Genomic DNA, 235855 nt, shown 5'->3' on the forward strand with positions numbered 1-235855 from the left:
AAATTTTCAGGCAAGCACTCGGATTTCCAGGTTGACATAATCCCGCGCAGGTCAGCAAAAGTAGCCCTGGATATAAAGCTAAGAGCCTGTGAGGAGTGTCTGCAGGATTGAGGCCAGCGATTGCAAAACAGTTTAAACTACAATCCTTCGTTTTCATTAGTTTCTTGAAGAACTTTGACTGCGGGTTTGACATTCTTCCTGCTCAGTTGAGCCAAAGGTGCTTTTTCTCCCCAGGCAGCCTGGAGAAAAACCTTCCCACTGGTTTTAAGTTGTCAGACTTCAAAAATGACATTTCCCACTAAGGACTTTCTGCCCTTTTGATTTAGAACATTGACAACTATTGTGTAAATAAAGCTAATTAAAGACAGTTACTATTTACCATACATTAAAGTCCTCCAACACCACAGTCCGGTAGATTTGGCTGCTTTTGCCGAATAAAGCTTCGAGCTTTTGCTACACATTTTTTGCAGAAACACTAAATATGACAATTACAGCCTACAAGAAATCCCTTTAGACCTGCTTGTATCTCATTTCCTGCAAGATTTCAGTCTGTAAGAAAGGGAGATCTTTCAGACTGTGGTGTTTGACAGCTCTTTGCCTTGAGATGCCGCAAAGCAGGAGGTGGACAGGGCAGCCTGACACACGCTGGGTATCGCCCTGCCTTCAGCCCCACTGCTGCAGCACCAGGAGGCACAGGGAGCATCCTTTATTCCTATAAAACAGGTGTTCATTTTTCACAGAATCACAGAATCACAGAATCACAGAATCACAAGGTTGGAAACGACCCATTGGATCATCAAGTCCAACCATTCCTAACACTCCCTAAACCATGTCCCTCAGCACTTCATCCACCCGTTCCTTAAACACCTCCAGGGAAGGTGACTCGACCCCCTCCCTGGGCAGCCTGTTCCAGTACCCAATGACTCTTACTGTGAAGAATTTTTTTCTGATATCCAACCTGAACCTCCCCTGGTGCAGCTTCAGGCCATTCCCCCTTGTCCTGTCCTCAGTCACTTGGGAGAAGAGCCCAGCTCCCTCCTCTCCACAACCTCCTTTCAGGTAGTTGTAGAGAGTAATAAGGTCTCCCCTCAGCCTCCTCTTCTCCAGGCTAAACACCCCCAGCTCTCTCAGCCGCTCCTCGTCAGTCTTGTTCTCCAGCCCCTCACCAGCTTTGTTGCTCTTCTCTGGACACACTCCAGAGCCTCAACATCCTTCTTGTGGTGAGGGGTCCAGAACTGAACACAGTATTCAAGGTGCGGTCTCACCAGTGCCGAGTACAGAGGGAGAATAACCTCCCTGGACCTGCTGGTGACCCCATTTCTGATACAAGCCAAGATGCCATTGGCCTTCTTGGCCGCCTGGGCACACTGCTGGCTCATGTTCAGTTGGCTGTCAACCAGCACCCCCAGGTCCTTTTCTTCTGTGCAGCGAATCATCCCGATAGATGATTTAAATAAGACCCCAGTCCAAAAACTCTCCATCTTCATCCTCTTCTAGGATGCCGAACGGCACAGAAGTGATGGGATCCAGGCAGAGACCACCTGAAGCTGAGTTCTGTTAAAGAGAGAGGCATCCGCCCACTACACGGCTGCTGCTGCGCCTTTGCCTTGCTGGGAAAAAACAAGGCAGCGATGCTGTTTTGCTGAAGTTTCTGTGGTTGGTGAAGCACGCTGCTCATTCAGGGGAAGAAGGTGGGTTGTGGGCTGGTTTGTCATCTGGCTGAGGCTAGGAAGATGATAATCTCTGCGAGAACCCTGCCCACATTTCGGGTGTGTAAGAAGTTTGAGGCTGTAGCGAAGCGATGCACTCAGTGCCTCCCGGTCTCTGCCTGGAAGGTAAGAGAGGGCAGCGGGGAAACACTGGTTAAAAACCAACACACCTCCGTTCAAGACAAATTGCCTCTACAACAGCGTGGCGTGTGTCTTGAATAACTGACTGTGACAGGAAAAGGAAGCAAGAGATCCAGATTAAGGGCAAATCATAGAATAGTTTGGTTTGGAAGGGACCTTAAAGATCATCCGGTTCCAACCCCCTGCCATGGGCAGGGACACCTCCCACTGGATCAGGGGCTCCAAGCCCCATCCAACCTGGCCTTGAACCCCTCCAGGGATGGGGCAGCCACAACTTCCCTGGGCAACCTGGGCCAGGGCCTCTCCACCCTCATCATGAAGAAATTCCTCCTTATGTTTAGCCTAAATCTGCCCCTCTCCACTTTATACCCATTCCCCCCTGTCCCATCACCACAAGCCTTTGTGAACAGTCCCTCCCCAGCTTTCTTGTAGCCCCTTCAGGTGCTGGAAGGTCACTATAAGGTCTCCTCTGTGCCTTCTCTTCTCCAGGCTGAACAGCCTCAACTCTCTTAACCTTCATTGAGAGCTTAAATGGTCGAAATACAAAAAAAACCCTGTGTCGATCATTATTTGGATTACAATAAAATGGGATTGAATAAATACGTTGTATGACCATGAAAAGGGAATAGAATATTTTCCCTGCTTTTCCAGGGAGCCAAAGGTGAGGAAAGAACTGAAACGAGGATGGTAAAAGGAGACAAATGAGTAGGCAGGAAGAAGCCACTTGGTACGATAACTCTGCTTCTCAGCCTCCATTTTCCCAGTTTATGGCTGGAGCCTTTTTTCTCTCCGCAGCCACGTGTCTCTGCTTCCCGAAACCACTGCAGGGATTCAGAGGAGCATGTGATGTCCTGTGCAGAGGACCAGGCAGTCTGGTTGTGACACAGAGCCCTTGCGGGAGGCGGCAGCACGGCATTCCCAGGAGAGGGGAAGCTGCTCCTGCTACCTTCCAAAAACATCAGCTGAAGAGGGTGGAATAGTCTTTTTTAATCTTTTCAGCCATGATGCAGCTTTATAGCTTACTCAGGCGCAGGTTCTCCAGGCGCCCAGGAGTTTCATATTAATAACTGAGATGTTTTGATCTGATACATAAAATAAACAATCTGCTTGTTTGTTCGTGTGTGCTGAAAAAATACTGAGAGGCAATTCGAGCTCCTTATTTTGTTTTCTAAGTGTTACCTTCCAGTACGTGAAGGGGCTACAAGAAATAGGGCGAGAGGCTGTTCACTAAAGCTTGTAGTGATAGGACGAGGGGCAACGGGTATAAACTGGAGAGGGGCAGATTTACACTGGACATAAGGGAGGGATTTCTTCACGATGAGGGTGGTGAGGCCCTGGCCCAGGTTGCCCAGAGCAGTGGTGGCTGCCCCATCCCTGGAGGTGTTCCAGGCCAGGTTGGAAGGGGCTTGGAGCCCCTGATCCAGTGGGAGGTGTTCCTGCCCATGGCAGGGGGTGGAACTGGGTGGGCTTTGAGGTCCCTTCCAACCCAAACTATTCTATGATTCTATGATTCTATGATTCTATGAAATGATTGGAAAGCCTGTGTTGGGTTATGTTGGTTTCCTGACCACGTCATTAAGAGTTTTGCACATGCCATGAAGCACAAGAGTTACTTGATTTTCACTTATCAAGAGGGACCGACAGTACTCCCATTCCACAGTTCAAGGAGACTCCCAGTTGATAAAAGGATTAGGGTGCTATTCATGGCTCCTGACTGCATCTAGGGCATAATTGCTGGATTGTATCATTTGTCCTCCTGCAACCTTTCATTGCATTCTGTATAAAACTTTGTGTTGCCACAGCTCTCCTGTTTAAGAAGTATTTGTTGTGTTTTCAGTATCCCAGAACCAATATTTCTCCTCACTGCAGAAGCATGTGTTTTCTCTTACCTCCATCAGAAAGTATTTAATGTATTGTCTGGTTTGCAAACAGCAGAACCCAGAGCCGAGTGACTGCACAGTTTATTTCCATAATATACCGCAGTTGTCAGGGAAGCAACACAGGTAAAAATGACTCGGAGACGAGATAACCATCTCTGCCCCAGCATTATGTATTGGTGTTTTCAGCAACGTTTTCTTCCCATCTCGTTCCCTGGAAACAAACTGGATGAGTGGCAGAAACAGGCATTCATGCTCAGCTTTGAACATGATTTGTTTGGAAGGCGTTTGCCGCTTTTCTTGCACTCATGGTCTATCGATAACCTGGCAAAAGTCCTGAATACTCAGAAAGCATTAAGCACTCCCTGGATTTTACTTAGGCCAAAATGCTAAAAGGAACGTAATTTTTTAATCATAGAATCATAGAACAGTTCGGGTTGGAAGGAACATTAAAGCCCTTCCAGTTCCAACCCCCCTGCCATGGGCAGGGACACCTCCCACTGGATCAGGGGCTCCAAGCCCCATCCAACCTGGCCTGGAACACCTCCAGGGATGGGGCAGACACAACCTCCCTGGGCAACCTGTTCTAGTGTCTTACCACTCTCACGGTGAAGAAATTCTTCCTTACGTCCAGTCTAAATCTGCCCCTCTCCAGATTATACCCGTTGCCCCTTGACCTATCACCACAAGCCTCTGTGAACAGCCCTTCCCCAGTTTTCTTGTAGCCACTTCAGGTACTGGAAGGTCGCTATAAGGTCACTATAAGCTCTCCTCAGAGCTTTCTCCAGGCTGAATAACCCCAACTCTCTCAGCCTGTCCTCGGATGGGAGGTGCTCCAGCCCTTGGATCATCCTTGTAGTCTTCTCTGGACCCGTCCCAACAGCTCCATCTCTTTCTTATGTTGAGGATTCCAGAACTGGACACAATACTCCAGATGAGGTCTCACGAGACAGGAATAGAGGGGCAGAATCCCCTCCCTCCCTGCTGGCCACGCTGCTTTGGATGCAGCCCAGGACACAGTTGGCTTCTGGCTGCGAGCGCACATTGCCGGCTCGTGTCGAGTTTCTGCAAGTCCTTCTCTGCAGGGCTGCTCGCAATCACATCATCCCCCATCCTGCATTGAAACCAGCGATTGCCCCAACCCAAGTGTAGGACCTTGCACTTGGCCTTGTTGAACCTCATGAGGTTCTGAAGCACCACCAATAATCTTTTACTGTAATCTTGCTTTTACGCAGTGCAAGTAAAACCTTTAAGTCATGAAGTGTGGACCACAGCAGCGATCAGTTTGGAATGGGATCAGTTTTTATCGGTGCAAATGCAAAATACATCACTGAGCAGCAGAACCCATGCACTGTGTTGAGCCACCCCAACCGTCATCACCAAACTAACATAGCAGGGGGCAAATTGCCTTGAATAATTTCCTCTCATTTCATCCCAGTCTTGATCTGACCACAGCAATAAATTGAAATAATGACTGGTTCCTGTGTTTGCTGACAGGAGAAGTGTACTCTTTCTGAGCATACGGAACACAAGTGTGTAGAAAACATCTTTAATACAAGATGCAAATTGATAGAATGCTTAAAAAAAAAGGATATAACGCCTTCTCAACGCCTTTCACTTCACGCTTGTCACATCATTGCTAAGTTGCACTGACACATCTGCTCCAGTTGGACTAGTGGAGGTCGTCTGTTTTCCCAGACAGCTTCAGAGTTGCAGCCACATGGGTGAAATCCAGGTACAGCTGAAAAGAATGCTGTCTTCTACCCTTTCTAGGGGGATAAAAATCACCAAAAATCCAATATTACTGACTTGGGTTATTTTTTTTTTTAAATGATTCTGGCACCCAGAACACAGAATAACAGATTTGTAGTTAAAATATACTGACAGCCTGAGCCAGGGGAAGAGAAAGTGAATCTATTCAGGGATGTGGTTGGGAACGCTCTGTTGCTCTCGGAGTGAGCGCTCAGCTCAGACAGCGATGGCTCTTCCCAGATCTGTTCCCAGCTCAGGTCACCTTTCTATCGCAGATCAACCATGACAAGGGATCAAGTCACAACAACGCCACAGCGATTCTCTTCTCCCCAGAAACCTAAATTTAACAAGGGCTTGGTACACTCAAAGCAACTGTTTTACTGAGTTTTACATTGTGTAACTCCTCGCAGCACTCATGATCCCACAGACAGGATTTTATGTGGATTTGCAGCAGGTCTTCCTTCCAAACCTGCAGCATGTGCACAAGATGATTGCACAAGCCTGTAATTGCACCGGGAAATTCTCAACCCCACCTCTTTTCCATTGAATAATCCAAAACTTTACATGCAAAATGTGCTGCAGCTTGCAAATGCACTGTTGGAAAAATCAGAAAATGGTAAATTGTGCATTGCAATGTTCACACTCATTACAGAAATGACAGATTTCCCAAACGTCTATCGTCTCCTCCATAGTGCTGAAGGAAAATCCCAGACCAAGTGTCACCCTACAAGGAAACTTGCCCGCAAGGTTATATAGAATCAGAGAATCGTAGAATAGTTTGGGTCAGAAAGGACCTTAAAGCCCATCCAGTTCCACCTCTGCCATGGGCATGGACTCCTCCCACTGGATCAGGGGATCCGAGCCCCATCCAACCTGGCCTGGAACACCTCCAGGGATGGGGCAGCCACCACTGCTCTGGGCAACCTGGGCCAGGGCCTCCCCACCCTCATGGTGAAGAAATTCTTCCTTATGTCCAGTCTAAATCTGCCCCTCTCCAGTTTATACCCATTGCCCCTCGTCCTATCACCACAAGCCTTTGTGAACAGCCCCTCTCCAGCTTTCCTGTAGCTCCTTCAGGTGTTGGAAGGTCGCTATAAGGCCTCCTCAGAGCCTTCTCTTCTCCAGGCTGAACAACCCCAACTCTCTCAGCCTGTCCCCGTACAGGTGCTCCAGCCCTCTCTTATCATCTTTGTAGCTGCCCTTCCATACAGCTAGTTTAGTTCTGAATAGTTATACAAGTTTAAAACAGTTTAGTCCTGAGGGCCCTTTTGCTGCTCCCATAAAGGAGAACACCCTTCTCCATAAGAATATTCCCACAGAAATTGTGCCAAGGAGGCAGGATGTCTCAGTAAGTGAGCTGTGAGAAGAAAGGGGCTATTTTCTGTTTCTCTGTAGGATGTGCTTTGTAAGCCTTACTATGCCAGGTCACCTAAGCTGTGACGTTACGCAGGTAAAGAAGCATACACAAGATCATCACGGCTACAGGGGAGCAGGTTGTGTCATGGCACAGGAGGACAGCACGTGGGCATCCAGCTCTTCTTTTGGAGGAGAACAAAGGAAGGCTTCCATAGAAGGCAAAATATGTCAGGACTTCCTAAGTCAAAGGACTGGAGCACCTCCCATGCGAGGACAGGCTGAGAGAGTTGGGGTTGTTCAGCCTGGAGAAGAGAAGGCTCAGAGATCTTACAGTGACCTTCCAGTATGTGAAGGGGCTACAAGAAAGCTGGGGAGGGGCTGTTCACAAAGGCGTGTGGTGATAGGACGAGGGGCAATGGGTATTAACTGGGGAGGGGCAGATTAAGACTGGACATAAGGAGGAATTTCTTCACTGTGAGAGTGGGAAGGCCCTGGCCCAGGTTGCCCAGGGAAGTTGTGGCTGCCCCTTCCTTGGAGGTGCTCAAGGCCAGGTTGGATGGGGCTTTGAGCCCCTGATCCAGTGGGAGGTGTCCCTGCCCAAGGCAGGGCGTGGAACTGGATGGGTTTTAAGGTCCCTTCCAACCCAAACCATTCTGTGATTCTACGTTCTACGATTCTTCCTTAGCCCAATAACGGTTGGACACCTCAACCGCTCAGGGTCTATGAAGAGTGTGAGACCAGCCTGCGGCACGCGTGAAAGAAGAACCCGGAGCATTCACGGGAATGTGGCACACAACAAGTGTCTGCCCGATTGCCTCCTGAAACTTTATTTTCAGTGGGTGGCTTTTTGTAGTATGCTAAAAACTACTGATGCCACCTCTGCGCGATAAAATCTGAGCAACTTCAGACAGAGCAAACAAGTGAATTAACGCTGTGATTATTTTTCTACTTCATGGCCTGACTTGGAGCCACAGAAGCCCTAATTTATATCACCTAGAGACTATGATTCACACCTTTTCACTGCCTTCCACCCACACATAGAAGCTCTGGTGATGACTTTAGCATCACTTCTCACTATTTGAGTGCAACTGTTGGTCATTTTCACTGTTTTTAGCTGGTTTATGCTGAGCAGAGTTACAGCATGACAGCAGGAGTGACTCAACTCTCCTTCGGGAATCCTGGATGATCACCACTGTAGCTGATTTCTGATCAGTGTATTAAAGCTTCTACCCCATCTTCTTGCCATCATTTCTTAATGGCTTAAGACTTTGCTCCGGCCAAGTTCCTGGCTGCCAATTTCCACGTACTGAGAAGCTGCACGTAGATGGAGTGGGAGCTTCATGCAGAGCGAGTCTAGGTGACATCAATGACTGTGACTTGTCTTTCTCCTGAGCTTTGTTCTTCCAGACAGTCCCATTTGTAGCCATCTTCACACGCCTATTGCAAGCAGGAAAATGCCCTTTTTGTTTTTTTTTTTTCAAAGCAGCAGAATGTCATACAAGTTCCTCCATTGAGTGCTCGTAGTTACAAAAGCATGTTAGATGTGGCTGTGTTTGCAGACAATAGTGGTACTTCCTCTCTTCAGAAACGGAGCAAGTTTCTATTTCGGGCTTTGCTGACTCAAGGGTGAGGTACCCAAGCTGATTCAGCAGCTTGGCAAGCCAGGAGAACTTCTGGTTATGAATGGAATGAGCAATAAATTTTGTCTTCATCATACAGAAATGTATGTTTGAGTGGAAGACATTTTGCCAAATAAGTGGTGTGGTCCGCATTGTTTTCAGTGTAAAAGGCCACTTGAATGAGACAACCGTAAAGCCTGCAAATAAAATCCTGGTCCTGTGGGAGCCAGTAACTCCCACACAGCTGGACTAGGTTTTATCCTCCCTCTTGAGGTACAAGTCGCATAAAAAAAGTCTTCTACTGCTCATTTGCTTATTTTATCAGTGCAGTTCATCTGAGACGTGAAATCGTGTCAGTAGTACAAACAATTTGAACGAGGCTTTCAGAAGATTGCAAATACAGAATGCAAACCCAACCTGGCTGCCCTGAGGGAGCAAGAAGAATGCACCGCTTACTCAACTTCTGCGCCTTTATATGGAAAAGATGCCAAAGGTAATCCTCGCGCTTTTCTTTGATGGGAAAAGTGAAAAAAGCATTGCGATACTTCTCTGAATTTCAAAACCACAGAGAAGGAACAATCCTGCAAATATTTACTAGCATTTACCTGTCAGTCTGTGAGCAGTAGTCAGAAAAGTTGTAAGTTTATTTAATCTATAACACGAGTTCTTTCACTCAGAGGTTACCAAGACTCAAAGCAAAGCTCATAAGGAATGCTGCACACACCAGCAAGGATGCGGACACAGAAGTGTGTCAGAAGGACAGATCTTGCTCTTTACTGAGGCCAGAAGGCAGGGAATAGGGCATCTAGCCTGTGTTCCTCTAACCTTACTGTCTCTGCATGGACTAAGCAGGTTCTAACCCATTTTCCTCCAGTATTTCTTCACCGTGAGAGTTGGGAGGCCCTGGAACAGGTTGCCCAGGGAAATTGTGGCTGCCCCATCCCTGGAGGTGTTCCAGGCCAGGTTGGATGGGGCTTGGAGCCCCTGATCCAGTGGGAAGTGTTCCTGCCTATGGCAGGGGGTGGAACTGGATGATCTTTAAGGTCCCTTCCAACCCAAACCATTGCATGATTCTATGTTTCTATGATTTACGCTTCACCAGAGCGAGGCCAGCTGAGCAGTCTCCACCCATAGCACCCACGATGCCTTTTCTGTTAGGCTATAAGTTTTCCTTTGACAACATACAATAAAAGCCACAAACTTCTAAATAGCATCCATCTCCCGCAGCTACACCAACTACACTGGCATTAACACACGCTGTTGTTCCAGCCAGCAGTTCCCATGCCGTGTTGTTCTGCCTTGTGAGGGCAGTTTGTGAAGTCTAAAACGACACCACGTGGGTTGCCGAATTTCAGACCCCCCCTCCGCTAAATAATTTTGCACAGCTCCATCAGATACGTGGTGAAGTACGATGTTATGAATGTCAAATAAAAGCTAATCATTAGAATTGACAAAGCTGCGCCTCCGTAAAGGGAATTAAATTCAGTTCTATAGACTAAATATGTATATTTATGAAGTTAAAAGAAATGTGCAAGTAGGATGTGCATTTGCCCAGCTATTGCACTGTGAAGTATTTCCTTTAATCCGGTCTGAGAAAGGAAACCAGTTACAGGGTATTTTGGAGTTGTTTGCAGGAAAACAGCATGACCAGACGTGAAAATGAACCCAGGTCTCAAAATTTACTGAGTGTCCTGAGTGTGGCTGCTGAGAAAGGGATCAAGGGGAAGCATTTTCCTTAAAGGATGCTACAAACATTACCCATGCTGCCTTAGAAGGACATGTTAAATTCCTCCTGGATAAAAACAAATGAGAAAGCAGGGTGGAGAAACACTGGGTACAACTTAAAACTACTTCTTACCGTCTAAGACAGATTTTACTCACATGTGAAATAAATAAAAGCATCGCTGGCATTTCTCGGTTTTACTGCTTACGTGTATTTAATCTGCTTCTTGAATTCAGTGGGGAAAAATCTGTACAACAAAAGCACAGTAAAACAATTTTATCCATGACAGAACATCCACTTTCAAAACGTTGAGCCTTTCAGGAGGCAGCACTAGTTTTTTTCCCAGCCAGCAGAGCTAACAAAAGTGAGTACAGGGTAACTGTTCTCCCTTCTGCAGGCACAGCGTGTTTCCACAGAACCTGATAAAGACAGAGGAAGCTGGGGAAGGGCTGGGTTGGTGAAAGCCGGGTAAGTGTTTCACCCAAAAGATGAAAAGAGAAGCAGGATGGGACTCTAGGTGGCACAAACCCAGCAGGAGCTTCCTCGGGGGAGTCAGGGGCTCCAAGCCCCATCCAACCTGGCCTTGAACACCTCCAGGGATGGGGCAGCCACCACTGCTCTGGGCAACCTGGGCCAGGGCCTCACCACTCTCACAGTGAAGAAATTCCTCCTTATGTCCAGTCTAAATAATAAGCAATAATCATAATGCTATCACAAAGCAAGGCTAAAAAAATCATGCTGGAACTTCAGGACCTCTTACATCTCTAAGTTCAAATCACTTGACTTCTACAAACAACATAAATCTTACAAGTTTACATAACAAAGTTATAAAACACAGCTAGTTTTATTTTAAATTCTTTGCCATTGAGGTAAAAAAAACTTGTTTCCATTTTCCACCAAGTGTCCACAGCATCTTGAATCCTTGGAAGTAGTTGCACTTCTTTAATTGTCCAGATTAAATAAATCAGCCATCCTCTATGAAGTAAAAATGTAACTTAAAGCATATTTAGATGAATCAATGAAAATATCTTAGTAAATATATCAATTAATAGCCAAGCCCTGGAGGCCATCCTTCCTTTCTGCTCTGTCAGCCCAAGGATTTCTCTCCTCCCAGCACTGTTTATGCAGGACTGGCATGGTTAGCAGCACTCACTATAAAATATTGATCAGCCAAGCCATTAGTTGGAACTGGAGAGACAGCTATGTCATAGCAAAACCAAAGCAATTATCGCTATTGATTGGGCCTTTTCTTTTATTATAGATTGTTTTGGTATTTGAGTGCGTCAGGAAACACAAATTTCTTCAAAACAACAATAATGAAACCCCATTCTACAGTGTGGTTACTGCATATCAAGTAATAGCTTTACAAAGGAAATGGAACGAAAATTCAGGTTTCAGTTCCAGTAACTGTGTGGTCACATATTTTCTATTAGTATTGGAAAAAAAAAAAAAAAAAAAGCGTATGTTTCACCAAACAGTTCTGTTATTGGGGGAGAAGGGACTCGCTGCTGGGTAGGAAGCGCCATTGGAAGAAGGACCACTGGAACCCAGTGCTTTGTGGGCAGCCAGCTGGGAAAGGCTCCCCTGGAAATGAGTAAACTCTGCTGGAGCACCTCCCAGTCAAGGACAGGCTGAGAGAGTTGGGGTTGTTCAGCCTGGAGAAGAGAAGACTCTGAGGAGACCTCAGAGCAGCTTCAGTACCTGAAGGGGCTACAGGAAAGCCGGGAAGGGGCTACAGGAAAGCCGGGAAGGGGCTGTTCACAAAGGCTTGTGGTGACAGGACGAGGGGGAACGGATATAAACTGGAGAGGGGCAGATTTAGACTGGACAGAAGAAGGAATTTCTTCATGATGAGGGTGGGGAGGCCCTGGCCCAGGTTGCCCAGAGCAGTGGTGGCTGCCCCATCCCTGGAGGTGTTCCAGGCCAGGTTGGATGGGGCTTGGAGCCCCTGATCCAGTGGGAGGTGTCCCTGCCCATGGCAGGGGGTGGGACTGGATGGGCTTTAAGGTCCTTCCCGAGCCAAACTATTCTATGATTCTAAATGGGATCCAGGGAAGAGGAGCCACATCAGGGAGAAAACAGGATGTGAAGCAAAACCAGAGCCGAGGGGCTGAGAGGGAGCAGGATGAGAGCAAGCCGGTGGGACCAAGCATCACCTGTGAGCAAGGGTGAGGGATGGAGAGCGGGGAAGAGTAGGGGAGGAAGGCAAAGGAACGCAGGGAGAAACCCTGAAACTCTGTGAAGGAGGGGAAGACAGGGGCCAGCTGGGAGGAAGAGATAATAAAACTGCGGGAGCCGTGCAGGCGCGATAGCGTCAGCTGTAAACAAGCGGAGAAAGAGGAGAGGATCCAAATAAGCCAGCGAGTTTCCAGTGGGTTGAGGAAAGATTGAAGCGTTTGCTGAAGCGTGTGTTGTTTCACACATGGCAAATGTCAGCCCTGGCACCAGGAAAAAAGGAAACACTGCGGAGACCCAGCCTGGGGCGATAGGGAGCTGGGGACACGGCGAGGGGACCCAGGGGCTGCAGGAGGGAGAGGGAGAGGCAGGAGAGACCCAGCTGGGGGAGCCAGTGGCTGCAAGGGAGGAGAGAGGGATGGGCAGGAGGGACCCAGCAGCTGCAGGAAGGAGAGAGGGAGAGGGAGGAGGGAGAGAGGGAATAGCAGGAGGGAGAGAGGGACCAGCAGGAGGGACCCAGCGGCTGCAAGGGAGGAGAGAGGGAGAGGCAGGAGGGACCCAGCACTGCAGGGAGGGAGAGAGGGACCGGTAGGAGGGACTTAGCGCCCGCAGAGAGGGCAGGAGGGCAGTAGGACCCAGCTGGGGGATCAAGCGGCTGCAGGGAGGGAGAGGGACCGTCCGGAGGGACGCAGCGGCCGCAGGGAGGGCGGGTTCGGGGGCAGCGCCCGGCGAGAGGCCGGGCCGGGGGGGAACACCCGGCACAGCGGCCACAGCTGCCACCCTGAGGGACCCGCCCGGCTCCCGCCCCTCCGTGTTCGCGGGAAGAGGGCGGGCACCACCCGGGGATGAAAGAGGGGAGGGGGGGGGATGTTGTGTGTTGCGCGCTCCCGCCCACCGCCGCGCCCTATTGGGTGTCGGGGGCGCGCGGGCGCGTCCCCCCCCCCTCCCTAGCGCGGGAGATGGTGCGGCCCTGCCGGCCGTGAGCGCGCGCCCGGCGCTCCCCGCCCCCGCCCCCCCCCTCCCCAGTCTCCCTCCCTCCGCCCGGCGGAGCGGGCGGCGCCGCGGGGGCAGCGCGGAGACAGCGGCGGAGGGGAGGGAAAGAGAAAAAAAAAGAGGGAAAGAGGGAGCCCCGGGAACGGGCCACCATGCCTCGCTGCGCGGCGCCCCCCCCTCCCCGCGCCTCCCGTGCCCCGTCCTGCGCGGCGCTGCGCGGGCGCCGCTGCGCGCGAGCGGTGGGAGCGCCTTAAAGGGGAGCTAAATCCGCTTCTCCTCTGCGGTGGCTTCGCCCGCGGCCGCCGGGGCGGCTCAACATGGCTTCCCCGCCGCACCAGCAGCTGCTGCATCACCACAGCACCGAGGTGAGCTGCGACTCGAGCGGGGACAGCGTGGCCGTGAGGATCAACCCCCGGCAGCACCAGGGCTGCGGCTCGGCCAAGCGCTGCAAGTACAGCATCTCCTCGAGCTGCAGCTCCGGGGAGTCCGGGGGCACCCGGCGAGCGGCGGGGGGAGGCGGCACCGCCGGCTTCCGACGGCAGAAGAAGCTCCCGCAGCTCTTCGAGAGGGCTTCGTCCAAGTGGTGGAACCCCAAGTTCGATTCCAACAACCTGGAGGAGGCTTGCATGGAGAGGTGCTTCCCGCAGACCCAGCGGCGCTTTCGCTACGCCCTCTTCTACATCGGCGTCGCCTGTCTCCTCTGGGGCATCTATTTTGGGGTTCACATGCGGGAGAAGCGCCTCGTCCTCATGGTGCCGGCCCTGAGCTTCCTTCTGGTGTGTGTAGGGTTTTTTGTCTTCACTTTCACCAAGGCTTACGCCCGCCATTACGTCTGGACTTCGTTGGCGCTCACCCTTCTGGTTTTTGCTTTGACGCTGGCTCCGCAATTCCAGGCGTTGAACCCTCTCTCAGGAAGCGGTGACATGTCCAACCGGACTGCCCCGGACAATCCCACAGACGTTTGTCTGTCTCAAGTAGGCAGTTTTTCCATGTGTATCGAAGTGCTCTTGTTGCTCTACACGGTGATGCACTTACCTTTGTATTTAAGCTTGTTTCTGGGACTGGCGTACTCCGTCCTCTTCGAGACCTTCGGGTATCACTTCCGCGATGAGAACTGTTTTGCGCCTCTGGGAGCCGGTGCCGTTTATTGGGAGCTGTTGAGCAAAGCCTTCCTGCACATCTGCATCCACGCCATCGGTATTCATCTATTTATCATGTCCGAAGTCAGATCGAGAAGCACATTCCTGAAAGTGGGGCAATCCATCATGCACGGAAAAGACTTGGAAGTGGAAAAAGCCCTGAAAGAGAGGATGATTCATTCTGTTATGCCAAGAATAATAGCCGATGACTTAATGAAGCAGGGGGATGATGAAAGTGAAAACTCCATCAAACGTCATTCCACCTCGAGCCCCAAAAACAGGAAGAAGAAGCCCTCCATACAGAAAACCCCCATAATATTCCGTCCTTTTAAAATGCAGCAAATAGAGCAAGTGAGCATTTTGTTTGCAGATATTGTTGGCTTCACGAAAATGAGCGCCAACAAATCGGCCCACGCTCTGGTGGGACTCCTGAATGACCTCTTTGGACGTTTTGACCGTCTGTGTGAGGACACTAAATGTGAGAAGATCAGCACTTTGGGGGACTGCTACTACTGCGTCGCTGGCTGCCCGGAGCCCCGGGCAGATCACGCTTACTGCTGCATCGAGATGGGCTTAGGGATGATCAAAGCCATCGAGCAGTTCTGCCAAGAGAAGAAAGAAATGGTGAACATGAGAGTCGGTGTTCACACTGGGACAGTCCTGTGTGGCATTTTGGGAATGAGGAGGTTCAAGTTTGATGTGTGGTCCAATGATGTCAATCTGGCCAACCTGATGGAGCAACTCGGGGTGGCTGGAAAAGTCCACATTTCGGAAGCTACTGCAAAATATTTGGATGATCGTTACGAAATGGAGGATGGAAAGGTGATTGAGCGAGTTGGTCAGAGCGTGGTGGCCGACCAGTTAAAAGGTACGTGCTTTTAGTTCGTGCTCAGTCTTTTTTTGTTTTCCTTTTCTTTTACTTCATGCGTGTTTTGTGCTTGTGAATTGCGAATTGAACGTGTTTTACATTTAACTCCATTGCTGGTGATCGCAAACACCACGGGAATTATGGAATAAAAGAGATAAGCCACGGAGATAAGCGCAGAAGATCTTCTGGGGGACTCAAAATCTACTTAGGCTTTAGAGCTCCTTAGTGCTCCTTGTGAGAGTATCACATCAGAGGGAGGAGAAGGTTCATGTGCTTGCTGTCTGCAAGAGGTTTTTGTTTTACTGTTGTGTCATCCCTTGATTCAGTAAGTAAACTTGTTAATTGACTTTATGTGCCATACACACAGCATATGTGTTTTGCAAAATTATGTGTATCTGTAAAAAGGGTTGGGTTTTTTTTTTTGGCATTGGTAGAGTTGGGACTGAGAAGGCATTTGGGAAAAATGACAGCTGGATTCACAGAAAGAAATGAACACTGCAGCTTTGGCAGTTCCACACAGCGAGTTGTTACAGTTCGAAGTTAGGCTGGAAAAAGTTACTCAGGTGGTTCAGTGAGCTGGCAGATGCTCTCATTGCTGCAGCTCGAAGGGCTTGGGAATGAAACTGCAAATTTGCCATTTGGAAAAGAAAATGAGGGATCCTTTGGTTCCCCTTATGGCTTGGCTAAGGATCCAATTTCCATTTTTCTACTGAATTGAAACCCTTGACTGCTTTCTAGCAGCACGTAGACATGCGTGCACGGGGACTGTCTGTGCTGGAGGCTCGATTGCCTCTCCATTTACAAAAAGCTGCATCTCTTCAGCGCTGTACTGTTGTCTCAGGGAGGGATGGTTGTCTGCAGTGCTTGTAGTCCCAGGTGGGGAGCAGATGAATCAAACCAGCTGTAGATATGTTGCAAACGCCTTTTATGCTCTGTGAGTTTATTGCTTGTGTTTATAAATGTAGCCATTTTAATAAAGAAAGCGTTGAAAAGGGAGTGGAGGAAACCGAAGGAGTGATGGTGATGCAGGAAGGAGGTATTTGTTGCCACAAACACAAAAGGAGGCCAGGATGGCTGTAGGAAGGTCAGTGAGTAAGGACGAAGGAGAGCATTGCCAAGCGGTGGTGGCAGCGGTAACGGCTGCTTGCCCCTGGCTGGCGCCGCTTTTGATGCGACACAGATACTTATTTTTGGTGCTGCGAGCTGTCCGCGTGCATATGGCAACAGGGCTGAACGGAGAGGCTCCCGGGGAGGAAAGACATCGACACTGACATTGGTGGCTGGGAGCCATAGAGCTGAAGCAGATGCGTGTCCCTGGGCTTTGGCTTTCCGTTTAGCTTCTAAAAATATAAATTCAGTTCATTTCGTTGAAAACTGTTCATGTATTTCATGGAAGGTGTGCTTTATCAGCCAGCATCTCGCCGTTTCTCTTAAGCTGAACCTTGCTGTCCTGGGGAAAACAAACCAAACAGGTTATAGCAAAACAGCCCTGTGATATTTCCCCTTTCCATCTGCCTTCGCAGCCAGATGCAGCCTGAAGACCGTGGTGTCACAACAAAGGAAACAGTATTTTTGCTAAATTTGTAACTGTACTCACTATCATTAACCACAAAGTGACATGAACTTACCGATGTTTTTATTTGTTTATATTTTCTAGGGCATCACAAGAGCACTGTGTAGAGCAATTATCCCCCGTGCTGGGAGTGTTTTTTCACGGTCTTTCTCAGCCTTCTGTTCTGTCCTTGGTTTCTTGTCTTGCAAGAGGGCACGGGCTGCTGTGTCTGGTCAGGGCAGTGGCTCGGACTGTGCAGCTCGGAATGCCTTTCACGGGTTCTGCAGTAGCCATGGTGCTGCAGAGCAACACACTGAAATGCCAGCTAGATAAGATGAAGTGTGCTTTGTGGATTGAAATTTTAATGGTCTCTTCTTGCCCTGAAACCTAGCTGTGGCAAGCAAGTGGAGCACGTGGTGAGAATTACTTTAACGAGGGATATGGATTAGGTTTTTTTTCCCTTTCCGTTCTGTATTTGGTTGTGGAACTGTAATTCTTATCATCCATTTCTTATCTTCCATTTCTTATCAGTGTCTTACATAGTTATAGCAATCGGAGCCTTGCTTGCACTTTTAAACCAACCAGACCTCTGCCATGACCTACTGTGGCACATGTGGTCCCTTTCCCTCCCGTGCCAGCACCCTCAGGGGCGCCTGGTGGGAACTCCAGAGCTGCCTGTTCTTTCCCATTTCCTCGGTACTTTGTTCCGCAGTCGGATTACTTGGCTGATAGGTAAATGGCATCAGGGAAAAAAAATGCAACGATAAAAGCAATCCAACAAGCGGTGCCCTGAGCTGGTGTCTAGAACCTGCTGCAGGGGAGAGTTTTGTTGAGGAGCAGCTCTGAGGTTTAATAGAATAAAGGGAGATTTCACCTCTTAATGAATTGTCCTCTGCCAAGCACCTGCTCAGTTTTATGAGCAGAGGTGCTGCAAGGAAGCTTTGCTCTACTATTTTCCCCAAGGATTCCTTGATAGTAGTGATAGAGAAGAGGAAGTTTGTTGTGGTTATTTAATTATGTCATACATTGTACCCTTTTCAAGTATGAAAGTGCTGTGGAGATAACAGACAGAAGCTTTGTTTCCCTGCCGGTACTTCACTTCTCAGCTTCCTTTCAACCTTTTGTATCTTAATGATATCCTTTTTTTTTTTTTATGTTGTACGTCTAGTGTGTTATCTGTTAATTGTCTGCGCTGCCGTAGCTAATCTTCCCGAGGCTAAGTCAACACAATCAAGTAAACTCTTTATAGAGTGAAATGGGAGGTGCTGAGGGCTCTGTGTCCACGTTCTGCATGTTCCAAGACCTCTACTGAAGACTAGCTTTGGACTGGGTCTTTGAACAAAAGTGCTTCTGTGGCTGAAGCACATCGGATGCGCTCCTGGAGCGAGTCTTTTGGCTGGGTTCACTCAGCAGGAATCCAGGTACAGCTCCACGGTGTGCACCAAAGCAGAGCATGTGGGAGGGAATGGGGCAAACTCCTTCAAACCCACGCTCTGCATTCCATAGGAAATACTAAGGTAGAAGTACCCTGAGTTGTCCTAGCGCTGCTCTGCTTGTTTTTTGGAATAGACAAGGCAAAGCTAAATTTCTCTTTCCCTCTGCTGCTTTGTGGTTCACCGAGATCTTAGGATGGAAATGTCTCTTCTTCTACCTTTGCTTCCTTGGCTCCTTATTGTGGAGGCTCTGGGATGTTCCCTCCTGTCTCTGAATTTTGAATTAAGTAGATGGTGCCTAAAACAACCCAACACAGAGAGCGCGCCCTTGTTGACCTCACAGTGTTTTTGCTTGTTTCTGACTGCTGTTTGTTTTAAGATTGCCTTGGCCATCTGTTTTCACAGCGCCTGAGCCCCTTGGGTGCGAGGAAGGCACAGGAAAGCGACCTTGCGGTGACTATTCGAGGTCCACAGCTAAACCCTACGACATCAGTTCAGTTATGTCTTCTATAATAATTTTGCCATAGGTGTAGAGACAGTTTGCTTTCTCTGTTTTCTTGCTGAGCTTCCTAGCAAATAGATTTGTTGAAGACAATGCAATACTGAGAGTCACGTAGCGTATGTTAACATGTCCCTTCTGAATTCCGGAGTCAGTGATCTCTTCTCAGGATATAAAAAGTTCTGCTCATGGAAATATTTTTGTTTTGCTCTGTTGCTCTTGGTTGTTTGCATTTCTCTTTCTTGTTACTGAGGAGGTCACAATATTGCTGTTTGCCAGCCAGCAACTCTTCCAGAAATACCAGGGTCACTGGCATTTTTTTTCGACTGCTCAAAATACGTAAGCGTGTTGGGGCAAGAATGCTTTTTCGGTGTTTACAGAGCAGAGCATGATTTCATTTGGGGCGTTTGTATGTGTGCTGATACTCTAAGAAGAGTTATTCCTGAACTTTCTGCAGCCAGACACCTCCTTCTTTGATTTGATTCAAGGAACGGCTTTACCACTGAATTTCTGTCAGAAGCCTGTGGAGATACAGACACACTTTTCTCGCTAATTTTGCTGTTTGCTTCATCATGAGAAGGATGCATGTGGACCTTGTGCCCTCTGTCCGCGGGCTGACCCAACCGAGTTACTGATGGCTTCAGTGGGAAGGGCAGCTTTCCCAGTTTGAAAGCCCACCAGTTCCCCTGTGGCAACTGGTGGCCGTTCCTGATGGTGCGTATCAACGACCTACAGCTTGCTGTGTTGTCGTTCACTGTTCTCCGTGTGCCTTTTCGTATCTCCTTCACTTTTAAACATCTTTTTTTTGTGAAACAAGTTATAAAAATCACCATTTTGCTTAATGTTGAAATCTTTAAATGTGATGTAAGGTTACTGTTTCTCCATAAATAGCCTAGGTCTTCCTGTGGTGCCAACCTGTGGCTGGTGGGATGCTTTTCCCATGGCAAAAATGGGATACAGCTCTGCCTGGTGCCTTGGTACTCCACTGCTTCTTCAGGTCTGGCTTGCAGGGAACGCAGTGCAGGCGTTCCTGAAAGACAAAAGCCTCGGATAAGATTATGAAGAGATAAGCTGTTGAATTTTTCTTCCCTTCCTCCCCTCTGTGGAGACCTTGGTTACACGCTGGTGGCAGTGATCTCCTCCCTCGTGCCCCGTCTCTCTTTCACCAGCCCTGCGTGCAGAGGACCCGTGGCTCTTGGACGTTTCTCAGCGATAGGTGAAAGATAAGGTTAAAGTTTTCTGTAGGTTTTTGAGCCCAACTTGCTGGGCGTAGTGTAAATCTAGAAGGGTTGTGGCTGTGCCAGCAGGACAGCTCGGCGGAGCTCTGCGCAGGTTCAGCTTGGCTAGGAGCAGCTTTCCTCTCTCCCTAGCGAGTGCTTTAGGGTGGGTGTAGGAGGTCAGGGGCTGTTCTGGTTTGCGGCTCGCCGTCTTCTGTGCAGGTCTGGTTTCATCATGTTCAAGAAGTGTAAAACTTTAAATACTGGCTTTTTTTTTAATTTAGTTAACTCATTTGCAGCAGAGGTTATTATTCTTGATTTTGTGTTTTCTGATACTAATGTGGTGGTCAGGCAACAGCTGATGGATAGAACAAATGTCAGGGGTTTAAAATGGTAATGAATAAGCATGTGGACACATTTCCACTGTCCCAGAAAACAAAATTCCGCGTGCTGACTGAGAAAGAGAATTGTAGTGAGTAGTCAGTTTATCGATTTTACATAACCTGACCTTTTAATTGCTATTATTATCAGGTAGTAGTTCATGATGTTATTTTCAAGTGTGAGACTGAAAGTAAAATACCGTACACAGGTTGACTTCACTCCTGTTTTTAAAAATTAAAAGTGTTCAGTGACAGATAATTCATTATAATCAGAGGTAATTTGCATGAAGGCATATTGCCAGGAAGAAGTAAATTCTACATTGATTTAACATTTTGACATGATCTGTAATTTTACCATGTAAAAGCAAAAAGGAAAGGAGGTAAACAGTGACTAGAGTTGCTCAACCTGGTTCTTGTCAAGTCCTCATTTGGGGAAGACATGTTTCATAGCTATCAACAAAAGGAAGAACTTTATATGAAAACCTAGCGATTATTGAGCTTTCCAAATATTTTACAGGGTATGGTGGCATGACTTTTTCTGGAAGGAAACCTGTGTAGCTGTGCATCAGCTTCACTGCCAGGGAGGTGGTGTGAGCTCTGCAGAAACGCCACGGCATCTCCAGGTTTTGAGGAAGATTTGTCGAGTAGCTCCTGGTTTTATTTGTGCAAGACCAAGTAGAAAAATATCTTTATTAAAAATATTGACACTTAAGCTGGTTTTGTTATTTAAGGGCGGCGTGGATATTGGCTTTGAGGCTTTGATAACATAATTTGGGGCTGATTTGACTGCACACAGTGAAAAATAATTTGTAAGTATTGTTAGTATCTCTATAAGATTGTCCACATTGACCAGGTGGAGACTGACTCTAACCACGTCCTTAGTTTAAAAAGATGGGATCTGGTTTATATTTATTGTGTGTCCTGACACCAATGAACAAGTAAGTCAAGGTAGTGCTGCCAGTTGGCTGCCAAGTGTGGCAGCTCTGCCTGCTTAAGCCCTATATAAGCATTTTAGAGTGAAGTAGCAGTTTCAAGAGACCTTAAGACATTTCCATTCTACAAGAGTCGAAGTGACCGCAGGCAGGAGTGGAGCTTTATTCTAGAGTGTGGGAAAGATGAGAGCTGAAATCTGAGGTCCTGCAGTATTGCAGGGGCGCCATGGCTTCTGCTGCATTTGGTGATCGTAATCTGCAGAGTCTTTCACTCATGTTTCTCTCTTATACTGAAATATAGGTGCTGCAATGTAAGCAGGTACCCTACAAGTGAAAATCTGAGCCCTCTTCTTTATCACTAAAGCTTCAGAGGTAGGTGAGGGACTATTTAAATGCAAGAGAACTGTTTTAAATAAAAGCCTTGACACTGTGGCTTTTACAGGAAAAAGATTGATGGAAAAGACAAAACAAAGTCAAAGACGTGTGATTTATATTCATCTGCTGTCATGAGGAGGATGCATGATTTGAATGGGTTGTTTAAAACTCTTTTTGTGGTTATTTCACAATATATACTTCACTTTTTCTTCTGGCAGGCAAAGCGTGTAAGAATATATGTTCACCACTTCAAAACAAAGTGCATTTCCATTGGATTTCAAGTTGCTATTGATTGTCCTTCAATATTACTAAGATTAGTAAATTAAAATGATTTGCAACCAGCTACAGTTTGTGTGTGTAAGCTTTCTCTGATCCTGAATCAGAAGTGCACTCCATCCACCCTGGCTCTGTAAGGAGAGCCAGTCATTCCTCTTTCCGTTACAGCTGACACTTGAAAATTCTCTGCTATTTTTAGATTATTTTCAATCTCATTTCTGTCCTTTGAAAAGAAAGAAAAAAAAAATTCCTTGCCTTTAGATGTTCAACTGCCAGTGGTAACTGCTGTTGCTGAGAAGGCAGCTAGTCAATATAGCCCCTTGGAACGAGCTGGGTTATGTCGGTGCGTGTTATTGTGGTGGCTATTCCATGGGTTTGTAGGGAATGAATCAAAGAATCAGTAGATTGGAAAAGACCTTGGAGATCATCAGCTCCATTAGGTTGGAAAAGACCTTAGAGATCATCAACTCCGTTAGATCTTTTCCAACCTATGGAGCTGATGGAGTCTTTTCCAGCTGGAGTTGGTGGTTGGAACTTGATATAAAGCAAAGCCAGGCAGATTTTGAAAGGGTGACTGCTTGTTCCCAACTAATAACTTTTGAAAATATAAAGTGGCAGTTGGAGAAGAAGTTTAGACTGAGGACTGTACCATTGTGCTACTGCTTCCTTTGCACCCAGACCTCAGTTTGGACTGATGCAGCAGAATGGAGTTGGCTGGTTAGGTTTGTCTTGCTAAGCATTTCTCCGTGTTGGACTGTCCCAGAAATCTCTACTGCCCTGCCAAATACCCTAGCAAATAGTCCCATTCATTTTTTTCCCCAAATGTTCTAACTTTGAGCAGCACGCCTATTGATACATGGCTGTAAGATAGATCATTTTCATGGTTCTGAAATTCTTTTGTGAAGGAGCAAAACATTGTAGATATTTTTCTTCAGCCAGCATCGTTTGGGCTCAGAATGCCCCTTGCCACTGCCTGAAAGCTTTTTGGGTTTGTCTTTGCTGCAGTGATTTAATGTGGTAATTCTTAGCAAACTATATACATGACCATGACTGTGTATTGCAGATCTTCTCTGGTAGCGCTTGCTGTTCCGCTTGTTGCACTTCTGAAGTGGTTGTCTTCAACTCGACAATTTAGAATCGACATTATTGTCATAAAACAGCTTTACTTACAAACTGTCCAGAATTGTAGCTGTCGGAGTGAAGTCCACCAGCTTCCTTCCATCTGCTGTGTAACGCAGGTAGAAACGTGCGAATAGAGGAGAATGTCTTTTGTTGTCTGTGTAACACCTTGGTTATCTACCAGTGACAGAGTAGTTTGCTTCCCTTTGGCTTTTTTCCTTCGGCTGCCAGCTGAAGTTAACACAAATCCATGTGTGTGGCTGTTGCCCTGGGGTGGAAGGCCAGGATCTCCAACTGGCCACGTGGCTCCTAACCCAAAGGTCCTCCCATTGCAAGGGAGGAGTGAGGCCACATGCAGAGAGAGCCGGAGGGCATCCAAATCCAAGCTGCTTGTAAATAAGTCTATAAGGACTTATTTTCCTTTCAGTCGTGTTAATTTATAGATCTTAATAGAAAAAAAATCTGTTTTTTCCTCCTCAAAAAAGAGTAAAGAGGAGGAAGTGGAAAGCAAAGCTAATTGATAACCAATATCAATGATATTAACAACTGTTTGGGTGTTTTAGGAGCCAAAATGGTGATGGTTTCATTGACCGTGCCCAACTGCACAGTAAGCAAAACCGAAAAAAACCCCAAAGGTCTGGAATTGAAATAAAACATGCTATGGAATATTGATTCAGCCTACAGGGAAACTTCTGCTTCCAGCATTGGATGCCTAATTCTTTGCATTCATAGAAAACAAGGGTATTTGAGTCAGAAGTGGAATCTTTATTTTTTAAACGTGCGGCTTTGCTGTTTGACTTGGGTGCCTACTACGCAGAGTAGAATTCCTTTCTTCACAGGGTGCTACCTTGGGTGTGCTGCTTTCAAGAGACCCCGCAGGGAAGGTTTGCATAGCTGTTCCCAGCAGCTCTTGGAGTCTAGTGCTTGCATTCTTTGACTCGTTTAATGGATGCCTGAAGTCTGGCCTGTAAGGTACAAAGTGTCTTTAACCTCTGACTGACTTGACCAAAGTCCAACAGATAGCTCTTCTGGAAACGGGATGAGTGTTACAGCTGGGATGTGATGAAGAAACGTTCCTGTCAGGGCGTTATTTTGCAAAGAGACCGGGTACAACTTCAGCTTCGAGCGTCCTTTGTTTAGCGTGGTGCTTAGACTCATAGAATAGTTTGAGTTGGGAGGGACCTTAAAGATCATCCAGTTCCAACCCTCCTGCGATGGGTGGGGACATGTCCCACTGTACCAGGCTGCTTGGTAAGAACTGTCTGCTAGGTCGGCAGTCGGACTCGCTGAGAGAAGAAATGGCAATGGCCTTACAGAAGAATGAAGGAGACTTTGCAGTGTCGTATGCTTCCACAGTGAAATTACGCCAGCAGATAATCAGGCTGTGATCCAAGACTTCTGTAACCTTTCCCATCTATTTCCAGTTTTTAAAACTTCGTTCTGATTTGATAATGCTTTGTAGGAAAGCAACAGGATTTTACTTGCTTGCTCTGACTCCCTATTTGGACAGATCTTGCTACCAAGATACAGGTTATGAAAGAGATCTATCTCATATGTACATTTAAGTCACTACTGAGACAATATTTAATGTATTACTTGCTGCTTGGCAATGTGGCATTAAGTAGAAGCAGAGAGCATTCCTAAAAACACCACGTGAGGATGAGAAAATGTATTGTAAGTTGTTTCATAATCCCAATAAACCATGTAAGAGAAATGCACACGCCCCGTGCCCCACCCCAGGTTCTGGAATCCATACTGAGTAGTAGCTGGATTTTTTCTGCTGAGGGTGTTAAAATAATGTGTATGCCTTTGGTTATGAAACATTGCTGCTATTGGAATTTGCTGTGGGTACACAGGTAAATAAAAGGTCTGCTGGTCTTCGGTGACGTCACATTCTCTTACCTGGGTCAGGTACTTTAATTTGGTATTTGATGGTAGTTTTCCACAAAGAAGTCCAAAACTCTTAATTACATAAAGCTGTTGTGAGTTATACGTACTCACACTCACAACACACTCACTGTGTGTTGCTTTTTATACGTACATATAGATGGGTATAATCTGGAGAGGGGAAGATTTAGGCTAGACGTAAGGAAGAATTTCTTCACCATGAGAGTGGTGAGACACTGGAGAAGGTTGCCCAGGGAAGCTGTGGCTGCCCCATCCCTGGAGGTGTTCAAGGCCAGGTTGGATGGGCCTTGGGCAGCCTGATCCAGTGGGAGGTGTCCCTGCCCATGGCAGGAGGTGGAACTGGATGGACTTTAAGGTCCTTTCCAACCCAGACTATTCTATGAATCTATGATTCTATGATACAGGTGTGTATAGATATAGCGTTTCAGTAAATATGTGCATCCTTAGGATGTTTCTTACATGTGAACACTCCAAATTGTCTTTGCAGTGCATTATTTCTGAGTAACCCAATGTTTGAATCATGTTTAATCAACTTGGAAAGTGTGCTTCATTCTTGCGCAGGAATGACGGTGCTCATCAAATGGGTGGCATTTTTTAATAGAAATTTTGCACAGCTCCCTGTTAAATAGGGGCCATCATAAAATCTACCTGTGACTAATAGAAGGAGGGAGCCATGGCTCAAAGTGGTTCTCAGAGCTCCCATGTCTTTAGCAGGCTTTGCTTCAGAACGGCACAGGATCTCCGAGCTTGACAGCACTGCTTGCAGGAGAACAACTCTGGAAAAAGAAGGTGGAGGTGTGTTTGAGCACCATCTGCCTGCTCATGATAACCAAGCCTGCAACCTCTTGCTCTGCCTGATGGTAGGGCAGGGGAAAAAGGAGACGGAGGCTGCTATTGCTTAAAATCTGCAGGTGCAGGCTACAGAGGGGAAGGTGCTGCTTTTGGAGCCCTGATGAAGCTCTGCAGTGACCGCTGTGCTTTGTTGCATGCTCCTGCTTGGAGATAGAGACAGTTTGGCGATGGCTGTTTGATGTTCAGGAGGTGGTAATGATTTTGTGTCTGTGATCGGGTACTGCAACTCAATCAGACCATACGGGAGGCATTTTTGATCAGGCACAGTGTTTTCTAAGTGTTATAAAAAATGCGTGCGTGACGTGGCTATATTTAAAACATGGTACATCTGTTAAGCATTTAATTCTTTCCAACATTTCAGGAGGTGACAAAGTTGGAAGATAAAGGGTTTTTTTTTTTCCAAGTTAGGATATTTGTCTGCAAATCTTCCACCCTTGCCAGCACTTCAGGAAAGGAGTGTATTTGATAGACACCTAGATAAACTCCATTACTTATGTGTTTTGGGACTTAGATTATTATTTGACTTGTATGAGCCTTGTATCGGGCCCAGACAAGCGTGGAGCAAATATGGCCATAAATTAGTGGGAGCTGTTCTGCTGCTGCTGCAACGGAGGAGGCTTTGCAACTTTAGCTTGTGCTGACAGCGCATTATTTGTCCAGCCTGTTCTGAGTAAAGAATTTGTTAATTCTTACACTGCTCAGTAAGCCTAGGGGTTGGACCATGCCCTCCAATGTTCTGTGCAGCTTTTTAAACACCAAATCCTCCTAATTCTAATGGCACTCTGTGTTAAAGTTTATGGTTGTTTCAATTCAAAGAAAAGCCATTTGTTTTTAATAGCAGAATTATCCATTTGTGGAAATAATGTGATTGGGTGTGTGTTAATGTGATTTTCGGGACTTTGTGGTGTCACAACAGTCAGGGGCAGGGAATATATAACACTCAATTCAGGAACTGCATGTAATACGCATTGAGTATGTCTATAGATATCTTTAAATGTAGCAAATGACTTTCACAAATATAACTAAAGCAAAATGATGCTCTAGAACTCCGTAGTGCTGTACTTAGGTGAGTCAGTATACACTGAACACAAAGTACAAGAGTTAAAGCTATAAGCACAGACTTTGGGATCAGAAGGATGGCTGGGAGCATTTACGAGAGCTTTTATAGCCCTTTCAGTGCATATGTAAAATTCCAACTCTGAATATTACATAATCTTATGGAAAATTAGCCAGTGAAGTGTAGCCAATATTAGGTGTCGTCAAAAGGGTATATCAAAAGCAGCGTGGCCAGCAGGGGAGGGACGGGATTTTGCCCCTCTATTCCTCTCTTCTGAGACCTCATCTGGAGTATTGTGTCCAGTTCTGGAATCCTCAGCATAAGAAGGAGATGGAGGTGTTAGAACGGCTCCAGAGGAGACTACAAGGATGATGGGAGGGCTGGAGCACCTCCCTTACGAGGACAGGCTGAGAGAGTTGGGGTTGTTCAGCCTGGAGAAGAGAAGGCTCCGAGGAGATCTTATAGCGACCTTCCAGTACCTGAAGGGGCTACAAGAAAGCTGGAGAGGGGCTGTTCACAAAGGCTTGTGGGGATAGGACGAGAGGGAACGGGGATAAACTGGAGAGGGACAGATTTAAGCTACACAGAAGGAGGAATTTCTTCATTATGAGGGTGGGGAGGCCCTGGCCCAGGCTGCCCAGAGCAGTGGTGGCTGCCCCATCCCTGGAGGTGTTCAAGGCCAGGTTGATTGAAAGCTTTGAGCCCCTGATCCAGTGGGAGGTGTCCCTGCCCCTGGCAGGGGGTGGAACGAGGTGATCTTAAAGGTCCCTTCTTACTCAAACTATTTTATGGTTCTTTGATCTGCATCCATCAAATAGCCACCTCTCAGAGAAGCAGTGGTGCTGAATTAATTGAGAAGTCTGTGCTGCTACCTGAGCTTCTTGGTTGAGGAGGAGTTGGTGGCACTGAGCCCCAGCAAGGTGCACTCGCTCTTGCACGGTGAAGGCAGGGAGCAGTGAGCTGGTAACGCCGATAACTGATTCCAGATGGGCTCTCCTGCTCCACTTGGCAGAGAGGGTGTGCACTACAGAAGAAGGAGAGAAGAGGGATGATAACTGAATGTGGTGTTGGGCCATAATCTAGGAAAATCAGCAAGGGCCTATCCCTACACTTGAGTTGGTAACAGCTCTGTTAGAACCTTGTAGGACAAAGAAGTCGTTTTCATTTTTTGAGCATATTTAGCTTTTTTTCCCTGGTTTGACTTTGCTGTGTCTTGTAAATTAAAGAAAATCTCTTTTCTTTCAGTTAATGTCTTGATTTGTTCAGCCTGGAGATTTCTATACATTTGGATATTTTTTATGCTAATACGTAGTTAAACCATAACAAATGGAGGACGAAATTTTACCCTCTAGTATTTACTGTTTCCTTTCACTTGTCAGGGGATAGAAATCTACCACACGTGCACAGTACACAAACTGGAAGGCTCACCAGGTATTGGGATAATGGGTGTGAATTAAATGTATGTTGCTCATACATAGGTGCTGTGGTGAGAGTGAGCCAAGAGCTTGGTTTGAAACCTCTTTCTAGAATCCCTGCTTTAATTTAAACTCATCTGTAGCTGTGTTGCCTGTTTCTACAAAACCGCTGTGTAGACGTTTGCCTGGCTGAAAATATTCTTCTTCTGACATGCCCATTCATTCATCTCCGGAGGTTAGGGTTAAGTTACCCTAACCAAGCACCTGCTTATCCCTATAGTTGGGTGTCTGGAGATCTGTGTTTTGTGGCATTCCTGGTTGCTCTCATAAAGCTTCAGAAATAGTTTACTTCACCTTCCCATTCTGTGAAGTTTAACTATTGCTGGTCTATAGGGTTTTTTGGTGAAGCTTACCAGACATCCTGAAAATGGGGCGGTGAAGCGTTGTCTTGCTGAGACTGAGATATCTACTGTACGTTCTGCTGTGCGACTCCTCAAAGCAGGTTTACATCCCTAGCAGTCATACACGTGCTCACTTCTGAAATGTATCTGTGGTAGAATGGGTGACACAAAGTGCCGGTACGTGCAGAGGTCGAGTAATGAGCTCCTTTATTGCTAAGAAGCTGTGATAATGCTTTGTTGACGGTGATTCCCAAAATGCTGTATTTGAGCTTTGTTTGAAAATCCAGGTGCTTGCTGCTGTAGCTGAGTTAAAGAGACTGAATAATGAGTAGTTAAATTAGTAGTATTGCTCCATGGAACACAGGTTGTATTGCTTGATAATTCTGCCTTGGAAGCTTTGCCTCCAGATACTCTTTTTGTGCTGAGATGGAATATTCTCTCATATCCCACCGCAGTCCCACATGGTCGGCGTACAGCATCTTTCTCCCTGTGCTGAAGCAAGGAGGAATATAGGAGAGATATGTAGTTGTCCTCCTTAGTATGGCAGTATAAATAACATGTAGAATAATTTGAGGTCTTAAAAAGTTAGTTTAGGAAATACAGAGAGGAGAAGTTGTCATGAAGTCTGTTTTTCAGTACGTTTGTTTTCTTTAATGCAAACCAGATAGTGATTTTGCTTTGTTACTGCAGTGCCGTGGTTGCTGTAGAAGAAAGAGGGTATTAAATGGCAAGGAAGGAAACGGTTCTTTCATGCTCTGAAGTTCTCTGATGCTGCCTAGCGTTTGGGGCGATTCATGCTGTTTCCTGCAACAGAATTTAGCTTTTTGGATGTTGGAGCTGGAAAAAGCATGCTGCAGCAGCAATAAGACAGCCAAGATGCTTTTTGTTGTTCATTTGTAAAGAGCTCTCCCCAAAGTAAATTCCAAGAGCTTTAAAACATGGAAGAGCCTCTACTTGTCCCATGTGTGGAAAAAGTGATTGATTCTGTACACGTATCCAGCTGATGTTTGGCTGGTTTGAATACGGATACTGCTTAGCCTGGTTGTTTATGTGAACGCTGCTTGTGATGTGAACGTGTCTGTATGTGTGGAGAAATTGGAGTTTTTGAACTATCAGTACACATTGTACAAAAAAGATGTGTATTTTTAGTTGCAGTTTTATCAGCCAAGACAGCAGAGAGACCAAGTGTGTAGGAATAATACATGAAAATCTGGAAGGTAAGCACCAGTGGGAACATTCACAGCACAGTCAGTAGGTTGTTGAGTTCCCTTATGTTTGCCTTTTGAATATATGATTATGAGATTTGGAGCTGTGATTACTTGATTTTTAAATATATTGCAGGGTTTAATTTTTTTTTCTTTCTATAATCTACTTAAGAAAGAAGGTAGTTGGGGGCAAAGATGTTTTGAAAGAACCTGGAGTGAAAGGGAGATTAATGGCTGATTTTTGATCCAGTGGGAGAGTATTTATGCTCAAAGAGGGGAGATTGAGATTAGATTTTAGGGAGAAATGTTTTGCTGTGAGGGTGGGGAGGCCCTGGCCCAGGTTGCCCAGAGCAGTGGTGGCTGCCCCATCCCTGGAGGTGTTCCAGGCCAGGTTGGATGGGGCTTGGAGCCCCTGATCCAGTGGGAGGCGTCCCTGCCTGTGGCAGGGGGTGGAACTGGATGGGTTTTGAGGTTCCTTCCAACCCAACCCATTCCATGATTCTATGAATAATTCCCATGGTCTTCTGAGCATGGGAACAATGGTTCTTCTCTATTTCGTGTGCTCAGATGCCAGGGTGCCTCCAGGGAGGTTGCTTTTTGGATGCTCCTCTACATTCCCGACTTAAAATTTCAGGGGCCACATAGGAGCTGAATTTTCTCAGTGAAGCACAAGCTCCTCCCCGTGATAACTTCTGCGGTTCCAAAGAAAGATCACATTTGCTGGTAAATTGTTCTCCCTCCTCCCAAAAACCTGACAGCTGTTTTGAGAAGCTATTTTCAGGCTGGAACGTGAAACTTGGCAGAGAACCAGGCATAAACAAATTAGCAGTGTTCCCCCCCTTTAAAAATGACTGTGTACGTCTACTTACAATTTGATGTAGCTGATGATATGTTAATGCTGTAGTTTATTTTCTCCTTTTTATTTACTTTAGTATTCTTTAATGCATGTTTGCTAATAATTCAAAAGCACAAACAACTGGAGGTAGGTGGTGGACTTTGTGCTTCTGATGCAATTTGCTGATGTGAGATATGTTGTAAAATAGGAAAGGTAGGATTTACGGATCCTGGAGGTAGTGGGGTTTCTAGCCAGTCAACTGAAGAGCAAAACTTACTTCGGAGCAATTATCTCACATATTTTGCTGCAAGTTTCCAAGGTCCCATAGCACCGTGATAGCTTTTCTCAAAATATTGTGGCTTATTTAGGCAAATTTTCAGTGTTTGTTTTCTTTCTTCTCTTGTAACTGAAGATAAAACCCCGTAGGCATTATAGCAGCAAAATATTTTAGTGGGGTGGAAGCTGTTAAGGGAAAATACTTAGTCCTAAATTTTCTTTTGTAATTTTAATTACCTATTAGATTGTTTCTTCTGAGAAGCAAATTAGAGAGGAATTTTGTGATGGTATTTGGAAAAACTGAGAGGCACTGGGGAAGTGGAAATCAAAGGGATGTTGAGTGACAGTGCAAGGGAAGAGACTAGAAGAAGCTGAAATCTGTAGAAAACAAACCTGGATTGCTTTTTGAGGGGTGTTTCTTGTTTAGTGCTTAAATCTCATAATTTTTATTTTGGTAATAGAAGAAATATGAGCAAGAAAGTTGTGAACTAAATGGAGAGAATGCATAAGAGAGCAGCCGAGATAGTCGAATGTCTAGAGAAGAGTAAAGGAATTGCAAAAGCCTGGATAGGAGAACAACGTGGTCTTCAGTTGGGGTGAAAGCTGCCTACGGAGAGGAAAGAGACAGCGCAGGAAGCCCTGGACTGAAATTGCTGCAAAAGCAGGTGGTGTGTTGGGCAGCAGCAGCTTTAGGGGGAGTGAAGGAACCATCTGTAGGGACTGTTCCAGACACCTGACCTCGAGGCAGTGGGCGCCCAGACAGGTGAGCAGGCTTTCCAGCCTTATCAGTTATTACTCCTGTGAAGATATTTTGTCTAGCGATAGGACCAGAGGAAATGGCCTCAAGTTGCACCAGGGGAGGTTTAGATTAGATATTAGGAAGAAATTCCTTACCAAAAGAGTGATGAAGCCAGTGGAGCAGCAGTGGAGTCTCCATTCCTGGAGGGATTCAAATAACGTGTGGCTCTGGGACACGGTTTAGCAGGCACGGTGGGGTTGGGCTGATGGTTGGACTGGTTGAGCTTAGACGTCTTTTCCAACCTCGGTGATTCTGTAATTCTACAACTTACCACCTTCTAGAAAGGATCAGAAAGCTGTGGGTAGGGATTGATTACTGCTGTAACAGCTCGGCTGTGCCGCTGTTGCTAAAGATGCGGTATTTCAGCAAGATGGCATTAGAAGAATTTTAATCCTCTTTTTGAATAATTTGGCCTAGAGATGTTGCCGATATACTGAGGGAGGGAGATTGTTTGGGTTTTTGTGTGTTGTGAACTAACTTGTCCAGGACACAGAATAAAAGAGAATTGCTCTGCTTGAAGTAGATAGAGATAATCTTTACTGTCATCAAAAGCTGTGTGGAATAATAATGCTAAAGCTACGCCTTTCCTTTCTACAGCAGTGTAGTTTCCAGCAGTTTTGGTTCCACAGCCCAACGGTATGTTCCCAGGGAGAAACAGGCACAGGGTTGTCCACACAGGTTGTGCGATGGTGACTGTGGTGTGTGTGGGTACCACGGTGCTTGTCGCTGAGATGCAGATGTGCTGCTGAACAGCTAACAGCACGCTCGCCCTACCTCCTGCTGCCGATGCTGAACAGAGCAAAGCACATCAGAGTTAGCATTCCTTTTTTCCTTAACACCTCAGCAGGCTCTGCTCTTCACTGCCAAGAGTTTTTCCTATAGGTGGAAATGCAGCGTGCAGGGGGACTAACTTTTATCTTTACATGCAAACGTGTGCGGGTCTGTAAATAGAAGGCATTGCTTCTGCCAGTTCAGAGCTGCTAGTTCTGAAAAAAATAGTGCACTAGTGTTTTAGCGGTTTGTTTTGCTCTTGATTTGAAAACCTTTGGATGCTGGAGCCGTACAAAATGCCAGGATAGAAGCTGGCTACGTCTTCACATTCCAGCTGCCGGTGGAGTGCTCTGGCAGCCCTGTCCCTGGCAGGTAGCTGGGATGGCCCAGGGCGGCGTTCCCTGTGTGGAGCAGAGAGGATCCGCCTGTTGTGTCTTCTCTTCTGGTGTTATCTGTGTTTGCTGGGGCCGGACGGATCCAGCTCTGCTGCCCTCAGCCAGGCCTCGCTCTGCAGCGCCGTCAGCCCTGCTCTGAAGGTGGGTTTGTTGTGGGTACACTTGTGTGATAAGAGTTTGTGATTACAAAAGTGTTTGTTGTTGGAATTTATTCTGCTCCAGTCTGCTAGCCTTGCCATAACATTTCCAGCTCTGCCTAACCGGCCACTTCGCTTGTTCTGTTTGAACTTGCAAACCCAAACCAGGCGTAACTATTTGGGAAGGTGGTTGGGAGAGCTGGTTTTTTCTGTGTATTTTCCAAATTTATATTGCAGATGGTTAAATGAAAGTGTCAAAATAGGTGATTTGGGTGAAAGTGTGAGCCATGAATAGTACAAGATCCATTTCCTCTTGGCTTTGTGTAAACAGGAGCACATGTGTATCCTGAAACAGTCTCAAATATTTTCCCTTCTTATTTTCATTTTTGTCTTATCTACCAGCACAACTGTGTAGGCTCCCTTGTTGATAAGCAGGTCGGTATCAAGGTGCTCATATCGCAGATTAAGAAAATAAACTTGATTTTTTTTGATTGGGACAAAGTTGGCAAGTGATGGAAACTGTGTGAAAGAGAAAAGGATCTTCAAGATCAAAAAGCCTAATGACTTCTCGGTGATAGTGCAGACTTAATGCCTCGCTCTGCTATGAGGGGATACATCAAATCATTAATTTAATATCATGTTAGGAGTTCTCTCCTCGCAGTTATCTACAGGGAGACTAAATAAAAATACCTCAGTAAAAACATATGGCTAAAAGCAAAATATCCTTAGGGGAGGATCGCTTCAAGGGCTGGTTTTAAGTACCTAAAACTTGAGACTGTCTTCCCCCCAAATTTGATTTTGTGTGGTGTTTTGGTTGTTTGATTGTTTTAAATCAATTCTGTTCATTTTTACAATCAGGAAAATTGTACTACATTTTTAAGAGTCTCATGAAGTTTCAGGGGGTTGTATTATTTATATCAATCAATTTATACCAAAGCTGTTACCAAAAGATCTCTCTACATCTTTTTTATTAATTTTTATATCTCTAATTGTCTTGTTAAATTACCCAGGGCTGCATTTAACAGGGAAGAGCTGTCAGTGTATGTTTGTCTCCAGTTCCCTCAATAACTTGTTTTCTCCTTAGATTTAAACTTGTCTTTTATTTGGTTTTGTTCGAATCTGATGTGGCAGGGCAGATAGAATTATTTAAATTTCCCCTTGTAACCTTCTTACAGCTCAAACATTTTCTCTAACATTGGATTTGTCCAGGCTATACCTTGCATTTAATTTGCAATTTGAAATGACATCGGGAGCTGTGTCCCTCATTTTGATCTGCAGGGTGCAGAAACTGAGTTTTAAACTCGGATTGGGGGAAAACTCAACGTATAAACACATTTTGCTCATGTCACTGGGGCTATTTTACTGGAAAGCAAGTTTTGTCAAGCAATCCGAAGCCCTTACTTACATGGTATGATACAGAACATTCCTGAGGAACACCAGGGAGAACTGTTTCTCTGGTCTCCACTCAAGTGGGATTGATGGACCTGAGATTTAGTCCAATAATCCAAATCCTGCCTTCTGGTGGGAAGGAGACAGGTTTTTTAATTTCTCTATTTATTTTGGGGATTGCTGGAGCTAGTTGAATATGCTGGAGGACAGGAGAATGCTTCCCAGGCCGGTGCTGAGCAGCACTGGCCTGGTCAACGATGATTTTCTCTGCAGGATTTCCCATCACAGTAGGTTTTGTGTTTCCCTTCAGTGTTCTTCTGTTTTTCCATGTATGTAAGCTTGTGCTAACTAACCAGAAAAGCTCCATCCCTGTGAATCAACCTCCAGGCTTGAGACTTGATGTGATTTTTATCACAGAATCTTTGAGGTAGGAAAAGCCCTCTAACCTCATCCAGTCCAACCATCAGCCCAACCCCACCGTGCCTGCTAAATCGTGTCCCCAAGTGCCATTGCCACATGCTTTTTGAACCCCTCCAGGGATGGAGACTCCACTTCTATGGGCAGCCAGTTCCAGTGCTTCGCTGCTCTTTCAGTAATTTTTCCTAACATCCAATCTAAACCTCCCCTGATGCAATTTGAGGCCATTTCCTCTTGTCCCGTCACTTGGGAGAAGAGATCAACACCCACCTCACCACAACCTCCTTTCTGGGATCTGCAGAGAGCGATGAGGTCTCTCGGCCTCCTCTTCTCCAGGCTGAAATGCTTCTCGGGCTTGATCACTCAGCTGCTCACTTGCACAGTTTCCCCCCTTCCTTTGCCAGCTCTCCCCCTCTCCTCTCATTAGTTTATTAAAATTAAATTAAGGGAAAATGCACACATTTTAAGAGGCTGGTTCCTTGCTAGTGCAGTGTCTCTTTGGAAGTGCTGTGTGGAGTTTGCCTCCGTACAACGTTTCAGCTTTTGCTTTATTTTAGGAAAGGGGCAGAAGCCAGAAGTAAGGGAGATAATGAGGCTTTTCTGCATGTAACGTGGTTTCTTTGTTTTCCTCCCTCCACATAGATTAGAATTCTTGAATTCCAGTTGTCACTTGGAAAATGTGTTTTACCTTCCTTAATAAAATCTTAGACGTGTTTTCCCTCCCTGCCTCCAGCTTCTTGCTTTTCCCTATGCCCCTTCCCTTTCTTCCAGTCCTTCCTTCCAGGTTTCCACTCCCAAAGCCACAAAAAGGCTTGGTTCGGTGTTCAGTACAACCGAAGGAGTGAAAAGCTGAAGGAAAGGGAGTAAATGAAGTAATGGGAGTAAGGAGCTGGGGTCGGGTGGTTGGAAACTCGCGCAGCAGATCTGCTGATGGGGAGGCGTTCCTCATCAGTCTGCGGCAGATCCGCCACAGGGGTTTCCCACTTCCTCCGGTCTTTGGTTTCCTTCCTTGCAGTTGTCCAGTTACTGTGCCCATCAGGACAGGATTCCCAAAGAAACAGCCAAAAACTTGATTGGAAAAGGTCACAGCCATCCTTTTAATTTTATATGGGCCACAGCCTCAAAGTTGATGAATTGGCAGTGAATTTCCAGGCTGTTTATTCTTCAAAACCTGTTTTAGCTCGTTTTAATACCATGCAAATGGAAAGGTGCAAATGAAAGAGTAAGGGGCAGAGCAGCCGAGCCCCTTGGTGGTTCCTTTGGGGAAAGGAGCCCATTGCTGGAGGACCCGGACGCATCATGAACAGTCTCCAATCCATGTGGTTTGTTTTACTTCTGGATTTATGGGGGGGAGGGAAAGAAAATTAATACATAAATAATAAAATATCCTATCTGGAATATCTCTTTTGCACTTGAAAATCAGTGGGTACTGGAAAGGGAAGAATCGGAATGACTGTGGGAAGCGCAGTGTGGTAGGATGAAGCACAGGGCGCTCCCCGCCTTCCCCCGTGTGGACCACGGCCACCGGCTCTGTGGGCCATAAAAGGAAACAACAATTCTTGTCAAAATACAGCTGCCCAGCCTGCTCGCTTTCTGGGAAAAATATCCAGTGACTCTGTGGATCCAGCCTTGTGATGTGCGGATGGAAAGTATAAATATTTCCTTACTACTAACTAGAACTGATGGCATTTCAGAGCCTGTAGGGCAGGGGAATAATGTGATGCTGCTGACTGAGGAATAGTCGCCGTGCAGCGATGTAAAGCCAAGGCAGAAGTGTAAAGTTCGAAACAGTTTGCTTTTTTAAAAAGAAGTCTTTTATTTTCTTTGCTGTGAGGAACACAGCAAAGAAACTCTCACTTGCAAAAGTCATGAGTCTTTGAAGTAAATTCAGTTTTGAAGAAAAAGCACAAATTTTTGCTCATAATTTGAATTATTTTATAACAGAATGAGTATTTTATTTTAGAACAGGTCCAGAGGAGGGTTACTAAGATGATCAGAGGGCTGGGGTGCATCCCATACAAGGACAGGCTGAGAGAGTTGGGGTTGTTCAGCCTGGAGAAGAGAAGGCTCCAAGGAGACCTTATAGTGACCTTCCAGTACCTGAAGGGGCTCCAGGAAAGCTGGGGAGGGGCTGTTCACAAAGGCTTGTGGTGGTACGATCAGGGGGAATGGGTATGCAATGGGAGAGGGGCAGATTTAGACTGGACATAAGGAAGAATTTCTTCACCATGAGAGTGGTGAGGCCCTGGCCCAGGTTGCCCAGGGAAGTTGTGGCTGCCCCGTCCCTGGAGGTGTTCAGGGCCAGGTTGGATGGGGCTTTGATCACCCTGATCCAGTGGGAGGTGTCCCTGCCCATGGCAGAGAGTTGGAACTGGATGATCTTTAAGGTCCCTTCCAACCCAAACTGTTTTATGATTCTATAACCCTTTCCCCTTATTGCTCGAAGAATTCTAATTGTCTATAGGTTCTTTTGGTGATGCAGGACAGTGTTCTGCTGGCAGATAGTGTAAACTGAGCAAGTGGGAAAGTAAATACTTAAGGCTGGCATTGGAGTATAAACAGCAGTTACTGGGTAGTGTTTCCATTGGAACGATATTTCCAGGGCTTTGTTAATGTGCCCCATTGCTCGTTGAAGTGGTAGGGCTTTTGAAAAGTTGCGTTTGTCTTTTGGAGAGTGTCTCAGTTGGTCACAAATCTGTCTGACGGCTGTAGTGTCTGAGGTCTCCAGTGTGTTTCTCCTGGGTAAGTCCAATCCTCTTGACAGCAAACACACATTACAGGCAGCAAAGGTTACCATTCTTAGAGGTTTATCCATATTCCAGGCTGGATTTGTAGCTGTCTCTCTAATCCAAAAATGAGGAAAATGGTCCAGCAGTGGGAGCTGGCTTTGTCAGACGCTACTGTTGGGTCAGCTCAATGTCTGGGGCTCCTGCCTGGTGCTGGTCACCCTGGGGAAGCTTTTGGGGCTTGTGCTGCCCTCACAGATCGCGTTAGCGAACTGTTCTCCTCTCGGGCACCTCATGAGGCGAGCAGAGTTGGGTTTTGCCTCCCTCTCTTTGGAACTCGATCTTTAGCACTTGTGTTTGCAGAACAGGGTATTTATCATACCTTGTGTCTCTAAGTACCTTGTCCCGTGGCCTCAGTTGAGGGACTCTCCTTGGGATTTCCCGTTCTTGCGGATTTAAGGAAGATTCTAAGTGTTGTTTCAGCAGAGTTCTCGTGTTCAGCAGTAATTATATGAGCTTTACTGTATCCTGTCTGTGTCATCAGGACTGGCTGACTTCCACACGGGCACGGAACCAGTGGGATGTGAGCTTGTAGCATGCTTGGACATTGCACAACAGTTGTACGCTGCTCAGAGCTAAAGGTTAGCTCCGGCCGGGCCAACCTGACACAGGAACTTAATGTGTAACGCGTTTCTCTTCGGGAATAATGTTGTAGGGAAGCGTCCTTCTATTGGAAGCAGTTATTGTGATACAGGCAATACTCACCCGGAATTCCATTGATAACTCTAGCTAAGTCTGCTTTGCAAAGTTTATCTTTTGTATGTAAAACATGTGTTTTTACTAAAAGTTTTGTATGGGGGAGTAGTGTGAGAGATCTTCCTAAATGTCAGGTTTTCTAGCTCTTAAAATATTGAGTTTAAAATGCAAAAAGTCAGCCTTGGACTGCAGTGCAGGATGTGAACACATTGGAGCCTTTCAGGATGTTTTCTTACCTTTCTGAAATGAAGCTCGCTTGGACCCTGATTAATAGAATTTGTCAGGGATGTGCACAGTTATGGATTTTAATTATCCTGGACTCCACAGATGCTGCTGCTATCTTTGTCAGCTCACACTTTCTCTTGTTTATCCTTTCTTAACTACTGCCTGCTCATTCTGAGTCATCTGAAGCCGTGGTTTGGAGCCATCTCTCCAGGACCCTTAGCTCTCTGTGAAGCGCTGTGTTGCTTTACTTTCTCCGGCAGCACCTTCTCAGGGGATTTTTCCTCCAGAACCGCTGGCAGCCTTAGTGGCAGAGAGGATTTTTGGGTCACTGGGCAGAGTAGACAACTTCTGCTGGACAACATGGTTGTCCATGGTCATCCCAGCATGAGGACAGTGGACAGCTTCCTCATGATGGGATTGCAATATTCATGGCAAGGGTGTTCGGTGCCACTAGGTGGGTCCAGCAAGAGGAGGATGAAGGACAACATCTTCCATTTAAACAACATTATCTGGTTGTCAGAGCATGAGGAAAGGCAACTGGGTACAACACAGACTTGTCCCCAAGTAATGCGCCTGGTTGTGTTATTCATTGGCTGGATTATAGCAGTAATTTATATTCACTGGAAAATAAATGGCTTGTAAGAGCTTGTGTGGCCAAGAAAGTAAAGTCTCCAGTTTTCTTTGAGTAGTTGTTTAATACGTACAGGAAAACACAATTTTCTATTTAGCAACAAATGTTTGCTCTGCCACTCCCATACCTGTGATCAGGCAGATGTAGTAGCATTTTTATTAGTACCCTCATATAAATACTGTATGTAGCACATTATCTATTAGTTTCTAATCTAATATATAATTATAGAAGCATGCTAATGATAATCAAGAGGATTGTCTTCAGTGCTCTGAAAGCAATAAAAATCTCTATCCCTGTGAACTCTGTTTAAGTAAACGAGAGAGATGGAGCAGAGAGAGAGGCCACAGGAGAAATAAACCTGTGTTCAGGCTATGAGCAGACCTAAATATTTTCTTTTAAAATGAGATTTTTAAAAGTGCTATCTAATGCCCTGTATTATATATTTAAAGCATAAAAGCTTTATTTGTAATCTTCAAGTGTGCTGTGCTGATCATGCAATACCAATAGCTTTCAGGCTCTTTAGCACTTAATGAAAATCTGATCCTGCCAGCTTCCCTCTCACAGGTTTGTTCTGTCCTCCATTTGATCTGCTGCAGTTCTTGCAGCCTCCTGCTCCTTTTCCATCTCACTAATTCAGCAAGTTGTTTATTTGCTCTCTCTGGCATACCTGAATCAGCTCTTGGGAAGAAGGAGGTGTCCCTGCATTTCAGCACGAAGATCTCCAGGTAGTCCAGGAGCTCTGGCTCTGGTACCACAGGGCTCCCCACAACCATTTTTGACCTTCTGTTTTGTCTAATGGTACTTTTGTGTTTGTGGTTTGTTTTTTTTTTTTTTTAATTGCTTCTACAGACTGCTCATTTGCTGTGTTTTAAACATTATCGTGTATTATTTCAGTCCATGTGGCTGTTTGGAAATGAGCAATTCAAACTCATTTAGATCTAATTGTATGCTAAACCTTTGTGTCAGATTTATATTTTACTGCAGTTTGTAAATCCTATCAGTAGGTGATTAGAAATGTTCCTTAGGAAGGCTAGATATATACAGCAAGGTCTACGAAGATGCTGAATTTATACTTGTTTCCTTTCTATTGCTAAAAAATTAGACTTTTCTCATTATTGTACTATCATCATCATGCAAGACTGTCCAACAGACCCTTCCCCAGCCTCAGCACTCAGAGGGGCCAGTGTGCTGCGTAAGGCAAGAATTTCTGATGTGACTTTGTGAATAGTGTCTGTTTCTACCTTTAGCAGTGTTAGCTCAAATACCTTTGTGCAATTTATAAAGCCTTAATACCAACAGGTTTTACAGGCTATATGTAGTTAATTCTTATCCCACAATGATATCTTGAGCAAATCATAGAACTGTTAAGGTTGGAAAAGTCCTCTCAACTCATCCAGTCCAACTGTACGCCCAGTCCCACCGTTCCTGCTAAACCACATCCCCAAGTACCGTGTTTACAACGCCTTCAAGGATGGAGACTCCACCACTTCACTCGGCAGACTGCTCCAATGCTTCACCCCTCTTTCAGTAAAGACATTTTTCCTAATATGCTATCTAAACCTCCCCTGGCACAACTTGAGGCCATGAAATGCTTAATTCCTTTCCTTGCTGGGAAATGCTCAGTGCTCATTTACGATGCAGTTACCTTCAGGTTGAATCTTAATTTTATGTGTGTCACTTAACAACAGATGCTTTGGGGAGTAGAGACTTCTATAATTAGATTTCTCGTATGCTTTCATGATAGGTGAAATAGTTTGCATGCTTGTAGAATAAATATTTTCTGTAGCCCTTGTTTATAATGATGGTAAACAAGTGAACGTGTTCACTCCGAGCCCTCCGTGTGCAGTGTGAGCTGTGGCTTTGGGAACATCCACCCTTGCGAATCAAAAATATTGAGTCCTTTCTAATGGCATTTTTTTGTTGTTGTTTTAATACTCCAAAAAAGGGAAAGATCAAAGTGCAGTCTGTTCTTTCCTGCCCTTCTCGATATACAAAACAGCTGCAGAGCACAATCAGCTATTGTAGTGATATGTGCCCCGGGTCTATAAATAGCTGGAAAGCTCCGAGCCCGAGCTGTGCTGCCAGAGAGGCCAGGGGATTTTTGCTTGGGGTTACTAAACATTCCCTCGCTTGTTTGTGGTTGAGAACCATAATTTCCTAGGTTGCTATATTCCAATTAAATTTGAATTCAAAATGGTTTTGCCGTGAAGGCTTTACATGACTTCACTGTTTGCAGTTTTCTCATTCCCTGTTGGTTTTTTTTAAACCTTTTATTTTTCACAAGACACAAGAATTTTGCAAGTTTCTGAAGGAAACCAATTTAAATGCAAGTTTAAATACAGATGGGGTTTTTCAGCCTGGAGAAGGGAAAGCTCGGAGGAGACCTTAGAGCGACCTTCCAGTACCTGAAGGGCTACAAGAAAGCTGTGGAGGGACTGTTTACAAAGGCTTGTGGTGATAGGACGAGGGGAAACAGCTATAAACTGGAGAGGGGCAGATTTAGACTGGACATAAGGAAGAATTTCTTCACCATGAGAGAAATGAGGCCCTGGAACAGAGCAGTGGTGGCTGCCCCATCCCTGGAGGTGTTTAAGGCCAGGTTGGATGGGGCTTGGATCATTCTGATCTAGTGGGATGTCCCTGCCCATGGCAGAGGGGTTGGAACTGGATAATCTTTAAGGTCCCTTCTAACCCCAACTCTTCTATGATTCTATGAACCAAACTGTTTACTGAAACAATTACTGTGGTGTATGGCCTCAGTGGGAAGTTTATGGAGGGACACGTGAAGAGTGAGGATCAACCCATCAAATTGTGGTCTGGACTCTCGTTCAACCTGGCAATATGCAGGGGAATGCCTGATAAGAGCTTCGTGTTCTTTTGAACTGGGAAGTAGGCGGCTGCAAGAACGCTCTGCCTCACTGTGCAAAGGAGTAATAAAATCTGTACAGCAGATTCAGAGCCGCTAGAGCTGTTCCTAGCTTTTTTTTTTTTTTTTTAATTCAATATGCTGCATATTTTTAATTCATTATGTTAACTCAAATTGGAAGAACTGCAGAGAATGTGAGAACTGGGGACTTGTGAGATGATGAGAGGAAAATTAGTGTATTTGGCAGGAGTAAGGTGTTGGAGATAATTTGTGTTTTGAGTATCCAGGATGTGGTTGAAGCTGCTGCTGGCAGAGGTGAAGGAGACTTGAAACTGCTCAGTGCCTTTCCGTGCTCTCTCTTCCTGGAAAAACTATTGATTCCCATTGCATTTCAACAACATTAGCACCTAACGATATCCGTAGTTCTGTCCTGCTTTAAATTTAAATGAGACAGAGTGATAAATATAACTACTTTGGCATTTTAAATTGGTACTTTTCAGATATAACCTTCACGCTTGGAGTCAGGCGAACCAGATCTCTTGAGTCTTCTTTCAACAACAGGACCTGAAATTCAGTTTATCACTGCGATATCAGGAGTGATTTACAAAGTCTTGCCTCACATAGACGTCTTGCTGAACGTGTTTTGTGAAGCTTTCGGTGCATAAATATAGTTTCAATATATGTGGTCAGTGTTTTCCAAGGCCATGTGATGTTATGGTGGAGACTTCTCAGTCAGAGAACAGCAGGAATTTCTAATACACTTCATATTAAACTGTGTTTCTGAAGGAATAGCAATTGAAATGTCAAAGGAAACATTGAATTCTCAGCTGAAAAAGGTATAGTTGTTTTTTTTTTGAAATTAAATAATACACATTCTTATAATGTTTACTGCAACACCGAGAGATTGTTTTAAGATGCAGGTGTGTTTATAGGGCTGCTGTTCTGCATGGTGCAGGTGGTTACTGAGCAGTGTTTGCCCTCAGTTCTTGTCAATTAGATAAAATTCACAATGAGTTGTGGTTTACCTGAATTGAAAACATCTACCTAGGATGGCCTTTCTTTGTGAAGATGGGGGCATGAAGTTAAATATTAAATTAAATCAAATACAATGAAATTTGGAAGACTTCCTCCTGCCTGTGTATTCTTCTGCTGGATCGCTGAAAACCTAAACCCAACAGGCACGTAGCTGATCTTTGAGGTAAACAAAATTTCTCCTGTAGTTTTCTATGTGGCAGACATTTGGCTTCGCAAGAGAATATAGGTTGTTCAGGGACCTCTGAGGGTGTCTTGTCCAAACTTATGCTCAAAAGAGGTTTAATTACAGCTGGTGGTCATGAATCTCCTCGTCTGTAACTTGACCTCATCATACCTTGTCCTGTCGCTGTGCGCCTCTGAGAAGAGCCTGGCTCCGCCTTCCAGTCTCCTACCCCCCTTCCTGCAAATCATATGAAGGATTTTAGCTGGTTTTGCAAGGACTTGGGCTTTTCCTTGGTGTATGTTTAGGTGAAACCTGGTTCCTTGCATAGGAGTCCAGAACGCAGCTGGAGAACTTCATCACAAAACCTATTCCGCTTGATGCAGTTGGTGGCTCTTCTCTGCGGTGGGAGGGTGGGCTGAGCCTACTCGGTGAAGCAGGGAACGTTCTCGCGTGCATGCTGGAGCTGATCTGACATATTTAATCTCTGACTGTCAAGGAGCTTTCTTTGCAGTTCACAGAAAGGTTCTAGAGAAGGCAACATTCACCGAGGTATGTGATCCTCGGAGGCTGTTGCCACTCCTCATTGTGACGTGTGTCCCCAAGTCTGTCTAACCTGTCTCTTGGGGAAGAACCTGGCACGAAGTTCCCATTGGACTCACAGGCTTTGAGCTCAGCTCTGACTCCTCTCTCGTTGGACCTGCCTTGTGTTGTCTCTTGAGTAGAGCGTAGGACTTGGAAGTTCCATTCTGTGCTCAGTTTAAGACGAATCCATGGATTTATCCCCCTGTTTAAAGGAAAAATATTCTGGAATGCAATTACAAGATAATCTCCTCGCTAGACTGAGAGAAAAACTTACAGATAGGGTCGTGCAAGTGTTTGTACGGTCACAAACAGAAGCGAAAGGAGGGAAAGGAGTATCTTCTGTTTTCATTTTGAGAGGAGTGCGACAAAGGGTTCCTCTGGAGACAGTGCTTCGAGCACAGCAACGGTCTGTCCTCAGCAGCAGACGTCCGTGAGGGCCTGAAGAGCTGCGGGCAGGCTGTCAGCTGTGAGAGCGTGAGGAGCTGGGCTGGGGGCACAGCCGAGGTGCTGTGCTCATCACAAGTTCTGTCACAGAGAGTAAAGGCCATGAGGAGCCTCTGGGGAGGTCATCGGAGCCTTTGTTTTGGACTAGAAGATGGTGATGTCCTCTAAATTTCTTTACTCAGAGAAGAGCAGATAGACGGGAGCATCCTAGAGGGGCTGGTTTCTCAGGGCAGGTCCTGTGTTGCATGCTCCCCTCTTAGGATCAGTGTCTCTGCACAGGTTTTTTAGTGCATGGAGCAGAAACGGGCTCAACCTTTCTTCAGAATGACCAGAGGGCTGGAGCACCTCCCGTATGAGGACTGAAGAGGCTACAAGAAAGCTGAGGGGGGCCTGTTCACAAAGGCTTGTGGTGATAGGACGAGGGGCAATGGGGATAAACTGGAGAGGGGCAGATTTAGACTGGACGTAAGGAGGGATTTCTTCACTGTGAGAGTGGGGAGGCCCTGGCACGGGTTGCCCAGGGAAGCTGTGGCTGCCCCATCCCTGGAGGGGTTCAAGGCCAGGTTGGATGGGCCTTGGGCAGCCTGATCCAGGGGGAGGTGTCCCTGCCCACGGCAGGGGGTGGAACTGGAAGATCTTTAAGTTCCCTTCCAACCCAAACTATTCTATGGTTCTATGATTTGGTACCCAGTGTTTTTATTTATTTGCTTTTGAGAACAGTGGCTGTTCTGTGTCTTCTGGAAATACTGTTTTTTTCCAGTGAGTTCTTTCCTGGTTTCTGATGCTGTTATGCGCTCCTCAGCTGACTCCTGGGATCACAGTGTTATCTCAAACAAAGTGTAGCTACTGTGTTTCTTCTCAGAACAGTTCCCTGTTGGAGTTGGCAAATCTTTTCCTGAACTTGCTGTACCCTCCAGTAGATAAAGCGGCAATCCAAAGCAACACAAGCTCACACCAAAAGATCGGGTTCAGGCCTCACTGAGCACAGCTCCAGGGGTTTTAATTTACCTCCGAGCCTCTGTGGCTGCTGGTTTCCCTTGGAGAGGCAGCACAGCTGCCCGGGATGTGTGCATCATGCCACTCCAGCCGAAAAGACAAATGCTTTGCTTGCGCTTTGAGGCTAATGGGAGAGCAGGCTTAAAATAATCACTTTTCATCTAAAGTAAACAACTCCTGTGCTTCTGACATAAAAGATGAAAAGCACACCTCCTTTTAAAACAGAGCTTGCTCCTTAAGGTTGTGGCAGCTTCATAATAAAAAAAAAAAAAAGAAAAAGATTGTACATGCTTCATCTGAGAAAGTCTATTTAAGAAACATTACACAATTTCCACTGGAGTGTGTGGGAAAGCTGGGGAGGGGCTCTTGATCAGTGAGGGCAGGAACAGGACAAAGGGGAATGGTTTGTAGCCAAAAGATGGGACATTGAGATGAGATCTTAGTAAGAAATGTTTTTTGCTGAGGACGCCCTGGCCCAGGTTGCCCAGAGCAGTGATGGCTGCCCCATCCCTGGAGGGGTTCAAGGCCAGGTTGGATGGGGCTTTGGGCAACCTGATCCAGTGGGAGGTGTCCCTGCCCGTGGCAGAAGGGTTGATGGGCTTTAAAGTACCTTCCAACCCAAACCATTCTATGATCCATAGTCCATATATTCTTTGTATTCGACAAGCCACTCCCCCAGCTGTTGTGCAATACCTTCAGTAGACGACCATGACTCTATGGAGCCACCCAGGAACCAATAGAACAGTATTTCCTTTCTCAGTTTTAAGTTCATGCGCTTCCATTCCAGTTTCCCAAATGAACTCTTGCGTGAAATTCCAGTAGCCTGGATCGACGAGGCATTAAAATGTCCTTATCGGGACTAGGCAGCTGATTGGAAAAGAGACATTGAATTATGGGTTTAGCACAAGAACTTTGTTTTTGGTTGTATTCTGTGCTCTGCTGTTTATGGATAATGCTGTTTATGTTGAAGGTTCATTTCCTAAGAGATATGAGTGAAGGTTTCCAGACTAGGGAAGCGTCTCAAGTGGAACAAAAGCTGCTAGCTGTGCGTGTAGCCTGGTGGGCCTTTTTCTCTTCAGCAGAGCTGCAGCTCCACACTGGGAAGTTGGTGAAGTCACCTTCACAAACGCTTAGCTGCATAATGCAATGACTTCTAGCTTGCCCATTTTTGTACAACTTTTAATTTATTTTTCCCTGCATCAGAAGTGATCATTCTGTAGGTTTGGAGCACCTCCCATCCGAGGACAGGCTGAGAGAGTTGGGGTTGTTCAGCCTGGAGAAGAGAAGGCTCTGAGGAGACCTTAGAGCGACCTTCCAGTACCTGAAGGGGCTACAAGAAAGCTGGAGAGGGGCTGTTCACAAAGGCGTGTGGTGATAGGACGAGGGGCAATGGGTATAAACTGGAGAGGGGCAGATTTAGAGTAGATATAAGGAGGAATTTCTTCACTATGAGGGTGGAGAGGTCCTGGCCCAGGTTGCCCAGGGAAGCTGTGGCTGCCCCATCCCTGGAGGTGTTCAAGGCCAGGTTGGATGGGCCTTGGGCAGCCTGATCCAGTGGGAGGTGTCTCTGCCCATGGCAGGGAGTGGGACTGGGTGGGCTTTAAGGTCCCTTCCAACCCAAACTATTCTATGATTCTGGTTTAAAACTTCCCATGCTTGTTGAAGTTCAGCATGTGCTGTGCTGCGCTCTAGAGAGGCTGATGCTGCTAAACCAGCAAGAGATGATGTTGGTTATCACAGGGTGATACTAAAAAATGTCAGTAGCTGGTTATAAAATGCTCTCTGTATATAAAATAGCATACATAAGTGTGAGTGTAACACAAACCATATTCCTTTTCTCAGTCAGACAGGCTCATAGTGTTTCTTAGGTAATTTTGAAGAAAGAATTGCTTTTTATCAGTTAAAAAAAATACTTTTTAAGATGAGTAAGCTAAACTCACTGTGATTCATCGTGTTTATCAGAAAGCATGATCCCTGACCTTAGGGAAAGAGTAATCCTATAAAATACTTCATTCTTTGTTGAGGGGTTTTGCTTTTTGAATGCTTGGATCTTCAAATAAATCATGACAGACTCCATCAGGCAAGCGAGTCGGTAGCAGTACAAAGCCATCAGACTGGAGAGATGCTCCTTCCGATTCCAACCGAGTTCTGACAGCAAATGGTAACAGCGGCACGGAAGCAAATATGGGGGCAGGGAAATACTTAGCCTTTAGATTTCTTTCAATTTTGCTTAGTATAGCACAGAGCCCTGTTTTAAGGTTCAGCAGAAGAGAAGTTATTTCTTTTGTTTCTGTGCTTTTACTTGATTTGTATGTTTTTGAGGGTCTCTATTGAGCTCTTTTCCACAGGTATGGTTACAATTAAATACGCAGCTTTCACAAGAATCTTCTGGAGACCTGAACTGTCTGTCATCTTTGCTTTTCTCAGTGTCATTTACACCTTACTTCAAAGTGATTAAGTGATTTCTAAATGAGAAGGAATTTCAGTTGTGCATGTACAGCACACCACCTTCTCAAGGGCCCAAAACCCAAGCTGCGGGGGCCAATCCCCTGATTTCCGTCATTACCAGGATCTGTTTGTATAGGTACTGTGCAGGGCTTCTTCCTTGCCATGTGCTGTAACGCAAGAAGGCTGAAAAAAGAGCACGGCCCTTCATGCTGTGTGAATAGATCTTGTCGTTTAATGCTCTGCTTGAAGATGCTGGGGCTCTACAAGGTGGAGGGTGATACCAGAATTTGCATGGACTAAAGTAAGTTTTCACACTTTCTGTAAATAAACTCCTTATGTAGTATCATTTAACCACAAAAAGAAGCTTTGGTAAGAAGAACTTTTTCCCCATTTCTATCCAAAATGTGAAGTATTTGGCATATCCTGAAACTACTGTCTCTTGCACCAGTTTATCAACAGATCGCTCGGGGTAATTGGCTATCTAATGTGCTAACAGAAATGTTATTTATATTGTATTTTGGATGGAGAAGAGATGCCTCTTCCTAAGATCTGGGAGCCTGGCTGGATCGATTCGCAGGCGATTAACTAGAGAAGGCAGTGGGCCACTGTCTTGTGGTTTTTGGTTTTTTTTCTTTTGAGAGGAGATGAGTTTCTGTAGTGAACCATCTATTTATACCAGCTCAGAGCCCACTGATTTTCACCCCAGTTGTTTTTGCATTCCAGACACATTCCTGTACTCCCAGTAATAACTTTTAGCCTGAGGGAAGTTTCAAATGTAATCAGCTAGTTATTAGCACGAAGTCTGAGAATGTTTGTGCAAAGGATAAAGAAATCAAATATGGGACGTGAGCTGATGGAGGAGCTGGTTGTTGCGGGCTTGCTTTGGTATGAAGCAGGCTGCCAGGTTTGATCCAAATGTGGAGCGTAATAATAGATGATTTATGGAATATTCAAACCTTGGAACAACAGAAATGCTCATTTTACCCATGTCTGTTTTATGTCACTTGAAAGACTTCTACTTGCTTGTCAGCCAGTGGTGGTAGTATCTCCTTCGATCTTAAAACTAGATTTGAGTATCAGCAGTGAGCAAAGACTTATGACTCTTAAGATGAGGATGAACTCATTTCAGACACAGTAACAAGCCAAAGGGACGTGTTAACAGTATTTGGAGAGTGTTTATTTAACTGTATGTTATTTAATGTCATTCACACTGGGTAGATTTAGTGATGTGAGGTAATGGTGATCAAGCAAATCCGTTGAGTAACAAGTGACAAATCTCAAAATTCATTTCATCGAGGCAGTTTAGCACTTGAGTACATGAAAGAATTAATTACATATGTCCTGGATTTTATGGGCATGTTTCATCTAAGTTATGATTAATCTATCATGCTGTGTTATTTGGTGAAGTACAAGTTGCTAAACTGGATGGTGATGTAGCATTTGAAGTGAATGCGCAGGACCAGAGGCAGTCTGGTTCAGGCCTTAGCACGAGATACCCGTTTGCTCTAATGTCTCCTGACCCCAATGTCTAGCCTCCTATGTGCTGGGGGCTTTGAGCGATGGGCTGAAGATCCTCCACAGCTGCTTATGTGACTGGAAATTTGTTCTCTGGTTTTTTAGTTGGGGCGATCATTGCCTTTCTTTGTTTTCTAGTAATGAGAGATATGACATTCTCTGTTGGACAGTGATACAGTGGGGAAGGGCAGTAGAAGACAACTTAGAAGATCACCTGGTCTTAGAAGATCACCAGCTTTTCTGGTTTGTAGACTTCTCTGTGTGCTCTGACACACTTGGAGACTCAAAGCCAGCTCTCAGCAGACTTATGTCATTTACAGACATCCTAATAACTGCTCTATAAATTCAGAGAGTCTAAGGATCACGGGCTTAGGACAAGTGAAAGGTGAATCAGCTTGGATAGGACTCATTGGCATCCCTAGCTGAGAGCACGGCAGCCTTCATGCAAGGTGGCCAGTGCCATTGTTCAACCAGCCACCACAGGAGCCATAGTGTCCTTGGGGTCTGCTCCCTGAGTAGCAACAAATAGTCCATCTCCACAGTGGGTGTAGTGCTGCATCCCGGATAAAAAGGGATCTGTGTTGTGGATCCGTCCTGGAGCCTGAAACCGCAGCCACTGTGTGCAGAGGATAGCGTCGATCAATGTGTCGTGTCAGGGCTGGAGGTCGTCTCAGTGATAGATACGGAGGAAGTGGAAGGAATCTCAGAAATGGTTTGGCTGTGTGAATAAACATAGTTCCAGAATAATTTCCTTTTTAACTTTGTTTTGCGACTTTCAAATTCTTTTTATTTTAGGGAGGTACTGTTTGTTTATATATTTTACTTAAGGAGGGGAAATAAACTGAAAAGATGATACTCTGCTTGGGGGAGACACACACTCAGTAGCTATTCTCAGCAGTGGCTCTCAAATTAATCCTTCTTTTGTGTTAGAAACACTGCATGTACTCTGTGGCTGGAGTTTGCCCATTAAACTAAAAATACAGCTGTAGAGCAATGCACGCATAGGTGGTGGCTGCACTTGGGGCTTTCTTCTTCACTACCTTCCCACTGTTTGTACTCCTGCTTCATACTATCATTCAGAAGGGCCTCCTGCAGCAATTTTGTTTGCATTAGTTTTATTTTTCAGTACTGGATTAGTGACCATTTAAACCTGTCAGCCACATTTAAACAAGTGGTGCATAAGTTATTCCTGACAGCTTCCCTTGATTTACAGCTGCCTGGTTGCGTGCGCGAGGCGAAGCTCTGGTGGGTGTGAAATGACTGACATGGGTCATGCAACTTCACTGCCATTTATCTGGTTCCTTGTAGGCCATTTGAATATGAGTCATAGAATAGTCTGGGTTGGAAGGAACCTTAAAGCCCATCCAGTTCCACCCCCTGCCATGGGCAGGGACACCTCCCACTGGCTCAGGGGCTCCAAGCCCCATCCAACCTGGCCTTGAACGCCTCCAGGGATGGGGCAGCCACCACTGCTCTGGGCAACCTGGGCCAGGGCCTCCCCACTATTATCATGAAGAAATTCCTCCTTATGTCTAGCCTAAATCTGTCCCTCTCCAGTTTATACCCGCTGCCCCTCGCCCTATCCCCACAAGCCTTTGTGAACAGCCCCTCTCCAGCTTTCTTGTAGCCCCTTCAGGTACTGAAAGGTCACTCTAAGGTCTCCCCATAGCCTTCTCTTCTCCAGGCTGAACAACCCCAACTCTCTCAGCCTGTCCTCAGATGGGAGGTGAATATATTGGTGCACTCATGATTCCCATTGCCAGCGATCCTGGTAGGGGGTTGCTGGATTGCCGTGTTGTTGGGATGTGCTGGCTCCACTCCAATCCATCTCCCATGGGCTCAGCAGTGTTTTTGCAGGCTCTGTAGAAGCTGCGCGTGCTCTTCAGTTCTGACCGGAGAGCAGTGAGGCTTGGTTGGTTTTAACTGGGGGAACAGTCCTCTTCAGCTGATTTCACAATAATAAAATATATTTAACAAACTCTTGATCTAAATATTAATTCTTCAGAAGGTGCTGGTGGGCTTTGGTGACAGGTGACAAAATGATGATCTTTTTCTTTATTTGAAACCTCATACAGAGATGTAATTAAAAAAAAATGATATGCTGTTATTTTTAATGCAGGAGTTCTATGAAATGCAAATTTACTGCTTTTGATTTGATTTCTTCAGGACGAATCTTTCAGAGTACGACTTGGGGTAATCAAGTTAATGAAGTGTTATTTGATGTAACAGCAGTGAATGCACTTCAGTAACGCTTCACAAAGCTTTCTCATTGTCAGGGGAATATTTCTGCCTCATTCTTGTCGATTAAGTGTTTAGGGTGACTTGCAGAGTGCAGGGCTCGACTTTACAAAGATGCCCTAGTGCAAATAAACAGGTGTGGAGAAAAGCTGGCTGAGGTTTGTAGTGAAGTCAAATAGCAGAACCCATGGTGCATTTCCTACAGCCCCGTCACACCTTCTCAAAGAATTGCTTTGATTTAGTTCCTGCTTTCTCTGCTAGGCAGAGGTGACGAGGAATGTACGTGGGTAACCCATGCTGAGGAGAGTTTAAACGAGCAGGGTCTTTCTGACCAGTATGTGATGGGTATTTAGAAACACAAGAGTTAGTTGTTTTGTATGTGGTCACAAAGGTACCGGAGATGATGTATTTTCATTTTGATGTCAGTGAATTGTTGTGTGTTTTCACTATTATTTGACCAGTTGCTTGGAAAAAAAAGAAATCACCGGCTTGTAGTAGGTTTGCACACGCTTTAACTGGTTTAGTTTCCTTGCCTGCAAGTGTGTAGGAAGCAGTGCAGTTACACGGCTCTGTACAAGGGCATCGCTTGCCTGCAGGATTGCCCTGGCTTAAATAAACCACCGAGTTAGCACGTCCCATCCAGACTACCTGTGTTATGCAAGAGGGAAAGAATTTGCCTGATTGTAGTGCTGTCAGCACAAAGAGATTGCAGCAGTGTAACAAAATAGACTCCTCCAGTCTTGTTTAAATTGGTGTGTGCTCTTGTCTGGATTCGATTAAAACGACGTTAGTGCGGAGAGCCACAATAGCTCACTGTGCGACCGAGAGCCGGAGCAGGCGCCGGTTGCATCAGACTATTGTTTTTTTATTGGAATCCTTTTGTGCATCCTGCGCGCTTGCGATTCATCACTTCTGAAATATCCATCAGAAAGAGAGGTGGCATCTTCTGGTTCTGAGTGAAGTTCTCCTGGGTGGGTTTTCTAATAAACTTCTGGCTGCTGTCAATCTGGCCCTGCCTTCTTTTCATTTAGAATGAATAAATCCTCATTCCCAAGAGCCTGGAGCTGATGAAACATCCACTTGGAACCTCTCTCTCTCTTCCAGTTATTACATTCCACTGTGCACCGCAGAGGCTGGTAAAGCCTGTCCTGGTTCTGGAGGTGCACCAGCCATTTCACACCTAGGGTGTGTTTCTGGTACGCTTTTGGCTTTGTACAATTGTCCCATCTAGAGGAGTGGAATTTTTCTTGAAAACTCCACATGTCCACATAAATCTCAGGTTTCTGATGCAGTTTAAACAGATTGTTTGGAGCCCTCGCCTCAGAGACAGCCCCTGTGCCGTTTGCTGATCGCTGTTTCCCTCCCACAGTAAAGTTGGAAACAGATTTTTGTTTATGTAATGATAAAATAAAAGGAAATTTTTGAAGTATCTGCTATGTATCCCCAAAGGATTGTCACACTCTTTGAGCGATCTGGAATGTCAGAACTTCCCACATGTGCAGATTCACCAGGGAAATGGTGACAGACGCGTGACCGAAAGCTTGGATAGAAGAAGCTATTTGGCAAGCTACTGCAAAGGCTTTCTCCATCACCTTGCTGCCTTCCATGGTGTTATTGTGGCTTGGCCACTAGCAGGAATTTAATGTGAGGACAGGGATGCACATAGTGCAGCTGCATTAAGAGGAACTCCTAGTTCTCGATACGGGGTCCTGCATTTGTTAAAATGGGAGATGGGAAGAAGGGAAGGTTGGTCATTGCTTCTGCCATTGGGTTTTGAACTTTGAGGAACTTCCTTGTAAATTATGAAAGGGAAAGAAAACCCCAAACGAACCCACATTTGCACCGTAACCGAGAAATTGGAAGAAAATGTCTCTAATATCTTGAGAAGACTTTGCAGTGTTGTGGTCTTATAATTTGTCTTAAAGACTAGAGTCCCTGGCGTGCCAGACCAGGCATGGTGTGTATCTGAAATGTATTTGAGAGAGTTGGGGTTGTTCAGACAGAAGAAAAGGCTCTGAGGAGCCCTTATAGCGACCTTCCAGTACCTGAAAGGGGCTACAAGAAAGCTGGAGAGGGACTGTTCACAAAGGCTTGGAGTGATGGGACGAGGGGCAATGGGTATAAACTGGAGAGGGGCAGATTTAGATTGGACATAAGGAGGAATTTCTTCACTGTGAGACTGATGAGGCCCTGGCCCAGGTTGTCCAGGGAAGCTGTGGCTGCCCCATCCCTGGAGGTGTTCCAGGCCAGGTTGGATGGGACTTAGAGTCCCTGATCCAGTGGGAGGTGTTCCTGCCCATGGCAGGGGGTGGAACTGGATGATCTTTAAGGTCTCTTCCAACGCAAACTGTTCCATGATTCTATGATTCTGCTTTCTGTCCTGGTTGCCATGCCCAGCAGGCTGTGTCTTCATGCTGCAGCTCATCTTTTGTGGTGGGGCACTGCTAGAGAGGGACCTTACTGGGACTGAGTTTGCTCAGTTCTTATCCCTGCTGCAAAACATCCCTTTTGCTTCTCTGCTGTTCCTTCGGTACTGGCACCTCATTCACCACCCCAGCACTGATGCAAATGCTGCATTTCTAAATGGGCTGTATTTGTAGTTAGATTCAACTTCTAATTCATTGTTCTTTAGGTATGTTTTGAGAAGTATTCTGTAGCAGGACTATTATGATTTTTGAAGAAGCTTGCACCCCCCAAAGCCACGCTCCTGTGTGCGACTCTTGTTTTGGCAGCTGCGTTGTTCCAAAATTTCATTTTCCCTCCTTGTACTCATTCCTTCCCAGCTGTTAAAATGGAGACAGAGGGCAAAAGGGTTGTCAATAAGTGTGAAAAATAATGCCAATATGATAACAGCAGATGCTTTTTCACACTCGTCATTGCATCGTGGAACTTGTTTTCACAAAGCTATCACAGAGACCAAGAGTGTAGGGGAGTTTACAGGAGGACTGAGCCGTGTGAGTGGAAGCCAGACAAGTGTCTTTACCAGTTAAAATCCCAAATATCCTAGAACTAGAGTTAGACCTTTGTCTTATTTTAGATGTAGGAACACCCTATACTACTTAGATTTTGTGAGGAATCCTTAGGACAGAGATAATCTTTTATATGTAACACATTACTGGATTTGCTGGACTTCCACCTCCCCCTGTGCAGCTCGCTGCTTCCCCTGGCAAGACTGAAAAAACCCTGCCTTCCTTTTTTTACTCAAACTGACTTTTCTTTCCTCCTAAGGTGGCAACTGTGAGCTGTATTGAGCACAAAAGGAGTTGAAAAGTCAGAGTTATTCCAGGGAACAGGCTGGCCTCGGTTGGTGGCAGATGGGCAAAAGCTGGTGGAGCAGAAAGTCAGCGAGGGCAGCTGTGAACCCTGGGAGAGGGATCAGTCTCACTTGTGTTTTGTTTTGCCAGTAGAGTTTAAAAATACATATGTAAATACATTCCTGAGCCACGAGTGGCATTGCGGCCGCGGTGTTTGAGCCACGTGTCCGTGCTGGGTTTGCCTGGGCAATTCTCCCCTGTGCTTTCGTGGGTTTGGGTTGGGGTTTGTTTTTCCCTTACACAGGTGAGAAGAACATAAAAGAGCCTGGAGGAGGACAGACCAGCAACTTCAGTTCTGCAGTTTAACTGTAAATGTAGATTATGGGATTGGGTATAGGGCTCCCCACTTAAACCTGGCACAGCTACTAATGGTGCCTTCGGGTCACCTCTGTTTGGCACAGCCAGTAGGGCAGGGCTGGCAGGCTGGGCTGAGGACGCGCTTCCACCCCTGGAGCAGCTGGGAAGCTTGCTGGAAAAGCTGCTCCTCTTGCAGTTAAACGTCAGGCTAATAACTGCATCCTTGTGCCCTGAAGGGAGCTGGTAAGGTTCTCCTGGGGAAGCTCCGCACTCTCCTCTGCTCAACATGGACAGCAGATTGTTGCTCGTTTGCCTGTGCCCTTTGGGGAGGAACGTGCTGCGAGCCTTGTCCTCTAAGTGGCCTCTTTGCACAGCCCCTGCGTGCTGGGCTGCCACGGAGCTTCGAGCACAAATGGGTTCATTTTTGAAAAATTAGTATTATTTTTTCCCCAGTTGCTGAAATGCTCGACTGGTTTTTCTCTCCAGGTGATGGAATTGCAATGCGGTGGCTGGCTTAAAACGAAGGCTCCGAGGAGACCTTAGAGCAGCTTCCAGTACCTGCAGGGGCTACAAGAAAGCTGGAGCAGCGCTGTTTACAAAACTTGTAGTGATAGGATGAGGGGCAATTGGGTATAAACTGAAGAGGGGCAGATTTAGACTGGACATAAGGAGGAATTTCTTCACCATGAGAGTGGTGAGGCCCTGGAACAGGCTGCCCAGGGAAGTGGTGGCTGTGCCATCCCTGGAGGTGTTCAAGGCCAGGTTGGATGGGGCTTGGAGCCCCTGATCCAATGGGAGGTGTCCCTGTCTATGGCAGAGGTTGGAACTGGATGAGCTTTGAGGTCCCTTCCAACCCAGACTGTTCCGTGTTTCTATGATTCTAATGTACTTAAACTTTACATACTTAAATTGCTGAAAGCCAAAAGCCTGAAGTTGAACTTCAAAGTCAGAGTGACTTCATTGAGTTATGATGTAGAATAGCTGTAACACTTGGTTATATATATTATTATGTAAGTAATGACCCCTATTTACATTTAAAGTTGCCAGTTTCTTGCACTGCATTCAGCTTGGTTACCGAGTACGCCTTTGACGATGCCTCAGTTGTTCTCTAGGATGTTGGTCACAGAGTCTTATCTAGGAAGAAGATTTTAAATTTCCAACTAATTTATTTTCAGATTTGCTCTCTTTCTTTAGTGAAACACAGTCTAAATTTTCTGCCCTTCAGTTTCTAATGTTTATATATTTTGACCAGCATCCCAAATTACCAAGGTACACGGTGGATGGTCGATCCTTTGGGCGGCTGCGTGTATTCCGGGGCAGGTCGGTATTGCCAGGCAGTGCTGACTGGAGCTCAGCGGGCACTGTCTGAGGTTTCTTGTCTATCTATTGTTCCTGGCTCAATAGATGAGGATGTTGTGCTAGGGGGAGGATGAGGTTTGCATGAACTGCCTGCAAGAGTGGACTAATACAGTGAGAAATCAGCCCCGTAGGTACCGATGGGACAGGTACTGATTTTTTTCAGAAGTGGAGGGAGTATTTGCTCTTGAAAATCATCTTTAGATTCAGCAACAACTTGGACCCAAAGGACACTAAAGCTCCTAGAGTGGTGTTTTGCTCTGCACTATTTCTGGTGTAAACGTTAGCCTAAGGTAGTATGTGAAAAATGATTTAAGCTTTTACAAGGGAAAAAAAAAAAAAGACGACACAGAGAAGTTAGGAGAGAGATGCCAAAAAGAGACTGTAATTAGAAGTACATATATTTCTGGTCACTTTTTTTACTATTATTTTCTTGTCATATCACATTCCAGGAATTGCAGATAAATAATTTATTTTGCAGAGCAAGTCAGAATCTGATGGAATTGTATAACAACATATTTTATTATGAGGAAGCCTAATGGTAGGTCTCTGTTTTACTTTCCCTGGCTGAAAACCAGTGTTTTTCACTCCCAGATTTTTGGCAAAGTACAAAGATGATGTCTTTAAAAGGTGTGGATAAAACTTTTAATTGTATTTCTTAAAAGAGAAGGCAAGAGCTGATTGATTGCAGAGAAGCATCACCCAAAAATGAGTTACCACACATCAGCTTGGAAGGAAAGGAGATAAAACCAATCTTGAATTACAGAGCTTTTCTATGAGCTTGCTATACTACTGCTAGTTACTTGTATCTTCTGATATTAAATTATTGGAAGATAACAACTAACAGTGTCCATCACCTGTGGCAGGTGGTAAAAGTGACTTTCTAGCTGGAAAGTAGTTCCTACTCTCACATGGGAGTGACAGTCACTATGTTCCTAACGACAATGCAGTTTTCATGCAAATTCTAATTTTGCGACGTAAAATGCTGAAGAGTAGAGGGTTGTGAAAGCAGAGCTCAATTAGCTATGTAAATTTGTACTTAATATTTGGGAAGAAATACAGTTAAATGATTAAAGTGTGTAGACGGGAAGGAAAGTGATAGGAATCATAGAATCATGGAATAGTTCGGGTTAGAAGGGACCTTAAAGCCCATCCAGTCCCACCCCCTGCCATGGGCAGGGACACCTCCCACTGGATCAGGGGCTCCAAGCCCCATCCAACCTGGCCTTGAACCCCTCCAGGGATGGGGCAGCCACCACTGCTCTGGGCAACCTGGGCCAGGGCTTCCTCACCGTCACAGCAAAACTTTTCTCCCCAAGATCTCATCTCAGTCTCCCCTCTTTCAGTTGAAAACCATTCCCCCTCATCCTGTCCCTGCCCTCCCTGGTCAAGAGCCCCTCCCCAGCTTTCCTGGAGCCCCTTTCAGTTCTGGAAGCTGCTCCTAGGGTCTCCCCGCAGCCTTCTCTTCTCCAGGCTGAACAACCCCAACTCTCTCAGCCTGTCCTTGTACGGGAAGTGCTCCAGCACTCGCATCATCTTCTCTGATCAAGAAAGGAGCCAAGTACAAAGATTTCCTTCTGATTCTAAAATTCCGTGGTAGGAGGACCAACAAAACCCCACTGTCGTTCCATGGAGATTTCAGCTGTTTTGTCAAAAATACATGTTACCAACACTGTTATGGTTGATACTCAACACTCTTGAATTCAAGAGATGAGTGTTCTGGTGCAGCTTGCAGGAGCTGCTGCTCTTTATAATGCTCACAGGTTTTTAAGAACTTGAAGAATGATTGGTCTCTATGATCTAAGAAGTCTTTTCCAACCTAGTGATTCTATGATTCTATGAATGGTGTTTCTCAGAGATAACGGACACAGCTCGGTTCTTCCCCGGGGCAGGGAGCACTGGTGTGTTGGGGCAGTGTTTGTGTTGTGGCAGCCAGTTCCCCCTCTCTGCTTCCCAGAGCCATCTCTGGAAAAAGCAGAATGTGCTGCAGGATAGATCTGTCCTCTGGCAGACTTTGCTGTCGGCACTCTGAGGCTATGTTGGTTTTCAGCATTAATTTTGAATAAATTTGGGGATGGGAATGAACGTGAGGTTGAGCATGGCAGGAGGGAGGAGGGACGGGTGAGCTATGCAGTAGAAACATCTCCTAGTGCCTTCTTGCTTGATGTGGCTTGAGTTACATCATTATACGGGTACTTTATATGGGTATAAACCAGAGCGGGGCAGATTTAGACTACACATTAGGAAGAATTTCGTTACCATGAGAGTGGTGAGGCCCTGGCCCAGGCTGCCCAGGGAAGTGGTGGCTGCCCCATCCGTGGAGGTGTTCAAGGCCAGGTTGGATGGGCCTTGGGCAGCCTGAGCCAGTGGGAGGTGTCCCTGCCCATGGCAGGGGGTTGGAACTGGATGATCTTTGAGGTCCCTTCCAACCCAAACTATTCTATGATTCTGTGATTCTCTGGTACGTTGCTGTGCAGCAACACATGCCAAAAACTGCACCGTGCTTGCTGGCTTTCACATAAAATAGCAGCTTCTCCGCTGTGGGCTTATTAATTTAATGTTGTTGCGTTGCTTAATTGGTGTAAACGTGCTGTGCACTGGTGTGAATGTTTTTCACTCCATACGCTGTTCGTATGGAAAATAACAGTGTGTCAGATGTTCTAATTCACTGGAGATGTAGGAGGAGGGAGAATACTGCTCCTCTATTACACTTTCTAGTTACGTCAATGCAGTTCTACTGAATTAAAGACCCTTCCTCAATACCAAAATGTTTCAGACTGAAGGCAGGAGTTGCTTTGTGAAGTGTCGCGGAGTTGCAAGGAGTTCTAAAGGAAATCGAATTTTCCTGTCGTAAGAAGGATTTAATAACAAACAGAGTATCGGAAATGGCATGGCCAGCAGGACCAGGGCAATGATTCTCCCTGTGCCCTGCACTGGTGGGGCCTCACCTTGAATCCTGAGTTCAGTTTTGGGCCCCTCATTATCAGAAAGACATTGAGATCGTTGAGCGTGTCCAGAGAAGAGCAACAAAGCTGGTGAGGGGGCTGGAGAACAAGTCTTTATGAGGAACGGCTGAGGGAACTGGGGTTGTTTAGCCTGGAGAGGAGGAGGCTGAGGGGAGACCCTATTGCTCTCTACAGCTACCCAAAAGGAGTTTGCAGAGAGGTGGGTGCTGGGCTCTTCTCCCAAGTCACAGGCGATAGGACAAGAGGGAATGGCCTCAAGCTGCACCAGGGAAATTTAGATTGGACATTAGGAAAAATTTCTTCACAGAAAGGGTTCTCAAGCACTGGCTGCTCAGGGAGGTGGTGGAGTCCCCATCCCTGGAGGTGCTTAAAAGGTGGGTAGATGAGATGCTGGGGGATGTGTTTGAGTAGAAGAGAGGTATAGCTGGAGCTGATGATCTCTAAGGTTTTTTCCAATCCAATTATGCTATGATTCTATGAGTATTAGGTGGGAAATGTTATCAAAGTTCTGTAAAGATGGAAGATCTTGATGCCTCCTAATTTCCCAAACCTTTACAAAAATATCCTTTTTTCTTTATGGGCTCTCCTGAAACCGTGACCTTGCCCTTAGTGGCATGAGTATCCTTGCTAATGACTTGCCAGAGGCCTGTTTTGGTTCTGCAGGACGTTGGCTTTTCTTTGTCCTGTTACAGAGTACCTGTTTTGAGTACCGCTCCTTGTTCAGTGGCCGTGGTGAGGCTGGGTAGCACCAGGAGGGTAACACTGAGGTTTTTACAGTCCATTCTCAGTGCCAACAGCCTGCTGTTGTAGTCGACTTGAAGCTCGAAGTGGCTGTAGATGCCAACTGTGGCAGCAGCGCCTGCCGGCTGATGGGTGGGGAGGACGAGGGGATGGAGCGAGGCTAAGGAGCTGCAGCCCACTGCCCATTCAGGTAGGGGTGAGGAGGGATGCTGCATCCGCAAACACATTTTCAGTTACTGGCATACCATATCCTTTGCCCTTTGCTGTGGAGATCAGACCAAAGATGATTTTACTGCATTGAACAGATCGACAAAATAATTATGCTGCACAGCACGGCGAGACGTAGAGTGTCTTTTCAAACATACAAAACCCAAAGAAAATATGTTTGTTTAGAAAAACAATAGAGGAATAATAGAGGTAAAGTAATCCTGTTGCTTTCAGGTAGCTTTTAGGAATAGGAATAGTAAGCTGAATGCTCTAGCTTTTACCCCAGTAAAATACAATTGTAAGCTGGTTCTGGTGAATTCCTTACATGACACCCCCCATCGATGTAGGTTTTAAAGAGCCCAGCCCCACATCTGGAAGCCAGCAGCAGTGCAGGGTTTTATTAAGCAGCACTGCCAAATATAATCCAAGTGCTACTATAAGCGATATAAAATATAAATAGATTGACTATGGTATAACATCTCAAATACACAAACGAGGGCTCGGGGTTTGGAGCACAGTGAGAGAGCATTGTAGCTTTCCTACTGGCTTTTGAGCCTGAAATAGTGGATAGGGACACGGTCTCGGCGTTGGTTGTAGGAGTATTCTGAAGCTCCAGTTACCAGTGGGGTAAACAGAGAAACTGCTAAATCGCCACTTGTCTGTAGAACTTATTTTTCTTGGAAAGGTTGCAGAGTACTGTCTGTTACATATTACAGACCAAAAAAGAGGTTTGTGGCATACGATTTTGTGTCTGTGAAGAAGGTTATGAGAGAACGACCTTATCCGAAGGAGCGGAAAGCTGCCCTCTTCCAAGGGCTGCAACTTGCCGTATGGATTTCCAGCCGTCTCCCTGCGGACGGAAGCAGTCGAGTGCGGTCGATGGCTGTGACGGCCATGTGGCTGGTGGCAGCAGGGTGCCGAGTATCCAAAAAAGGGAGAGGGGTGCTGTACAGCTGACCCAAATAGTAAACCAGTGGCTGTCCTGTGAGCCTCGGGCAGCACGAGGTCAGCTGCGGGATCCCAGGGGACAGCAGGCTCTGGTACAACAAGCACTTTCCAGTTCTGTGAGCTGGTTACCTCTGCTTTTTGGAGCACATGGATGCCCTTCGTTGCTGAGTGGGAGATTTCACTTATAGTGGCAATAAAATGAACTCATTTGCATTCAGCGAGCAGTGCGATTAGTAGCTCCTTCTTAGTCTTTGTGCCTGGAAATAACCTAGAACATCGTAACGCAAAGTTTCAAGGAAGTACAATAAGCGACGTTCTAAACAAAATCCAGATCTTTTAATTTGTGAACAGGTTTTTGATACAGCTCAGCTTGATACAGCATGGTATTTACCAGCCTGGCCTTTGAAATCGGAGCTGCTTTCCAATTATGCTTCAATTCATACAACAGTTGCAGAGAGCCTGTGTGGGCGTACGTGCGAGAGAGAGAGAGATTGATTTTGTTCTTTAAAAATGTGAAGTCTGCACTGACTATGAAAACCCATCAGGATTTCTAGCACTTAAGAGCCATTTCCTTTCTCAATATGCTGCCGGCGTTAAACAATCTTCACGACATCCCTGATAAGTGGAGGAATACATGCTGGCTTTTCAGAAGTAGAATATTAACACAGGTATCACTGAAGAACAGGCTGCAAATCCTTTCCAGAATTAAAGAGTTAATGCGAGAGCTCAAATTACAACTGGGAAGTAAATACCTCAGGTCTTAGCTCTATTTTTCAGAAGTACCGGAGTGAAAATGGAATAAAGTACGTATGTGTCAGTCCTGACTGTTGCTGTGTGTCAGAGTGATGGCTGGTGCCTGAGACAGTAGGTGTTGGGCAATCCTGATTGACGCCACTTCACAGAGCATCTTCATGTCCCTGGTGGTTGTTCCCAGCCACTTTTTGTGTGTGTGTACTGAATCCCCTGCCTTGATGACACTTCAAGTTACTGTATTTCCTATCTGTGAAGTCCAGAGGAGTGGTACCTTTGTCTTTGTGCGGTTCTGACCGTTCGTTTCTTTTCTCTTTAGGTCTGAAGACATATCTGATCTCTGGGCAGAAGGTGAAGGAGCCCCACTGCAGCTGCTCACAAGCACTGCTTCCCGCTGTGGAGCCCAGAGATGGAGCCAGGGCACAGGGAGCATCGTCAGCTGAGAACACCAGTGACCTGACGAAGACTCTCAAACATGCAGAAAAACCGAAGGTGAGCTCTTGTTTCAAACCCAAGCAGCGTAGATCTCGAACTGCAAACCAGGAAGAGAGGTGCAGATGGAGAACCGTACAGGTTTGTTTATGCACTGCTCTAAATACTTACATATATAGTGCGTCACGTACAGTAACAAAACATGGTCTGAGGGACTAAAGAATTTACAAAATAAAATGCTTCCCAAGTTCACAAGGACTGCCCAAAGTAAGGTGAACACTTCTTAAAGGTGGCTTCAAATACATTTTTGTGTGTGTATATATATTCATTTCAGGACTGAGAGGTCTTTTTCAATGGTCTTTATTTTATGGGGGAGTAAAGAATATGCTTTAAGCAGCCACTATAATTTCTATAATTTTCTGCTTTGCTGCACACTGCTTCTGCTCTTACTCTCTCGTGCATGTCATGTACCTGTGAAACTTCCTACGCATATGTAACAGACATCCCTGCAAAAAGATAACAGAGTTATTTTGTGTGGTAGAAGAAAATGCTCTGATAGGCTTTGAGGTTGTGGTTTATCTGCTTGCTCTAGAAAACTATATGGAGAACTGAGGGCAATGATTTGGGTGGATTCAGCTTAGAGAAATGATGACATTTTGTTACATTCACACTTCTCACAAGATCTCTTGAAAAGGAAATCTGTGAAACAATGTGTATTGCTTCAAAGCTTTGCTGTTACTCTCCATCTTCCAGCTCAGAACAGATTTCCCAAACAACAGATGTCTATTCTCTATTTTCATTTGTGCTAAGAGCTCCTTGTCCTGGGTTGCCCGAGCTGGGCACAAATGTCAGACCTGTGGCTGGTCATTTGCAGGTCACGGTCCTTCGACTGCAGCATGTTTAGTCCTGAAAGAATCTTTTCCACTCAGGTTTGAGACTTGATGGGGAGGTGATTTTCATTCTACTCGGTTTGCTGCTTGCATGGTTGTTGTCTGGATGTTAAGAATGTGAGCCAGGCACCTTTACTGTGCCTCTATGCCCAGTTTGAAGTTCTGGAGTAAAAACACTGCATCAGAAGCAGGATGGCTGGAAGACTGGCCCAAAGATATCGTCCAAAGTTAAGTGAGCTGCTTAGAGAGCAGTCATGACTGCTTCACTCCAGGATGTAGCTGTAACCATCGTTATCCACCCTCCCACCCTCAAAATGCGCTGTGCTGCTTGAGTGCATCCAAGTCGTAGAATCGATGAATAATTTGGTTTGGAAGGGACCTCAAAACCCATCCAGTTCTGACTCCCCTGCCATGGGCAGGGACACCTCCCGCTGGATCAGGGGCTCAAAGTCCCATCCAACCTGGCCTTGAACACCTCCAGGGATGGGGCAGCTACAACTTCCCCGGTCAACCTGTTCCAGGGCCTCACCGCTCTCATGGTGAAGAAATTCTTCCTTATGTCCAGTCTAAATCTGCACAATTTTTAAGAAGGGCTGGTTTTCTTTTTTACAGGTTGGTTCTTTTTAGGTTCTGCAGCTTGCTGGTAGGGTCTGGAGATAATAATTTGCAAAATAATCATGACTTACATGCCAACTGTTTTAAATACAAAGCTGTAAACAGTGTCAGTGTAGGAGGAGATGACTCCAGCTCTGCAAAAGAGACTAAGTAGGAGGGGCAAAAATTGAAGTAATTTTGTTTTAAAGGGAATAAGTGGCCACGTTGGATGCAAAGGATAACTTTCACATTCTGGGCTTGAACAAATGTTCTGGAGGACAAGAGCTGTTAAGGAAGGTCATGAAGGAGAATGCAACAGTCATTGATTCATGAAGGGAATTGTATTTCCTCCTCTCCTCCAGCGTATCTATGGTTTAATTGCAAACCTCGTTGCAGCATGGATAGCACTAAAATGCCTGTACGTAATTAAAATGGTGAAGATAGAGGCTAAAAGCTATGAGTTTATCTATAATAACAGCTGATATTTTCAATGAAAACACTGTAAGCTGCTTAACTGTTTTTGGTATTGGTTTACTTTCCCTGTTGTATTCCATAAAATCCCTTATTTGACTGAGAATCATAAGCTGTTATGAAAATAGTTTAGTCATCCTTTGGTATGAAAACAGAAAGCACTTTTGCTTCTCCTGGTGTTTGCTGAAAGTGCATTGATGTATTATTCATCGTGATGAGGTCACACACGCGCTGAGCTTAGTGAATGCCTGCTCTGGCGAATGAAGTTAATGACAGAGGCTTGCTAAAGTTAATGATATTGACTTGAACACATGGAGTAAGTCAGATGGACTTGCCGCCTCTTTGCAAAAGGTCAGGCTGCTTCTCTGAGAGTTTTGCCTTCTGGTTTAACCCCAGGAGCGAGGTGTTGGAGATGCTCTTGCTGATTTCTTAGCAAGATCAAACAGGGACTATTTTCTTTATTTTTTTGTTAGAGGTATTTGAGGTTTATTGCCCTTAACTGACTCTTACCGTGGGTAAATCTGCTAACTGATGCTCTAGGAGCGTAGAAGGCTCGTTAGCCCGTTGTCATAGTTGTTTTCAAAGCAGTCTACTGTTGCCTTCCGCAAAGTGACAGAGGCATTCGTGATGTAAGAGTCCTGGATTATTTTTAAACAAAACCGTTTAAGAACCAACTTCATGGTTTCTTCAAATGTGGTGGTGCTTGTTCAGCCTGGACGGGTTCGGGACTGGGTGTAACTTGCTTGTCTGATGCCAGATTAGGCAACTCATAGTAACTCAGTGCCCCAACCTGGACTGTGCTTCCAAGGAGCAGCAGAGACGATGGCTGCTAAGGAGGCCCAGATTCTTCGTTAAAGCCTTTGAGTGGTGTGGTTGAGTGCATGGGTGACTCAGGAGTCACGGGAGGAGTGGACTCGGAGAAATCCTGTGTCGTAACAACCTGAATGTTAAACGTGCTGCATTATCTAATTTCAGGTGTGACACCAGAGACAGAAACATTGGATGGTTTGGGTTGGAAGGGACTTTAAAGCTCATCTAGTTCCAACCCCCTGCCATGGGCAGGGACACCTCCTGCTAGAACAGGCTGCCCAAGGCCCATCCAACCTGGCCTTGGATAGAGGTTTTGGGTGAAAAGTCGGTTCTGAAAAGACATTGGCACTGGTGTCTGAAATCAGGAGGGAAACTGAAGGCAGACATGGTTGTGATTTGAGTCTCTCCTTGAATGAGTCCCTCTTCAATCCAGAATAAACAGATAAAATGCTCGTGGGGTGTTCAGCTTGGGACAAAAGGCTCGAGTTGTTTGTTGGAAAATTTATGAAGCTATTTAGAGGATCCCCTACCACCACTTGTTGTACAGCGTGCCGAATTTAGTGTGCCATTCCCCGTGACTGGTGTCTCTGTACCAATTAGTAGACTTGAGGCAAGCCTGGTGACAGCAAACCACCTCCAGAGCAGAGGAGTTGCCAACGGGGAGCAGCCACGGCTCCCTGTGCTGCAGCACCCTGCCTGTAGGACGGCCTGGGTGTGAAGAGCTTGCAAGATAAAAATATGGGGTTAATTCCCACATTTTAACTCTAAGGGGTTAGATTCTTTTAAAACCTGAAGTGCAACATTTTAGAGCGCTTCAAAAAAGCGTAACCTGCAGCTATGGTTTTGCTTTCCTTGTTCCCTGTGACGTTTGCTGGGTGTTTGGCTTCAGTGTACGCTACCTTGAGCCCCACTCTTCTGTCTTAGAGCACTGTATAAAAATGTATTTCCCTTTATTACTTTCAGATTTGTTGCTTGTAATTTCTCTGCACTGTTCATAATGCATCGTAGTGCTTCATGCTTTTTCTGAATTGTGCTGTGCTTTGTGCCCCCTCGTCACTTCTAACGCTGTTCCAGTCCTGTGGCAGGCAGGCTTTAAAGAAGAAAATTGCAATTCTCTCACTAAAGAGTATTTTTTTTTTTCTATCCAGGGAGGTCCTTTGGTAGTGATTCCAGCATATCTGTGATCTTACACTGGTAAAGCCCTCCTGGATTCGATTTAGCTTCAGTAAACACAAAATCTGTGGTTTATTTTTGAAATGGTGCATTCTGTTCCAGTCAAATTTTGCTCCCTGCTTCCCATTCTGCAGCTTTGTTTATCTTTTAACCATGCCACAAGTATACAAGTGGACCGAATTATAAATTGCATAATACTACAAGGACGCTAGAATATTCCTAGCTAAAATTTTTTTGTCTCCTTTCAGCCTTGCCCTTCATGTAGTACCACCCTTGCTCCCCACTGCGATGTCAGCATAGACGAAGGAGCTATCCAAAATGGTTGTCAGGATGAGCATAAAAACAGTACGAAGGTAACTGAAGTATTTACCACTTCCCTTCTTTTCCCTTATTTCTATGCTTCAGTTAGCTTTCCAAATTTTGCATTGCTATTCTTTTCTTCAAGCTTTAAGCAGTAGAACTGATTTTGATTTTCAGCGGTTGTGGTCTAAAACGTAGTTCAAAATTAATTAGTCATTTTACAGGTCCAGTTTGATATCGAGAAGGACCTAAAATTGGAACTTTTTCAATTATTCTGAGGCTACCCAGCAGCAGGCACAAACAGCACTGTCACGCGCTCCATCACTTGCACCAGTTGGCCACATGTCGCCTCGCCACAAGTTACACCCGCGTCTCAACGATGTCTTCTGCATCATAACTCTAAGCTAAAAGTCATTCCTGTTCACACCACAGGTGAAATTCACAGCGGCTAAGTCAGTTTACATCCTTTTTGTGACCGACGAATACAGCGTCGTACATATTCAGCTGCTGCCAAGATTGCTTGCCTTGCCTGTTGCTTAGATATTATTCTTGAAGCCACCTCCTTCCTGTGCAATACCAGGCATCGTCTGTTTGCTCTTCTGTGCATGCCCTTTGTAGCTTCTCTGCTCTGCCTCTCACCTCTTACTCCTTCCTGACTGTTAAGCTCCTGCCTAGATGCAGGCTGGATGCTCATCACCCGGCTGTTATATTTTCAAATAAGTTGAGTGCTTTCCCTCACTGGGGAAAACCACTTTATAAACGTGTTCAGAGACGACTGTCTTGTTCTTCGCATGTCTTCACAACTCTGCTTGCATCTACAAGAAAAAACTTGCCAGCAGTTACTCTGCTGATGAACTGTGACATTAATCTGTGTTTGTCCCTGTCTCTGTGACCTGTTGTCTCCTATGCTTAAATTATAAGCTCAGAAGTGGGGCTGAATTGGTGTGTAACATAGTCAGTCGTGTTCTGTGCCAGGGTTCCTAGGAAACAGCCTAATTAAAAAAACCAAAAATCATCATCGCTTCAGCTCTGAGGAAGATAGAGCAGAGTGGCCGGCAGGTACTGGGCTCAGAACAGTGTGAGATCCTGTAAGACAGAAAACACTGGGAGATCTGCCCAGGCTGCCTGGATGGTGTGTGAGAGATGCTTCTTCCCCAGGCTGCCTCTGCCCACGTGCCTCGGATCTTCAGGAACCGACTCTGAACAGAGGTTTTCCTTAGGTACCAACTGCCTCGAGTCATGTGCCAGCTTCGTCAGAATTACCTTTCAAATCTCCTCGTCCTACAGCTGTATCGTAGAATAGTTCGGGTTGGAAGAGACCTTAAAGATCATCCAGTTCCAACCCCCTGTGATGGGCAGGAACACCTCCCGCTGGATCAGGCTGCCCAAGGCCCATCCAACCTGGCCTTGAACACCTCCAGGGATGGGGCAGCCACAGCTTCCCTGGGCAGCCTGTTCCAGGGCCTCTCCACACTCATAGTGAAGAAATTCTCCCTTATGTCCAGTCTAAATCTGCCCCTCTCCAGTTTATACCCATTGCCCCTCATCCTATCACCACACGCCTTTGAGAACAGCCCCTCCCCAGCTTTCCTGTAGCCCCTTCAGGTACTGGAAGGTCACTATAAGATCTCCTCGGAGCCTTCTCTTTTTCACGCTGAACAGCCCCAACTCTCTCAGCCTGTCCTCGTACGGGAGGTGCTCCAGCCCTCCGATCATCCTTGTAGCCTCCTCTGGACCTGTTCCGACAGCTCCATCTCCTTCTTATGTTGAGGATTCCAGAACTGGACACAATACTCCAGATGAGGTCTCAGAAGAGAGGAAAAGAGGGGCAGAATCCCCTCCCTCCCTGCTGGCCATGCTGCTTTGGATGCAGCCCAGGACATGGTTGACCTTGTGGGCTGCGAGCACAAGTATTAGCTTCACGTGTATTAATCAGTAAGTGATCTAACCTTGGTCAGAAGAGGTTGGTACAATGCCGAATAAAATGGCTGTAATTTCAGTGGAAGAAATGTGCTGGTGGAGACAAACCCCTTGTCCTTCTTTGATTTGGTTTAGTTATTGCTAAGTCAAAAATTGGACCAGTTAAATGGCTTTCTGGTCACTCTGGGATGCCTGTTAACTGAAACGTGAAAGAACACCTACATCCACAAAGTTGCCGTGACATTTGATTACCAGGTCTTTGCAATCCCAGCTTTCTTGGGAAGAAGAGCTGTAAGCTCCCTCCACGCACCTGTGGAGTTCACACCCCTCCCATGCCACGGCGCCGCGCCTGGCCCCGCAGGGCTCAGGTCCCCGGTCTCTATAGCGATCTCTTTCTGTCTTGTCTCCCTAAATGTTGTTAACCACATTGCTGGACCTTTGTGGGTCCCAGCAGCCTCTGGAGCATCCCTGTCTCTTGATGAGAGGAAGCTATCGCATGGTGCATCAAACCTCTTGAGTGCTGAGAAGAGCCGTGCAGCCGGTTGCCATCAGAAACCACGGTAACACTAGGGCTAACAACTTTTAATAAATAGGGATTTTCTCCTTACACACAAGCAGTTTCACACTCTAATCCCCTCCTGTTAAGATTAAAGAGTGGTCAGCACAGGAGAACCTTGAGCTGACTGGAGGGAAGAATTTTCTTAGGGATTTGAGCCTTTGCCAAGGACCTAAAGAGAAAACGCCACAAGAAGTCGGTGCTGACCTTCTCTGAAAGAGCAGAAATTTTCACTGCATTCGACAGATGAACTTGAAAAGACAGGGAAAGCAAAGGAGTCCATAGCTTTTATTTGAGCTGCTCATAGCAAAAATGGTGTTCTTACAGTTACTGCTGTTTAAGTAACAACATCGCTGCGGGCATGATGAAAATGAGAAAGGTTCTGTACCAGGGAGAAAAAAGGTGATAACTATGACCTTCTCTTTTCCTTCTTAGGCCTCAGGTTGTTCTGGGAAGTGCTCTGAGCAAATATAATTTTAGCATAAATTAAACAAACAAACAAAATCTAATTAAGACCCTTCACTTCTAGCAACTTGTTGGTCATTCCTCTGTTTTGCTTTTGTTAGTCCTTGGCTCAAAATGAGAGAGGCTGCCCTGGCACGGCGGTGCATCTTGTGCTCCGTAGCCGTGTTCCCTCTGCATCAGCTGGATGACTTGTCACTCACTGCAGCAGGAGGGTTTGCTCTGAACCTGCTGAATGTTTTCCTTTAGAAAAGAAACTGGTGACCTTTTATGTGAGAAGCTCTCGCTCTTCTCCTGTGAGGGTGGGGAGGCCCTGGCCCAGATTGCCCAGAGCAGTGGTGGCTGCCCCATCCCTGGAGGGGTTCAAGGCTGGTTTGGATGGAGCTTTGAGCTTTGGATGGAGCTTTGAGCTCCTGATCCAGTGGGAGGTGTCCCTGCCCATGGCAGGGGGTGGGACTTGGACGGGCTTTGAGGTCCCTTCCAGCCCAAACAGTTCTATGGTTCTTGTGCCTCTGGCTTACCAGGAGAGCGCTCTTCTGTCATACACAAGCGCCTGTCCAGTCCAAGGTCTGCTTTTGCCGAGATATATGTTGCTGAAATCACCTTTCTCTTCTGTTGGTTATGTTCTTAGCAAAAGATTGGCAGCACACCAAGGTAACTACTGAATTTCCTATTCTACTTTGTCGGCTGCTGTCACTGTGCTGTGAACACCTGCAAGCTGCCAAAACAACTGTTGTGAGTGGTAGAAGGGACTACACTGGGAATCCTTTCATCTCCTGGCTCCCAGCACATGGCTGCAGGGGCTGACACCTCCGTCAGGGCGGCCTGCGGGGTGGGGATCCTGCCTCTCTCCTTGCCAGGAGGAAGGGGAAGCACAGCCCGCCTCCCTCCTGCTCTTCCTGTAGCTCTAGGGAATCGTTCCAACACACCTTTTTATGACTTTAGCTCTTGAGGTCCTGGCAGTGATAGGGAGCCAGGCCTGAGTGCTTTCTGACTCTGCATGAGGTGATGTTCTCCTGCTGTTGCTCCGTAAGTCTTGGTTGTGCCTGCAATCTTAATTAGACCTGCCTATGTGTTTGTTTTACAGGATAGATAACACAAGGAGGTTGAATTAATTTTGCATGCGCAACCAGAAGCCAGATATTACTTCACTTTAACTAAGTTGATTTTACAATCTAAGTAACATATTTCAGTGCATGGTTGGGGCGGTGATGATATTTATGGTATTTATGGTCACTGTGGTAGCATCCAAGAATAGTCTTCTGGAGGAGCTTGTCACTGCTGTGCTTACTGCGGTACAGCAGGAATGAAGAAACTTCTGTCACGAGTGGGTTTCAGGATGAGGATAAATGATATGTGATAAATGGTAAGACGTGGAGGGGGGAGACGAGCATTCAGATATGCCACGTTTGATGTATGTTTGCATTTGGAAATGATCCTGACTAACTGCAGTTCATTTTCATTCTGACTATATTTAGTTGTCTAATGCTTTTGGAATTGCTTCAGCGCAGATTGGAGTAGGTCAAAGAAAATGCAAAAGAAGGAACTTCAGGTTCTATGAAAATAGAATAGCTAAAGGTTCAAAGTAATTTGTGTTCTCAAATGGATGAAAGCAGAATTGATAATAGGGGGGACCGAAGCTGTATTGCAAGCACGTGTCAATGTTTAAAAATGTAGTATTAATTAATACAAAGACAAAAGAAAAAAACAGAAAGAAGCAGTATATATTAGGGAAGAAAACATAGTTTAAACTGCAAGTTAACTTATTTTTTGTAGGATGATGAGACGTATGAAAGGGCTGTTCTCCAGGCAGGAGAAAGGAGGAAGCTCTGTCTGGGAGAGCAGCAGGGCTGTAGTGGTCAGTGGAAGGCTCACCAAGGGCTGGCAGAGTAAGCTCTCTCATAAGATAGCACAGTTTAGGTAAGTATTTATAAAGCTTTTTAGAAGAATCTTGACCTTAAGATGAGTGAATGAAATTTGGGCTTGTGGTTGGTCTTGATTGCGTATATCAAAATGTACTTTGTTTTCTGCTCCTTGGAAACTCGGTACATGAAAAGCAAAAAGTCGACATTGAGATAGGTGTGTGTTTGCAGAAGCTGTCTGTGACTGGAAGGCCAGTGGGGTCGGGTCTTCAATGTGATAAGGTACAAGATCAGCGTGTTGAGCAAAGAGCTTTGTTCAGCTTCTGCTCCATGAAATCTCTTCTGTCTACTGTCTCAGGCATTAACATTCCCTGTGTCTGTTTTCCTTTCTGTCATACAGGCTCCAGGAGGACACAGTCCAAAAACCCAGAATGGCCTTTTGAGTCCTCCACAGGAAGAAAAGCTCAGCAATAGTCAAACCTCACTTTATGAAATGTTGCAAGAGAAAGGAAGATGGGGCGGAGTGAGTCTGGATCAATCAGCTCTCCTCCCTCTGAGGTTCAAAAACATCAGAGAAAAGACAGATGCTCACTTTGTGGATGTGATAAAAGAAGATAGGTAAGGAAAATCAAGCTGTACAGTGTAAAACTGTGTAAAGAAGGGAAGGGGTCCCATATCTTTAATCTTTACTTGTGTGCTTTTTGTCTAATGTCTATAAAACATATAATAAGTCTTATGTTTTCTGATCTTAGTCTGTATTCTGTTTAAGCTGCAGTAGGAACTTGATCTCAGAAACGTTCTCCTCAGGAATATGTACAGCCAGGTGTTTCATAATTTCCGTGGTGAACAGTCATTCTTCAGTTGGGTCTTCACAAAGCAAAAATACTTTAAAGATACTCGTATTTGAAGAGACTCATCATGAAGTTGAACTCTTATGCTAATATTCAGAAGTCCTCTTAATGCACATAGTATCTACCTTTCTTTGCCAGTAAAAGTGTAACATAAAATCTGAACCACAGAACTCACATTTTTGTATAGCAGAACAACAGTTGCTGACATTGTGTGACTGACTAATGCCGAGAAATCATACTGGGTTGGAAACAGAATTAACAGGATTGAACTCTCATGGACCTACTGCCCACCTACAGCAATTTGTAAAGTCAGATTCTCTGTTTCAAAGGAAAAAATTCACTTTGGGGAGAGGAAAATATGTTCTCTGAAATTCAATAGCGTGTGGTTTTTGTAAAGATACAACTGTATCTCCCTTATGGCAGTGACTTCACTGGACCAACTAAACAGACAACTTGACTTTGTTATTATTTATGTCTATTCTTAATTTTGATTCACTGCTTCCACTTAGATTAGGGGTATTTGATTTAAATAGCCTTGAAACTGTTTGCTTGTATAGATTCCAGGCTGCTTGGAACAGGGGCACTGTCATCTTCACTGGACACATGACTGAAACAGGGAGAAGTGAGAGGCAGGGACACCAGACTCTTCTCTAGATTTTTTTTTCAGATTACGTTTCTCCCATGGCCAACTTCAATTAGAATTTAGGTCTCTTTTTTTTTCCCCTCTATGTGTATTCTGTCATTAGTGGCTGAGGATAGGTGTTTAGCTGATATTTTCAAACATTAGAAGGCAGAAGAATTGAGAAGGTCCAAATGTTGGTGGAAATCGGCAAGAACAACATGATTTCTGGTTTAAGATGGATCTAGCATGCTGCGAATTTTAAGTGAAAGAAGTAGCTTCGTGGGTGCGGTTGCTTTGCTGAAGATCCCTAGCTCAGGTGCTTGTGTTCCTGGCGCTTTCCTCCTCCACTTGCAAAATGGATCGTTCTTTCTGATTCAGAGAAAGTAGGACTGTAATTTGGGATCAGTCAAAGCCTGGCCTTTTTTTTGGTCTCAATTAAATACCATCATTACCATATTAAGTGGGCCATTTCTCGTTGCCAGGGAGACTTCTCTGCTGAGTTTGGCTCATGTAAACATGACTTTCCAAAAATAATCTTCTGATTAATTAGGCCTATGCAAAATGGTTTAGGCCTACTGTTTTGCATCGGTCCTTTTTAACAGTTCTCAATGTGAAGTTACATGTAAAGTTATTTTAAAAGCATGCTGGATTCCCTCCTCTAAAACATACTATATCGTTGGTCTGGACAAATCTAGGCTCTATGAGGATGTTTGAATGGGAAACTGGAGCTTTCTTAGGGAGGAGGATGATGTCCAGGCTTCCCCTTGGTCATCTTACATGAAACCCCATTTGCAATGACAATACTGGAGTTCTGCTGCTTCAGGTTTGTGTTACTGCAAACACAGCAGCAGCAAAGCAGGAGCTTCCCCGGCACTGGGGAGGGGTTTCCACTGTGGCAGGCAATGGTGCTGTTCTGATCCGTGATATAAATTCCTATCAATACCTAACCCAGATTGATCTCGTGTGCATCACTGGTTTTTGAGTAGAGTTATCAATTTGAGTATAGCCCCCTCGCATTGTTGCTCTGCTGCTACAATTCTCAAGATGGGAATAACACTTGGAAAGAAGCCGCCCTGTTTCATATCGTAGTCCTACCACATTTCATATGATATCATATTTCATATGAAAGCACGAGGGGCAATGGGTATAAACTGGAGAGAGGCAGATTTAGACTGGACATCAGGAGGAATTTCTTCACGTTGAGGGTGGGGAGGCCCTGGCCCAGGTTGCCCAGAGCAGTGGTGGCTGCCCCATCCCTGGAGGGGTTCAAGGCCAGGTTGGATGGGGCTTGGAGCCCCTGATCCAGTGGGAAGGGTGTTCCTCCCATGGCAGGGGATAGAACTGGATGGGCTTTGAGGTCCCTTCCAACTCAAACTATTCTATGATTCTATATTCTAAAGCAATTTCTAAAACCGTTAGTTCACTCTAAATAACAAGTGGAATGGGTTGCTTGAAAATGAAAGGAAGTTCATAGCAAGAACATGTGTTCTCAAGTCTGAGGTGAGGACTTGTGCAGGAGAGAGGGTGGCAGGCTATTTTCCTGGTAAATGGCATAAGCAGGCATGACCTTACCCTGCAACCACTGGGCACAAAGCGCTCGGTAAGTGGAGTCCTTTCAGCTCTTGGACACCTACTTCAGTAAGAAAAGGGTTGTGAGATGTCTTCAGAAAACGTCTTCCCTAAACCTCACACAACCGATGCAAAACTCCACAAGTGTTCTATTTTCATTCCAGAGGATGGGAAATAGAACTTTTTTTTTATGTTTGAGGCCTCTTTTATGTTTGTTTCGTGTGCCTGACGCTGGAAGAGAAGGTGGAGTGCATGAGCACCCTCTGGTAGATGCTGCTGCTGGGTTCATTATTTGTCAGTGCCTTTGTTGATCATTCTGGTGACTTCAAATCTGCTATTTCAGAAGTCAGTTTAAACTATTCATCTCCTCAGGTTCCATTTCTCTGCAGCCCAGAATACTAAGGGAACGTTCCCAGTTGAATTACTGAGTTATTTTAGTGTCTGAAATAACAAGAAAGCGCTGTTTTCTGCAATGGGCAACATTTTTTTTCTCTAACAATTTGTCATCTTTGTCATCCTTGGCTTGCTCTGAATGATAGAATCCTGCCCAAGTATCCCACGGCCACACATCTCCTAAGGTTGTGCCTCTGTAGCAGAAATTAACTTTTACTATTTCCCAGCATATATTACAATTACAGTGAAATCTATTAACTTTCTGAAGGACTTGTTAATCCCTTCCTGAAAGTTAAAATTTGCTCTGTCACTTCTTTGTGAAGTATTTCCTGTGACTGAGCGAGTGATGTAGGTAAGGGGGTAACGTGGTGACTGGGAGCAGAGGACTGCAGGAACTTCAGAGCCAAGTGCCAGCGTCCTTAGAAATGGAACCCGGGGAACAGGGGGCTCTGGAAGAGTTAACGGATGAGTACACTGACATTGATATCATCTTTTCTCCTTAGCCTCATGAAAGACTACTTCTTTAAACCGCCTATTAACAAGCTGAGCCTGAACTTCTTGGATCAGGATTTGGAGATGACCTACAGGACGAGCTATCAGGAAGAGGTGCGTTTCTCCTGGTGCTATTTTCCTTTGGTAATCTCCGTAAGCAATTGTCTGGCATTGTTTTGAACACATTTCACTGCATTTGATGACAAGGGTCATGAAGCGTCACCTGTGATTTATTACTTAGTATTGTTGCCTCTGGAGACAGTGTCCTTTCAGTTTACCTGTCTTGTGCCATGCCCTAAATCTAGTCCAGTGTTTAGGCTGAAAATACATTTTCATTATCCACCTAGATACACTAATTTCTTCTTACCTGCCTTTTCTCTGTTTTCAGGTTGATGTTGTAAGGCTTGAGGCTGGCCAGAGAACCATGCTAAGATGAAAGTAAAACAAAAGCTACTTGCCTTCTCATCAGATACTCTATCTTTGAGAGTAGTAACTTTGAATTTGTTTCTTGTTCGTGTCATAGAATCACAGAACAACTGAGGTTGGAAAAGACCTCTTAAGCTCATCCAGTCCAACCATCAGCCCAGCCCCACCGTGCTGACTAAACCATGTCACAAAGTGCCACAGCCACACATTTTTTGAACCCCTCCAGGGATGGAGACTCCCCCACTGCCCTGGGCAGCCTCTGCCAGGGCTTCACTGCTCTGTCAGTGAAGAAAGTTTTCCCAATATCCAATCTAAATCTCCCCTGGCATAACTTGAGGCCATTTCCTATCAGCCCATCACTTGCTCCTTGGGAGCAGAGCCCAGCACTCACCTCACTCCAACCTCCTTTCCAGGAGCTGCAGAGAGCATTGAGGTCTCCCCTCAGCCTCCTCTTCTCCAGAGTCATGGTTATCCCTGTGGAACTCAAACCTACTTTGAACTGGGCTGCATTTGGAAATGAGCAGTCCAAAACACTGCATGATTGTAAGGAATAGTGAGTGATTTGTATCTTCAGGATTCTGCACTGAGTGTAAAAGTCCTTCATCCCCTTGTAGGGGCTAATAATATTGTGGGCTTTCTGTGTCAGCAGGTATTTCTGTCTGGTTGATAGGAACTAGCAAGATGTTTTAAGTTTACCTAAAGTGACATTAGGTGTTGATGCTAACTGAGGCTGCATTTCCACCAGGGGCTGAAAAGTTGCTGCCAAAAGAGGGCGATTGCTCTCCCCTCCTGGTTCCTTCTAACTGCTCTGGTGCTTGTCAGGCTTCCCTGCTGAGAGCTAGTTCGTTTTACTAACCTAGCATAAAATAATCATGGTTTGTTTTTCTCTTTGGGGCTTTTTCTTTTTCCATCTCGCTCCGTTATTAGCTGTATTGAACCAGCAGCTCACAGAGAGGTTGGCAGGTGCCAGACTCAGTGCAAGACAAGTGTCCAGCTGGGGGACTGGACCCTTCCCTTCCAGTAGAGTTGAGCTGTGAGTTTGAGTCATCCATCTGGCAGAACTGCATCCTGATAAATGTAGGTGTTGATTTCTTCCTGGTATGCCCTAGATCTGAGGGCAGGTAGGATTTCTGCTTCTGCTGCTTGTTGCTTTCTGTTTATGGGCTGCTCCTAGGCAGCACTGTCACATTTTCCTTAGCAATAGCCCCTATTCGCTTGTTTCCTGGTGTTTACAAATGAGATCTATCTTACACTTTGTTAAAAAAAAATAGCTGTGGTGCAGTTCATTTTGTTCAGGAGCTCCGTAATCATCCTTCAGCACTGTATTCCAGTGGTATCTCTCCGAGTAAAGCTCATGCAGCGACCACAGGGAGAAACTTCCTGCGTGATACGTCCTGTAAAATTTGCACAAACTATATAGAAAAGAGTAAACCTGGTTCCTTTCAGTGGAAAGATTGGAAAGCGAAGCGACGCAGTCACTGTCAAGCATATACAAATTGCCCTGTTCCTGGGGATATGTAGGAAATCCAGAGAAGGAGCAGGAATACAGTCTGTGCATTTTGTCAGTGGCAAATTATGAATTTGTAAATTATTACACGAACCTGTGTAGAAATGGAAATCTTCACTCTGTAATAGTAACTGCAGCGCTGGTGCCAAACCTGTTAAAACCTTAACATTAGCATAGGACTGCTCCAAAACAACAACAATCTTCTCTTGGGAGAGTGAAGTGATTTGTCAGCATTGCCGGTTATTTAATTGCCTTGCAGTTAGCTGCTGCTGAAAGTAACTTCCAGCACCACTGAGTTCACCTCTAATTAATTACACAGTGCCAGCTGCATGCTCACTTTGTGTTCGTTCCCTGTGAGCGGCTCTGCTTCCCGAGAGCTCACTTAACCTGTTCTTGTTTGGAAATTAAGGCACTACTTAACACTGGTAGGGCATCCTTAACGCTGTCACTGTAGGATACACTGCTGCTTTCCTTAATTCAATTTATGTGCCTTTCTCTGTGGACTAACAGGATCCTGCTGCAGTTCAGATTGAAAGGTAATTTGGGCACTGGATGATGCTAAGTGAATATATTAGTTTGCAGAGAGGCACAAATGAGGAGCAAGTTCATCTCCCAGTATTGCTGAGTGCCAATAGTGTTCTAAGCAGCAGAAGAAATTCCCACTTTAAACCAGAGTTTAATAGTGTTCTAAGCAAAAGAAGAAATTCCCACCTTAAACCAGAGTTTAGTAGTGTTCTAAGGAGCAGAGTTCCTACATTAAACTGGAGCACAAGACTGTGGTATTGAAACTGGGTGCTTTGCGATGATATGGATACTGTACTTTTTGTTTTTCTTTGGAGCTTGCTTTCTGTGGTCTCTTAGGCAGACAGGAACGCTGATAAAACTGGGCTCATCTGAGTAAGCCAGCATGTGGAGCTCATGATCTAGTTCTCAGCTGGACTGGCCGAAGCAGCACCGAGCACAGCTGCACAAGCACTGGGGCCAGGACACGACGGGGTGGGAGTGCGTGGTGAGGGGTTATGGGAGAACAGAACTTGGTGTCCTGGGCTCTGATCAATTCGGATTACATAGCGTCCTTTTGGTCTGGTCTGAAAGGGAGACGTGAGCTCTGCCGCAGGCAAGTAGCTGTTTCCACAGAGTGGTGTTTGGAAGGTTTTCTTAAGGAACTATTGGAGCTAAAAGGTTTATTGTGAAATCTATTATTACTTTAAATGAAAATCCTCGAAGAAAACTTCTTGCAGCTTTATCTGCTAGTAATTATGGGGTTTGTTTCTTTGCATTGAATAGGCAATTCTCATATGGTTTATTTCTGTACCATAATATTCTGTAAAAATCACCCCAGACCCACGGGCTGTGCTGCCAGTGCTTTTCTGGCACGTTCTCAGGGAACTGTGATTGCCGTTGAACTGCCTCTGCTGTTTCTTGTTTCAAAACAGTACTTATGTTGGAGTATTGAAGTAGCAAAAGTTCTGTATCCCTTTATTTAGTTTTGTGAGCTGCTCTTTGTGGTACAGTTGAAGTTAGTAAAATAGCGTTTATTACTTTTTATCCCTTCCCTCAATCCCTGTATTCTGTGCAGGTTATAAGGAATGCTCCAGTGAAGACCTTTGCCAGCGCTACCTTCAGTTCGCTCCTGGACGTGTTCCTCTCCACCACAGTCTTCCTCATTCTCTCTGTCACCTGTTTCCTGAAACACGGAATGGTTGCATCCCCTCCGCCGCCCGCAGCAGTTGTGGTGTTCATCATCGCCATCCTGCTAGAGGTGCTGTCCCTCATCATCTCCGTCAGGTAAATAAAGCATAACACGGTCTGGAAATAGCAGTGGGAACCAGAATGGTGGCTGGCTTGGGAACGTGTGCTTCAACAGCATCCCGGGAACTCACCTGGACGAGCTGTAGTATTTGGAGAACGGTATTAGTGAAGCCAAGGAGGCTCATGGCGGGTCTTGGGCTACAGAAACCGGTGGAGAGAAAGGTGACTCTGACAGGAATCAGGGGGCCGTGCCTGCTGATGCTTATTGTTCCTTGGGATGCCACGCGCAAGTGGATATCTCCCCTCACGGGGCCATCAGGGTGAGGGAATTCAAACAGAAAACTGTCCCTCAAAAAAAAAAACCCACTGCCTTTAAATAGGAATGGTTGGACTCAATGATCTAAGAGGTCTTTTCAAACCTAGTGATTCTACGAGTCTATGATTCTAAATTCCTAGGTTCAACTATGCCTTTCTGGTGTTAAATTATTTTACTTTTCTAGTATTTTCTTATCAGAAATGCAAAAAGCAGCCCTTTTCTCAAAAAAGGAAAAGAAACAATAAATTTCCAGAGTTGCATCGCTCTGTCCAGAATTAGTTTCCATAACGATTTCTGTTTCATGGCTCATGGGTTTCAGTATTTAAATATTTTCTGTTTTCTCTGTTTGACACATAAGTGGAGTTCAGTGTTTCCCCGGGATCCTGAGCTGTGTGACCCTCAGCTGCTGCTTGTGGAAAGGGTTTGTGGTCGGTGGTGCCAGCCCCAAATCTGTCTCTTAAGAGCTAACAGTGAGGAATCCCCAGTCCCTGAATCCTTAAGGGCTACATTTGTGGATGCACTCAGTAAAGCTGATGCTGTTCTGGATGTGTTGTCTGATTTATACAGATACCATGCAAAACCTGTTAGTAACCCTGATGATAGACGCAATAATCATAGAATCATAGAATAGTTTGGGTTGGAAGGGACCTTAAAGCCCATCCAGTTCTACCCCTGCCATGGGCAGGGACACCTCCAGCCAGCTCAGGCTGCCCAAGGCCCATCCAACCTGGCCTTGAACACCTTCAGGGATGGGGCAGGCACAACTTCCCTGGGCAACCTGGGCCAGGGCCTCACCACTCTCATGGTGAAGAAATTCCTCCTTATGTCTAGTCTAAAACTGCCTCTCTCCAGTTTATAGCCATCCCCATATTCGGGGGTGCAGAGGTTCAGCTCCATTGCAGCACTAGGCAGAGCCATGGCCTCCAGCAGTGAGCCTGAGCCATTGCTGAGGTGAGTTTAAGTGGCTTTCTAATGTTTTCTTAACACTATTTGCTTTTGCCACTGACATTTCTAATATTTTTCATGAGACTGTGTTGGCTTAAAGCTGAAATTTTACTTTCTGAGCTGGTTTGGATTCCTTACTTAATGTCAGTGAGATTTCAAAAGCGTTTCAGGATGACTCCGAAGTCTTGAAGTTTATATTTTTTAATATTAATCATTCTTTTGTACTTAATTGTGATTTGAAAAACGGATTGAGAAACATCTCATCATGGGGAGAACACCCATAGCCAACCATGAAAACTGAACAGTCCCATCTGGGACGGGATTTCAATAAACACTATCCTGACGGTGTGGAGGATGGTGCACTCTCTTCATCCTAGTGGGCTCTGACAGGAGGTTGGGGCGTGCAGGGAATATTGCAATTCCTGCACAGCTGGAATGGGTGCAGATGATCGGTGGTCGCCAGCGCTTGCTGCATCCACTGGAGTCAAGACAACCATGAATCATAGGATCATGGAATAGTTTGGGTTGGAAAGAACCTTAAAGATCATCTAGTTCCGACCCCCCTGCGGTGGGCAGGGACACCTCCCACTTGGGGGTCACGTAACTAAGAATCTTGAGACCTCTGGCTACTTTGGAAATGGGAATCACTGGACCAAATTAAGCGATTGCTGCCCTTCCCTGCCCTCTGTCAAACTGGCAGCTGAGGAGTAGGGACGTAGGAATCAACTCACCAGATATCCCTGGCTACGGGAGCCCTTGTGTGTGCGAGAGTGGTGTTGCTCGTTTCTTTTGGTGGGAGGAAAGTGCCTGCAAATCACTCTGTATTTACTCCACAGTGACAAGCAATTAGTTCCCAGGGACTTGCTACCATGGGCTCACTTTGCTCTGCTAATGAAATATAATTTGTATTTGGCTTAGATCCGATCGCCACATGTATGGTGACACTTCGGTAAAGCTCTTAAAGTACAAAACAGGAACATCTTGGATCTGAGCAGATCTTACCCAGGGTACCTTCTTGACGACAACCTCATATTATACACCAAAAAAAGAGCGGTCTTTGTAGGTGAAAAAAACTCAGGAGCTTTCTGGTAGCTTTCAGTTCTAAATGTAACGGCAGTGGTGTATCAGGGGGGAACTTTGTAGGAAATGGTATCTGGTTTGGCTTGGGTGGGGCTCAGTGTGTTGAAATTGTAATATGCCCTTACATTATAGTAAATACATAAAATAAGCTTTTGGGCCATTCTGGTCTCCCCAGCTGAGGCACACGCTTCTGCACAGTTCCTTTGAGCCGAAAGAATAAAATCGTCATCTTCCCCTTCAAATCCTCTTCAAAGTGGGACCTACTCGCTCCGGCCACTCACTCTGCGTAGAAACAGTGTGGAGCTTCCTGTGCAGAAATGTCATCCCAAACGACAATCACAGAATGCCACCAAGATATCTGACGAGAGGAGATTGGACTACAATGCTGGGCACAAGCCCAGAGGTTCAGGAAAGGGGATTATCTTAGGACCAGTAAATTCTTGCCTAAGTTTCTCATTGTATTTTCATTATCGTGATGCGAAACACCCTGCCTTTAGATAAGTCTGATTTTTAATTGAATCCAGGACTCAGCTGAGGAAGCACCCTCTACAGCTTGTGTGGCTGAGGTCTTTAGTCCAGCAGAAGGAGCAGGAGAGGAGAGCGCTATCACTGCCAGTACGATGAGAAACAAGTTAAAACTTTGAAGTTCTAGAGAAGCAGAAGTCCTCGTAGAGCAAGGCTTACAAGGGAGAAGGATGTTTTGATTCCTTTGAAGTGTCTGATAATAAATTATTGGAGTATCTCTGGATGAGGATCCTACTGTTATCGCAAGTACCACTCCAAAATTAATTGTATAAAGCTGCCGTCAGGAACTAGTGCTTCATTTTTAAGCAAGTGAAAGATTTCATCTCCTGTTCTGTGAATGTGGTGCAAAGACGTCCTTCTGCCCACTTGAAAAGTGCCTACTTTGACTTTCATGAGTCTTGTTGAAGTGAAAGAGGTACTAAAGTTCTGCTATTTTATGAAAATACCTTGGGAAATGTCATTGAACACAGAACAGTGTGAGATTTCACTTGGGGTTCTGAGGAGCGCTTCTGCAGGAATACAGGTAAAAGACACCTGCCTGCTATTTTAGCTGAAAAACCAGGATTTTTGTTAACTACGTACTTTGGACATCTAATTCTTGTTCTCGAGTAAAAGTTGTTACACACAAGTTTATTTTAAAAGAATGTGTTGCTTTTGCTCATGTCCCTCAGTGAAGAGACGAGGCCAGAATAGTGGACATTTCAACCCTGTTTGAAAGAATGAGGTGGGAGCGCTTGACAAGTTGCTTGAGGAATTCAGAAATACCTTTCCAGAGGGCAAACCAATATTTTCTGGGTGAAGAAAGCAAGCAAATACAGTCAGAGTAGTAGAGTGGGAAGCTGCTGTTGTCTGATAACACAACTGCCCTTTGCCTGGTTCTTCACCTCCACCCATGGTCTGTCCACAGCTGAGACCCTTTGGCCAACCAGTTGGATCATTAATGACCAGGACCAGAAATTGTTTTCTGCAGCTAGAGCTTAATGAACCGGTTCTGTTAACAACATGACTGATAGCGTATTGGTGCAAGGGAAAATAATGCATTCTGTTTGCCTTTATTTATTCCTAACATCTGTGACTCTGGTATTTAATATCCCACCAAATTGCTGCTGTGCCGAAAGCTTTTGATTTGAACTGTGGGAATTGATTTTAAACTGCCGGTAAGTACAGAAATGATGGTAACGTTCTTCATTTACCCATTAATCATTTATGTCTAAGTTACTAATTTGAACTCCAGCTTGTGTAAGCGTCTCGGGTGCGTTAGTGCTTAAGCCCTGTTGAGCTGCCCCTGACGCTGCGTTACTGACTGGTGCTGCCCTGTCAGTCTGTCTGAGGCACTTGTGGTTGGATTTAGAATTGTAGAATCATAGAATCACCAGATTGGAAAAGACCTCATCGAGTCCAACCATTCCTATCTGCCACTAATCCATGTCCCTGAGCACCCCGTCTAACTCCCTTCATGGGAGGCAGTGCCGCATTCACAGGCTTTCGCTCTTTGGGGAAGGATGAGATTTCAGTCATTTTAAGTCCAAAGCACAGAGCATTGCGATAAATACTGGACCCAAAACCTGAAAATCGATGCAAGAAGATAAATATTATCAGGAGAAACGTGGCGTTGTCCTGGAATTTGCACTAGCTTTTTTGAAACACGCTGTTGCCTAAATAAAGAAGTGTCCTCATCGTGGGATTAACCGATCGGGTTCACTGATGGATTTGTTGCTATAGTACCCACAAGAATTTGTCCTGGCATGGAGACTTGGCGAAAAAATAAAATCAGAGAAGCTTTCTGCACTGTGGAGCCCCTGGTGCGTGGGCTGGGGTGAGAGACATGAGCTGCACTGGATTTACATGCCACAGGGCTGGTTTCTGTGCCAGCTTCCATGGAAGATGCCACCGCGCGTGGGCAGAGCTGGCTTTGGAGAGGCTGCCTTCTCTGTCTCTGCGCCCAGGAAAGCCACCAGGATGCGGTGCCACCAGGCTCTGCCCAGAGCCCAGCTCAGTGTCCCTTCTCACAGTTCAGCCTCGTAAATGTTAATCCTAATTTGCAGGCTTTCGGAGAATTGAGCTTTATTTTTAGAGGCATGAACTTGGGTGGCATTTTCAGAAGTACTCGATACCGGGTGGACTTGGCTTCTGCTGGAGACAGGGATAGATCTGTCAGTGATGTTGGAGGCAACATCAGGATAGGAGGTAACGCTTCGGAAAACCCAGCTCTTCCTCTACAAAGCTTTTTTTTTGTTATTTCATTTTGCCTTCTGTACCTGTTTTTAATTTCTGTGCTTCGTTAGAAGTTTTTTTACATGACAGAATATAGCTATAATTTTTGGTGTAAATGGGAATCCATTAAAGTAGGGACTAATAGATCTGTGAGCACCCTCTCGTGGGGCCCTGCTGCATCGCAGTGCCTTCAGCCCCTTAGCCCAGACTTATCTTTTTCTATGCATTTAAGTGTAATTTCCAGATTTTAATATATTAAATTAGAGAAGAGCTCCTGAAGCTTCAAAAAAAATGCCTGCAGTCACAAAATTCACAGAAGTCTACATCAGAGAATTAAATTATTGTTCATAAACAAAACATCTTCAAAGGTTTGGAATAAATCTCAAGTTCACACAAAGAACTTTAATATCCTGCTCTGTACTGGGCTTTTATCCAGCATAATACTTTGTATTTTAGACCACAGGGTTAAAAAATCAGTGAATATTTTTTTCTCTTTTAAAAGGCAGAGGTAAGATGGAATAATTTGTGTAACTTTGGAGATCGTGTATTTCATGTTTAGTGTATGTTGTATTTATAGGGGTTTATTTTAGCTCTGAGTGTCTCTGTCCCCAAAAAAGTAGGAGTTCTGTGCTGTTTGGGCTCTGCTGCCGTCCACTGTTACCTGCCCAGACCGATTCTGCCAATTCCATACATCCACGTGTAATGGCTTTGAGTGAAGCTCACTGTACCACGTTACCTTTTTATGTCTTCGTAAAAATCATTAGAAATCATAGAATCGTAGACTAGTTTGGATTGGAAGGGACCTTAAAGCCCATCCAGGTCCCACCCCCTGCCATGGGCAGGGACACCTCCCACTGGATCAGGGGCTTCAAGCCCCATCCAACCTGGCCTTGAACACCTCCAGGGATGGGGCAGCCACCACTGCTCTGGGCAGCCTGGGCCAGGGCCTCCCCACCCTCATGGTGAAGAAATTCTTCCTTATGTTTAGTCTAAATCTGCCCCTCTCCAGTTTATACCCTCTGCCCCTCGTCCTATCCCCACAAGCCTTTGTGAACAGTCCCTCCCCAGCTTTCCTGTAGCCCCTTCAGGTACTGGAAGGTCACTATAAGATCTCCTGGGAGCCTTCTCTTCTGCAGGCTGAACAACCCCAACTCTCTCAGCCTGTCCTTGGATGGAGGGTGCTCCAGCCCTTGGATCTTCCTTTTAGCCTCCTCGGGATCTGTTCCAACAGCTCCGTCTCCTTCTTATGTTGAGGATTCCAGAACTGGACACAATACCCCAGATGAGGTCACACAAGAGAGGAACAGAGGGGCAGAATCCCCTCCCTCCCCTGCTGGCCACGCTGCTTTGGGTGCAGTCCAGGACACGGTTGGTTTCTGGACTGCGAGCACACATTGACGGCTCATGTTGAGCTTCTCATCAATCAGCACCCCAAGTCCTTCTCCACAGGGCCTCTTGCAGTCACATCACTTGACTGTCAGTTGCAGTTGTTATGGAGTGACTGGTGGTTTTGAGTGTTAAGAGGGAAGTTACCCCGAGGACTTGCTTCTGTAGAGAAATAATAATTTTCCGTGCAGCATCCTTGAGCATTAAGCATCCTTTTCCCTTTTCTTTATTCATTTGAACAATTGCAAATGCTCTCTGTTAAGAAGTCTCTCTGTTCAGCTGCTCTCCAGAGCTCTTCCAGTTGGCTCCTTCAGCGCTTCACAGGTTTAGGCCGTCATTTTTGGGCAGCTCAAGGCAAGAACCGTTCCTTCCCGCCTGCCTTTTGCGGAGCCAACTGGGTTGCTGTGATAGGTACCGGCAGGCGAGCGGAGGAGCGGGGCTGCTGCCAGCTGGCCTCCGCGAGGCTCATCCCAACTGCTCCTTGGGCCCTGCCAGGCTGCCAGCTCGCAGCCCACACTCCTCTTCCCCTTCCCTAAGAGGGAGCAGAGTCTGATTGCAGCCGGGAATTCTGTCAGGATGGTTGTAACTGGGAGAACTGGTTTTGATTGCAGGATAATGTTGAGATGGCGTGGGTTTGCAGGGCCTCTGGGTGACTGATCTGTCAGCAGGGCACACAGACATTCCTGAGGTTATTTTAAGTCATTTTCTTTTAACTTGTCAAAGCTTTGCCCCCTCTCCCCACCTGCTTTAAGGCTAAATAGCTATAAGGGCAGAAAATTCTTACCTTCCAAGGAAGTGAAACTGGGAATTCACTTTGTTTTCTCAAAGCCCACTATCCCACTTGCTCTCCTTCGCTTTGCTCCCAGCCCTTCCCGAAGCAAACAACCATCCGTCTTTCAGCAAAGGTGGATTATTTCCACAGGTGCCGTGGCTGTGATTGCTTACACAGCCAAAATGAAGGATTTGAAGTTATATTATTACAGATAAATTAGATGCATGAAGAGATGCGCTGAAATTAATCCCTGGATCTGTGATTTCATTTGTTCCAGAATGGCGTTCTTTCTGGAGGAGGTGATGACTTGCACCAAGCGTCTCCTGGAGGTGATATCTGGCTGGCTGCCTCGACATTTCTTTGGTGCAATCCTGGTTTCTCTCCCAGCTCTTGCAGTTTTTTCACACTTCACCTCTGATTTTGAAACAAATATACACGTAAGTTGTCGGACTCTATTTCATAAGCTGACGGTTTGGATCTAACGAAGCTTGTTGCTTGCCTGCTGTCTTCCTTCACCTCCCTCGCACTTTACATCTGTTTGATACAGATCCCTTGGAGGGACAGGGATTTTGCGTGTGATGAAATGCCGAGCTTGGAAGTAAATACAGTCACTTGCTTATTTGAGAACTCTCATACAAACGAGGAGAGGAATACCTCTAAATGCCTCCCTGCGTGCATACTTTTTTTTTCCTTTGACCAAACCCTTGTGCAGATGTTTGTTCTGGCTGATGCAAGTGGTGTATCTCAGGCTTTTCATTGCGTTCATCCTGGATTTAGAATCGTAGAGAATCATAGAATAGTTTGAGTTGGAAGGGACCTCGAAGCCCATCCAGTTCCACCCCTGCCATGGGCAGGGACACCTCCCACTGGATCAGGGGCTCCAAGCACCATCCAACCTGGCCTTGAACACCTCCAGGGATGGGGCAGCCACAACTTCCCTGGGGAACCTGTTCCAGGGCCTCCCCACTCTCATCATGAAGAAATTCCTCCAATTCTATTGATTTAGAGTTTCTCATCAGAGATGCTGTGTGCACTTAAAAACACGGTGTGCATGTCAGTGCATCTCAGTAGCAAGAACAATATTAGCAATGGATGGTTTTTTCTTGCAGGGTCAGATGAAGAAGCTCAAAGGAGAGGGCTCACAGTACACAGAAATGCCCTGCAGGGGCAGTGGGAATGGTTAAAAGAATGTAAGAGCTGTGACGGAAAGAAATGAGCATGTTTAGCCCAGCTACAGAAAGATCCACAGGGGATTTGGTGTCTCCTTTGCTAAAAACGTTAAGAAGGGGGGAGTAAGGAGTTAAATATTGAGGATGGGGAAGAATGGTTTAATTTAAAGGCTGATTGGTGATAAAATCAGTGCTTAAAATCTGATGGTGAATCTAAAGGTTTGAAACCGGAGGTAAAAGTTTGTTTCTCTGCAAGTATGTCTTGGTAGCACAGCGTACGATCCTGCCTTCCTAGGATCTTCAGGGTATTCTGTTGTGCAAATCTGTCACTGTTTCAGGGCCCGGGGCATAGGTAACGACCAGATCCTCTTCATTTTTCCTACAACAGCTTCTTCCTGGGCATTGGAAGGGTTTGTTCCATGGGAACATGTGGATCAGACATTTTTTGGTCCTTCTGATTTAAAAATATCTTATTCCATAGTTGTCAGAGTCACAGAACGTATTTGATATTCTGTCACATCCCATGTTTGAAATCGTTCTGCAGCTTTTACCTCTTTTGAATTTTCGTTAACTATTTTTAAGCTGTAATTTTTTTTCCCCAGTTGGTCCTCCTACCTCATGACTACTGATCTATTAATTGTAAAAAACAATTACACCAAAGGGGGTGAAACCTTCAAACCTGCCAACTGATTTTTATAGCATCCCATTCATCACTACCCTTGATCATCAATCCAAACGTTTAAAAATAATATTGATAGAACCATTTTATTAGTATATTCTGGGTCCCTGTTCAGACCAGGTTGTCAAAGTGCTCCAGGCAGCAGCAGTCAGGTGGTGGTGTTTATCACCAAACTAAGAATGAACTTTGCTTTCTTTCCTCTTGCAGGTCCTCCAGAGTCGTGGGGCGGTTGGCTCACTCTCCAAGAGATGTCCCAACTCATCTTGTGCTCAATGTTTCAGCAGTCACGGAGCTCTAGCAAATGGAGCCAATCTATAGAGGGTCAGGTAAGTGTCATATTTTACTATGACATGGTTTTGCAAAGTTTTTTTTTATTCATAGCATTTTATACCTTCCCTGAATATAAAATAATTAAAATGAAAATTAACAAAAACAACAATAACAAAAAAAAAAACTTTCCAAAGCCATGCATACATAGTAAAGCACAGCGCTTCCTGACCCTCTATAAGCTGGCTTCATGCTGGGGCATCACTTGGAGTGAGAACCAGTGCTCTGCCACTTTAGGAGACCTGAAACAGGGGGGAAAATAGTAAGTTTAAATCATGAGGTTTTTTATGGACGATTCTGAAATTCCTTTTATCCATTTTTTGAGTCATTTAAAGAAACAACAACTGTGCTTGTGGTTTAAAAATGGTAAATTATGCAAGGTGTTTCTCCCATACGCTGTGTCTACTTCTGCATCGCGTGCTTATTTGTTATACTACAGTATTGGTGATCTGCAGTATCTGCTCTTCAGCTGTAAAGGAGATCTAAAATGAGAGAGGGAGAGAATGATCGTTTGATACTGTAAAATACAGTATATAGCTAAAAGAGAACTCCATAATGCCCTTGTGGAGTCTCTGTTTTAGCTTGGATGGCCATGAGTATTCCTGATAAACCCAAAATCTGTGCATCAACTTGGGGGGTTTGACCACTGTATCTCAGGGAAATGAAGACATTCTGGGCACTGTCTCCATCCCGCCATTCCTTCTCTTTCTCCGGAACAGATGTAGAAAGGGAAGGACTTTTGAGATGGGGCATTTGGAGCACAAAATCTAAAATTGTCTTTTCAAATCAGGACAAATGTTACCAAGCATCAGCTGGCAGTGACTGATACCTGCCTTTTGTTATCCAAATAGATTTTTTTTCCTTATTTGAATTCACCTGCTGCTGGCCAGATAATGTCCTCTAAGTAAGATTTTTAAAGGTAGGCAGCTCGGTGCAGTTTTCCAGTGTGAATGTGTTCTACGTTTTCAATGCAGTGGATTACAGGGTCTAAAACCCCAGCAAATGGGGGGAGGTTACCATCAATGTTTACCTTTTTTACCTTTTCTTGTTTCTTTTTTTTTATTTGAATAAGAAGAGGCACTGAGCTTTTTGGAAAGGTAAGCTTGAAGATGTTGAAAGTTACTGAAATAACAGTTGTGTAAAGCAGTAACACAAACCTCCATTTAGGGAAAAATTGGGACCGACTACCTGTGCTAAAGGTTTTCTTGCTGTTTGAAGGGCAGAACTCCTTCTCCAAGCGCTATCTCCTGGTGCAGACACTGTAAGGGACAGCTTGCTGTCCATATAAAACAAGATCAGACCCTTCTCTTTCATATGCCCCATCCCTGGAGGTGTTCCAGGCCAGGTTGGATGGGGCTTTGGTTGCCCTGATCCAGTGGGAGGTGTCCCTGCCTGTGGCAGGGGTTGGAACTGGATGGGGTTTAAGGTCCCTTCCAACCCAAGCTAGTCTATGATTCTATATCACACGTTCTTTAATTTGCACAGGCGTTTCTGTGCGGAAGGGCTCCAGTCGGCAGGCAGAAGCTAACGTGCGCTCTCTCTCTCTGTTGCAGTACACCATGTTTATGTGTTGTGCGATTCTGATCACCATTGTGCAGTACTGTAACTTCTGCCAGCTTAGCTCCTGGATGAGATCTCTGCTGGCCACCGTAGTAGGAGCAGTGCTGCTCATTCTGCTCTACGTCTCCTTGTGTCCAGACAGGTGAGCATCACCCCTTAGCGCTCATGGACCGTGTTTGAGATGAACACCTTTGGTTTCTCCACCAGTGAAGTGAGGATTTAGTGTGTGGGATTTTACTATCTGCATCTCAAATTGAATAATTTTTTTTTTTTTAAGGATTTCAGGACAATATCTGTGATCTGCTTTGAAATGACTCTCTGGCCTCGATTGATGTGTTTCTAGGGGACGCTTATCAGACCTGTAGAATTGCCTCTCACCATTTGTTTGAAACTCTGTTTTATTAAGAAATTTCTGAGGCTTTTGGTGGTGCCAGAGAGCCCAATTGTTCCTCCACACCCCTCTGGATGTTTTTTGCCCTTACAAACCATGTATCTTTCTTCCTTGAGGAGTTCTCCACTGTGGCAAGCCTGCACTTAGGTTTAATAGGATTCTGATACCCTGTTTCCTTTTGCACTTCCCTGCCTTTTCAGAGGACATTGCAAGGCAGTAACCGGGGGAATGAAATTAATGTGGTTTCTGTGCAATAACCTTAAGATTTCTCAGTTTGGCCTTTGATAACCCATTTTCCCCACAGGAGAACTTGTTTGCAATATTCTCCTTCTATTTCCTTGTCAAGAGAGTCCTTCCAGCCATCCACTCCTATTGTCAAAAGATTATAATGAACTTGCAGTTCTCAGTGGCTGAAGAAATACCCTGGCCTTTGGCACTCTCCCCTTAGCCTGGACTTTGCAAGGATTGCTTATACTAGATTGTTCTAGTTGCTATCAAAAGCCCTTCTTCTTACCCTTCTTCACCTTACCTTGCTGAATCACATGCTGAAAAACATGAAAAAATCCCAAACAAACCAAAAAGAGTTTGCAGATACATGTTTTGCGTATTTAGCTTTTAATCCCCTCTTTAAGTATCTTCAGCGGTGTCTGTTCATCTTGATCTAATTTATATAAACAAAGACGAGGAGAATAAAAGTCACCCGGTAACATCTGTTCACATCTGTAATTTGCAAGTGGATTGTAGGAAGAAAATTTTTCCTTGGAAAAAGTAATTTGAAACTAGAGTCAGTTGAGAAATGGCTTCTAGATTGTATTAGACTAAACAAAAATCCCTTCCTTGTCTCTGCAGAGCACTGAGGCAAGGAGTGCAGGACAATGCTTTCTAGCTTCCGTGGAGGGCTGTAGTGTAGTTTTTGGACACACCTCCGCTTTCTTGTTCTTAGTTTGTCCCTTTGGTTTTACAGCTCGAGCTTACCTAGCATCGTCTCTCCTCCAGCACATGAAGTCACCCTCTCCGAGTAAGAAAGCTGACTTTCCGCCTGTTGGCTTTTTCACTTGTAGCAGTGATGCTTTCACTATCTGACCACCGGCTTCACTGAGAAGTCAGCCCTAGGTTTGGTTTCTCAGGGTAGTTGGTGAAGAGCAAAGCTTCGATGCTATCTCTTGACTCCCCAAGCATGCTCCCACGTCTGTGTGGAGCTACCGTGGCATAAGCAGATGCTGGTTCATGGCAGCCTTTTAAAATAGCGTAATAAAATCTATTTCTAGTGCCAAAAGTCTTCATACAAAGGCAGGCAGAGCCAAAGCATGGAAAAGGGCCCGTAGTGATTGATGTGCCCGTGAGCGATGGCCTGAACAGACCTCTCTGCTCTGTGTCGAAGGCGTTTTGTCGCTGAAGAAAGTCAGAAGGTCTGGTGCCATAATTGTAACTCCTGATTCCTTATTCAAAACCAATATTTTAGAACAAATTATATGTGTGATTGCTAAAGCGGCTTGTGCATAAGCTCGGTACTAAGACTTTGGGTACAAAACTTGGGTTTTTCCCTGTACTTCAATGTTTTTAAGGGACTGGGACAGGCTGCTCCCAAGCAGAGAGGAGACCTCGCTGGTATCTCAGTTCATAACATCAGCTTTTGCTGACTACTGAAGGGATAGTGTGAATGTTAAAGGAACATTCTCTTAAGAAATTTTGCTGAAGACAGCATATTTTCACCTGTGGTTTCAATCCCAGTGACCGTGAATGGGCGAAGTACAGAAATCATGAAATATGTTGTTATTTCAACTTTTAAAAATGCATATTTAAAGCGATAGACAGAGCTGTTCAGCTGCAGAGCTGAAAAACTGATCTATAGAATCAATCATGAACAAAAAGAATACAGGTTGAAGTAGTGAGACTCAACTTTTATTTGTTTATAGTAACTTTTTGGCCTTCTTTTATCGTTAGTCTGGGTAATATTTTTGTCACAGTGGTTATTGCAGCTTTGCGTGCATCACAGGCAGATTCATTCTCTAGATTGCTTTACTTCTTCTTCCAAAAGTAACTAATCCTGAGAGCTGTGATGCTTGAGAGAAATTGTGATGCAGGTAAACGCAAAACTCACTTGATCTTCTCACTTATTTTCTGCAATGGCATTTTTCAAAAATAGGCTCTATATTTCTTGGGGCTTTTTTTATCGTTCAGGGGGGTTGATGTTCAGTTTTTTGAGTTTTAAAAACCTTTTTATTGTGTGGTCAGATGAGATACCAGCATAACTGGGTGTCAGAGTTCTGAAATTGCTTTTTCATGTTTCCAAGGTAAGATTGGATTGTTTAACAGTTACTCATTCCAGGCGTCAGCTTGGCTGCGTTATCATCAGTTATCCTTTAGAGGCGTTTGCACCTCTCTGTGGGACTGTAGTTGCTTCTTCCAAGCAAAAAATGCAGATAAGTCACATTCAAATGAAGTTTATCTGAATAATAAAGCGTGCAACGCACTTATTGGTCTGACAGTCTGCAGAACAGAAAAGGTTAAACTCCTAACTGGGATTCTGGCAGAGTGCTTTAACTTCCCCTCTGATATCAATGCTTTTTTATTTCAGCTCCATGGAAACTTTTCACCTAGAGTTGGCACAGAACTTCAGGTAAGCTATGTATGAAATTACCATCTTTATGTTTAGGAATGGAAACGTTTTCACTCAATTATACGTCGCAAAACTTTGCAACCGCAATAATACACATGGGAATTCAATATATTGGTTCAGCAGGTGTGTTTAAGCTCCTTGTGTACGTCATTTCCTTTACTAAGGACTTGGGTGTGACCAAAAACCATCAGAGAGCTGATGCTGCAGTTGCCAAGTTGTGTAATGCTACTTTCTTTCTAAATTTGATTTCTAGGAAATAGAACTATGGGAGAACTGTATAAAATAGCATCAATTTTTCTGGTAGTAGCAGCTTTTCAAGTGTCATCTGTATATCACGAGCTATTTATTTGATGTGCACCGTTCAGAAGTGCGCTGAGTTGGATGCTATCCACAGCTGTCTAGGTGAGAATCCCAGGTGGGAGAGGAGCTTCAGCTGAAAAAGCTGGCTGTGAAACCGGTTGCCTTCTCTGGGATGAAGGGAGATGTGGAGGCACCGACCGTCTGGGTGCTGTCTGCCACCCTGCGCTCGCTTAGGCAGAACAGCAACTCATATCCCTGACAGCAAACGAGGTTTTAGCCCCCAGGCTTTTAAACATACAAACAGAAATCTTTTCCTGGATTATTAATAGCCCCTTATAAACCACTCCCCCCCTTATAGACCCTGGAATGGGTCCAGAGGAGGCTACAAAGATGATCTGAGGGCTGGAGCACCTCCCATCCAAGGACAGGCTGAGAGAGTTGGGGTTGTTCAGCCTGGAGAAGAGAAGGCTCCGAGGAGACCTTTAAAGAGACCTTCCAGTACCTGAAGGGCTCCAGGAAAGCTGGAGAGGGGCTGTTCACAAAGGTTTGTGGTGATAGGACGAGGGGCAATGGGTATAGACTGGAGAGGGGCAGATTTAGACAGGACATAAGGAAGAATTTCTTCACCATGAGGGTGGGGAGGCCCTGGCCCAGGTTGCCCAGAGCAGTGGTGGCTGCCCCATCCCTGGAGGGGTTCAAGGCCAGGTTGGATGGGGCTTGGAGCCCCTGATCCAGTGGGAGGTGTTCCTGCCTATGGCAGGGGGTGGAACTGGATGGGCTTTAAAGTCCTTTCCAACCCAAACTATTCTATGATTCTATGATTATATGATTTGATGAAATAACCACGTTAAAGAGTCACTCTGATTATTTTGGTGTTGAATTTCTTATGTATTTACTGCAAGTTTTGTTTAAAGTGTTTTTTATTGCTGTTTGGCATTAGAAAAGTATGTGCTGATTAGAAATTTGGGATAATACTGCGGTGATGTTGCATTGAATTGAACTAATGACCCTGTGAATATTTGACTCAGTAATTCATCCGAACAAATGTGTATTCCAGAGCGTGGTGTTTTTCCTGGGAGTGTGCATCAAATCAAAACTACTTAAAAAATGTCATCACATGAATGCTATGTTAGCGTAGAAAACATGTGGATTTTAGGAAAGGAGAGATGGTAACTGTGCCTTAATGTTAGATATTTATTCCCCAAGAAGTCAGCACTTACTACAGTGTTGGATGTTATTGGTTTGTTTGGTTTTTCACGTGGATTTTTCTTTTTGAATGGCTTCGATTCATGAAAGACGACTTCATTTTCACACAGAATTCCAGTTTACTCCATCCAGAATGGAAAGTTAAGGCCAAAAGAACAGGGGGAACCTGACTTTGCTGATGAGGCAGTGTACGAAATATTTGAGCACATAAATGACTGGAAGTAATGGCTTAGTATTAGCCTGTGATTGCCTCCTCGATGGCTTGTTATTAGCTTGTGAAAGCACCGAACCTTTTGTGTTGTTCAGAATGACAAATGTATTGCCCAGCGCTGACAAGAGCTCAGCCGGCTCCTGACCAGCTGCTAATCACTAATAAATAATTCATTCTGTCTTAAAAAACTGATAAACCAGTGTCCTGTTCTACGACGAGTTCTACATCACCATTTATTAGAAACTTGGCCAAAAATTAGATATCAAGCATTGTTCACATGGAAATAATTTTCTTCCATAAATATACCCTAAAACTTCTAACCCAGAGCAAATAAAGGTAGAAGTGGGTAAGGGACCAAACAGTGCAGATGTTGTGAACAGGCATGGAGCACGCTCTGCCTGCTTTGTAAATCCTGGCTGGTGAGTTAAATCCCAAATAAGGCCACGACCAAAGCGTCTGGCCCTTCAAACGTTTTGAAACTTGATTTTTAAGCTGTTTCTGATGAGATCCACTGGATCTGAAGCTGCCCAAACTTGTAACTTGACACACTTCTGTGTGGTGGTGGTTAGAGCAGAGTACATCCTCTTTTGCTTCTATCGTTCGCTTGCAAGAGAACTCAACTTCTCTTTCCAGGGCGCTCGTAATGTGCATTATCAAATACCACAGCTCTAGAGTTCTGTGCAGAATTCCCCCTTTCTCCTGGCAATGGACTCTTTAAAAAGTTAAAACTCCTTTATCCTAACAAACTTTTTCTGCTGTTCCTTTTTCACTCAAATAAAAAAATAGGTTCCTTGCTCACCCTAGTCAGCACAAAAGCTTTTCCTGTGTTCTAAGAGGGCCAAACAAACTTATTTTGCATGCCTTTAATGAGATTATTCCCTTTTCTTGATCAAGAATTGAGGTAATTATAGAGATACTGGTAATGGTGGCGAAGCCTCAGCACGGAGCTCGTCTCTGGACTGTCCACGCTGTTCTAAACTAATCAAAATATGGAACTTGCCTTGTTTTCCAGCCACACCAGTTCTTAAGCCCAAAAGAGATACAACCATAACCCTTGTGTTTTAAGCAGAAAATATTTCTTGTATTCACTCATGTCTTTTCTCAAGGTGTAGGGAGTGTCATTTCCAGTGTGGAACTGCTCGGAGGAGCAGCACAAGGCCATTGAGGTGGAAGGCTAAAATCGCTTGATAGTGGCAGGGGTTTCTAAAGATCCGCTCTATGTTCTTCATCGAAAGCAGCTGTTTGATTTTCCTTATCTGCACTGTCCCACCAGTGCGTTCTTTTTTAGGATTTAGCAGGCACGCACCCTATGTAAATATAGCAAGATATCCCAATCCAAACATAGCTCACTGGCTTACACGCGAAATGGCTTTCCAGAAATCTTTCTAAGCGGGAAGCCATTATCTTTATGATTTGTGATGGAGCCAAAGGAGATTTTGTCTCCTGAGCTCTCACTCATTCCATATTCAACACACAGATGAAGATGCCAAGTTAATAGTTAGGTGTCTGTGCCAGGAAGCACTTCACCACTTTGAGTTAAAGGAACGTTGTCGGCTTAAGATTTCAATTGGAATGAAAAAAAATTAGTATTCTGGTGCAGCACCTCATAAAAAATGGAGCTTAAAAAGATTCAGAGGGGCTGATCCTGTCTGTTATAGGTGTGTGTTTTAATTCTTATTCTAAAGGAGAGCTTAGGTCATCGTTGCTTACTGACTCTGTGAGATGATATAAAGTCCTGTAGGTCCTGTAGCATGGTCACTGCAACGTGCAGAAACTTGGTTTCCTAAGGAGGAAGATGTAATTGCTCCCTTCTTCAGGTTGGCATCGTGGTTTTTTGCACTAACGCTTGTAGCGCTCGCGTCGTGACCAGAAATGCCTGCTCGGGAAAAGATACTGCACCTTCTTTTCTGAGATACTAACCCATTACTTTATTAATGAAATCAGGTCAGCTTACAAGTGAGTCACTCATCTTGCACGCAGATCTCTGAGGTTGTACGCCCACGTGGGAAACAAGGTCAGGCCAGCTCTGGAGGAGATGATTGAGAGCTCGCAGATGCCAGTGCTGCGGGAGTGCTGAATGGGAGGCGGAAGGTTGTTCTCCAAAGGCAGATCTTGCCTTCAACGCAAGCCGCTGTGTGTAACGTAAAATTAGTGGTGTGTAGTTCATGTAAGAGGAATTAAAGTACTTTGAGGAGCATTTTGTACAATAAACCGTAAATAAAAAGCCTTTAATGACTTAAACATCCCTGCCATGGGGATTTATTTGCTGTTAGGGCAGGTTACCTGGCTCAAACTCGTCTTCCCAAAGGAGCAGTGTGTCATTGCTCCGATCGTCTAGCAGGTCTCTTCCCACAAGATAACGGAAAATAATGAACTGTTCTGAAAACAATCTGAATCGTGCTCCTTAACCAAGGAGCTGATTCATTCCTCACTTTCTCCAGCCTTATTCTCCCCTCATTTTGTTTGATAAGCCATTCAGAGAGGCTTTTCTGCTGTCTGCAGAACAGGTAGCAAGGATGGTATTTTAGGAATTGTTACCATTCCAGTCACTAATAACTTAGCCTTTGTCTTAGTCTCTGGCTTGACTTCCTAGGGAGAGAATGAACACGTTCATAACAGAGGTTCTGTTGAGAAAAGTAGCTGTAAGGGAGGCAGGAAGGAGCCTTTAGTAGAGCTGTGCACCAGCAGTTGCAGGAACAGGATTAGGGTTTTTTAATATCAAACCAATAACGTGAATATACCCTCACTTCTCCTTGGCAGAGGTGTATTTAGGGTTGAGAACAAAGGGAGTGATTTCCAACATAATATGCAGTCTTAGCTCTGATCTGAAATTCAACCTGTGAGCTCCCTATTGTGAATATTTTGCTTAGGGGGAGCTTTTTCTCCTACAGGCCAGCAGTGGTAAAAGCTGATGGATACAAACAAAGATCATAGCACATAGGAATGCTTTCAGAGTTTGTGCACGTTCATCTGTTTCACAACTGGGCGGGTTTTGCCTCATCTCGCTTCTTTGTCAGTCAAATATCTGAGAAAGAACATTCCAAAAAAGAAACTGGGTCCATAATATAGCTCAATCGCTAAAGTGTCTGCTTTGATTTCAGAAGTGGAAGTGTATCGTCCATGGACACAAAGAGTTACATTGAACTTAGAAATACAGAAACAAATGTAGTTGTACCTTCTTGAGCTGTTGCTGAGTTGTGCTTCGAATTGTAATCTCTTTTGCTAACGTACCTCCGTAAGAGAAATACAGATGTCTAGGTACGGATTGCCTTTTCTTCCGGGGAGAAAGGTTGATATGATGCTTTCTTGTATCAAACCATCTCTTAACTTGAGAAACTTCAGCATGTGTCTGTTCTTATCAAATCTTGAGCTTTGGCATCATTTTATGGAAATATAGCAGTTAAGTGATTCCAGAAATCACTGCATGCCAGTCTGTCTGGGTTCTGCCTTAGCTTCCAGGATCCTATAGGTGCTGTCTTCTCAGATGAGGTTGGTGTCTTTGCACCTCTTTGGAAAGCCGAAATTGTAGACTGCAGATGTCTTCTTGCTAAGGGCGGTTTGGCACTGGAAGCATCCTCCATCGGTGCTTCATGATGTGCCCAGACAGCCGACGAATTGTCAAAAGGCTTTGGAACACTGCTCGATGTATGTCAGACAGGACTTTTTTTAATCTTGGCACTTCAAGAAACTTTCTGTCTCCACCGTAAAAAGCCTCAGTGGTTCTAACTTACAAAAGAATTCAACCCAGAGCTCCACATTCTCTGTCTTCACACAGGAGACATGCAGTTACAGAGTCACAGAATGGTTGGGGTTGGAAGGAGCCTCTAGAGATCATCTGGTCCAACCACCCTGCTAAACCACCCAGGTTCGCCTACAGCAGGTCCCACAGGAACATGGCTGAGCGGGTTTTGAATATCATAGAATCATAGAATAGTTGGGTTGGAAGGGACCTTAAAGCCCATCCAGTTCCAACCCCCCTGCCACAGGCAGTGCCACCTCCCACTGGATCAGCCTCCCAAGGCCCATCCAACCTGGCCTTGAACACCTCCAGGGATGGGGCAGCACAACTTCCCTGGGCAACCTGGTCTGTGAAGTGTCTTGTACAGGGTTATCTTCTGCCAACATCTTTGTGTATGAACGTTAAAGGCGCACTGCAGGGGTTGCTGGTTTTGATGAGGAGACAAGGGAGGAACACTAGCACTATGCAAAGCAGATGTTTCTGAATATTGGAGGGAGTACAAAAGAAGATAAATTCCACAAAACTACCAACCTCCCTGTACAGATACACACACGCACGCGTAAATCTGAACATATGCACGCACACAGGTGTTATTAAGTATTTTTATAAGGTATTTTACATGTTACATATTTTAGTTATATATTTAGATATAATGGTAACTCTTTCCTTGGTGAAGTCCTTAAAATACGACTACGATAAAGGCTGGGTAATTTCTATGTTGCTGAATCTGATGATGCCCCTTAAGAAAGTACTCAATGAGTTGAAGAGTGAAATTAATTCTGTAGCATGCTTAACAACAGCTAAAATTATCAAAGCCTATTCTATAATTTAGTATGTAATGTACGTTTCCTACACTTTTGTCTAAAAAGGATTTCTCACTACAGAGCCACAATGGTAGTGCCCTAACTCGTATTTTAAATGCACCTTTTGTGTTCTTCCTTTTCTTCTTCTTCCAGCTCCAGAAAAAGCCCATGCAACAGTTCGATGCCGCGTGACATGAATAGGCCGGCAGACCTTATCGGTCAGGAAGTAATTTTGGTTTCCTTCCTTCTGCTCCTTCTGGTCTGGTTTCTGAATCGAGAGTTTGAGGTCAGTTACCGCCTCCACTACCATGGAGATGTGGAGGCTGATCTTCATCGCACCAAAATTCAGAGCATGAGGGATCAAGCTGACTGGTTGCTGAGGAACATTATTCCGTACCACGTGGCTGAGCAGTTGAAGGTCTCCCAGAGCTATTCCAAAAACCACGACAGCGGTGGGGTGATCTTTGCGAGTATTGTGAATTTCAGCGAGTTCTATGAAGAGAATTATGAGGGAGGCAAAGAGTGTTACCGAGTCCTGAACGAACTGATTGGGGATTTCGATGAGCTGCTGAGCAAACCGCACTACAGCAGCATAGAGAAAATCAAAACCATCGGGGCAACCTACATGGCTGCCTCGGGACTGAACACCTCGCAGTGTCAGGACAACAACCATCCCCACGGACATTTGCAGACCCTTTTTGAATTTGCCAAAGAAATGATGCGAGTGGTGGATGACTTCAACAACAACATGCTGTGGTTCAATTTTAAACTGAGGATTGGCTTTAACCACGGCCCCCTCACTGCTGGGGTCATCGGCACCACCAAGCTCTTGTATGACATTTGGGGGGACACTGTGAACATTGCGAGCAGAATGGACACCACCGGCGTCGAGTGTCGCATACAGGTGAGTGAGGAGAGCTACCGCATCCTAAACAAGATGGGGTATGACTTTGACTATAGGGGGACAGTCAATGTGAAGGGGAAAGGTCAGATGAAGACCTACCTTTATCCAAAATGCATGGACAATGGGATCGTGCCACATCACCAGTTGTCTATATCTCCAGACATTCGGGTTCAAGTGGATGGCAGCATTGGGCGATCTCCAACGGATGAGATTGCCAACCTGGTGCCTTCTGTACAGAATTCTGATAAGATAGCCCATGGCACAGATAACTCAGAAACCAAGGACATCCTTCCTTCCACCAAGAAGCTTCAGAAAGACGCGGTGAGAGCAGAGGAGAGGTGCAGATTTGGCAAAGCCGCGGAGAAGACTGACTGTGAGGAAGCGGGAACTGAGGAGGTCGATGAACTGACAAAGCTAAATGTCTCTAAGAGTGTATGATGCACTGTCAGAGTTGCATGAAGTGCTCTGTCAATAGAAACACACAGACATTTGCAATTGGCAGTTTTCTTTTTCAAGAGAGACCTTCTCAACACCTGGGCTGTACGTTTGTTTTCATTTCAGCGCCTGACGCTGTGTGGATCACAGCTCTTCAGGGCTTGTATTCATCCATCTCTCTCCTCCATGCCCCAAACCACATCCCAAGCTCCCCAGCTCCCTGTGCAACCATCTTACAGCTGAGTAGAGGATATTAAGTGCCTTCAGATATACTCCATTGGACTCCCTGTCAAGGTACAGAGGCCCCAAGTGAAATCATAGCTTTGGGTATTTATCTAATTTTAAAGAAAAGAAAAGCTGTGGTTATATCATTTTTATTGTTGTTTCTCACAAAACACTTTTTTTGGCTAATGCAACTCCTTGGGTTTTTTATATCTCTCTGAACAATGTTTTACTGTTATCAGACCTTTTGTATGTAAACACACAGACAAATGTGCATGTATCTACCATATGAGACTGACATAAAGTGCCAGTAACGTACCACAAAAGAATGTCTTGGCGAGGAGATGACACAATTTGACTTTGTGTTGGGCTGGAAGAGGAGTACTGCAGTGGCTCAACATTTACTTAGAATAGGCTGAACAACTGCTGTAGTTTTATTCTCCTTTACCAATGCTTTCTTCAACCTTAATGTGCCATTGTGTGCTTTGGATACACTTCTTTCCCGTATAGCCAATGAGTTACTGATCTGTGGGAATGGAATAAGGGTTCGGACTTCACCAGCTCTCAGGACAGGTTTCCAGACGCAGATGAGTGACCACGCGAGTGTTACAATTCAGGTCTTACAAGTCTAAAGCAGTTCCGTGTTACTCCGTACCCTAGCTGAGTTTGCGAAGGTAGGTGAAGTTGGTATCTCTAAGCTGGTCTGATTTGAGAGAGAGAGAGAGAGAGAGAAAAGCAAAATAAACGTTTTGGGAATGCCTTTATTTATTTATTTATTTTATTCCTGTTTTTATTTTGTTCAGGGGGTTTTGTGTGCATGCACGGAAGGGACCAGGAGAGATGAATTGTTATTTGGTTTACTAAGAGTAATCAGATGGTATTTCAGCCTCTTCGAACTACCAACCACTGTGAGGATGTTACCTAGGCAATACTTGTTTCAAAGCTGGTGAAACTTCTGAAGCCACCAAACGCAATTTGAGCACCCCAGCTTCCCTCTGTACCCAATCAATGGTGCTGCACAATGTTCTTCAGGATTTTTTTTCCCCTACACTGTGCTTTTGCAGCAGGGAATAGAACAGCATGCTGAGAACATGCCGCTGTGCCGCTGAGAGCAGGAATAGGGAAAAATGTCCTTTCTAGTAATAGAAGCACAATAATTTCACAGTCCTGCAGATGACTCTGTGCGGGTCCCGGGGACAGGAGACCTGCGGGAGCCCAGGAACTTGCTTGCACAGGGGGACCTGCAGGATGGGGGCCTTAGACTACACTAGTTTGCCCTCTGCATGCTTCCATCGCCATTCACTTACATCTGATGCCCTGCTTTGGGTAATATTAATTATTCAACTATTCCACTTCCACGAACTCCTTGTGACACCAAATAAAATGGAAGAATTGTTATGCCCCAAATAAATTCATTAGTCAGGGGAGAGCTGGTGGATGCAGTGCTGTGCTGGCTGCGTGTTGGTGTGGGCTTCCATTCTTTCTTTCCTTCTGGACTGAGGTCAGAACATGTTGATACTTCTTTTTACTCCCAGTGTGATTTTTGACGTTTTGGTAATAAATCTGTACTTTGTGAAGCTCCCATTCAGCTGTTTGAGACCCACCTACACTCCACGGTCAGCACCGAGCCCTTGAAGCCTTTGACAAACGTCAGTCCATGAGATTTCTGGATCTCAGTGAGTTAACAAGACTCTGCACAAGGTTCTCACAAAAAAGCTGCTGTTTATGCATATCTAAATGGTGTTTGGTATGAAAGCTATTTACAGGTTATCGTACAGCACACAAAAAAGCAGGAGATGCTCATCCCCTGTCACCCATGATGTGACCTGGTCAGAGGCTATTCCTGACAAGCAACAATATGAAGTTTTTATCCGTGCGCGGTTTTACAGCAGCCTTCCTTCTCTGTAGATTAAAACTCATCCCCTTCTACCCTCCTCTCCTCCTAGTGGGTTGCACTCCCGACTTTCAGGTAGTATAACTCTGCAAATACCTCTTGCATCTGAAGAATGTATTCTTGAAACCATTCTTAGGGTTCTCGTTTCAGTTAAGTGTGTGTCAGTATTTCTTTTCTTGCAGTAGAGGAGTTATTGTGGTCCAGAAATGTTTACACGCCTTCTAGTGTTATATCGGAGTCTCAAAGTCTCCCTTTCTCTTCTCCCCGTATTATAGACTGATTTTCTCTCTCATTGATCAGCTGTGTGCAATGGCAGAGTTCAGTCGAGACGCGCCGGCTTCCCTCTTGCGTGAAATGCTACACAATCACTAAACCTCCACCAGCAACAGCCCTGCGCCGCGTGAGAGGTTTGCACCCTGTGGTTAAACCTGCAAGGAGATGGTGCTGGAGGAGGGCCCCGCGCCCAGAGCACCTTTCTTTGCGTTAATCGAGCAATGCAGAATACAAAAGCCTCATCCTCCAGCCCATACAGTAAATAACACTCCTGTGCTGTCGTGATGTGGTGCTGCGGGTGTAGTGTTGGGTTTCTGGTAACATTAGAATACCAAAAAAAAAAATACCAGGGTCTTTTCTTCATTGGCACTCAGCAAATAAAGTGAAGAGAGAAGTATTAGTGGACTATGAAATCGCGGGCTGTTGTCTGCTTGGGGACCTGCAGACCTTACTCTGCCTTAACTCTGAGGCTGAGTCGTGGGAGGTTGAGTAGCTGGTGGTGCCTGTGTTTGCTTATTGCCCCCAGGACAGCAGCAAGCACGCAGCAACTACAACTGCAAGCCTCCTTTTGGAAGGTTTAAATCTTCTCTTTGATAGAGCATAGTAAGGAATTAAGAAGCTAAGCTGTAAATGTGTGGTTTGGCTGATGAGGTCTTCCCAGGCACAAGGAGCTAGGAGAGAGTTTATTTTCTGTTGTAAATCAGTGGAAGCTGAACCTTTACGCCTTCTCTTTGTACCCTTGAAAAGATGTCCCAGTACTGGCAAAAATGATCCTGGAGGCGTTTTTAATGGTATTGTGCAGCTCCTCTCTGCAGCTGTGACACGTGTGCGCTTGCAGGAGGCCGTGAGCAAAGTTCGTTTCATTAACATATCTTTTGTGCTCGTTCTGTCAGTGCCAGCACCATTCCAACACCGCGTAGAAGTTGCAGAGCTGGCCAGGTACCTGCAAGAATGCTCGTGCAGTTCCATGCTTCCTATTTACAGAGGGTTCAAATAGTGATTTTAAAACTACCTGGGGCAGGGGTGAAAGATTGCTGAACGTTCACTAGTGCCGTGTTGCCTTCTGCCACGGTTCACTCGCAGGAGCCGCTCTGGAGCGTTGGAGTAATGAGGAACATGTTGAATATTTACTGCGGTGATGTCTTGATCTGCTGCTAACACATAAAAATGCTTGATTTTCTCCCAGCCGCGTCTGCGAGACAGATTTCTCATTCAAAAACAAGTAAATGGCATTCCTGTTGATTTACTTGCTGGCATTTGACTTTGAAAGAACAGATTTGCCTGTTATTTCCCAGGATGGGAGGTTGTTCTCCTTTGCTGGAGGTAGCGGGAGGTTTGCGGCTCCTGTGTGTCCAAACGCAGTACAGGAGGGTTGTTAAGATGACACAATGAGGGGGGAGAGGGTGGAATCCCCAAGGACTTTACAAAAAAAAAGAGTATTTGGATATTCTCACTTCAGGGCGTCAGAAAGGAGGCACCCGAAGCAAAAACGAAAGGAGCTACACGACAAACACTGTGCCCATTCCAGCATTTAGCTAAGGAAGAGCCTGTTGTTGATTAAAGAGCCAGGCTCTTAGGGTTTCTTGCATTCGAAAATCGCTAATTCTAACCCGCTTTTGAAACTTTAATTCTGAATACAACAAAAACGCATTGCAAGAGAGCTGTTATTAACTTCATGTCTTTGTTTTGCAACATCACCTGATGTTGAGAGCACCTGGGGTTGGATATAAAGGATCAGCTGTTTAACTGTGCAGCTTTTGGGGTGGCGAGTGTGCCGGATTTAAAGACTGTGTCTCTTTTCTCCTTTCTTCCCTGCTTTTGTATTGTTTGCTCGGTCTGGATGGGATGTGGAAATGGTTCTTACCTCCCTACTCCTCGCCTTCAGCACTGCTCAGCGAGGTTTGAACCCTGTTGCTGCCTGGTCTCGCCTTTGGATGCTGCTGTCACTGCTGTTTGATTCTGTTTTCTGATGTTCAGGGGAAGAGTGCGTTTGCTTTGGTATCTCGGTCCATTTGCCCAATCACAGCTGCGGCTTTCTGCTTGTGTTGATGTTAAGCTGTTTGACAGAAGATGCAGAAGAGCAGCAGGCACCTCCCAGTGGTTATTGAACAATTCTGTGAAAAAATACATTTTTCATCATACCAAAAGTGGGGGAAAAAAAAAGGTTTCATTGCCCTGAATAACAGGGTAAGAAATAAACTTCAGTGTTTAATGTCAGTGTTGGGATTCACTGAAGCAGCAGTCCTGTGTTAGTTAAATATTACAAAACTGCTAAAAATGCAGTCATAATTTATTGATGTGACTTTCCAAAATGCTAAGGATGTTGCAGGGGTGGTTTGATTCTAAATATGGAATAATTTACCTGTGGAGCAGTTGAGGTGGAGGTGCAGGGATCCCCCAGCGCCACGGCGCTTCCACCTCTGTGCCCAGCAGCTGCGCAAACCCTGCTGGGGTCTCGAGGTGATACAGACACTTGGTATGTGGAACTGTATGTGGAACGCCAGTCCGGACAGGAAAGTCGTTTATTCTATTTTTTTTTTCCTTTTGAGTTCCCTATACAGGCTATATCAGTCCTTGTTTTGATTTCTAAGGGAGCAACATCGATGGGGAAACCCCTGAAGTGGTGTTGGTTGTTGCTGAGAGTATCCTGCCCTGCCGGCAGTGGCAAAGTTCTGCAGCGCACTCTAAAACAGGTGGGAATGATAACATTTACACAGCAATTCCTGCAGACACTGCAGTTGTTCAGCGTTTAGTTTGGGTGGTGCAACGGTCTGAAGGTTTTTCTGTCAAGAGCTGTGAAACTATAGACCATTTTTGGAGTATTGTCTCCAGTTCTGGAATCCTCAACATAAGAAGGAGATGGAGTTGTTGGAACGGATCCAGAAGAGGCTACAAGGTGATCCAAGGGCTGGAGCACCTCCCATGAGGACAGGCTGAGAGAGTTGGGGCTGTTCAGCCTGGAGAAGAGAAGGTTCCGAGGAGATCTTATAGTGACCTTCCGGTACCCGAAGGGGCTACAGGAAAGCTGGAGAGGGGCTGTTCACAAAGGCGTGTGGTGATAGGACGAGGGGCAATGGGGATAAACTGGAGAGGGGCAGATTTAGACTGGACATAAGGAGGAATTTCTTCATGATGAGAGTGGGGAGGCCCTGGCCCAGGCTGCCCAGGGAAATTGTGTCTGCCCCATCCCTGGAGGTGTTCCAGGCCAGGTTGGATGGGCCTTGGGCAGCCTGAGCCAGTGGGAGGTGTCCCTGCCCATGGCAGGGGGGTTGGAACTGAATGATCTTTAAGGTCCCTTCCAACCCAAACCATTCTATGATTTTCTGCTAAAATATACCAGAACTGCAAGGGAATCCAGAGTGGTGGAAGAGTGCGATCTGCGGAAACGCTGTGGGACACAGTGCAGTGATGGGGGTTTGGCTCGCTGGGCAAACGTATGTGATGCTCTGCACAGTACCGTGTGCTTCCAGGTCTGAAATCAGTGAGAAAAGGAGGAGGTGAACATGAAACAAGGATTGTTTTGTAAATCTGCTATAACGCCACACTCTGAACTCTGTCCGGAGTGATGGGAAGGAGTTTTGTCAGTGAAAATGGAACACCAGGAGCATGTTGTGGAGCTTCTTGTCTCTGTTTTTTTAGGGCTCGTTTGAAATGAAAAGAGGTTCAAGTAGAAAATAAAATAAGAGTGAAAACATATTGTGTCTTAACAGCAATTCAGTTTGAGTGGTGCCATGGGGAGACGTTCTGAGGTCCTTTATAGATATCAGGTAAAGCTCTGGTAGGAAAGAAAAAGAATCATAGAATGGTTTGGGTTGGAAGGGACCTTAAAGATCATCCAGTGCCAACCCCCTGCCATGGGCAGGGACACCTCCCACCGGAAGAGCGCAAGTGGTCTCTATAAAAGCTTTCTCAAGTCTTTATCAGGCGAACTGAACTTCAGACGAGTGGCTGGGCTATGCGGTGAGTGTGGCAGCGTTTGCTCCTCACCGTCGAGAGTCAGCATTAGCTTTTGAGAAAGAAGATTACTTTGGTTAAATTAGAACAGTAGAAGTAATTCGAAGCTTTTTCTCCTTGGTGCTTTATTCTAACTGCTAACCATTTGCTCTCCTACCCGAGCCGCCCGCAGGCTGGCGAGGAGCAGGAGGCAGGCGCCCGGCGTTTCCTCGCACACCCCTCCAGACGCAATACGTTTAACACCATTTTCAGCAGCTGTTCCGCAGGCGCGTCTCCAAGTTGGGAATTGGTGTCGAGGAAGCAGTCGGTCATGTTTTACACTGCTGGAAAGGCCCCGAGGCTGCTGCGTTGGCTTCTCGTGCCGTAGCCTTTACGTGGTTGGTCCTGTTCTCTCCCTGTTTTCTGGCTCACTGCAGCAGCACGTATTTTAATGTCCAGAAGCGGCAGCGTTCACTGAATCTGAAGAGCTGCAGAGAAGGTCAGGGCTGGGAACGGCTACTTAGATGAGTTTCAGCTCTAACCGGTGCTGCTCTAACCAGTTTGTCATCAGCAATGAGCAGGAATGTGCAGTGGAAGTCAGAGCTGAGCACCCCCACAGGTGACAGCTGCCATCACCGCCGCTCGCACACCCCTTATTTCAGCATTGATTCTCAATCCTGCATCAGATGAGTCAAAACAAAGCAACTTTCTTGAGCTTTTCCTTCTTTTCTCCATTAATCACTGATGTCTTTGCTTGGTTCTAACTTAATGCATTGCCTAACCATTAGTTTGGAATTGAAAGAGAGGTTTGTATTTAGTTGTTGTTGAAAGCTCTAAGTTCAGGGAGAACGCAGTACGTGCTACATCTGCGGGTCTGTCCAGAGGGAAAATGCCATTTCAGTGTCTTTGAAACTTTGCCTTTATTCAAGTGAGACCAGAACTCCATTTGTGGTTTGTTCCTAGTATGAGCAGGGTATCCACCGTGCCCCTGCCCCTGGAAACTTGTCCAAAGGAGGGGTTTGCTCTATTGCAGTGGTCTGCTCTACATCGCTGCCTGAACCAGGATTTGGCCACTGTGCGGGTACTGGCACAGTCCCATCGGCTCCATCAGACATTTCTCTTAATGTCTCAGAAGTCCACTGTTGCCATAACCTTCCCCAGTTTTATTTCTTACTTCTAGAGGCCATATGAGATATCTATCCATCTATCTATCTATCTATCTATCCATCTATCCATCTATCTATCCATCCATCTATCCATCTATCTATCTATCCATCTATCTATCTATCTATCTATCTATCTATCTATCTATCTATCTATCTATCTATCTATCGAGACAGAGACTTGTTACACCCTACTACAAGTACAGCTTTAAACTTCCAAAGTAATAAACTCTCTAAAGCCAAGAGCCTTAACAACTCCAACCATCTGCTGAAAGACAAAACACCGTTTTGCGTTTGTGCTGAGTATTTGGGAGTTTTTTCTGCTCGATGGCGGGTGTCTCCTGTTTGTGAGGAGGCAGCAGCAGTATCCAAAGATGAGAAGGACCTTGGCCACCCTCACTGAATTACCCAGAAACAGGTAGACACGCTCTCCCCTTGTGCTCTCAGGAAGGTCACCTCGTGGCCCAGGGCTGATGTGATGGCGTTATATATTGCATTGCTCAGAAAAAAAAAGACTTCTTTACATCAAACAGTATTTTTAACATTATAAAAAGCTGTCTTTGCTGGTGGCGAGGTCCGGATACCTCCTTTCCTACTCCAGGGTCTTTTGGTCTTGCGGCGTTGAGGGAGAGAAGGCAGGGATGTAGATGGTGGGAAGGCCAAGTGAGTTGGGAAGGAGCTGGATGTCTCTCTACTGAGAGACACAGCTGAGGAGCCGCTGTGCCGGCCCCGCTCCGCTGGCGAGGCTCTGAGGGAACGGCTCACAGTCGGATGCCTTTGTCTTGCTCCTGGCCAGTTGGCTTCGTTTCGTGTTTTCGTGAGGGCAGATTTCATCTGGTTATTAAACCACGCACTGGAGCTCGCGGCACTGCTGTCTGACGGGACTGGGCTGGGGTTGGGTTTGGTTCAGTCCAGTTTCGGTTGTACCTACACATGGCCCTGGGTGAGCGATCGCTGGGTGTAAATCGCTGCTGATTGCAAACAGCCGGTGAGAAACCTTTGAGACACTCCGGTCATGGTTGGCTCTGGTTTACGGCGGCGCTGTCAGCCGGGCAGAGCCAAACCCTCTGCTTCCCTGGCAGCCCTGCGGGCCCCTGGCCATCCCATCCCCAGCTTTCTGTACCCGCGGCCTCGACAGCATCACCCAGGGCTCCAGCACCACCCGGCCTTGCTAAGCACACGTGGAGACGTACAGAAAGCATTCATTTAGAACATCATTAAAATGCTCTTGAATTATGAATTGACACATTGATTGAGAACAGTTTCCAGTTAAAAAGAAGACCAAAAAAGGCAAATTAAAGCATTTTCAAGTCTCCAGGTTAGCTGGAAATTGTTTCTTTACGACATCTCTCTTTTCTTTCTCTTCCTGCCCCGGCAAAGCCCGTTTTCCTGCTACCTTCTCCCCTCCCTTTTTGCAGAGAGAGCGCCGGCCTGTTTACACCCCGCTGGGGAAGCGGGCAGCTCCTGCGGGGCTCAGCTGGGACGCGGTTCCTGGCAGCGCCTTCCCTCTCCATAGGCTGCCTGCGCTTCCTTGACAAAAGTGAAATGGAAAAAAAGCTGTATCTGTGAAATATTAAGCTATATATGTACATAGATAAAATGCATATTATCCCTGCCTCGTTACTACGGCTCTGTAATCGATTGTATATTAAACTGTTTTACTGTGTGGCAGATCATTTCACGCTATCTTAGATGTAGAAAAGCCAAGAAAGTGACTCACAATACACTATGTCAACTTAAAATTGGTTTGCTTTTTTATTTTGGCTCCAGAACAACTTCAAACGCAGTCCCGTGCCCTTTGCACATTGTTTCGAAGAAGAATAGTTTGGAAGAGAAGTTTTTTCATCCCTTTGTTTTGGATCTGGCTTTTCCCAAAGTTTCTTTGATAAATCACGAAGCCACCGAGTTAATTTTTGATGAGGTGCATATTGAGAAGGCATTTGAAACGCAAAAGGAATTTGTCACATAGACCCGCTGCACTTTGATGTGTTGGTTGGCAGTAAACGACATTCATGTTCCCAGTGCCAGTTGAGAAGACGACTCCTTCCTCATTTTCCCTCATTTTAATAGAGCTCTGAAGTGCTGGGAAGGGGCTGTGCGGCAATCCAGCCGGCAACACCTCCGCAGCGGCGTATTCTCGGTGCCGACTGTGGCTGGAGGTCTCAGCAAAGAGCGTTTTCACGCAGGGAGAGTGCTGTGGCCAACGCTGGGGATGAACTTGCAATAGTTTTTGTTCTTTAGCAGGAAGCGTGGATGGTTTATTCTGGAATACCAGTGCCTTGTTCAAATTAATCTGCATGGAAAGTGGGGTGAGGCATTGTTATTCTGGAGTAGGAGTCACCAGAAGAAGAAAGGGCTGAGCGGGGGCGCTGGCTGAGAAGAGGAGCCTGGGTGCTTTCAAAACCTGAACCTGCCTGGCTGAAAGAGCTGAAGGTGTTGGACTGCTGCTGGCGGCTCGGCAGCAAAGCCCAGCGCTCTGGATCGCCCTCTCTCACACACGCTCCTCCCTCGGGAGCTCCTTTAAGCGTCCTGCTGTGTGTTCATTGGGTTTCACTGGGGAAAAACACCCTAATGAAGCCGTGAGCCCACGCAGTCAGGTTGTCACCTGGAGGACTTGAAGGTTTCCTAGGATCTGTGCCCAGGTGCTCTGCTCCTTCCGCTTGCCGATGACCAGACCCGCAGCCATCGTGTCCTGCAGCACCGACCCCTTCTCCTCACATGCTGACAATGGGGCCACACAGCCATAAGCTTTTGTCCGGGTTCCACTGGATATCCACCTTTCCCTTTTCTCCTGCAGAACACCAGGAGCTTTGTCCTTCTGGAGATGTGGAGTCTGGTTTCTCCAAAGGTGCCCATTTATTGTTTTCCCCCACATTTTCAATAGGTTTGGGTTTTGCCCAAGGTGAGGTAAGTATGTGCGGTGCGATGGGCTCTGCAGCCGGCGCTCCACCGCGTTCCTCAATGCCAACCCAGATGTCTGATGTCGATGGGGGTCTGTAAGCCGTGCGTGGTTGCCTTCTGGCGTAGGGGAAAGCTGTTCCAGTGTTACCCAGTGAGGCTCCTGTTGTAGATCGTGGTGATTGTCAACTGCCAAGGGATATTTTTTAATAAATCTTATTAAGGCGTTTCAAATAAATCCAGTCTTGCCGTTTTCAGTTCTGTGCTGTCTTCTCCCCAGGTGACCTCACGGTGAAGCCTCATCTCTTTCTTCGCTTTGACTCGTGATCAAGAGTGCGTTGTGCGGGGATGATGGGTGTATTGGAAGAGCGCAGCCCGTGTTCGTACAGTTTATGCGAGGACTGTGGGTACAAGAAAACCCCAAAGATCACTCAGGGATGGGTTTCATGGCAGTTCCTGAAAGGTTGGGCTGCGTTTGTCCATAGGCGGCGTGGGGACACAGAGGCCAAGCTGGAGGCCCTGGCATCTCTCCCACCTGTCGGCGCTGCTGGGGATCCCACACCGTGGTCACTCCGTGGCGGTGGGGGGCTCTGCATGACCTCCCCCGGCTTCTTCCTTCTTTGTGTTTCAAGATTCCCGGGTGTTGGATGGTTTAATATTACCTCAGTGTGGTGTGGAGGTCCCGGGGTTGGTGCACACCGCCCGGCTCTGCTGCTTCCGAGGAGTCACCGTCATCTCTGGTGGTGACAGAGCGATGGAAGCGCTCGCCTTGCCCCAGCGCGGGCTGCCCTCGCGCCGCCCGTGGTTTGAGCGGGTGCAGGGAACTGGGCCGGCCTGTGCCGTGGTTACCAGCAGGGATTGCTCAGCTGTTCTGCGGGAAGCGAGAGCCAAAGGCAGCGAGCAGGGAGACCTGGCTGGATCCAACGCTGTAGAAGGTGTAGTGAGGAGTGGCTCTGCCAGCTCCTGACTCGGTATCCCTGGGGATCCCCAAGCTCCGGCTGCTCCTCTATTTTCCCTCTGGGTCTCGGCCTGGCAGCCCAGCCTGAGTTCTGCCGGAGGAGACGCCTACCCACCTCCCTCCGGCGTTTCCAAGGCCTCGCTGGTGCCACCAGCCCTGGGCGTGCTCTGGGCGCGAGGGCCCTGCTCCCCACGCCTCCAGCGGCCCTTTCATCTCGTACCTCTCACCAAGCTTTTCCTCAGCCTCTGGGCCCAAACTGTTCTTTGAACCGATGATTTTTTCCCCCAGTTCTCCCTGGTCTCATCAGGGCTGAGTCAGCCAAAGCCCATGAGCAGTTTGGGCTCGTGACCGTGGCCACGGAAGCGCCCGCTGCTGGCATCGCGTGGCACGGATCCGCAGCGGCGCTGGGGAGCAGGAACCCACAGAGCTCCGCTCGGCCGGAGTGCAGCCGCTTTCCGTCTCACTCGGTAACCGGCGTTTGCTTTTGGTAACTGAACTTTTGTTGCTTTGCGGTGTCGAACGGCAGTTCTCATTTCCCAGCTTTGCGGAGTTTATGGCAATTTAAGAGCTAGATGCAAATGAACTTCATTAACATACTTAATTATCTTATAAACCTCATATCCATCTGTCCTGCATATGCTTTGGACTCGATGCTTTAAGACAAAGGGCCACATTAGGCCTGGCACGAGGCGGCTGCGAGCGGGAGCCTTGGGAAGAGCCCAGCTCTGCCTGCAGAGGAACTGGGGTTTGATGCTGGGAGCGTGTGCAGGAGGCAGAATCATAGAATCACGGAATAGTTTGGATTGGAAGGGACCTTAAAGCTCATCCAGTTCCACCCCCGGCCATGGGCAGGGACACCTCCCACTGGATCAGGGGCTCCAAGCGCCATCCAACCTGGCCTTGAACCCCTCCAGGGATGGGGCAGCCACCACTGCTCTGGGCAACCTGGGCCAGGGCCTCCCCAGTCTCATGGTGAAGAAATTCCTCCTTATGTCTAGTTCAAATCTGCCCCTCTCCAGTTTATCCCCATTGCCCTTCATCCCATCCCCACACGCCTTTATGAACAGTCCCTCTCCGGCTTTTCCTGGAGCCCCTTTCAGTACTGGAAGCTGCTCTAAGGTCTCCCCACAGCTTTCTCTTCTCCAGGCTGAACAACCCCAACCCTCTCAGCCTGTCCTCAGATGGAAGGTGCTCCAGCCCTCCAATCATCTTTGTAAATGGTGTAAATGATGTTTTCCAAAGGCTGTGTCCAAGCCAGGAGACTGGAAATGGACCTGTAAAACCCATGGTGGGGTGGGGTGATCCTTGGAGCGATTTGCTAAAAGCCAATAACCAGTGTGGAAACTCCTCTGGTGCGTTGGAAGGGGAGATGCTGTGGCCAGAGCCTCCGGGGTTGGGGCTGGGAAGGCAGAGCCAGCGTCAGGAGCTTCGCCCAAGGGGCTTCGCTGTAGAAGAGCTTTGGGCAAGGTTCTAGAGGAAACTTTGTTGGCGTGGTGCTGCCCAACAGGGCCCATCCTGCACTGAGGATCCTATACATGAGGGCTTTTAAGGGAGATGTGCAGAGGATGGGTTTGCCGTCAGGTTCATAGAATCATAGAATAGTTTGGGCTGGAAGGGACCTTAAAGCCCATCCAGTTCCACCCCCTGCCATGGGCAGGGACACCTCCCACTGGATCAGGGGCTCCAAGCTCCATCCAACCTGGCCTTGAACACCTCCAGGGATGGGACAGCCACAACTTCCCTGGGTCACCACAGCGCTCCACACCGATGCTTGGAGCAGGCTCCCTCCTCCCTCAGCCCCAGCGGCTGTTGGCACAGGGGAGCTGCGGGTCCGGCAGAGCACCCATGGGTGCCCCATGTGGACACCAGCCTGGCACGGGAGACAGCATCAGGGTGCTGACACCAATAACTCGCCATGATCTCCAGCCCCCAGCGCGGGGTGGGCAGGGGACACCTGAACCTTGAAAGCCCGGATGGCGTCTGGGGTTTCTGGCAGAAGACTGGGCAGGTTTTCCATGGTTTGCAAGGCGCTGGGGTGGCAGGGCTGCGCGGAGGGCGGCCGGAGGGCAACGAGCTCACGGCAGCAAGGGGCGGCGCTGCCCAGCGAGGACCGAGCAGAGCTGGAAGCTGAGGCATGACGGCACTCAAAAGCCCGACGGGATCTTCTCCAAGCTGAATCTCTCGGTCTGGCTGCCTGTTTTGCCCATCTGATTTGGGAATGTAGAGCACCTGCGCCTTCCCTGATGGCCGGTTCCGTTCCTGCATGGGGAATGATTAAATTCAGCCCCAAACCCCCAACCTTGCACCCAAGATCCTGAAGTGGTGCCCTTTGTGGCACACAATGTGATTTGTAGCGGGGAGGTTGTGCTGCGGTCGCAGGACTGAGCGCCACGAGCAGAATCGCAGGGACGGCTTTGGTTCTTATTTATTAAAAAAATACCATCAAAAAAGAGCCTTTCTTTCCGGGTTGCTTTGTGAATCCTTAGATCTGTTGGGTAAATGGTGCAAATCCCAGACTCGTACCAGAACCTGCAGAGAGTTTAGGGGCCATAATGGGCGCTGAGCACAGGGAGCGGCTCTGGAGAAGAGGACCAGGCGGCTGCAGGGGTTGGGATGCGGAGTTGGAGCTGCTGTGGTTGGGCATTGGGGACAGGGAGTGTCTTGGCAGGGAAAACCAAGCCAAGAGCAAGAACTGGTACAAATCTTTAGCTCTTTTATACAACAGCGTTGTGTCAGATCTGTACCCATCAGTGGACACGGGACATGGGGATAACCCACTGGGATGCTGCTGTGTGCCCCTCACCCTCCTCCCGTCCTGGGAATGGCACTGCTGTTGCTCTGTACTGAATTTCTGCTTGGCAGGGATGTGTTTGTAATGAAGCTCAAGCACAACGTGTGTTTTCCAAGCACGGGAGGGAGCGAGGACCTGGCTTGAAGCAACCTCTGCCACTGCAGCTGTGCATGAGTCTTTGTGTCTGGCGAGCAGCAAAGCAGCGAGTGCCACACATAGCAGAGCTCTGACGGGAGATCTCCTGCCCTTCTCCTGCTCCTGCCAGCTCACATCATGGCAAAGACACCTTGTGTCCTCAGGGGCTCAGATAACGCCCGACCGCGCGCCCCTCAGCCTTCCTCCCTTGCCTCCAGCCTCCCTGGTCCAAGGCCAATGTCGCTATCACGTTACCGTCCACCCCGGTCTCCCCATTTCCCTCCGGCGCGGCCGGACATGAAGTTTAATAGTGAGGATTTTAGAGTCGGAGCTTGAAAATTTTTAACAAGTTTTTAACTTGTTAATTTTTAACTAATTTTTAACTAATTTTTAATTAGCAAGTGATGGTGATGCTGTGTGTTTGGGGGCAGTGCTGCTCTGTGCCACGGGGCGACCGCGGGCACAGGGGGTGTTCACAGCCAAAGGGCCTTCACCAACCGGTGGTGGAGGAGGTGGGAAGTCAGCACAGACCTGAGGACAGGCTTTGCTCTGCACAAGGAGCTGCCAGCGAAGCCTGAAAGCCCTCCGCTGCCTCTGGCTCCTGAGGAGGCCACGAGCCCAAATCCTCTGCAAATCCAGGAAATGGGAAGAGAAAACACATTTTTGGGGTGAGTTAGTGGGTTTGGGGGAGCTCAGGGAGGTGCCAGGTGAGCACAGGCCCCAAGGGCACCGTGGTTTGATGGCATTGTGGGCGGCGTACAAGCATTTCTTGGTAGCATTTGTGATTGTAACTCTGTGCCAGGCAGGTTCTGAATCCCTTCTCCTGGGAAAAGGGGGGGTAAGATTTGCCTTCTCTCTTTTAACATATGGAAAACACAAGCGAAATATGCCCCCTTGTGCTGCTCCTGCCCTGGGGAGCCGCTGTCGCACCGTGCTTACCCCGCGGTGCACCCATGGGTGCCTGCGCGATCCATCTGTGCACCAACAGCTCTGATGGGCACAGGTCCTGCTGGTTCGGCTCCTTGGCTGCCAGGAGCTCTCCCAAACTCTGCCCAGTGAAATCTTCCCATCTCTGGTGAGAGGTGTCACAGGGAGCGTGCGGAGAGAGCAGATCCAGGGGAGGAGAGGAGCTGGTACGATGCTGGGGTGCTGCTTGGGGCCAGAGTCCCCCAGGCTGGTTTTTATCCTTGGAGGTGGCTGGTTTGCTGGTGTAGGGACCCCACAGGGGCTGGCGCTGCTGTGCCGATGCCGAATGCGCCCACACGGGAGTCAGGAAAGGGGAGCTGGGGCAGGGATGGGCTGAGTTTCCAGCCAAGGTCTTGCTGCATGTGTCACTGTTTCCAGGCTGGCTCCCCAGACTCCTCTTCCACTGCTGGACCTTGTTCCATGCCTCGTGTCCTGTTTTCCTGCCTCCTGGGGGCATTTTCCGGGTGCCGCTGCACTACGTGTGTGCAGCAGAAGGCAGCTTCCGGCTTTTATACCTGCTGCGAGACGCTGTAAATGCCTGAAGGACCTTCACTGCTAAAGGGGCCTCCAAAGACCAAACATGCCAGGAAAGACCCTGCAAAGCACAGGGAAGGTGACACACAGAAACCTGCAGCTGTCCCCTTCGCCCCTGCAGGCAGCCCTGGGGACATGGGGACAGGAATGGGCTGGCGAAGGCGCAGAGCATGGCATGTCCCGGCCTTTATCTCCCCCTAGTGCCACCCTCTCCGTTCCTTTGCTCCAGTGCTGCACACAGCAGAGTCCGGCAGTGCCACTCACCGTGGCCGTGGGGCTTGGGGAAATCCAGCGCTGGGGCAGCAGCGTTCCAGATGGGCACCGGGAGCGCAGCCACTGCCGGGAGCGCAAGAACAGTGTCGTGGTGGGTCAGGGCCCGTGCTGGCATCAGGAGCCGTGACCTGAGGAACCTGAAAACTTGGTCGAGCGAATGTCAGGTAGGGCCATGGTATCTGACAGCAGCCAGGAGGTGTTCGGCATCCTGGGAGTGTACTGGGGCTGTGGGGATGGGAAGGAGAGGGAGATGATGGAGGCTGAGGTGATAAAGGCGCCCCAAAGGTATCCAGAAGGAGATATTTCCACAGGCTGAAATGAGACTTTTCCAGCATCATGTTCTGCTGAACGTTGTGTCTGGGGTGAAGGAGGGGAGTTGTCCCCAATCCCCGAGGCCCTGGGAGGCTGTGAGGACCAGCCCCACTGGAGCTGAGGATCAACCCTGGGTGCTGTGGGACCTTTAGGGACAAGGACCTCACTTTGTCCTGAGCTTGTCCGTGGGCCATGAGCTATGTCCAGCCTCAGCGGGAGCCACAGGGTGGCACACAGCCTTCCTAGACATCTCTACTTCATTGCAGCTGGTGTGTGGGTTTGTCTTCTGCCCTTAACTCCAAGCTGTCCATCTCCTGCAGGTAGAGGAGGAAGACCAGCTCCTTGGAGACTGGCTGAACCCTGTGCAGCAAGGTGTGTGGCTGGGAAATGGTTAAAAGGACGTTTTGCACCATGAAAGGGCTTTGTATGACTGTGGATATCAGGGGTCTACCTCCACGTTCGGCTCCCCAGGGAGCATCGTGCCTGTGACACGTGTTGCTCTGCCTTCAGTGACCTGGCACCACCAGGGACTCTGCATTTTGGGGTTGTCCTCGAGCCAGGGCAGACCTTGTCCTGATTTAGCGCCTCTCTGATGCCCTTTGGGGTGTTAGTGGTGTTTTAGCTCTTCTGCTTGGCTGCGTCTGGGAACAAGACTTGCACATGCCGACAAAGACAACGGGTGGGCTGGGCAGCACGGGGCCACGTGGGGCCATAGCGTGTAGGGCCATACGGGGCAGGGTGTGGGGTCTTGGGCTGTGCGATCACCCAGTGCAAGGCATGGGGCCATATCAGACACGGTGGGGGTTCTTGGGCTGTGGGACCACCCAATGTAAGTCATGGGGCCATATGGGACAAGGAGAGGAGCCTTAGGCTGTGGGACCACCCGGTGCAGGATCTAGGACCATACAGGACAGGGTGTGGGATCTTGGGCTGTGGAACCACCCGGGGCAAGGCATGGGGCCATAGGAGACAGAGTGTGGGGTCTTGGGCTGTGGGGCCACCCGGTGCGGGGTCTGGGGCTGTGCAGCCCAGCCAGGTTGTGTGAGACCCATGGCCCAGGGGGGCTGAGGCTATGCAGCACGAGGCTGTGCTCCCAGTACCCATCCCTGGCCATTCCCAGCAGGAATCAGCCCACAGAAGGCGTTTGCTGCACTCTTCTGGCTTTAGAAACATTTCAGATTGGAGGATCTAGAATTGGAGGAACTAGATGAGCTTTAAGGTTCCTTCCAACCCAAACTATTCTATGATTCTATGATTCCTCTTTTTCAGACCGCAAAGAGTGACTCACCCAGAGGGTTAATTGCAATGAAACCCCGTTGGGTTTTCGCAGCCCCCCAGCCAGGAGGACGCTGGCAGCCCCGCGCCTGGGTATTTATAGCACGGTGAACTTTGAGCGTGTCCAGCGAGCGGGCAAGACCCTGGCTGGAGACACAGGGCTGGCCTGGCAGAGCTGGAGGCTGTCAGGGGTCGCTGCGGCAGAGAAACCGAGACCACCTGCCTCCACATGCGCATCTGGCTCCGGAGCTGGGCACCCCACGGCCAAACAGCACCCAGGGACCCCCATGAACACACCTGGGTGGCCAAGGACACCGGGTTAAGCCTCCTTCAGCCTTCACAGGAGCAGCGTCCTCAGGAGCTGGTGTTCCCCGTTTCCGGAGCAGCGTGTGCTGTCAGCAGGATGCAAACATCTTCCCTTTTCCACGGCAAACAAGAGGCAGAGGCTCCCACCAGCTCACGCTATCCCAGGCCAGATGCCTTCACACCAGACAACCCGCCAGCCAGTTCCCCACGTCCTGAAGCGAAGCAGCATCACGTTTGGCTTCCTAACTCCGAAACTGGGCAGAGGAGGGGGAGGATGTGGGTGGCAGAGGAGAGGAAACCTCTGTGTGTGCGCAACACTATGGAGAAAACCTCAAAACAAACAAAAACAAAAAACCTGAGAAATCTCTCATCTTTTAACAAGCGGCAGCTTTACGTATGGAGTGATGAGCCGTGCCGTCAACACAGCAGTCCTGTCCGTTTGTCCGTGTCAGGGTGGTTTGCAGTGGACAGGTGAGAGGCTGGAGGGCACGCTGGGCTCGCAGGAGCCTCGTGCCACGCGTTGCCGCTGCCTGGTGCTGCTCCTCACCATCTTCAGCCCGAGGCTGCCCTCCGGCTGGGGTCAGACTGGTCTCGTCAAGAGCAAGGGGAAGAACTGTCTCAAAGAGCGGTTGTGTGGAGCGTGCTTGGACAGGTGCTTCCAAAAGGGCATTGATCTGAGATGGACTGTCAGATCAAGCAATGTCTTCTCGCCATCAGTGGAGACAGTGTATGGGCTGGGAGCCAGGCACAAACCAGCCAAGGAGGAACATTCCGAGTCTGAAACAGCCTTCTTTCAAGGGCAGGAATACAGAAAGTGAGCAGCATCGCTCCTGAGGGTGAGCTGAGGGCACCCATCCCCACTGCAGAGCCCGGCTGCTCTCGTTGCCAGCACAGCAGCATAAGGGATTCAGAAGATCCAGCCCTACCGATCGGTGTTTCCCCAGCAGCAACACTGCCGAGGCTGCAGGGGTAACCAGAAAGCCCTGGTCCAGCGTGCCCCGTCGATGATGGGCTTGTGCTTTGATCGATGCAGGCAGTTGACATCTCCTTGACTCAAAACAGGTGCGTTTCTTTGTGCAGAAGGGCTAGGAGAAGTGGAGATGGGCAACAAGAAGCGGAGTGGCTTCCACCCAAGGAGCAGCTAAAGAGGCCGGATGCTTCATCCAAGGCAGGAGATGACAAGGAAAAGAAGACAGAACGCAGGAAAAGCAAAGTTATCTCCAAGTCAGACAAATCCATGTGGATCTTCGAGAGGATGAGAGGAGATGCATCAACAACACCAAGATTCTCTCCACCCTTTCTCCTGGAGCTGAATATAGGACTTGCAGACCTGTTGCTGGAAGCCTACCAAGACCGTAGAGGGTTTTTTTTTGCCCCTCCTCAGAAGCAAATAAAATATTTTGGCTGAAATTTGCTTTTTTCTTTCGAGTTTTCACTGTGATGCTGGCCCCAGAAGAGAGCATTTCATCTCCTGTAGGGGATGTTTGACAGTGTCATAAGCAAATGAAAAAGGTCTTACAAAGAGCAGCGTCTGGAAATCTTCCTCATGGAGGACCAGCGTCATTTCTGATTACAAATCTATTGCAGTCTTGTACAATTACCCATCTCGGCTGGCTCTGAGAGCAAGTTCTCAAGATCATCTCTTTTTTCCCTGAAAGCACTGGTGATTTATTTGTGAGAAAACTTCCTTTATACCCTCAGGAGAATGAAATGGTGTTGCTGTTGCCCTCCGAGGGGTTTGTAGGTCCTGTGTAGCCCAGGAACATTGACAGACCTTTGCGTCTGCAGGCGTGGGAGCAAGCACTGAACATCAGGAAAGGAAAGGGAGGAATGGGTTCAATTTTGCGGATTTCTGCATAAAATAGAAGCTAAAAGCATGGCTTCAAAATAATTGAGCATGGATACTGTTCATGACATAAGGTTGTTGGGGGGAAAAATTGGCTGGTTTACATTTTTATAGGAAATAAAAGGTGTTTTGTGGGTGACAGAGCACCTTCCACTGCGAATGTCAGTGTGAGATAAGTGGGCTTCAAATAAAAGGATAAACATTTTCCCGCGAGGACTGAATTTTTACGGAGGGTTCAAGCCTGGGAGGAAAGCGTTTATAAAAGGCATTTTTTGTCTCTATAAAAACTGCATTTCAGTCACACAATCTGCATTTACTGCAAGGATGCTGACCCTCACCTTTGCCTACAGATGTTTCGCTGTTTAGATGAAACTGGTGAAAGCTTAAACTGGTGAAAGCTTCAAACTGGTGAAAGCTTCACCAGTTTTGGTGTAGCTTTGGGTAGCAGGAAAACGTAACACCCTCTGTGTTGTGGATGCGGTGTTTTTCCCAGCAGGAATTTCGGGGTGGGGGGGAGTTTGATGTGCTTTTTAGGAAGGGAGGGTTTTTTCAGTGGCTGTCAGAGCAGGCTGTAGTTTAGCGATACTTTAATCATTCACGAGTAGCCTGGTGGGGGTTTTATTCCGGTTTCAGGTTGGTGGCCCTCTGCGATTCACTCTGCCGTGCTTCGGATCCGCTGCTGTCTGGCATAACAATTCAGGTTGCTCGAAAACGATGATTAGCATAAATGAACGAGTGGGTGAAATGTTCATTATATTGCCTACTGTCATGTTTGTGTACCAGATTTTGTTACCATCTGTCATTTCTGTTTTCTTGTTGTTGCCAAAAGTTGTCATTCTGAATGGAAGGCGGAGACATATTTTCCAAAGCTGACACGAGATAATTTTAGGTACTTTAGAGCTCATATGTTCTGCGCTGGGTGTCAGCAGCCCTCGTGTACAGCAGCCTCGCGAGTCTTTGATAAATTCTCAGCAGTGGCTTAGTTAAAGGAGTTTTTAGAGTCATTGGGCTGCAGTCACGCAAACGTGTGAGATTTTCAGCTCTCATCATGTGATCCTTGCAATCGCAACGAAAAGCCTGATAATAAAATATAAGCTTTCCCTAATGTTAAATAAAATAGAAAATATAAAGAAGGGGGTACATAGTGACGTTGGACTGTTAAAACCCAAGCTCCTGCCTAGAGATCTGACCAAGGGAAGCGACAGCTCCGCTACAACAGACTGTGATGTCCTCAGATTATTTCCAGAGATGTAAATGTCCCAAGGATGAGAAGCTGGACAAATTCAACCTTGAAATAAGCTGCAGCTCTCTCACAGCGACAGTAACTGCACACTGCGACAATTTGCAAGGGGAGCAATGCACTCACCAGGGCTTGCAGCCTTTAAAGCAAAATTAGCTCATTTTCAACCAGACATTTGTAATTCAGTTTCTGGGAGGAACGGCTCAGCCTGCAAGCAGGGAGCTGGGTAGGTGAAGCTGTGTGGATTTCTTGCCTTGCCCCAGTGCTGCAAGATCATTGGATCATTGCATCCAAGAGCTCGGTGTCCTGTGCCAGATGTGGAGAGAGAGGGCTCTGGGGTGCCTGCATCATCCCCCTGCCTTTGGGCCGGAGTGCCAAGGTCGTGCCAAGAGTGTGTAAACCCTCCTTGGCAGCACTGGGGCTGCACTGGCAGCTCGTTGCTTCCCATCTCAGCCCACAGCAGCTCCGCTCACGCCAGGGCTGTGAGGTTTTAATTGGCCCCTACAGCTGTTTGCCTACAGGAAAGCTGGGGAGGGGCTCTTCATCAGGGACAGGATGAGGGGGAATGGCTTTAAGCTGAGAGAGGAACGATTGAGATGAGATCTTAGGGAGAAAAGTTTCCTTGTGAGGGTGGAGAGGCCCTGGCCCAGGTTGCCCAGAGCAGTGGTGGCTGCCCCATCCCTGGAGGGGTTCCAGGCCAGGTTGGATGGGGCTTGGAGCCCCTGATCCAGTGGGAGGTGTCCCTGCCCGTGGCAGGGGGTGGAATTGGATAGGCTTTAGAGTCCCTTCCACCCAAACCACTCCATGATTCTATGACCCAAGTTCCAGAGCTCAGTGTTCACGTGAAATGCAATGACCTGTGGCATCCGAAAGTACTGAAAAGATGATCTAACATTTTCAGTTGGACTTAAACTTCATGAAAATGCAAAGCCAGACAATTAGGGGATGGATTTTTGGTGGCTTGGGCACAGCCAGTTAATGATGCGAATTCATAAGCAAAGCTATAAAGATATCCCAGTGTTGTGGTGGGAACTCATGCTCGAGTGGGTGTGCAGAGGGTCATTTTTTGCTCAAGCAGAGGTAGGGAAGAAGGAGATAGGGCTGCCCTTGCTCTGGAAGAGGCAGAGGTAATTGCGAGCATCTCTGAAGGCTGGAGGGAAACCAGGGCTGTGTGACAACAGCAACCTCTTATAGACCAAGGGAAAAGACGGATGAGAATGAGGTTTCTTTCCAGCAACTCTCCAAGAACCCTGAGATGTCTGGCAGGAGGGATTTGAACTCTGTATTCAGAGCCCCAGAGCACCCACCTGCTGCTGAACCTTGCCAGGATGTTCCCTGCCTTCAGTAGGACAAAAAGCCACCAAGGGAGCAGCCCTGGGAGATCCCTCAAAGAGGAACAGAAGTCAGTATCTGGGCTCGTACCTGGATAAGTTTGCCCCAGCTGCTGGAGCCACAAGAAGACGAATGATGCATCATGTTGTGAGTGAGTGAAATCCGCATCCCAGTCTCCTTCTTCACTGGATGCCTCCTTAGAAGCCTTTAAGCAACCCTGTAGTGGGTTTGCACCCTTAGTGGTGCTGGTCACCCAGCCTTGGCTACCCTGGGCCCTTCCTTGGAACCACAGGAGGAGGCAGGAACAAGTTGCAAAAAGTGGTCTGGAGAGACCAATGTGCAACTGGCGTCGGTGCTGTCGAGCAAGGCTCAACCCAAGTGTGTCAGGGGGACAGCCTGGGCTGGTCACCTCCGTAGCTGAAATTCTCATGTCACTCTTCCTCCCAGCTGCATTGCTCTCCCTGTGCAGGGGCTGGGGTCACAGGGCTTACTCCGACGACTGGGTTCATGCTGGTTCCGGTACATGTTATGATGTTTTAGGTTTTAGACTCCTCCTGCTGGAGCCTCTGCCCATGCAAAATCTTTTATTTCACAAGGCCCTCAGCTGCTTTTTCAGTACAGGTTTGAGATAACAGCTCTGTCCAGTTAAAACACTTCAGTACTGTAAATTTGCTTTCCTAGTTTAAGTTCTCTCCTATTTGCTCTCTCCCAAAGGGTAATTTTGCAAAGCTTGCGAGCAAATTCCACCTGAGCATTTCAGGATGCTATAAGCATCAGTGAAAGCCATTGTGAAAAGGTTGAGTCTGTTTTTATTTCAGAAGTGTTTTTCAGAGCTCTTGAATTCAAACCGGCTTGGTAAATTGCTCTAAATGAGCACCAAGTGCCTTCTTGTGTAGAAGAGCCTGGAAGGCAGCTGAAAATCGTAGAATCATGGAACAGTTTGGGTCAGAAGGGACCTTAAAGCCCATCCAGTTCCACACCCTGCCATGGGCAGGGAAACTCCCACTGGATCAGGGGCTCCAAGCCCCATCCAACCTGGCCTGGAACACCTCCAGGGATGGGGCAGCCACCGCTGCTCTGGGCAACCTGGGCCAGGGCCTCCTCACCCTCAGAAGGAAACATCTTTCCCTAAGATCTCATCTCAATCTTTCCTCTTTCAGTTTAAAACCATTCCCCCTCATCCTGTCCCTGCACTCCCTGATAAAAAGCCCCTCCCCAGCTCTCCCGGAGCCCCTTTCAGTACTGGAAGCTGCTCTAAGGTCTCCTTGGAGCCTTCTCTTCTCCAGGCTGAACAACCCCAACTCTCTCAGCCTGTCCTTGTGCAGGAGATGCTCCAGCCTTCGCATCATCTCCGTGGCCTCCTCTGGACTCGCTCCAACAGCTCCGTGTCCTTCCTGTGCTGAGGACTCCAGAACTGGATGCAGGGCTCCAGGTGAGGTCTCACCGGAGAGGAGCAGAGGGGCAGAATCCCCTCCCTTGTCCTGCAGGTCCTACTTCTCCCAGATAAGCAGGGAGAGTGGGCTTGGCCGTGGGTAGCGGGGCTTTCCTGGCCAAGGTGCCAGACTGGGTGCTTACAGGCTGATTCAACAGATGTGATCAATAAACTGGATATGGTGGAGTCGGGGTCAGATCCAAGGGATGGTGGCTTGTCAAGCACTGCTCCAGCTGGGGGATTCGGAGCTGATCTGATTCCACTTCCCTGCTAAGCCCAAGGTGGGGATAAGCTTTCAAAGCTTCTGTTGGGTAGGAAGAAAACCAGGAAATAAGGGAGTTTCTTTTCTTGATGCTTAATCTGCTGTTGGCTTAAGAAAACAGGAAAAGAAGCAAGCTAGGATGATCTCAGACCTAAGCACATCGTGCGTGTGCGTGACTGCGCACATCGACAGCCACCCTGTTGAACTCAGTGTTATAGGAACCAAGCGGCGTGTGTGAGGTGGACAGGGTGGTTTGAAAAGTTAATCCCCTTCTAATTAGAGATGGCGATGTAGCAGCCAAATTGCAGAGGGCAAGATGACACCAAAACCTAGAGTGAGTCAAGTCTTCCAAGAACAGGGCAGGAGGATATGCATAACAAAAATAATCCAGCCTCATGCTTAAACGACCGGAGCAATAATCCAAGAGCACTAGGGAAGGTCTTTCTCCTGGACCAGCCGACAAGGTGTTTGGCCTGGAGGAACTTGAGGTGGGAAGAATATCTTATCCAATCAAGGACACAAAATCCAAACAAATTAAAATGCATCTGGACTAATGTGCAGTGATGTGCATGTACGTTAAAAGTTCTTCCTGACCTTTCCAGGGATGGTTTTATACCCTGGAGTGGGGCGTTTTATTCCTCTTGCCTTCTACATAATTTATCATAGAAAAATATTATTTTGGCTATAAAATTACTCGCCTTCATTTGAAGCCCAGCAACAGTATTTAACTTTCTGATCCTTTTTGAAACTAATTTCCCCAGGCAAATTACATCTGTGCCGAGAGATTCCTTCGACTTTAAATTTTCCTGCCGTAAGCGTCACAGACCAGGATATCGCAGCTGAGAGGGTGATCATGTATTTGATAACTTTGAAAGCACCAGAGCCAAGCACCTCATTGGAGTTGCTCTGGCACAGGTTTTCCAGTGGAAATTATCCCAGTTTTCCCTGTTCTGATTATCACCACCACAACAGTCTGCTTTGCTGCCCTGCTCTGATCCCCTTAACCTGAGCTCGAAGCTGTAATAACAACCATTATTTTTATTTTTGACTGAGCCCACTCTTCAGGCACTGTGCAAACGCGCAGCAAAAAGTGATTTCTGCTGGAAAAAAAAAAAGGTTTTACAGCTGAAGCCCTTGTGCTGTGCCTGGGAGAAATTCTGGACTATATCAACCAAAAGGGTTTGGTGTTGGCTCTACCACACTCGTAGAATCACAGAATCATGAAGGTGGGAAAAGACGTCTTAAGCTCATCAAATGACCATCAGCCCAGCCCCACCGTGCCAACTAAGCCATGTCCCAAACTGCCATGTCTACATGCTTTTTGAATCCCTCCAGGGATGGAGACTCCCCCACTGCCCTGGGCAGCCTCTGCCAGGGCTTCACCACTCCGTCAGTGAAGGAATTCTTCCTAATATTCAACCTAAACCTCTCCTGGCACAACTTGAGGCCATTTCCCCTGGTCCTATCCCTTGTTACTTGGGAGAAGAGACCAGCACCCACCTCACTCCAACCTCCTTTTAGGTTAGGTTTCAGGTCTCTCTAGGCCTAGCAGATCTACCAGGAGATGCCAGGTGCTGACACAAGTCGATAGGAGGGAAGTGAAACACATCTGAGTGGGATGCACAAGAGCCAGACCTCACCCAAGGAGCTCTCTCAGAGAGCAGCAGGGCTAGAGAAACAGTGGAGCCTTTGAACTGGTTGTTGCCATAACAAGAAAAAATAATGGATTTGGTTGGAATTAAACTGATGTGAAAAAATTCAGCGAGGGGAAAGGTTGGTGAAATGATCTGCTTTGGTCACTTTGTCCTTTCCAACTCCTTTTATTTTCCCAGTTTTTGAGCTAAAACCTTTTTTTAAAGCTTTGCTCGTGGAGCATGGAAATGTTTTCTTTATCAGTTTCCTTTATCAGTTTTCAGTGCTTTCCAGGTTCCAAAAGCTGAAACTCTGGGGGTTTTCTGAAGACTTACTGAATATCCGAACGTGCCGTGGTGCCCACCTGCAGAAACGTGCAGTTTTCCACAAACTTGTTATTTGCTAGAAAGAGGGAGGGAAAGGCCATCATCATCCACCTGTCCCAGTTCCCCAGAAATGCTGGGAAGACAACCAGCATTTGGTCTCATTTCTCCTGGAAAATGTAGTTCCTAAATCCAGACCAGAAGGAGGTGCCTCCTGTGCTGGACATCTGCCACTGCGAAGGTCTCCTGCTGTCAGCTGTATGCCACAGCCTGCCTGGTTTGGTCCTGGACCTCCTGAACCTCAGCTTCTGAGCAGGAAGGACCTCAAGACACCACCCTGGTGGTGGCTGGGCCTCGAGCTAGATCTTTCCTGATAACTGCTTGGCCAACATGGTGATGGGGACCACACATCCGCAGCATGGCTCAGTAGGGTGCTCTTAAAGCAACACGAGGCTGGATCACAATGGGTCCCTCTTCAAAAAAGACCACTCTGAGTTCCTCTGTCCTGTGGAAGTTTCTGATTGGTTTTCTTTCAGCATAAAAGAGAGGAAGAATCATTGTGGTGGAGGAAGAGTGAGGCTGGAGAAACAGCAGGCAGTTAATGTATTCACCTTGCCAACCCAGCCCAATGGGCTCCCTGCCTTGATGAATATTGAAGAATTTTATACAAAGTGGGACTGGTTCAGCAGGACAGTTTTCTAGAGACCCAGCCCAGGAAGGCTTCCCTGTCTTGCTCTCTGGGAGCTGTACAGAGTCTCTGATAAGAAATAAAGTCTTTTAACAGATGTGACGAGTTGAGGTCAAAGCAAAAAGTTTATGGGTTGGTGGACAAGCCAGGATTAACCCTTGACAAGGTAGAGACATAGCCAAAGGTCTTGCACTAAAGCTGTGTTTGACACCAGGAGTTCTCTCGAAGAAGAAGACTGAGGCAGAGGGACTGACAAGGCTCAACGGAGCAGAAGCAACAGCAGGGACGTACTCTGGTGGCTACCTCCACCAGCCAGGCCAAGCAGGAGGAGAATGCAATCAGTGTCCCTGTGGCTTTGCAAAGGCTCAGCAGGGGTTTACAGATGGGTGGCTTAGAGGATGAGAGTGAGACTACGAGCTCAGGCAGAGTTTTCATGAGAACATCAGGTTTTGCTGCAGTAAAAAATAAGGACTGTCAGCCAGAATGCAAGGAGGGCATTTCCAGATGTCATCTTAGATGCTTATATGGAAGTCACTGGATGACTGTGAGCACTGTTAGCAATAAACAAAAAAGCAAGCTATGTGAAGAGAGAAAAACAGCTCAACTATGAGGTTTATAGCAATGATTTACATCTACAAAAGAAACATGCAATATCCAAGTTGGTTAATAAATGCTTGGATTGCATTTGATTGAAAGGAGCAATGCTTAGTGTGGTAAAATGTGCTCAGTTTCTGATCTCGTCTTCGCAATGTCCTCATGGAAAGAGCAGAGGGCAGCAATGGGTGAGGAGGAATCTGAAGGCACCTCTCAAGGGGCAGGGAATTGCCCGGTCACCCACCTCTGGGCAGGGGCTCAAAGATGCCCGAGTGTCACTGCTTTGAGGTGCATGGAGTAAACAGAAGAAAGAATGGATGGAGGCACCAGTTCTGGTGGGAAGGACAAGCCTTTCTCCGAGATACAGGTTCAGGCAAGAGGTGGATTCTCTGGTGATCTTAGCAGACAGGAGCGTGAGTGGTGCTCACTGCTGGAGCTCACAGCTCAGCATGTCAACTTGGACTACCACTCGTTTGGGATTAAGCTAATACCACACTGTGACCTGCAGCATCTGAAGAGCCTGCAAATGCTTCTTCCTGCTGCCTGCATGGTGGGGAAGGCCAGGTGCTTGACATAGGGATAAGGCAGAGAGGAGAGAGGTAGAAAATGCTGCAATATTCCCGTTGTGAATAGCAAGAGTGTGCTTGTGGACACCCTGCATTTCCATATGCCTAGAGAAGGGATATTTCACCATAGTCCACAGGAGGAAAGAAAGTTTCTTGTCTTAATTCTGGCCTGCCTTGGCTGAAACCACCATTAACCCATTCCTTGCAACTGCTAAAAGGGTGCTGGCAGACATGAAACCTGCCCAGATTACCCAGATTTTTATGGATAACAATACAATTTTGAAACTGACTGCAGGGCTGGGTGAGAGCTGGTGTCAGGCAGACAGAACTGTAGTGTAGCAGAGCCCAAAGACAGACAATTTTCATAGAATCATAGAATCACCAGGTTGGAAAAGACCTCTTGGATCATCGAGTCCAATCATTCCTATCAACGACTAAACCATGTCCCTGAGCACCTCATCTACCTGTCTTTTAAATCCCTCCAGGGATGGGGACTCCACCACCTCCCTGGGCAGCCTCTGCCAGGGCCCGATGACCCTTGCTGTAAAAAATTGTTTTCTGATATCGAGCTTCACCCACCCCTGGTGCAGCTTGAGGCCATTCCCCCTTGTCCTGTCCCCTGTCACGGGGGAGAAGAGCCCAGCTCCCTCCTCTCCACAACCTCCTTTCAGGTAGTTGTAGAGAGTAATAAGGTCTCCCCTCAGCCTCCTCTTCTCCAGGCTAAACAACCCCAGCTCCCTCAGCCGCTCCTCATAAGACTTGTTCTCCAGCCCCTCACCAGCTTTGTTGCTCTTCTCTGGACACACTCCAGAGCCTCAACATCCTTCTTGGAGTGAGAAGAAAACTTGCTTCTTTCCTAGCAGTTTGATTCTTAAAGTAAAGCAAATGGACTGTTGTCTCTCAGACAAAGTCCAAACTATGATTTCTAGAGCAACAACCCAGGATGAGAGTGTAAAGACAGATCAATACAGATTTTCTCATAGTGGTTTATAAGGCATGGCACAATTGCAGGCCAACACCAGCAAAAGGGCTTCACATTTGAGACGCAGGGAAGAAAGGACCACTTGGAGCGACAGATTGGATTATGTTGATGATAGGAGACTAAACGGTCTTCCTGCACCGTTACTCTCACTTCAGTGAGGTATCCTTATTTCTTTAATGGATAATTCCTCTGCATCAGAGCTGTGCTGGTAGAAAAGATGGTCTCGACAGACGATGGGCAGGATTTTGAGCAGTTCACAGTGATGTCCACATTTGCATCCAGTCCCCACTAGCCTCTGTTCAACAAGCAGGTAGGAAATGGCTTTAAAATAATAAATAGGTACTGAAAAGGAAGGAGAATCAGGTCTGACCAGTGCCTAACAGCATTAAATGACAGGGTGGCACCTACAAATCATGGCCAACCACCTGCAGATACTTTGTTTTCCAAAAAAAGAAGCAAGGAGACCCCTTGGGATGGTAGTTACGCTAGGTAGCCCAGGGAGCTGAGCGTTTGCAGAAATGCACAGCCGTACAGCTAAACACAAAAGAGCACTGTGATTGCGGTCCCAGGGGTTACCACCACTTCCTGCACACAACAAGAATTCACACGTACAACAAAAATCAGAAGCCAGGGAGAGCAGTAACTTCACATAAAGTTGCTTCACGGTCCCATGAGTGCTGGGTGCGTGTAACCAGAGGGACACACTTGAAGAAGAATCGGCAGCACCTTCTGCAGCAGCCAGGATTAAAGGAGGTAATGGGCACTGTGTTTGTCTTTTTGCCTGGGACAGCTTCGTTTGGCAGGACACAGGGATGGCAAGGCAACCAGATGTTGGACCATAACACTACCAGGAAAAACAGACTCTTTTTGCCAATGAGAACTGCACAAGTGGTGCCACAGTGACTACAAGTTACTCTGAAGAGCTCTTCAGAAGGTATTAAAACATTGTTAATTGTTTGGCTGTAAGGGTTTGAGGTCATGAGCCATAGAATTGATACTTCCATGTTTTGGCCGGGAAGGAAGGTGAGATCTCGGGAACTGTATCTTTAAGCAGTTTAGTTTGGAAGGCAGGAAGTCTGGAAATGGGCTGCAGCAGTGCAGGTTTCGTTATGCAGTTTGTCCTGGAACCAGTCCCTGAATAAAGGAGTTATCCATTAAGCACCTGCCTCTCTGGGCCTAAGCACCATGGATGAAACCCTCAGGAATCCATGCAACGTTTTAGCTGACAGCTGAGGGAGTAGGTGGCCGTGCACTAGGGTCTGGATTGGGAATCCTGGGTGCAAGTTCACAGTAGTAGGTTTCGTTTCTTTGCTGTATAGTGTCTTTCAAAAAGTTTCCTTTCTTCTCGCAAAGTCCTCCTGCTCCAATGGAGCTCGTTCTCTTTGGCGTCACCAGCGGGTGAGGCTATCTGACTCTTGCGATACTGATACCAAAGGGCTGTGGTACGCTGAGCACTGCAGTGCTATTAAGATTTTAGGATATTTAATCCTAGCCCTGTTTCCAGGGGCAGTGGATAACAGTCAAAGTCTTCCCCCCGCTCCTGCCATTAACCTAATGCTATTCTAATCCCAAGGCAGAGAGCAACTGAGGCCATCCCAAGAGGACATCATGCCACAGAGGAGTTGCAGGACACAGCAGTAGTAGGACCCTCCTGCCCGGGGTACAGGACTCCCTTCCTCCAAAGCACTTCCTTCCTCTCCCACTCTGTCCCCAGGACTCTCAGCCCCCATCTGAATTCACCAATGTGGCAATTCTGGTACTTGCTGTAAGGATAAAGGAGTTCTCCCAGCTCGTGGGAGAGGAATGGTGGCCTCCATGAGTCCTCTCATCTTCTCCCCATTCCCAACGGTGAGTGCACAGCATTGCCCTGGCAGCCTCAGTGATGGTGATGGTGTCAAGGCCTCTTGCTCGCTGCCTGTATGGGCAGAGCTGCAGTACTGGTGTAACATCGACACATTGCCCAGCACCAGGTAGCATGAACATCTCCCTGGAGCTGGGCAGTAGCCATGGGACCGCTCAGGTCCTGTCCCCACTGGTCAATCTCCATCCCAACTTCATGCCAGAACTGCAGAGTTATTGCAGAAGCAGAGAAGAGAATCATAAGAGGAGCAAAACGCTATGAGGATCTCCTGGTCTCCAGCAGATCCTTTGTTGTCCAGACCACAAGTGACATAACGGGCAAGGCAAGCCCAAGCTGCAGTTCAGAATGCACTGACCAAACTTGTTGAAAAAGCTGAAGTAGTGGATAGCAGAGAGCACTGCTGTCCTTGGTCATGCCTGACAGACAACCCAACACAATTTCCCCTCCAGCAGCAAAACGTTGTCTGCCAACCTAAAAAGGGGCAAATGCCTTATATTACGGTAAGTGTCTGTGGGACAAGAGCTGTCATGTCTGGAGCTGTTGTGAGACACCAAACCCTGTCCCACACTGAGCCATCCTAAACTTGTGGCTTTTGAAGGAAATTAAAGCAGGCATAACTGGACAGCGCTTGCTGCTGCAACTAATGAGTAGTGTCGTGACAGAAGGGAGGCCTGGAAGAGACCTCCAGAGTGATTCCACCTGGGGAAGTGGTAGAGTCTCCATCCCTGGAGGGGTTAAAAAAACATGTAGACATGGCACTTTGGGGCATGGTTTAGCAAACACAGTGGGGTTGAGCTGATGGTTGGACTGGATGAGCTTAGAGGTCTTTTCTAACCTGAATAATTCTGTGATTCTGTGATTACAGTCAGACCTCAGCAAGGACAGGCACCATGTAAATAAATACTGAATTTGCAAGTAAATGTAATGAAATGCATGTAAATGTAATGAATTTGAGTTTTGCAGTAAACAAAAGTTAGACTCACTCTTCGCAAAAGAAGATGGCATTATAGATCTCCTTTAAACCAATAAAAAAATTGCCGCTCTATCCACCTCAGCTCATGGGCTTCATCAGCACATCCTCAGGATTGTCCCGGTGCCCTTCTCCAGCCTGTCCTCGCGTTGTGGCTGCTCTTTGGAGACATATCGACACGTAGGCGATGAAAACAGCCCGGAGCAACCAGTTTGGGTATGAGGAGCTCTGCTGCCACATTGGCACAAGACGCCAGAGGGACTTATATGACCTGCTTCTCAGGTTGGGAACCAGTATGGAAATGCACAGAAGTATGTGAGCTCCAGTCCTATAAACCTGTTTCGGGCTGGGGAAGTCTGTCTAGACAGACTGCAAGGAATTTGTAAAGCAAAAGGGTTTGGTCCTGATCATCTCTGATCAGTGCAGGTTGGAGATGTGTCCTCGTCTCTGCCCCACAGTGGAGGCCAGTGCAGCCACACACGAGGGTCAAGGAGCAGGGAGAAGCTAAGCCCATGGATGTGGAGAAAGCACGGGGAGAAGCCCGTCAGCCAGGCCACAGCAGCCCCTCAGCATCGCTCCAGGGTCCTGGCTGGGTGTCACCCCCAGAGTCCCCTCAAGATGTCCCCCATGGTGGGACTGAGGCATGAGACTGTGTGAGGTGATTGTGAGGGGACTGAGGGGGGACACCGTGAGGGGGTGGTGAGAGGGGATATCCATGGTGGGACTGAGATGGGAAGCTGTGAGGGTCCAAGAGGAGGGACTGGGGGGGTGGAGTGGTGACTGTGAGAGGATGCTGTAAGGGGGATGTTGAGAGGGGACATCTGTGGTGAGATGGAGAGATGAGATATGGGGGGAGGCTGTGGGGGGCCCACGGGGAGACTGAGAGGAGAGATGATGGGTGACTGAGGGCAGAGAGACACTGTGGAGAGTGGCTGTGAGGGGACACTGTGAAGGGCTGCAGAGAGGGGGACTTTGAGAGGGTTCATCCACAGTGGGACAGAGAGATAAGACTGTGAATGATGGCTATGAGGGGACACCATGAGAGGACATCCACACTGATTGATGAGACTGTGGGGGGGAACTGTGAGGGGAATGAGGGGCGATGCTGTGAGGGGACGTTGAAGGGGAACACCCGCGTCAGGGCTGGAGGGGGAAAGTGTGGGGGACTGAGGGGAGGCACTGTCGGGGGAGACTGAGAGGGAATGCTGTGAGGAGGACATTAAGAGGTGACATCTGTGGTGAGACTGAGAGGTAAGACTGAGGAGTGACTGTGAGGGGGACGTTGAGAGGGGACATCTGTGGTAGGACAGAGGTGAGATTGTGGAGGGTCGCTGTGAGGGACTGAGAGAGGACACTGTGATGGGGCATTCAGGGTGGGACAGAGGCAGCCTGCAGAGGGTGGCTGTAAGGGGACACCATGAGGGGACACTGAAGGGATATTGACAGGCAACACTGTGAGGGGACACCCATGGGAAGACTGAAATGAGACTGTGGGGAATGACTGTGAGGAGACTGAGGGGGACATGGTGAGGAGGATGCTGAAAAGGGAATGATGAGAGGGAACATCCAGGGTGGGATTGAGGGATGATCCTGTGGAGGGTGGCTGTGAGGGGACACCGTGAGGGGACACTGTGAAGGGACATCCATGGTGGGGCATAGATGAGTCTGCGGAAGGTGGCTGTGAGGGGACACCATGAGGGGATGCTTGGGGCATTGAGGGGACATCCATGGTGGAGCAGAGATGATCGTGTGGAGGGTGGCTGTGAGGGGACACTGTGAGGGGGACAGTGAGAGGGGGCATCCATGGTGGGACTGAGACACAATCCTGTGTAGGGTGGCTGTTAGGGGACGGAGTGGGGACACCGTGAGGGGGGATATTGGGAGAGGGGAGACACTGTGTGAGGGGACACTGAGAGGGGACACCGAGAGTGGACACTGTGGGGGGACACTGTGAGGGGGACACTGTGAAAGGATGAAATGAGGGGGATACCGTGAGGGAGGACACAGTGAAGGAACGTTGTGAGGGGGATGCTGTGAGAGGGGACACTGTGAGGGGGGACAAAATGAGGGGGGATGCTGTGAGGGGACACCGTGAGAAGACGGTGAGAGGGGGGACACTGACAGGGGACACCGTGAAAAGAGATGCTGTGAGGGGGGACATCGTGAAAGGAGACACTGAGTGGGGACAGTGAGAGAGGGGACACTGGAGGGGCACACTGAGAGAGGGGGTGCTATGAGAGGGGATACTGTAGTGGACATCATGAGAGGGAACACTGTGTGGGGACACTGTGAGGGGGACACTGTGAGTGGGGGACACACTGAGAGTGGACACCATGGAGGGACACTGTGAGGGGACGCTGAGGTGGGGACACTAAGAGTGGACACCATGGGGGTGTTGGAAAAGGACAACATGGGGGGACACCGTGAGGGGACACTGAGAGTGGACACCATGGGGGGACACCGTGAGGGGAAGCTGTGAGGGGACACTGAGAGGGGACACCGTGGTGGGGATACTGTCAGGGGGATACTGTGAGAGGGGGAACACTAAGAGTGGGCACAAGGGAGCGACACCGTGGGGGGACACAGTGCGGGGGGGCACTCAGGGGGTTTACCGTTAGGGGTTGCTAAGGGAGACTACAGTTCTGAGTGGACCTCTTGAGGAGAGGACACCGTGAGTGGAACTCTCTGAGAGAGGGGACACAGAGAGAGGACACTGAGTGTGGACACCATGGGGGACAACGTAAGGAGACGCCGTAAGAACACCGCGAGAGGACGCTCTGAGAGGAGACGCGGTGAGTGGACACCTTTAGAGGGGACACCGGGAGGGGGACATGAAAGGGGGCGCCATGAGGGGACGCTATGAGAGGGAACACTGTGAGTGGACACCGTTAGAGGAGACACTGAGGGGAAACACCGTGAGAAGAGATGCTGTGAGGGGGGACATTGTGAAAGGAGACACTGAGTGGGGACAGTGAGAGAGGGGGCACTGGGGGGGCACACTGAGAGAGGGGATGCTATGAGAGAGGACGCTGTAGTGGACATCGTGAGGGGGAACACTGTGAGGGGACGCTGAGGTGGAGACACTGAGAGTGGACACCATGGGGGGACACCGTGAGGGAAAGCTGTGAGGGGACAGCGTGGTGGGGATACTGTCAGGGGGATACTGTGAGAGGGGGAACACTAAGAGTGGGCACAACGGAGCGACACCGGGGGGGGGGGGACAGTGCGGGGGGGCACTCAGGGGGTTTACCGTTAGGAGTTGCTAAGGGAGACGACAGTTTTGAGTGGACCTCTTGAGGAGAGGACACCGTGAGTGGAACTCTCTGAGAGAGGGGACACAGAGAGAGGACACTGAGTGTAGACACCATGGGGGACAACGTAAGGAGACGCCGTAAGAACACTGGGAGGGAGAACACCGCGAGAGGACGCTCTGAGAGGGGACGCGGTGAGTGGACACCGTTAGAGGGGACACCGAGAGGGGGACACTGAAAGGGGGCGCCATGAGGGGACGTTATGAGAGGGGACACTGTGAGTGGACACCGTTAGAGGAGACACTGAGAGGAAACACCGTGAGAAGAGATGCTGTGAGTGGGGACACTGAGAGAGGGGATGCTATGAGAGAGGACACTGTAGTGGACATCGTGAGGGGGAACACTGTGAGGGGACGCTGAGGTGGAGACACTGAGAGTGGACACCATGGGGGGACACCGTGAGGGGAAGCTGTGAGGGGACAGCGTGGTGGGGATACTGTCAGGGGGATACTGTGAGAGGGGGGACACTAAGAGTGGGCACAACGGAGCGACACCGTTGGGGGGACAGTGCGGGGGGGCACTCAGGGGGTTTACCGTTAGGAGTTGCTAAGGGAGACGACAGTTTTGAGTGGACCTCTTGAGGAGAGGACACCGTGAGGAGAACTCTGTGAGAGAGGGGACAGAGAGAGAGGACACTGAGTGTAGACACCATGGGGGACAGCGTGAGGAGACGCCGTAAGAACACTGAGAGGGAAAACACCGTGAGAGGACGCTCTGAGAGGGGACACTGTGAGTGGACACCGTTAGAGGGGACACCGAGAGGGGGATACTGTGAAAGGGGACGCTGCAGGGGACACCATGAGAGAACGCTATGAGAGGGGACACTGAGTGGACACCGCGGGGGACACTGTGAGAGAGGGGACACTGGAGGGGGACACCACACACTGAGAGTAGAGTGGACACTATGGAGGGACACCGTGAGGGGAAGCTGTGAGGGGGACACTGAGAGAGGGGACACCGGGGGGGGACGGGACACCGTGCGGGGACACGGTGAGTGGACATCGTGAGGGAGGACACCGTGGGGGGATACTGTGAGAGAGGGGACACCGTGAGGAGGACACTGTAAGGGAGACACAGAGAGGGGGACTCTGCGATCGCGGACCCCGCGTTGCGGCCCCAGCCGCCCCTGCCTTTCCGGCGCGGTCCCTTCCGGTGCGCGGGGGCGGTGGCCGGGCCGGTGGCGGCGCCGTTGCTGCTGCGCGGTGACGGCAGAGCGCCATTCCCCCCCCCCCCTCCGCCCTCCGCCCCGCCTCCAGCGGGGGCCGTGGAAAAGCGAAGCGAGAGGAGGAGGGAGGAGAGAGAGAGGAGCGAGAGAGAGGGGGAAAAAAAAAAAAACTTTTTTTTTTTTTTTTTTTTTTTTTTTTTTAATTGAGGAATCAACAGCCGCCATCTTGTCGCGGAGCCCGAGCGCGGCGCGAGCGGAGCGGGGACCCGGCCGGGGCAGCGGCGCCGCCCGCCCACACACGGGGCCGCCGCGCCGGGCGCCGCGGGGCTCGGGGGCCGCGGGCAGAGCCGACCCGGAGCCGCCGACACCGACCTCGGCACCGCCGCGAGACGCCGCCGCTGCCTCATTGTTTTGGGGCTGTTTGCGATTTTTTTTTTTTTCTCTTTTCGGGGCGATTTTTTAAAAATTTTTTTTTTATTTTTTAAATTTTTTTTTACCTTCTTCTTTCCTACCTCCCCCCCCCCCTTCCTCCTCCTCTTCCTCCCCCCTCTTCCTTCCCCCCCCTTCCTCCTCTTCTCGGTTGGACCGGGGCTCCCCCCCCCTCTGCCGGCGCGGAGGGGAGGGGCCCGCGATGCTCCCCCCCGGCACCGACTGAGCCGCCATCCGGGCACCGGGACGGACACGAAGAGAGGGCCGGGAGGAGCGAGGCCGGCGGCAGGGAGGGGGCGCTGGGCCCTTGCCCACCTCCCGCCCCGAACCCTCCTCTCCTCCTCCTCCTCCTCCTCCCCTTGCGGCCTCTGCGGCGGCGGCCCTGGCCCGGCCATGGGGGAGCGGGGCCCGCCGAGCGGGCGCTGAGCGGCGCTGTTGCTCGGTGACAAGAACGGGGAGAAAAAGAGAGAACCAGCTTCACCCCCTCCGCTCTTCCACCCTTCAGACTCGCGAGCGGTTACCGGTGCGCGGCCCATAAATCCGGCTGCCATGGCGGAGAACTTACTCGACGGGCCGCCCAACCCCAAGCGAGCCAAACTCAACTCGCCGGGATTCTCCGCCAGCGATAGCACAGGTAAGAGAGAAAGGGAAGCGGGGGGGGTGGGTTTGAACGGCGGTTGCCCCCCACCCCCTTCCTCCAGTGAGGTACGGGGGGTGGTGGGCGACCGCCCAGGTTGTAGGGAATCGTCTGAGCCCCCTCTGTTTGAAGGGAGGGGTGGGGGGGGCAGCCGCCCTGGTTGTTTAGGATCGCCTAAGCTCCCGCCGTTTGAAAGGAATCGGTGGGTTTCAGCGGCAGTTGTGTCCGCCCCTTTAACTCCGGGGGGTAGGGGGCAACCGCCCAGGTTGTTGAGAATCGCAGGAGCTTCCTCCAGTCCAAGTTATCCGCTATAAATAGAGCCTAGGAGAGCTTTATAAGGCCCTTGAGTTGAATTTCCCCTTTGCTTCCATCGCTACTTGGTTGTTGCGGTGGAAAAGGATCAAGGGATGCGCCTTAGTTTGAGTGGTGGACAGGTAACGAAAGGAGGAGAACCTCAACCGGCACTGACCACCGTGCTGTTGGGGCTCCTCGAATCCCATGTATCGCTTGCAACTGCAAACCTTGTGCAGGCAGCTTCTTGCTGCCTGTCTGCGCGGCAGACCACGGAATAAAAACTCCCTGATAGCACGTTAATATTCTGCTTTTTTTATCCCCCTGTCTGTGACCGCGGTTCAAACAGTTCCGAGCATTTTTCTTTAAAAACATATAATTTGCTGATAATAATTTAAGTTGTAGGACTGCTAGCACGATGAAATGCCCAGCAGGCTGGCAGTCACTGCGTGTTGCGTAGTGTCTTTGGCCTGCTTTTTTTCCCGATTGTAATGGGTTTGTGGATTAGAAAACACATCAAAATTTTTCATTTCCAGCAAGTGTGTGTGCCCGTTGTAAATATGCACGTGTGTGCACCAGAGCATGTGTGCGTGCCCTGACGTCTTACAATATTCCAACTGTTCAAATCACTGAAACAGAGGCTTGAGAGGAACACAAAGTGTGTTGGACTTGCATTTCTGTTTTCAGAGATTAATGAATCTTGTCGAAGGGACAGCGATAAGTTAATCATGCTATGCCTGCTCTGTTTTTGTAGACTGGAAAAATTGTTACTATAATTGAACTGATAAATTCTGTGGGTTTTTTTGGTTTGCTTAATCTGTGTTTGGCCATAGCTTTAGACACTTCAGTCCTTTGGGGGTTTTTTATGGTATCTTTTTCTTCTCGGCCTAATTGAAACGTGCCAAAAAGAAAAAATATTAAAAGTAAGAATTGGCAGATAATATCTAGGTGAGGTCTTGTGGTGGAACTGTGTTAGTCTCTTTGGTGGAAGCAGCGGAATATCGTTCAGAATGCTGGTGTGGAAGTTGCTATGAAATGCCCCATGGTAACTCAGGAAGGACGTAGTTTTTCTTTAGTTCTGCACCTGGACGTTTTAGATTCCGCTGGTAGCCACTGAAAGATGTTTGAAGCGGTGTCTTTCTTTTTTTTTTTTTCTCACCTTTTTTGAAGTTCCCTTGGTCTGTTCTGGAATGCTTCAGTCATAATTATGTCCTGTTCGGCAAGTTCTAAATGCGTCTCGGTGAGCTCTGTGCAGTGCTAGATATGCAAACTCCAGCATCTGCATAAAGTTTGGCACAACAGAGGGGGCCCTTGGTCACCAGAGGTGGCAAACCCCAAGTTGTATTTTGAACAAGTAGGAGTGTGTCCATAGCGTTCTGTTGTCGTCCTGGTGTTCTTCAGGCAAAAGTACTTCTCCACTTGAGAGTGCAGGTAACATTTGTACACTTAGAAGTGCTTTTACCAAAAATATCTCTCTAGTTTTTGTTGCCAGCAGCTAATGCTGTTTGTTGAAAGGTTGCTGAACATTTCCGTGTGTTCTAGCAGGCAATACAAATAGTTTGAGTAGCGATTGCTATCAAATACTGCTCCCGAACCTAAAACAGGCTGCTCTCATGCACAGAGGCTTACATGAAAAAGTTGTGCTGCAACCTGGGAAGTTGCCTATGTTACCAGAGGTGTTTGGGTGGATGGGTTCGAGGCATGCACCCTGAGCTAGCAGTAAGCTGGGTGTCGGATAACTGAATTGTGATTGCAGGCATAAACCCGCGCTGTTTGATGCCGCAGCTTGCGTGAGTGGGATGTGCTCTCAAAGACGCTGCGTTAGGCCCGACTGTGCAGTTCTGTCGCTTAACAGTCAGGCTGCGAGCCTGCAAGTGCTTGTAACCGAGCAGAGCGGTGCGATGGCGGAGGGTCTGGTGGCAGGCCTGCAGACCTTTGGCAGAAAGCAACTGCTCACCTATATTTATATTTCACTTCATGCTTTCAGGGGAAATTTTAGCTGCCTTTAATCTTTCTGATAAAGAAAGCTCCTCAGCTTTCTGGACCAAAGTTTGTGCAGTTGAAATTGGTCTGCGTACTTTCTGAAAATACGATCTTTCCTGTTCAACTTAAGTGGCCAAATCAAATGTGTGGTCTCAGAGAAGGGAGTAGAGATGGAAGGATGGCAGAAATGTATGCAGTGACCATCATTAAGTTTAACGGTCATCCTGTTTTGCTGTTGCCCTGCTGCTCTTGAGATCAATAAGAAAATTTAAGACTTGTGGCTGTTAACTTAGCTTGCCATTGCTGTGCAGTGTTGAACAAGCTGACTCCTATGGTAAAATATCCATGGGAAAGATTTTTTTTCCTTGTCTAGCCAGGTGGGAGTAGTGCTTTTGTCTAATTACTGCTTTATTAGGTACACGGTATTTTTCATACGTAGGCATTTGTCTGTGCTGTAAATGTTAGGAGGTATTCTCATCTAGCGTGCTGTAGAATAAACAGGAGACTCGTAAAAAACTAGAATTACAGTAACTTTGGTTATGGCAGGCTGTTATTTCAGCGTGGAGTGTCGTGATTGTTCTGTACGTTACTGGCATTGATCCTTCGGCAGAATATACAGTAAACTGGCAGCGTTCTGAAGCTGATCTCAATCTGCACATGGATTGCTGCCGCTCCATTCAAAGCTGATGTTCCTCGGGTGGTTCAGCGAGTGGCTGGGCGGCTGTCTGTGCTGCATTGCCAGGAATGCCTCTGCCTCTGATTGTTACCGACCCTGCAACCTTCTGCTGTTGCAGAGCTACGCTAGTTCCAGAAACGAGAAAACATGATTTGGGGAAGAGCAGGGGATGTCGTTAGCGGCTTTGGGAGTTAAATAATTCCTCCAGTAGGTGAAGTTGGAAAGGAGGTGGGATGAATGGCTTCAAAAGTCCACAAGAGCTGGATTTTCACCTCATACTTTCTCGTGTGTGTTTCGGCTTTTTTTTCCCTCCACAACTTCAGAGGATAAACAGATGAAGCAGTACAGCTGCTGCTGCTGCAGATGCTGCAGGTGGAGATCTCTAGTGATTCTTTTCTCTTTACGGCCCTGTGTGTGGGCGTCGCAGTGCCTGTACTTTAAAACTGGGGGGGAAACCGGCCTTGTCGCACGTGCCGTTGTACGTGCTGAGAGAAGTAACTCTCTGGCTGACACCCAGCGAGCTACGGAACTTCGCAGAGGGAGTTTGTGTTGATACGCAGCCCGATATGATTTCACTTGCCTGCCAAAAGCGAGATAGGTGTATTCCAGTGGATTTGGCTTTAGTTTTGAAAGAGGTGGGCTGCCTTTAAAACAAAGTAGCTTAAGGAGCAGCAGGCAGACTTTCTAAGCTTATGTTCCTGTCCTTAGCTGAGACTTCACATGTCCTGACATCTCTGTGATCCAGAACCAGGTTTTGTTTGCGTGCATGAAAGCATTACTATGTGTGTTTCAGAGAGGTTCGTTCCTGTGTAGTTGAACAGTTTCACAGAAGCCTGTTTAATCGGTCTGCTCCTGGTTTATATGATGTGTGCAGAACTTGAGTGTTGTTTGTGCACTGTGACAGAAAAATCACTTTTATATACATGTTTTCTTCATCGCTCCCTGGGATAAGAAAAAGGGTAATTCCATTAAGTGAACAGATTTGGATTATAAGTGGAAAACTCTGGGAAGAAATGCTTTTTGTGGAAAGAAGGTAGGTGAAGGAGGGATTGTAGCTGTAACTGTTTCATGGGAATATCCTTTGTTTTGTGGTACTTGCACTCTTGCTGGCTGGGCTGGGAAAAAATGCAATGTGGTATCTCATGGCTATATTGTTTCTTAAGACTTACTGTATGGGTGCAGTGGTGGATGGGAGCTGATGATGCCAAGCAAAAATGTTTACTTTGAGTTGTGTGAAGCTTAATGCGAGCTGAAGGGGGTTTTGTACCTTAAGTGGCTGACCTGCATTGCTTCGTGCCTGCAGATGTAATCTGGGACAGGAGATCTGTAAGATTAGAAATTGGCTGGTTCGCGGAGAGTCTAGCTCAGCTAATTCTTACTGATTCATGAAGCATTGCTGATTGCAGGTGGTTGTTTACTTTCTTGTTGTTTGGGGGTTTTATAGATTTTTTTCCAAGGAGTTTGACACCAGCATCTGTGTGAGATGAAAAGTGAGCTGATCATCTGCCTGGCTGACTTAATGTGGCAGTCTACAAATGTACAGTCCTACAATTGTGCCCCTTCCTTTTGTGAGATCCATGCTTTGAGTGATAATTGCGTGTGTACTTGGGATTGATTCCTCCCCCCTCATCATGACTAATAATGAATGTGGTGAGTGCTGTCTTGTGCTGGGGCATGGAGCTCTTGGGAAAGAGCTGCCAGGAGCAGCCAAGAATAATGTCTGTGTTCGGGGGTCAGTCTGTTGTACCCCAGAGATCTCTTGAGAGCCTGTGAAATGATTCCCAGTTTTCTGTTGCATATTACTCACTTTCTATTCTGGCTGAATGTTCCTTGGAGTCATAGTCCAGTGCCATTAATTATTACTACAGCAACATGCATGTTTAGCTGTTACAGCTGCAACTTCACATTAAAAAAATTGCACCGGTTCTTGGTGTATGTTTTTATCAGCGCTCTATTGTCACCTGCTAATAGAGAAGAACATGCGCAAAGATCTCACTTTGCTAGCAAAATACTGCAGGCTAATGTGAAATTGAGCTGGAAGAGGCAGTAGAAAAAACAAGATTTATTCTTATGCAATGAAAAAGCATGTGGGATAGCTCAGAGATCTGACACTTCCATCCTGATTTGGTTTACACTTCCAAGAATTTTTGCTTTGTAAAATCTTCCTTTTAACATACGTTATGTTTTCCATCTGTCTCCTCAGATGCCTAAGGTACAGAGAGAACCTAAACCTTTTATTTGGAAAACTCTCTTTAATAGAGATGTCTTGACAAATACTATCAAGTATTGTGCAGAACCCTAGCATGAATCAAAAGAAAACTGAAACTTCTATTATCACCGGTAATTCACAATCATAACTCAGAATCTGAATATCATTAACACATACTCTTTCAAAGCTTCACTTCATCTTGTGATGAAGTTTTCTTATTCACCACCTTTGAGAAGTAAGGATTTTATTTGGAACATTTGATAAATACAGTATCTTTGATTTGGAATAACTTCATGCCTGTGTATATGTTTTTATTTATATGCATGTAAGTCTGTAAAATAATCCCTTTCTTCTGAGGATCATCTTTATTGCCGCAGGAACTTCCTTGGGAAGACATCTTTGTCAAAATGAGTCGCTCTTTCTAGGTGACGTGCTTCCCAGTCTCACGGGTGGACATTGTTTTGTTGCTGTTGTTGGACACCTCTAGGGCAGACATCGGGGCTGGCTGCTTTTCTGTTGCAGAGTGAGAAGGAAAGTGGAATATCAGATTTCAGCCCCTGGCCACGTGTGTCACACCTGAAGAGCCTGAGCTTTTCTCGTGCTGCCCAGCTTTGCAGTTGCCGGTACTTTGATAGCTGTTTTAGTGGGTGGTGGTGATGACGTAGCCTCTGTGTCATCCTCTGAGTAGTTTCATCTAATGGAGCAAAGAGACGTGGAAATTGCCAAGAGACTTTAATTCAGTAAGTACTGAGTGTAAATCTGCTTTGTAGTAGCTGTGAATTTTTTTTTCACAAGGTTCATAAACTCCTTTGAGGAAAGTATTAATGAGAATGATTCAGAACAACCTCATCTCGCAGAGAATTAATGCTTTAAAGTAAAATAGATTTGTGAGGGCATTTGTATTTGTGAGGGGGTTTTGTGTTCAGACAGTTAAGTCTGGAAGCTTTTTTAGGTGAAACATATAAAAATCATTAGTTTGAAGTGTATGTCTGCTGTTGCTTCCTTATGCACCCTTGGCTTGGTTTGTGTTGTATGTTGTTGCACAGCTGGATCCGAGTTGCCAAGGAAAGGACACTTTGCTTGGATAATTTGGTATCAGAAATGGGGAGGACAAAGTGTCTTTAAACCAAAGAACAGAAACGGGACTTCTGCTGTTACAATTCATCATGAAGTAGACATAAAACTCACTATCTTGCATAACACTTCTTGTGTTTGTTTCATACTATTACTTCAAGCACACATCAGTCATTGCCACTGTAAGCTGCGCAGCACGAGGCCGGCTCTGAGCTTCTCCCCACCAATGCTCTTGGTCAGTGTGGGAGGATGGAGAACTGAAAGATTTAAAGTCTGAAACACCTTGTGTTGATCTATGTATTTAATAAGTCTGTGGCCAGAGAATGTCGCAGTTGAAGTTGTTTGTCAAGATAATTCACACTTTTGTTATGTTATCTGCTGATTTTTTTTTTTTTCCCACCTATGCAGTGAGGGTATCACAGTCTTAAGGTGAAGCCCTGGGTCTGTGAGTTGTGTAAGATAAGTGAAAGGCATTTGGGTGCAAACACTGTAGGTACAGCCTGTGCATTTCATGCCCCCTTAAGGAAGCGCCCACTACTAATTACTGGATTCTCTTAAAGGGCCATCCTGAACTTAAATGTTCTGTCAGCTGTTAAAATAGGGCCATAGAAAAGATGTGTGCACTTGTAATGGGGTGAGAAGGAAGTCTTGCTTCTGCTTATGTGCTCCAAGAACCCTAAAATGTTGAGTCTTTGCATCAGAGTGGTCTTCTGAATGAGAAGCTGAAGTTATCAGTGTGGTGGTCCCACCCCATAAGCAAATTGGTTGCTGGCTCTTCTTTGAGTTCAGATTTCTGCTCTTAGAGCAAGGAGAATTGCTGAAGCCTGTTGGTCTGTAAGCGTGCGTAGTCTGATGGCCACTGGCAGTGTAACAGTAATAGCATCTGTGTTGTTGATGATGCTCGGTAGAATTTAGAGTTGCTTGCAAGAGCAATGGTGTGAAAATAGTGAAGACATCTTGGGAACCAAGCGGAAGAATAGTTATGGAGAGGCTCTGTAGGGCCAGAGGAAAGCAAAGTCACTGAATCATTTGCCATCCAATGCTTCCAGGAACAAACCAAAGTGAGTAGTCGTCATGCTGCTTCTGCCACACGTTTTGGGGGTTATTTTTTGTTTCATTCCCCTCTGGCACTGGGAAAGAGATGAGGGACTAGCTTCATATCGGAAGGCACTTTGGCACTTATCATGTTTGTTTCTGTATATTAACTTTGGTGACAGGTGCATTTCATGTGCCCTTGTGTACCACTTTGAAATAGTGGAACATTCAAGTGGAAAGGTAGTAGAAACAGACCTGAAAGCAGTGGTTATTGGTGAAAGCAGCAAGTATCTTAGGCTTGTCTGGACCTTCAATGCAGATAGTACTTTCATTATGAGCACAGCCAAAGAGAGGTGGTGGAGACTGGATAAGGCAGTAGGGAGAGACTTAGGATTACTACATCGTGACACCCAATGTGCAAGTGGAAGAGAGGCTAGGAACTGAACTCCATGTAATCTAGGAAGGGCTTTGGTTTGTACCATTCTTTGTTCAGGGAGGAGAGAAAGAAGCTGAGGCAGAACAGTCTTGTCTTTCCTGCATCAAGCAGTTGTTACCTTACACTTTAGGTGTTGTAAGGGGTAGATAGGTATGTGAGTTTTCCTTATCCTGACTTGTATGGCTGGCATTTGAGCTGGTGTCAGGAGCGTTTCTAAAACTGAATTGATGGTACTGGTGCTGTTGCAGTAGGGGTTAGAAGGGAGCTGAGCTTTTTTTATTAACTTCTTGATTGGTTTGCTCTGTGTAATGAGCTTCAGTTTTGAAAAGTCACTTAGTTGCTGAAGTCTTACAGAAATGGATTGGGGGAGATTTTAGGAGCTTGAAGCTACTTTAACTTAAGATTAACTAGATTCTAAGCTGATAGTGTCCGTTTTGGTTATTGGGATGCACAAAACGGATCTAATTTAATTGATTTTAGGAACTGGGTCACCGCTTAGTTGCGTATCTGTACCCTGAATGATATTTATCTTACAGAGAGTCATGCTTTGGCAGAAGGCAAATTGCAAAGGAAGCCTGGTAGAATGAATGCCTCCTTCTCAATCCTCCTATTCCTAAAATCCCAGTCACAGGAAAGCGAGAGAAGGCAACTGTTGTGCCCGCTTTCAAGAAAGGGTAAAAAAACCTTACAGACAATTACAGACTGGTCAGGCTCACTTCCACCCCTGAGAAGACCATGGAGGAGCTGAAGCGAGTTTAGTGAAGGGCTGCCTTGGAGATTAGGGGACTGGAGCACTTAACCTTTGAGAAGAGAGGCTGAGGGGCTGGGCTGCAGACCTCCTGATGTCTGTTCCAGCCTGAGTGTCTGCTAGTCTGTAAGCAAGAGAGCACTGTAATCATTATTCTGGTGAGTTTCCTAAAGGTAAGTATCTGGAATGCCTAAAGGTGAGGCTGGTTCCTGTGTATCGATATATTTGAATTTTGACCAATCTTTTGACTTAGGAATGAGCAAACCAAACTGTATTTCTTACTCATCCCAAACACAAGTAGTTGAAAAGATCAGGGAGGAAGAAACATAGTAAAATATCCACTTCTCTTCCTATGCAAGCCATGACTGAGTGAGACTCATCCAAATTCCTGCTGATGGATCTCTCACTCCTCTCTCGACCTCCTACACCCAGCCACGTCTCTCATTGCTGTTGCTTACACTAGTTGTTAAAACATGATGTTCTGAAAAAGTGATGCTGCTTTCCTGAACGTCAAGGTCAGATGCACGTCAGTTTATGATCTTCCTGTTTGTCCTGTTAGGCTAAGATGCTAATGTAAAGTTTCCTCAATGGAAATTTTATTTTTTTTCTATGAAAGTGTTGTTTAATTGCTCTAAAACATTAAATGCTCTCATTGTCTTCTATGAAACAATCAATTATAGAATCCTCAACCCTCGAAAGGAGGTTGAAATGGTTGTGGCCATTGCTAACTGCACCAAACAGTATGGTTATTGAGTTGAGTTACCTGACATCGAATTTTAGGGAATGGCTGGCACTCTGAACTGTTGAGGCTTTGTCTGCTGGGGTCTGGCGTGATTGAAAGAAGCCTTACAATACAAAATTGGGCTCACTGAAATGTAATAGCTATGTTGGCATGAAAGGAAGGCAGGGTGAGAATACTGCTTGTGTGCTGGGGCTGCGGTGTGACTTCAGTGTCTCCTCCATGGATGAGCAGGCAAGGTTTGTGATGGGAAAACTCCCGATCGTGTTTCAAGTGGAGATTAGGCTATAAAAGTGAAACTGAATTTGATAGTTACTCACCTGCTCGCTACGTGATGTGTTTGAGATCATAAATCATGTAAAGAAATACCTTAGAAGGTTTGTCACCTCTCCAGGCTGAGCGAAAGGAGAAAAACAGTGGCGTTGAAAGAATTTAAATGATTGACTGTGTGTATTGAGAAAGAAGCTCCTGATAACAGTTGCAAGTAGTCACGCAGGTGAAAATGTTCTGCCTGCGAATGCAGCACATTTGGGTTTTTTCCCCTTATAAGAAGGCTTGGAAGGAAACAGAACAGCTTGTTTTTTTAATTCTGGTTGCTGAAAGTGTTGTCCAGGAAGGCAGAAAACTGACATTTAAGCTCATAGAACTGAAATCAGGAGAGAGAATGATTCTCAAGTGTAGTCACCTTATAATCTTATCTGTGTGAAAATAGGTGATTAAAGAATGCAAAATTCTCAAATTGTAAGAAGAGGCCTTTGGAATGAGTGGGGGTGTTGTAGTTGTCTTGTGCTTTTCCATCTCTTCCAAAAGATGGTTTTTGAGTCTCTCCTGTTAAGACGACGGTTGGGTTTATGTAACAGCTAAGGAAAGGGGTCAGGTTTAGGATGGGAAGTGCTGTGTTAGAGATGAGATGCTAGCTAGAGGTAGGTCTGCACAGCATTGATCAGCTCCACGGCTCCTGGTGCACTGAAATTAGGCCTTCTGAGGCGAGGGAATCTGTCCTCCTTTATTGTAAAAATGCCTTTTCTGTTCTGCTACATGCATGGTAAGCAGTGGGTTTTGGTAGCTGTCCTCGACTTAGAGAAATAGTTGGAGCCTCAAGAACAGGGTTGATTATGTTGGTTTTTGTGAGGGTGTGGGACTCAGGTTACTTTTTATTTTGCTACCAGTAGAAATGGGCTGCCCTCTTCTTATGGCACATTTTTATTCGTGCATACATGTATTTACATGTATTTTTGTAACTGCTAAGACAATCTCCTGTCTTTGTGGATTTCTTGCAGGCATGCTCAAGTGGACTTGTTTTCTGTTGTATTTTATAACTCTTGTAAAATGTACCTTGTATTGATATTTTTAACGTACAGGAGTGATTAAAATATAAATGTTCAGGCAATGATTAATCTTCCTGCTTTTGGATACTCAGTGAATTTTTATGTGGCCACTGTGCTGGGCTGTTTACCTGCTTTTTATTTCTCTGCTGGCAGAGCTGTAAACTTTCCATCCCAAACCTTAGTGTATAGCATTCCTACAGGAGCTCAGGAGGGGTGGATTACTGCAGGTTTAAGAGGCAGGATTCCCAAATGCTTTCTTCACTCTTTTTGTACGCTTCAAAAAGATTTCCAGTCCTTGGCTCTGGCCGAACTGTTAAGAGTCCAGACAGCCAAACAAAAAAAACAATTGGAGCACTTACACTCCAGCAGCCTGTTTTGAAATACACCGGGGAAAGAAAAAAACTACTCTTCTTTTTGTAAGCTGCAGTAACATCTTCCCCCTCCACATTTTGTCGCTGTCAGTCTCCCGCAGCCCTGTGTATGCATGCACACACACAACTGGATACCTTTTGTCCGTGGAATATTAGCAATTTGAATGCAGAAGCTTGGAAGAACCCCGTCCATGGGATTTACAAAAGTTGTCTGGACAAGTGCAGTAAACCTTGCCCTTCGTAGTGAGGCAAGGTGACAAGAACTGTTTAACAACAGCAAAGGCTCAGCCCTGTGTCAGCACCGTAGTGAGGCACAGGCAGATAGCTCTGGCTGTGCTCTGGCAGCACTGCAGGGACCGGGCACTCACTCCTGGCCAAGTGGAGCTCGGCTCTGAAAAAGAGGTTTTCATCAGAGAGGGTTTAAAACTAGTGAAATCTTGGAAGGAGTAAGGTAGCACCAAAACACTTGGCAAGAGACACAAATTGCAGTTTAAGATACGCCAGGAATTTCTGTAGAATACCAGCTGAAAAGGTGAGCTAAACAACTTGAAGGGAAGGGCAGCGAGTTAGTGAAACTAAAAGTACTATATTGAACCTCACTAATGAGAAGGTGAGTTTGTTACTCCCACACTGCCAAGGGACCAGGAGGTTTGTTCTGAGCTGTGGTGTATTCTTTTGCGGCCCGTGTCCTGCAGACCTGGAGGAATTCTGCAGAGCTTGTTGTCAGCGGTTGGTAATGATGGTAAAATGCAGGCCCCTAGAGGAGCTGCTGCTTCAAACACCTCCGAACAGGCAGGATTTAACTTTTCTGTGTATGTTTACTGTGACTGTCCAGGTGATTCACTGGCATTGGAACATAAATAAAATGTTTATTCATTTTTCTTCTATTAGGCTGAACTGAGAATTCAAACGCTGATGAGCTGTATTGTATTTAAATATGCTGCCATGTGCTTGTAAGCATCCTGACTTCATGATGCAGGTGGAGTGTTGTTTGGGCTTTGCTGTTTCTTTACTCTGCAGTCTGTGGGGTCCAGGTTGTCACTTGCTAGATGATCTTATGCTGCTTTTGCAACCTGAATCGTGCACCAACTTTTAGCGGTTGAAGTGTGAGTTCAACTTTAAAATAATGAAGCTTTTGGGATGCCCTTCTTTAGAGTAGGTCTTTGTTGGCTCTGACCTGGAAATCTGTTGCTCACTGTTGGGGACAGGGGTTTTTAAGGCATGGCTTGGCTTTCGGGGGACACAGAGTAAAGGTTTCACACATTTCTGTTGTGTTATAGTAAAAATTGTGGGTTTAGATCACATCCAGGAAAACCATTCTGACATGCTGCATGTTTGAGCAGGTACTCTGGTGCATTGAGACTGGTCTGCTTACGCGTTTATGAATATTGCTCTGTGTGCTTATCCTTGTGTCTTCAAATATCACTTTTGTTCTCACGTGGAAGTGCCTGTATGCAGTTAAATAACTTTCTGGTTTTAGTTACATACCTAAATAATATTGTTACGCAAATGCTGCTAATGATGTGTGATAAAATATTTTCATGAACCCAATGTGCTTCATTTTAGAAAGCAAAACAAAGAAACCTCCACTTTTTATTATTCTGGGTTTTCCAAGTAGGCAGAGCAGTTCCTTCAAGTGGCTTAATGAAGATTTAATGGATTTATTTTGCTCATCTGGAGACTGCGTGGATTACCTCTGTCAATATAGGGCATGATAAATGAGGGCTGGGCACTTAGCAATTTGAATTACTTGAGCCGATCAGGGATCGAGAAGTGACTTGATTCGAGAGGTGTTATGAGGAGAAAATGCCAAGTGCCTTTCAGGATCTTCTGAGGTAGTGGGTTGTGATAAAGATCAGTGACTAGAAACTGATGTTATGTATGTACGTGTGAGATAAGGATCAAACTGCCAGAGAAGTAGTAGTGGTCTTTTGGTCAAGCTTTGAAGCCTTGCTGGAGGATGTTCGTTGGCCACACGCAAACATAAATTACAAGCTTGAGGTGGGATTGCACGGTGAAATGCAGTGGCCTGGGGTTATGTAGGAGGTTGGAAAAGGTGATGGAATTGCTCTTTTGGGAGAGTAAATCAAAAGGAGAAGAAGTCTTTATCTCTGCTGCCTTCTTTTAGCCAAAACAAGAAAAATTTTGGAGTCAGGTTCAGTCATTGTATTTGTGCACCCTTAGTTTCTTAAGCTTGGTACAAAGGTTTATCAAAAGTCTTGCGGAGAAACTGCTTCCTGGCCAGTGCCATACCCTGTGTGGCTGTGTGTGCGCAGTGTGTGTCTACAGCTCCGCCGGCTGAAGAGCTCAGGAGTCACTGCCGTGAGGATCCTCACTTGCTCTCTGGTGATCTGAGTCTCGGGTAGAGATGTCCCCTGGTGCATGTCAGTGTTTATGACCAGTACAAAGCAGTGTAGATTAATATTTTAGCCACTTGTTTGTCATGTTTTTCTCACTTGTATTTCTGTTTTAACTTCCAGATTTTGGATCTTTGTTTGACTTGGAAAATGATCTCCCTGATGAGCTGATCCCCAATGTCGAGTTGGGCCTTTTAAACAGCAGTGGGAACCTTGTTCCAGATGCAGCTTCCAAACACAAACAACTTTCTGAACTTCTAAGGGGAGGCAGCGGCTCTTCCTTAAACCCGGGAATTGGAAATGTGAACTCCAGTAGCCCTGTCCAGCAGGGTGTTGGTAGTCAAGTTCAAGGGCAGCCGAACAGTGCTAATATCGGTAATCTGGGTGCTATGGGCAAGAGCCCCTTAAACCCAGGAGACTCCTCTGCTTCAGGCCTGGCAAAGCAAGCGGCCAGCACCTCTGGACCTACCACACCTGCGTCACAAACTCTGAACTCGCAAGCACAAAAACAAGTGGGGATGGTGACAAGCAGCCCTGCAACATCACAGACTGGACCTGGGATATGTATGAATACTAATTTCAGTCAGACACACCAGAGCCTTCTCAACAGTAATTCTGGTCACAGTTTAATGAACCAGCCTCAGCAAGGACAAGGGCAGGTAATGAATGGATCTCTTGGGGCAGCTGGAAGAGGAAGGGGAGCAGGAATGCAATATTCTGCCCCTGCCATGCAGGGGAATGCAGGCAGTGTGCTGGCAGAGACTTTAACCCAAGTATCTCCACAGATGGCTGGTCACACCGGACTGAACACAGCACAGACAGGAGCAATGACTAAGGTATGTACATATCATCTAATATATTCTCTTTATTGCATTTTTTCTTCTCCATACAGGTGTTTAGAAAATGTAGTAGACTCTTGTCTGGCACAGAACCTCAGCCTGTAGTTACCCCTTTTGGTCCCCAGTGATACCATGAAAGCAAGATAATTGAAACAGTATTTCTCATGTAATCAGAAATGAAAGCACTTGTTGAAAAACACATCCTTGAAGTTAAGAGTTGAATAGTATCTTAGCAGGGTGAATTAGACAAGAGTAGGATGATCCCTCAGAAAGAAAGCAGATCATTACTGCTGTGTAGGATCTCGATTTAGCTGTCAGACAACAGTATCGTCTAAAGCAACATGAAAAGTGTTAGAGAGATCTTTGTGGGTTGAAGGGGATAGGTCCTCTCCTCAAGGACCCTTGTCAGCAGCTGTGCTGCAAGTGTTTTTCAAATACAGAGGAACTGAGCTGAAAACATGAAGTTTCACCTAGAATGCCAGGCTAGTGCAGAATTCGTGGATGGGAAAGGCAATGTCTGAGAGAGAATTCTAATTCAGTGACCATTACAGGTCGAGAATATATACACCTGGAAGTACTTGCAGTCATGAGGCACCGCTCTGGTGCCTTCTTCATACAGTCATTGCATTTTAGTTCTCCCTTTTCCCAGGTGTGAGCTTAGAGAAGTGTTGTGATTGCTGCTCTTCCTGTCTTACAGTTGGAAAGCAGTGTACCCCATCTGTTGTCTGTGTTGCTTTGGTCCGGTTCCTTCCTGAAACTTTGATTGCAAACCCATCCAGTTCTGATACATCTTAAAAAAATAGTTTAATCTCTGACATTTTATCTATTCATACATCACATGTCACTATCATTGTAGTTTATTAATTAACATGTAAGTGTTAATTTATCATCATGTTGGCAATCACAGGGAAAAGGAAGTTTGACAATGAAGAAATGCTGGGATCATTGCGGGGTCCTGTATAGCTCATCTTTTTTTTTTGAAAATAATGTAAGAAGTGTATTCGTGGCACTGATGGGGATCCCTTTGCTTAAGGAAGAGATGCCTGTGGTGAAGGTCATATGAAAGTGGTTCTAGCTGTCTCCAGCCTCTGAATTGGCTACATTTGTTGTGTGGAGAGGATTGCTCTTCATCGAGATTCAGTTTATCTTTAATTTATTTTTCTTTGAAATTCGTGGGGAGAGTGACATTTTATTATCTGGCTTATTTCTATAAACTTACAGTTATTTAAGTTGTTAGTTGTTAGCCACCACATAGTTCTGTGATGAAACTACTAATTTTTCTTTTAATGGGAACTAACTCAGATAAAATTACTGCAAAGCAAAGGGACTTGCCCAGGGCTTTCACCTGGTGGCGTATATTTGAACCTGGAGGGGGAGGTTCTGGGATGGGTTGGTTCCTTTCCAACAAGCCACCCCTGGTAAGGCATAGGCCAGCACTCGGATAAATTCCGTCTTCCCAGGACCTCAGTCTTAGCCTGATGCCAGCTGCAGATGGGATTCCCCAGCTCCAGAAGGTGACCTGGACTTTCTCTGCATGTGTTCAGAAAGTAAAGTAGAAGTTAATTTGGACAAGCAATATGTTGCAAAAGGATAGTGGAAGTGTCTGTTACACACATCATTTGGTAGTCCTTGTGTGCGGTGCTGTGCTCAGTGCTGGCGATACATTACAGAAGGTGAGAGCAAAATGAGTGCTGTAAGGAATCCTCTGTGTGAGCTGTTAGGAGACACTGAAAAAGCAGGACTGTATAATGACAGACCATGAGTGATGGTGGTGCTTCTTTAAAGGTGCTGTCACTGAACAGGAAAAAATTCTGAAGACTTGACCAACTTTGAAAAGTAGAAAATTTGGTGTTGTCCAGGGCTCTATCTCATGTTGGACAAGAAGAAGCCTAAAAACATTGTATGGGGGTTTTGTAAAGTTTTTCTTTCTTCATGTCTTAAATTTTCCCTTCATAAGAGAGTGAGTGCGCTCAGTATTTTATGTTCCCGTTTTGAAACAAATTACTTGTTCCCTGTTTTTTCTCCTGACAAGAAGTATTTTATGTTTTTTGCCGTTCTCTTTCATAGGCATTTGGGGATGGGTGTCCTCTCCCAGCCTCTTCCTATCCCCCAGTTTATTGTCCTAACAGGATTATCACCCGTGATAGTATGTTAGCATTTTCTCTTAGTGATGTTCCAGCTGTGACGAAAGCATTTAAAAAAAGTAAAGAAATATTTCAGTGAGTTTGTTCCTCTGAAACTGAAATTTCTGCTGCAGGAGAATGTGGGTTAGTTTGTTTTTTCACCTCCTCTTCCCTGGTGTTTACCATTTAATGTACAAAGCTTAAAAGATTTGAAGAGCAGCAATAAAAGTGGTGAGGCAGCTGATCTCCCTGATAATGAATGTGCCTAACCTGACTAAACGGCTTAAATTGTTGTTGTCGCCATGCTGGAAGGACTGTGTCAAGACTGGAAGCAAATTCTGTTGGTGGTGACTCTAGCAACGTATCCTAAGGGTGTGAAATACAAAGTCTAGAAGAACTTTTTTAACCAAGATTTTAGCATTGTGTTTAAGTCAAGTGCTGTACATTGCTTGTTAACTTCACGCAGGTATGGCTCGGAAGCCCGTTTTTCTCAATTCTGTGTGTTTATGTGCAGTGTGTTGCAATTGTGACCCTTTATGGATTGGGAACAGTTTTGCTGGGCAAAACCTTGCTTCCCTGATGGCTTGTTCTAATCCTTTTTCAGTAAATGACTAATCAAGGGAAGTCCATTGCTTTTTCTGTTTCTCTCTTGTGGTACATTTTTATAAGTATTCTTTCTAGTAAGAGAAAAAAAGACAAGAAAAAAATCCAGAATCTGCTCACTTCACTTGCACTCCGAAATAATGGGATTCATTTAATCTGGAGTGTCACAAACCAATATTGTTAAATTTTGAGATGGAATTGCCACTTTAAGGCAGCTCTTGAAGGAATGAGAAGTACGTCAAAAATGAGCACAGTAACCCGAGCTTATGATGCTTGTACTTGCAAAAGCTGAAGGTGACAGATAAACCTCACCCCTAAGCAAAAAAAAGGGAACAAAAATAACCGATTCTCAGTGTCAGAGAGCCTTAAGGGGCTGACAGCGAGACAAATCTTTTTCCGTTGGCAGGGGAAGATTAAAGCAAGACACTTCCTCAGTCCATAGAGACAGGAGCAAAGGATTTCACAGATTTCATCTGATCCTCCAGCAACAGCAACCTGTCAGTATAGGTTAAATAATTGCTACTGAAGTCATGGTCAGGTTTTCGTGGGAGTACCTAGCATGTTCTTGGTAGCCTAGAATGATTTTGGGAATAGGGAGCAGAGTAGTTCCTGAGAAGGCTTTGTGAGTTAAAGATACAACAACTTACTGTAGCAAGGGTCTGAATTCTTCTTTGGCTGTGACTGAAATTTGCGTATTTGGGATCATTTAGAGCTCTTGCTTTGTGATTTGTGTTTGTCTGAGGTCTGGATAGCTTTGAGGACACCTCTCTCTGCGCTGCTGTATATGTGCTCCCTTAGCTGCCAGACTCCCTTCCTGTAACGCTTCTGCTGCAGCTGTGGCGTTATGGCCCTGCTGTCTTGGAGGACACTGCAAAGATGGTTGTCTTTTGACTGGTTCTTTTAAGCAGTTTTCTTAAAGAGCAGGAGGAACCTTTGAACAGCCATCACTTGGCAGGGATTGAGGAATAGGTCATAGGCAATAAGATATGGAGCTGTTGGAACAGGTCCAGAGGAGGCTACAAAGGTGATCGGAGGGTTGCAGCACCTTCCCTACAGGCTGAGAGAGCTAGGCTTGTTCAGCTTGGAGAAGAGAAGGCTCAGAGGAGATCTTATAGCGACCTTCCAGTACCTGAAGGGGGCCTACAGGAAAACTGGAGAGAAGCTATTCATAAAGGCTTGTGGGGATAGGACCAGGGGGAACGGGTATAAACTGGAGGGGGGCAGATTTAGACTGGACATTAGGAAGGATTTCTTCACTATGAGAGTAAGGAGGCACAGGTTGCCCAGGGAAGTTGTGGCTGCCCCATCCCTGGAGGTGTTCAAGGCCAGGTTGGATGGGCCTTGGGCAGCCTGATCCAGTGAAATGTCCCTGCCCATGGCAGGGGGGTTGGAACAAGATAGTCTTTGAGGTCCCTTCCAACCCAAACTATTCTATGATTCTGATTCTGTGATCTTGTCACAGTAATTTCCATTAGGAGCAGAATTGTCCTTTGGTGTAGTACAGGGTTTTTGTAAACTCCATTAAATCCAGAAAACATGTTCAAACCATGTAGAAAATCTCTTTACATTAGAGTTGTGTGTTAAGATTGGTTGTTGAACACGTTAAGCTATAGCAAAGCTAAGCAGATGGTCTATTGCTTCCATATCAATGAGCACTTCACTGCAAGTGTGCTCTGTGCCTGATACTTCCCTGTTGCTGTGAGAGCTCATCTTTTTCAAATGAGGGAGATGAAGCCTCCATACAGTTAGAGCGCCAGCCCCAATGAAGTTGTTTCTGTCAATTGGATGTTACATAGTCTCTTGCCGAGATGCGTTCCCTCATCCTGATACTGCTGTCAAAGCTTGTGGAAAATCAGAAGAAAACTGTGGGATGTTCCCATGGATTTTTCTTTTCCTTTTTGCGCTCTGTTAAGAGTTTCAGGCAGTGATTCACCTAATTGGTACTTTGGCTCTTTCCCTTGAGAAGTAGATGTGTCCCACTGAGGCCAGTAGGACTCCGGAGCATTTTCTGTTTCCTGTGTTTCCAAGGTGTAATGGCTCCCTGTATGATCCTGTCAAAGAAATTACCTGTTCTTCAGTACCTTCAGAGCTGTATCACCCAAATAAGGATATTCTGGTACCCAGCGGGAGGAACTTAGGAGAGAATTCTGGAGTTGTGTGTGGCTGATGATCTGTGGAAACTGTTGCTTTTAACTTTCAGTGAAACTGCAGCTTGCTTGGGTTTCTTTCAAAGCTGTTCCCTCTACAGGACTACGAAATCTACCTCAAGGCTGGTTTTCCTTCTGAGAGGTGCAGTTTAATCAGACGTGTTATCATGCTCTGTATGCTCTATCAGAGGATGTAATAGTTCAGTCAAATCTTAGTCAAATCTGTAAGAGATCAGGAGAAAATGCTTGTTTATTTTCATACCCAGTTATGAGGATTACAGCATTATTGGTTTGTCTTAAAATGCCTTTTCAAGATTGTAAATTTTAATTAACCTCATTTTGAAAATTCTAGAAGAATGTATTTGTGTTAATATAAGGTAGAAGCTGCCTGGCAGGGGGAAGCTGATAGCAAAGCCAGTCTGGCCAATGGGCCTTTCAGTGTAGTATTTCAGGAGGTTTCCTGCTAGAAATGAGTTTAGACAGAGTTCAAAGTGCTGTGCGCAAGCAATGAGTTCTTACTTGCGCATTTGTGTATTTAACTGGAAGTTGATACAAGTAGTAGGATTGGCACCAAAATCTTACAGGTCAAAAATATCACTAACTGTGAAAAAATAGACCAAATACACTGGATTTCTGCATATGAATTCAGAGCAGTCTTTTCTCTTAACTGTATTGGCGTAATTAATTTAAATGATATGTGTTTTCAACCTTGTTTCAGCCAAAACAGCCACATGGCAGTGGGTGTTGCAGTAGAAGCTTTAGGTTAAAGAGTAGAGAGAGCTCTTCCCAGAAGTGAACTTCAGAAAATAGTAGAACTATTTTTTATCTCTACCAAGAGAATAACCACTTGTCTCATTATTTTTTTTTATTGTTGAGCTATAAAAAAAGCTGGATTCTGCTATGTGTTGTTTCCAGTCTGGGTATGTGTATAATATGTGTGCCTTTGACAAGAACATTGACAGTTTTGCTCCCTGATGTTCTGAGTGGTGTTTTGGTGTTGGATGTTAATCCTGACTAAATTTAATGAGATAATGAGCTGTGTTTATAGAGCAAGAATTCTGCTACAAGACTTAAATTGTATGCCTAGTTCTGTTACTTCACATGGTGTGTGGAGGATTCTGTAGCGAGGAGAATTTGTGATGAGAAGAAAAGAAGCAAACACAGATTACCTAGCTGATATTGTAAGGTACCAGATTAAGATATGCTTGCTGATTGTGAATTAAGTCAGCTGAAGACGTTTCATTCCTTTGCAGCTCTGTGTGTTTTAGCAAACTGTTGGTGCTGTTTGTTCCTCTGGTGACTCTCAATCTGGCTGAATCTACCTGGATTGTTTTAATGTGACTCGCAGTTAATTTGCTTTAAATTGTCTGTCCTAGGCTGCCAAGCTGGCTGTCTCCTAGCAGACCCTGCCTCTGACAAACAAAAGCAGCTAGGCCAAACCCTGGCCTAAAAAGTGCTGCTTCTCAGTTTCTGGGGGCTCTTAATAGTGTTACAGACTTTAGTGGGTTTGCTTGGTTCTCTGTTGAGTAACTATCACCAAACCAGTATTTTTACTAAGAAGGGACATACGTGCTTTGATAATGATACAAACAGAAGAGGGATATAAATATATAGAAACTCATAACAGCAAAACTCGCTGACTCGTAAAATGAAAATATCTGTAAGGCAGTTTTGTTTTGAAACATGACCGTGCAAAATGCTGTTCCACAGATGAGTTTGCTCTGATCTGTTGAAGAGATATGGTGACTTAAAAAGCTCACTTACCACAACTCTTACTCCTGGCCTTGAAATTGAGTTGTTTCCTATCTCAAGCAGATGAGTTAAATTCCATTTGCAGTTGTGCAGTGTCATTGAAGATCTTTGATGCAAGAAACGCTTGGTTCCTCTGCTTGTGCTTTAGCAGGAGTTGGGGTTCCATGTGCTCTGCAAGGAGCAGTCAGCCTTCATGGGAGCAAACCACAGCTTGGTTTCCCCTCCTTCTGCTTCCACCTCAGGCACTTTAAAAGACTGTCTCTGTTACCTTGCAGTGGCTTATTACCCAGCTAACAACAATGAAATGTTTATGATCTCTTTTCAGAGCAGAATTGTGCCGTTAGCTGCTGTAGTTGCACGACAGAAGATTTTGTCACTGACTCTAAATCATATTGGTTACTGTCTTGCAACTCTTCCATTTCTGTTGTTGGGATGGACTTTATTTATGAGTAGTGTATCTAAAAGAAGGTTTTGTAGGTCAACCTGATGGATCCACCAGTTCTGTTGGAAGCCACAGACTAAGAGCAAGATTGCCGGGTTTGTTGTAGAAGGTACATTAAAATAACAAAATACACTTCCGAGGCCTTCCTGACAGATGTGACTGAAATGATGTCTTTCTGGTTTTTAGACTTTTCGCATACCTTCCTGCTGCTGTTGGTAGTTTGAGTTTTTAACACACAGGTGAAAAATGACTCATGTTGAGAGGGAGGAAAGGCTGCCAACCTAAGTGTTGGTGTGTAGAAGTTACGAAATGCCTGGTTGCTTCAGTCAGAAGGAAATGTCTTCGTTGTAGTAATTTTCCTACTAGAGTCCGATCATGCGCATAGCTACTATTGCATGGGAGCGTTTCTGATAAGCCCTTTTTGCAGGTCTCAAAACTTCTACTTGCTTAAAAGATAAACTTAGTATTTGTACTTAACAATGAGCTGTGAATATATTGGGAATCCTGTAATTGCATGTACTTAACGGTAGTGCGTCAGAACACCTGGCATTGTGGTCTGAAAACTCAGTGCTGGCGGTCTGTTTTCTTAGAAAAAAAGGCAATGCAGGACACTTGGAAGATTACGCATAGCATGATATACTCTGTCAGCCTAGCTAAGAAACGATCATGAACGGAGAAGCAGCGAGGGGAGGCGATTCACCATCTGCTCTACTGTCAGACACAAAAACATCGTCTTTGAAAGTTGCACTTTGGAATTTTGAAATCCCCTCACTCAGCCAGGGACTTGGAAGTTTCCATACAGGAGGCTACACAGAGCATGCCGGAGTCTGCCTCTTAGCGGGCAGGCCATTTTTCACCTTGTTTAAGATTAACTTCTAAACTAAAAAACTTGTTCAATGCATGGTTTCCCCTGCATCTCAAAACGAAAACAAGACAACCCAATTCAATTCTTAGTGACACAAATTGCTCGTTTGCTGTGCAGGGCTGAGAATAAGTAAAGGCAGAATAAAATAGCTTTTCCCTTTCTTCCTGTGAATGTTCAGAGGCAATACCTTTTTTTTCTTGTCTGGAAGCCAAGTCCATTTGTGTGTGGCATCAGTAGAGCGTTTGCTGCACCTTTGTTTATCAGCCTTGAACAGCACATGCTTGTTGCTCCTCCCCACCTTGATACAGAGCATTTTCCCCAGAAATCGCTGCGACTGGGGAGGGATGTGACATGCAAAGTGTATTGTTTGTGTTTTAACTCTATTAAAGCAGCAGCTTTAATTTGAGGGCCAGAAAAACTTTGTAGAATCGAGGTTTAGAGGAATGAGGACTTCGGAATATTTTTGCTACAAGAACCACCTCTAAATAGTGTCTGGAAGTATTAATACATGCACGTTCTGAAGATGCTCAAGCCCCACAGTGAATGTCCTACCTACCTGTCCTGTGTATACGTATGAATCTGCTTGAGGCTCAGCAAATAAGCAGCACCCTGTGCCATGAGAGGGATTCAGTAGTGCCTTTGTTTGAGATGAATCATAACGAAAATACGGCTTGTTAAATATAGGAACATCCTTGCCAAAAGGACCCATCTATGAAATAGCCTTTTAGAAGAGAGCAGTAACTGGCTTATTGAGCAGTCAGAGAGATGCTGCTGGTGTGGTATGGAAAGGTTTTGTGTTCTCAGAGTAGCTGCAGTGTAATACGGTCCTGTCTGCATGGTGTGCTTTTTATAAGGGGATTTCTAAAACCAAACAAACAGAAAACAAGTGCCCTTTGAAACTCAGCAAATTGACTAAATTAAATAACTGCCTTTGCCATGGAAGGATCTTTGTACCCTGGAAATGGAGAAGTGTTGGGATACCACAAGTTGAAAGTGGAATTTCACTGTTGGAGTGGCTGCATTTGCTTCCTCGGTCGATGCTGGGCATTGTGGGTTGGAGTGTGTTTCTGGATAACGTTGTTTGGGAGCTGCTTTTGGTGGGCAGCATCCCTGTGCAACGCTGGTCTATTCTCACTGTCCGTTTCAAGCATGTGTTCAGTGACACACAAATTGGATCTTACCTGGTGTAAAAACCTGCTGACAAGTCTCTTGGTAGCTCCCTGTGAATTGTTCACTCTTCGAAGACAGCACGTATCTGCAGAAAGACTGGAGATTTCAAGATAGCTCTTTGAGTCAGGACGGTGTTTCAAAATAAACATATTTGGCTCTTAAAGGTGTTTAAAAATTCTTTCAACAGTGTAAATTATTTATAGTCACATTTTCCCGTCGTTGTTAGCATCAGGCTATAATATTTGTGCTAAGTGGTTGTTTTGAGTAAGCTATATTGATTTTTTTTTATTTTTTTCTTTTAATATATTTAATGTACCCTGTAGTGTAAATTTGTTCCTTGACTATTTGGTTTTCTTTTTTCTCTTCCCCACTTCTGAATTGAAATAGAATAATTAATTCTTTTTGAGGCATGGTCTCTCCCTTCAGTGTACCCGCTCCTCCTTTAGGATTCCTGTCTGCCAGGGGCAGTGCACACTCTAAAGAAAGGAAACAGAATGCCTCTTTTCAAGGTATTTTTGAGATGCCCTCCTTCTTGCAGTTACTCTGTAGCACTCTTATTGCCTTTTCCCCACCCTTGTAGAGTATATATCACCAGGGTTGCTTGATAGTCCCTTTGGCCAGCTTCTGGGAGAGAAATGGGAAAGAATCTCTTAAATACCAAAACAGTTTATAATACTAAATTTTTGAAGTATGACGTGCTCTGCTTTTACCTGGCTGTCTCCAGCCAGCTATGAGAACTCCAGAGCTGCTGGCAGACGCCTCCGTAAACCCTTCCGTGTCCTGATGGGTACATTGTGGAAGGCTGGAAGTAAAGGAAGAAGCACAGATGTTGTGTTGAGGATAGAAACGTGCATTTAGCTTAATGATAGTGAGACTGTAGGAATTGAGGGAGGGCAGCAACATTTGAGTTGAGATCCTTCATTATAGAAGTCTCTTTTGATGTGACTATAAATGTGTTTTAGTACTCACTGATGCTGCTTTTGGAAAGCATTCCTGAAGATTTTGGCCTGTGAATAGACAGTTGTGCATTGGTAGGGGTGTATCTTAATTGAATTTCAGACTTTCAAAATCCTCCTCTTAAAGTGTTGTTGAGTTGCTCTTGGTGTCAAAGCTAGATTTTCTTTGTGAAACAAACCTTTTAAATGGCTTTAGTTAATTTTATGATTCTGGTTAACTTTCCATCCTTCTGTATCAGGGATAGTTTTTGTTTATCTGAAAAAGCCACTTTTTCTGCTTGGTGCTCAGAAAAGCTTCAAAGCAATTGGAAACATTGATCAATTGAGGCTAATTGCCCATTAAAGCTGTGAAGTTTGTATTTTCAGAGGTTACGCTCATTACAAAGAAAGGCTTCTGAGCTTTATTTTTGATTCCTAAGCACAGCAGTGATGCCCAGTGCAGAAATAGCTCTGATTCCTCCTTTAGTATGCTCTGTTGTAACGGCACTCAGGCTTGTACAGAATTTTGGGGACATTTTCTTCTTTTAGACATATATATGTACACAATGCAAGCATATGGTTATTTCATTCTGTTGTTTCTCCTGGAATAGGTTAATTTCTAGTTCAGTGTATGAAAAGATTTGCTCTCTGTGTAGCCAGTCATTTGTGAAGAGTGTTTTCCCACGAAATTCTGTCTTTTGTGTTTCAGTATTTATACAGAAACATTTATACGTTTTTTCAAGTGGTCTTGTTGCCTTGGAATACTTAAATTTGTCTTTGACCTCTGTGAAACGCTTGGTGGAGAATTTCCAATCTTATTACAAGTGGTAATAAACCCCCGTCTTCCTCTTAATGGGATTTTTGAAATTTTATTTCTAGCTTTCCCAACTCTTTCATCCTGTAATAAAGGATGAAGTAAATTACAGTTATTCCTGGGCACTGGAGGATTTTTCTTTGACTTGGTTTACTACTGAAGGGCGAGACACCCTAAACGCCTTGTGAATCTATGCAATGGGCTTTTGTTACAGCAGTTTGCTTACAGAGTGAGGACGTTGGAGACATTCAGCACGCGATGGGCTTGCTCTGAGCTGCTGGCCCGATCAGGATTTAATTCTCAAAATGGATTCTTGACATGTTTCTCTTTTTTTAAGGCATTCTTGTTACTCACTGCCTTTAAAAGTGAGCGTTTTTGAGTTGGTATTTCTGTCAAGCTGCCAAATCCACAGATCGGTTTGGGTGAGCAGCTCTCACCTCAGCTGAGGCAGCAGGATTGCCATCATTCCTGCACTGATACCAAATTCACTGTTTTTGGTAACACCACTGGCTTTCTGCCATAAAATGATTAATCTTTTCCTTCCTTCTCCATCTGTCCTTCTGGCATATGCATTCTGAGCACCATGGTGACTTTCTTTTGGAACCTGTTCCTATAGGATGAAATAGTAATTAGCAGAGACTTACTTTTTTTTGTCAGTAAACAGATACAAGGGGATGCCAACATAGTAAAGAAAGCCTGTCTTTCCTACCTCGCAAATTAATTTGAGTTACTAGTGGACCTATCTCTTAGACTGCTCAGAGAGCTCTAATCGGTTGGGTGGACCTTGCTTCGTGTTAGAGATTTGTGTTTCATACCAGAGGGAGATAAGAGTCCAAAGTGCGAAGTCCTCAGTGTGTGCCTGGCTGGAACACTGCTCTTTGGTACGGAGCAGTGATGGGAGTTGCTGCAGTAGCTCACAGGGCCTGAGGAGGGCCAGACGCTGCTTCCAGAGTGTAGTAGCTCTGGAACTCGTGTGGGGACCAGTAGTGAGGTGGTGTGGATGGCAAAGCACGGGTCTCTGTCTCTCATGAAGTTACTGCTCTGGGAAGCAGAAGTAACCCTTTTGAAAGCAGTCCTTCCTGTCCTCTCTCATTGTTGCTGGCAATCAGCATTGGTAGCGGCTGAATTGTCTTACTGGTCTGAATGTGCAATGTTCCTCCATTGCTCAGAGCAGATCTGCTCTTGTACTCGCAGCACTATGTATGCTTCATTGATAACGTCTGAACAGCTGAGATGCCTGAATGCTCCATTTCCTTGTCTTGAGAGAAAGACAAGAAGGATCAAAAGGAAGAAAGTTAACATTATTTAAGCCAAGCAAGGTGACACACTTCTCAGTAGTGAAAACAATGCAGTGAATGGGAAGGGAGGAGGGAGACAAAATACCAAGCTTTGAGTTGCATGTGGAAAGCCAAAATCTGAAGTAGGTGCAGTGATTTGATGACAAGGCTCAGTCCGGTGTAATGGAGTATTAAGTGACTGGTTTTGGTGAGGCCCTTAAAAGATAAAAGGAAAGGGTGCATGGGATTGCATGGCGTGGTGGCAGTGAGCAGAGAACTTCTGGATCATCGCTGTCCCGTAGTGACTCATGACAGTGGCACTTGGAGGCAGGAGCAATGTGCTGTTCCTGTATCCCCAGTCATGCCAAACCCAAAGGATCCTGCTGGACCTGTGGGTCATAGTGGGAAGAGCAGAATTTCCAGTTCATGCCAGCTTACACTCTAAGGAAAGAGAGAAGGGTGTCCCTAGTGTATCGGTGATGCCGTAGGGGAATTTGGATGAAGCATGAGATGCTGAGAAGCAGTGGCTCTGGAAGGGCTGAGTTATAGCTCTGTGCTATCGATTATGGTATAACCCGAAAATGCAGCTCAGGTGTTCGGAAGGGCTGAGTTATTTATGCACAGTCGCTCTGTGCTATCGATTATGGTATAACCTGAAAATGCAGCTCAGGTGTTCAGAAAACTGAATCATGGTTTGTAGGTAGCTTTTGAGAGGTGGAACTAGCACTTATCTCTTCAGCATTTAGCATGTTGTGTCACGCTGGGTTGTTCAGTAATACAGCAGGAGGAAGTATGGGGAATCTTCTTCCTTGCAAATACAAGGGAATTTAGGAGAAAGCAGTAGTGAGTGGCAGTGGTGTTCACTGGGGGAATTTATCTTGTTAAACAAGCAAGCTCTCAGGTATACAAGTCTTTAACAGTGCTCTTAGTTTGTGAAGATCAGGCCTTTCATCAAAACAGAATTTATCTAGGATGATGCTGCTCACTCTGTTTCTTTAATTCTGACGTGTATTCTGTTTGCTGAAATAATTGAAATTATTAAGCTGAGGCTCACAGCTAAATTGATTTTAGGTTTTGTACCATAGCCCGAGTCCAGAGTAATAAAAGGCCATCCTTGTGTCTTCCTCCTGTAACTGTTTTGTCAGATTCAGGGGTATGGGGACAGTTTTGTGGGGAAAAAAAGGCCCTGGTCTTCCTCTTTTTCTCCTGCCAAAACATACCTGGGATTAGCACAGCTGGTGGATTGGCTGTGTATTGTAGTTGTAGCTCTTCACGGCACCCCTCCCCGAGGGTCCTGTGAGCCATTTCTGACTGTGCTTTCAGCTCCCTCCCATGCCCTCAGATAATCTTTCTGAGGTGCTGACAGGACAAAACTGGCAATGGGGGTGGCTCGTGCAGAGCTCTGGATGCCGCGGCTGCTGCTGAACGCAGTGGGTATGGCAGAACTCTCTGTGCCTGTTCTTGCTGGAGATGTTAATCTGAATAATCTGTCCATCTCTCTGCTCAGCAGTCGGAGGGGCTTAATTACCTGTGAGGCCTTTATCAAGAATGGGTCAAATTGTCCAGTGATTTCTGAAGTGGTTAGAGGGAAATTGAGTTAAGGAATTCGGGGGGGAGACGGGATACAGATTATTACAGCACTATAGCTTAGGCCCAGATTGCTTGGATCCCTAGCTAACGACATCACTGTTTTTGTGATCTTGCAATTGGTGTCAGTCTGAAGAGGCAACTTAATTGTTGCTGGATTGAATGAATGAATAAAATTGTCTGGCAGTCCACTCTGATCTCGCATCGTTAGAAGAGCAGTCGGCTGAAGCTGCACTTGGCCATACTCAAGCTGATGCAGTTCTGCAGCGCAGAGGAGGATGCAGCAGTGTGATGGCTCTCGCCTCTGCTTTACTGAGCTTTGGTTCTTGTCCCTGGGTTTGGTTAATGGGCTTGGCAACTTGGTCAAGGTCTTAGACCATCTTCGCATGCTGAAATAACTTCCTTCTCACCTTTCTGTGTTATTTCTAGACAAGCCGAAGGGAACTTCCAATTCCCTTTCTGTTCTTAGGTTCTGTCATATAAAGAATTGAGCACATCAAAATTAACAGTGATGGAAAGTCGGACACATTACCTCTGATGACAGGCCTTACGGCTGTAGTGAATTAATTCCTGTCGATGGGTAGAAGTGCATGCTGTTTAGATAGATTGATAAAATCTTATGAATTTCAGTGGTATTTGGTCACTCATATATATTTTTTTTTCTAATTTTTACTTTGAAGCTACAGGACTTCAGATCTTGCCTGTTGCTGGATCTTTGCTGAATAGAAAATGTGTTAACACCTTTCTATTCCTAGAATTGGTACTTCGGGATAACTTCAGTCCTTGCCTTAATAAGATAATTAAATCAGTAAGCTTAAATACTAAGCTAAATAAATTAGGCTCTTAGATTGCAATTAGACCAATTGTTGTAGGTGTGCCTTTTAGTCCTTAGAACAGCTCTTGGGGCACCTCTGAATCCTGCCATTTGTACGTATCATTCATGAAGAACTAATAGAGCATAATCGTCATCATTACAATAGCATTCACATCAAGCCAGGTGCATAAAGAAGTTTCTTCATCCTCACCTACTCTCCTTTTCATTCTTCCTGTGGTCACACAGAGAGCTTGGATTTGGTGTTAGAGTACTTTGCAGATTCGCAGCTTCCAGAGTACAGCCACACTTACTGAGTTTGCTTCCTTCCTTTCTAGGGCTGTTTTCTAGTTAAATGTCAGATAGGTACTAAATTGAATATTAACAATAATTATTTTTAGTGTACAGGACTGGATCATAATCAGATTATTTCAGCCAGGTTTATTTTCCACTGAACCCCTGCTGCTTTGATTTTTCTGACCCTTATACCATCCTTTCCCTGGTTTTCCTGCTGCCAGGCTAGCTCATATCTAGTGATATTGGTTTTGGTTTTGAGTACTTGGCCAAAATAATTTCCTGTCATTTTTGTACAGAAGGGTCAGACCTTCAGAACTAAATGAAGATTAACATCTAACTTGTAGATAAGATTTATTTTTTTTTCTTCTGGACTAAATTTCTGGGCCAACTAATTTTATAAAAGCTGTATAGCACTAACCCTAGGTAGAGATCATGTGAGATACAAAAGCAGGAGTTGTGTCAGGGGTAGGTGCTGCTCCCTGGCTTGTGCCTGTGAATGAGGATGCTTTCTGTCTTGCAGGAACATTAGTAGTGAACTCAGTCTGTCCTGCTAGACCTTTTGTCAGGTTTAGAAACCCTGGAGTGAAAGGTGGGTTTAGGGCAGCAGAGGAGAGCAGTTTCCCAAGTGAAAATGGGTAGCAGGGAGCAGAACTGTGTACAGCTCTGTGGCTTCTGACTGCATGTTGGAGGAGAAGCTAAAAAAGGGATTGTGAATAGGAAATTATCTATTTGTTAGCAGTGAGTTGGTTTTGCAGCGCATTGTATTGATTGCATGGCCTAGGAGCCTTGGAGCAATCCATGGTCATGGAATAACTCTGCTTGAACAAGAGAGCTGGCTGTAGGGATAGCGGCGAAGAGACAGTTTATAAAAACTTACAGTAGGAGGGAAGGGCAGAGCAGGATTGATTTGTGGCCTAGATGCTCGGTGTACAACAAGGGAGTAGCTCCTTGATGCTGGGCTGCAGGGAGAAGTACTGTGGTGTGGCGGCAATGATAAAGAAGGGAGGAGAAGGGTTTGCTTTAAAACCAGAAGAAATGGCGTAGTATGAAGATTGTGTCTGGTCCTAAGGTTTCTTTTACATTAGACTGGTGAACTTCTTGTTTCTCCTATATCAGCTTTGAGTTGCACCGTCAGGCGAGGTGTGTGAATTTGGTCACAGGCTTGGTCTGTAATATTCATGGAACTTCAGGAACGGGAGGGATGGAATTGCTGTTCTGCTCTGGAAATAGCCATAAAGCAAACCCCAGAGAAGTACCTCCCACACCTGCTGCTCAAAACACAGCAGTGTGAGGTGTCTCATGTAGTCTGCGTCAGCGAAACAAAGGCTTTAAGTTTGGGGTTTTACAGCTTGGAAGTTTGTATGTTCCTTAGCTTCTGAGAGTAGAGTGAAACACCCGATTTCCTATCCACACTCAGTAATGGATTCCAGTATCTTAGCATGTTGCCATAGTGATAAAAAGGGGAACAGAATCCGCTTGTCTTTCTGGGGTAGCGGAATTATTAAATTAAATGCATCTTTTCCATTAGAAGAGAGTAGCATTATCATATTTCTGAGAAGAACTGTTTTAGAGTAGAAATAATGTGTTTAAGCCAGTGTCATATATGAATCACATTATGTCTTCAGGCAGTCCCAGCCCTGACTTGCGATTCTGCACTGGGGCAATTGCTAGCACCCCTGCATCATGCCCGGTGCAACTGATGGAATTAGGGAAAAGTCTGCTTCCCTCCATCAGAAGTCATGGCATTTGTGACCACAAAGAACTGGATAAGAAGCAGGAGCTGCACAAAATTGTACCATGGGAACACCAGCATAAAATGGGAGCTGCTGAAGGATGAGGTGGGGTGAAAGGAGCCACCTGGGGATGGAGGAGCATGGAGAACATGGCCTGCAGAAATCAATGGGTGCATTAGGTAGAGAAGAAAGAAAATGAACTGACAGTTGAGTGAACTGGTAGAGAAGGCAAGAGGGTAGGGCACATCCTTAAGCTTAGAACAAAATGGGAGTGATCTGCAGCATAACCCAGGTTTTCAGAGGGAATGCTACCGTGCTAATATAAAATCATAAGGTTGGGAAAGACCTTACAGATCATCAACTCCAGACATACCTGTCTACTACTATATCATGTCCCCAAGCACCTCATCTACTCGCCTTTTAAACACCCCCAGGGATGGGGACTCAACCACCAACCTGAGGAGCCTCTGCCAGTGCTTGAGAACCCTTTCTGTGAAGAAATTTTTCCTAATGTCCAATCTAAATTTCCTCTGGTGCAGCTTGAGGCCGTTCCTTCTTGTCCTATCGCCTGTGACTTGGGAGAAGAGCCCAGCACCCACCTCTCTGCAACCTCCTTTTAGGTAGTTGTAGAGAGCGATAGGGTCTCCCCTCAGCCTCCTCTTCTCCAGGCTAAACAACCCCAGTTCCCTCAGCCGCTCCTCATAAAGACTTGTTCTCCAGCCCCTCACCAGCTTCGTTGCTCTTCTCTGGACACGCTCGAGGACCTCAATGTCTTTCTTATAGTGAGGGATCCAAAACTGAACCCAGTATTTGAGGTGTGGCCTCACCAGTGCAGGGCGCAGGGGCAGAATCACTGCTGTGGTCCTGCTGGCCACACCATTTCTGATACAAGAAGCTTGAGTCACCTCGTGATACACATCCGTGCCCTTTGTTGCAGGTAGAAAACCAGAAAAGGCAATCCAGTGTGATTTCTTGTTTTATTGCTTTCAAGAAAGTAATTTTAACAAACTAAGCAAAATTTGTGATGGTTCAGTCCCACATGAAAACGACCATTCTTACCAGGCTGCCAACTCTCACGTTCTTACTGATTTATCTTCTTTGATGACTTGTAATTACCCAGTAATCTTCCCCTCGAGTAGCTCAGTTGGAATCAGAGTTCTGTTTCAGAAATATAAAAACACTCTTCTGAGTATCCGCCTTCCCTGCCAGCCCCCTCGTTTCACACAGGAAAAAACCTGGAGGCAGAGGCAGGAGCCGTGGCGTTGGAGCCTTCCGACTCGTTTGCTTCGGAGCTGCTGGTTTCAGGTTGCAGAATGAATAAGCAGTGTAACATCGCTGTATGTGCTCAATCATCTGATCAGATTTGTCAGTCATTTTCTGAGATTGCAATTAATAGCGCTTTAGATAATATTTTACAGAAGGTCACCTGATCTCTGTGTTAAGATAATTAACAAGGAGACGCCAGTTCCTGCCTCATGCATTCGGGCTTCTTTTCAGTGTTCAGTACGCAGGGGATCTGCTGGGTCCTTCCTTTCCTTCCACCTCCTGTTTGTGCCTTTGTGTTGGCGCAGAGCCGGCAGTGGTTTGCTCGGCTGGAGCTGCTGCCTGGCTGTGCTTGCTGGAGGTACTTGCTGTTGAAATAAAGACGGGGCTTCTCCTTGGGTAACCAGGAACAGCTTTGAAATGCTGTTGATCTTAACACTGTTTGGCAGCATGGTGTTCTGTCGCTAAACCTCCTCATCCGTCCCAGCCATGGTTGAAAACTGTTATAAATAGATAAGCGTTCATTGGAGCAGTTTATGCAGTGTTGTACAATTCTTCTCTGGCAATCACAGCCCTGGTGATAAAGTTTAACTCCACTGAGGCACAACTGAAAAGTTGAAGAAGCTGAACCTACAGCCATTTATGGGCTTTAATAAACTCATACTGTATATGGTCCCATCTCCATATTTACTCCAGGAATTCCCACATACAGACCTGGCTTTCCACCTCTTCAGATTTTGATTTTTATTAAAGACGGACTTCAGACATAAAGAGTCTTTGGTTGCTTTTCAGTGGCAATGATTTACCTAAATGAACTGTATTTTGAGGGACATGTCTGGTGTTTTACAGTGTTACCGAACTGTCTGTTTTTTTCTTGAGTTATAGATTGACGTAACTCTTCAGCCTTGGTTCCTTTCTCTTCTTGAAGCACAGCTTTAGACATGGGAATACTGTATAGCAGAGAACAGGTTTCTACAACTACAAGGTTTCAAATGGAAGCTTCTCTGCTTCCCAGCTTGTTTTCAAGGAACAGCAAGGCGTTTCTTAACATTTCAATTAAGCTTCTATTAGTTAACGACCACCTAGAGTAGGAACAATTATCTGCATCATGTTAAGCACTCAGTTTGGAAGACTTTAAAGGTTGCTGTGTTGTTGTACTGAGTTGCAATGTGTTTAATAACAAGATCTACTGAAAAGGAAATATTGAAATCTGATAAACCACCTCTGTAGTCCCTGCCAGGATTGCAGTTCCTTGGTGCTTTGAGGTGTTCTAGTGCTATGGTTTTAACAAACTTGCAATGAAATTTTCTGTTCTTCGTCTTTTGTGAGATGAAAGTATTTAATAATATTTTTTATACAAATGTATCTTTAAACATTTTTCCTTTCATTAAAAACATTAATCTCTTTTGATAATTAAATGAGATGAAGAACACCTCTCTTTCTTTCGGAGCAAGAACTTATTTGGTGTAAAATTTGCTTTGCGTTTGTACTGCCTAAAGATCTCTCTCCTGCTTTTTGAGAATCCAGCTGTGTTCAGACTCTGCCAGAGGCTTTTACAATTGCGTTGCGCAAAGCTCAGCACAGCCCGGTTAGGCAACTTGTTGTCTGCGCCGTCTTTCCATCTCCTAGCTGGTGGTTGGATGCGCTCCATCCTTAGGTGCGGGGTCTCCTGCAGGCTGCTATGGCCCAAGGAGGGCAAGAGAAGCATTGACATAGGTTCATGTGTGTGCAGCGGTTCTCTCTCCTAACTCAGGCTCGCTGCTGCACTTTCACAGGGGTGGTGGTGGCTGCAGGGCTTGTAGGGAATTGTAACATAGCAGTTGTTGCTGGAATATTGTTCAGATTTTAAAAACTACTGAACCTGCAAGTGAATTCAAAGTCAACTGGAAAGGCCCAGTCTTTGTGCAGCCAACTGAAGGTTGTAGTTGGGGTTTTAAACACAAGGGGAACTGAATAGCAGCCAAACAGCTCATGTTCTTGCTTCTGGCCTCTGGAAGGTGTAAATGGTCAGTCATAAAGTGAGATTCTGAGAAAGCAGCTTTAGTTTCAGAGGTTTTCTTCACTGTTCATCTATAAACCATCATAGTATTACTGACTGGCTGTAGGTAGCAGATGATCCTTTCTCATATCTTGTCTGAAATGGGGGCTTAAGATGAGCAAGTTTATTAAACATTTCACTAGTAATTCTTTGGAGAAAAGCTGCCAAAACTTGTGTTGTAATAAGTAATAATTAAAAAAACTAATATCTTTGAACATCCAATCCTACAAAACAAAGATAGAAATACAGAAAATAAAAGCCTTTGTATTTGTGCATTGTGATTGTAGCCGTACCACTTGATTTAAAAGCAGTCGTTATTGCTAAGTTCTTGATGTTATTAAGCAATTGGGGCTTTTTGGTCTTGTGTACTATTTGAATTATTCAGCTTTACTCTGCATATAGCACATACTTGATAACCTCTCACATTACCAAGTACCAGCTTTGGGGTTTTAATGAGTAGCGGGTCAGATTGTTCTGTAAAGCGACCGCACTTTGTACAATAGGAAAGGGCCAGCCTTGACAGTTGTCATTCTGCAGGACGCAGGTTAGGGGAGTGTTTCCTAGCATATAGTTCCATCGAGCGCCCCTGGGATGGCTCTCTGAAACCCACATGTGTAAAGAACATGGACAGAAAAAATGAGGCATAGGCAAATTGTCTTTATTGGGTTCTGCCCCGGCGTAATTTACTGCTCTTAACCAGTACTTCATCAACCAGTCATTCAGTCTGGTTCCTGTAAGTGTGAAAAAGCAGCCACGGAGCCATTCCTCGTTCTGAGTCTCTTACACCAATAAGCAGCCCCACTCCAGCCCCAGGAATAGTCCTTCTGAGTCCCCACAGGTAAGGGAAGTGAAAAGACCAGGACTGTGGAAAACCAGTGTGTTGTGTAAGGAAGCGCTGGAGAGGTCAAAAAAGGGGAAAACAGGATTTAATATTTTAAATAAAGGCTCACTTAGTGGCTGGATTTGTTTTTAAGACATTTGGAAAGGTGATAAAGTCACTTAGAAATCCTCCCGGTGCACGGCAGGCGGGAGCGTGAATGTGATTTGTCCACTTGACTTTTTATATCCCCTTTATCTGGAGCGGGGAAGAAAGGTCCCAGTGTCAGTGATCCTCTTTGAAAGAAGTAAATTCCTGCTAAAATGTTTTTACACTGGACAAAAGGTCCTGAAGTATTAACTGGCTGAAGTCATAGAGATATCACTGCCTCTCTAGGGAGAGCGTTCTTTAGGTGGAATGGCTCTTTGGTGGACGGCGTTCTCATCGCTTGTTCAGGAGGATTTGTGTTTGTGCTTGTTGTTCTTCAGGAGTTTGGGGGGGGGGGGGGATTTATCAAGGGTGTCAGTCTTGGATGAGTGTCTTGTCCTGTAGGCATTTTCCTCAAGTGCCAGACCAGAAGTAGATGAGCGTTTACCAGATGCCTCTCTATTCCCTTCCTTTCCCATCCAGTCTGTGTACAAAGTGCACAGAACACACAGAGTATTCCAGGATTGGAGGATGGTTGCATTTCCAAAAGTTTTTTCAGTGTTAGGAAAAGTAATTTCTGTCGGTGCAGACAGGGAAGGATGATTTTATTGTCTCCGTGTATTTGCACGTGGATATTGTGAGTTGAATTGCCAGACTTCAGGCATGCACAGCTGTTTAACTCTAAAACAGGGCAAGAAAATGTAAATCTGGGAATTTACTGTTGGGCACCTTAAGCCAGAATTTGGTTTCAGTGACTGCAAAGATGAATATTGGCATTTGTTTATTTTTCTAATTGTAATAATCTCATTTGTTCTTTTCCAGATGGGAATGACAGGCAACACTAGTCCCTTTGGGCAGCCTTTCAGTCAAACTGGAGGGCAGCAGATGGGAGCTACGGCAGTGAATCCTCAGTTACCAAGCAAAGCAGGCATGGCGAATAGTTTGTCTGCCTTCCCTGCCGACATCAAGAGTACTCCCGTCACCAGTGTGCCAAATATGGTGAGTGCTTCCACTCGATCCCCTGACTTGTTAGGTCTTGGTAGTACATTCTGAATTCTTGGGTTGTAAATCTTCTCCAGCAGTACTGGGCTGCTCCTCTGTGACCATTTAAACGTCCAAGCCGCCCTGTGCTTCCTCATGACCACTCCACAGTGCATGAGGAAAGTTTGTGTACGTGTTTATGTGGGAATTTAGTTTCTAAGCAGTCACAGTGTTTTGTTAAAAGGATTGCATTACATGCTTTCATTTTGTCTGGTACATTGAGTTCCAAACCAGATGAAAATGTCTTCTCTGTAACTGCTGTTTGTAGATTTAAATTCCTAAATCATTGGAATGCGTTGGATACATCATCAACTTCCCTGAAATTAAATAGTACCTTTCATATCCCTTGAATCTAGTAGGATAAAGGCAACCGCATCCTTTTCGGTTTATCTTGTGCAGTAGCTCACAGGATAGTTCGTATTAGGATAACTTGCCCAAGTTTGTAGTATTCTGTTTACGAGCGTTTTCTTTAAAAAAGTGAAATTAAACATTCCCATTTGTCTTAGTATTTCTGTGTATTAATCAAACCGCTTGTGTCGTTTCTATGGCAACTCCAGCTTGTTGCATTTTACGTTCTTATACATGATAGCAGTTACTATAGAAACTTGTAAAACCTTCCATAAGATGCAAATCACTTATTTTTTTAATTTAACCAGAAACCCAGCTATTTTTTGGCACACTCGCTGCTTGTCATTCCTCCAGTGAGTTTGCTACCTGCCTGTCGCTAATAAAGCTACATATGAGAGGGAACAGGATGTAAGCTTCTTCTTTTCTCTGAGTTTTAGAGGACCACTTCCTAATTTTCCTTTAGTGGCACTGAAATCCTTGTTTAATGTTGTCTGTTGTTTATTGCTTATGGTTATGGAAGGGAGCAGGTGAGGAGGATTAAAACTGTGTTCAGAATACTGCTTTGTAAAAAATTCGCTGCATGACAGTTCTGATTTCATTTTTAAGATGCTTTCAGTTTGAATCAGGTGTAAAGCAACTGAATTATTTGCCTGATTCTGCAGAGAACCCGCAGACCTGCCAGAGTGTTATGTTCGTCTCAGGGACTTTTGTGCTCATTTAACTGTCAGGTTTGGGGGATCCTAAATCTTCATGTGCTCCCTTACTAGTGTAGGATGTAGTGGCAGGTATTCAGATGGGTTAAAGGCCTTTGTCATGAAGGCTTGTCTGGTGGTAGGAGAGGAAGTAGAAGAAAAAACTGTTTCCTTTCTCCCGTCTGGTCCAGGAGACCGAGGACAGTGAGGGAAACTTGCTCTCCCAGTGCTGTCAATTGCAGTTTCTTTAAGATGTCAAAAGTATGTGTTGTCTTCTGAGAGGACAATCAAACCATCTTTCTGTGTTTCTCAGATGTCAGAAGTTTCATATCTTCAATATATCAGTTTATCCCTCAAGGCACTGTGGAAAGCCATAGCCATTCCAGCCCGTAGGCATCCCTGCCGTCGGGCTGGTGATCCCAGCCCTGCTCAGAGACCGTGCAGTGGTTAGAGCTTGGCTGCCATCATGGTGGGGTGGAACTTTCTTCTTTTAAAACTGAAGTTTCCATCTAAATGTTTTTATTGCAAAGTCAAGAATTTGAAAGGAAATGACAGACTTGTTAAATTTTAACCTTTACTTGGCAGCAGTGGGTAAGGAAGTGGAATTATTTGGTAATGATACATACATGGCCATATGCTGTTCCTTCCATAGGGACTTGACTTTATTCGGCGAACAATATGAACATTGCCCTCTGAGAGCATGTAGTCCACTCTTGTTCTGTGTTTGCCACTGACCACGTAGCTGTGGGCGTTGCTGATTGTATGCAGTGACGTATTGCACTCAACTGGTGTTTTCCAAATGGTCTTTCCTGTGGCAGCAATCACATTTACTCTGGATTAGTTAATTTTCACAGTGCCTTTCTGAGGTAAAGATGTTTGTCCCTGTTTTAAACACAAGGCTGAGATGAAAAGAGTAAGACTGGAAGAATCTACTGACTCTGAAGTTTAGGTTTGTAGGCTCTGTCTCACTAAAGCCTTCCTCATTTCATATGTTAGGACATTATCTAAGGGCAAAATAACATTCACATCTCTTAACTGTGTGCTTCCGTAGCTCATGGAAGTGATGTCTCTGTTTCACGTTGGGCAACTAAAATACGACCTACTTGTGAAAAGTTGCTGTGGCAGAGGCAGCTCCCTAGAGCAGAGCTGCAGGGTTTGAACTATTGTGCCGTGTTTCCTTGCAGCAATCCGTTCACCATTTGCTGTGTCCCGTGGTGCTTTAGGACCTAGGATGGCTCTTTGATTTGATGTATTTGGCCTTGTGCGTGGTCTGTTCTGTTCCCTGAGGGCGGCAGGATGGGAGTGGGAAAGGGTACAGCGTTAGGTTACTGTCTGTCAGAAATGAACCTGTGGAGGAGCGATTCAGACTCCCATCAGCAAGGAAGGATCAACTACATCTTTTTAAAAGTACCTCCAGGGTTTCTGTGAGGTGATTGGAACTGTGTATGTTACTACACCAGCCCTCTCTACTATCCTTACTTGAAAGGGTTCCAAAAGTACTGTTCCATGTGAGAGGCAAGCCCATGTGAGTGATAACATTGGGTATGTGACATGACTGAGGCAGGAAACCAGATTCCAGCATGACATTAAACACTTTGGTTGCCGCTAAGAATATCTAAGTAAGAGAAGAGGAAATGGAAAGGTGCAGCTGTTGTCTTATCACCCTGAAAAGCTGGGTGTTTTTTAAATATTCCTTCCAGTCTTTTGCTTTTCTCTGTAACCTTGCGTGTGCTGCAAAGTGAAACAAAAAAAGCATATGTTTCATAACCCACATTGTGCTAAGCATCATTGTGTGTGGCACCCCAGTCCCAAATGCTAACCAGGACTTTTCCCACTGCCAGGCGCAACCCTGATGCTGACAGCCAGGATAAACCTCTGCTGCAGCAGCGGGTTGTTTTTAACCCAAATTCAGGCTACTGCTCCCCTAAGAGCAGCACGTTCTCCTTGTTTCCCAAATGCAGCGTTCTCAGAAGCATTTGCTCGGTGCATCTCCCAGCCCTTCTTCCACACGTGACCTTACACCAGACCCCAAGAAGCACGTCTGGTTTAATCTCTTTAACTAGGAAAGAAGTAACAAACCTTATGGTATTAAAATGATTAAAAGGTCAGCATTAAGGTATTAATTTTTAGTGCCAGCTGGATGGGTTGATTTTGTTTGTTTGTTTTGGGTTTTTAGCTGTGAATCCGAACAACATATCAGGTCTTGCTTTGTGTGGCTTTTACCAAATACAGTCAGTTTTCCCTACGGAATGGGCAGCTTGAAATCTTGAGTGACTTGTTTCCAAAAGGCAGATGTTGCCTCTGACATTGCTGGAAGTTTTGGTGACATGCTATTGAAAGGCGGTGTGACTTCAATTGTTTGATGCAGAATTGGCAATGCTCTGCGGCGGTGAGATCATGCACAGTCTCTAGAGTGTGGAAGTGAGCCATGCTCTGCTCTTTGGCACCCAGTGCAGTGTGCAGCCTGTACGGGAGCCAGCAGCCTCTTGTTTTCGGAGTGGCCAGGCTCGGGGCAGTGCTGTCAGCGACGGGAACCCTGTTAGTCTTTTCCATCAAATGTGCTGAAGCACTGGTGTCTGCAGTGCTCTGTATTCCATGGGTGGTGATGGATGGCTTCTTTGTGGACACACCAGTAAATCTGGTATTTCTGCATGGGTTAGGAGTGCAAGTGAAATTTGGCTTCCAGACACCACCTTGATCCCACAGTTATCCTTATGACCAGCAGATGGAGTTGAGAGAATAGTACTTCTTGGAAGCAAAGGAATTAATTTCTCCGTGGTTCTCTTGACTTAGAATTGCAGTGGTAAATCTTCTCTTGCCTTTTTTCACCTGTCTGTTTTTAAGCTACATCTTAAGTTTTCTCTTCCGTTCTTCCTTGTTCCTCTGTTTCTTTTTACGTCTTCTGGATTTCTTTATTGACAGATGTTGATCAGAAGAGAGGAAAACAGTGACAGAGAAATGAGGGTGTCTTAGATGTGCCTTGCTGCAGACCTCTTAGAGAGAGGAAGAAAGCATTGAAACTGGGAGGCCAGGTTTAATTAGAACAAGCAGAATGGTAGCTGCTTAAAGTAGACAACTCGTATGCTATTCTAGAGACCAGACATAAAAGGCGTTATGAAAAATCTCCATCTATTGTGTCCGTACAATGAGGAAAGCTTGTGTTCTTAGCGTTCCAGTGATTTTTTTTTTTTCTCTCTCGCAGCAAACTCTTGTCTGCTCTTTCACTGCAGGAAAAGCTGTGACTGTCACCTCAGAGGCATCCTGTGTGTCTGCTGCTTTCAGCAGTGGTCTCCCAGGCTCTGGAGGACTTGCTATTTGCTCTTCTCACCTTCCCTGTGCCTGCCCTGACCTGCATTCTGAAAGTTTTCCTTTCCCAGGAATTCTCATTCCTTCCCTTACTGATTTGAAGGGGCGCAGCAGCCTAGCAAACAGCTGGGGAAAGCTGTGATCCGTGTTGTTTAGCCATGGTCTCCTAAAAGAAAGGATGTTAATAACCTGGAAACAAATCTAGCAGATAGTGTTCAGTGCCAGAGAAACTGTTATTGTATGGGGAGCAGAGTAGGCATCTCTCTTCTGTCTTGGAGCAGGAGTTCATCCTGGGAACATGCATTGCTTTGTGTGGTGAGACATTTCAGCTTTTGCGCTACCTGTAAGCGTGGTGCCAAGTTGCCAAAAGCTGAAGAAGAGGATCTGCTCTTTCCCTAGAGCTGCGGCTCATGTTGCACTCTCCCCTCCTCTTTATATAAATGTGGTGAAGAATATCCCTTGCCATTTCCACTGTCTTCCAGCAGTTGAGGTGAAGTATTCCATAGCCAGCACTGGCAGCAGTTTTCGGTGTTGATCATCTCTCAGTCTGTTTTATCACTCAGCTAATCCTATATAAACCTCTCTTAAAAACTTGTTCAGATAATAATTTCCTGTATGTGAGAGCTGGACTTTGTCTGCAGATTCCTATGTCAGGCTTGATTCCTATTTGTTGCTTTTAAACACTTCTTCAATGTGTGTTTCTTGTCATTCGCTGGTTGCTCAAGTCTGAAAGCTTGCAAGGGCAAAGAGATAAAACTTCAAGTATATCCTTAGGAAAGATACTGATCCAGCTTTGATTCCAAGCACAGTCAACTGCGTAACACTGAGCCGTTTTCCGGCTTTACAAGAAAACTCTCTTAGCAACTAAAACCCAAGAGCGCTGGGGGCAGTCCCTGGGACAAACTGTTCAAGTTCCTTCTGTGACATCCATAAGAGCCTTCTCCCCTTTTCTGGTTGTCCTGGGCTTGTGAGATTTGCAATACCAGTGTCAGAGGTGAAAGTTCTGCTCTGTTGTAGTAAGTGACAGCTGGATGAAAATCTTCCTCCTCGTTCTTGACAGAAGAACTCTGCCTGTAGCCAAGTCAGTGCCAAAACTTTGCAATAAATTTGGACTCTGAACATGTTCTTCATATTAAGACTTTGTATGCAGGAGCTGACAGTATCACCCTACCTCTCTTCTTGTTTGCTGGCCACACTGCAAGCTTTCAGATCGGTGCTCCTGACAGGCAAACGTAGTTTATTGCCACCTGGGTTGATGTCTCTCCAGGGAGTGTGGCCACCTTCTGAGTCTGTGTCTGGTTCAGAAAGCCTTCTTTCCCCTCTCTACATGCCATACAGACTCAGACTCTGATTCCTACTTGGATGAGAAAATGCAGCACTGCAGAGATACTGGGTGCTCGCAGTTCTTCCACTTGTGTCAGCCGGTTCTGTGTGCACGTAAGCTCCAGGCTCCGGAGCCAAGGCAAACCTTCAGATTCCTGATGTCAGAGGGGTCCTTGCTGTGTGGATAGGACCAGGCTGTTCAGACCATGCCTTTTCCCAGTAAGTGGTGGAACCAGAGAAATCAGCATCCACTTGGAGAATACCAGTGAACTGCAAGAAGCAGGAGCTGGTTCTGCATTGCTTTCACAGAGAAGCTCTGGCAGACGCTGGAGAAAGCCTGCGTTCGTTAAGTGGCTGCACTGAGAAACGCCTCCTTCTCTGCTGTCGTCAGACTTTGCTGCTTCACGAGCGCTCTATGCAGCTTTGTGGCAGAGCAGTGCTTCCTGGGATATTCAAAGCTGTTTCCATGCTTGTTAAGAGCATTCCTGCAATCGCTGTTTGCAGAAAGCAAAGTTCTTTGAATCTTAATGAAAATACGTGGAGTACATGATTGGAGTTGATCACAGTGTGAGTACTTAATTCAGAAAAAATGCTACTTAGGAGTGTGCTTCAAGGCTTACAGTTCACGCATATATCCTCTTTATGCCCCCCACCCCCGAGCCTGTCATTGAAGGGGAACTGAAGAGGTTTGGGTGTGTTCCACCCTGTGTGCTCATGCGTGAGTGAAGGTGGGATGCAGCCTTGTTCTCTGCAGACACTGCAAGGGTTGGGTTTTTTAAGTTTTAACTAATAGATTGGATGTGCCCGTAATGTAAATGCATGTGTGGATGACATGTTAAAAATCTCTTGCCACTAGTAAATAACATTGCTTTTCTAGTTCAAGATGTCAACAGACTGAGAAACGCTGAATATAAGGTGCTGCCTGCCTCTAGTCAGGTGGGGAAAGGTCTACAAAACAAACATCTCGACCAAAATAGTAATCCTTCTTGGCAGTGTATTCTCAGTTATCTCATTGAGGCCACTGTTGATTACAAACCTGCCTTAAAGAACCAAAAGGCATTTTTCAAATGCAGGATTTGTCCTAATACAGTGATTCAAGAAAGTGGTATTCTTTTATCAGGGAGAAGGAGAGCATATGGAAAGAAAAAGAAATTATGGAAGAGGAAATGTATTTAAACATTGTAATGCTCTATGGAGTGCAGGCTGACGCAGAGTTCTCTGTCAGGTGTTTTACCTGCTGAAATATTGCCAGTGCTACTGGAACTGGTGCCTGCTGTTATCAGAAAAGGACCATGGTGTTTGATCTTGACAGACAGTGTTGAGTGCGGTTGAATATAAGCACATCAAAACATAGAGGATTACTGCTCATCTCTGCACCGTAAAACTGCCAGGGCTCTTTGTGTCCGAGTCCACGAAGAGGAGATACTTGTGCATGTGTGCTTACCAGAAACACGGGAAGGATTTGCCCTTCAGAGCTCTCATCCTGTGTGAGTGTGTAGTTCCCATAGCTTTGAATGGTATTGATAGCAGCTTCAAGCTGTAGAACTGCTGTATTACTCTGTTTCTACCAAACTCGTTAATGAAGCTGCCACTGCTGTTGGAGGTTTTAGCAGACTTCTAACCCCTGATGTTTGTTCTGTTTATGGTGAAGCCAAGCAAGGGGACAAGAAGAGCAAAACTATCTTTTTTCACTGAAGCATTTCTTCTAATTGTGGAAGCAGAATTTCCTGCTTTGTCAAGAAATTTATTAATTGTTCAGGTGAAGCAATGTGAAGCTCCTCCTCATTACAGAGTGGGATGGTTTCTGAGGCTGATGGTGGATTTACTTGCCATTGCTGTGGCTGCAGTGCCCCAGCTTATCTCCAGTCTTGAACAGGTCTTTCAAACCACTGTTCTTCAAAGGCAGACTAACAGGGAGGAGATCAGCTTCCTCAAACTCTTGGCAGTTGGGTAGATGGTGGAAAGATTGTTCATCGTATTTGCAGGTTTAGGACTTTACAAGGTTGAAATTGTGACCAACATAACTCTAGAGCTTAGGCCATATTCGGAGTTCTAGTTTTGCATCTACCTGCAGACACTCTCAGCTGGAGCAAGACTCTGCTTGTTCTTATCACTGCTGATACTCTTCAATTCTGCTTTTTTTTATTACTGGGCCTTCAAGAAATCCTTTAGGGCCAGGGCACCTGTGCCGATCCAGCTGCAGTCACGTCTGTTAACTGGTAGGGCAAGAACAAAAGGACAATTTTGGCTTGGGAAACAATTCTTTGACTGGGATGAAAACATCGCTTCCAACAAGATTTTCTTTGGCATGGTCTCTGTATTTTTCTGCAGTTTGGCTGAACTAATTGTTTCCTATTTGTGACCCAAGAATTGTTTCAGCAGAACCTGTCTGCTCTTGTGGATTTGTTCACAGAAGAAATGGCAGAATTACAGCTGCACATGCCAGGAGCAGAAGTGGATGGGTTTCCCTCGCTCTCTTCCCTCCTATTGCTCTTTCTCTTGCAAGCTCCACAGATGCAGCAATTCCTTGCTGTTTTAAGCCTTACTATATGTGTTATCAGTGGCAGGGTCCCCACCTTCTCCATCACATACTGGACACTGTTTCCTACTTACGTGCTTTGTTCTCCAGAAGGACAGCAAGATCTTTAAGACCTGGCGTGCAGGTGGCAAAGCTGAGGACCTGGCATGCTGCTGGACAAATAAGAGCTTGCACCTGAGATCCTTTTCATTGACATAAGGAAGTGAGAGTTCTTGCTGCTATGTGCTCTGTTTGGTAGGCAGTGGAATTTTCTGGGGAATCCTCAAAGTTTGAAAGCAGAGCTGGCTGCAAATGGTATGTTCTGTCACCGAGGGGTGATTCTCCTTAAAGGTAGCGTGAGCAGGCTGTGCTCAGTAGCTCTGTGGGGAGCACTGAACTGTTCCTACTGCTACCTCCCCAGTATAATCTTCTTCTTCCTATACTCTACTGATAAGTGTTTTTAATGGCTGATTTTCCTGTATTTACAGTGCATAACCCAAGTGATTCTTGGACAGTTTCATGTTTATCCATGAGATTAATTCAGGCTGCGAACCACAGGGATTTTAGCACTTATGCAGTCCCATACCTACTCCTGCTGGTGGAGTCCGTGCAGGCTGTGGATGTGTTTAATTTTGACAATCGAGTTTTTGCATTTATTGTCCTTCAAAGGTCCAAGAAGGTAGCAGAAAAGCTATCAGTTCTGCCTTTTACTGTGATAGAGACAGACCTATAATTCTTTCTTCTTCTGTTAAACTCATCTTTCTGTTGGAGACAAGGAACTAGGATAGAGGTGTAAAGCTTATGATAGGAAAATATAATACTTAACAGACTTAAAACGTTCCACTTCCTAGTCTGGTAAGAGCTCATTTCTGCTGGAGTTATGGTCTGCCTGATAAACAGAAGATTTTTGGATGATTATTTAATTAAAATGTTGGTTATAAATGTTTTAACAGAGGAGTCTCTGGAGGTATTTTTGCTGTTCTAAGGTTAGAACAGAAACATTTGAGGATGCCACAGAGACTGGCGCAATAGTCCTCGTAGCCAATCATATCAGAGCGCTTGGGGAGTCCATTTGTGATACTTAAATTATGACACGAGATTAAGACCAGAATTGGACTTGCAGACATGATGCTAAACATTATGTTCTCTCAGACCCAGATGCAAACCCAAGTGCAACAAGTCGGGATTGTACCGACGCAGGCGATGGCAGCTGGGCCAACAGCGGATCCGGAGAAGCGCAAACTGATTCAGCAGCAGTTGGTTTTGCTGCTTCACGCTCACAAGTGTCAGAGACGCGAGCAGGCGAATGGAGAGGTGCGGGCCTGTGCTCTCCCGCACTGCCGGACCATGAAGAACGTCCTCAACCACATGACGCACTGTCAGGCTGGGAAGGCCTGTCAAGGTGAGAGTGTGTTGCTGAAGCTGCTCTTGCAAACAAGCTGTGTGTAAGGTTTCTTGCGTACTTGTCAGCAGCGTTTCTCTTCTTGTCTAGAAGATCCCTATGCCTGGCACAAATGAGTGTCAAACTGGTTCTTTAATTAAACAACTTCTCCCTTTTTCATTACCCATGCCCAGTTTCCATTTCCAATCTTTTCACAGTTGTCTTGTTTAGAAAACAGAAAGCAGTATTTGCCCCTTTTGAAGTAGGGTGGAGCCAGTGTAGCCTGCAAGTGTCTTTCTCTTCTCTTCTCTTATTGTGGAAGGGCGCAATACCCACAATGTCTTTGTCTTAGATTTTAGTACAAGTTCATTTCATTTGTTATGACATTATTGCTGGGTCTGAAAGACTTTTAGCTGGCGGTAGCTGTGTTCAGTTAGATGTAGGGTGTTGCTTGTGAGGGAGGAAGAATAGAATTCCTCTAAAAATGAATTCATTCAAAACCAGTTAACCAAGGAGTGACTTTAATTCTGTTCCTTTTCCTTGTTACAGTGGCTCATTGTGCATCTTCAAGACAAATCATCTCGCACTGGAAGAATTGTACTCGGCATGACTGTCCCGTGTGCCTGCCTTTGAAAAATGCCAGTGACAAAAGAAACCAACAGCGTAAGTAGCAGTTTGACCGCTCACAGCGGAGTGATGCTATTAAGAGAAAGTTGATCAAGTGTGCAGTGTAAGACTAAATTTGAGAGTGGCCTAACAAAATTGATAGCTGTTTAATAATCTTGTATAAGGATTAATATACTAATGAACTCTCCTTTCTGATCATTGAATGCAATTTATTACTTAAATACTCAGTAATTGGAAAGAGAGAGTCATAGGTAAAGCGCAGCTCTGTTTTTAAAGGGTGTGACAACTTCTAACTGGTGGTTCATTGAGTGACAGGTGAATCAATTCCAGTTACAATGCTATTTTGGGTGTGGGTAGGATTTTAGGGAAGATATAAGCTACTTCATTATTTTTCCGTGCTGCTGGAAACAAACAAACATGCGAATGAATAACTGAAAATGTTTGTGAACAAAATGAATTCTCGTGCATAAAAGGTCTGGATATCTTAATTATTAAGTGTATTTAATCCTGGCACAGTCTCGCTGAGGTTCCGCGGATGACACTGAATTTGTCTGTGCTTGTTTTTTACAACAGCCTGGCTGTTACTGCTGGGGGCAGTCAGTTTCCAGTGCATTTCTTCTCTCTTGCTCTGAAACAGAAGTTACAGAGCATGGGTTTGCTTCAAATCTTCAAATCCTTTGAGAAGATGCCAGGGTGGAACGTTTCACAGCATAGATGTGGCAGTTCTAGGAGTCTCAATAACCTTATGCCCAAATATGTTTAAATAAGGGTTAAGAAGTGAAAAACAGCTGGAGGACATTTGAAGCTTGTACATTGGAATTGTGTTGGGAGCACTCTGCTGATTTCCGTTTAGGCTGAGACTGCAGCAAGAAGCACTAACAAACCTTGGAGGGCAAAGGAGACTTCCTGCATTAGGGGAGATTATGGCAGAGTGGGGAGTAGCTGGTGAGACTGCCCAAGGTACCCATTAAGGCTGCTCTCACTGCAGTTTCAGGAGGGTGTTTTTTCCCTCCAAAACTGAAAAAAATTTGTAAATCTAGGAGTACTTGAAGGTAGGTATTTTGTTTTCCTTTTAACAAAGTTCTCCTTGGTTAACAGCGAGGGCTTGTGTGTTGAAAGCAGTGATTTGTGGCAAGTGATTAGTTATGTTTGGCCTTCGGAAAATGTCTGAAAGCTTTGCTTTTAAATACGACATGGTCTGTTTGTGCCTGACATCCTTATTGCACAGTTTTTGTCAATGCGCTAACAATATCCAACACAACTGCGTTTTTCAATGCAAGTAGCTGCAGAAAAGTAGTTTGTGCAGAGTTTGTTTTTATGTCATTTGTAGAACTCCTCATCAAAAGAGAAGGCACTTGAACAAAGACAATCCTTAAAAGTCTTTTTATCACAGGATCAAACAGGAAGTTGTTTTGAATGCAAAGAATTCTAGTGGGTAATGTAGAGTTTGGCTCTCTTGTTGCATGCGGGGGAGGTAAATACAAATCCCCTTCTTCTGTTCAATTAACCAATAATCCAGTGGTGGGAGCCATGACAATTTGCAGCCTAGTGTGCTGAGGTGCAAGGTGCTTTGTTCAGGATTATGTCTGAGTCGTACACATCACTTCATGGTTTCTTTGGGGGTAAGCAATGGACACTGAAAATGCTTGTTTAGATATATTAGAAAAGATACTCTTTTGGGGGCATTTGAAAGTGTGTGATGTGATTTATGTTAGCACCTGTATTTGAAAGCACTGGGCCTGCTTAGGTGAAAACTCACCCAGTTAGGTTAGGTTAAGACTTGAAGACAATGTTTGCTCTCTTTGTATAAGCTATAGTTATTTATTCCTAAATTGGAGGGACAGGGGGTCTGTTGATGGCAGAATATGAGAACATTTGGGAAGGCTGTTATCCTCACAGAATGAGTGACCATGCAGCTGTTGTTAAAGACCTTGAGGCCTAGAATCTTCTCTTCTGTTCTCATGCCTATTTCGCCATGGTTGTTCCAAGACCTGTTTTACCTGTGCTGGTCTTTCAAGTGGCTCCTTCAAAGTGTGCCAGTCTTTCAGAAAGTTCTGCTGTTCAGCATTTGGGAATCGTTGCAATGGAGTGGTTTGCTTCCACCCTGCCCACGTGCAGTGGTTCACATGCTCTTTGTCCCTGTCTGTTCCTGCTGCCTGGAAGACTCTCTCTGCATTTCTCAACAAGTCCTGGGGTTTAGGTTATCACCATGGAGCTGTTTCTGTACAAGTATCTTACTCCATGTTTTAGCGTTCAGATTTTTTGCAAGGAACATCTGTGCCAGGTTTCATTTGTATGGTTGGTTTGTTTTTTTTTTTTTAAAGTAACCCTGAAATTGTCTTATTACTGTAAATTGTTTATGGTACCGTGACCTGTTAATAGGACACATTGGACAAGCTTCTCCCTTTTCTGTTTGTTCTGTGTAGCTCTTGCAGCGCGTGTCATGAGTGACTCCGGGAGGGTGGGGGAAACTGCAAAAAGTAATGTTATTTTGGACATGCTAAAATATCAAGCTTTTCTTTTGAATAACCCAGTAACTCCTGCATTTTGAAGTAATGATTTAAAGTTTGGTAGCTGTGTTTTGGGGTTGGGGAGTTGTTTTCTTGCTACTGGCAGTGCTTGGTGTGCTTCGTCCTGGGATCGCTGTTCAGTTGAGTGAAACTGGGAGGTGGAGTAGGGACCATGAAGGTCTTCCCTGTGTTTTTCATTGTAGGAAATTTTTAAATAAAATGCAGTGATGAAAAAGCTGGAGATTGAGAAAGATGAAGATTAGTGGTCTCAGATTTACTCTAAAAATGTAATTTTAAAGAAGTTTGGGCCAGAAATTCCAAAGTATGTGGGATCAGGGGTGAGGAGTGTAGGAGTCTAAGGAGGGAAATCAAAAGAAAGACTAGGAGCTACCTGGCCAAGGAAAGAGGTCATTGAGTATGGGCAGAAAAATGAAAGAAGACCTGGATGTGGAGTGTTTGGGACCTGACCTTTTGTAGAGGAGTTCGTTGGTGTGCAGAGAGATGTGTTCAGAAAGGGCAGGCAGCAACTTCTTCACTAGAGACTGTTTCCTGTGAAAACTGAAGATGGAATACAGTTCGTTTAAGTCCTGCTGTCAGTAACTGTAACACCTACAAACGAAATGTGCCTCTTGTTTTGCAAGTGTTGGAAATCATACCTAGTGGTGACCTACCATATCAGTTTTTCAACTGAGCCATGTGACAGACAGCACACAGGAGGAGGAGTTCCATCCACTGACTAATAATGATGCTACGCTGTGAAGGCTTTCAGTTTAGTCCTTAACTTAAATAAAAATTAAAATGGCATTAATGCTGACACTTCCTGTCTTTAAGCTGCTCATAAAATCTGTACTTACCCTATGATTTGATTCATGATACAGATTTTAATTAAATGATCACGTACACTTACCTTTTGTATACCTGATTCTGGGTGCAGCACAGGCCTGTGCTGAGGTGAGTCGAGGTTAGCAGCGGAGTTTTTGCTCCAGCCACTTTGAGCTGGAAAGGATGTGAGGAGCCGAGCATGGAGATGCAGGATGGAGCACTCAAACAACTGCCAACTGAGGCTCAGTTCAGAATTGGGAAGCAAAATGAAAAATTTAAATCAGACTTCTCAAACATGTTACATTCACTGGGGTGGTCAGGTTAGAGAATTGCTGGGTGCTCTTAAGATAGCATTAGGAGTCAGTGTTTAAAATAAATCCTCATCAGCTGGAGGGGCAGAGGGATTTCCCCTTGAGAAGACATGAATGCAATTTCATTAAGGCAGCGGTATCTACTTTGCGCACTGCAGCAGGAATCCTGCAGGCAAGCTAGCATTTGGTCGTTTTGATCACATCCTAATCAGGAAGTTCAGGGCTGCTCAACTTGTGCTTCTTTGAACTTTCACTCTTGAGATACGTAAAACACGTGGGACTTTGTAACAGTGGGACATATGGAGTTCAGTTGTCTTTATAGCATTTAGGATGTGAACAGCTAATAAAAAAGCCCACAGAGATGTGGCTTCATGTAGCAGTGGCCTAATGTGATAATTCCTGCTTGTTTCAGTGCTGTACTTATTTTAATTGACATGATTTCCTATGGTATGTGCTGCAGAAAGGACTGCGTGTGCACTTGATCTGTCCAGCATGGAAATTTAATGCTCTCTTCCTCTGTGTTCTTGTTTGAGAGACTGAAATAATGTAGTGCATTCATGTAAAACCAGTGACCAAACAGACAAAAAAAAACAAACCACCAAAATGAGATGCCTGTTGTTGTGAAAATTCTCAATGGAGGTTGCTATAATTGAGATAGAAAATACAGGAAAGCTGAGACCAAATAGTTGGGGCCGTTAATTTCCACGTTATAGGTGTGCCACTGGCTGTAGGAACTTAGTCTGCCCCCTCATAGTAATAATTTGGTTTAAAGTGTCAAGCACCACGTGGCTGTTCCTGTCTTCAGTGAGCTTTGCTGCTGATACGTGTGACACATGGAACTTCTTGGAGATCCTTAGACTTATCAGACTGAAGGTCGAGGCAATGATCTCCAGACGTCCCCTGGGGATGGTGTTAGCAGCTCTGTTTAGAAACAGTGGGGTGGTTTCTGTGTGAGATGGACTTACTGTCCATGTTGTCACTCTTAAAGTGGCATTCGGAGCATCAGCTGTGACAGCAGACATGTCTGGGAATCTGCTTTTCCTGAAGTGGACTCCTATAGAATTGCTGGGTTGAAGCTGCTCTGACACACAGGGGCTGAACTTGTGCTTCACAGTAACCAAGGCCACTGCCAAAGCTCAGGCCAGAGCCGTAGGCAAGGAGGGGCTGAGTTCTCTAAGCTCTGCCTTAGATTCAGTGTGAGCCTCAAGCCAAGCACGCAGCCCTCCAAGGATCAGTGCCAGCTTTTGTCCCATGAAGAGCACGAGGAACGGTGAAACACTTGGCTGTGCTTGATGGGATGGCTGGAAGCCTTTTTGCTGTTACCAGCTTTCAGCATCCCCTCTGGTCACTCTGCCATCTACAGAGATATGCCTCCTACTTAAAGCCAGCGCTGAAGGCCTGTGAGGTTTTATTGTACCATTCCTGGACAAAGTTCATCCTCTTTCTTGAAAAAGCTGGGATTTTTAATAGCCCCTGAATCGATGCTGTCACAGCAGCCTCTGAAGCCTTTTGAGTTCCAAGTTGCCATGAGCTTGGTGATACTCAAACTTTCTAGAGAATTTTTTCTTGGGTTGCACCCGCATAAAAGCCTCATTCTCTTAGACTGCATAATTCCAGAGTGCTGTGTGCAAGTCCAACAAGAAATCCACACATTGCTCTTTAATATGTCTTTTTTAAATGAAACTGATAGGCCTTCAGTCAGCTTGTGTCTGTGTTTTTAAACTGACTTGGAAAGGATCAGTGAGTTCAAATGTTATGGGTGTGTCCACAGAGCATAAGCATAGGTGAAGCTAATATCTGTGGTAAAACCAGTGCTGAAAATACTGGGGGTTGTTTTGGGGAGGGGAAAAAGGATATTTTCTGTGGGGCTGCTTATTCAGGAGAGGGGGATCTCTGACTGGATTTAATTATAATTCTTCGGCAAATGAGATCTAATTGAATTCACATCTGGAGAGGGAAAAGTCTGGACTCTGTAAGGTGTGTGTTCTTCTGGATGGAAGCTGAATGCGCATGTCTCTTTCAGTGATTCTTTCTGTTTCATAGCAGGTAAGGATTGAAGAAAGCCTAGAGGATGCTGCTAATGTCTCAGAAGGCTGGTTTGCCAGCTTTGTTTTGTTTTAAACCACGCGCCTCTCCTAATACTTCAATAAAAGAGCTATTGCTGCCTATATTAAAAGCAATTATTGTTGCTATGTTTAGCTTACGGATTTGTAGTGCGCATTGCATATTTAATCACTTGAGGCAGAAAATGTGAAGTATGTATTACTTCTACCGGAGTAGCGGTGATCAAAATGTGCTGTCTCTCCAGTGAAGGACATACTTCACGTGTCACTCAGAGGAACACATCATTATTTAGCATAGCTAAAATGAGGACCAGAAAGCAGATTATTATTCACTTCTGGGTTTAGTAAAAACTGCTTTACCCTGTTGTTTCCATTCCCTGTCTGCAGTGGAAATGGCACTTCCACACATCTGTGCGGTGAGAGAGAATGGTTGGTTTTGGCAATCATACGGGTTAATGAATACCTAAATATTATCATCTAAATCATGTACCAACAGCCTACAGCAAGCTCATCCCCTTCCTGACTTCAAATTATTTTAGATTTTGTCAGTACAATCTGAAACCCATCAGGGCTTTTCGTATCTCTGAATAACTTGAGGTTTAGGGTAATTTGGCCTTCAGAGGATTCATCCAGTGACTGCACAGAATGAAAATTCCTACCAACAGCTCTGCAGTATTGCCTTTGTGTCCAAGGACACAGTATTTCTGCTGCACCCAAGAGCTCTGTTCTGGAGCTAAATATTTTGATCTAAAATGGGATTGGTGGGAAAAAGTGAAGTAAAGGAATTCATATTTTTCCCCTCTTAGTCTACTGTCCCAAGTGTGAAAAACCTGTTGAGCCTTTTATTGGAGCCTATATTTCATGTGTATTACAGTAATGATGAGCTTATCTGCCCAAAATTCACAGCCCTTCTCTTCACACTGCATGTATTTGTTACTAGGGTAGTTTCTGTCCTGTAGAATCAAAGGCCGAGTTTCCCACTTGGCATCTCAGTGTTGTTCTGTCCTTTGGCAGAATATAAACCATATAAATACATGCATGTTCTGTTGATTCTTGGCATGATTTGTGTTATCATTTGTCCTTTATTGATTTTCTGTTTTCTCTTCTCCTTTCTTTTTTACAGCCCTTTTAGGGTCTCCAGCTGGTGGAATCCAGAATTCCATCGGTTCTGTTGGCACAGGCCAGCAGAATACTCCGTCGCTAAGTAATCCTAATCCAATTGACCCCAGCTCCATGCAGCGAGCCTACGCTGCTCTCGGACTGCCATACGGCAACCAGCCTCAGACGCAGCTGCAGCCGCAGGTACAAGGCCAGCAGCCGGCCCAGCCCCAGGCCCACCAGCAGATGAGGACCATTAATGCACTGGGTAGGTGGAGAAAATACCAAGAAACCAAGGGGTTGAAATGAACTAAACTGTTGCATTTTTAGGATAGTCTAGTATTTCACTGGATCAGAGTGGTGCCTTTCTGTTCCTGTTGGTTGGTAACTTAGAATTCTACTTTTCGTAAACACTGCCATTTATTTACTTTTGAATATTAGCAGGTTTTGAATATATTACTTCTGCCAAATAGCAGTTGGTTTAGTTTCCTTTGAAGTATAGCGCATAGCTTGCTGCCCTCTAAACAGTAAGAACTGCTGAAGGATTTTAGTTTGTTTAACAAGTATTTCACGTGTTTTAGCACGCAGTTCTGTCTCAAATGCAAATTTCTTTCTGGAGCTTAATTGTAGTTGTATGTTACTTTTACCTTATCAACTAGTCTTATGAGCTTGGGAATTTTAAATTTTAATAGGCCATATTTTGTAGAAAAAAAAAATGTTCAGCCTGAAAGTACTGATTCCATAAGTAGCTACAGGTGTGCACCACAGCAGCTATTTTCTATTTCCTTCATTAACCAGTTGTGTCAGTTGAGCATAGTTTTGCCCTGTTGTCAAAATTGTGAACTGCATAACCATGTTGTTTTTACTTTTGTCCCAAAGGAGCCAACCAGATGAACCTTCCCGCTGGAGGAATAACAACAGACCAGCAAGCCAGTCTAATTTCTGAAACCGCTCTTCCAACATCCCTTGGGACAAACAAGTAATGCATGCCTCTTCATTCTTGCTCAATTAAGCATTTATTTACATGCTTATGAGTGTAAATAAAGAGAATGCTTTAGAAACTAATGGTATTGGCATGGAAATGATCAGTTGCATCTATAGCTGCGCTCTTCTGTCCTGTTTCACTTGTCTCTACCGCTTGTCCCCCTTTACTTAGTAGTTTTAAATGAATCCCAACAGAAGAGTAGTTTGTATTTTTAAGTGTACAAATACCTTAGCAGTTGTGATTCCTCGTTGTTCATATGCTGAATGGAAACTCCTGAGCTTTGCTGCTTTAGGCATTGCAGTTTATTGTTATCCAAATTTCACTTAGAGAATGTTTAATGCGGTAGCTGGGAGTGATGAAAGAAAAAATTACTTTAAGCATCAAACAACAAACACACGACAAAACTCTGCATCCTTGTACTGTAGCAGTCTCTTTTTGTTTTAGCCCCCTAATGAATGACGGCACAAATTCTGGCAATGTCGGAAACCTCAGCTCAATGCCAACGGCTGCACCTCCTTCCAGTACCGGGGTAAGGAAAGCATGGCATGAACATGTCACTCAGGACCTGCGCAATCATTTAGTGCACAAACTGTAAGTATTGACCAAAGCTGCCCCTTTTCTCTGAATGTTTTTAAAGAATTCCAACACAGCAGTTCTACCATTAAGCTGAAAAGTTGTTGAGCCAAGTTATCAGTAGTGGCTCTCTGATGCTGGGCCCTGGAGGATGAACCATTACCTTTAACCTTCCTCCTCAGTTTGTTCTTCATGCTCGTTAAGGAGTGGGAGTGAAAATTGGTTTATATTGCCAGTAAATTTGCTCTGCTGTAGTGAACAAGTATTGAAACTCTAGGCTGTTAAACCTCATATGTTTTTCATCATCTAATTCATTTAATCTTGTAGAAAATAGTACAATATTGATTTTTAAAAAAAAAAAAATTTTTTGATACGTTTGTACATGTTTGATGTGTAAGGAGATGTCCAGGGTGAATATCATAAAGCTGTATTAATTGGGTTTTTTCCCTCTGAAGAATCTTTCTTTCACTTTTTCTCTGCTCTTGTAGTGTCCAAGCCATCTTCCCCACTCCTGATCCGGCAGCACTGAAGGATCGCCGCATGGAGAACTTGGTGGCTTACGCCAGGAAGGTGGAAGGAGATATGTATGAATCTGCTAATAGCAGGGTATGTTGCTTCAGCCCAGCTACTCGATAGACATTCAACAGTAGTGGTATCAAAGATCTCTTAAGCATAATGGAAACCATAGAGAATTATTTCACTGCTCTCTTGATGAGGAAAGCTAAGCTTTCTCTCTGTGACATTGTTTGTATAGTCCCAAGCCATCTGATTAATATCACTCCAAGCTAATTCGCTCCCGTCAGCTCCGTGAAAAATAGACAACATCATCCCAGCCCTATTTACATTCCTCCTGAAAGTGTGGTCGGGGTGCACGAAGATATGCACGAAGATAGGAGCACAGCTTGGAGTCCTCAGTGTTTCCCTTGCTAACTTTCTCCTTTCTGGAAGTGTGTGTAAATAGTAGCTTTAAAACTTTCTTAATGTTTTAAAGCTGGAGGTTTTCTCTAGGGCTCAGTCCTGTTCTACTGCTTATCTTTTACTCACACTGTCAGAATTGTTTCTCCTCTGCTCAGCAGCGCCAAGAGTGGTTCAGCTGAGACACACAGCTGTTTCGTGTCTCGATATAATAAGTCATCAGTTTGCCCACATTGATCCTTGTCTGTGGGAAACAACAGAATTCCGGTTCTTGTTCGTGATTTTTACTCTGCCTGCAAAGAGGTGTCGTTTCAAATCTGTTACTCAGAGGGGCAAACCTCTAGTGACTGACACACCGAGGATACTCCTTTGCGATGACACTTCGGTGATTCTGTTGTAAAGGGACCACTCCCTGAAAGTTTGTCTGGCAAAGACCCTGCCTGATCACTGTGTCAGGATCCCTTCTTAATGGAAGGTGAGAGCATCTAAAAAGAGTAGTTGGTGACATTTCAGGTGATAATCATCCAGTAAGTCAGGAACACTCAGTCTGCCCCTCTCAGACCATCTCCCAGCAGTGACAATATATTCTTGTGGTTACCAAGAGGTTGTTCAGCGAGGAAGACTTGTGTGTGATCCCTTGGCAGCTCTAGAGGGAACGAGGGTTTCATGGACATCCGTAGGTGTCAAAACGCCCTCTCAGTAAGAATGAACATAGTAGCTTCTGGTTGTAAATTAAATGTCTTCTGACCTCTGTGCCAGACAAATACCTAAGAAGTATCTTCTCTTCACTCCTTAAAAAAGGCTGTCAGAGTCTCCTTGCCAAAAGTCTCTTTTGTGGGAATTCATCTCATGTATTTGACTCCAAGCAGCAAACTTGGAAGAACGGAGTAGTTCAGAATGTATTAATGATGCCGTATGGAATTGCATCCTTCTTTCTGAGCAATGTCCGTTCTACTTTGAAGGACGAATTAGTATGAGATGTAGTCGTAAGCAGTTTGACTTGGGTTTAGTAGCCTGTGCTCCTTGTGAACCTGTCCTTATTCAGGAACCTTTGCAATGTGAAAGTAGCATGATATTAAATTAACACGTAGGAAAGGAAAAGTGAAGTGTCTTGAGCAGGAGAAGGGAAAGGGTTGTAGTAGGTTTAAAATAGACTGCAGAAAGTGTCTGCACTGATGGATTTTTGAGACTTTTGGAGGAAAGTGACCTAAAACCAAAGCTTTATATTGCAACACTGGACTTGAACCAGGTTGATGAATACCTGTCTCATTAGTTTTCTGAATGAACCTAATCCTACTGTAATAAATTCCAGTTCTGGTGAGAATTGGATGAAGACAAAATGATAGTGGGACAAGCACCATTCCTTCACCCTTGGCACACGGGTTTTAAGAGCATTAGTGACCCCACAAAAGAAATGTAGTCTTGAGGGTTTGTGGGGGTTTTTGCCTTTCCAAGGTGCATAATTTCATGTGTGTCCAGAAATTACTGACAAACAAAATTGTCTGCCTTGCTGTGCACTGTGACTGTCATCTCTGATCTGTTGTCAATCTGGATGGAGTGAAATGGATTTTTCATCTTGTACTGATGTAGTGTTTGCTTGTCTGTGCCTGTGGACTATTTTTCACTCATATGCCTCATTCCTCTGGGGTTTGGTTTATTCCCTGCAATGACTGTCGCTAGGCAGACTCTTTAGGAAAAGAGCACTTCCTTTCTCTATGTAAAAATTGATCTGTCCTTAATATCAGTCTCCTGAAGTTTATTCAGCATAAGATTGCTGGGAACGTGATTTTACTTTGAGTGTGGTTTAGTGGAAATGTTTATTATGAACGTAAAATTTGAAAATTATTAACACTTGGAAACTAAATCACAGCTTCCTGTTTCTTATCAAAACAACAGAAAACCTGCAGTCTTCTCTGTCTGCTAATCTACTCAGAGTAGATGTGAAGGACGGCCATGAAGCGAACTCTCTTGTGTTTTCTGAAGGCTTGGTTTTTCCTTTTCTGCGTTAAAGCAGTGATGGGACTGTCTCAGTTCAATAGAATTCTGAAAAGAAATATTTCCTTCTCAGATAGGCAGGTGTATACCTAAAAACCTGAACCACATGATGGTGTTCTGGTAGCCTCCGTGAGTTCTTGTACTGCTTTCTCACACTTGAGACACTGAGTATATTGGGTTTTTTTTCTCTTTTAGGATGAATACTATCATTTATTAGCAGAGAAAATCTATAAGATACAGAAGGAGCTGGAGGAGAAACGGCGGTCTCGCCTGCACAAACAAGGGATGCTGGGGAACCAGCCAGCCTTACAGACGCCGGGCCCCCAGCCCCCCGGGATCCCCCAGGTGGCTGCTGCCATGGGCCAGGCACAGGCCGTGCGGCCGCCCAGTGAGTACGGCTGCCGGAGGCACTTTTGCCTCTCGGCTGTAGCTCTGCACGCTTTCTGGCTTTGGCCTCTTGTGCAGATCTTGCGTTTGTATTTTGAATTATTCTTTGCTAACCGTTCTTCTGTTTTGTTGCAGATGGACCTATGTCCATGCCAACCGTGCCTATAAGTCGTATGCAGGTTTCTCAAGGTATCTATGCTTTCCTCTCTAATTGCAATTTGTGGGTTCAAAGTTATTGTTAGGGGGAAAAGATGTTCTTCTGTTTTTCTTTTGGAGTTGAGGGAACTACTGGGTCTCCCTTTGCTCAGCATCGGTCTTTGTTGTTGCCTTGTGACAAGAACTGTCTCGGTGCAGTCTTGTCATAAGAACTGACAATGTGTGCCCAGCACTTTGCTAACGATTGGGAATTAATTCAGTCCTTTCAAAAACAGGAGAGCGTAAGCAAGAATAGTGTGGATAATCTCATTTAAAACACTGTAACGGCAGCGGGGGAGGAAGGTGTTGGCATGTTTTGCTCAGTTAATTAGCCAAAAATACACCTGTAGCTGGAAACTTGGCACCTTAATCCTAGAGTCTGTGTAGCTAATGATATCTTCTCTTGGTTTCTGATGCACGGTGCATCTAAAAAAGCCTCGTGAGTTGTTTGTAGCATTGATGGCTGCCATCCCTAATTTAGGCTGCTGTGGGCTCCTGGGCGGCCGTTTTCTGAAAAATACAAACCCGTGACTTCTGGGTGCTTCAAGTTTGTCCAAAAAAGTGACCCTGGTTCTTTTATTCCTTGGCTCAGAGTTAGCAGTAAGTTGAAACTTGTGTTGGAATGTCCTTCAGAAGTTACAGCCTTGGAAAGTTCATTTCAGTGGGAGGAAAAGTTGATAGCAAGAGTAGCTCCATAATGATTTCTTCACTCCATGATTCCTGTTAGACTGTTTCAGATTTGGGAGGGGTTAAATGGTTTGGTTGAAAAGCACAGAGCCTCTTTCAGTATGCTGCTGGCTTTTGTCCTGATTTGAGGCTGAGTTGCCTTCCTATATACAATCTGTTTGCATATTGTATTCAGCCATTTCAATGAGTAAGACAGTGCTCTCTCAAACCAAATGCCTGGGTTTAAGAAACCGTCCCAAGGTATTATTTACCAACAGCATCCTGTCTTTGCACATCATCCACACTCTCTGCCTTTTGCATAATTTTATTTTTAGCCACCAGAAGTTACGTTTCACCCTAACCGATATTCTGAATACTTGTTGCATCTTGATTTGTCTCTTCAGCCAAGTAATTGCAACAAACTTAAATGAAAAAGATGAAGTGCAGGGCAGTCAAACTGTAGTTATGATAAATGTTAGTTTTATAGTAGAGTATACGTACATAAATCCTGATGACTTGTTTCTAATGAGCTGTTTTGGGGGTGCATTTGCAGGAATGAATCAGTTTAACCCCATGTCCATAGGGAATGTACAGATGCCACAAGCGCCCATGGGACCCCGTGCAGCCTCTGCAATGAACCATCCTGTACAGATGAACAACATGGGCGCTGTTCCTGCGGTTTGTACCTCTTGTTACCAAGTTCTCAAAATGCATTGTTTGCGTTTAGCAGCGTTAATGCTGCTCCGAGAAGGCTGTGTCATACAGCAGTACTGCAAATTGTAGGATCATTTCATGGAAACGTAGCGAGTCTGTCGGGCTTTTATTGAGGCGTTTGTTTTCAGTATTTACATGTCTTTTGAAAAAGCTATGGAAGAGCATAGTTCTTCCAGAAAATGTCTTTGCAGTATAGATACCTTCTCTGTTCCTCCATGGAAACATGTTTTTATTCTTTAGAAACACAAATATTTTCAGTTTCTCTGGATTATCTCTGTTAGTTCAGAGAAAAAAATGGAGCTTTAACACTCTTTGAGTTTTGCATATTCCATCTTTAAAAATAACTTCCTCATGAATACTCTGGGGCACATTCTGAGGTTATATACTTATGCCCACTTCCTTTTGGTTTACTGAAGTTGTTTTTCCTTTTATTTCTTGTCCTGTCTCTTGATTAATTACATTGAGAGTATTTTCCATTGTCTTGCTCCGTAGTACTAAATGACATCTTTAATTTGGATGTTAATTTTTAGATGGCGATGTCTCCTTCCCGAATGCCTCAGCCGCAGAACATGATGGGAGCTCACGCCAACAACATGATGGGTCAGGCTCCCACGCAGAACCAGTTCCTGCCCCAGAATCAGTTTCCAGCATCCAGTGGGGCTATAAATGTGAACAATGTAGGCATGGCTCAATCGACAGCCCAGGCCGGGGTGGCACAGGTAAGATGTGTTTTCTAATGCTTGACGTATCAACAGTTAAATATTTTGTTTAAAGTTATTTAATTTATATCTGTTTACTTATTTATATTTCAGTATCTGTTGTTTATTGTAGTCACCCCGATTTGGGGGCATCCTGGGTTACATCTGCTTTTTTCATAAGCTCTTCTGTAACCTATCTGCGTATGTTATCTGGGAGGCAATGACCTGTAATTCCTGATTTAAACTCTAAAATAATACGTGCAGATGAGGTTTCTAGGGGGCATATCAGTAAGTAGTTTATGAATGTTTGCGAGCATTTGCTTTTGACTTTGTGTGGACCTTAGTAGCTAGCTTATAATCAAGAATTACAATAAAGTGGTCGAGGAAGTTCTTTGAAGTTTGTTTTAACTGCTCTGCTTCTGAAGAGAAAACTGGGGTTTTTTTCTGTTATAGCAGTAGTCAGTGAAGCAGCAGTTGTGCTTCTTAGGCAATCTATTTGCTTTTCGGCAGGGAGAGGCTTGTTTTTTTAACTCAGAGGGCCCAAGCAATTTAGGTTAGTTGGGACCTCTAAAATTCTAGTCCAGCCCCATCCTCAAAGGAGAGGGAAGATTTCAGTGCTACTATTTGAGGTACAAGTGTAATTGCTGGAGTTTTGAGAGTCACACATCCATAAGAGAATCTCTCTCTCTCTAGCAGGGGCAGGTTCCCAGTGCTGCTCTGCCCAACTCCATGAACATGCTGGGCCCGCAGAGTGGGCAGCTGCCGTGTCCGCCGGTGACCCAGCCACCCCTACATCAGACTGTGCCTCCCGTGTCCACTGCTGCCGGGATGCCACCCATCCAGCACCCGACGCCGACTGGAATGACTCCTCCTCAGCCAGCAGCACCCACTCAGCCATCAACACCGGTCTCATCTTCAGGGCAAACACCAACACCGACACCGGGTTCCGTTCCAAACGCAACCCAGGCACAAAGCACACCGACAGGGCAGACTGCGGCACAGGCTCAAGTCACGCCGCAGCCTCAGACCCCAGTTCAGCCCCAGTCTGTGCCAACTCCCCAGCCATCCCAGCAGCAGCCAACATCTGTGCAGGCGCAGCCACCTGGCACTCCAGTAAGTACCGGACAGTTGTATTTTCCTGCTGTAGTGGCATTCCATGAAGAGTTCTCCCTGTGTGTAGCACCATGTTGTGAATGCGTAGAGCCCATAGCTGTCAATAGTAGCTTCTACTTTAGACCGGAGGGTTCATTCTATAGATATGTGAAAATATATGTGTGTGTGTATTTTGGATGTTCTCAGCATTGTTTGAAAGAGGGGGGTGTATTGAAGGCCTTCAAACTACTCAAAGTGAAAATGGCAGGAGCGTGCAGAAAGATGAGGCATAACAGGCCTAGTATTGTCTTTGGCCTTAATCACAGTCGGTCTTTTTGATCATGAAATTTGCATAATTTTTTTTGTAAAGCTTTAGTCAGGATGAATGCACGTCAAGGGATGTACAGTGGCTTAATGGGCAGGCATTTTCTCTGTAAGAGAAGCCTCTTTGGGGCAGAGTTCTTCTTGCCTTCTCTAAAGCAGAGTTATTAAATGTCTTATAGCGAAACTTGGCTACAGTGAGCTCCTGTATCCATGTTCTGCACTGTTTTAGAATATCATCTCATGTCTTTTTTGTGCTGTGCATTTTTAGTAAAGGAAAGTATTTCTATCTATGCAGTGTCTTTCTTTTGTACTGTTTTTACAACAGCTATCCCAGGCAGCAGCTAGTATTGATAACAGGGTCCCCACCCCTGCCTCAGTTGCTAGTGCTGATACGAATTCCCAGCAACTAGGACCAGATGCACCAATGCTAGAAATCAAATCAGAAGTTAAAACTGAAGAAACTGAGCCAGAGACTAGTGAGACACAAGTGGAAGCTAAGACTGAGGTAAATGAGATTCTATACAGCTTAACTGAAAGCAGTGACAGCTATAAAAGCACTTAATGATGTGTCTGAATTGGTGAGCTAAGGGGCGAGAGGAGGGTAGTTACTGGAAAGTAACTGTCCTGAGGAAAGCCATGGACGGAGAGTGCTTTGACAATCTCAAACTGATATTTTGATGGCTCCAGTTTGGGTCATGGATGTAACGGTACATCTCGTTGCGTCCTTTCTTAAGGTGGAGGAGGATTTGCAAGGATCTTCACAAGCGAAAGAAGAAACGGATGGGACAGAACTGAAACCAGAGCCAATGGAAATAGATGAAAAGAAGCCTGAAGTAAAAGTAGAAACTAAAGAGGAAGAGGAGAATGGTACTAATGGAACCACTTCACAATCCACGTCGCCATCTCAGCCCCGCAAAAAAAGTATGTGTGTGAGAACACTGAGTTTTTCTTGTGTATTTTATGTTGCTGGCATTTGTTTTCATCAATCTCTGTTCCTGCTGGGACATCTTGTTTTGCACGCATTTTCCAGCACGTGGAGCTCTAGCTGATCCATACCTTTGTGTGATCTATTTTTGAAAGCAGTGTTCTGTTAGTGTTATATGAATCACAGCTGAGAAGAGCCATGTCATGGTGGTCTTGATCTTAGCAGTCGACTCTCAGCGTCCAGTTTTTGCCCAGGACCGAGGCAGTAAGGCAGTGATTGCTGGAGGAATTACATACCTAGCTCTCTCCCTGCACATCCTGGCCAGCGCCCTTTCCAGGGGGTTGTGCATAAACAGAGTGCTCTCTGTAACCGAGGCTATCCATGGCTTTGTTTTTCCATTAGAGGCTCACATGCTGTCTTCATGCGACGGTTCAGCCACCACTGCTCTGAGAGTCAGGTGTGTGAACTCTCCACCTGAACTGTTGTTCCTCGTGGGCTGCTCTAATGCAATAGCCTTAAACTTCAAAGTCATGTGTAGCTTCCAGTGTTCATTGGAAAGCTTTCGCCTCAGAAATCTCTCGTTGTCTTGAATTAATCTATGGTGTTGGCGTAGATTTAGGTGTAGGTTATGTTTGTGCGCTGTATAGATGTCCAAAGGTTACTTGATGGCACTACAGATCTTGAACGGACTTACAGAGACAATTGCAGGCCTCGGGTTAGTAAGAAATAAACAGAAAAGGTTCTTAAGGGAAAAAAGCAAGAAGAGATGACTCCATTTGTAGCACAGGCTCTGTGGGAGCCTGCATCTTGGACTCAAAACCCTTAGCTATTTAAAGAGCTCTATCTCTTATCATCCTGTTCTTTAGATGATGTTTGCTGTGGTGAGGTTTTTGGTTTTGACACTGCGCTGCAAATGTCAGAAAGGGGAAAGTGATGATGTGTTTCATTATTTTGTTCTTCTTCCTTTGCCAAGGGAAGTGCACGTAACTACGTGAGGAGTGTCATGGCTGTGTGCTCTCCAGAGTATGATAGGTCTTAAAGTCTGTGTAGCTTGAATCTTGATCTCTTGTATATGGATTGGGTTGCATTTAATTACCAAGCATAATCTTTTTATAGTGAAACACTGTGAAACACCATGAAACACCTTTTCCTGTTGATTATATTTTCAGTTGGCAGCACAGTGGGCCGGCCAGATGAGCGCCCAGCAGGAGGAACTGGCAGAGCCTATTTCAAACAAAAATATAACCAAAGCAAACAAAAAAACCCCACCAGTTGCATTCCCAGTGGAAAGAATCATTGCTGCTTGTTAGGAGTGTGTTTGCAAGTAAATCGAAGCAAGCAGTTGAAAGAGGAAGATTCTTGTAGCATTAGTCTGTGGAAGAGCTGTGCTCCCGCTCTGCTGATCCAGTCTGGGCTGCCAGCTCCTCCCAACCTCATTTAGTAACACAGTTTTATCTTAGAAATGGTGTCTCTGAGTAATCACATACTCACGTACATGTGCGGCTGAGCAGGTACAAGGGCATACATGGTTTGCATGGGGATGTTTTCTCACCACGTAATTAGTCCAGCTTTATTAGAGCATTTGTATTCGAATGCTAAATAAAACGAGATATTGGAGAGCAAATACTGTGAAGTGTGCTCACTGGTTATATGATATTTTAAAACTACTTATGAGACTTATCTGGAGTTTTTCACGGATCAGAAAAGTACTGGAAACTCCTGCCTTCCCATGTGGCCAGATTCCTGAGGTGTATTCCCCAATCACCGGGGACGCAGGTACCTGCTCAGCTCCTGAGGGGAAGGCTCACTCTGGGTATCCTCACAGAGTGTATGCTGTTAAGGTAACTTAGCAAATTGGAGCCTGACACCTTCGTGTTTGAAAAGATTAATCTTGAGTGACTTCCGTTGTGGAGCTGGGATGTCATCTGCTTGTGCCACCTATCCATGTGTACCACGCGCCCTCAGCCTGGCTATGCTGCCCTTGTAACTAGACCATAACGTGAGTGAAGTGATGGGGAATGCCGTGTGGGCTGGAGAATGGGCGGACAGAATGCCGCTGAGGTCCCACTCTACTCAGTCCACGCACACCCAAGTTGTTGCAGTTGAGCTTTTAAGGATAGTTGCAGGCCCCCCTTCAGCAAGCGTTTGTTCCTCAGCGAGGTTTTGCCTTTGCAGATGGAGGCAACCAAGCTCTTCTAAATTCAGGTTTTGGTTTGGCTCTGCTTTTTCCTCTGTGAGTCTAATATAAGCAAGTCAGGACGGGTTTTGGTTCCTTGCCTCTTTCCTTGCAGTCTTCTCAATAGAAACAGCATAATACTCGTTTGCATGGATCCTGTTTCCTGTTCTCCTTGCAGCTGGCTGCCTTAGTTTGACTCTCAAGATTAGTCTTACTCGTTTCTTCCCTTCTTTATCAGACATAATGATGTGAAACCTGCCAGGGCATAGTTTGGGGGACAGTGTTCAAGTGTTTAACCCTTATTGGTTGGAAGATGTCTTCATCTTCCTTTATGAATGTTCTCCTTAGCAATCCTGAGCAGGATTTCCTTGGTTTGAAAGAAATAAAAAAGGTAAAAAAAAGGTAGTGTTATGCTCTTCTCTGGCAGCTAATACGTCATTGTGATTCAGGCAAAGATCCCTTTTTCTTTTTACCACCCACGCATCCAAGAAGAAGTGGGATAGCGATGTCAGCTCCTTACAAAGATCTTCCAGGAGAACTGAGAGCATTTAATTGTGGAAAAGGGGGAGAGGAGCAAACAGAAACCTCCCTGTTAAATCTGCATATGGGAGGATCCTATGATCAAATGTTCTCTTACTGTTCCTATTCCTTAGAGGCAGGACAGTATTCTTCCTGCTGAAGATGAGGGCATCTTTTCTTTATGCTTTTAGGTGAAGTCATAAATTAAAATATTAACTGGATTTTGATTTTAATTTTTTTCAAACTGAAAGTAGGTTGTGAGCTCTATCAGCAAAGATAATTGGGTTTTAAGGAACTTGGCAAAAGTTGTGCTGAATCTCTGTAGTTTGGGTTTAAATTAAGGTTATTTTGAAAGGTACCCTGGCATAGTGGTGTTTTGTCATAGGGGACATAATACAAGGAGAAATCTCAAAGCAGTGTCAAGTAGGTGGCCAGAATAGATTATTAGAAGGTGCTTTTTGAACTTAAATTTCATTAGATTAAATAATTCAGTTTATCAGGTTATGAACTACCTGAGTCAGAGCAAGATGATTCCAGAAGCAATAGAGAATACTTTTTCTTATGGATGGAGTTTAATATTTCTTTCTGGTCTTGCAAATTCCATAATATAATTTAATGTTGTTTATAAAACTTTGAGAGTAGACGCTAGGGTTCCTTTCACAGGATAGAGCCTGCATGTATGGTGTCAGTAAATTTGGACAGTTGCCATTGTATCGGAACTGAAATTGCAGCAGCTGCAATGATGGAGTTGCATTCTTGTTGTAACAACAAACTTAGGCCTTCTTGGCTCGTCTCTCTTTTAATCTGACAGCTTGGGGTTCAGTTGTAGCAGCTGATCCTGGGGTGTCTGTAAGGGCAGGCCTGCCACAGCCCCTCCGTCAGCTCGCTTCCTCCTTTGCCGTGGTTTGTATGACGTGGGTCGCGTCTTGGCTGTTGTGTGCAGGAGCAGCTGTCCTCTCTCTGGTTAGAGGCAGGGTACCCAGACAGTATTGCTGTTTTCATCCTGACTAACAAATTTCCAGGGGCTGCATCTACAAATGGCTAAAAAACCCAAGAGCTTAATGCTTCAGGAATTTTTTGGGTAAGGTCAACTTAATTTCTTGTTTTGCTTTATTTGTGTTTGTAATTTCAGTGAGAACAGTTGAGAAAAGCCGTCCTCTCAGAAACATCACTCAAATGAAAAAGGAAAAGAACAAACCTTTTTAAAAATTGTAGATTTTTAACTGAAAGTCCCAAAAAGCAATTTGTATCTTACTGAAATACCATTTGAATGACAAAAGCAATGATCAGCCTCGAAGGGGTCACTGTAGCCCTGTTGATTTAAGTGCTTTCAACAGAACTCCTAATTGCTCCCTTTTATTGGTATCGTTCTCGTTCCAGCCAGGTAGATAAATATAAGATGCCATCCGCCTTTCCTTAGTTGTCTTTTATTTCTGAATAACAGGCATTCTTCTGTATCTAAAGACTCTGTTCCTAAGGAAATAAATGTAATTTATTACATTGCCGAGATGTTCAGAGAGCTCTCAAAGTTATCATTATTTTTCAGAAAATGCATTGCCTTTCTTGTCCTTGTCACCCGCTGTTGAAAGAAGCATGGCTGTTGCCATGCCACTGTTGCCAAGTGGCGGTAATGATGCATATAAATCTGGAAGTATTAACACGTTCAAAATCAATTAACAGTCCATCTGACCAGGACTGTTTGTATACTATGGCCAGAACATTCCTGTGCCGGCTCTCAAGACATCTGATTACTCTGTAGAGCTGGCTCTTTGGCCCTGTCCATCGCGGTGGTTTGTGCTGGGAAATTCTTGGCTAGGAAATGGCAAACAAGGCTAGAAAGGAGGGAGGGGAAAATACACTTGGCTTTTCTCTGAAGGGTTAAGCAAATGAATTAATTTGGGTTTGGATAAGTTCTTTTCTTTATGCTCTAAAATATATATCATTATGGTCTCCAGGTGTTCCTCTCTCCTTAGTCTGGGAGTATCACCTACTGTGATTTGAGTAAACATAAAGGCTGTGCAGCAGCCTCTCAGTTGTAAGATTTGCCTCTGATCGGCTGTGCAGATCAGGAAATCCCTCTTAAGGGTTCTGTGTTAACGTAGTTCAGTATTTTTTTTAGTGGAGTATGGAGGTTAGGAAACCTGGAAGGGAATGTTCTAACCTTTCTGACTTTCGTTAACAGTTTTCAAACCTGAGGAGCTGCGCCAGGCGCTCATGCCAACCCTGGAAGCTTTGTACCGGCAGGACCCAGAGTCTCTCCCTTTCAGACAGCCTGTGGATCCCCAGCTTTTAGGGATTCCGGTGAGTTGGCATTAAAAAATTGTGAAATGTTTTTGTGTTTTCTATTTGCTGACATAAACATTTAATCTTTTCTGTATGACATGTTGTGAACCATTGACATCATAAAACTAAAGAACTTTGTGTGTGTTTGAAGGACTACTTTGACATCGTGAAGAATCCCATGGATCTTTCAACCATTAAGCGTAAATTGGATACGGGGCAGTACCAGGAGCCCTGGCAGTATGTGGACGATGTTTGGCTGATGTTTAACAATGCCTGGCTTTACAATCGCAAGACTTCCAGGGTCTATAAGTTTTGCACTAAACTGGCAGAGGTGTTTGAACAGGAAATTGATCCTGTTATGCAATCACTCGGCTACTGCTGTGGGCGCAAGGTACGTATTCCAGCAATGGAGCAGTGTTCTTCCAAAGACCTTAGCTTGGTTAATCAAATACAGTATTAGATTTGCATACTCTTGTTTAAAAATTAAAATACTGGGGATTGCTAAATGTTTGGCTTTATTGTAAGCACGCTATGAGCTAAAAAAGGTAGACAGCATCTTTCTTGCTGCTGTTCTATCATTATTGTTGCATTTTCTCCCCGAGAGAACACCTTCTTTGGTCCTAAGCAATATTAAAATGCTTTTTCCAAGACCGTTGCAATAAAGTAGGTGGTTAGAGGATCAGCTATTTAGCTTGTATTGTTAATAATTATAGTTAAATTGAGAGCTGTGCTGATGTATTTACAATAGCTTGGAAGAGTGTGATAAACACAATGTATGGTGATACCTGTGAGTGTCAGGTTTGACTTGATCATTACCCTAAGATCGCATTGTAAATCTCCTCTCACTGTTGCTTTCCAGTATGAGTTCTCTCCGCAGACCTTGTGCTGCTACGGCAAGCAGCTGTGTACTATTCCTCGTGATGCTGCCTACTACAGCTACCAGAATAGGTAAGTCCCTGGCTGGTTTTGTTCCTTATTCAGTGAGATCCTTTGAGCTCTCTGCACGTATGGAAAAGGAGGAGAGTTATTAGCTTTTTCTTTCCTTTGTCAGCTAAGCTAGGAAAAAAACATTGTTATAGCTTTGTGCGCTGTCCTTTTGCAGTGACTCCTGAGTTTCCCCCCACTGTATATAGCTTGCTGTTAGTGAGGATGCACCACGGAGGTAGAAGTAGAGTTGTCGGTGTTTCCCCCAAAATGAGTAGTGGGGCTCATTGGAGATAGAAGGGCAGGACAGGAAAAGGGCACCGAGAAACTATGTTCTGGGAGAACTGTGAAAATGTGCGTGTTTGCTTTCAGATTAGTGTCTTGAATTTGCAAAGGAAAGGATACAACGATTGATGGCAAGACTCATTTTCTCTATTCGTAGGTAGTAGTTAATTCTATTTAAATAGCATTAAATACTACCCAGACTCCAAGACAAGCTATGAAAACAATCATTACTATTTTTTTTAATTAATATTAGGATTTGGTGGTTGTGTGATTATTAAAACTATTATGTTATATTAATTTTCCATTTAATACTAAAATCAACAGTGCTATAATAACAAAGCAAACTTGGCTTTGGTTTTGGTTTCTCAGACCCTGTCCCCCACCCCAAGACAGTTACAAAACGTAGCTGGGCTAAGACACAAACTTCTTTTTCCTTGTTTTGAACAAAGTTCTGATTTGCTTTCTAGAAGCTTGGCGATCTCTAAGTCTTGCCAGCTTTGAAGTGTGCAGTGCACTGTCATCTGAACTGGAGTCAGGGAACTGATTCAGAGAGTCAGTGCTTGCATTAGAGCGATCCCTGCATCCCCAAACGTGCTGTACGTTGGTGCGAGAGCGGTGTGCGCTGCTCGGCTGAAGCAGCATGGTGTGGGCGATGAAAACACCGCCCCTTACATTGTCTGTGGGGTCTTCAGTGGCCTTTGTGAGGCAGAGAGCATTGATGCGGAGGAATATAAATTCATGAGCTCTCATAAAAGGTTTTATACTGCCACTGTGAAAAAAAGTAAGTCTGGAGAGAAATAAAGCAATTAAGATGCAATTAAAGGGATAGTACCTCAGTACTGGGTGTGAGGAAAAATAACCCTTAAACACCAACTTTGTGTGGTAGGATGTCAAATAGTTTCCATGTTATGCATCCAGTACTGTAGTTGGAAAGATCAGCAGCTTCAAAAACATTGAATAAGGGGTCATTTTTCTTTCAGTTATAGCTTTAAATCATTTTAATTACTTGGTGAAAGGCAGTGTTGGTTGCTAGCAAGAAGTACAGGGTTGATGGGGCAGTGGCTTCCCCTGGACTCAGTGATGCAGTATTTCATTTTCCTGCCCATTAAAGATGCGATCGTCCATTCACAATTAGTTTAGCCTAAAAGGGAGGTGGTTTGTCCAAGCAACAGCAGGCAGCAGCAGGACAGAAGTAGGTGTAGATCCTGTCCAGCCAGTTGCCTTGAGAAAGGATTGTAGTTGGGGATTGGGGTTTGAGTTGGGGGATGGGGGGTGAGGTTCTTCATTTCAGGCCAACTAAATTGAGCAGTGAATGGGGTTTTGGGTTGGGTTTCTTAACAAAATACTTCTGAAGATCAATCACCTTATTTTGAAACGTGCATTTGGACTGTCAGATCGTAGAAAGCCCTTGTTCGTTCATTGCTCTAAAACCGTCAGATGAGCAGTTTCTTCTGACAGTGATTGTCACATCTTAAGATTTTTTAACAAGTAGCAAATCATTGCAAAACAAATTCTGTGGCTCGAGCAGATCTTTAATTGGTGAAATGTTCTTGACTACTTTGATTTATGGAACAGACAAAATTGGATGCACTTAAGTCCAGTGTATCACACAGCTAAGTTACAGCTATGAATATTTAGGCACCATTGAATAAACAAACTCTGGCACAGCAGTTCCATGATTAAAAGTTAATTATTTGGTATAGGCCTCTTTGGCTTCCATAATCAGACAGAAGTTTAGGTTAAGAAGTTTAGGTTCAGAAAATGTACTTCACCTGTGAATATTCAGTTGAAAAAAACCCATCGGTATTTCCTATCAGTTGCTGGCATCCATCACTAATTTAGAATTTCCTTTGAATGCAGTTTAATGACAGTTGGAAATTCAGCTGTTAATGCAGAGATTGAGCATTCTCTGGACTTTGGTATTGCACCGTAACGTTACTCTTTACTAAATGGGAATCAGTCACCTGCACAGTCTGCATTTGAAAAGCTTTTCATTGTTGGTGTGTTGCAATAAGTACATCCTTTGGATTTCCTGGCACTGTTACAACTAGAACATTGAGCGCTTTCCATGGGTTTTGTTGAATATTTGTAGTCACATTCAGTCAATGAGTTCCAAGCAGGTCTCCATTTCTGAGGCTTCATATTCATAAGCTACAGCTATTGTTTCACCTTGGTTACGTTATGGACAAATGTTCATGCTCTTCAGATGATTCATTGTCCTTGTATTTCAATCTTTATTTCCTCCTGTTAATACCATCGATTAAGGCTTGACTCTCGCTAGCATTAGGCTTCGGTTCTGCAGCGTGTGAAATCCGTGCTCCCCTTTGGGTCTGCGGGTCACTGGAGCACATGCTTAACACGCTGTCAAACCGAAGGGCCCAGCCCTGCAAGATGGAGCTTCCCGCAGCCACGGCGGAACAGAGGTGCAATATCTGTACTAGTGGAGCTTGTAATATTTCTGCTGTGTAACTTAAATCCAATATCGGAGGCAGCCCCGGTGCTCAGTTTCATGAGTGCTTTGAAAGTGCATAAATTATTCTGGAAATGGATCAGAATTTACCTTTTGTGGGATTGTTTAAATGTCGCAAAGTATTAATGGGAGGCTTGACCATGAGTTTTCCTGCCTATGTGCGCTTCTGTGTTTGGCTGCTCCTGTGTTTTAGTCCTGCCCAATCTGACTCTTAAAATGAGCAACCTTGTTAGTAAGGAGAATGATTACTGAGGGTGTTTAATTAAAGAAGAATTTAAAGCAGCACGTAGAAAAAATGAACATGGACAATGTGTAAAAACATGTAAAATTCTGAGACTATAAATTATGTTTGGGTTTTTTTGAAGAATTCATTAGATGATGCTGTATCGGCTGAGGGGTGTGGTGCGAGGGCAAGTGGAGTTGGTGTAAATGAGATGTGCAGCATCAGTGTCCACTCCTGCAATACTCTTGCACTGTTGGTCTGTAGTAACCATAATATAATTATCATTCTCAATGACCAAAAATTAATGGAATACACTTTTTCCTACTGGCTCTGCTCGGTTGCATTATCAGCTCCAAAAGCCCTGGGTTTGCCTGTGCGAGTGGTCTTTTCAGTCCTGGTTTTGTTGCCCCAGAAGCAGAGAAGTCACTTGCAGTTTACCTTGCGGTGGGCTGGCGAGCAGCCCTGTGGGCAGGCAGTGGGGCGTTTCAGCTCCTGCGGTGGCTCTGGAAGTGGCAGCTGCCCTGCTGGTAGGATGTTGAGGTGACTGTGTCAGCGTGGGCTGCATTAGCTGGAATAAACCACACCTTTTTCCTCTTTGTGGCAGTCCCGGTGTAGAGGGGAGTGTTCAGGCTGCTGCTGCGTTTGAGTGGTTCTTGGCTAGGAGCGAGGCTCTTGGAGCCCAAGCCAGCTGGCAGGGCTTGCAGAAGTTTTCAGGCTCTTGTAAATTCTGCTATGGTAACACGGGCCTGGCTGCAGCTGGGGAGGACGCAGATCGCAGAACGTCTTTCCCTGATGCACTGAGTGCTGCCAAAGGGCCTGCTCCCGCTCTGACTTTCACAAGCATTGAGAAAACATGGAGTGGTGACTTGGTGGCCAGTGTGTTGCAGGGGGAATTCTGATCCATGCGGCTCAATAAGTGCTTGTGAGCGGTGTTTGTGGTCTCCAGGAGTGCACAGCCTTGGTTATCCATCACCTGCATTCCAGTTGTTTTAAGTGTACGAGTACGTGTTTGAGGGGCAAGCTGCCCATCTCCATCCCTTCAGTTGTTGGTTCATTGTGACACTAAGTCTCAGTCAGTGCCCTCTGTACTCACCGTCCCTACGGTTCTAGTGTTTGAGTACTAAACCCGCGTTGTACTGTGCTGCCATTGCTGCTTATACCCTCTCACTCCTGATCCTCCATAAAGCTCCTTTATTTTGATGATCCTTTGCGGCCTCCCTGCATTTTACAGCTGTGGCCTCTCTCTGTTAGCTTTGTTCCTGTGTGAATCTATATCCTTTCCAAACATTTAGCTTCTCTTTTTCTTTTTTTTTTTTTTCATGACCCTGACAACTTTGGTTCCAGTTCATCTCAAACAAACAAAAAACCCTCCAAAAACCCACCCCAACGTGCGTGTAACTTGGATTTCATGTTTATTTTCAAATGCAGATTGTATTTTCCTAGACTTGTGTTCCAATTTACTCAGCTTGGGTTGTAGAACCGCAGGATCGGTTTTGCTGAGTATAACTTGGATTGGCTCTTGTTCTGGTCACCAAAAATTGTACGTGGCCTCACGTTCAATTTGTAAAGCTTAATTCCCTGTCTTTGTGTACCTGATAAATATATTGTATGTATGTACAATATGGAATGTTGTTCACATATATACATATATTGTACTGAAAATAGACAAATGGCTGGAAACTCTGACCCATGAATGCATTTCTGTTAAATGTTTGTCTAGAGTATGGATTTGGTTTCATTTCTATTAAATAATGTTAGCTGAGCAATTGGTCACATTTAATCTTACAGTCAAATAACTTTTCCATTTAATATTTGCATGGATTTTTTTCGATACCAAGTGTTTCTGCTGTTACTTTTTTTTGCTGACAATCAGTAAATGCTTTCAGCATATTTTGTAATTACTTCAATCTGCAATAAATGTGTTCCTAAAGCTCTCTGACAGGCTGGGGTTTGACCCCCAGGCAACTCGAACAGTCACAAGCCTGGAATCAAAGAGCATTTTTTCTTAAGTAATGCAAATCAAATCCAAATTCTTCAATTTGAAGTCTATATAAACGTAGCGCTTGGTAGCTACCACATTAATCCTTCCCAAATTCGGACTTTTGACGCCCAGCGACTTGTTAGTAATGTATAAAATGAGACCGAATGCTAATCTGTGCTTTGCCTTGGCTTTCTGCTCTGTGTTGTCTTGGTGTTTGCGTCTTACCTCTTACGTCTGTCCTGTTTGTTCCCTCCCCTGTTCTCTAATCCTGCCCTCCCCTCCCCTCTGTTCCTCCTCATTGTCCACACTGACCCATCTATCAACCAACAACGCCCCCCCTTTCGTCGTGGTGATCTGCCCTGCTCTGGTTGGTGGCTCCGTGCGTGGGTGGCTGTGTGTTGTGCTGGACCAGTTCACCCAAATATGGCCTTCTTGCTGACAGGTATCACTTCTGTGAGAAGTGTTTCACTGAAATTCAGGGGGAGAATGTCACCCTGGGTGATGACCCTTCCCAGCCTCAAACGTAAGTCGCTTCCTTCCCTCTGCATGCCTTGTTCAACAGGAGGGGTGATGCATAGGCCTTGAGGGTGGGGGGAGAAATGCCTGCATTCTTCCTAAGAGGAGGTGTTTACAGTCATAGATGATCAACAGTTGTAACCGTGTTGGGTTTGTTATTCTGCCCAGCACTGTCCCTCGTGTCCGGCTGCGCTCCTTGAACTACCCATAGACCGGCTGCGAGGGGGTGGCCAGCACAGGAGGACACGTTTGGAGGGGGGAGTGGAAGCTGTGTCAGTAAACATCACTCACCCATTACCTTTCCAAATGAAAGACTTCTGCTAATCTTGATGCCCCACCTTTTGTAGTACAACTTTTATTTGTGAAAACAACAGCTTGTCTTTAACCTGACCGGAAAAATAAGATGCTTTAAGATTTGAGGGACACAGGCTGGTTTGTTTACTGACGACAGCTTCCCTTGTCCTTCATCATTTTAAATCTATGTGTATGCTGGATAGCTCTTGTTTTAGTTTTACTTTACATAAAAAGTGCAATAGGAAATGTATTTTCTTTATTTTAAATTAAAATTGACCAAATGCTTTCTCTGAATAGAACGTAAGTCTTGATAAGCTTTCTTCAGTCTTGAGTTTGTTCACTTGCTGCAGTTGAGGAAAGCATGATACTGTCTCGGGCTCTGCTGTAGAGGTACTACTGAGTTTTCATGTTGACTCTTTGTCTCTAGAACCATCTCCAAGGATCAGTTTGAAAAGAAGAAAAATGATACACTAGATCCTGAGCCGTAAGTACCAGGCTGCTGTTTTCATTAAGATAATCTCGCTTTCGCTTGTCCTTTAGACAGCACCTCAGAAATAAGGCAGTAAATAAAGGCGCCTTCCTGTTTCCCCCATCTCTGCCCAAACAGGCCACAGAATCTTTCTCTAGAGTTCACGGCACAAGGTACAAACGTGCTTTCCAAGTTGATAGCCAAGAGGAAAACATGAGCCTGTTTTAATGGCAGTTCGTAGCTCTGTTTACTTGGACAGTTCCTAAGGTGTGTTCTGCCAGGCAGTGCACAAAGGGCAGAGAACGGCCCTGTCACCACGAGCCTTTCATAGCAAGCCACGACTACCTGGGGCAGGGAGTTCTGCGTTGTCCTCCCGGTTTAGCTGGACTCCTAATACATGTTTTTCTCTTCCCCCCTGTGCTTCACCCACTGAGGAAGCCATCCTCCTTCCTTGCATTTGTCACACTCCAGAAGTTCAGCGAAAGCCAAGCTGAATGTTTCTTCAGTAGTGCTATGCTGGTTTTCCTGCTGTCTTTAACTCACTGAAACAAGATTTGATCTTACTGTGCCTTTGTTCTCTGGCAGTTTGATCCACAATACGTTTTGTTTCCTTCTCTCACCTTTTTGAGTACTCGGCAAAGCTGCTTCCCCAGACCTTTAAAGGTGGACTGAGAACCACCCCAGTGCATTTGCCTTCAAAACCAGCATTGACAGGCTTGACTGGGAAAACTTCTCACAGTTTTCTCATCCAAGAAAAGGATTTTGACATCTTATTTTGACCAAAAAAAAAAAAATACTAGAGCAGACCCATGCAGGCGAAGACAAGCTAATACATGTGTCCTTGGCACAGTGATTCACGAATGACTCGTTCTTACATTTACAGTAAGTTGAGCAACCATTTACTCAGCTTGTGGTTGTTGCAACAATTGAAAATTTAATCTGTGGAGGTAATGCGGAGCTGAATTCTTTTTAACTCGGAAAACTCAGAACTGTGCTTAGGAAAGGATGAAAAACACCCAGAAGAATGTTGTGCTTGAAAGCCCATTTCACATTTGAAACTAGTATATTTTACAATTTTTTTAAATGTATATGTATGTTATCTGCATGTCAGATTGATAGATGTAGATCTGAAGCTATTCCAATTAATCTTTGTTTTTAAGTGACACATAAATTGGGTCTGCTGAAGTTGCTTAAGCTCTTAGCAGAGGGTTGGAAAGACCTTTTGTGTTGAATTGTGGAAAATCACTTGCCTAACAACACAAGTGATTTGCTGCTGTGTTTTCTTTCAGGTTTGTTGACTGCAAAGAATGTGGTCGGAAGATGCACCAGATTTGTGTGTTACATTATGATATTATTTGGCCTTCAGGGTAAGACATTTGTTTGTTTTTTACCCCTTGTACAATAAGATTGATGTAGTTTATATAATTAAGACTTTCTGCCTTTGCTCTTTAATGTGCAGTCGCTGCCTTTTAAGAACTGAGTACAAAAGGACAAACGCTTTCTGAATAAAGTACGTTTTTTGGTGGTTGGGGTCTCATTCTGATGAAAATGTGCATGAAACCAACTTGCTTGTATACACAGATTTCTGTGGTTCTTTTCTAACTACTGAACAAAGGAAGCTGGGTGGATGTCAGTTTGTACTGCAGAACACATGCAGGTGTGACTGCTTGGCAGAATTAAACCAGCTCGTAAAGGTTTTAAGGCCTTAAAAAATGGAGATACACAAGCTGTTCAAATCCAGAGAAAAACATTGTGCTTTGGCATTTAACATAGGGATTCAAACACTGAGCTTAAGCAGGCCTATAATGTGTTTATGCTGAGCTTTTGGCTTTTTTTTTCTCAATAGGTTTGTCTGTGACAATTGTCTGAAGAAAACTGGTAGAACACGCAAAGAAAACAAATTCAGCGCTAAAAGTGAGTTCAGTATTTCTGTTTTTATCTTCAGCGTTCATCTTCGCTCTGCAACCCATACAGCGCTTTGATGGAGACTTTCTGTGGCCGTGTTAGACAGTACGGGAACATGTGCCAAATGGGGAGTGGTGTAACCCAGGGCTTTTGTAGCTGTCAGAATTGTAATCGACATTTTAAAGACGTGCTCTCTATGTGTTGGTGGTCAGTCTCGGTGCTGCTCGGGGTGTTTGGCCTCTATGTCCTTGTGTTTCTAAGATACAAAAATTAAAAAACCTATAAGAGAGGGAAATGGAACAGGTGAAACACAAGGCTGCGTGCACTTTCTTAGCTGTCTACAGACATGGAACTGTAGTAAATGACTGTCACCTCTGTAGCCCTAATGTAACATGTAGTAGCCAGTCGTGCTGCATTTCAGGTGTGGCGTGACACTGCTAAGTACTAATATGTTTGAAGAGCTTGTCTTGCTTCTAGAGCGGACAGTGGGTTAAGAACTGTTCGCTGGATCAAAGATGATCCAAGGACTGGAGCATCATCCATCTGAGGACAGGCTGAGAGAGTTGGGGTTGTTCAGCCTGGAGAAGAGAAGGCTCCGAGGAGACCTTAGAGTGACCTTCCAGTACCTGAAGGGGCTACAGGAAAGCTGGGGAGGGACTGTTTACAAAGGCTTGTGGTGATAGGACGAGGGGAAACAGGGATAAACTGGAGAGTGGCAGATTTAGACTAGACATAAGGAGGAATTTCTTCACCATGAGAGCGGTGAGGCCCTGGCCCAGGTTGCCCAGGGAAGCTGTGGCTGCCCCATCCCTGGAGGTGTTCCAGGCCAGGTTGGATGGGGCTTGGAGCCCCTGATCCAGTGGGAGGTGTCCCTGCCTGTGGCAGGGGGTGGAACTGGATGGACTTTGAGGTCCCTTCCAACCCAAACTATTTTGTGGTTCTATGAATTGCAACCAACTGTACGTTTTTTGGGAAGTAACCATTGTCAGAATCTTGTTGAAACAGGCACTAGCATGGGTGCCAAAAGCTGGCAGATCGACTAGTCTCAGTTCCCTTAGTAATCCTTACACAGGCGTTCTCTGCATACATTTAACATTGCAGAACATAATGAATTTTACCCATATGCATTCTGGGGGAAGAGCAGGGGCTGACACTGGAACTGCAGTGTCACTGGTGTAGAGCAGGGAAATAAAGTGAGTGTAGAAAGCGAGAGGGTGATTCATACACTCAAACAACAAGAACTTGCAGGTGCACCCAATTCCTCCCATGTGCTTCTTAGGTCCTTGGAAGTTCTGAGCATTACCTCGTCGTGCTGTGACTTTGCAAGGCTGTATCTTCCAGATTGTGATAAAAGAATAGCTTTGCATTATTTGGAACTTCTTGACAACTTGGTGTGGGGTTGATTGCATAATAAGAGATTTGAAGGGGAATAGTTTGGAGGTGGTAATGCTCTGTGAGGCTTTATTAGGTTGCAGTAATCAAAACACTCTGGAGTAATGTGACGCATGCAGGGTAGTATTGTTAAAGAGAATTAAATTAGTCTCGTTAAAGACAGATTAAGATTGTAAGAGAGCAGTAATAAAATGATGCCATAAAGATGTAGTTCTAGCTAACCATTTTAAATAGATGTCTCTTCTATTTTATGCTGGCTTTACAGCATATATTGATGTAAATTGTCTTAAATAAGTATGTGATTCCGCAGATGTCTGCAGTCCTGCAACATCATTTAAGGTTTAAGTAACCAGTGTTTAGTTTAAAGTAACCATTCTGTTCTCTGGGGATCTGGGCAGGGAATTAATAGTGCTTTTTTGCTTTCTGTTGGCCTCCTCCTTTGCCGGCTGTTTGGCCATCCTCTTTTCTTTTTCCCAAGATGGTTTGGGTCCTGCTGCCAGCTGTAACTCACTGATGGGCTCAGCTCTTGAGATCACTTCTCTTTAACGGAGCTCTAGTGGAAACAGAAGAACAGGGAAGGAAAGCCTGCTCTTTTTGTCAAAACTTTGGTCTTATTACTGATGTAAAGCCAAACATGAGCAACAGAAGTTTGAAACATTTCACGGTTCCTCTCCTCTCTCCCTGCTCACCGTAAAAACCTTTACTTACTGGGTTGTCATCAACATTTCTACTGTCTGTCAAGTCTGCTGGTACAACTGCTAATAGTCGAAATAGTGTCTCTCAGCTGCAAGCTGTTAGGGTATCGTTTGTATTCCTGATGTATATTAAGTAAAATTGGGTATCTTAACCACATCACAACTAAGTTGTGTAAAATATGCCAAATATCACGTATAAACAGGAGTACAGCTGGATTATGCTGTGAAATTCTGAACTTTTGAAGTAGTTTTCTTACTGAGAAGGTCTCCATATGTTACTTAACCAGTAGCTGGTGCAGGGACATTTGCAGACAAACGACATCCTGACAAGTCTCCCAAAGTAGTTTCCTGGCAAAAAGTCACAGTAAGCCAGAAGTCTGACTTTCTTCTTATCTGTTGATTACTCATCCAGTAACAAATGTCTGGCATTGCCACTGTAACAAAGCTGCTGTGCTTGAGTAGCCTGAAAGCCTTCAGTGTGGTGACTGGTCAGGATGCCTTTTTTTTCCAGTTGGCACTTCAGTTTTCATTGAGACCTGAGCCGTTCTGGAAGTATGTACGTTAGAGGTGTCCAAGGACCAACAGCCAGCTGCTTTCTAAAAGAATTTGTACATTCGAATATACCCAAATACGTGGCTTTTAGATCCTTTCCTTACAGTGCATGTAGCCTTAATGATGCCTATTTCTTTTATCTTCTTATCTGGTCTTTTTTTGTTTGTTTTCCAAGTCTTAATGCTTTGCAGCATAAGGAAGGAAGCAGATATCCTTTGGTTGCTTGGCATTGGAAAGATGATAAAATGAAAACACAATAAAACAGTAGAGTTGGCTGAAATAGCTTTCTGAAAACATACCAGGTTCTTAGCTGAAAAGGAGATCTTTCTGTTTCTCTGTTTGTCTTCGGAGAAATGAACAAAACTCAATAATTTCTTCAGAAAATACTTGTGAATTTTCTTTAAAATTCTTTGTATTTCCTTTAAAATCAACCCCTTTCTATTTTGTATATAAAGCCCCATCTAATATATTGAGCTGGGAAATACTAGGGAAGACCAGCGTATTGGAATTCGGCAAGGAGACACTGTACTTTTACTATAACCTGCCTTTAAATTGAATTATTGGCTCCCAAGTAAATGATGTGTAGACTGTGTTGTGCTGGTCTCAACCACAGAATCTCACTGGACAAAGGGACAAACTCAGATAAAAGAAGGTTGCTGTGTTTGGCAATTTTAAGTATATAAATCTCTCAGAAGTGAGATCTTCTTCTGAATGTGTGTGGCTTTTGTTCCCAATATGGGAGCCTAAAATAATTTTTAGCATAGATACTTTGCCACCGTGTTCTGTATGCGATCTCTGTCATCAGGAAGAACCAACAGCCTTGTGTGAGGAGCTGAGGAACAACTGAAAAATGAAGCGATGGAGGGCTGAAAATTAAACGTATTTTAGCAAAGTGAACATCTGTGGATTGCACCGTCCCTTTTGAAAAGACAGCAGATTGGCCATAAAAATGAAGTAGAAATATTAGTGGTAAAATAAATACAGTAGCACAAGAGAGATAGTCATAAATCTTGCAGTCAAAACAGTGTGCTACTTCCGTTTTCTTCGTGTAAACCAAAATTTTCATCTTAATTTCTGTCACTTGTCATGGGTTTATTTGAAAAGCATCACATCCTGCAGTGCTACCGAACCCGTGACCCCCACAAAACAAAATTGTCAATGTAAAGCAGGGTTCTCGGCAATCCGTGGACTTGAACTTTTCCAGACCTCTATCGCTGTGCAAGAACTATTGAAGCTTTACGTGCAGATCGCTGTAATTGCGCAATCTAAAAGCTCTCTTGAAAAGAAAAGAAAAAGCAATGAAATCGCCATTGAAGTCAAAAGGCTTTTCATTTCTGTTGATTTGCTTTGCTTTGCCTGAAAAGATGTGGCGTTGCGCCAGATCTATAAAGTGATGTAATCCCTGTCAGACAGCCAGATAGTGGTTTTGTTAGGAGAAAACATTTGCAGCGCTCATAAAATAAACCTGCAGATTTAAAAATACTATGTAAAGCCTTCTTTGTTAGTGCACTTACGGAGTCATTTTCCCACTGTAGTGGTTTTAGTTTCCACAGTGGGGTCTGAACGCTCACGGCTTGGGTAAAAAAAGGGATGTGTTTTAATTTTGGCTGCATAAATCATCCACTTTTCGTGTCGAGGTAAAACTAAGGGAAGAAAGCCTACAGAGAAGCAAGCTGAAAGACCTTACAAGCATGGTAACACCCTGAACTTAACAGTGATTTCTCCACTATTAACGTTTCTGTTATCCTGTTCTCCCTCCTCATTTTAGGGCTACAGACTACGCGCTTAGGAAACCATTTGGAAGACAGAGTAAACAAATTTTTGCGACGACAAAACCACCCTGAAGCTGGAGAGGTCTTTGTCAGAGTCGTAGCAAGTTCGGATAAGACAGTAGAAGTTAAACCAGGAATGAAAGCCAGGTCAGTTCTATTAATTACAGTGAATGTGATCTTGATTTTTTAAATTTTATTTTGGAATTTCCCTGTGTGAATATTGCAAAACTGCACTATTTTGCACCTTAATCATTTTGCGCGTGTTTGAAATGTAGGCATGAGTAAGATATGAAGGTAAAGGAAGCAGTATGTAGTGAATGAAGTCCAAGGAGGTGACGGTCGTGTTCTGACTGTTGGAGAGTAGTGGGGACATCTTGGGCTTGGTTATAATACTGTGATTTGTGTTACTAAATCTTGCAAGAGTCTGACCACGGTTTGGTTAGCATTACAGAACTGTTATGTTTGGAACAGCCGCTGAGATTCTGTTCCTTACCATTCCTTTGTGGTGTTGCAGTTTTATAAATATTTTAGCTTTCAGGAGTTATTTTTAATTTGCTTCGTCATAAATGAACAGCTTAAAAGGTTTATTCTATGAAGCGTTTGGTTTTTAATTCATAAAGACAGGCTTTACATGACATCACTTCATCACAGTGCAGCAGGCTTTCTCCTCTGCAGTGTATTTAAAGGCTGTGGTTTCCGAGGACACTTTTGTACTCAGTGCCTGCCTATTCAGGCGTATGTTAACTATATGGGAACTCCTTTGCTGAGCTCTGTAGTAACAGACCTTGCATTGATAGGACTCCCTGTTTTAATACAGCTCTGATCTGACCCTGTTTGACTTCTCCGTAAATGTTCCTAATGAGTTAAAAGTAAGACTGTAATGAATTTCGTCATTCTGGTGGGACAATGGTTTAATAATTGCCTTTTTGTTGGGTTGGTTTTTTCTTACCCCTTGTTCTTTCCTGCCACCCTTCCCTTCAGATTTGTGGATTCTGGTGAGATGGCAGAATCTTTCCCTTACCGTACCAAAGCTCTGTTCGCATTTGAGGAGATAGATGGGGTAGACGTGTGCTTCTTCGGCATGCACGTCCAGGAGTATGGCTCGGACTGCCCCCCTCCCAATACAAGGTACGCTTTCCTTTTGTTACCTGTGGTGCATGCACAGAGAGCATCTTGCTGTGCTTGCTTCCTTCACTGGACAGTTACTCTCAGATACATGAGACTGGGAGATACGGTTCAGTTCTGTGGCTCAAATAAGTCCTGCTGTGTAACCGCAGATGATATGAAAGGGGAAAACAAATATCCCAGCAAAAATCCTACAGTATTTTGTATTCTGCATTTAATTTTGCCTCTATATATTCTTGACTGTATCCATTCTTGCTTTTGAAAAGTGTTTATACTGTGTTAAGATGCTTAAACACACATTAAATTAATTTCATTACCAACTTTTCTTTGTTCACAATGGCCACATACATATCTAGTGTAAAAGTTGGTTCTCGGTAGACAAAACGGACCCTCAGCCCGACGTGATTTTCTGTCATTCTTCTCGTTGCTGTAGGCGTGTGTACATATCGTATCTAGATAGTATTCATTTCTTCCGCCCCCGTTGCCTTCGAACTGCGGTTTACCATGAAATCCTCATTGGATATTTGGAGTATGTGAAGAAACTTGGGTAAGCAATATCTTTGTAAAGAAAGGAATCTTTTTTAGGTAGCACTTTGTTTACTCAGGACACCAGGTAACTTTCACTTGCCAAAGTCTCTCCTTCTGCCCTCTGTGAGATACATGGGCAGACTCTCTCTTCCACAACAGAGGGAGTTTGGATTTCATCACCAAGTTGGTTTTTCTGTCATTAGGATTCTTAATCTGATAGCATAGCATTCTTTTTATCAGAGGTTCACTTGATGTTTAAGCTTCACTATTATATCCTGCACCTTTTCTCATCTCTTACATAAAGCAAGTTTATTGCCTCAATATCTTTGGTACAAAGGGGAGGGGGGGGAAAGAAGGGGGGGAAGCCAGAGGTCTGAATTTGTCTGTCAGCTTGTTGGAGTTAATATTAAGAAGGTAATCAAAATGGTTAAGAGTCTTTTCCTTGTGTGGAACACAGGTATGTGACAGGACACATCTGGGCCTGTCCCCCAAGTGAAGGAGATGACTATATTTTCCATTGCCATCCGCCTGATCAGAAAATACCCAAACCCAAACGTTTGCAAGAATGGTATAAGAAGATGCTGGAGAAGGCGTTTGCTGAGAGAATCATTCATGACTATAAGGTTTGCTACTGCCGTTACTTCCCAAGTTAATTTTTTTGGGGTTTGCATTTGAAGGTAGCTAACGCTGTTTCATTAAGCTGTTTCATGAAACTGGTAATGTCATACAAGGGTTCTTATGCTCAGCTAGTGTCTTTGTTTGATTAGATCTCCTGGCAGGTTCTGGCTTTCAGGCTGAAAATTCTGTAGGTTTGGTGTCTGCATTAAGAGAAATTTGCAAGATTCTGTCTTTGCATACTTGTCTTTCACTGCAGTTCTCTAGGCCAGGAGGTATGTAGCTTGTTGAGGTTCGTCAAGGTTGTTTGTTTCTGGTAACTCGAGGAGGATCAGGTGGAATACTGGACCGTACTAGTGTGAAACAAAAAAAAACCTGCTTATAAAACAGCTTCTTCACTTGAACAGAAAAAGGACGATTTTCATACCTGGAGAATATCATACATGTACCCAAGGAAATGAATTAAAGATGGCAAAGGTAGCATTTCCCACTCCTTATGTGCTAAAATGTACAAGAACTGCTTAATGCAGTGACAGTGCTGAAAAAAAATGGATGTTTTGATGGCAAGTGACAGTTAGTAAATGTGTGGAGTAGAATAGTGTATAGCAAGCCTGGTCTGCTATGGGTTTGCAAAGAGCTGGAAAATCTGCATCTCTCCTAATAATGTGGTCCTGAAGTGAATCCAAAGGCTGATCTTGTACGTGCTTGTTAAATGCAGTGCATCATCTCCAGCAAAACCATGTGAAATACCCGTTCCTTTTCAGGATGCCTGTCCTTCTCAGTGGTCCTGGATTCTTTCAGATCCACAGAGCTGCGGCCAGCAGCCAACGAAGGCCACCGGCTGTGCACAGTCCCCCTGCCACAGCCAGACCTTAATACTCCTGCAGCAGCTGCCCAGTGCATTCCACGGTCCTTCTGGAGTTACCCGGCTTATTGTACGCACCGCCTGCAGCAGACACACGCAGAAGCTTACGCGCTTCTGTATTTCTGAGGCAGAGGGGTGGATGAGAGCCGCTTGCTGTGGCTAGAACAGTTCCTACTCTTGTCCAGGGGCAGGGTAGCAAAAGAGGTGTAGGCTTCATTTTCAGTTGGTGTAGTTACCAGAGAGGCATTTGTTTTGTGTTCTAGGGGTATCTTAGTCTCTCCCGTCACGCTGGGAGCATGACTCAATGACATGTCGGAGGTTCTGGAGAGCCTCAGCAGCTGTCTTGCTAAGGTGCAGCAGGGAGCGGGCTGTTACCAGGCTTGCCGGGCCAGTTTTTGAGCTGCACCCAGAAAAGAATCCCTGCCAGGAGTGGGCCCTGGGCTAGAAGCAAGGCATAGCTGTGCAGTGCCGCTCTGGATCCTGCCTCTGCTTCTCTTCTCTATTCCAAGCGATCCTTGTTTATTTATTCATGGTATTGTGTGATATGCTTAACAGGACATCTTCAAACAAGCAACTGAGGACAGGCTGACAAGTGCCAAGGAACTGCCTTACTTTGAAGGTGATTTCTGGCCCAATGTGCTGGAAGAAAGCATTAAAGAGTTGGAGCAGGAGGAAGAGGAAAGGAAAAAGGAAGAAAGCACTGCAGCCAGTGAAACAACAGAGGTGAGTTAACTTTCTGTGCTGTGTTTGCTTCTGACTGGTAGTTAATACTTTAATAAATTGGAGAGGTCGCATCCAGTAAACTAGGAAAGAAGGTCATTCACATCGGAAGTTAAATCAGGGTTTCCTTTAACTGCGTTTGTGGTTTTCTTCTTGGCTACCAAATATGCTGATGGCCTGGATTGGTTTGTTGATAGAATCAGAAGTCAGTTGCATTAGTTCAGCACTCTGTTCTCAGAGAAATGTGTGCAGTTGCTTTTGGATTGCATCAGGGCTGCTACCTCTGCTCACTTGGCTGAGCTTCCAGTTCACACCATCACAAATCACCTTCAGCGTTTGCATTTTGAAAGATGCTGTGTTTTTCGAAGCTGAATTCAATGTTGCTGTTAGTTCAGCAAAGGTACTTGCAGTCATTTGCAACAGTAGAGGACTGAAACATAGAAGTATTTATTGCAAGCTTTGCATTGGCGTGAAACATCGATCTCAGGGTCCTGGCCTATATTTCATCATTCATTCTTATTTCTGCCTTGATTGTATCTGTATCCAAAACGCCTCAGCACTTTCACACTGTCCCTTTCACTTGCAATTTGCAGCAGAGTGTTATGAAAATAGAGTAGGAGAATCTGAAGCCTGGCAGGTTGAGTTGGAACCAGACTTTTAACCGGGAGGGACTGCATTCAGCATAGATGCTGTGACAGTTTGCTTGCAGCATATATTACGTGTGATAGAGCTTCGTTATGTCAGATTCATTATGTCAGAACTGTTAAACCTTGGCAGTTTCCTTCAAACCTTCCTTCAAAGCTGAAATGGTTTGTTGCTGTGTTTTTTATGGAACCATAAAGTTAATGGTTTTTACCTTTTTCTTTCTGAATGTAACTTCTAGTATTGAAATATTTCAACAAACACAGCAATATAAAACTAGTTGAAAGACGAGGCTTGGAGCTGAAGTTGCAGTCCCCGTCCGCTGGCAATATCCCTTCCAATAAATCAGACCATGCCCTTCCTGTGAAAACACTGGTGTAAACCTCTGCATCTAAGAGAGGAAGAGATGTTTGAAGAAGCGCAGAACAGCTAACTGTGAAACTCATAAATTTTCTGCCTGAAGCGAGAAGATTAGTGATAAAAACTCCAAGACTGGACAGGGAATTCCTCTCTAAGCCCAATTACTGGAATGGACCGATGGCAACCTTCTGTATATAGAATTACTTTCTTCAGTTGGAGTGCTTTTGTTTTCTTTGAGTAAATGTGCTTGCATATAAGCCCTATGTTTGCTGGCACATAATAGTCATGAAAGTTCCTTGTGTGTCTGTATAAATGCCAGAATATTTCATTAGCTCATTTTTAATACTATGATACCTAACATTCTAGTGATCAGAGAGGGGATTTCTGCTGAGTAGCAAGCTCCCTGCTGTGGGCTTGGGTTTTTATTTTGCAAGGACATGAGAAGGCTAAAAGTTATTTCTGTTTTCACAGTTCATCTAAGTAGCATCATCTGCTATTTTTCACTCTTCACTTACATCTAGCAGTCAGTGTATGGTCACTGTGGGCTCTGCTGGTGTAACTTAGACGCGAGAGAAGGTCTAGGGGATTTTTTCGGAGATGCATATTTTATTTGTAACTCCTTTTATCATCAAATATCTGTAAGATCTCATAGAGCAAGCAGTAGGAGCTGAGGTACCGTGTTTGAGAAGGGAAAAAATAAGTGTAAGATATTAATTATGGAATGTATATGCATACTTTAAAAACCTGTTTTTATCCAGTGTTTGAATTTGTTTGCCTGCCAGTTTGGTGTTTGATTTTTCCTGGAAGAGCTTGGATATATTTAACACGGTATGACTGGTCTGTAGGAACAAAGCTCTCTTATTGACAGCAGAAGTGTCTCACTTTTCAGCTACAGTGAATTTGAGAGAACTCTATAAAGTGTAACATCTTTCCTGTGTATTTATTGCAGGGAAATCAGGGCGACAGCAAAAATGCCAAGAAAAAGAACAACAAAAAAACCAACAAGAATAAGAGCAGCATCAGCAGAGCTAACAAGAAGAAACCCAGCATGCCCAACGTGTCCAACGATCTGTCCCAGAAGCTGTATGCCACTATGGAGAAGCATAAAGAGGTACTGTCAAAATGCACTGCATGAGGAGAAGATCTTACTGCTGTTAACCCAGCTGCGATGATAGTCGGAAGTGAAAAATCAGGAGGAGTAAAGCTTGTGATTGCCTAGAACTATTCCTGTTGTGTAACAATGTATTGGAAGAGATTAGCCTGAACTAAGTTAATTGGATAACACTTGTAGCACACTGTTACTGCCACAGAACATCAGCTTTTTCCTGTAAGATTACCTAACCTTATTGATCTTTTTTTTCTTCTCCCCCATTGATCTGCAGGTCTTTTTTGTGATTCATTTGTACGCTGGGCCTGTAATTAACACTCTGCCTCCCATTGTGGACCCTGATCCGTTACTTAGCTGTGACTTGATGGATGGGCGAGATGCCTTCCTCACCTTGGCCAGAGATAAGCACTGGGAGTTCTCCTCACTCCGCCGATCCAAGTGGTCCACGCTCTGCATGCTGGTAGAACTGCATACTCAAGGGCAGGATCGCTTTGTTTACACGTGCAATGAGTGCAAACATCATGTGGAAACGAGGTGGCACTGCACTGTCTGTGAGGTAGGTGTATGTCTCCAGAGACTTCTGTGCTCTCTTGCCCTACAGCCAACCTTGACTCTCTCTTTTTGGACATTGCTCAAAGTTCTGCTCTATTTAGTCTGTTCTGACATAGGGGCTGCTAAGCCTTAAGAGAAGGTAACTTCCACAGTGGGGACCTCTTCTAGAATGAGTGTCTTTAGTTTCTTCACTTGGAAAGTGCCACTGCAACGGCTACTGCTCTCATTTATTACACTGGCTCCTCTGCATAGATGATTTTTAACCTAATATTGAAGAACTTTAGGACCGGATGGTAAGGTGTACCTGCATCAGGCTAGCCTGAATCTGCAGGGCACTGCCTCATCCACATTGAATGGATGTCCGCAAGAGAAGGCAGAGTACCTTGCTGTGGGATGGCATTTGTTCTGCTTTGTACGTGTACATTGTGTTGTAAGGAGCACAGCCGGGCACATGTCTAGGCTCTTGCAAAGCTAGGTGAGGAGGCTGCCACAGCTCTTCGCCATTGCCCCTTTGGCCCAGCATTAGTGGTTGCCTGCTCTTCAAATTGGCCCAAATAATTGCTTCTTCACCTGGCTCATCGCTTTTAACGACAGTCCTGTTACAGCACAGATCACTGCCACTGAGCTGTGTTGGAGAGTAATTATGTAGGGAGGTGGACTTGAGGAGAAAGTAGCCCCTACAAGGCTTGTGGTGACCTCTGGCTGTAGCTGAACCAAAGACATTTTCAATAAGTGCAGACTACTTTTTACACTGCAAGTTATTGCCAGGTCTGTGGCGGAAGAGTCTTAATTAATCCCTCAGAGGAAAGCACTGAACAGGGCTTCTTGAGGCGAGGCTGCAGGAAATGGATTGCGTGCACGGGGGGAACCAAGTGGTGGAGGGAGGTATGGCCGTTAAATTTCCTCTGAGTGCTTCTGCGAAGTGAGTGCCCTTCCTTCAGCAAAAATGGACCGGGCAGTGAAAATGCTTGTGTTTGAGGTGTTCAGATCAGGCTGTCCGTCTTGGCGTGAAACTTGCACTTGAGCTGAGGGTCATTTGAGATTAGAAAAAAATACATATTTCAGGGTAGTAACTATTAGTCGGTAATTACACTAAGAACAGCTAAATAGAGAGCCAGGTGCTGGTTTTTAGGCAGTGACAGTAGGTTTGTCTCACTGGTTGGAGGGTTTGGCCCTCCTCAAGTTGGTACCCCAAAGTAAACAGTTCTGTTATCGAAAGGGAAAAACAAAACCCCCCAAACCTGCAAGACTTTTTCGTGTAATAAAGTGATTAGACAATTCCAGCTCCTGTTTGCGTTGCAGCCTGGAGCTGTGACTGCAGGTACACTTTGCAGAGACAGCTGATGTGGCTTCTGCCCAGCGCTCCAAAGCTCCGCTCCCGCTGTCAGGGTGACTCCGTGGGCTGTGCAGCCGCTCCTCTGCCTTGCTGGACCGGCTGAATGGAAGCGAGTGGCTGCTTGCAGCACATGACTCTTGTCCTGCTTTTGTTCTGCAGTGTCTGTACCATCTGGATCCCAACCTGTGCTTCCACACCAGGCACACATTTCTCACCGAGCACCACTCCTATTTGTCCGCTTTTTTCCTGTAGCGAGTGCTCTGTAGGCAGCTGAACTCTCGGTTTTCTTTTCTTTCAGGACTATGACCTGTGCATCAACTGCTACAACACTAAGAGCCATGATCACAAGATGGTCAAGTGGGGCCTGGGTCTGGATGATGAGAGCAACAGCCAAGGAGAGCAGCAGTCCAAGAGCCCCCAGGAGTCGCGACGACTGAGCATCCAGCGCTGCATTCAGTCTCTTGTCCATGCCTGTCAGTGCCGCAATGCAAACTGCTCATTGCCATCCTGCCAGAAGATGAAACGGGTTGTTCAGCACACCAAGGGCTGCAAGCGCAAGACCAACGGTGGCTGCCCGGTGTGCAAACAGCTCATCGCTCTGTGCTGCTACCATGCCAAACACTGCCAAGAGAACAAATGCCCTGTGCCATTCTGTCTCAATATCAAACACAAGCTTCGACAGCAGCAGATCCAGCATCGCCTGCAGCAGGCTCAGCTCATGCGCAGAAGGATGGCTACAATGAACACCCGCAACGTGCCTCAGCAAAGTTTGCCTTCTCCTACCTCAGCAACGCCTGGTACCCCTACGCAGCAGCCAAGTACACCGCAAACGCCGCAGCCGCCTCCGCAGCCCCAGCCTTCCCCTGTAAGTATGTCACAGGCTGGCTTCCCCACTGTGTCAAGAACACAGCCCCCTACTACTGTTTCGACAGGAAAACCCGCAAACCCGGTTTCCGCACCTCCACCTCCGGCTCAGCCTCCGCCGGCCGCAGTGGAGGCGGCTCGGCAGATTGAGAGAGAAGCTGCCCAGCAGCAGCAGCAGCTCTACAGGGTCAACAACATGAACAATGGTTTGCCTCCTGGTCGCCCAGGACTCGTGAACCCGACGGTGGGTTCAGTGAACCAGATGCAGCAAGTCAGCATGAATGTACCCCGGCCCAACCCCGTCAGCGGCCCAGTGATGCCCAACATGCAGCCGGGACAGTGGCAGTCCCCGCCCATGCCGCAGCAGCAGCCGATGCAGCCGGGAATGGCAAGACCGGTTATGCCGATGGCGACACCGCAAGCAGTGGCTGGGCCGAGGATGACAGGCGTGCAGCAGCCGCCACGGAGCATCCCCCCGAATGCACTTCAGGACTTGCTGAGGACCTTGAAATCACCAAGTTCTCCGCAACAGCAACAGCAGGTTCTTAATATCCTTAAATCCAACCCTCAGCTTATGGCAGCTTTTATAAAGCAAAGAACGGCCAAATACGTGGCGAACCAGCCTGGGATGCAGCCGCAAGCGGGCATACAGCCCCAGCCTGGGATGCAGCAGCCGCAGGCTGGCATGCAACAGCCAGGCATGCACACTCAAGCAGGATTGCAGAACATGAACGCGATGCAAGCAGGAGTGCAGCGACCGAGCGTTCCTCCCCAGCAGCAAGGGATAGGAGCTATGAATCCCCAGGGACAAGCGATAAACATTATGAACCCCGGCCACAACCCCAGCATGGCGAACATGAGTCCGCAGTACCGAGAAATTCTGAGGCGGCAGCTCCTGCAGCAGCAGCAGCAGCAACAGCAGCAGCAAGGCGGGGCTGGCATGGCAGGAGGGATGGCAGGACATACCCAGTTCCAACAGCCGCAGGGACCTGGCGGTTACCCTCAAGCCATGCAGCAGCAGCGGATGCAGCAGCACCTCTCGATACAGGGGGGTTCCATGGGACAGATGGCTCAGATGGGACAGCTGAACCAGATGGGGCAGCCCGGCCTGGGGGCGGACGGCACTCCCAACATCCAGCAGGCATTGCAGCAGCGCATCCTGCAGCAGCAGCAGATGAAACAGCAGATAGGATCCCCCGGGCAGCCTAACCCCATGAGCCCACAGCAGCACATGCTCTCAGGACAACCGCAGGCGTCTCATCTCCCTGGACAGCAGATCGCCACCTCCCTCAGCAACCAGGTGCGCTCCCCAGCACCCGTTCAGTCTCCCCGTCCCCAGTCCCAGCCACCACATTCCAGCCCGTCACCCAGGATACAGCCCCAACCGTCACCACACCACGTCTCTCCCCAGACTGGTTCCCCCCACCCAGGACTCGCGGTCACTATGGCGAGCTCCATGGATCAGGGACACTTGGGCAACCCCGAACAGAGTGCAATGCTTCCACAACTAAACACCCCCAGCAGGAGTGCATTGTCTAACGAATTGTCTCTGGTCGGTGACACCACTGGGGACACATTAGAAAAGTTTGTGGAGGGTTTGTAGCATTATGGGAGCATCACCTGGGTTTGAGTTTTCTTTTCGTGTTCTTGGACGTTTTGTACTGAAAATTCAGACATCTGGGCTGTTTTGGATCCTGGATGGAACTACCCGCAAAAGAATGAATTGCTGTTTGAAAAAAAAAAACAAAAACAAAAACAAAAAACACAAAAAAACAAAACAATAAAAAGAATATATTTTTTGTTAAAGCCAGGCGGTTAAAATATCTGGTCTCTTTTGTGAGTTTTTTTTTGGGTTTTATTTTTTTGTTGCTGTTGACTCATAACTTTTTTTTAATGGGGGAAAACAAGTTCATTATATTCACATTTTTTATTTGTATTTTCAAGACTTTAAAACCTTTGCGTTTAAAAGAAGAAAAAAATAATATTCAAAAACTGTTTCCTGAAATAATGCAACCTTATAGCGAGTCCCGGTAACTTTGAGACCTTGCGGGAGGAGTTGTTTTCTATAGTGAACTCTGCAGGCGTTTGAAGTATTACCCCTGGGAAGATAGGAATTGACTCTTGCACACAAAACCACACATTGGCCAATGCCAAAATCCTTGTCTTGCAGATGTAGAAATCGTTGCTTTGTTTCTCTGATAAAACTGGTTTTAGATGAAAATAGGGATGATCACTCTTAGGCCGTGCTGATTTGAATAGAGAAGAAGCATTCTTTTCTTTCTTTCTTCTGTGTGAAACTTGAAATGAGGAAAAGCAATTCTAGTGTAAATCATGCAAGCGCTATAATTACTATAAATAAGAAAATCCAAGAAGATTCAATCACTGTATAGAATGGTAAAAAAACAAACAAACTCATTTCTTACTTATAATATCTATTGTTAAATAAACTGTGTGCAACAGACAAAAAGGGTGGTCCTTCTTGAATTCATGTACATGGTATTAACACTTAGTGTTTGGGGCTTTTGTTATGAAAATGCTGTTTTCAACATTGTATTTGGACTATGCATGTCTTTTTTTCCATTGTATATAAAGTATTGCTTAAAATTGATATAAATTACTGAAGTTTTTAACATGTATTCTGTTCTTTAAAATCCATGTAAGAATGTTTAAGGTTTTTATTTATTTATATATTTTTCGATCATGTTCTTTGTAAGACATAGCTATGGATTCTCACTCGTTACAGCCAGAGGCAGCGGGTGCAGCAGCGCGAGCCGCAGTGGATGTAGGTAGCGTGTCTGTTAGACGGCGCCCTTCAGCGAATCGTTCCTTGCCCCGGAGGGAGAGGAGAGGGGAACAGTTCCCACCCATGGAATAACCGCAGGCGTTCATCCGTAAGGGTAAACTGGAATAAATTATTGATAGCCGTTGCTTTTTAAAAACTGCATTACTTTAGAGAAGGATCACCAGTGAGAGGGAAATAGAGAGTATGGAGTTCATTCTAGGCTAATTTATTTAGTCTACATTAAAATATGAACCTATTGACTTTAACACTATTTTTCTGCTGTTAACTCTGAGTCTAGATTTGAGGGTTTTCTGTGGAATAAAAAATAAGAAATCATGTACATGTTCCCTTTAATATCCTGTCACCATGCCCTCAGGTGCCTGGGGTTCTTGGCCCTTCCCCTGCCCCCCTCCCCCCCAAAATACTTTCTGGGAGTTACAGAGCCCAGGGAGACTTTCCCAGCGTAGGTTTGAGCTAAAACCACGGACCAGCCTCGCCTGCCGTCTCGCGGCTCCTCCGTGCTGTGCGGCCGGCGGGGGATTTGCTGCAGCAAAGCCCGCGGGAGCTCCGGGCACGCTCTGCTTCTCACATTCGGTTAGCGCTTTCTCCAGCCTCACCTTGGTGTCAGAGGGTGTTGGGGGAGAAGAGCAAGTGATTTATCTCAGCTTTTAGCCCTTTACTGTGAAAACAGCCGAGCACTGGTGCATCCCTTTAACTGCAGAGGGTCTCTGCTTGAGCCCTTCTGGCAAACCTTTCGCTGTTGCACCTTCTCACCACCATTGGCTTCATCTGCCCACGCGATGGTCTTCAAGTTGAGATGTCGAAGCCGGGGGTGAGGGCAGCGAACACCGACCCAAAGCTTGTTCAAAAGAAATCGCTGTAAAAAAAAAACCCAAAAACTGGGAAGCCCTGGTGCTGTTTCTCATGCTGTGTACTTAAAAAAAAAAAGAGGGAAAATACTATATTTGTGATGAAAAAGAGGAAACTTGCAATGTGCTGGTGTTTCTAATAAAAGCTGGTAAAACTGCCTGGGTCGAAGGATGGTTCCACATGGCCGGTGCTGGCGAGGATCAGTGCAGCCCGGCACTCGAGATAACTGCCCTCGCTCTCGCTAATACCTTTAAGTAGAATCCAGTTTAAAAACGTCAGCACCGCCTCTGGATTTGGATAAGCTGGGAGGTGGTGTGTGGCGCTCGGGCTGCGGCTCGCTTGGGTTCCTGCTCCTGGGGAAAAGAGGGGGGGAAAAAAACTGATGGGAAGCAAATACAGGAATATTTTCAGTACAATCTGAAGCATTTTGAGAACGAGGGTGGAGTTAGATCTCCTCATCCTGGCTTGCCCAAGCAGGTGTTTTCCCAGGGAGAGAATGGAAATGCAAAGCCGATCTCAGACAGGAGGAGGGGCTGGGCTTGGTGCCCGGTGGTCTCCGGGGGCTTCGCTCCAGTCTCCTCTGTGGGCAGGGAATTTGGCATAGCTGAAAGGTGGACAGGATTGTGCTTAGATGGAAGAGACGCTGGTGATAAGGAACAGCATCCCAGAAACCCCAGAATTCCTAAGGCAAGAGCGCACTGGAGGTTGGTGCAGGATCACCGAAGGAGTGGCCAAGGCCGCCCCCCTTCCCAGATTCTTGGAGAAAACCAAATTCTTGGAGAAGAAAGTCCTTAAACCCGAACACTGAGCTGCAACAAGTTGGTTTCCTGCTTTTCCCTTTGGCTGCCCGCAGCACACCATGCTCTGCTGCCGGCTGCCCTGACCTTTGCCGATACTGCCACTGAGCGCATCGCTTGCTGCAGACACTCCGGCCGAGGTTCTCCACCTCAGCTGCTCCATGCTGGGCCACGAATCCACGCACAGCCCTCGCGCAGGCGCTCCCCACTCTCGTCTCCCACTCGAATGCAATGGAGCGAAGGGGTGAGGAGGAGCCCCCATCCAGGGGTGCAGCAGGAGCCAAAAAGCTGAGGACAGTAACCCCATCCATCGCTGTGTCTGAAGACAGGAGCGTTCGTACCCACAGCCGCAGCGGCATAAAGCTCCTTCGCCTTGGTGGTGGTGTAAGTGGAAGCAGTTTGTGGCTGACGAGGGGATCTGGGTGTGCACTGGAGGCTGCTCCCAAAGCAAATTCCAGCTGGTTGGTTTGTCTCCCTGCAGTGAAGATCCAGCAGCCGCTGTGGAGATGGAGGAGCACAGCGGAGCGCGCAGGATGCTGTTCAGGGGCCGCCTGGCCTTCCCCACCCTTCCTCTCCACATGCAGGAAGCTAAAATGGGGAGCGGGGTGATCTCTGCCACCCCCCGTGCGCTGCCAGAGCAAAGCACTGGAGAATTGAAATGAGTTTGAGCAGAGGCAGGAGCTGTGCCCTGCGGTCCTCGAGGCTTCCCCAAACGCAAGTGTTTCACAGCAGCTACGAGACCTCTGGAGCAGTGTCAGGATGCTCAGGAGCGCTGTGGGATCTGCTGGAGGCAGCGATGAATGCAGCAGGAGGAGGGAAGTGTTTGAAACAGGCTCAGAAGTCATTTTGGTTTTGGCCACAGCCGAGGGAATGTGAGGGCTGAGGTTGGTTCCAGATGGAAACGCAGCTCAGCGGAAGGGTGCCGGGGCAATGCACAGGCTGGCGCTGGGTTTGTTGTGCCTAATCCATTCCACCCAGCACCGCGGAACCCCCACTGTGTGCAAGCATTTCTCAGACGCAAACCTCCAAAGCAACATGCAGATCAGCGCCGTCCCAAAGAGAAGCTGCGAGCATGAGCGAATCACACACACAGCCTTTCCCGGGAGCTCCCCGAGCTGGGAATCGAGCTGGGAATCGCAGAGCTGGCGGCAGGCAGTCACCGCTCCCTCCTGCGGGGCCTCGTCCCTCTGTCTGGGAGCAGTTGGCACTCACTGAAACGACACCGCCTCAATCTTATTTTTAGCTGTGGTGTTCCTTGAGGCCAAGGTGCTGCTCTCACGCACGTTCCAAATGCGTCTCTCAGTGAAGCAGTTTATTTCCTCTCTTCCCCACCCTATCCAAAACCTCCCTTCAACACCCCAGCCCTGTTGGCCTTGATCTGCGCTCACAGCAGCCCTGGGAGATGAGGGATTTCAGAGGAACAGGAAAACAAGACATTACGGAATTTGTCTGAAGTTGAGCAGGGGAGCCTGGCCAAGGACTGGGACAGGGTGCTGCTTTCCCTCAGCCCCTCCGTGGAGAAGCTGGGAGAGACATAACACACGGAGCTTTGCCGACCAGGGCGAGGGAGGAGATTCCTCCCCTCTGCTCCGCTCTGGTGACACCCCACCTGGAGCCCTGTGTCTGGTTCTGGAGTCCTCAGCACAGGAAGAACATGGAGCTGTTGGAGCAAGTCCAGAGGAGACCATGGAGATGACCCAAGGGCTGGAGCACCTCCTGTACAAGGACAGACAGAGAGTTGGGGTTGTTCAGCCTGGAGAAGAGAAGGCTGCGGGGAGGCCTTAAAGCAGCTTCCAGCAGTGAAAGGGGCTCCAGGAAAGCTGGGGAGGGGCTCTGGATCAGGGAGTGCAGAGACAGGATGAGGGGAATGGTTTTAAGTTGCAAGAGGGGAGATGGACATGACATCTTAGGGAGAAATGTTTTGCTGTGAGGGTGGGGAGGCCCTGGCCCAGGCTGCCCAGAGCAGTGGTGGCTGCCCCATCCCTGGAGGTGTTCAAGGCCAGGTTGGATGGGGCTTGGAGCCCCTGATCCAGTGGGAGGTGTCCCTGCCCATGGCAGAGGGTGGGACTGGATGGGCTTGGAGGTCCCTTCCAACTACAACCATTCTGTGATTCTGACTCCAATAGCACGAGATGGGCTCCCTGCTCCCTCACTGACAGTGAGGTGGTGGGTTTGCAGCCCTGCCTGCCCCTTGCTAACGTGTTCTCAGGGATGAGGAAATACAGAAGAGGTTTGAACCATCTAAACAGGTTTGGAAATGGTGCCTTGGGCTTGGTGTCCATGGTTGCCACCTATGAGGCAGGACACAGAGGAGCCCGAGAGCCCACAGAGCTTCTGGCCTGGGTGAGGGGCTGTTTTGCCGGGCGAGGAAGGACCCGGAGTGGGGAGCAGGGGTGGGAGCTACAGCCAGCAACATGGGATGGGTCCTGGGTGCACTGGGACCTTCACCCATGGCGGCTGCTGAGTGGGGTGGGAAACAGGGAAAGAGGGTACAGTGATGATAGGGATGGGGTGTGCCATGATGAGGCTGTAGGTGCTGCTGAGGGGCTGAGGCTGTGGCTGTGCCACCAGGAGGGGACCATGAGCAGTGATATCAAAAATCATAGAATCATAGAATAGTTTGGGTTGGAAGGGACCTTAAGGCCCATCCAGTTCCACCCCCTGCCATGGGCAGGGACACCTCCCACTGGATCAGGAGCTCTAAGGCCCATTCAACCTGGCCTTGAACACCTCCAGGGATGGGGCAGCCACCACTGCTCTGGGCAACCTGGGCCAGGGCCTCACCACTCTCATGGTGAAGAAATTCCTCCTTATGTCCAGTTTAAATCTGCCCCTCTCCAGTTTATACCCATTGCCCCTCATCCTATCACTCCAAGCCTTTATGAAAAGTCCCTCCCCAGCTTTCTTGTAGCCCCTTCAGGTACTGGAATACCAGGAAATAAACACTGACGAAAATGCTGGCAAATAATCTGAGACCCGTTTTCGAGGTTTAGAACAAGAGCATCCTTTATCAGCCTGGGCAACACGAGGAGTGATCTCCATCCATCGTGTGCAGCGAGACAAGGCCTGGTTACAGAATATATTTTCCTAATCACATGCATGTAGGTAAATTTTCCCAGAAATCTTATGCATATTTTATTACTCCCCAATGTCTAATTTTAATGTTGTTATGAACTTCACAACAGCTGAAACTCTGCAATTGGCTCCAACTCTACCTGATCTTGCATTTGAGAGAGGGCGAGGCTGCACACAGAGGGGATTCCAGCAGCAGACACCTCTGTTCAGCACAGATCACACTGAACACAGATGTTCTCATCGCCAAAGCACGAACTGTGTCTGGAGAAACTGCTTGAAAAGAACATGTCATAAAAACCACGCTCTCAGAGGGACATTCTGTCTGACTTCCAAAGAACACAATTAATTAGATGAAACTAAACTCTACTTTAGCTTAAATCAAAGATACTCCTCATAACAGTAACTCCTTCCCATGTCACTCCTGTTGACACCGAAAATGCCAGCGAATAAACACTCTCAGACTACTTTTGGTGTTTTAGAAATCGAGCATCCTTTATCAGCTGGGGAACATGAGGGGTGATCTCCATCCATCGTGTGCTGAGACAAAGGCTGGGACAGAATATATTTTCCCACTCACACATGGGTAAATTTTCACACAAATTTTATGCATATTCTATTACTCTTCAAGGTCTAATTTTAATGTTATTATGAACTTTACAACAGCCAAATCTCCGCTATTTG

At 45.7% G+C, this 235855-nt stretch overlaps 2 protein-coding genes across 11 annotated transcripts; both read left to right on the forward strand.

Moving 5' to 3' along the window:
• Positions 1–13377: 13377 nt before the first annotated feature.
• ADCY9 (adenylate cyclase 9) lies at positions 13378–120834 on the forward strand. Of its 6 annotated transcripts, none has more exons than XR_008452364.1 (11): positions 13378–15352; positions 62516–62688; positions 66815–66919; positions 72067–72284; positions 75605–75707; positions 79106–79314; positions 86794–86953; positions 90245–90393; positions 93221–93262; positions 99675–101154; positions 118482–120834. XR_008452364.1 is itself a non-coding variant. In XM_009570976.2 (10 exons), the coding sequence occupies exons 1-10, from the start codon at positions 13663–13665 to the stop codon at positions 100861–100863; spliced, it is 4038 nt and encodes a 1345-aa protein (XP_009569271.2). In that variant the 5' UTR covers positions 13378–13662; the 3' UTR covers positions 100864–108433. The 6 variants fall into 6 exon arrangements, 2 of the variants coding, with proteins under 2 accessions (XP_009569271.2, XP_053936149.1); XR_008452362.1 differs by having other exon boundaries at positions 99675–101756; positions 118482–120832; XR_008452361.1 differs by lacking the exon at positions 118482–120834 and adding an exon at positions 110116–111494 and having other exon boundaries at positions 99675–101756.
• A 16757-nt stretch (positions 120835–137591) lies between these two features.
• Positions 137592–229670, forward strand: CREBBP (CREB binding protein). Of its 5 annotated transcripts, XM_054080493.1 has the most exons (32): positions 137593–138060; positions 151434–151969; positions 152096–152146; positions 173793–173969; positions 183351–183600; positions 184129–184242; positions 191036–191278; positions 191890–191989; positions 192440–192586; positions 193057–193174; positions 195674–195866; positions 196001–196054; positions 197280–197404; positions 197971–198159; positions 198832–199251; positions 199880–200059; positions 200289–200475; positions 205357–205475; positions 205609–205848; positions 206317–206405; positions 211783–211863; positions 212578–212634; positions 213909–213986; positions 214466–214533; positions 218932–219082; positions 219917–220063; positions 220494–220607; positions 221046–221211; positions 222624–222791; positions 224740–224901; positions 225173–225454; positions 227085–229670. In XM_054080493.1, the coding sequence occupies exons 1-32, from the start codon at positions 137976–137978 to the stop codon at positions 229251–229253; spliced, it is 7260 nt and encodes a 2419-aa protein (XP_053936468.1). In that variant the 5' UTR covers positions 137593–137975; the 3' UTR covers positions 229254–229670. The 5 variants fall into 5 exon arrangements, with proteins under 5 accessions (XP_053936465.1, XP_053936466.1, XP_053936467.1 ...); XM_054080490.1 differs by having other exon boundaries at positions 137592–138060; positions 151434–152146; XM_054080491.1 differs by having other exon boundaries at positions 137592–138060; positions 151434–152146; positions 198835–199251.
• The last annotated feature ends 6185 nt before the right edge of the window (positions 229671–235855 follow it).

The sequence above is a fragment of the Cuculus canorus genome, chromosome 15 (assembly GCF_017976375.1).
Source record: "Cuculus canorus isolate bCucCan1 chromosome 15, bCucCan1.pri, whole genome shotgun sequence".
Lineage (NCBI taxonomy): Eukaryota > Metazoa > Chordata > Aves > Cuculiformes > Cuculidae > Cuculus > Cuculus canorus.

Excerpts from the sequence above, each read along its gene's own strand:
- ADCY9 (XM_009570976.2), top strand. The coding sequence starts at position 13,663 with ATGGCTTCCCCGCCGCACCAGCAGCTGCTGCATCACCACAGCACCGAG. Across the intron at positions 62,689-66,814 it reads AACATGCAGAAAAACCGAAG|CCTTGCCCTTCATGTAGTAC; the intron begins GTGAGCTCTTGT and ends GTCTCCTTTCAG. Across the intron at positions 79,315-86,793 it reads TCCCTCATCATCTCCGTCAG|AATGGCGTTCTTTCTGGAGG; the intron begins GTAAATAAAGCA and ends CATTTGTTCCAG.
- CREBBP (XM_054080490.1), top strand. The coding sequence starts at position 137,976 with ATGGCGGAGAACTTACTCGACGGGCCGCCCAACCCCAAGCGAGCCAAA. Across the intron at positions 152,147-173,792 it reads AGACAGGAGCAATGACTAAG|ATGGGAATGACAGGCAACAC; the intron begins GTATGTACATAT and ends GTTCTTTTCCAG. Across the intron at positions 193,175-195,673 it reads ATGAATCTGCTAATAGCAGG|GATGAATACTATCATTTATT; the intron begins GTATGTTGCTTC and ends TTTCTCTTTTAG.